The 265175-nt window shown below is 39.8% G+C and overlaps 8 protein-coding genes across 13 annotated transcripts in view; 3 read left to right on the plus strand and 5 right to left on the minus strand.

Annotated features, from left to right (window-relative positions):
- foxp1b (forkhead box P1b) overlaps window positions 1–27296 on the minus strand; it is a 181850-nt gene extending 154554 nt beyond the window's left edge. For 2 of the 3 annotated variants that reach the window (XM_059328902.1, XM_059328901.1), the window contains exons 1-2: window positions 26735–26867; window positions 5730–5807 (exon numbers count right to left, since the gene is read on the minus strand). The gene's annotated coding sequence lies outside the window, so the exon portion shown is untranslated. Of the gene's footprint in view, window positions 1–5729; window positions 5808–26734; window positions 26868–26966 lie in introns of those variants that run through there. The other variant, XM_059328899.1, reaches the window with a different exon arrangement.
- A 7811-nt stretch (window positions 27297–35107) lies between these two features.
- Window positions 35108–44452, minus strand: LOC131968771 (eukaryotic translation initiation factor 4E type 3-like). The gene is made up of 7 exons (XM_059329780.1): window positions 44005–44452; window positions 41338–41410; window positions 40663–40757; window positions 40123–40183; window positions 39963–40029; window positions 39692–39847; window positions 35108–37320 (listed from the first exon to the last, which is right to left on the minus strand). Exons 1-7 carry the CDS (start codon window positions 44187–44189, stop codon window positions 37274–37276), a joined length of 684 nt encoding a protein of 227 aa, XP_059185763.1. The 5' UTR covers window positions 44190–44452; the 3' UTR covers window positions 35108–37273.
- Window positions 44453–48653: 4201 nt separating this feature from the next.
- Window positions 48654–51390, plus strand: gpr27 (G protein-coupled receptor 27). Its single transcript, XM_059327958.1, has one exon. It carries the CDS (start codon window positions 49314–49316, stop codon window positions 50427–50429), a length of 1116 nt encoding a protein of 371 aa, XP_059183941.1. The 5' UTR covers window positions 48654–49313; the 3' UTR covers window positions 50430–51390.
- A 5950-nt stretch (window positions 51391–57340) lies between these two features.
- prok2 (prokineticin 2) lies at window positions 57341–59587 on the minus strand. Its single transcript, XM_059330175.1, is given in 4 exon segments — window positions 57341–57466; window positions 57611–57736; window positions 59349–59470; window positions 59473–59587. Coding segments are annotated over 4 exon segments (489 nt in total).
- Window positions 59588–112845: 53258 nt separating this feature from the next.
- rybpb (RING1 and YY1 binding protein b) lies at window positions 112846–131853 on the minus strand. Of its 2 annotated transcripts, XM_059329030.1 has the most exons (5): window positions 131702–131853; window positions 130987–131112; window positions 116635–116943; window positions 116453–116551; window positions 112846–116121 (listed from the first exon to the last, which is right to left on the minus strand). In XM_059329030.1, exons 1-5 carry the CDS (start codon window positions 131725–131727, stop codon window positions 115872–115874), a joined length of 810 nt encoding a protein of 269 aa, XP_059185013.1. In that variant the 5' UTR covers window positions 131728–131853; the 3' UTR covers window positions 112846–115871. The 2 variants fall into 2 exon arrangements, with proteins under 2 accessions (XP_059185013.1, XP_059185012.1); XM_059329029.1 differs by lacking the exon at window positions 131702–131853 and having other exon boundaries at window positions 130987–131694.
- A 26287-nt stretch (window positions 131854–158140) lies between these two features.
- Window positions 158141–199073, minus strand: shq1 (SHQ1, H/ACA ribonucleoprotein assembly factor). Of its 3 annotated transcripts, none has more exons than XM_059330079.1 (12): window positions 198933–199073; window positions 197370–197520; window positions 197087–197151; window positions 192076–192204; window positions 191835–191995; window positions 191624–191736; window positions 191439–191536; window positions 183674–183831; window positions 183125–183178; window positions 177603–177726; window positions 169311–169431; window positions 158141–158575 (listed from the first exon to the last, which is right to left on the minus strand). In XM_059330079.1, the coding sequence occupies exons 2-12, from the start codon at window positions 197510–197512 to the stop codon at window positions 158209–158211; spliced, it is 1533 nt and encodes a 510-aa protein (XP_059186062.1). In that variant the 5' UTR covers window positions 197513–197520; window positions 198933–199073; the 3' UTR covers window positions 158141–158208. The 3 variants fall into 3 exon arrangements, with proteins under 3 accessions (XP_059186062.1, XP_059186060.1, XP_059186061.1); XM_059330077.1 differs by having other exon boundaries at window positions 197370–197536; window positions 198933–199053; XM_059330078.1 differs by lacking the exon at window positions 198933–199073 and adding an exon at window positions 198608–198717 and having other exon boundaries at window positions 197370–197536.
- A 2791-nt stretch (window positions 199074–201864) lies between these two features.
- On the plus strand, window positions 201865–232006 carry gxylt2 (glucoside xylosyltransferase 2). The gene is made up of 7 exons (XM_059330205.1): window positions 201865–202317; window positions 212222–212420; window positions 216204–216335; window positions 223182–223433; window positions 223756–223879; window positions 226639–226811; window positions 230854–232006. The coding sequence occupies exons 1-7, from the start codon at window positions 202031–202033 to the stop codon at window positions 231028–231030; spliced, it is 1344 nt and encodes a 447-aa protein (XP_059186188.1). The 5' UTR covers window positions 201865–202030; the 3' UTR covers window positions 231031–232006.
- A 2379-nt stretch (window positions 232007–234385) lies between these two features.
- On the plus strand, window positions 234386–243240 carry ppp4r2b (protein phosphatase 4, regulatory subunit 2b). Its single transcript, XM_059329918.1, has 9 exons — window positions 234386–234537; window positions 235231–235312; window positions 235627–235797; window positions 238131–238224; window positions 238369–238406; window positions 238516–238590; window positions 238716–238856; window positions 238956–239263; window positions 241694–243240. The coding sequence occupies exons 1-9, from the start codon at window positions 234504–234506 to the stop codon at window positions 242065–242067; spliced, it is 1317 nt and encodes a 438-aa protein (XP_059185901.1). The 5' UTR covers window positions 234386–234503; the 3' UTR covers window positions 242068–243240.
- Window positions 243241–265175: the final 21935 nt, after the last annotated feature.

Raw genomic sequence — 265175 nt, forward strand, 5'->3', positions numbered from 1 at the left:
ACGACTCGTGTGTGTGAATATCTATCATTTGATTAAGTATCAAAGGCCTGCTTGTTGTGATGACAAAACACCCTGCGTATTATATGACAAAATGTTTTGGATTGGAGACAAAAGCAGGAACAGAAGCAACCACTCAATCAGGGGAATTTATATGATAGCAGCTCCACTTAAAGGGATAGTTCAGATTTTGCAGAAGTGTGTTTTGTATGAGATACTTAACCATAGTTAGAGTATTACTTAGCATAGAGCAGGTAGCATACCCCCAGTTTGGAAAAGCAGACAGGAGTACCAATCATAAACTGTATATTAAGATGGACGAACTGTAAGCTTGCCAAAAGTGAAGCCAAAACATTTCGATCGACCCTGGTGACTGGCTGCGGTATAGATAATTAGCCCCGCCTCTTCAGTGGATTTTCTAATAATTTTGGTTTTAATTAGTTATTTGATGCTATAAAATGGAGATGATTGACTCACCATTGGTCAGGCAGTTGTATGGGCAGGATGTTGATACTGTGGCTCCCCAACTACTGGGCAGACTCTAGCTGATTCACATGTGCCAGATCGTAGCTACTGTATCTGGGATAATTTGGCATAATTTTTAAGCAAGACATATTTAAGCCAGCTAAAAACATATATCAATTTAAATGTACACTATATTTAGAATATTTTCACCTTTACCTTGCCATTAGACAGCCATTAATGGCGTGAACTGCAGCAGTTATATATGCTCTCTTCAAGGCCACCAGACTCCATTAGGAAAACAGTCATTTTACCTTGCAGGACACAGGAGTTGCCTACCGCTGCTTCAATCACAAAGTTTGTTTGTGTTTTTGTGTGACTTGGGGAAACTGATTGACCCTTTAAAACACCAAAGTCACACAAAGCAGTAAAAATAAATATAGTGTACCCTTAAACTGATATTGATTTTTTCTTAGGTGGGCCCTTTTTAGGCAGCTAAAATATGATTAGCTGCTGCCCCCATCCACAGCAGTACATTGCTTGGCTTTGGTGCTGGTACTCCTTGCTGCTTCTCCAAACTGGGGGTGCGCCAACCCACGACTACTGTAGGTAATACACAGACTATGGATAAGTACCTCATACAACCCCACTTCAAAAAAAATCCAAACTATCCCTTTAATGTTCATCCTGTTGTCTTGTGTCCTATTTCAACTTTTCCGTCATGAGTGAGAGCATCCAGGCCCACAGTCCTCCAGCACTTCTTGCATTGTTTTATTACACTTGAATGAGTTGAGCTGAAAATTGCATGCAGCTGCTGACTTCAGCGCATCAGTGTTTGGCCTGGGCTTAGCTTTGCCCACCAGGCTTGAAAAACCATTCAGTAACTGATCTGTCAAGACTGTGAGCCACATTTACATGCTTTCTGTATGGGTGCTTATATGTATGACAACAATTTAATGCTTACTGAAAGCAGGATTGTCATATATATTTGCAAAATATATATTTACAGTATACCAAATAAAGTCATTGACATTTTATAAAACTGTCGGTTCAATCAACTAGTTCTTTTATTTGTAAATACAAAAATTGTCAACTGAAATGAAGGGAAGGACATCCCAAACTGTTTCATCCATACACAAAGCCTTTGTTAAAGCTGCAGCAATATTTAACTCTAAGCAGTTTGCTACTTTAAAAGTGATGACATTCAATATGCAAAGGATGCAATAAAATACTACTTCTATTCAAACCATAAAACAGATCTTAGGGAAAAGGATGAAAGAAGTCAGTTAAGCTAAATTAGTCTCACAGTTAAACATTCTGTACACAACAAAACGCAAGTTGTTTCAGTAGAAGAACCCCTCACTGTTTGAAACAGGAAGCGATGATAACTGTTATTATTTTCAAACCAAATTGGCAGTTAAGATCGGTACTTCATGCAAACTCATCATGGGAATGTTTTGCAGGAAGAAAAAAAAACTGGAGCACAAGCGACAGATATAAAGCCAAAGATTTAGTGCCATCTGTCCGTAGTCTTGCATTTTACATCTTATCAGAAATAAGCTGAATGTGATAAAGCGAATTCTCCCTTCAGAGCAGCAGCAGTGTTAAGCGAGGCGTTCTGCATAGTGGTTACATTTGTGTTAAGTTGTGCCATCTTGATCAGACGGTTACAGGCGTCCTCCTCTTTGCCTGAGGAGAAAGGCTCACTGGCCAGACACATTACTTTAAAGAGCAGCATCTCACTGAGCATGTCACAACCTGCCCAGGGGGGGTGTGAGTGTCTGCGAGTTTGGGTGTGTTTATGTTTTATCCTCAGGACCCCCAATTGTTGTTCATTTCCTGTACAAAGACAAAATAAGCACATAGAGGCCAAAATGTGCTCTTCCCTTGCCTTCACCCACATCACAGCACTTTTCCGCACAAGTGGCTAGCCGCAGATAATTACACAATTAAAACAATTTTCCGCATCTATCTGTCAGACTGATCTAATTCACCATTCGAATGACACTAATGGAGTAAGCCTCTTTCTATCGCCTTCCGCAAGCAAAGCCTTTTCCTCTATATCACACAACGCAGCAAAGCCATCTGCAACAGAGGAAAACAGAGAGAGCCGAGAGGAGTAGTGTTGTATTTGTTTAGCAGGATGTTGGTGGGGAAAAGTCAAGACCCAGCAGTTTTCATTACGACCCATAGTGCAGCGAGGAAATAGGGAGGTTCGTTTGATTGTTGGTTCAAATTAACCCTCGGGTGAAGAAAAAAGAAGAAACAGAGTGACCCTCTTATTTTCTGAGACAACACTCCCTTCAACCAACGCTGACATTAATAATTCATCATGACAAAATACATTACCAGGGAATGTGAACGTGACAGAAAAACAGTCGCATTAAAGCTGGGCTCTGCAGCAGCACATGCAAAATAAAATGTAATCTTTAGTTGTTTAAATGAACTGGAATGTGCATATTTTATATTGTGTCCAGTGTCTGATCTGAAGTTTAAACAAAGATCATGCCATTTAGACACACAGGGTGTGAGCCACACAGGGAGGATTCAGCCAAACCTTGACCTGGATATCCTGCGTCTCCATCCACCCTGGGTGGACAGGGAACACAGATAGGAACCACTCCTACACAAGTTCAAGGGAAATGCTCGCATGGCGTGGCTCTGTCCTTCCCAACCAGCCCCACCAAGTACAATGGCAGCTCAGAGTTTTATGTTTATGAGCTATCCTGATGGGGATGCACATATCCATTAGATATGAGTCCGCCTATAGAGGGGGCGGGTGTGGGGGGGTGTGGTATTAACCCACAAGCAAGTGCCCCATCAGCAGAGAGGAAAAGCTGCCTTTTATGGCAACAGATCACAGACTCAAGCCATTGGCCACAAAGCCCACAAATGAGGCGTTAAGTGTAGTGGCAGGGCAGCAGAGAAAGAGGAGCAGAGATATGACCCTCTGCTCATCCATGCATGAATCTGCCCTCTGCCTCCTTCCCTTTTTCTCCGTCTTACTCTCCACCCCCCCCCCCCCCCCCCCCGAAAAAAAAATCCAAACACATTTAACCGCCCAACAACGCAAAATAACAACTGTCACCGGCAGCAGAATTCATTAAAGCATCGGTAATGTTGTAGCCCTATAATGTAATTTTTATAATTGAATATTAATTCTTACGCAATATTTGGAGGGATTCCTAATGGACGTTTTCTGTAATTAATTGCCAGATAGAGGCAGGGCTAGTGCGGCAAAGTTAAAAAACACAACCTGACATGGAGATTGGGAAAGAGAGTGCGGCGAGCGGCCTGCTGGGAAGGTTTCATCATTGTGCCTGACCCCCCCTGCTGCTGGCAATGGCAGGAGACTGGAGTGGGGGGGGGGCAGAGAGGAGATAGACTCCTCTTCACAGTCAGAGATTTAATTGCACGCAGATTCCATTACCTCTGCACAAATGTCACATTCTCTTCTGATCAGGGGGCACGGCAGCCACTGGCAGCACGGCTGGCAAGCAGCCAGACTATAGTGCAGAAAGTGTTCAGCCAATCAGGGCTCCCAGGGCAGACAGAGGTGAGCAGAGGGACAGAAAGACTACAGTACAGCAAAGATATTAAAAAACAAAGGAGAGTCACGATCACAAAGCAGCTGACGGTGCAACATTCAGGTAGAGGGCAGTGTGCTGTATGAACGGATATTTTATTCATTTCATGTGTGCAATTAACTGCTTTACTGTTATTACTATTATTATCTGAGGTTTTTTAATTGGCAGATTTAGAAAAATCATACTATAATGGCAAGATCATACAAATAATACAACAAAATGACCAAGCAAGTTAACAGTTCAGTTTACAGAAAAATATATTTTTTTAAAACCTCAGGCGCTAAAACTTCTGGGTTTTTTACTTCATTCACACAAGACATTATGCACTTTAAAGAGGAAGAACTTTTTTTCATTTTTGTACTATTTGAAAAAGACAAATCTTAATTTTAATTCATCTATCAATCCTTTTTTCAATTAATCTTTTAATTATTTGGTCTACAAAATGAAAATAGCAAAACAAGTTGCCAGAGTCCAAGTCCAAGTAAACGTCCAACCAACATTAAAAAAACTAAATTATATTCTGTTTACTCCCAAAGACGATTAATAAAACCAGAAGAAACCCACATTTAAAAAGCAGGAACCCAGTTAACTGATTGATTATCAAAAAAGGTGCTGATTACTATACAGTAGATAACTGGACATTATCTTAGAGCACTGCATGGAAGTAAAAGTTTTTCCATACAACTAAAGCTGAAATTACAACTGTTGCCTGAAGATGTAACTGCTAATTAATGTTTCTTCTGTTTTATTTTGATATTTAGAGAGATATTTAGAGAAATACAGTTTGTTTCAACAAATACTCTAACGTCCAGGTCACACTGCTGAAATGCTGAAATGTTGCAGCTTGCACGCGTGTGGTGTCCACACGGACAGCTTTGCTTCTGCTGCGCTGCTATGCTCTTTCTCCAGTTTGTCTTTGTCTTTAATAACGGCCTTTATTATAGACTGAAGAAAAGCCTTGTGTTAACAAATGAAGGGATTCTGTCCACTGAAATTCTAGAGGGCTTTTAATTTGAAACAGAAACAGGCACTGTTGAATTTAAAAAGTATACATTTATATTCTTTTTCATGCATGAATGGTGTAATGTTGCTGGTATGATGTCAATATGACCGGAAATGAGTAGACAGATTGTGAATCCCCAACAAGATATTGTTACACAAGCATATCAAATCATTGTTTTAAGCATATTGAATAAATCGCTCTCAGTAATCAGGACCTCAAGGATTTGGAGTTGTGAAGAAGCCCTGATTGGTTCTGCTGATGATCTGAGAAGTCCCAGCCATTTTAAAACTGCTGGCAAAATGGGTTATGTGGGCAACAATTCAGAGGCCTGGAACAAGTCTCAGGAAATACAGTCATGGAGTTTAATTTATACAAAATAATTGCAATATTGGTCAGTAAAATGGGAATTAGATATTTTCCCCAAAACATTCAGCCCTATTCTGTACTATTTGTGTCTTTATCATTCACATCCATGCTCACTGGCCTGAACAGCTGAGCAATAAAAGTGATGAAAAGCTCAGAATACTTCTGCTGGAATCTGCTTCCAGCTTATTATGGCCTGATACAAATAAGCCTAATAGTCGGGCTAAACAGTGTTTTGGAGTCACTTCACAGACAAACAGCACGCACACATTACTGTATGAAATAAGAGACGGCTTAGCGGGCGGATTGCCACATACCCTGATCACTGGTGCAGGACAGACTGGCACTCCATTCCTCCAATGAGAAAACAGCTCACAGTCTTGAGGGCAGGACCACTGGGGTTTCGCAGAGGACACAAACAGAGAGAGCGAGAAAGAGAGAGAGAAGGAAGGAAGGGGAAAGATACAACTATTACAAACAGGAAGTGAAAAGGTGGGGAAAGCCCCTACCCTGGTCCACTGAGCCCACATGTACAGAAATGACATAAGAAGTAGCAAAAGTAAAAGTGATCAGCCACAAGTGTTTGATATGATATGACGCATTCATTCTGGTTGGCACCTTCTGGCCTACATGCATACCAAATTATCTTTCAAATCTGAACATGCAGATAGGCAGCTATGACGGACATGCAATGTAAAATACTAGAAAAAAGTGGTTGTATCACACTTTCTGTGGTTCGTTTCTCACCTTAAAAACAGTACGTGTCACATGGTTGCCCTTTGTTAATGTGTGAGATAACTTTTGATATGCCCACATACAAAAACGTGCTGAATTTTTCCATATAGCTATACGTGATGTCAACTGCGGTAAAACAGAGCCAACCAAGTTACATATTAATTTTTATTTGAAGTGAATCATGTAAGAAAAATGAGCAATTACTTTTTCAATAGATTGCTGACACACATGGTTGTTACAAGAATGTCATTAAACCACTGTAACCAAAAGCTACGATGGGATGAAACCATAAGTCTGATTGTTCTGGGGCAGCCTCCAAAATTATCATTCAAAATAAGTGTACATTGGCAAATAAAATAAATGAGGTCAGCCACCATTATCGGAGGGAATGAGCAAGGTGGAAATACAGTAAAAAATAAATCTACCAAAACTTCAGATTTTTATAATTGCAATGTCAACACAATAAGCTGCAGTTTGACACAGTATTCAGATCCTTTACTTCAGTAAAAGTACTGTGAATATAATTTTATTTTTATAATATAAATTTCAGCTTTGTGACATTGCATTTTCTGCTTATTCAAATGGGTTTTAAAGAGTTTATTCAAAAGAAGTAGGAGTATTTTCTCAACACGTACAGGAACACTTTATCCTTCAGCTTATCTCAAACATTCAAAATCGACACATCTGGAGATCGGTGGTTTTCAGTGGACAGGAAGGATGAAAAACTGTAATCTGAAGAGCATCTTAAGTTGTCATTACATGACAGATGTATTGAGGTAAAAAGTACAATAGTTCCTTCTGAGATTTAGTAGAGTAAAACAGCATAAGAAATGGAAATACTCATGTAAGGTACAAGTTCCTTAAATTTGTATTTGAGTACAGTACACATGTCCTGAGTGCTTGAAAGATACTTTGCCAATCATTGGCAGAAAAAGTTCATTTTGTATCCTGCTCTGGACCGTGTATTTACAGTACAGTGACCTATAAACCCTGCAGAAAAAAAAATGCTAATATTACATATTTCTTTATACAAATGATACATGACTCATACAACTACAAAACTATCTGAAACAAAATTTTGTTTATTCAAAAACCTGGTGTTTGAGCTCAAATGCATTCATCTAAAGCCAGATAAACAAGTGGAAAGATGCTAATGACTTCCAGATACGCTTCACATCATGCAAATGAGGCAGCAGAATGGATGGCTCCTGGTTTTGTCCCTGTCACAGGAGTCATGGCTGCATGTGTGGCTTGTTGCCCTATGATATATGTGTGTACCACTTTGCTGTTTAATGTGGCCGTGTCTCCGGCAGCACAGCAAAGCAATTCAGCTCCCACTTAATTGGCCTGCAATATGAGAAAGCGTGTCAAAAACTAAATCTATAACTCTGTTTCTGTGTGTAGCGGTGCAGCGCTCCAACCAGACACAACAAACCACAGCCCCGACGTCCCAACTCCTCATAATTCACCAGTGTGGAATTCTACTAACTCCATTAGTGCAGCCGTTGTTTCCACAGCCTGTCCACATTCCTGGGCCTACCATCGGCCCCAGATAAGACCCTTCTGATTACTCAGTTGCATCCCTGACATTACTTCCCAAAATATGTTGATCCCAACAGACAACATCCCTTCATGGATTTATGTCAATTGAATCCCTACGCACCTCAAAAGGACCATTTACTTTTAAAGGCCCCTCATTCGACACAGGGCACTCAATGACTGCAGCCAAGCTTGTTGCCATGTCTCCCACATACAACTTACTCAAGCTTTACTTGATCCCCACATTCAAAAGAGATGGGATTTATGTGCAGTCTCACAAAACTGGTGTTAAAAAAACATGAGAGTGCATAGACATAAGAGGTAGCTCCGATTTTGAGTCTTTATTGCAAATTAACAAGCACTGGATTTTAAAAGGTGGTTACGTTTTATTGCCTAATTCGTCCATAAAAAACACTAAACAACCAAACACTTTGAGATATACTGCATGCTAAGACGCCGACATAAAGTGAAACATTTTTACCTCTGACTGTAAGGCTTTCTCACTTTGTGGCCTTTTGCATGCCAGCTGCTCAACACTCGACTCACTCCTGCTCTGGAAACATGTGGTTGTAATCCCCTCTTTTCACTCAAATTACAAACTATGTCAGTTTCTGAGGAAACTCTGCATCCAGCCACTTTGCAGCATGTGTGTTAATTGCCTCATTTGTGAGTAACCAGGCAAACTAGACAGGCATTTGAAGCTGTCCACTCTTGTTGAGGGGGACGAGAGGGGTCAGAAACTAGCACCCGTCAGATGAACCGAGTCATGATTTTTGCTATATAAATCAGTATGGGCCACCAGCTTCTTTTTGAAAACACAACATATGAAAATATTTGTAGTTGTCATGTTAAGAACTGGATCCAACTGGATCCAATGCCTCCAGGCTAATTTTTTAATCCTCAATGTATAGTCAATTGAAAACTGTACACAGACAAAATATTTTATCTTCAAACTGATGAACCTGTTTTTGTATATATACAGTCTGAATGCTGAATTTGATGCTCTAGTGTACTCTGTTTCTGCACATGAAGCCTATTTTCCCCACACACAGACAATTGATCAGGTATCAATAAGGGAATTCATAAAGAATTGAATAATGTGCAGCATCTTTACCAGTATCCCTAATGACAACAACTAAGTCTCTGGAGGAGGCCAATATTTATGGGGTCACCAGTGGATATCAGAATCATGGCTATCCAAGCAAAAACGTCCTCTTTTTTTCACAAGTCATTATTTACAGTCGGATTAGCCACCTTATCGATACTTCTTGTATTTTAGGTTCAGACAATATTTTAACTAATCTCTACAAACAAAAAAACGCAAATAAAAAGCTGAATTGTCTTCTGATGATAGCCTGTGGGTTCCGAGATTACATTTCCCCCATGTTCCTCCTCTAACTAACTCTCCACACTGACCTGCATACAACCAAAGCCAGCTCAAACAGGATTGGTCAATACTAGTTTGACTACAGACTGAAACAACAATGCTTCCGAGACCAAAATCTTGCCTCCAAATTCTGCATTCATATGCTAATATCTGTTTATACAGATTAGCATGGCATCCATAAAGTCAGTGAGATGAATCTACAACGTAGCCGGACAAGGCAGTGATCAGGAATTGCAGAGCCTGTGACTGCACTGGGGGACATTGGTGTTGTATCGGATCAATGGCTTGACCCATTAAGTCACACCACTCCCAGTACCTCATCTAATAAGAGCCGGTCTTTAGGAACACCCATGGCTGACCCACGCTGCTGGGGACAATTACAAGAGAGTGGTCTTTCAGGGCCGACGCCCACTTGACCCGGTAGCGTAAAGACACGGAGGAGATCCACATGATTTAAACTCCTCCCCAAGACGTGCTGACAAGGTTAGAGGGTCAACGCAGACATTAACAGGTCAGTGTGTGGCCCACTTGGGAACAATTACTCCCAGTCACAGCTAAGTGGACACTTGATTGAACACGACGGAGGCAGGACACACTTCCCACAGATAACAATCCCCAGAGCCATTTAGGATAAAAAGCCCTTGTGATACAGCCTTTATGGGCAAAATTCATCTTCCTTTTCCCTTTTAAAAGAATGTGAGAGTGTGATAGAGAGCCATTCTCTCAAAGAGATGAGTCTCTCAAAGCATTACCATTTTCTAGCAATACTAATAGCTGCTTATGACACAGAAACAATTACAAGGTGACTGGGAGAAAAAGCTAAACAATGGGACGAGCTGTTCAGATTCATTCATTTTTCATTCATGGCAAAAAACAGATATCTCACAAAAGAAATTGCTGTGTCTTGCAACAGAGTGACAGAATACTCATATTTTACAATCAGGTTCAAAAGAACTACAGCAAAACTAGTACAGTGACATAAATATAGTATTGCACGATAAATCTCTGATCTCTAATTAACTGTGTGGTTGCTGCAGTTTTTTATGCCGTTCAACCTTTAACCTACTGACAGTTTGACCCCTCTCACAGCACAATGACTAAAAGTTTTCCTCGAACATCTGGTGTCTTATGCGCAGACAGCAGCGAGCACCCTCCCCTGTTCTGACTCGTTTCATGTCACAACTCAACAACAAATAGTTTCATCATAATGTGTGGGTTTAACATGTACTGTAGAAGATTAAAACTAAACAGATGTTTGGGGGGACCTACTGCAGATAAAATAGCTAACTTAGTAATGTGTATCTCTGTGAAAAATGGTCACTCTTGTTTTATAGTCTCTTCGTACACAAATAGGGCTTATCGATTCGCGAACACATTTCCCCAGCATTTGCATAAGCTGTGTGTTGTTTGTGGTGTTGTTGCTTTTTTTTTTTTCCTCAGGGGCTTTGTTTATTTATTTCTCCGCGTTAGAAAATCAGTTTCACATTGTCCCTCGATCTGCAGCGGTGGCTGGTGCTGCAGCTGTTGGTTGTTAGTGGCTGGAGATGACACAGTTCACCACTTCTCCAGGAGACAGCCCAGAGACCAGCACAGCTGTAGAGGGAGGAGGAGGAAGACTGCAAGGCACAGAGAGAAGAGAAGAGAAGAGAAGAGAAGAGAAGAGAAGAGAAGAGAAGAGAAGAGAAGAGAAGAGAAGAAGAGAAGAGAAGAGAAGAGAAGAGAAGAGAAGAGAACAGAACAGAAGAGAAGAGAAGAGAAGAGAAGAGAAGAGAAGGAAAAGAGGAGAATTGACTTTGCCTTTTCAAGATGAAATCACGTTGTTGACAGACTTCTATTACTCCAGAGGAAAAGCTCATCACTTGCCTCCCTCGCTCTTTTCTGTAGATTCAAGTACCCCGACACAGAGGAAAAAAAAAAAACTCCTGCAGAGAATCTCACTCCCTTATCTCTCTATCCCGCCCTCCTCATTAACGGGGCTCTTTTCCAATTCATTTAGGACCCCTGAGATACAACCTTCCCAAAGAATTCACCAAAGTGACACCACATTAACCCATTTGCACATGCTGAGTGCAAAAGCAACAGGCACACACCGGCTGACCCGTTAGTTGTTGTGGCAGTCAGCTTTATTCCCCAGGACCGTTTTGTAACCAAGTGGGCATCATGTGAATACCATCTGGGTACCACTTATTTAAAGCTGGCAGAAGTCCCGTGGCAGCCAGCCTGGCAATGAGGAGAAGGGAATAAATTGCATCATTTACTTAACACGCATTTACCATTGCGCCCGTTAAAAGCCCATGACTAAATAATTTGTTTTTTTCGGTTGCCAGTTTCTCCTGTCGGCCAAATTGTGTTCTATGTAGCTACGACAAACAGAGCAACTGTCAAAGGGCTGATAAAGGAGATATCGAGATGTTAACCACATGAAATCGCATTTACCACCAAGTATATTAACAGCCCCCAATCCATTTACACCAAAGAAATCTCCCAGTGCGTTATGCACTGCACAAAACCCATAAACAGACAATAAACACATTGTAATTATAATGCCAACTCTTTAATTACGTGTGTCATTTGGGGATGGTCGAGCTTGCTAATTGTCAGAGTGATGTGAAAGGATTGGGGGAGGCAAGAAGGAGATCAAGCCTCAGGCCCAATGAGAACCATATTCCCCACTCTCCAAGCGTGTTAGAAGGCAGAAAATTCAATTGGCACGGTTCCAAAGAAGAACAGTCCAAACAGCCTTAATCAGCAGGGACAAACTCCATGCAAATCATTTACATTAGCACGAGTGGAGAGAAATATCTAAGGTTTCACTCCCACAACATGAAAGCGAGGACAAGCTTTGCCTTCTGTAACCTCATTGCTAGGTGAGTTTGTACAAAGAAAATTCAGTTCAGTACCACTGACCAAATCTTACACCATCTGAAGGGGCATTTAAGGAAAAGGCACCTATGACTCTGATTAAGCTGGAGCTAAGACAGATATTTCCTTTGATTGTCTCATTATTATTCTATGACAATCCTCTTATTTTTCATAGAGAAAACCAATTAAATTACAGGACAAAATAACGCAGAATGTGGATGACATTCTTTAATCCTATTATATTGGCCTTAAACAGTAGACTTTTTGCAGTGTGTTAAAGAAACATTTAACTTGGTTTGTTGTTATGAAAGAGAACATATTGATTTTCATTAAAATTTTCACCATGTTGCATATCATATCATTTTGGGTGAGGAATACAACTTTCGAAAGAATATATCATCATTGCTTTATCTTGCTTTTTTAGGTAAAGGGGTTACTATGTTTACCTAGAGTTAATAAATACTAGGATAATAATAGTGTAAGATTTGGATCAGATTCTAACTTCCCCAAATACAATAAAAATCCATTTGGTATTAAAAAAAAACTTAAATATTGTAAAAACATCAAACACTATAATGCACATGCATGTGACCTCCTGGTTACTGCAAACGTTATTTTCTGATTTTGCAAGAAATAGCCTAAATATAAGACTAGGGTTAATCCCACTTGCAAATAATGTAGCATTGGGTTGCAGTGAATATCAAACTAGATCATATGGTGAAAGTGTTTAAGCCCTGGGACAATGTGCTTTAAGCTACGGTTTACATGCGTGCCAAACCATATATCACAGATCAACTATGGTCCATTACCCCACCACTTATAAGTAGATGAAATATTTATGTTTTTCATGTTGTGTTATATTATGTTGTATTGCCTCCTCATTAGCTCCTATATGAAAGAGATCATTTTCCATTTGACTTTTCCTTTAAACATACTGAAATGTTTACTGAAAATTCTATGCAAATCCTATGTACATTTTTATCTCAGGTTTGATCCATGCATAGTACATTTTGCCATCAATAAAAAGCAGTTACAGTACAAAGTTATTTTGGACATAAACAGAGTTTTCAATGTTCAACAGACCAAATGAGCTTAAGGGGTTCTTGGCATCTTCTATCAATGCCACAAATCAACGTACATCATGCACAATAATCCACTAAGACTTAAAATGATCACCTCCACATATTCACTTTTGGACCTACACGTTGATGACAACACACAGGTAGTTGTAGATAGAAACAGTATTATCTTGTTTAGTCAAGAACTTGTTTTTCTAAGTCTGGTCTGGTCACATGAGCTGGAAAACCGTTGCTTATTTATGGATCAGAGTCCAAACAAGAAGTAAATGGCCTTGAATGGCCTAAAGTATTAGCATATACAGTATACGGCAGTGAATGAGGTGGACAAAGATCACAGAGTGAATTATTGAAACCACCATAAGTACAGTGCACCCTGAAAACACTTTGCGAGATGACATCTCTCAGATGAATCATCAGCCAAGCAATGAGAAATGTCAGTTAGGCAATGAGAAACTGTCTCCACCATTGTTTACATATTGACTGGCACTATGTGGTTGGCCCTGATGAGAACAACACGCAGCCTCCAATAGCATGATCTCACTTGGTGGAAAAAGAGCTGTCACAGTGAATCTGGTCGGAGGGTGTGGCAATGCAATCAATGAAGGTGGAGAGACTTAAACAGAAACAAAACAAATCTATTATTGGTTCCACAGCATGAAATCATACATTAGCTCAGCTGGTCCTGAAACTGTCCATCCTGCACCAGTTACTCTACAATTTACTGCTCAAATTGTTCTCACCTCTGCTTTTTCCATTCCTCTGTCGATGTGAGGTTCAACTGAACACTTCACTGTGGCCTGCAAGGTCTTTTTATACAGGACCGCTATTGATGAAAGAGATCATAGTGACGGAGTGGAAGAGAAAGAGTGCATGAAGGATACAGAATTTTCATCTGCTATCCATCTCATATTCTAATGTAGCCATTATGCTCTAAAAGGAGACTGCTCATCTATTCATTTTATGGGGAATTTGCAAAAAAAGATGACACTGCAAGGGGCTGGTCTGAGTGATTAAAATTATTTGAATTAGCCCTTCAATCACTGCATACAATTGTGTATAAAGTACACAGAAATGCACTCAAAATCCTGGCCCGGATTCTCTCTGTAGTAGAATATGAAAAGATTGATTTACTCTTTTCTAACTGAGATTGTTTTCAGTGCGAGGAATTGATTGGTCAACACATTAAAAGCTTGTACATCATGCACTCCATATACACGACATGAAAAGGCTTTTAGAAAAATACCCAGTGACTCAGAACAGCTGATTGCTTAAACCACACCAAATTCATAACAGGTAATACAATACATAATTTACAACAGGTGCAGTAAATGTCCAACAAAAGCTGTCAACAGTAAATAGTAAATGGTTAACAGTAGCGAGCCAGTAGAAAAGCAACTCTGGAACATGTGTGCATGATATCACTTGTCAGTGTCACTCACTGAAAGCCGAATTTACTACAAGACCGACTCCAAAAAAGTTAGGAAGATATGTTAAACGTAAATGAAACAGAAAGCAATAACCTGCTAATCCTTTCGAAATATATCCAATTGATAACATCAAAAAGACAATATATAAGGAAAGTTTTATGTTGTACTTATTTTGAATGTGATGCAAACAATACAGTCATGGAAAAAATATTAGACCACCTTTGTTTTCTTCATTTTCTTGTTCATTTTAATGCCTGGTACAACTAAAGGTACATTTGTTTTGGCAAAAATAAGAACAACAAAAAATAGCTCAAAAGAGTTTAATTTAAGAGCTGATATCTAGCCATTTTCATGGTTTTCTTGGTAATAACCAAAATCATTATCAAGAAAATCATGGAAAATGGCTAGATATCAGCTCTTAAATAAAACTTTTATGAGCTATTTTGTTGTTATCATTATATTTGTCCAAACAAATGTACCTTTAGTTGTACCAGGCATTAAAATGAACAATGGGGCGGATGTGGCTCAGTTGGTACAGTGGTTGCCTACTGTTTGGAAGGTTGGTGGTTCGATCTCCGACCAAGGCAGTCTACATGTCGAAGTATCCTTGAGCAAGATACTGAACCCCAAATTGCTCCCGATGCTGCGTTCATTGGTGTGTGAATGTATTCCCAATGGTGGCAGGTGGCACCAGTGTGCCCTGGTAGCCTCGGCCACCAGTATGAATGTGTGTGTGAATGGGTGAATGAGCGTAGTGTGTAGTGTAAAGCGCTTTGGATAAAAGCTATATAAGTGCACTCTATTTACCAACAATAAATTGAAGAAAACAAGGGTGGTCTAATATTGTTTTCCATGACTGTACATTTAAAACAAATTGGGTCAGGGGCAAAAGACTGGAAACGTTTTCAAAAGCTCAAAAAAACAGCTGTTGAGAACATTCCACCGGTAAACAGGTGGTGGTTATACAGTTCATTGCTGCTCTACCAATGCAAGTTATGACTCTACCATGCAAAGTGAAAGCCATATGTCAACATCATCCAGAAATGACGCTGACTTCTCTGGGCCGGAGCTCATCTGAGATGGACTGATGTAAAGTGGTAAAGTTTGCTGCGGTCTGACAGTCCATTTCAAATTGTTTTTGGAAATGATGGACATCATGTCCTCCAGGCTAAAGAGGAAAAGGACCATCCAGATTGTTACCAGTTCAAAGTTTAAAAGCAGCAACAACTGTGGGAGTGTGTTAGTGCCCATGGCATTATAGTTAAGATGAACATCTGTGAAGGCACCATTAATGCTGAAAGGTACGTATACATGCTGTCATCCAGATAACATCTTTTTCAGGGACGTCAATGCTTATTTCAGCAAGACAATGCAAGACACATTCTGCATGTGATACAACTGCAAGGCTACGAAGGAAAAGAGTGCAGGTACTAGACTGGCCTGCCTGAAGTCCAGACTGGTATACATCGCAAAATATGACAATGTATGTCAATATGCATATCAAGAAAAATGTCACATTTCACTTTAAACCTTTAACAGTTAGTGTCCTCAGTTTCTAAATACTAACTGAGTGTTGTTAAAAGAAAATGTGATGTAGCGCAGTGGTAAACAGGCCCCTGCCTCAACTTTTTGGAATACGTTGAAGGTATCAAATTCAATTTTTTAATTGTGGTTTAATTTCATTGTGATATGTTTGGAAGAGATTGATTAATAAAGTTTTGAGAAGATATACACTTTATCTGTCAAGAATAAATCACACTGTCACAATAATTTCATGGAAAGATGTAAAAAATACATATTTTATTCCAACTTTATGGGCGGCCGTGTATAATTAACGCAATAAATATGATGCGCGACAAATTAAGTTTCTTTTCATACACAAACCTTTGATGTGTTGTAACAACCATGTGTTTGACCAACACACTGCTGTCAAAGGTTAAACTCTTGTGCGATGTTAAGCGTCACCATTTTGCAGAGACTCAGATCTGCAACTGATAGTCTATTCATATCACTACTTTCATATAGAATTAAATGTTTTCTCATGTTTTAACTATAGTTCCTGGAACTAAATAAGTACCAAATAAAGTTTCGGTTCAGATTCTCTCTCTCGCTCACCCACTCATACACTCTTTCTTGTTCTTTCTCTGTCTTTACCTTGGTCCTTTTTTAGACCAGTCAGGTAGATACGTGTCTTGTAAGACTAAAGAACATTTAACAAAAAATGTCCATCCCTAATAAACATGCATTCACCCATTCATAATAGAGCTGAGCTGTGTCAGGGTCATCAAGCTGAGTAAGCATTAACCCATTCATATCAACTGCAAATTCTGGTTTATGAAATAGATACTCGAGAGCTTATGTGTTGTAGCTCTTCAGTGAACTTCAAAAAGTCTATCTTGTAGAACATCAAATTTCAGCTGTCTCTTCCTCAGCACTGTGAACACTCATTTTGTTTTTCACAGATTGCGTTTTTACAGGAGAGCTGTGTGCCTGTTGTTATGCTGTTATGTCACCTGACTACCACTGTGCGTGTGCATGCTTACTGTACAGAGGTAAAGCACATCAGTCTAAGGAAACAGGAGAATAGTATCAGCACTAGGCTTCTACACAAAATGCTGCTGAGGTGTCTTCTATAACCATTGAAACTGTATTGAAGACAGACAAGACAACACTACTTTGAATTGATAAATCATGCAGCTATGATGGATTCATAATCACTGATTTCTTTTATTTTAAGTTTTATGTTAGTGGGTTTTTTCTTATACGGTTGAGTAAATTGATACAATTTTACAGTTCAGTCTGGGATTTATGTACTTGTGAAAGTAGGCCTAGTCTACTCTTACAGGTATTTTTAAAAACAGGGTTTTCTCAAAAACAAAATGAAATGCAAATCTCCGTCCATAAGAAAACATAGAAAGCAAAGAAGTTGGCCAATCAGAAAACTGAAATGCGACTTTGTTGTCAAAGCTGTCACCCACTAGAGGTCAGACTGGGTCGTCCAAGTCCAAGGACATTGTTGGCACCACAAGCACGACCAGCAAAACATTTTTTTACGTCTGCCACTTTCAATTCTTGGTTTTAATTCCAATACAAGAGAGACTGGTTGTTCTCTGCAATTAGGTGAAAAAAATATGTATAAATATCAGTATCAGTATTGCAATCGGCCAAAATAAGTGAGAAAAAATTTGCAGATATTGGGGAAAAATCCCAAATTGTCCATCCCTAGTTATGTCACATTAATACCACATATCCTTTCTTTTTTAAATCACAATGTAAACTGTAAAGTACAGTTGCCAGGGCATATAATCAATGATCTGTTGATTTTACAAATCAAGATTCAATCGTCTAACCATGGCATATCCTTCAGTGCAGAAAAAAAAAGTTTTACATCAAAAACCGAATCAAATCGTGACCAGAAAATCAAATTGAATTGTAGATTTGAATAATCCTGTCCCTCCTAATAAAGACTGTGTTGTAGCATAACAATATAAATCACTTGTGTATAGAGATGGATTTAGCTGGCTGTATGGACCCTATGCAGCTGCTTCCTGCAACTACACATTCAATGCAATGAGACCCTAACAGTAACTTTAAAGAAGCGGCGCAGCAGGAGGATTCGTTTCCCATTCGCAAACATTCCAAATTCCAGCTGCTGACCGTTTCAAAACTTGCTGCTTGCTGCACGTCACCCGGTGTACTGCTGTGCTTGCTGTGGAGTGATTCTGGTGAGATCTTTGCAGGATCAGCGGCAGCCACTGCGGCTGTCGCCTGCCGTCATCTTAAAAGGGACTTTACACACATCCGCAGCCTCTGATGCTGAGCCGCTCTGTGAAAGCCACGGATGTATCATACCTGACAAAGATCTTTATGTGGATCTCACTTTTACGCTAGCTTGATAAACAGGTATCACAAATATTGTCCGTGCTGAAAAAGTATATGAAGCCAAATACCGGACACAGATTACCTCATACATTTAAAGCTGCAGCTTGATGTTTTCTATCATGACTCAACTAGTGTGCATTTAAGTGGGCTAAAGAAGTACAATCCCTAGCCATAGTCATTTCTGGCCAGGGTGTGTTCAGCCAATTGGCTAAAACAAACAAAAATGTTGTTTTGGAAACTGGGTTGGGACTTGAATTCATTATGACCTGGCCTTTCACCGAAATCTTAATAATGAAATTGCTTCCGATAAAACCACATCTGATGACAACCTCATTGTTTTACTCTGGCAAAGACATTTTTTAGCAAAGTCAGAAAATGATGCCATGACCCGAGTGAAGACTTTACTGAAAGCAGCAAAGTTATCTACTATTTTTAAAGTTATAAATGGGAACAGCTAGGGGAACTATTATCTCACGGTGTCCAACCATAATCAAAGGTTCAAATATATGGCCAACCAAGGAGCGTATGATGTGGACAAAATATATATTGTGATCATCACCATGTTGTTATTACGGTGCTGTGATCAGGGTTGGTATAGCTTTAAGAAGGAAATTCAAACATTTCAAAGCCTTAACCATCCCTTTAAATTGTTAAAACCGCAAAAAGTTAAGAAATAGTGATAGTATTCTTTTATATCCACAGAAATCAGCATACAGGTCACTTTGTTTATTTGACCAGTTTTTCTTGTTAACTTTGATTGTATGATTACATCAGGATTATTTAAAGGAGGTTAAAGGACAGAGGACATTTCTAGCTAAGGATGAAGAATGGACATGAGAAAAAAAAACTTTCCTTTTTTCAACAAATAGGAGAATGGGATTGTTTCATTTCAAATATCAAAATATTTTTGATTTACATGAGTGATAGTTTTGATGAAACACCAGATTATGTTGAAAAAATACTTTATACAAACCCTGTATGATATTTGATTGTGATGACTATTATGAAAATAACTGGTGTTCTAAAAAAAGGTTAATATGACTTGTTTTATAGTGTTACAAATGCCCCCAGCCACTGAATGCACTTAATTAGTCCAAATATATATGTTTCTTGTATGAAAAGATGACTAGTGTATTTCAATTCTGAGTCTGAGTTATAAAGGAAAATGTAAAAAATGTTACAATTGCCCCAGTCACCACTAAAATTTGAATTTTGGCATTTAGTATGATCATATGGAAAGATATAAATGACACCCCTGAATCATCACCCAGTGTTAACAAAGTCAGTTATAAGCACAAGTGCTTCCTTAATCACAAAAACAACAGTGACAAAGTGTTTATCGAGTCAGCACAAGCAGAAAATGGTTAGCCACACTATCTGCTTCAACACATAATTCCATCCCAGGCTAATCTATTGACCGAGATGATAAACAAAAAAATAACTCCTGTGAAAATAACCGTCTCCAACTGAGTGGTTTGGGAATGGGGCCCCACCCTGTTTACAACACTGAGAACAAAAACAAACTCCCTCCAAGGAGCCCGGGCAAATGCAAGTCACACACTCCAACCAATACAGGCAAACAACAACAATGTCTGAAGATCTACTGGGAGAGCGGGCTATCAAACAACAGCAGCCTGCGCACAAACAAGGTGTGCATCTCTCCATGTTTGAGGGGAATTGGAGAGCGAGAGAAAGTGTCTGAGAGATGGAGAGAGAGAGAGAGAGAAAGCGAGAGTTGGTGTGAAAGTGGAATTGAGTAGCAAACAAAGTCAAACACCACCGCCGCCCCCTCCACCACCACCACCACCTCAGACTCAGGTCAACTGAATCATCAGGAGTCAGGGAAGATACCGTCACCACCTTCCACGAATAGCTCACAAAACCACATCAGTATGACTTCACCGTGGCAAAGCCAGTAGTTTGAGAACACTCTCCCTCAATATCCAGGGGACTCTGAATGAAGAGGTAATGAATCTCAGTTAACAAGGCCATTATCAGTGAAGGAACTACATCATCAGGAGGGACTCCAAATCCACCAGGCCCTTACACACACTGGCCTTTTATTGTTGCTATTAACAGGTATACTGGTAACAACTGTACAAAGATAAAAAGAACTACGCGTTTGATCTCACACTTTACGTCATCACAGTAAACAATGAGACTGTATAAGGGACATGGGGTCCAATTAGCCATCTCTGCTCTCCGCTGTCAAGTATTTAAACAGTCTGCTAGGATGATAATAGTAACCTGCATACTTTCATCTGTGCTCCAGACTCATCAGCGTGCTAGCACCTCTGCTGAAGAGCTGCACTGCATCTTGGGTAATTACGGCTTCCCAATTACCACCCAGCTGGTAAATATATATCAAATAAACAAGCAACAACCCGTCAATTAGGAGCACCCTTTCATAATGGGGGGTCCAAAATGATGTTTTATGTACAGGCGGAAGAAACCAGAGCAAAAATGGAGCATTCAACTTCAAAGTGAACTCAGTTAAAAGCGTGTAAAAGTACATCTAAACAGTTTGTAAAATAATTAAATCACGTTTTTGAGGCAATTAATAACAGCGTGTAATTAAAGGTGTTTTAATTGCCAAGAGGGCATAATATCCAACAGTCAAAGAAAGGAGTTAAAAATGAAACATGGCCTTTTCTTCACACACGAGTGAAGAGGGACAGTAACATTGTTGAATTCAAAGGCAAAGAGAACAGCTGCAGTAACAGTCTGTCAACAAAATTTGCATTGCTGCTCTCTCCTCATCTCCATTACTCTCTCCTGTCTCTCCTCAAGCCCACGGAGCTGCCGGCTTAGATCTGAGTACTCTGATGGCTTATCACATAGCGAGCAGCAGGCTAAGCCGGAGTGATGCGCCCAAAAGACATGATCAAAGCACACCAACTTTCCACCCAGCAATGATGATGGAAGAGCAGGCCCTGCCATGTTATGTTTCTTATTAGGCTGGGACTGCCGACTGAAAAACACAGCCAAGAAGTCAAGGATGAGGCCCTTAAAGATGTGCTTCTGTAACCTTATTCTACATTACGCTGCCTGCTACTGTTAACAGGGTTTAAGTGATAATCTGTCACATTTTTATATTAGTCAATTTCAGTTTTTCTACTCTCATTCTTGCATTGATACAACATGGTCATGATTTAACCTATAGTTTATGAAAGCTTTTATTCTGGAACTCTCAGAATCCAGCTTTGGATAGGTCTTAAAGGGACAATTCACCCCCAATAAAAAAACATACTTTTTCCTCTTACATTTGGCTGCCTTCTCTCCAATATAATGGAAATACATGATACTTTACTTATGGTGCTCAAAGCACCAAAAACGTAATCTAAAAAACAGCAATGTTTTCCCCAGAAATTATGACCTGGTTACTCTGGTAATTTTTTTCTTCATGAAACTGCTCACAAAGTCCCATCTAGTTCCATTATACTGGAGAAAAGGCAGACATCTTAACAGCCGATACTGTAACACTTGGTAAATCACAGTCAAACCATTTAGATTGATAAATAGCACTACAGGTACAAGAAGAAGTATTTTGCTTTTGGCGTGAACTGTCCCTTTAAGATCTTAACACTTTGGTACAAGTGAAGACTTTTACATTTAGCAGGTTGGCAAAAACAAAGGATCCTCTGAGATAACAAAAGCAGCCACCACAAGTGAACAAAAAAAACAACACAGTGCCACCACTAGAACCTAAGGCGTGACAAACGAATACAAAATATATCACACATCTAACCACAGTGTTTGACTGAAAAGGGATTTCTGACAACAGCACAAAAATATTAACCCAAACACCTTGTCATCAAAATATGAAACAATAATTTTAACCTTTACATATCACAACTTAAAAGTGATGATTCTTCAAGAGCTTTCAACTTAAACTATGTAAGGGGCCATCTTTTCAGCATGGACCGCCAAATGAGTTCCTCCTTAGCTGAACATCTACTGCTCCAGGAACTAAAAAGTCACAATATATCTCTACTTCTGACTTTTTTCAAAATTGCCAAAATGCAAAATTGCTTATTGAAAACTGTTATGACGGGCAAAAAAATATTACAATTATTATTTAGGGCTGCCCCTCTTTGTCGATTAGTTAAATAATTGGTTGCTTTGGTGTCGGTCCACTAAAATTTCAATTAGTCAATTCATTTCATGCTGTATGACCCATTTCCGAGAAACCTATGTGCACATCTCGGGTGAATATGAGATTTAAAATGGTGCTTCTGCAGATCTCTTGTTTAAATCAACTGATCGATTAATCGACAAAACCATATGAGTGTTAGTCAACTAAGGACAGCTCTATTATTACAAAGATCTACATTACTTTATGCAGAGTGAAGTTTTAGTCAAAAATGCAAATGATGCAACAGAAACTTTTAAGAAAACTGTGGAGGTTCAAACAGAGAGAGGAATCACTTACAGTTTGTCATCCTGGCATTATAAACCAAACTACACGTGAGGTTATGTCAGAGTGATAACTAACATTCTCTCGCCTTTGATAGAAAAGTCCCTGAAATTGAAGTGATGTCACTGGTCAGGCCAATGGAAGCCACATCATAAGCACACACAGACTGACATACAGACCGGACAGCTGATAGAAACAGGTGCTGAGGTTTCGCCTGGCAGCTGAGCACAGCTTGTAGCATATGGTTAAGCCTCCTCATGTCTGGATGAAAATGTTTGTAGCTTACCTGCATCATTCTCAAAACAGAGTGCAAGTGCTGTGCTATTTAAAAAATGCAGGTTTAAAACTGATTTAAGTTGCTGAGAGGCTCTTTTACTCACCCAATATAAGAATCGGGTACATTAAAAAAAACTAAACAATTTGTAGTAAAGTGTTTAAAGAAAGAAAAAAAGGTTCATCCTAATCACAACATAATTAATCTCATGAATTATCTAATAATTTTCTAAATTTGCCAAAAAAAAAAACATTTTTATTTAATAATGCGTCTACAACTATGTCTGGATATGAAAGATGTGAAAAACTAATCTTGAATAGCTTTTAGAGTTTCACAATACTACTTCACTACCCTAATAAAGATGTCAAATGTCAATGGAAACCACACCACAGTGCAAAACCAACTCCCTTTAATATTTCATCTTTTCTTCCAAGTATTTCTTTCTCTTGTTTGATAAGAGTGCATCAGCAACAAGCTCAGTCAAATCAGCTTTTTCCTGCAATGTACAGCACACATCACACATCTTAAAATCCGTGATAAAATATGCTGACATTGGTCTAAGAATGACGTATTTATACAAGTGTTAAAAACAATCGTACAGGGAAACCGAGCAAAATATATAACTATAGCAAAAATATTGCAATAAAGCCTAATGATATAACAGAGACAAAATGTTCTGCAGCCCATCTAACCAAAAACAAACTTCACTGCATGTACAAGCCAGTTATTCAATAAAATAACAACACTGCTTTTATCTGAAACCAACACACCAACAACTAATTCAACACAGCAACTTGTCAGATACAAAATAAACAGGATACTTTTATGTTTTCCAATAACGGGCCATGTGTATGCCAATGAATTCCTGAAACACAACACCAGCAGTTAATTCATTTTGTATTAATTGATTGTAGTTGCATGCACACAGATGACATTTCTCGTCAGCATCCCTCCCTTTATTAAGGACAGATGACAGTAGAAGACAGTAATTAATGGCTGCATGAGTTAATGGCCGTCCTGAGCATTTTGCAGTCTCCATAGAGACGGAGGAGCTGCACAGAGCACACCTGAAGCTGTCCACTCTCTGACCAATAGCCTTCCCTGGCATGGAGAACCGTCTGCCTGTGCACGCCACAGGGGCCGGGACACACTAACCTTTACCCTGGAAATATTGTTCTGCTTTCCTTTGTTATCACTTCCATTCATGTAATACAGCTCTAATGAGCGCGCTGCACTCGTATTCATATTGCCAGTACTCTTCCCCCTTTGTGCTGCGTGAATCAAACATGCAAAAATCACATGACAAAATCATTTACCAGAAAATTCCCCTTTATTCATCTGTCACTTGTCTTGCTTTGTGCTAAAAAAGTGTTTCGTGCAACCGGTTCTGAGGGCGTCTTGTATCTAAAATCAAATGAGGGGTGAAGCCAGGCAAATAAATCTGAAAGAAACAATATAGCAAATGCAGAAGCTTATTCCCACACCGGACCCGAAAATAATTCTCCTTATCATTCAGCTGCAAGCAAGGGTGCACAGTCAGTTTACAGCCCCTCCGTACCCAGCACAGGGTATTTCAATGTGTGTTCACAAATACTGAGCCGTCAGATGAAAGAGAGGGCCGCTCCACTCAGGGATGGGAGTCCTCACACTGAATGCATGAGTGACTGATTACTTTCTTACCAGTTGAACCTCAACTCTCTACAAAGAAGAGCCTCAGCCCCAGCATGAAGAGGCCAAACTAGAAACAAGGGCTTTCCAAATAATACAAAATCACAAATTGGTGCGTTAAGGATTTTGCGTCATTACAATGCATACAGCTGCTCTTCCTAAAATTTCTTTTTTTTACCCCCCCCCCCCTGCCAACTCAATTTATTCAGTTGAAGTATGTAAGTACAGACATTCTAGTTTCTAGACGCGGGGGACAGTGTTCCCATCACAAACAGCACGAGGCTGCATGTCTGCAAACAGCCGTGTCAAACGGCAGGCCTAAAAAAAAAGTTGCAAAGAAAGTTCATCCTGTGTTTTAAAACCTGGGTCAGCATTTGCGAAGGTCCATTTCTGCATAAGTGAGCACACAAACCCCAGTGCCTGTTCAAATAGTCTGCAGCTCTCTCTCAGGCAGCTCATGACAACAGCCCAGCAGCAGCACTGTTTGATCTCCAATGTTTTCCTTAATCTGGGTTGTCAAGGTTCGCTTGTTGGAGGCTGTTTACTTTACTTCTCCTACAAAAAAGTGTTTTTTTCCCCTCAGACAATGACTAATCCAAAGAGCAAGAAGGAGGGAGCACTGCCAGCAATAGTTGTTAAAGCTGCAGTTTCCCTTTTGTAAATTTTCAGATGGTTTTAGTCCTGCTGTTGCCAGCTGCAGACTTACTGTAAAAAAAATATTAGGGTAATATTTCATTCTTATATGTTTGCACTTCACTCTCAATAGACATGGATAATATTTTTTTATTATTATTTGTATCAAATTAAAATGTTGGGTGAGAATACTAATTCTGTCTTAACAAATTACTAATAAATCAACATGCATTAACTACACTACATTTGCTAATAATATGTTTACATACATTTAAAAGCTACACATTAAAAGTAATTACCATACTGGTTACTAGTGTCTGTAATACACCTGTCATAAATGTATTAATTAATTCAAACAGAAAATATATCTAAAATATTTTGAATTTAAGTATATTTGATGTTTTTTCTTTGACTGTATAAAAGGGCATTCCTTTGGACAGTACATCAGGGTAACATAATTCACACACTAGTAATAAAATGTTAATTCACCAAAATGTAAACTATTTTTCACAAGTGATAATAAAGTGATCTACAGTTAAGACAATGTCTAACTCTAACCCACACTATATTCGACTTCAAAAAAACACTTAGTTCAAGCTTTTAGCAGTACAGTTAAATAGAAAAACAACTTTTAAAGTTGAGGTGTGACTTTACGTTGTCACAGTTTTAATTAAATAATAATAATTATTATCTGAATCCTTTGTGTGAATATGAAAAGTTAACTAAGAGTTGAATATCCGCTTTAAATGTAGGTATCGTGTGCAGCCACAGCGAAACAACAGCCTTCAACAACGCAAATGACGGGAAAGCCAAATAAAAGTGGACCTGTCTGTTAGCTTAAACTGTATAACACTTATAATAACTACACTTTAGGACAGTTGTAATGCTTTCCTCCGGTCTTTCGGAGTTTTGGAGGAGAGCTAACACGTGGGGAAAATCTCCCTCCCTGGTCTTACTCCAAAGAAATCACGGCACTCAAACTTCCCTTTCACGGTGTAAACTTAACAACTTTTTACGGCGGTATCCCGAACAGGTAGCGTTGTAATTAACTGTTAACGGCTAACGCCAAGCAGCACTTTAGAAGCAACTATTAAAGGTGCATTTGCCCCCCCGGGGGTCTCATGAGTAGCCCCAACTAAAGTTAGAACTTTCCCTAAAAAAAAAGTAGAGGATACTCGTACTTACAAAAACTAGCCTGTTACAGAGACATTAAACAGCGCGAGCAACCAGCCCACATGCTAATAATACAGGTGTTTAATTCTTTATTTCGCTAATTGTATCTGAAAAAGCAGCAGAAAAAGCGAAGACAAACTCCGTGTGTGTGTGTGTGTGTGTATGTGTGTGTGTGTGTATGTATTTGAGTGCAGCATCTATCTAGATACGACACAGCAGAGCTAACATGATAATAGTGAAACTTACCAGAATGGAAAAACGCTTTACAGCAGGCTAACAGGCGCACGCGGAGGGTACCGAATTGCTAGTATGAGATAACGAACCCCGTGCACGCGAGCTTGTGTACCTACCGAGAACGCGTGCGACAACAAATCACACCGTAAACACCAACAATGAGTTCCGCCCGCCTCGGTGGCGGTGGAGGTGGTGGGGGGACTAACTAACTAACTTAACTACAAGGAGAAGGAGATCATCTTACCGAGGGCGTCGAAGAAAAAAGCAAAAAAATGTGGAGTTTCACACTCGCCGTCTCCCAGAGCTGCCGAGCGCAGAAAGGCACGAGCTCCTCTCCTAATGTTGTTATTAGATTTTTAACACGCCGAGAAAAGAAGGAGAAAAAAAGGAAGAATCGCGGATTTGGATGTTGTTGTTTTGATGTTCCAAGTCCGTGACGTCATATCCACCTGCTGTAAACAACGTTCATTGCATCGCAGATCCTTCATAGAAACATCATAGTCACAAGTACAATTCAGTAGTAGGTCCTTTCTATGGGGAAATGTAATGATATGCATTAGTTTTAGCTGAAAGTGTGACAGGAGAGAGGGGGCTGTCAGAAAAGCTAAAATGTCTAAGCTGACTAATTACAACCGAGGCAGAATGAACTTATTATTATTTCAGAAATTTCTCCTGTCTTTTTTTCTTTTTTTTGTGATCTGAGGTTCTTCATAACTGTTCCAAAGCCTCAGTGCAGAAAAATGAAATGCTTTGACATAATCATCAAAGATGTTTTAATCTCAACTGTGAGGAGTTTTAACTATTAAAGGGGGTGGTATTATGGTTTTAAAAAATGACAGAGTTCAGGTTCTCTCAGTTTGCTGTGGTTATATTTTCTGGCGTGTGGGCCAATCCTTCATAACACTTTGAAAGGAAGATCTAAATTATAATAAAGTTATTTTTAGGAATCGCTGCTTTGCATATTTTTGTGGTTGGAAAGTTTTGTTCACTCCTTTAACATAACTGTTACAAGAAGTGCAAAAAAACATGATGACAGTAATTAAAATCTCTGTCACTTACCCCCCTGAAGATGAGAATTATCACGGGCCAGTTCAACAGTCCAGTTAACACTCATTGTAAAGCAACATTAATTTAACCTCAAGAGAAAATATTTTAAGTCGTTTTTTGTCCTTGATCAAGGTCTGAGAAGCACAGCTCATTTCGCTTCAAACGACATTACATTTATCATGGCTGCATCTGGGAGCACTGCTGCTGATGGACACTCTCAGGGAAGTCTGTTTCTTAGTAGAGAGCGCCACCCTCTGACCAGGAACAGTCACAGGAATATTACTATACTATCCGAGTTTATGAGGATTTTATTTATTCTCCTTCCACTATTGTGTCATTATACTATTCATTACTGACAGTTTTCTGTGATATTATAACATTGTATGCATTGGGTGTTTTACCAAATGTTTTTATTCCTCAGGTCAGATTGAGCTTCAAATTAAGATTATAATGCTTGAAACTTTCTCAGAGCATAGTACACGATTGCTCATAAAGTTGGAATAAAATATTTATTACCTCTTTCCATTGTGATGGATAAAGGGTATATCTTCTCAAAACTTTATTAATCAATGTCTTCCAAACACTGAAAATGAAACCACAACTAACAGAGGATTGTGTCTAAAAAAACAAAATTATTCCAACTTTATGGGCAACCGTGTATAAACAATAATAAAACACAAAAAACAAACCATTCTGTGCAAAATTTGTTTTTGTTTGTTTTTTTCTTTCAATAATTTATAGGTTAAAAAAATAATAATTTTCAAAGTTTTAATTGTCCTTGCACCATGGACTAAAACATGAAAATAATAATGATAAGAATAAGGATAGTATTAATAATTTATATTACACCTTGAAATGTATAATGTAACCAAACGTGCTTTACAATGAAAAAAGCAATAACAAAGACACAGAGCAATAACACTTAAATAATAAAGAAATTAAAGTAAGTAAAAATACAAGTTAAATAAACAGACTGTCGATTTATTTCAGCCAGTAGTGGAATTTAAATATTTTACTTTAGTGAAAGTATTTCTGTTGCACTGTGAAAATACTCCACTACAGGTAAAAGGCCTCCATTCAAAACCTTGTATGCTAATGTAGGTAGTTTTATCAGCAAAATGTACTTAAAGTATGAAAAGTAAGTATTGTTTGTGCAGGAAAATGTTCTTGTCAGTGTTTAACTACTATAAATGATGTTTTGGGATCATATTACTGCTATATCAATGTGCATGATGCATTTCACTGCCATATATGTTTATAATAGAGCTAATTCGATCTCCTTCATAAACTTTTGAGTCTTTCAATCTACAGCAGTGCATCATATTCTATAGTAACATGGCCTGTATGTATATAAAAATAATAATGTTGCACTTTACAGCAGATTCAAGATGGTTTTACACACTATCCTTTAATTATCACAAACATTCAACATCAACATGGTTTTCATTGGACAGGAAGTAGTCAGAAACTAATGCTGTCAGATTCATATATTGTGGTAAAAAGTACAATATATTCTCTGAGATGTGGTGTGTGAGTATAAAGGAGCATGAATACTAATGATACTAATATGAAATACTCAATACATTACAATTGGCTCAAATTAGTGTTTAAGTACAGCACTCAAATAAATGTACTTATTTACATTCCACTACTGATTTATGAGTTATTGTATCAGTGAAGGGCACCAAGCACAGTATAAACAAACCTTTATTCACAGCAACAGCGACAGGCCAAACAGGAAAACACAACATTACCTATTTCCTGTTACCTGCATACTGTGAAGAAAACCCCTCTCATATTCTCCGGGTCTTTAATGACTGATTTGACAACAACCTTTTCAACAATTTTAACATACGAGAACATAAAACAAAACAAAGAGGGGAGACAGATATGATTCCAGGTTTAAATCTGTTTCATGTTCAATTTGTATGACATTTACACACATTTATAGTTATAGTAATAATTACATATTACTTACATTGATGAAATACTCTTATATGTCTTTTGAAATCTATGAAAATACACCTCCCCAGGACAGTTGGGAAACCTTGTTCTGGGCTTAAAAATACATTTGTTATTTAATTTTTTTTTTTTAAAGAAAAAAAAATGCAGTCTTAATGGGAACAACTTATATTAACAATGTTACCAGCCCACACATTTCTTTGAAAAAAACGAGAAAGAAAAAAAGTAAAATTCCTCAGACAGAAATTGGTTGTCTTAATTAGATAGCTATCTTCTAACATTTTTTTAATAAATATTTATAAACTGTTTGTACACACCCACACACACACACACACGGTAGCCCAATAATATTTTGTTTTCAGACACACTCCTCTGTTAATTTTTGTTTTTATTTTCATTGTGATATGGTGATATGTTTGGAAGAGATTGATTAATACATTTTTGAGAAGATATACACTTTATCTGTCAATAATTAATCACATTGTCACAATCAATTCATGGAAAGAGGTTGAAATTCCAACTTCATGAGCAACCGTGTATTTATACATATATATATATATATATATATATATATATATATAAAATGTATATGTATGTAAAAGGTGCATATCAGCTTTGTTAGTAATGAGTTTAACTAGTTAGTAAGCTAGCTGTCTCGATGATAATTAAGAAATAAGCTAAGTTTATAATATGATGATGATAGTTTTTGTCTTTCATGCACCCTGAAACCATGTCAAAAAAGTGTTTCTGACTGACTTGCTTAACATTCACTCTGTGACTTTGCAATGGGTCTAATTCAATCAGGAAAATCCTTTGTCTTTGTTTTTCTCTGTTTTTTGTTGATTTTTAGGCAGGAACCATAAATAATATTGTTATAACGGCCCCCAGGTTACTTTCCTACCTGTTCCAGAGAGAGCAGACAAACTTTTGACTCCTGTTCTAGCTACCAAAAAAATCAGAGATATAAAATCACACTAAAATCAAATCAATTGGTAGGCCAGAAAAATAGCTCTGCAACATTATGTATGTTTTAGTCAACATTGCCAACGCTGATGTTAGGGAGTAATCAATTTTGATATCAATATATCAGCCAATATACTATATTTACATGTTACATTCTGATTACACTCCTCTATTTAATGTACACGCAGAGTATATTGCTGTAATGGCTTTAAACTTGTGAATGACACTATAGAGTTAGCATTGCTGAGAGCACACTCTGCTGGGGGAACTATGTGATTACATCATTTCTAAATTACCCAAGTATCTTTTTCCAAGAGAGGCAAATATGCACTCATGTGCTGTAGATTTTAAAACTGTGAATGAAATGTGAGGAACAGTCAGAAGGTATCCACTGAGGTTGAAAATGAAAAGGGGTATGAGAGTATGAGAATGGTGATTAGCAAATGTCCCCTTGCTACAACTTACTCCACTGTGCCTCAAAGAGTTAAATTCAAACATATGAATTGGTTTAGGCAGCACACAGCCAGAACTGAAAGGACTTATAATAAAACATCTAAAATGATTTCATTATAAACACAAAATCTTCTTTTTACTGTTTTTTTCTCGTTAAAAAAAACATTCTTGATTTCACCTTTTGACAGCCCTGACAGGAAACAACTGCTAAAATATTTTTTTGTCTGTCTTTTGTGTTGTATTTGTGATGCATTTATGATGACATCCTTCATGACATTTTATCTCTGAATATATGACACGACTCCCATTATATTCCTAACAGGATTTGCAGTTTTGATTTGTATACTGAGCCAGTCTTTCATAGGATTACTGCAGTTTTTTTCAAAAGGTTGTAAACACGATCGTCTGGTGTAATTAATGAGAAAAACTCTAATGTATGTACAGATTTATGAAGACAATCTAACACATGATCTTTCTAATTCTTCAGTGACTTGATCTGCATGTCAATACTGGATGTGTGAGCTCAGCGGAGCCCAGCAGCCATGTGTCTGGGTCTCAATTTATTATCGTGTTTTGTTGGTGCCGCGCTGCTGATGTGTTGTGTGGATTAATGCCCTGACTGGATGGAGTGTAGTTACAAATTAATTGAGGATCACTATCAGTTACGTAACAGCCTCTCCACACATACGCGAGCACACAACAAAGTAATTAGCTTTCTGTTAATTAGGTAATTAAGCAAATGAATAGGAGCTCCTCTTGATTTCCAAAGGGGGAAGGATGGCTTTCATACGGTGATTTTCCCTGGCTGCTGGGGGCTGTAGCATTCAGCATGTAATGAAAAGGAGAAGCTGTACGGATAATGACCACTAAAGAAGCAGCAGATGAGCCAAAGACGGAGAGACTAGAGAAAATGATACCTATCATTCTGCAGCTGTAAGGGGTTGATGTGGCATGGCATTTTTTCATTTACACTCATCGGGCAAAAATAAGTAACTTCAAATGATATGACTTTTTATAGGTTAACGCAATATAAGCACAATCTTGAGATTAAAGGAGGGCACCAACAATCAAACCTTTTTTCCAAATTTATGAGCCAAACATGATTTTTTTTTTTAGGACATGAACATATTTTTTTGTTTCATTTTACTCTTTTATTTGAAGGTATGCACAAGAAATATCAGGCCAATAAATTATCAGCTGATAATGGGACATTTATATGAATTTGATAATGAAGTTATAGCGGATAATAAGTGGTGTGCCATTGACGCCTCATGAACCATTTCCTTATTTTCTGAGCCCACTAGATGACACTCTTGGTTTAAAGAAAAAGGCTCAAGCAATGGTAATTGAGTGTGCTTTCAAATCTTTGTTGAACAGAGAGCACCAACTAGTGGGCTCAGAAAAATGGCTCATGAGGCTTCATTAGCACATCACTAAAGACCCCATACAACAAAACTGAATTCTTCATTATTTTGAGGGAAACTCACTCTGCAGCTTTGCAGAAGTGTTCCTTATGTATTCAAATCCAAACATTTACATTTTGGTCAAAGTATGTTTGCCTGCTAGAGGGGCATGGGTTTCGGCTCTTCTGTGTGGAGTTTACTTAGTTCTCTTTGTGTCAGTGTGGGTTCTCTCCGGGTCCTCTGGCTCCCTCACACAGTCCAAATACATGCAGCTTAGGTTTAACTTGTGACTCTAAATTGCCCGTAGGAGTGAATGAGAGCGTGAGTGAATGCCCTGTGATAGTCTGGCGACCTGTCCAGGGTGTACCTGCCTCTCGCCCAATGTCAGTTGGGATCAGCTCCAGCACCCCGCGACCCCTAGTTTGGATAAGTGGCTACGGATAATGAATGAATGAATGTTTTAGCATCAAAATGGACATTGCTACATACAGTATATATGTTAATCCATAGCAAGTGTTTATTACTGATGCGGTCAGTATTTTTCCGTTTGAAAGCTAAGCAATGTAAAACTAGACGCCATGTAAGTTCAGATCCGAGACGGTAAGACACACAGTAACACAAACTAACACTACCTTCAGAAGATTCAACGGGTTTTCCTGCATCTGAGGCTCAAGGTCTTACTGACAAGTTGTTTTTGAAATGTAGCACAAAGTTTCGATAAAGATATGTGTTGCAGTCCAAATCAGAAGAAAAACATCAACATCAAGAGGCTATCCTTTGTAGCTGCTGCTGGCAGGATCAGCTGGCCCGTGAATCCTTAGAATGTTTCACTGTGGATAGGATCGTGTGTGAGATGGTAAGTGTGCTGCTTCATACCAGCCATTTTATAAACCTTTTCAATTGGCTGTGAAAGTGCAGCTCAGTGTAGGCACAGAGTGCAGGTAGATGCACTCTGCACTGACAAGCATTCTCTATGCATTTTATAACCACAGGGGACATAGACACACTCTAAAACCTAATGCTCATCCTCCACTACTGCACAGGAGACATTCACATCAAACTTTGTATATCACTGACATGTTAAGAGAACAAAACACTTATTTCTTCTCTGATTGGGCTTCAGCTGGATTTACACTGGTCACTGTAGATAACAACATCATTGTTATTTGGTTTCCTGCCAAAACATTTGAATCTGTAAACTTTTAAAAATGTAAATTTAATCAAATGTGATGATTTTAAACCATTTTTAGAACCTAAAGAACATTTAATACCCTTGAGTGAAAGCATGTTAGAGCTGGGTGATATGTTTTAAATCAATCACAATATAGATATGGATATTTTTCCCATATTAATCTCTCTCTCAATAAAAGTAAACCACAGATACATTTATCAACAATTTAATGTGTAATGCAATGAACTGTGCTCCACTGTCTGACAAAAGCCCTTCGATAATTATTATAATCATATACATTATCTTTCCAATATTATTAAATATTTTATACTTAAATGTGATCACTGACAGCAATATGCTGATTTTAAACATCCAGGGTTTGGAAATCATCAGTGTTGTGGTCTGAAGTACTGTAGTGGGGCCAAACATACAGCTGACTACAATCAAATGGAGAAAAACTTGATCAAGACCACAGAACATTTGATTAAACATTAAAATATGTAGCTATAAATCTTGTGGGCTGATGATTAAATATAATGGGCATCAACTTAAAATGTAAGACATTTATGATAAAACAAATTAAGCTTTAAAGAAATGCCGTGCCCTGAAATTTTGCAAATCCAATTCAATACCTTTCAACTCCTAATCGAGACACAGCAGTAAGCTAATAGCGTAAACATAGCAGGGCATTAGGCTGCTAAAGAGACAGATATCTTTCTCATGAGCTGGAGGAGACTAAAACAAAGCTCAAAGGGGTAAATATGAGTGTCACATCTCTCTGATGTCAAGAAACATGGCAATAAATGAATGCTAACAATGCTCCATGTCTGCTGGATGTGTAAGATAACCAGATTGCTAGCATATTAGCAATAATAACTTTATACAGCGATAATATTGTGTTTAATGTGTGTAATTTATTTTGCTCGATGTGCTGACCCCAGGTGGCCAAATCTGAATGATAATAATGCAGCTCTAATGTACTGATGGCTGCTTTTCCCATTGGCCGTTTCAGTTTGAGGCCTGGTATCATTCATGCTGGCTCACTGTCACACTTTTATGGTTTACTGGGACACTTCAATAGAATGGAGCTATTGGCGTTATTAGTACTATCGTACTATTTTCTACTATGACAAGTCAAAATGGAAAAAAAAACTATTAAAATAGTGGCAAATTCTAAAAGTGGTTTCATAAATAAAACCACGTTATCAACCTTTTATTTTTACCAAAATTATTAATTATTGCAGAACCATTGCCACTCAGTGCTTTTATGACTTTCACAGGGTTTCTTAAGAAAAGTATTTCCCATCTTCCCTTCATAGAAATACCGCTAAGAGTTATTATTTGCAACTGTTGATTTTACTATGAAAAATGAAACACAATAATAACTGTATTTTGATTTCCATTTTATTTATGTTTGTCCATGTCACTGCAAAAATCATGTTTACAAAGAACGTATTGTCCCCTTTTACAGTAACTAACGTATCAACCAGTCTGATGTACTATAAATGTGGTATGACATACAATGATACCAGAAGCATTCAGCTCACTGTAGCCTACACTGCAATAGTATAACTGTGTTAGGGAATGTAACTCAGTCTGGGTGAAGTTCCACTAAAAATGTCCAAGATTTGTAAAGGGAGCTGATAGAAAAATATGTCTTTCTGCTTTCTCTATTTATAGTGATGCTGTTTATTATCATGGACATGGTCAATTAGGTGAGGACAGTGTAACATCTGGAACAAAGTGTACTTTTCTGAAGCAGCAACATAAACTCAATAAGAAACCATGTTTCTATTCATTTATTTTCATGCACATTTTTAAGTTTGTATTAGAAAAGCTGAATGGAAACAGTAAAAATCCGATGCAACTTCCTCAATTGTGCAAAAAAGTATTTACGCTTGCCTGAGGTGGTTTTCAGATTTGTCAAAACGGAGTTGCTGCTCTAAATTGGATATGGAAACGCCTTCGCAGAATACATTTTAACTACTAGAACATGCCTAATTGAACTAAATTAGTCAGCCAAGGCGCCTTGTTTTGTTTTTAAGTTAACAACCTCTACTTCCTTCAGTCCATTTACTAGCAGACCACAGTCAGCCTAGTTGAGTTGCTCTAAATGAGTTTATAGGAAACACGGCTTATTTGCATTTTTTTTGTGACATTTCAATTTGCTTGAAAATTGAATGGAAACACGGTTAGGGACGATTGAAACTCGCCACACCATCAAATTTGTTCTTAGCGATATAATGGGTGTATACACATTTGCTAAATATGGGAATAGCCAGCTTGTTCTCCTAAAAATGATCCTCCCATACAATAAAACTGCATTGTCAATTTTGGGGCAAATGTATTTTCTTCTGGAATTTGACGTATCAGAAAATGTTTCCACAAGTCCACATTGGGAGGAGAGAGGGGGGGATGGATGGGTCAAACAAACAAAAGAGGAGCCCACTGTTCGGTGTCCGCTGTGAATCCAAAAGTCAACGTTGACTTTTAACTTACATACGTAGTCCTGTAGCAAACACATTTATTAACTAGTTGTGTAACAAAATTACTTATTTCAATTTATTGCAGTTTTGTTGTATGAGATTGTAATTTGTAGGAGACAAGGTTGGAACAGCATGAACTCATGTTACTTTCTTCAAAGCAAAAAAAAATGCTTGAATTTCCTCTGCGTGTTATGATTATAAGGACTCGGTCCAGTAAGAAAACTAGAACTATTAAGGAAAGGGGTTAGGGAAACGACAAGTACAGACAAGAACTACAGAGCACCACTTGAGCACAAAAATGTGCAGTATCTCTACAGAGTGACACATTTAGGAGAGCAGAGGGTCAACTTTCAACATGTGTGTTGAAAGAAAAATCAAATGTGGCATGGCTGAGGACATTCAAAGAGGCACCTTTCATGATGGGTTTGCTCTTTATCTAAAGCTGAGTTTCTTAGGGCCATTTCTGCACTGGGATATGTTCTGATTCTCTTCGACGGCTTCAGAACTGAAGGGACACTGATCGGAATAGGTAGTCATGTGCAATATTTCCAAGTGTTACCCTGACTTAAATTTGATGTACAGGTAAAGATAGGACATTCACGCTATCATCAGAAGTGGGAAAACTCCAGCTAAATAAACCACACTTAGCATACAAACCTCTTAAACGGCAGAAAAGTGCTTTGGCACCGATTAAAACATGATGTGAAATGAGATATCTTACACATAAAACAGTTAAACCCACTAATTATGTAGCTGCTACCTCTATACCATGAACAAATTGTGAGGTCTGTGCAGAGAACAAGACCATGACAGTGCAGTTCAGTATAGCAGGAAGTCAAAACCAACATGAACTTTTGGACTCTGGATGGGATTTTTGCTAGATATACATTCTCTGAGGAGTTCAGAGCTTTAGGACCCACATCAAAATGAAACAAGGCATCAGTCATTAAAAGTTATAAAAATATATTGATAACATCTCATTGTTGGATGTAAAATAATATCCTTGATTAGGTTGTGGACAGCCAGAGTTCAGGTTAAAATAAAAAAAAAAGTGCATGACAATCATTTAATGTCTTGAGCGTCCTCCTTCAAAGGCATGATGTTCCATGTGAGCTGAAAAAGTTAAAGTGAATCATAGTGAGTATATACCCTTCTGTTAGCTATTCAAATGCCATACATGCAACACACAATTTGGAGCTTGACTACAGGAGGTTGTTTTTGAATGACCTGTGTACGTACACACATCCCTAGATTTCAACGTTAAAAGGTTTAATTTAAAATCATTCTGCAGTCCCATGCCTCTATCAACCAGTAAAGTTGTTGTTCACATTCACGTCTGTCCAGACTCATAATATAATATAATATAATATAATATAATATAATATAATATAATATAATATAATATAATATAATATAATATAATATAATATAATATAATATACAACTACCAGTCACCTTCTCATTCAATGGTTTTTATTTATTGTTTATTGTCTTCAACATTGTAGATTAATACTGAAGATATACTATAAAAGAACAAATATGGAAATAGTAGTCAAACGTACAAAAAAAACTTAACCGGTGTGCCTTGTCAAGAGTTAATTTGTGGAATTTCTTGCCTTCTTAATGCATTTGAGACCACCAAAGCAGAAGGAGACTACTTTGAAGAATTAAAAATATAAAACATATTCTGGTTAGTTTGACAGGTTTTTGTTTACTACATAATAATTTGTGTTCCATACTAGCTCAGATTTTTTTTAATTTGAATCTACAATGTTGAAAATAATAATAAAAAAAACATTGAATGAGAAGGTGTGTCCAAACTTTTGTCCGGTAGTGTAGGTAGTGAGGACTTTGAAGGAATTTAATAAAAAGGTATTAAGCGTATTTTTTGGGCAAAATATGGATGCTTCACACACATCTCCAATCAAGCAGCACGAAAGATCTATAAAGTCATAACAGGTACTCAAGATTAGTGTCTAATTCAGTATCTGACCAAATGTAAAATATGGTCACAATCTCCCAATCTGTTTGTGAGTTATGGCGTTTTAGAGTGTGAGCATAATTAGCTTAAGAATCCTTAAATTATGGCCAACAGAGGTCTTGGCCTTTGACCTCTGAAATCTAATAAATTCTTTCTTGAGTCCAAGTTTACCAAATTTGAAAAAATTCCCTCAGTGTTCCTGAGATATCGCCTTCACAAGCTTGGTACGGATGTAAGGTCACATTGACTCTGACCTTTGACCTAAAAAAATCTAATCAGGTCATCCTTGAGCCCAAGTACAGTTTGGGTCAATTTTAAAGAAATTCCCTCCAGGTGTTCCTGAAATATTGCGTTCACAAGAATGGGACGGACGTGAGATCACGGTGACCTTGACCTTTGACCACCAACATCTAATCAGTTCATCCATGAGTTCAAGTGGAGATTTGTGCCAAATTTGAAGAAATGCCCTTTAGGTATTTCTGAGATATTGGGTTCCGTACAGACAATCCAACAACATCATGCCTCACTGTATGGCTACCACCAGCACGGAAACATAAAAACATGTTTGTGAGGTCACAGTGGCCTATGGGGCGGCTGTGGTAGAGCGGTCGCCCCCATTGATCGGTGGTTCGATTCCAGACCAAGGCAGCCTACATGTCAAAGTATCCTTGGGCAAGATACTGAACCAAATGGCTCCCAATGCTGCGTGTGTGAATTATTCCCAATGGTGGCAGGTGTGCCCTGGTAGCCTGGGCCACCAGTATGAACGTGTGTGTGTGTGTGTGTGTGTGTGTGTGAACGGGTGAATGAGCAGTCAGCAGTGTAAAGCGCATTGGATAAAAGCGCTATATAAGTGGAGTCCATTTACCATTTACTTGATCTTTGACCTCCAAATGCAAACCAGTTCATCCAGTTGGACATTTGTGCCAGATACAATGAAATTACCTCCAGGTGATCCTAAGGTATTGCATTCACAAGAATGAGACGGACATTAGATCATCCTTGAGTCCAAGTGGACCTTTCGGCCCAATTTGGAGAAATTCCCTCCAGGTGTTATTGAGATATAACATTAACAAGAAAGGGAGGGATGGAAGGCTCTGGCCATATGGCTGTTCCCGGTGCAGAGGCATAAAAAGCATATACCCAACCCAAGATAATTTAAAAACAGGTATAATAATGCTACAATAACCTTCTCTGCTTATGTACCAGTTTAACCTAATTACATAAATTGTAGCTCATTATAACTTCGGGAACAAGTATTTAACATGTAGTGACATGAGTATCCTATGTGAATGCGCAGGTATGAAGGTATATGGAGCATTTGTCTTCAAAATCAATAAATCCCTCATTAGCTGACAGCCATGTACACTACTTAAATCATCCTCTGGCATTCTCTGGTTGGAACTACAACCTCAGACCAGTTTCTGTAAATCTTAAACTCATTCTCATTCCTAAATCCAAAAGTTACAATACTTGTAAGTTGAAAAAAATGGGCATACTTACACTTATAAAAAACAGCTTTAAAAGTTATGCATGGGAGGAGCTCATAGATTTTTCCCAAGATATTTGCTTCGTTAGCAAGAGATGCATCGCTATTCCAGACTTGTACAACATCTTCCCGATCCCGAACGCTAACACTGACACCAACGACCTCATCGTCTGCAAAAATAAAGGAGACAAAACAGATGGTAGGTACATACTCATCAAAGCTTAGGGGGGGGGGGAATTATTTTTCACTCTGAAAACATAAACTTATAGTATGAATTTAGCTCACCTGAGGCACAGTAATCTGCAAACTGCTCCCCAATAGTAGCAAGTAACAACTCTTTCCAAACTGCAGACTGAAGCAAAAAAACCCACAAAGAATTAAATTAATAATTCAGGAATATACATATTATTATGTGGAAAGTAGTTAAACAGAGCATTAAACCCACAGTGCTTTCTTTTGGTATTTTCATCTTCCATACTCCTCCTTTTGCATTGCTTTCTTCTTCCCTGTTGGTGTACAAAAAAAATGTTAAAAATTGATATGCAACACTGAAAATGAATTTAGACAGAGATAACTGTTGCATATGGTAAAAAGTTCTCAAAATACAAAAAAGTTTATCAGAGTAGGTAATAAAACCTGTTAATGTAACAAAAAGCTAACCTTTAGTACATGCACTACCACTTATCATTTAATGCGTCTTCCTGATGATCCTCCCTAATAATAATGATAACCAATAACCACAATGATTCCAAAATAAAACAAAAATCTAAAAATGTAAGCTTATATGACACACATAAATACATATTTTAAAGTTGAGAGTGTGATCTTTTATAATTTTTACATTAGCAACCCTAGCTTCTATGTCACGCATAACATTTTATCAAGTTATTATATTACATGACAGCCAGAATTTGCCCTTAGTTCATGCTGGTGTTAAGGAATATAATGATAATACTTATAATAATAATAATAATAATAGACTCACCACAGTGGCCTCCGCTCCCCACGCATTAAGTGATAGCTACATCTCAAAGGCAGAGCTGTGGCAGGAGGGATATTGTTGTATACGCTCCAGAACATCTGCAGACAGAGAAAAACATGTTGAAAAGAGTTGTTTTCTTTTCTTATTATTTTTGTAATGGCAGGCTTTCTTTGAACCATATACTCCACCATCATTTCTTTCAGATGAAAAACTGTGAGGAGCTTTGGATTTTAGCTTTAATATCCTAATCAGTACAATGAACATGATAAGATTAGAATTTGACTTGTGTGTCTCAGCTTATTCAAACTGAAACTACAAGCCAGTTTCACTTCTGTGCCACCGGAGCATCACATCAAAAGGCAGTAATGCAACTTGCCATAATATGTTGAACAGAAACTTTAGACCTTTGCTCAAAACAAAGTTAGATAGCTGAACTTCAGTAGAAAATCTGATGTAACATGGTGTCAGTAAACTGTGTTCTTTAAGTTCATGTTTCAGGAGAAAATGGTTTCATTGTTTCCCACCACTGGTGCCTGCTGTAGCTTTAAGTGAAAATCAACGGCTTATTCCCCTGAATCAAGGAAGCTCTTCTCAAGAAAATTTGACTCTTTGCTAAATCATGCACTTGATCTCTTGGTTCTTAAGATGATGAAGCTCTTTAAGCTGACACGCCTTTACCTGAACGCTTTGCACGGTGTAGATCTTCTTCAGATTGGATTCACATTCTGCAGCCGTCGTGCCCGGTAATGACCTAAAAGGTCAAGGGAGAACTGTTTTAGTCCACAGTAATGATACACTGATGGAGCAAGCAGAGAAACAAGCTTCCTATGCTGCTTAATGACTGCTGACCAGCTTTCGAACAGTGTTTTTTTTCTCTATTTTTTTCTTTTCTAAGTTTCAGAACAAATCAGATCATCTTCATAGAGCCTATTGCCATGCATGGTGCATACAGCAATAAATAAACCAATAACAGCTTTTACAGGATCATATTTCCTATTCCAATCTATTTTTTTGATAAAACAGCCCCAACAACAGTTTAAAACGTACTGAAACTTGACGGACACCGAGCTATCTTAATAAGGGCTGAAACCAACAATTAGTTTTATAATTATTCACACTGTTGACTAATTCTTCTATTTACTATTTGATTGTTAAAACAGTGAAAATGCCTTCACAGGTTCTGAGAGCCTACTGTGACATCCTCAATTTGACAGACTAACTGTTCAAAAGCCAAATATGTTTTGTTTAAAATAACATGAAGTACAGAAAAGCAGCTCTTTACACTTGAGAAGTAACTGATCAACTTAGCCTATATAACTGACTATGATTGTTTCAGAATTCTTTAGTCCTTTGATATGTTTTAGGAAATATATATCTTTTTATGTTTCATTTCTTTCAAGTCAACATGTTGAGAAAACACATACATTTATGTGTTTTATGTATTTATACATAAAAAAAACCTACTTATAATAACATTATAATAATGTTAATATAAGTCAATAGACTATGTCATATATCTATTTGTAAATATCTTTATTTACTTAAGAATTGCATTTGTATTATATTGCTGTATATTTAGTGGAGCATGCTTTTTTTTTTATACTTTTCATTTAAATAATTACTTTCTATTCTATTCTTATACAGCAGCAACTGTAAGAAAGCAAATTCCACCCAGGGAGCAATAAAGTATTTCTGATTCTGATAATAAAACTTTATTTATATAGAATAAGGGCTGGTGATATGGCCAAAATCCAAATATTTCATATTCTGATAATGATATATCACAATATAGCATGCTTTTATTTTGGGGGGTACTTAAAAATAGTTAATATAAAAATAATCACATGAGAAAGCCTATTTTTCTGTATACTCCATACATGTTAAGAATTGTAGAATGGTAGAATTAACCACACAGTACCCTAGTGTAATTTGCTAAATTTTTGATCCCAGGTGCAAAGACTAGAACGTAAAGTGTGACACAGATGATGTAAATTTTGCACTTTGGCATGTGATGGAAACCAAATTGAAAAGCATGTACAATATATATTTTTTATATAATATTGACAATATATATCGTCATATTGCCCAGCCCTATACAACATTTCTTAACAATGCTTTAGAAAAGGGAATACAATTAGAAGTAGGGGTGCACCGATAGATCGGCCGATTCTTTTACGTCAAACCGATCTTATCTAGCGATCTATCTCCGCAAAGGTCTGAAAGTGCGTCTGCACGTACGCGTACTTCCGCATGACTGTGTTGTATGTATGTTATACTATAACGAAACCAAAAACTCAGGACACTTCATGTATGGTTGCAGTTCTTTTGTTAGTTTGTCCTGTAAATTGTTGCTATTTATTTTACGTTCAATATTTTATTAACTACCTCAGACATTGTGATTTCCTTTATCTGTTAAAGAAAAATACTGCTGTGTTATTGTTTCTCAATAAAATAAGATTCAAACATTGACGGTGTATGCTGTGAGAAAAAATCGGTATCGGCCAAAATCGGTAGGTCATGCTTTTTAAAAATCAGTGATCAGCCAGAAAATTGCAATCGGTGCACCCCTAATTAGAAGAGGCAGTTAAAAAGACAACCAGGCCAAAGGACATCAGAGGGTAATAAGTAAATACAATAAGAAGAACAAGATAAAATCAATTGGAATAAAACCAGTATAAATAAATACTAATAGCGTATCAAACATTTCCAAAAGCTTTCACTGTGAGACAAGTTTTTTTAAACAGTTCAGCAGGCAGAGGGTTCATAAAAGATGACATAAAAGATGACGTATCAGTGACATCCAAACTTTAGAAACCTTTGCACCAAAGGCGGAAGGTACAACAATAAACAATGCAACATCCCCATTACCTCATAAAAGAGAAGCAGTATGGATATACTTTTCACCAAGGGCTCTTATTTTGATGAGAAAGTATCCATAACCTAACAATGTATTTCAGAGTCGCGCATTAGTCTACAGTAGCCTAGATATGGCTAATGGAAAAGGTGAAGCCTGCTACTTTTCAGACCATAACCCCTTTGGGCTCCCTGCTGGGGAAAAAGCTTAAGTGAAATAAATGTTAAATCCCAAAACATAACAAGGTTAAAATATCTACCGTGTTACACAAGAGTCACTGTCTTCGCCAACAACATTGCGGTAACTTTCTAACGGTGCTGTAAACAGAAGAAGGTCCTGTTAAACACTCTCCCGCTATATTTGCTCCCGGAGGCCTGTGGAAAGCTGTGGCCTTGACTAGTTGTTGTTGTTGTTGTTTTTTACCCCAATTACTCCTGCTTGTCCCGGGCTATAAACTCACAGACAACACGGAAGAGCGGAAAAAATGTTACCTGTCCAGCCAAAACGTCCAAGGTGAGTGCAGAGGCAGCGTTGTCGTCTCGTCTTCTCGGTGTTTCTTTGTGATATTTTCCAACTCTTTCTCGTCGATGTCAATGTTGTTTTCAGAGGAAACTGTGTGGCCGCTCAGGGCGCCTCTGTCCATATGTAGGTCTGTCTGTCCCGCAGGAACCGCCATTTCAGCAGACACAAAGCTAACCGTTTTATATCTCCCGTATCAATCTCCTTAATAAAAGCACCCGGTTTGGCTTTATCTTCAGATACCGAGACACTACCGCTTTCCGCCTACCGACTGGTGACGTCTCTGCGTCACTGGGCAGAAACGTCGCAGTTGGTCCATCACAGAGAGCAGGAAAAGAAAAGTGAGGGCTCACTCTGTGTGTTTTCGGGTAGCTGACCTTAACTCTATGGAGTCTTGGGCTACTTTGTCCATTATTTAATCCTTTTCATCCTGCCTGTATACACCACTTAAAAAATGTTTTAATGCCATGTTGGTATTTTTTTTTTCAGCACAACCTCACCTATATGACCTATTAATAATTGATTTTTCATTCAGACTTACTGGATCAACATTTTGAACCAAAAAGAAACAAAGAAAAACCAACATAAATGTGATCTTGTGATTGTGTGTGATCCTGTCATCACACTCTGGTTTTTATTCTAGTGTGACTCTATTTTATTTGTGTCTTGTGTGTTTCGCGTAACAATTTTGGTCATTTTGTGTCTTTTTGTGTCTTTTTTGTGTATTTTTGGTGTCTTTTTTGGTCATTTTGTGTCTTTTGTTGTGTTTTTTGTTTTATATTTTGTGTCTTTTTTTTTATCATTTTGTGTCTTTTTTAGTCACGTTGTATCTTTTTTTGGGTCATTTTGTGTCTTTTTGGTCATTTTGTGTCTTTTTTTAGTAATTTTGTCTTTTTTTTCATCGTTTTTTGTCTTTTTGGTCATTTTGTGTCTTTTTTAGACCTTTAGTTCAACATAAAATGTGATTTTGAATCTTTTTTCACTTTCAAAACACTATCATGCTCAATAAAGAATTTAAAATATTGCAAATGTGAACAAGGGTTGCAAATATGCCATATAAGAGGGTTACATCCAGTTCTATCATTTTATACAAAATATATTTGACCTTATCTCCAGTTTTACATGGTATATCATCATCAAACTGAAATTGGCCACATGGAGTTTCAAGCCAGAACTTTAGAGGTAAATTTACAGTAGGGCTCCACGCTGCTTTGTTTTCTAGTCTGGATGTGATGAAGAAGTCATGCTTTGGCACTTTTGGCACAGAGGGTTAATCTGAAATAGTAAAAGTGTATTTAGAATATGTTAACAAAGTTAAACCATGTAATTAAAGGGATTAAATATATATATATATATATATATATATATATATATATTGTATTTATGAGAAAGCTGAAGTAAACAGTAATGTTTTCAGCCCTGCTTTAAATGAGCTGACAGTTTGAGCAGACCTCAGGTATTCAGAGAGCTTGTTCCACAGGTTAGGAGCAGAGAACCTAAATGCAGCTTCACCTTGCTTGGTTTTGGTCCTGGGAACATGAGTAAACCTGTCCCAGATGACCTCAGGGATCTGGATGCTTCATTGCAAAAAAGTAACTCTGAGATATATCTGGTACCAGAGACCTTTCAGTGTTTTGTGAACAAGTCGAGGATTCTTCAATCTATCTTTGACAGAGAGGAAGCCAATGCAATGATTTAAGGACAGGTGTTATATGGTTTTCCCGGTGTTAATAAGGATGCTGCCTGACCTGTGAAGATACCATTACATTAATATAATCTACCAAAAATGAACATATGAACAAGATTTTCTGCATCTTGTTTGACAAGAAATCCCTTGGTTGTTGCTATGTTTTGAGGTGGTAATAGACTGATTTAGTAACATTCTTTATGTGTTTGTTGAAATTCAGGTCTGAGTTCTTAACTACACTAAGATTTCTGGCATGATTTGGAGTTTTGAGTGTCATGGCACACTACTAATCAGACAACTATGTATATACAGAAGCAGTAACAATTTGACCTGTAGTAGGTGTATATTAGAGCTTGAGCAATTAATTAGCCAAGCAGTGATATCAGCTGATACTAGCTTATCACAGATATGTCTGCATTGGCATATAAGTAAGAAGATGTAGAAGATATATAATGCCATACTATAATATGTCCAACCAGAGAGGCAAGTAGGGCTAGGTGATATGACGATATATATAACCAAAATAATTTTTTAAAAAGTCTACCATTTCATATTTTTCTCTATCGTTCTATAGCAATGGAGAAAAAGCAGCAGCTGAACTGCTTCATTTGGACATTGCATGTGAAAGCAAAGCTGGAGCGAACCATTTAGGTGCATTTAAACTGTTTTTTGTTTTTTTCGATTACCAGAAAACGTGCTGTATCATGATATATCCATACCAAGATATGAAATAACCTATATCAGTCCTATACCCAGTCCTATAGGGGAGTTTATGTTTTACCTGTAAAGTCTCTTCATAATTTCTATATTAGCATCAGCCTCAAATTTCCACTATTTGTCAGGCTATACTTCATTTACATATTATTTTTTGTCATTATATTTATATATATATTATTTCTTGATGTTATTTCAATATTGAATGTTATTTTGTTTTGTCATCATGTGTGTCTTGACCAGGGGTAGACTGTCTTTACAGACTGCTCTCCACCATATCATAAGGTCTTCTACATGCTAAGAATTTATTATTGCATTCAGCCCCAAAATATATGTATATATTATTATTTTTCTTTATTTAGAGTTATAATTTAATATTTTAGCAAGGCTACAACACTTGACCACTGAGTATACAGTGCCCTCCTCATATGAGGACTGCTTCTTCCTTAAAGTGTACAGTCCAGAGTTGCACTGAGAATTAAATAAGCATGTCTTATCTCAAATCCAGGAAAGAGTGATCCCCACATGTGCAGATCAGGGAATGCCCCCCTCCCTTTTCCAATTGAGTGAGGCAACTTCTTCTTACACTATCTTCAGTCTTGTTTTAGGGCACTTTAGTGAAAGTACCCTGCAAGCTTCGACAAAACTGTTTGGGTGTTGACGCACTAAAGCACTAAAACAAGAAAGATCTGTGGTTTTATTGCTCAAGAAATCCAAATTGCAAGATCCTTACTGTTACCATAACTGACCTAAACCCGTTTCTAAACTTAACCTAATTATGTTTTCACCAGTAGAACATTAACATATTATTGCCTCTTTAACCATCATGATTTTACACCATAAAACATCCTTCCTTTATTGTTATTCTGGACTTGGATGTAGTGGGATCAGGCTCCAGTGTGGTCATACGGTCAGATATGAAAACCTGGCCAAGCTTTGAATATAAAGTGTTACAAAGCATCAGCCTTGGGCTGACTAGTGTGGGTTCTTTTCAGACTTGAACAAGGCCAACATGTGTCTGTAAGACAGCAGTGAGGGCTGTTACGCCTGACTCTTAATGTGCTCATGATGCTCCTTGGAGCTGGCTGCAGGGGGTGCTGGTGAATCACTACAGCAGCAGGTGCAGCCTCGTCACATGATGGCAACTGTAGTCCAAAGTACACAAGTTCTGCTGAGAGCAACATTTTATATTAAGACACATTTAACACAGTAATGGGTTGTCCCTATTCTGTAAAGTCATATGTGGTGAGGCAGTGCTTTTCAGGAAATAATTTATTTTCCCTGAGTGCTTTTATTTTCTGAATGTAAATGGTCTCTTATCTGTTTTCATGCTGCCTGACAAATGCTCTGCTCTCTAAATATAATGTTCTTTGTCAGACGCACTTCTCTGCCCATTTCTCTTTCTAGATTCACTGCTGTATTATGCAACTATTTACCTTATTTGAACCCACACTGTTAGCTCTAACTGTGTCATCATTCAGCCTCTCACAGTATGATACATTTCATTCTAAATTGTAGCTATGAGTGTTGACCACAGAAATATCTATTGACATCCGTCACTAAAACATTTCCTGTAGCCTTTTAGGTTGACTTACAGCAAAACATGACCAGATAACTGCTGACAAACATGATTGTAATATACTTTAAATAGGTGATGTATCTTATAACTATTACTATTGACAATTAAGTACATTCAAAACATTAGGACAAAGCAGTTAGTAGTTTAGTAGTGTGGATAGTATTTGTGATGAATCAGTGTTTTGTATAGGTTGATTTATTTTATATAGGTGTGTAATCTTATTCTTCTGTGAAGTCATAAAAAACACATAAACATGAATTACAGTTACACAATGACCGATGTCTTGATGCATCCTGTATGAAAGATTGTTTCTTATCATATAAAAACTTTATCCTCATTTTTGTCTTTCAATATACTACTTGATTTTTTCCTAGACAATTAAGACTACCAATTGACAATAATGAACAATTAAGTGCATTTGACTCTAATAATACCCCTATAACTAGGCTATGATGTGATTAATAGCAATCTTATAATTATATAAATATTCCAAAAGTTATTTTTCATAGCCTGCACATTAAATATTGTGCAATATCAGAGGACATCTCGGTCAATCTGTCAACATGAGCATGTCATCAGTGCATGGAGACAGACTTCCTACAGATAGCAATAGACAAGGACCGGCAGCAGAGACTCCTGGCTGATCCCAGGCCTGCTCTCTACATGCAAGCGGACGTGCGTCGCATTGACTAGACGCTGCTGCTGCTGCTGCTGTGTGAGATCCAGGGGATACTGTCGCTCCCACTTTCTGCGAGCCTCCCTTCTCTGCTCTGATTCTACAAACATGTTTGCTTTTGCAGGCTATATATAACTCGTATTTTAGCTGCCGTCGATGAGGCTGTGGATGCGTAATTGCGCCATGCTGCCGCACAACACTGTCTGCTGTTTTATTCCTCAAGACGAACGGGAGACCTCCGCCATGCAGGGTGGAAATTGAGATGTGTTTTCTGAGCCGCTTGTCTGCTGCACGGATGCGTTCCGAGATGGTGTATGAAGCTAAAGCGTGCTGGCTGGATTCAGCAGAGACTGGAACATCAGACAGGGATGCTTTTTGTACCGGACACTTGTGAGATGAAGGACAAGAAGAAAAAAAAGAAATATTAGATGCTTTTTCTTTGTTTTGTGGTGGGGATCACAGCACATCGGGATGGATGTTGAACGGATGAGTGGAATTTATTCCTGAGTGGGGTTTTTCTGTTCAAGGGGTGGCGGACCGTGTTGATTTTTCCCTTCAGCTTTGGCAGGATACTACCGCTCGTCGATGAATTGATGTGGGAATACGCGCTACCTCGGCTGCATAGATGGCAAACACAAGTGAGTTTGGGGAGGGCAGCCCGTCCTTTCAGAACTACGCGTCCGCGGCCTCTGCGGTCAAGCTGGCCTCCCTGGGTCTGATCATGGGCATCAGCCTGCTGGGTAACGCGGTGCTGTCTCTGCTGCTGCTGAAGGACAGCTCGCTGCACAAGGCTCCGTACTATTTCCTTCTGGACCTGTGCCTGGCGGACGTGGTGCGCTCCGCCGTCTGTTTCCCCTTCGTGATGGCATCGATCAGCGGCGGCTCCGCCTGGCCGTACAGCGCGCTCAGCTGCAAGATCGTCGCCTTCATGTCGGTGCTCTTCTGCTTCCACGTCGCCTTCCTGCTCTTCTGCGTCAGCGTCACCCGCTACATGGCGATCGCCCACCACCGCTTCTACTACAAGCGGATGAATTTGTGTACGTGCGTGGCGGTGATCTGCATGGTGTGGACCCTTTCCGTGGCCATGGCGTTCCCTCCGGTGTTCGACGTGGGCACCTACAAATTCATCCGTGAGGAGGAGCAGTGCATCTTCGAGCACCGCTACGTGAAGGCGAACGACACCCTGGGCTTCATGCTGATGCTGGCCGTCATCGTGGGGACGACACATGTGATTTATATAAAGATGCTGTGCTTCGTGTACGATCACCGCAAGATGAAGCCGGCTCAGCTGGTTCCCGCGATCAGCCAGAACTGGACCTTCCACGGCCCCGGAGCCACCGGGCAGGCCGCCGCCAACTGGATCGCCGGCTTCGGCCGCGGACCCACTCCGCCGACGCTGGTGGGGATCCGGCAAGCCTCGCACCCCGGGAACCGGAGGCTGCTGGTGCTGGATGAGTTTAAGATGGAGAAACGCATCGGGAAGATGTACTACATGATCACACTGACCTTCCTCATCCTGTGGGCGCCGTATATAAGCGCCTGCTACGTGAGAATATTTGTGCGCGGAGCCCCGGTGCCGCAGCTCTACCTGAGCGCTGCGGTGTGGATGAGCTTCGCCCAGGCGGGAGCGAACCCCATCATCAGCTTCCTGTTCAACAAGGAGCTCCGGGTGCGCCTCCGAGCCTGTTTCCCCTGCTGCCTGGGGACTCAGACACCCATGGAGCCATACTGTGTCATCTGAGGGACCCCATAAATACTGCCAAAGACACATTACATCTTGTTTCAGAATGTACGCAGACTGCTCCTCAAAATGTGTTTGTACACACACATACAGAGGTGTTGATTAGGGTGGACCCACTTCACCTCAGTTTATCCACATTTTAAAGATTTTTTCCCAGTATTTTAATCCGAGAAAAACTTGAATATGATGTAAAGTCTTGCTATATTTTGCTCACGGTATCAGAGTGATTAAATCTATGAGGCATATTTAAGGACTTAATCTAAATGTGAGCTCTAATTAAAACTAATCACCTTTACTACCTTTTATTTGACCCCTCTGCATGCTCATAGGTGACATTCACTCCAAATATAGGGTATAGCCCCTATGACAGTAATGCATCATGTTATGTCCTACCATTTTGTTACGCCCTATATTCAGTATATCAACCTCTTTGGTCCACCACAATGAATGTCACTTTGGCTATTTGTTTGTATACTTTGAAATTATTTCCCAGCACCCATCAGAGGTTGTTTGCCTTCTGCAGAACGATGACTGAAACACAACAGAACTATTTTATCAGCTGATTAAAGAGTCAGTCTCCCTGTGACACGCCTGGTTTCTAGTCGTTTGGATACCACAAATGAGATAGACGTCTCAGTATATTTTTAATGAGGACAGTGTCACAGTTGTAAATACTGTAAAGCCCCCTTTTCCCTCGTTCCTTCTGCTTTTTTAACCAGATATGTTGTATATTTCATAATCCATTGGGATTTTTTGTGTTGAAAAGGTATTAAAACTCACTTTAAAGGTATTTTGCAAATTCTTGTTCTTCTTCATGGGTCAGTTGTGTTGAGAAACGGGTTCATTCCCTTCTGGATATCATTCTTTTTCTACAGATATGGACATGAAAATGTTAACACTTTGGTGCTTTGGAAAAGATGTTTGCATTGTTTGTATTTCTTAGCAAATAAATAAGAAATGGATGATAAGTTGTTTGGGTTCAATGATTTGCTTTAAACTAGATGTTTTTACTTGATAGCATGCTCACCAGCATTCTGCCTTCTGGTTAGTGTTTTCTCATGTTTCCTGTTTCCTCCTGGTCCTGAGAACAGGTGTGAGATTGTTGCACTTGGTGATGAATTATTATTATTATTATTATTTAAGATTTCTCAGTTGAGTAAGTGAGTTACATATTTGAGCAAAGTGTCCGCTAAGTCAATACAGACTGTCGATTTTGGCTTTGTTAATGCATACAGCATATATGTTGGTAATACAGACACTGAGACCCTTAAGGACAAATATAACCAATATAACCCATGAAAATCACAACTTTTCAATCCCACTGCCATGAAAACATACATGCATTCTATAGTATCAGGCTTTGAATGAAAGCCCTGGCTTCAAATTTGTAGTTTTACTGGGGTTTTTTGTAAGTTTTTTTACCTGTTTCAGCCATTTTCTCAGGTTTGGCCTATGGGTCAAATACATACAATACTATTTCCCTTGTTTCCCCTGGGGTTACTGCTGCTATATTATGGAGCACTACAGTGTTTGATGCAATGCATAAAAATCAGTGTTTTTGCTAATCACTGACATATCCCACACTGTGAAAAAACTGTCCCCAGCATATAGTTAATGTGAAATAATTTAATGATTGTGTATTTTTCATGAAAAATCAACAACAGTGGCATCATCCAAACAAACTTGCATTTTAAGGTTTAAAAATTCTCAAAGTGAATCTATATTGGTAGTTAAGATCAGGACTTATGTTGGCAAAACAAAATAACATGATGAAAGTAGAAAATTATATTAATATATAGTATTTTCCAGCAGTTTAAGCAATGGGACGTATTTGTCCTCTAAGGCAACAAGAGGTAGTTCTTTAAAACTGACACTGCACAAAAAAAATAAAAACCATCAAAATCAATTTGTTGCTCATCATGGACATATTCCAAACTATGACAAAAAAACAAGCAAGCCCTTCATGTAATATGAAGAAAATAATACATTTTTCAACAATAATGATATTGTGTAAACAAACTTCTATAATAATTAAATAATAATTCTACAGCAGGTTTTTGACACAGTTTAGTCTTAAAGAGGGAATAAAGGGGTGAACAAGAGTTAAGGAACCTGAGGTAATGTCCTTGGTATTTATTGTGATACTTAAGTGGTTTTAAGAGGTTCTATAAAGTTGAGTACTCACAAAAGATTCAAAAAAGATATGAATGATTATGTCCAATAGGAATGTTTCTCAACCACTAAACCCGCTCTAATCGCCATGACCGTTGCTTTAAATTTGCCGCAAACACGTGACGACCACAACACATTATCAGTATGTTGATTATTATTTTTTAGGACGTGACACATGTTGTTTTTAACACCTTGAATAAAATAAGCAAGGTTAGGCTTAAAAAACACTATTTCAGACAAAACTTCAGAAAAAAGGGACACTAACATTTTCATTTACTTCCCATCCTGTCTATGCAACGGCAGACCTATATGCGCCTTTAAACATCATATTGCTTTGCCACCAGACAACATGTATGTGTGGTTTGCAGAAATGTATAATGCTCAGTATATTAAAAAGTCAACAGCTCTACGAGTCCAAACCAATGTTTCCTCCCACTGAAAACCCTTCTGCTGTGACTATAGATGGAAATAGATAGTGTCACATCATCAATGCGTGACTGCCGCCAAACAACAGAAAGTGACCACAAATACAATGTATAAATACAACTGCTTGTATATGCTTAGTTAAAGTTAGAGGTTTGATTTTTCCTTCTTAACAGAGCACATCTTAAACAGTTAATTAGATTAGCTTCAATGGGCTGTTTGTGTGGCACCTGCGTTTTAATCAAACTCCCTCAAACCCCAGTCCCCTCCTCCCTCCTTAAGCCAGGAGCAGGCTATTGATTCAGCTAATTGCTGTTGCATTCATTGACATTGGCCTCGATTACATCAAACCACAGCTTTTAAAGGCTGTTCTCTCAGTACACACTTTAATCACTGTGATTTAGTGAGGTGTTTCTGAGCACTCTGATCTGCCGTACAATGCTGAGCTGCTCAGCACACTTTCTGCCCTCAGTGCATCCATAACCATTAGCATCACAACATGCCCGCATGTTCCTGACAGCTGGCTGTGCTCTGCTACCAGCGTGCTGAGGTCTCATACCATAATTGCTGTGGCTCCCCAGCTGCAGGAAGCTCCTCACCTGCACGTGCTCTCGTGCAATGTAAATGCAGCTTGGGTATTTTTGGTACATCGTGTTGTCTTCGGGGCACGCAGGCTGCGTTGTGATGCTGAAATGTGACTCTCTGCTGGCTCTTTTATTGACCTTTTCAGTCTTTCTAACCACTGAGCAACCAAGCTGACCTCTGTCCTCCTCACTGGGTTTTCCTGAAAATACTATTTAGCCATTTGAAAATGTAGCTTTTAAAAATGATATTCCCATGCAACTAAACTGCATTGTCATTTACGTTTTGTCCATGGATGGATGGGTGATAAAAAACACAACTTTTGAGACTAAATGTCCATCCCCCCTGGCCTCCTCCATACACGGACTTTGTCACCCTTTATATTACAACACCTGACTTCTTCCTTGAAGGGAACCATACAAACTATGAATGAGAAAATTCTGAAATACACTTCTATGTGTAAGAATTCCCACTGAATGTTGCGGCTACTGATCATTTTAATTAGTGTTTAAACAGCGGTTTATTTTCAATAAAATTAGTAATTGTTTTTCTATAAAGTGTTCACTTCACAATTTCCTACAGCCCAACATGGTTCTTTAGATTGACTGTTGCCTGTTTTGTCTGACCAACAGTCCAAAAGTCTCAACAGCAAAACAGGCTCAACTGAAGTTCTACAGACCATCAGCAGATAAAGTTCTCAGTTGCCATTAAACTGTCAGTTAACTTATCGATTAATTGTTTCAGCTCTAATTGGGTGACGTGATCTTACAATTACAGTGTTTTCGGGGCTCCAGACAATTCATGGTTAATTTCATGTTGTTTTACTGCTATAATAAAGTAGAACAAACTGTGATGGAGTTGTTCCCAGTATCTGTTCCTGATGATGTTGTATTCCTCATGTGGTCTTTAGGCTGTTTGAATGCTCTAATGTCTGGAGCCACATAAGACCAACATCCATTTCCAGTATGAGATTGATGTGAGTCATTGTGTTACATGTTGGACAAATCTAAATATAGCTTTGAGCCCTGAACAAATGCTGTGAATCACAGCCTGACAGTGATTCATTTCATAGCTGTCTTACTGTTTCCCTGTGTTATGAAGACCTGCTGCCGAGGTGAATGTGAGAAAAAGCCTGTTGACCCTGTTGACAATAACAATGTTCTCACGGTTTTCCTCACTTCAAACCTGCTTTTTGGTTATGAGGGGATAATGAAACTGTTTCTTGCACATCACTAAGCATGTAATTTTTCGCGGGAGAGGATTAGGGTCAGATAGAAGAAAAAAAAAATAATGAGAGGAATTTATTTTTTCATCAAGCAGTTTTTAAAAAAAAAGTGAAATGTTGAGATTCAAGTTGAAATACGATTTTGAGAAAAAAGTTGAAATTACAAAAGTAAAGTCAATTTTTTTGTGTTTGGTAAAGTTGGAAAGATATTCACAGATTACTTGTTACCGTGGCAATAAGTCATCAGAGAAACATTGTTTTAGTAAACCGGCACGTCTATCTGAACAGTTAGGCAGCAAACTACCACCTGATTTTCATCAATGTCATAAAATGAGTGATAACCACAATATTTAAGGGTGTAGTAGCACTAAAATCCCCCTATACATAAATGAGCTATTCTTGGTACCACAACTATTGTTTTGGGGAAATCTGCTTTTATGTAATTTATGTGAATTTTCTTAAGACATAAATTAGACGTATTGAGGAAAATCAGGTTGTAGCCTGCAGTCCACTTTACTAAACTCAAAAAGTTGACTTTATTGTGTGCATAAGTGGATAATATTTTTTTTTTCTCCTCTCATTATTTGTTTCTTCTACCTGGCCCTAATCATCTTCCATACATTTTATTACAAGTGGAATAATGTGTGTTTCTCTTCATGTTTCCCTAGAGGGCAGCTGAATGCTCACCACAACTTTACTACTGCAGAGTACTGTGTGACGTACAGTGTAACCAAGAGTAACATAGAGGATGTCATTTGAAAACAAGCTTATCTAATTTTTATATTAATATTATTTAAATTATAAAATCAAAATAATAAAGTATTAACTGTGAACCAATTCTTGTTTGTGCTCTTTGGGTTGTCAGTGACTGTATTTCACACATTGCAGAATATCTATTTTCAAATGTAATAACTGAAACTGACAAAGCAAATATACAACAATTTAAATATTGATGTGAATAGGTAAAAGAACATTCAAGTTTGTGAAGTGGAAAAGTTGAGCATATTTCAGTAGAAGCTACAGTATATGGAGCAGTATTATTTGCAACTCTCATCAGTGACATCAGGGAGCAGTCCTCTTCTAAGGAAGCCTGAAGAGGCCAATGAGAAAAAAAATGTGGTGATTCAAGTCTGATCTAAATTGTTTTCTCCCCTTTGTTTATGACTTGAGAACAGGTGAAAAATGGATGTTTCAAGAAAATCATTCCTTATTATTATTATTATTATTATTATTATTAATTTTTATCCGTGAAAAACACGGGTGCCAGGTGAAATAATGTTTTGCCCGGATCATTTCTCTAAGTAAGTAAGTATTATGTTATCAAGTAACATTACTGTCATGTTGTTCTTTTGGCTAGAAATATATTTCAGTTGGAAAACACAAATACATTTAGTCCTGTTTAGAACATGGGGTACTTTTTTTCATGTGGTGCACACAGAGTTAACAAGAAATCCTGCAACTCGAATACATGCAAGGTGAAATTTTTCACCTTGAATCGTTAAAGTCACCACTGTAATTTCCCAGCTTGGGATAAATAAAGTATATCTATCTATCTATCTATCTATCTATCTATCTATCTAAGTCAGCCAGCATTGAAATTATCCTACATTGCACGGCTCTGATCAATTGAAACTCTGTTCATAAAACAAGCAATTTAAAATTGTTTCCTTTCTGTCTTGTAGACAGACTTGACAAAGCATGAATTCAGACACACCTTGATTATTTTGTAGTTATGTAGGCATACTTCTCATTTGTTGAGTACAATTAAATCACAGCAAAATCTGTTTTTGGGGGGGACATGCTGCTATAGTAGCGCCCTACTGGCAGTCATCCAGATGATTTTAGAAACCCAGACACAACGGTGTTTGATTTTCCAAATCGGGACTTCCACAACAAGTAAAAGCAGCAATAAAGGGTTTTTGCCCATGGGATAACGGAAGTAATTGCGGCATTGTTTACACTGGCACATCTCACGCAAGAAACGTGGATACACACAAATGTGATGCTGCTGTCAAAGTCACGTGGGTAATGCGAGGTGGAATCAGCTTTGCATTTGGTGAGAAGGCATTGTTAGGAAAATGATCCTTGCAAAATAAAAAAATCACCTGCCAAAACAGTTTTTTAAAACTTTAAAAGCTTTTTTCCCAAACCTGTTTCACAGATGATGAAAAATTAAGGAACCATAAAAGGTTATCCTGGCAGGACTTTTCTCTCACCTGTTGTTAAGTCATAACCTCAGGAGAGAAAACCATTTAGACCAGACTTAGAAAATAAATCACCAGATTTTTTTTTGTCATTTGCCTCCCAGGGCTTCCAAATATTTGCTACCTTACATTATTTTAAACATTTAATTGATTCTAAAAATCCAAGGGGGGCATTTTCCTTTCAATATATAGTTTAATTTAACCTGAACCAAAATGATGATGCAATTTTAAATATATATTTTTATTCAAAATTTAAAAACAAAACTTTTAAAAGCAGACATTTACAGCGCAAGTGTCAAGGGTCCTCAGAGGTAGTAATCTTGCTGCTGGAACGGTGAGAGACATTTGGATCTGCCCTCCTCTATGGTGATACAGGACAGGTTGGGCAGGCAGGGACAGGTATGGTGTAGTCTCTTCCCATTGAAAGGAACCTGGAAGCAGAAAGGGACACACCTTTGCATCATGGTTGCAGTGTGAGGGCAGATCATCGCTGCCATGACACCACTAAATGGAGACAGCCAATGATGCGTGACACTCCACAGATGAGATGACAGCTCATCCGTCGTAGATCTCACCTTGTGGCTCATAGGGTGACAGTCGTCTCCCTCCTGTCCCATGGACGTGCACATACGCAGGCTGCGGATCCACAAACTCACTGCGCAACACGTCCCTCCTCCACACTGAGAGTCCTTCTCACAGGCCTACACACACACACACACACACACACACACACACACACACACACACACACACACACAAGCATGCACACAAGCATGCACACACACATACACACCAGTAGACACACTTTTAGATGCTGCAATTTAATTAAGCATATTAATGGCTTACATAGACAAGCACTGATTAGCTGCAGTGGACATTCATTTAAATCTGCAATTACACATCCATTATTAATCTATTTCATCTTTCCTTTTTTTTATTTTTTATTTTTATTTTTTATTTTTTTATGTCATTTAGCAGACGCTTTTGTCCAAAGCGACTTACAATAACTTTCCTCATTATAAATGTTATGATCTATTTTCTGTTAATATCAACTTCGTATCAAGAGACCATTTCACTTTCAGGTTTAATAATTGTTACAAATAAAACCAAAATTCCATGAACAGCTGTCACTGGTGTAACTTGTGCTATGTCCAGTCAAAGGAGGGACGTAACTGGTCATTATGTCTGTATTGGTATAGTACGTAATGTTAATACAATTAAACACAATTATATAACAAATGATAAATTAACAGTAAAATGCAGGTACTGTTTTTTCCAGGTGTGAGAAATGTATTCCCAGTAGAAGAGTGGTGCTACCCGAGCAGTATATTATGTTAATAGTATAGCGTTATTGCACAATTAGTCATATCATATCTCAGCGCAACACCTCAGGATTGGTTGTGATTTATTGTTTAGTGTGTGGATGAGACGCTGAGGGACAGTTCTCGCTTTCGATGAGATGAAGAGAACACAATGAAGATGAACACAAGTGATTTCATGTGACAGACGTGGACGAAAATCATTTTCTGTTTATGGCTGCATGCTGCTCTCTCTACTCACATCACCACCAGCGACCAGAGGGTTGTTCTGACAGCGATGGGTGTTTTATTAGCAGGTTATGGCTATGATTTATGCTCATAGATTTATGTAAATCCTAGTTTGAAAAGGGGAATCATTCAAAGGATGGTGGGTTGTAAATTCATATATATTTTTGGATAAATATATAAACAACTGCTTATGTAAACTAATTATTTAACATTTTTATCATATATTTTACATTACAATAGCACAAAAAGTGCATCACTAACTATCTGCATGTGACAGCTCCGAACAGTTTAAATCCAGAGAGCAATAAATTAATGAATAAATAAATTAATAAATAAATAAATAAATAATAAAGCAATACTTCATGACTTTTAATGACAATAATTCCAGAAAAATATATCTTTATAAGCACAGTAAATAATTTGTAGAATAATTGCCAATATATATATTTTTAATAAATAAAATAATGAATGTTACAATGATGCCTTGGTCTTTTTATCATCCTGCAATGTCACCATATATACTTATTTGATAAAAAAAATTCTAAGAATATTTTGATTTTATTATTTTTTGTGTAGTAGTATCCTCTATTTGAAGTGTGAAAAAATTCATGTATTCTTGATGGTAATAACTGAAGTTAACATTTCCACATTCAGACCAAAGAAAATATTAAGCAAGGCATTAAAATAACACTTTGAAAAGCAAGTACTCCCTAACTCCCATCACAGCGACAGCTTTCCAACGCCCCGTGAGTTATCCAGCACCTACCCCTGTGATGACTGCTGAAGATCCATGGGACACCAACAACAGGATGAAGAGCAGTAGGAAGAAGGACTTCATGATGAAGCTGAGCTTTCTCTGCACTCCCGTGCCCTTCAGGGTGAATAGTGAGATGCTGAGGCTGTCGGACCTTGCTGCATGTGCATACGTGACAGATCGCAGAGACAAGTGGCCTTCGAACTTGTGCGTTCAGTGCTGGCAGAGGTTTTATAAACCCAGCCTGTCATTCAGAAACTCTGTGACTCACTCACACCAGCATCACTTCACAAGGTTGCAAATAAACAAAGCTTGACCATAAAATATGCTAAATCTGGTCAAAATTGGCACAGACAAATTGAGTGTGGCACTCTTTTTATATTTCAAGCACATTTTCAAACCTCACCTTTATAGACTCCAAGGCCACAGTTTTGAATAGATCCTTTCAAACCCACTTCCAATGTATTTTCAACAATGAAAGCAATTCAGAAGGCCTATATACTTCTGGAAATAAGTATACTTGAGTACAGTCCATTTATTACCTCAAACTGAAATTTCTGGTTGTCTTGGGTAACAACAATGATTACTTACTCAATAAATGTACTCCAACTGTATCTTTGCCATTACAGATTGATCACTTCAGATTCTGCCCATTACATTCAGAAATTCCTCCAGATTCTCTCAATCTTTTATTGAAGTTATTGATTGAAATCACTAAATTCTTTGAAACTGTGCACAGTGCTCTTAAACTGCTTGATTATTTGCCCACAGAGTCACCAACAAATGAACTTCACCTAATCCTTGCTTGTGAACAATTGAGCCTTTTGAGGATGCCCCTCTCTTACCCAGTCATGATACTATCACCTGTTAGCAGTTAACCTGTTACCTGTGGAATATCCAAACTGTGTTTTTTGAGCATTCCACAACTTTTACATTCTTTTGTTGCCCCTGTCCAAACTCTTTTATAATATGTTGCTGGTCTCAAATTCAGAATGAGCATACATTTACAAAAAATACATTACGTTAAAGAAGTGAAACATTAAATATATTCTCTTTGTAGAGTTTTCAGTTGAATGTATGTCAATAACACAGTGCCTCTCAGCTAGGGTTCCAGGTAGGAGTAAATGAGAGTGTGAATGGTTGTCTCTCTAAGTGTCTTTGCAAACAGCTTAATATGTGTCACACTTCGGAATACGAAGTACTCATGGTAAAAAGAAATTAACAACCACAGTTTTATGTTTTTATTCAGTCACAATTAACATCAGATGTTGAAAAGATGATATTCAGGATGAAAGTACCCAAACTGACAGAGAAATACATGCAAATAAATACAGATTTTGATGATGGGTGAGCCACGTGTGCATACCTTAGATCACTGTAGTGAACAGACAAAGTCGTGCCACTGCCAGAAGACAGTGTGTTTCAGAGCAGTGGCACCTCTTGTGTGTCTGACTGACACGGCCAATCAACACTTCTGAGCTATATCTGTCCTCATCACAGCTCGGCAGAGTGGCACTGACAACTAAGTCACATAGGACAAGAATAGTGAAGTCACTGTAACCCTTAAATGCCCTATTTCATCTCAACTATTGTATTGAATAACTGAAATCAACACAAAAAAGTTTAGTTTATTTGTAGGACAAGGTTCCAAATTTAACAAGGGAAATAAAAGTATGGTAACTTACATGACATACTTTACCTAAATGCTGTTAACTCACATTGATAACTTAAGTTAAGTTACATAACAACAAACCCTTGAAACCATGAATTTTTCATAAACATGAGTGAGAATGCAGGGTTTTCCTGTGATGGTACTGGTATCAACACAGTCTTATAAATTCCCATCCTTGGAGTAATGTGTTCAACTTCTCTTGGTTTTTGTTCTTTGGCAGCAGCTTTCTGAATGAGCAAAAGTTGTCTAACGGTGATTTGGGGAGAAAAGACAAGAGAGTGGTACAGTGGTAAGCTTTTCTGGAGACAAAGACATGGACGACTCTAAATCTTGTCTGGACTTGAGACAGTTAACTCTTTCCTCTCTCCTTGTTGCCAAAATGAACAGCTGCTGGATAGCTTGATCTTAAATGTTGGACAAATAACTACATCCAACATATTACTAGCTACTTCACTTATTAAGGACAAGCACAAAATGACCATAGCACTTAGTGCCAAAGATGAGTAAATCTGGGTGTCTTCTGCATGAATAAGGGTGTTTCCACTACAGACCAACGGGATGCAAACCCCACACACCCCTCTCCTGGGTGAAAATGCGTTGCTTGTTTGACCCATCCACCACCCCAGCCTCAGGAATCCACCTTTTTAAACTTCACTTGGCTGTCAATCAAAACTACGTCAGCAAGATGGCAGTGGCCGCATTACAGTGGAAGGTGAAATTTGTATAGTGTTTTTTGCTGCCTGTACACATGACCTATATTGACATTTTTGACAGGAGGACAGGCTGCTTCATCAATTGTACAGAGTACTTTATGTCATTTGTGGCTAGTGTATGGCGTAGTTTTATGGGCTGCCATTTTTAAAAATCTGATTCAAGTGAATAAAAAAAAATGCAGTCACTATTGACGGTACTTGGCTATTTACATTTTTTGGGGGTTTTGCACTTGTGACGATAATCTCTGACCAATCAGTGGTCTGCAGATTCTTCAAAGTCTTCCTTTTGCCATCAACTCTGCTTACTTGGAAACTCAACCAAGTTGGCCCAACAATTAATTCCCTGGAGGAGTCCACTCATTAGTTTATATAGCATATGAACACCATGTTTCTTATATTCTAGATAATATAATAATCAATAGTATTTGATTGAGCAAAGTAAAGTACCATCTCCAGTATATCACCATTGCTTTTACAGAGGCAAAATCTATAATGACTTGACATTCAAAATCTCAATGGTGTACGTATGTGTCATTATGACGTGACATTGTTAATCAATATACTTTTTAAATCCTTAAATAGACATCAGACTAAATGACACTGCTTGTGCAAATCAATCAATGAATAGAGGCTTTTATTCTGTAAATGCAGGAAGGAATCCAAAATTTTAGGAAATGCAAATGAAAGGTTATAGCTATATAAACACACAGTCATTGCACAGAACTCTTATTTTCTGCTTTAAATGGGAATTCCAGTTATTTTACATGTTGTGAAGTGAAGGGCCGCTTTAAATCAAACAACAGAGGAAACAGGAGCCAAGGGCCTTAAATAACAAAATGGATCCATCTGGTTTGAAGTGAAGCTGCGCATTAGTAAAATCAAATTTCCTTTAATGCCTCAAGTGATTGTGAGTATTAAACTTTATTGTAACTGAGGTTTTTCAGATTTGTTAAACTGCTGACAGGAGACAGACATCATCATTTGCGTTAGTTAAAGTGTTTGCTATATTTAAAATATTTTCACTGCTTTACCATCAGACAGTCCTGTCTAAGTTTGCATGGGGGGGGGACCAAAGCCTTTATCTAGCTTCTCGTCAAAGCTACTAGACTCCATTGACCAAAATAGTAATTTCACCTAGCAAAATATGGAAGTTGCTGATCTACTGCTGCCTTAGTAGTTTCATTTCTTTGTGTTATTGTGTGAATTTGGTGAATTTGAACTAATCCTTTAACACACAAAATCAGGCAATAACACAAACAAATTAACTGATCAAAACAGCTATTAGACCAGAAACTCCTATGTTTTGTTAGGTAAAATTATTGTTTTTGTCAAGGGAGTTTGGTGGCTTTGACAAGAGCACAGACCAGCCTTACTTCCCCAATGTAAACTCAAACAGGATTGTGTCAAAGCAAGGTAAAGAAGTAAGATATTCGAAAAATAAAGCATACACTTAAACATTTTTTATCTCTGGGTTGATAGAGTGGTTAAAGTACTTCTTGCTGCTGCGTCCTCAGCAATTCATTGCTTAGCTTTTGTGCTGGTACTCCTGGCTGCTTCTGAGGGCTGCCAACCACTAACTACTGTAGGTAATACACTGACTATAAATAAGAACCTCATACAACCCCACTTTAATAAAGGCAGGGTAGGGTCTAATGAACATCCTTGGCTGTGTATTACTGGCTCCTAGGACCCCCTATTTGGCAGCATGTGGTTTTTCTCTAATGGTTATGATCTAATGAAGAAAGGGAGGCGTGACATAGTGCCTACATCCTTCCCTCAGTGGCTGGACCAGCAGAAAGTAAGGGCATGAACCATGTAGTTTAGCACAGGAAATACATATTGGATTTCACAGACTACCGAGCAGCCAGAGCTCATCCTCTGATTCTGTCCTTCTTAACCATCTCCAATCTCATTTGCTTCACATCCATAAACATGTGAGAGGAACACATGCCCCGAGATTATGGGGTTGTGGCAAACACCTCATTCTTCCTGCCAGAGCATGTCATCACAGGATCAGCCCCTCGGATGACATAATGTTGCTTTCGTTGCTGCATCACGCTCCCAGCGGGTCTCCTCCCTTATTTTGTGCCACACAACATGCCAGCTTCCCTCGCTTGCACATAATCTGCTGTTTTTTCTCCCTCTATTACATGACCCTCTTGTACAAGGTTTCATGTTGGCTGATTCTGGATAATGCCGGGCCCCCACCTGCTGGGACAATCCGAGAGAGGTTAGGGAGGAATATACATACATACATACATATATATATATATATATATACATAAACTTAAAATGTAAGGTAGCATATATCAAGAACATGCAAAAATGAAAGAAAAACACACCACAAGGTTAAAGGGTAAACCACAGATATGGAATATGAAAATTAAATTCCTTTTTTGAAGGAAGCACCACCTGCCACTTCACAATCTTCAAATTAACATTCTCCCAGAGCTCAGAGGCCACTTTACCTCGTCTTTTTCCCCACCTAAAAGTCTTTCATGCAGTAGCATACTGGCAGAGCATGAATTTTGTCCTTGGTGGACAAATCAGCAGCTGAGGACTGGATGTACAAAAACCGAAGGACACAAGGACAACTGCAGATTGTGTGTGGGAAAAGTATTTTGTAATACTCATTCCAGGTTGTGAAGTTCAATGTTGACGCCATTTTACACGGTAGTTTGTGCATGGGAGTTTGCTAGACCAAAGTAACATTTTGGAACTAGAAAATTTCCTCTGGGGAAATTCTGAAAGGGCCACGGGGGCTACTGCCGGTATGTGTACACTATGATGAGATTCTTCAGAGATTTCAAACTATGCCCTTTAACCTCAAAATGTGTCTCTCTCTCTCTCTCTCTCTCTCTCTCTCTCTCTCTCTCTCTCTCTCTCTCTCTCTCTCTGTGTGTGTGTGTGTGTGTGAATAGCGAAAATCGCATAAAGTTACCTGTGTGTGTGTGTGTAATTAAAATCACATAAAGTTACCTGTGTGTGTGTGTGTGTGTGTGTGTGTGTGTGTGTGTGTGTGTGCGTGTGCGTGTGTGCGTGTATGAAGCATGTGTATGCATGTGTGAGGAGTGTCCGACTTTAGTGCATGTGTGTGTGTGTGTGTATCTGTAACTGTAATCAGATCAAACATCATAGGCAATCAGATCAAAGCAATCAACAGAATGAACTAACACCTGTTAATGTTCCTGAAAGAGTGACAGCAGCCAGAGGTGGACTGGAATTTCTGGCCTCAAACAGAAAGCATTTTTGGCAAAACCATAATACCTATCATTGAGCCGACTTTTCTTTGAGCATCCTGAGCTCTTCCTGAACGTCTACATATGTCTACATATGTCTACATACTGTTTAAAGTTTAAATGGAGTCTCTAACTGAAATTATGCCGGAGAAGTAGACGTTTGAAAATCTCCAATTATTGTTCTTTTTCGCTCATTTTCTTTCGGCCGTCCCATTCATTTCAATGCAAAATTTTGGGCCTGAAGTCGCGAAAAATTCGTATTCTGCAGAGAAAAGTAATAGCACACCGATCCCGATCAAACCGCACGTTTTGATGTATAATTTGTCCTGCAACTATTCAAGTTGTAGGACTAGTAGCGGGACAAAATTGCGTCCAGAAGAGGAAGAAGAAAAAATCCACAGTATAACAGTAGTGCTCGATGCGATTGCCCCGAGGCCCTAATAAGCTTATTCTCATTTATCGAGGCTGTCCTCCCCCAAAATCGACCACATGGGTGGTTTGCACTGCAGCTTAGTATGACCCGTACTTACATTTATTGCTATACTGTAGCTGCAAAAGGTTTGCTTACCCACAAAGTTTACCTGCTGGATCTCATCTCCTCTTGCTCATATGAACATGAGTCAGTCCCATAGAGATGTATTCATGACATTCACAAAATGTCACATTGAATACAACACCTATCATTTGCTTTCCGTCACATTTGAAAGGAAAAAAAGAGTCTATGTTGTATTCAATCACCACACAAGGTCGCAGCTAATCCATTTTCCAGGATGACCTTGCCTCCAAGCCGTTCTTCCACAAAGACTTCCAATCATCATGGCTGCCATCTATTTCTGCCTCACAGCTAAGTGACTGTCCAATAATAATTTACATTCGCACTTTTGCATCATCTGCCACACCTTGACATAGATTACAGAGACTTTCATGGGCTGTAAGGGATGAGTTGTTGGGGTTCTCCCAGCACCTTATGCATCATTACATCACTTTTTTTAATATGCTATTTCACTGAAGCTTGTAACAGTCAGAGATGAGTCACAAAGGGCACAAAGAATATCACATATGTCCTATGAAAAATAAGTAGTGCATTGGAATTCACCTTCACACATAATGTACACTGACGCTATTTTCTGAAATATTAGCAAAAGTTGATAAATTAAAAAAATATAAATGAAGATTAATATTAAGATTAAGATATATGTATGTATATATATATATATATATATATACATATATATGAATTATGTGTGTGTGTGTGTGTGTGTGTGTGTGTGTGTGTGTGTGTGTGTGTGTGTGTGTGTGTGTGTGTGTGTAAAATAGTTAGATATATATCTCTGCCCACATTCTTATCCCCCTATCTATTCTGTGTCTACGTATAATATAGGAGGGCTTCTGTTGAGAGTACAAAGCAGGACCTGCAGCTATTCAGTGTGCATAAAGCGTCTGCACCAAAGGAGCTGCTATTCAAAATTCAATGGGAGTACGGTCTGCAATTATCTTCTCTGTCTGTCTGATTAATGTTTTTTTTTATTTGCAGAGGGAAAGTGGAGTAAATGGTGCTTCCACGTTCCGTTGAGGATTATACCTGTCTGGGTGAGTCAGTTGATTTGGCTCTTCAGCAGAAGACTGGTAATGCTAAACCAAACACACCTTTGTGCTAGTTTGATATAGAGATTTACTGTTAAAGGACCACGATAAACTTTAACAAGTATGTGGCAAATCTGTTTTGTTGTGTTGGATTCTATAACCAAAAAACAAAACATTATTCATAATGGAGTTCACTAATGATGAGGACATCGTTTGAGATGTAGATGAATAAACAAGCCTGATACAGATATATACACATGCTCATTATATCAACAATTACTTTACATGCTGTATTTTAAAGTCTTGCAAGCCACTGGAGATACAGATTTGATTTTGGAGCCACTCTGATGTCCTACAAGTCCTACAAACCACACAACCACATAGTTTGGTAGTTTTATTTAAGTAGCTACTCACATGCTGTATGCTACACACATATCTAAACCTAAAACTCCCCACTGCTACATGCTTACTCATCCACTTGTACTACATTCAACAGCATCTTCGCTCTGTCAGTCTCAAATCAGTATTAAAGTAAATAAAATTGCCTATGGTGCATTCAAATGCTCCTCTGATAGTCCTATTTTCTGAGTAAGGACATCTATCTGCTGACTTTGGTGTGTTCATGAAATGGTAAAATGGTAAATGGAGTGCATTTATATAGCGCCTTTATCCAAAACTATTTACACTACACTCATTCAGCCATTCACACATACATTCATACTGGTGGCTGAGGCTACCAGGGCACACTGGTGCCACCTGCCACCATTGGGAATTCATTCACACACCAATGAACGCAGCATCGGGGGCAATTTGGGGTTCAGTATCTTGCTCAAGGATACTTCGACATGTAGGCTGCCATGGTCAGGGATCGAACCACCGACCTTCCAATCAGTAGGTCTACCAACGATCTACCAACTGAGCCACAGACTTAAGTTGTGACATGGAAACAACATGGATGCAACTATCAAGTTTTCAACTCAAGTTTTCAGTATTTGCGTGACAACAACAAGCAAACAAAACGGGGGCTTGTTGCATAAAGTGAGTCTGAAACATTGTTTAAGATTAGTTACTTTGGCAACTTTCGCGAGGAATTTGTTTGTAGATTTTTTTTGTAACTGAATACATTTAAAATTGGGCAGACTACTTGCTCTATGAAACAGAAGAGCCATGAAATTTGGACCAAAATGTTCACAATTTTTGCGAAAGGTTTCCAACTCAATTGAATAGGTTCTTCCTTAGCCCATGCTTGCCCATACATGACCTCCTTGGTAGAGGTGGCACGCCATCAAAGTGATTGTCTGTAGAGCTAGATAATCTATGAAAATATAATTGCTGATGCGTTCCTCTGAGCATGAGGATGCGCCATTTCATCAAAATGTGCAAGCTCTTCTCAAGTGTTTAGTCATATCACATTATCTTTATCAGCAAAGTTTTCCTTGCACAATAATGCACTTTGAACCTCAGCAACATAGACAAGAAGAGAGTATACTCTTGTGAGTGAACTGTATCTGTTCAAGCAAAACATATGGTCTGATCAAAAGCTCCAGAACAACTAATAAATAAACCTTGTGGGATGTTATCTTAAATGTTTTCCCCTCACCATATTAAGTTCTTACACTTTCATGTTGGAGAACAAAAAATATCAGATTAACCATTAATCTTATTGTCATCCAACAGGAAAACTGTCTTTGTAAAGAAGAATTGCCACAAACAAAATACTATATTTTAATACCATATTCCCTGCTTAATAGAATGCTAATCTTTTCGCATGCAAGCATATATAACTTGTAGTTATATATGAGACTACACTGGCAGTGGGTTGGACGATGATGAATTTCTATTTAGAAAAAAAGTTTAATAGTCTAATATTGTCTGTCATGTTTAGAAAGAAGTCACTTTTACTAATGTCCATTCTTATGCACAGCCAGAACATTTTATATTGCATTACATTTTTGTTAAGGAGAGATCACCTACTATGGTGCATTATTCATTTATTATCATTATGCACATGCAGGTCTCTGCCTCACAGGTGGTGGAGCTCTATATGTGGAGAAGATGTGAATGATGTCACAGCTGACCCGTGCATTACTAATGAAGACTAATTGTGCCCAGGGGTTTCATGACCTTATTCAGTAACTAGCGAGCCTATAGATATGGTATTCTCTGTAGAGATTCTCTGCATTAATTCTGCAAGCTTATACTACAAGCTTTTTTTCATCATTTAGGCCCTGGATAAATTACTTTCCATGACCTGAGTCTTTTTCCAAAGAAAAATATAGAAGAAAACAGCTTGTGTATTATCAGAGGAGGCTAAGTTTGCCCAAGCTGCAGAATGTGTTTGAGGATGTAGACTGTGAAAAGCAGAGCAGGAGTGCAAGCATGGGTCAATCAGTTTTTTTCCAAGATATGGGGTTATTTTTTGTGTCTTTATTGTGCAATCGAACAGAATAGAGAGCAAAATGTTTCATATTGCAACAAACCATAGATTATGTCTTGCTTGCAAATCCAAAAGTTTTGCTTGTTTAGAAGGTAAACCCAATGGGTGGGGTTAGAATTGTTAGACTGACAAAGTGACAGCTTGACTACACTGTTAGTTAACAGGGTAAGGTGTTGTTTTGAAGTCCATAGAGGAGCTGGAGCGAAGTTGCTGAGCTGTCCGATCAAGTAGTATACAATAACAGTTGTATAGATTTGATGTGATAATAATTTATTAAATATGCTTGTCTCAAAGATTAAGCTGTGCAAGTCCAAGTACACATGAAGCCTTTGCCCTTTTTGCCATCTCCCATCCTCATCCTGCTTACCCAAGACAACAGCCCCAGGGTCCGACATGAACAGCAGGAGTCCTTGATAACAAGGTGCTCCCCTCATTAAAGACAGTACCAGGCAACCCCCTCCCACCCCCGCTTCCTTCTCTGCCCTCGAGAGGGTCAGGCTCTCTGATGGAGAGCATGAAAGCTGTGACTGGGTGATATTTCAGTGACAGTGTGTTTCTGTATCTGGGTAAAGCCTGGGAGCTTTGGATCTTTTTTTATCTTGCTGTCACATCTTGTGGATCAGTCCCCACTACAAAATGTTTTTATCCTTCCTCAAACACATTTGTTTGAGGAAGGATAAAAACATGATGCACGGCTATATCCTGAGAGGTTGTGCGGCATGTCAAACAACCTCAATGAGTAAACACACAGTGTCTGTGGGGAGAAGTGGAACAGCAGTTACTGTGCATAAATATGCAGACTGGTCCATAGATAGCTTCACTGGGTGTTAATGAGCACTGTGATTTATGTGCAAAATTACAGCAGCTAGGTCTGGCTTCTTAATTACAAAGAAAACACTACACTTGACTGCAGTCATTTGTTAAGGGAACAAAGTAACACAGCAGCACGAAGAAAGCTGTTGGGGTCTGATGAATTGTATTTGACAATTATGAACTTTTCTGAGAACAGCCATCACTCAAAATAGAATTTTAAAATATATTATTTAGTTATTCTTGCTATTAATCTTTAAACATTCCTGGAAATATCAGGAGAGCTGCTCATGAAGCCCAATCTCACATTATGACAAATAACAACACATCCCAACTCATCACATACTGACATTTGTCACTGCTGTAGCTAATGTTAGCTAACCCGTATCTCCTTTTTATGGTGATTTTAAGGAGGAAAACTAATGTTACTTATCTAACATTAATTTGTAGGCTACAACAATTCTTAGCAAGACATTTTTGGGTTAGGACATTTTTACAATTAACTAATTAATTACACACTGTGAAAAGGTCAAGGTTTTAGGATGAAAACACACAGTGATAGGTAACATGGTCAAAACTGGTCAATCACAAGGTAGCCACAGCCTCAAGCATACCCTATAATGGTGGCAAAGGCAGTTATTTTCAGTGTTCTGAATCACTAGAATCCATTCTTTAAAAAGATAAGTTCAAAAGGTTCACCGAATCATCCAATGCTTAACTGGAGCTATGACTGCATATCAGAACTCACTGAACTGTAACACAGCAGAGCGTTGAGTTCTGCTTACTAAGTAAACTGAGAACGGCAGTATGTGAATAAGCCAATGAGCTAAGAATTAGTTTGGATAAAGCGACAGGTTGCAAACTGAAAGCTGCAATAACAATAGCATGTCCCTCCGAAAGATGGTTAGACACTTGTACTGATGATTTCACAATTCATTAAAAATCCCCAAACCAAAATAAGAGCTAGTTTATAAAACACACAGAAATACTATATAATACAGAGTATTAATTTGAGCAAAAATATTACTAAAAAAATTACTGTATCAAACCTTGCTAGCATGGCTTAAGTAGGTTTAATTTTATCGAAAACTTATTTAAACACAACACAACAACTTTACCATTATACCTACCAGCCACTCCCACCTCAACAGCCAAACTCCACTTACCTGTTCACTCAGCCGCTTCCAATCCTGAATCAAGCCAGAATAAAGACTCACACACATTTACTGCCAGAATGCACGTTGCATTAATGCCTGACTTTACAGCGTGTCTTTTTTTGGACCGCTTGCTGTTGCTGACCCTGCAAAAATATACAATACAAAAATACAATACAAAAGCTTTCTGTCCCCGACCAAGAGTTTTGCCTTTGCTCCTCTTGGTTTCTGTCAGCCTGTTCCTGTGGCTGTGTGGCATTTCCTAGTGATGTGCCAATGAAGCCTCATCAATGATTTCCTTATTTTCTGAGCTCACTAGATGGCGCTCTTGGGTTAAAGAAAAAGGTTCAAGCAATGGTACCTGCGTGCTTTCAAACCTTTGTTGAACAGAGAGCACCATCTAGTGGGCTCAGAAAATGGAAAATTGTTCATGAGGCTTCATTAGCACATCACTGCCGTTTCCCTGCCTCAACGGCTGAGTGATTCCACCTATGTGCTTTGTTCTGTTTGCTCCTGGATCCTGTGTCAGGCTACTGTCTATTCATCTGCTGAACTTTTCTATGTGCTAAAGTACACGGCTTGGTTCTCCTCTTCTGGCTTTTCCATGTCCTCCCAAAAACCACAGATACTTTCACCTGCTTCATTGTTTTGAACTGTACTGCCACATACCTGTTGCTGAATTCCTTGCTGCTGCCAAGAAAATAAGTAATTATCAACTATTGCTGTTGTCTTGTGTGCTGCAATTGGGTCTTCACCAAACTATTACAATAAACTCATTATAAGAATGCTTACTGGGGTATGAAATCAATTGACAAGTAGGGTCATTTTCTCATAGACTTTTATGCAATTCTTTTTGCAAACAGAGGAGTCGTCCCCTGCTGGCCATCAGAAAGAATGCAGGAGGTTCAAGTTCGAGTTCCACGCAGACCCTTTTCACAGCAGACATTCATCTTCATAGCAGGTGAAATTGATAACATTAATGATTGGCTCAGAACCAATAAGTGTCCCAGCTATTCCTATGAGCCAGCACACACAATACCAGGATATCCCCTGAGTGAAATGCAGCCATTATTAATTTACCCCTTTGCTTTTCCAACAATGACAAGTCAAATAGCTTGCTGTGAAGCACACACACACAATCTGGACCTCTATATATAGCTTTCTATTCTTTTTCTCTCATTTTGATGACAGCTGAGCATGGACATATGTAGAAGTATAAATGGCAGTAGAAGATAATATAATATAGATTCCTAGCTGTGATAAAGGCACATGATATAGTTTCACACCGTTTTATTTTTCTGTGAATTAGTTTATTCAGCTTTCTGTGTTTCTGTAAATTAACCATACTATGAGTGTGAGTTCAAAGTGAGGGGTGTGTGTTGTTATCACTTGTATGAATGTGTAAGATGCTTGAAATGCTTTATCTTGGGAATAAATCATTCTCAATCAACTATGACTTTATTTTGAGTGGAGTTTTGAGTAGTTATCACTGCCTGGATTGCTGTATTACATCATGCTATTATAAGGCTACCTAAAAATATATAATTTTATTCAATCCATCATAAAAAGTTAAAGAAAAAATCTGGTTATATACCAGGGGCATGCAATTATCCCCAGCTTTTCATTTTAACACATTTACCGTTACTCCCCTAATATTTTTAGAAAGACAATTTCCGCCCTGTACAGGGGCATCACATATATTATGCAAGATGCAGTTGAAAGGTACATTGCCTTTCACCTTTTATCTTTGCAGCCAATTTGATTATCTTTTCATTTCAATCTATTCCAGGAAATCACATTCTTATGTAAAACTGTAAAATGTTTTTCAGAAGCAGAACATTCTCATCTGTAGATCCTTATTGTATGCCTGGATCTACCTGCCGTGGGTTGGCCCCCTGTCTTATTTGGTTTAACACTAAAATACTTTACCGTGGAAGACACACTTTTCATTTGTGTCACAAGGACAATATGTGAGATCTGCATGTCATATCTTGGTCCTTGTTAGTGTGAGATGTAAAACCTGAATGTTCCTCCTTCAAACCCCTTACTTAAGTAAAAGTACTGACACCACACTGTGGAATAATTCCACTCCAAATAAAAGCCTTACTTAAAGTTACATGTGTTAGAGTACAAGAGTATCAGCAGTAAAATGTACTTAAAGTATCAAAATTAGAAGTACTCATCATATATATGTATTGTACTTAATTACAATTTTGTAACTTTATACTTCTACTCCACATGTTGAGGCAAATATTGTACTTTTTACTCTTTGTACTTTTACATTTAGCCAACACCAAGTTACTTTTCAGGTCAATATTTAACTAAAAAAACTTGAATTAAACCTCATAACAGTATATTAAAGTGAGCTTTATATTGAAAAATAAAACACTGCTTACATTTATGTATTGATAATAGTAATAACAATAACATTTTGATAGTGATATTTTTTTACTTTTACCGAAGTAAGTTTTGAATGCAGGACTTTTACTTGTAGTGGAGTCATTTCACAGTGTGGTATGAATATTTTTACTTAAGTAAGGGATCTGAATACTTTTTCCAACACTGTATATATATTATATATTCCAAATATATTATTGGGTAATTATTTTTGATGCATTCATAAAAGCAGCATTTTACTATTGTAAAATTGCTGTTCTTAGTAACATGCCACCACTGCAAACTGGGAACGTGCCAACCGCCATCTAATACAGTGACAATGATAGACAAGTACAGAAATTATTTTTTAAAAATATCCTTTATCCCGGCTCCTTAAAGGCAGTTTTGAAGAAAGTCCCAATCTGTATGGACAACGGTCAAAAAGTGGTATGCATTATTACGTATATTGTGTGTAACAATTGTGTGTTATTGCCTGTTTAATGATTTAATGGTTAATCTAAATTCTAAATTCAGATTTTAAAAAAGCCATCTCATCATATTCGCAGCTTCAAATTCGACATATGCCTCTCCTGTGTGGAGTTAGTGTGGGCTCCCTGGGCCCTTCCACAGTCCAAAGCTTAGGTTGAATTGGTGATTGTAAATTGTCCGTAGGAGTGAATGAGAGTGTGAATGGTTCTGTCTCTATGTGTCTGCCCTGTCATAGTCGACCTGTCCGATGTCAGCTGGGATCGGCTCCCACCCCCTACGACCTGAGTTTGGATAAGCAGTTAAGCAGAATGAATGAATGAATGAATGAATGAATGAATGAATGAATGAATGAATGAATGAATTAGATTAAAATATCAATAGTATTGTTTGTATTTAGCTTGACTGACATAATAAAAGGTGCCTTGAATGTAATTTACGCTTTTTCTATGCAAGTTTATGTCTGTTGCCCACAGTTACACATGATTGTATCTTTAAGAACAGTTTAGGTAGCAAGTTAGGATTAATATTGGCTATGGGTCCATAAATACAAAGATATTTGACAGGCTGATTCCCACTTTCTTCATCCCTCCAACCCTCGTAATCTTTTTCCATTGAAATGTCCAGTATCCACTTCACACAGGATGGACTGTGACAGCAGCACAACGAAGCTCAAAGATGCTCTGAAGGCAAACACTATCCCTGTTTCACACACTCACAATGACACGAGCAGCTTTGTGCATAACACTGATACAAAAACTCAAAGATAGCTCAGTGTGCGTATGCCTACAGGGGAACAGCTGACTGCTTTGTCCTGGTTCTCTGACAGAAACTGCAGTCTGCATGGCAGATGTGCCAGTCTGACAGAAAGGAATATGAATACAGACAGAAGAAGTTTTACGAAAGGGAACTTGTGACAGTTATTTATATGTTTGTGTCTGCGTTTAGTGGTTGTATTACATTTCATGCTTTTGGGCTTAAACTGGGATGAATCAGAATAGCACTATATCTTTTCTGACAGACGTCACTGGATCTGACGTGGCAGGACATCACACACACACACACACACACACACACTCCTCTCTGCTGCTAAGGTGATGCGACATTTGAGAACACTTCGAACCAAAACCTTTACTCTGTCACTCAGCTTAATACAGGAAAAAGTTTTTAGGATTTTTTTTTTGTCAATGCTAAATATAAACAGATGTGCTCGTATGTAATGTTTAATGTTAAAACCATCAATGTCCGTTATGTGTGAAGGTGTTCACTAAAGAGCTGTGTCTGTAGTGACTCCACCACAGGGAACTACAGAGGAGAAGAGTCTAGTTTCAGACTTAGGGCCCTGTAGAGGCGGAGGAGCCAGACGCCTTTCACTGAAAGAGTGTAGTGCGCGGGAGCGTGCTTAGAACTGAATGAAGGAGTTCATGTCACCATGTGTAATAGAAGATAATAATGCAGTAACTGGTATATCAAGAGAAACAGAAAGTCAGCCTGATGTTTATTACAACAAAGAAAAACTTATGACAATTCAGGATCACTATTACTAATATATTGTCAACAAATCCACTGAAATGACCAAAACTTACCATATGCCCTTTATCAACCATTGTCAATTAAGGGCAGTTCCAATTGTGAAATCCGTATTTAAATTGAAAATCATTTTTGTTGTTGTTGTGTTGTGTTGTGTATGTATACATTTAATTTTTTACTCTCAAAAAGTCAATACAAAAATGTGAAATGACTAATATGGTGGTGGTATGTGTGTAGTATTATTATTATTTCCTTTTTTCTATAGCACCTTTCAAAACCAGGGTTTCAAAATGCTTTACAAAATACTATATCATTGAGGCAATACAACAGTTAAAACAAAAATAAGAGAACATCATCAAACAGTGAACAAGCATTAGATCAAATAATAGATCAAATAATAGAAACAAAAATATGTGTAAAAACATGAGAATTATTGCACAAATGCCAGTCTGCACATGTGGGTTTTTAAAAGCTTTTTAAAATGATACACAGACTCAGCTGTTCTGATACTCAGGGGGAGCTTGTTCCATAGCGTTGGAGCTAAAACAGTAAAGGCGTGTTCTCCCTTTCTCCCTAGATGGTGGGACGCTTAACAGCATGTGGTATTCAGATATGTTCTTATGGGCCCTGATTGGCACACCAAAAATAACTGGATCTGGGGCAAAAAAAAATTTGCGTTTTGGGTCTATTGACAAACTTTTTGTCTGGTATGTCATTGATGCTTTCTATTCTTTTGGGTCTAATAATGAAATGCTTTTAATCAAGCATGGCAGTGTGGCAATCATTAGCTACAAGGCTCAAGTTTCAGTTTGTCAGACCACATAATGTTTGCAGCTGCACCAGCGACAGAGGTTGCAAGATTTTGAAAAAGGTCTTCAGTACTATCGCTAGACTGTATATTAATAGTGGGCATAGACACCATTTAGATCTGCCATTTACCAGGGCATGCACATAGTGTGTGTTCAACTAGAACATAATTTGTAGGGATACTGCATGAATGTTGTGGAAATTGTTGGGTTGTTTCGGACTCCTCTCCAGTCCCGTTGGCTCTGAACTTCCAGCTAACACAGAGGCAGCACAATGATTAAAGACCCAGCCTGCTTGTAACTCCTGCCAGATCTGTGCATTTCACCTGCTGCAGGCCAAGGCTATCACCTCTAATGCACTCCCTTTTCTCCAGATGATAATCTGACTTCCTGCCTTTTGTCAATGTCACTTTAATGGCTCTTGTCCTATTCATCAGACTCCCTTCCTCCTACGCCAGACTCCTCTGAGTCCACCTACACATCCTCCCCGCCCGGCTTCGCTCACATCATCTCCTGAGAAAAAAAAGACCTGCTGTGTTTACTCATGTTCTGCAGGAGGAAAGTGCACTTCAAGTATTTCTTTCATATTCATATCAGTGCTGGAGGAGGAAGTCAGGGACAGGTGAACACACTGACCTGAACATACTGGTTCTCATAAAAAAAGTACGAACAAAGCAATTAAAAACAGAAGGCTGAGATAAGCAAGAACATTATTTATTAATTATATCCTGATGTCCTCCTTTGTGTCTTTGTTGTCTTATTGCATTTTGTGTGACTTAATTATATGAGAGGGCATCGATCAAGAAATTGGATTAGCCACTAGGTGAATTCACATGTTTCATGCAAGCTCTGCTTCTAATTAAGCAGTTAATTGAGCTCACTTTCATTGAATTATAGGACACGACAAGGTTTCCATTTAATTAACCCAGCCTGGCTGTTAATGTAGTTATGTAGTTCAACAATGATGAACCTTAGACGGGACGCATTGTGCTTATTTAGTCTTAAAGTCTGTCAAAGAATGTATAGATTGCACAGAAATGTACTACTTTAATTGTTTTTTCATCACATTATCCTGTGTTATATTACACACGCAGTCTTCTCTATCATGAATAATATGTAACTGTATGTATCAATACCTAAGAAATGCTTTTAGGTCAGAAAATATAGGCTACCCACACACATACAATGCAAATGCAATGCCTGTAGTGAACATACCATCAGATCACATGGAAGCAAAGATGCGACTCCAGCACATTGTTCAGCTAAATTGCCCGAGTGCTCCTCTAAAAATAGGGCACACGGCTGAGAGCTCTGGGGGATGTGGCACACGGCAGGGAAAAAAAAGAAGGGCTTTCACTGAAAAGCAGGAGAAAGGAGAGATTCTTCTAAAGCTGCAGAAGAGGGATGATGTAAACAGTAGGCTACATAGGGAAACATTTTTTTTTTTTCAAATGTGGAGGGAAAAAATAAAACTGTCAACAAAGCCGTTCTAAAAACCCCTACTTGCCCTTAATAAAGGCTGAATTTAAAATGATGGAGACGTCCCGCTGAGCGGCCTGCGGGTTGCAGGTTCTTCGCAATTTGAGTTTTCAATTTCCTGCCAAAAATGAGTTTCTACAAAGCCACAGGAGAGCATGAGCACAGAGCAGGGATGATCTTTTCCTCTCTCTGAGTCAATGTGAATCAAAGGAATGCTTAATGGCAACTTCAGGAGCAGAGCGAGACTCCTCACTGCAGCTAATTTGATAATCACTGTTGATTTCTGACAGGGGGAAGTCAACTACTGTAGAAAGAGACTTCCTTCAGATTGGTGTAAATAACACCAGGAGGTGATGTGTCCTATAAACAGCACGTACACTCTCAGAAATGATGTGCTGAATTTTAACCTTTATGGGTCCAACAGCTTGTCACTGTCTATACTGACTTTTTTGGCCCTCAAAATAAACACATACTTAGTTGAGGTCCAATATTTACCCCTTGGGGTAACATCAATGTAGATTGTAACATGGAGGACAGTAAATGGTTTCTACTGTACCCATATTTTTGATATGGCTAATTATTGGACATCAATATGTACCCTTTTAAGGGCCAAGAACATGCATACAATATATGTCAAGCCAATGTCAAGGGTACTGCCCCAGTGAAGCAGGGGCAGTAGTAACCCTAAAGGTAAAAATTCAGCACATTATTTCTGAGAAAGTAGAATGAGGAAATGAATGAGGTGATGTTGAAATCCAAATGAAAAGGCATAAATGGCAAAAGGTTTTCTTATGAAGTACTGCAAACAACACTAAAGACTAAATGACAATGGACCGGTAAACTAAGCATGACTTTTAGAATTTAAAAAAACTTTAGTGTGCCCATTGGGTCCATCAGAGTAAACAATAAACATAATGAAAACAACAACAACAACAACAACAAAACGCAAAACAACAGTGACAACAACAAAAGCCATTATTATTTTCTATTCATAAAAAAGATGTGTTTTGCACACCCCCATTTATGATTAACATAATATCTCCCCGACCTTATGTTGGAGGTCGCCCTACTACAAGTTGTCTGGGTAGGTTATTGATAGTGATGTGCCAATGACGCTTCATTAGCACAACTATTATTCTTTCATTCACTATCCTTAACCCCTTATCTGCACTCTGTTCACAGGGGGCTTGCGCCAATCCCAGCTGACATTGGGCGAGAGGTGGGATACACCCTGGACAGGTTGCCAGACTGTCACAGAGCTGACACATAGAGACAGACAATCATTCACACTCTCATACACACCTATGGCCAAATTAGAGTCAGCAATTAGACCTAAGGACTGTGGGAGGAAGTCGGAGAACCCGGAGAGAACCCATGCCAAAGAGCCGCCGGAGTCGACCCAGTGACCCTCTTGCTGTGAGGCAAGACTTCTAAGCATTACACCACCATGTAGCTCATTATTAGTTATTGGAAAAATATTTTTTTTACTCATCTTAGGATATCTGATTTCTGGGCCTAGACAGAAACCATACCCACGCCTTCATCAGCAGGTAGTTGGCACTGATTGGACTCTTGCACCCCCATGACCTTCCCACAGGTCTGTTCCTGTGACTGATTTTGGAATTTCCATTCCAGCATACAATACAATAACCAAGGACAATCTCAGTAAAAGATTGAGCTGAATTGAGTCAGAATTATATAGTCGGTTTTAATGAAAAGTTCAGTTTTCTAATAAAATGCATGTGCTGTTGGCATCAGCATCAGCATATTGATCCCAGAAAAGCCCATGGTCTATAATTAGTCGCAGGTACTTATAATTAGTCACCACCTCTATCTCCTCTCCTCTGATCTTAGATAGAGTGGGTGGTGGGGGGTAAAGTCAAAGATCAGCTCTTTGATCTTGGATGAGTTCAGATTCAAATATGATGCTTCCCCCTAGTTCTACTGGTGTGCCAAGTAAAAGGTGCCACTGATATTCTCAGCCTTAAATTTCGCCAGTGAAGAAATTTAAAATCCATTTGATTAATTTCAAGTCCAACATTCTCTTTCAGTCTGTCAGCCAGGATAAGTGCAAAGCAGACAAGTAATGTGCCAGAAGGACTGTTGCATGGGTTTTGCTACCCTCCGAATGTATAAACAAAAGGTTTAAAAGAGCTATTATTGCATTATCTGTCCCTCGAACAGAACAAATAGTAGGAGGTCCAGGAACTGTTGGTTTGTATAATTCTCTAAAGTGAAATAACTACAAAAGAGGTGAGGGAGTATTATATAGTATAATGTATATACAAATGATAGCAGAGCACAGTATTATATGGGGAAGCATAGCCTAGCATATTATAACATAGCATAGTAAAGTATATCATACCATATCATAGCATTGTACAGTAAGGTATTCCATAGCATGGCGCAGTAAAGTATAACTTCACATAGCATATATATATATATATATATATATATATATATATATATAAGCCCAATGGTATGGTATGGTATGGTATAGTATAGTATAGTATAGTATAGTATAGTATAGTATAGTATAGTATAGTGTAGTATAGTATAGATCACAACCCTGATTCCAGAAATATGTCTAAAATGTATTCTGACCCTATATCCTGATTTCCTTTTTTTGGTTTTACATTTGTAAATAGACACTCCATCCTGAATTTGAGCCATTACTGTTTTTTTAATATTTTAAAAAGCATCCTAACTTTTTCAGAATCTGGGTTGTATTATAGCATAGTATAGTATGGAGTATCAAACAGTTGTGTGGAATGCTGATGTGTAAGTTTTGCATTCTGGTCATTCACATTGCAGTAATAGCATTGTCATTTTGTTCTTTTGCTCCAAAGGCCAGTGTTTGTTGTTTCTGCTTGTTACATGCAGCATATCACTGAAATGTTGATCACCAAAACAAAGAAAAAAGAAACAAAGAAAAAAAGTGTCAGTGGACTGTGAGTTTCTTCTCCAAAACAAAGCTTGGGTCATAAACTGAGCAACTGCTGGTGTCTTGAAAAACAACAATGTAAATATGTCGACATATCATTTTAAGCTACACAATGTGGCAGTAAACACCTATATTTTATATACACCTGTCTATTATTCTTCCTCCTGTTCATTTCCAACACTTCTTTGTTATGCCTCACTCTCTTCACTGGGACTGTGTTAGTGTTCTGCATCGTGTTTTTGTTGTTTGGACAATCGTTCGTTTTTTGTCTTTGTACTTGTTTTTAGTGATTTATTCATAGATAGAGCTCACTTGTAAAATAGACTTCAGTCTCGGAGGAATCGCTTTGTGAAGAAAAGGACGAATAAACAAAAACATCTCTGTGATGCAACAATGTGACACAGAACAGTAGATTTACTTCTAGTCTAGTCACGACAGTTACCTGGCAATGCCTTTGTAATAATGAAATGTAATTAATGAAAGACATGTATTGAATTGACTGCTCTCCTCTCAGTTTTTCTGATTAAAGTAAGATGTCAAACTGAGTAGAGAAAAAATATAGGTACATTTCCCCACTCTAATAACTAAGGTATTTATGAATCAAATTCCACCATGTCTTCTGAAATACTGTGGGAATTGTTTTTATATGTTCTTGAAGCTTGGAGTCTCTTTTTATTGGATCAACCTCTTGCTTTTGCCTTCAGCGTGCGATTACATTGTTCTTGGCTGATTTCCATCTCCTGGACTGTAAAGTGGTGTAGATACAGAGAAATGACCAGGAGGCATGACTACAATCCCTTGCACAGCACTTCTCTGTCTGGTGTTGTGCCAACAACCGGCCCTCTGTGATATTCAGCATCCCGGCTGCACATTTCACTGCAAGAGGGGAAAATGAGATGATATGGAGCAGAGATTCCCTACGTCCTCTGGGGGTTTGTGTGGTGAGTGCAGCACAAGATAAAACAAAAGCTCAGTGTGGAACCTGATGTGCAATTGTGGTCAGTTGTTCTGCTCGAGCTATGCTTACTGCCTTTATCAAAAGAAACTATTTTTTAAGTTGTTTTGTTGCATATGACTCACATCTCCTTTTTTTCTAACCTGGTGAAGAGAAATGTCTATTTTTTCTGTTACTGATTTATACAGATATATGTTGCTTTATTTTCCACTGACATATTATAATGTTTTCCACATCCTGCACACTTTAATAGAATCTTGCATATAATGTGTCTGTATCAATATTGCCATGTATCGCTGTGTGCCCATAGACTGTATACAAGATGTAGACACCGTGGTGTAACCATTTGGTTTGTGGACTATTGTTTTAAAGCCTCCAGTTTGGCATTTTAGCCGTCACCATCTTCTTTATTTGGCCAGAAGTGACCATATTTGGATGAGAGGATGGAGCTGGATCATCTGCTACACAAAACCTTATGGACCAAAAAAACAGCAGTGGACGGCTCCTCTCTCTCCGTTCCAGGACGGAGAGATTCAAAAGATCCTTCCTACAGCCATCAGGCTGTCTCATTCTTCAAGAGATTCTACCAGACTAACTGAATTTCCCCTCGGGCATGAATAAAGTAATTTTGATTTGATTTTTTATTGATTTGGATATGCGGACGTATCAGCTAATTCTAGCCTTACATTGGCTAGCAATTTGCATCCGTCATTCAAATGAAGTAGTGAATGCTGAACAATACATTTTTGGCAACTATTTAACTTCCACACAAGGGTCAAAGTCCTCAGACGAAACCACAAAGTGTACTGTGGCAGAGACCTGTCAATCAGGTAGCCACACCCTAAAGCACACCCTGCTTTATTGTCTATTTGACCCCAAATGGGACAATAATTACATCATGCTGCGTTGAGGAAGACTCAGCTAGCAATTGAGACCATAAACTCATGATGAAAATGTTTACTGAGGTGATAAATCAAGTGAGAAGTCCTGATTGACAGGTCACCGTGTAAGTGACCTATCAATCTGGTAGCCGCACCCTAAAGCTTACCCTACTTTATCATCTATTTTATTCTAAATGGGATCATCATTTACAAAATGAACATCATGCTGTATTGAAGAAGACTTGAAACTAGCAATTACTAAGACACAGGATAATCTCTAAGGATAGTGCTTACTGAGGTAATAAATCAAGTGAGAAGTAGGGTCATTTCCTCATAGACTTCTATACAATCACACTTATTTTTGCAACCAGTGGAGTCGCTCCCTGCTGGCCATTAGAAGGAATGCACCTTCACATTTTTCAGATTCAGAGGTTGTGCTGGTCCTTGGAGTATTTTCTTTTGCAAAAACTTTTGCAACTTAATTTGTATGATATCCTACAACTGTTTCAACATGTGACGACCACACATTGTTTACATATGATGTAAAGCCTGCTGTTGTACCTTGTGTCACTCTCACTGTCTTAAGGTTAGGCAACAAAACCACTATCATAAGAACTGGTTTAGGCTTAAAATACTCATAATGGGACACAAACTTCTGTCTCAAGGTAAAAAGAGCAATGGTTTAACTCATCTGCTGCCACTCCTGATGGGCAACATATATGGCTTTTAACATTATATTGACTCACTAAAGAAAATTTTGGGGAATGTAAATTCCAGTGCATTACTTTTCATAGAAAATCATACATGGAGACGTGACATGAGTCGTGACAGCTATTGCTGCTTTTGCAAACAATTTCTTGGATTCTTATAATTGTGATAATGTGCACAGTTAGATTTCCCAAAGTCCTACAAGACACAGTGTGTTCAGAATAGCTACCGTAAAATATTTTATGAACTAATAGGGTTAATTGCTAATGTGAGAAGCAGAGAAGAGCAAGAAAACATTTAATAGAATGAATCGTTTCTAAATTATTACTTTATTATCTTACTCAGGGGCTACAGATAAAAAGCTGACTGTTTTGTTATTTATTATGCTTATTGCACAGTGATTAATTCATGGCATTTTTTTTATAATGAAGTAAGCATATGACATAGCATTACATTACAGACATCAAGTCTACACCAGCATGTGGATTTCATGATTCTTTGTGCTGCTCAGAGGAAAAACATGTCAAGATTTCTCAAGGACCCCATCTCCATGCACACCCCGACACACCTTTGTGTGGGCAATGAGCCAAAGCTGTGAGTCACTCAAAATAGTCTTCTGACTTCCCAGGATCCTGTGCTGCTTCATCTTGTCTGCCTCCAAGGTATCTTCGGGGAGGCGTTGGCGTCAGCACGGCTAATTGAGTGGAGGATGTATCGTTGAAGAGCGCTAACGGCAAACCTCCATGTAACACAGACACAAATGAAGCCTGTCCGGCCTCCAGGGGCCACAGAAACAGAGAGCTCCAGGTGTCGCTGCTGTCAAAGAACAACAAAAAACTACACAAGTGAGAAATTGTACTTATGTAAAGTGATTTAAAAGTACTATTTGCTGCTTAGAGGTGAGAAACTGAATTCTAATGAAGAGACAAAGTGGATGTGAGGTGCCACTATGAACAAAGGGGGAGTAGCTGCGACCATTCATTTAAATAATTTTCAACCATAGCCACAATATTTCCTCAACCAATTGTCTTTGTTTCAATCTAATTATCTTTAATTTGCCTGTACTGTAACAGCAATCTTATCACAACCTTGAAAAAAGAAATACTGAAAATAATGTAGAATTTTGCTAAATCAAACTATAATGACCAATGTCTTGTTTGGTCCTAGGGTTGACTTTTAATCCTTCACATTGTCAGTTATATATATTTGTATGGAGAAATACCAATATCCTTATTCATAAAATTAAGAACAGGCAAGATCTGTTTGTATGTGTATTCATGTATTTATTTTATATTTTCAATAACCTTCACCTCATCACTATAACATAGGTAAATTGTTCATTCACTAAAAATGTTTTATTGTGTAGTATAAATTTACTACCTCTGTGAGAAAAGTGGGTTAAAGACCAAGTCGAAGTTCCTTTTAGTTTTCTTTATTATCAATCATCAGAATAAACTGCCTAGGTACAGTGGAGGAGAACTTTGTCAATTTTAAGGCTGCTGAAAAAAGGTGTCCCTCCAATGTAGCTTGTGTTCTCTCTGAATTTCCTCTCTGTGTGTAAGATCTTTTAACTCAAATGTTCCAGCCCATACGCAACGCATGGGCACGTCTTCCCGGGCACGAGCACGCTGCTAAGTCTACTTTTTAACCTTAAAAGGATACAATCTATACTTGTATAGTATATATTCTGGTTTGAACCAGTTGGTACCTGGAGACTGGCTGTTACATGATCTAGAGGTCATACTGAGGCCTTTTAGTAAAGCAAACTCTTATATTAAAGTAATATACATTTGTAGCATAAAATATACTACAATTGCTGTTTCTGATGTATTAAAATGGAAGAAATGTGCACTAGACATTGAAAGCACTGTAAAATATGCAGTTACATATGTGGCAGCTAAGACTGGTGATGACAGTTGCAGGTTGTCACAGTAACGCAGGCACATACATTTTCCATGTACATAGAGGTCAGAAATATTCACTGTCAGAGCAAACTATAGAAAGATATGTCACTGTTATGAAACAAGGAGACATCTCAGCCTTGAACACAATCTGATATGACTAATGTGAAATTAAATTAGATTGAAAGTACATCTTTTTGTAGATAGGTAAAGTCACATGTCCCACACTGAAATGTCTAATGTGTGAGAAAGTCAAATATGACAGTGCTGTCAATGATCTCATATTTTTCAGTTAGTTTATGTAATTTCTTCTGTGAATAGGCCTTTATTGTTTCATTTAAAGGAACTATGAGAAGCATTACATGTACAGTATTAACCACTTGGTATTGTCAAAGTGATAATGTAATTTGAAAACTGCAGCCTGTGGACTGATTTCTGTTGAGTGCCTTGCCTTTCTCCGGCTCCTCTACAGCGGTAAGCAACACAAGCTAACCTTAGCTTATAAATGGATCTACAAATATAAAAAATGACCAACAGAAAGTCCACATAAGCATGAAAAAAGGTTTTATCTAGTGGAAGGGGTCGCCTAGCCAAAGAATGTGACTGATGTTGGGAGAAAACGAGGGTCAACATCACCAAGGTATTTAATGCATGGACTAAGGAAAAAACTGCCGCGCTTGAGATTGCCCTTTTTATTTAGCTTGCTTGCTCACTAACGTTATTGTTAGCAAAATACTATCAGTAGATATGCTAGTTTGCTAGTGTTGATTGTAGCCAAAAACAAATAAAATACTTTTCCCCCTGTTCCCCTGCTGTTTTGTACAATGCCCAAGATACTCATGACGAGCACAAGCAACAGGATGCTAATTGCAGTTCACTTAACATGCACTGGTGTCAGTAATAACATTCATTCATTCATTATCCTTAACCGCTTGTCCGCACTCGGGTCGCGGGGGCTGGAGCCGATCCCAGCTGACATTGGGTGAGAGGCGGGTTACACTCTGGACAGGTCACTAGACTATCGTAGAGCTGACACATAGAGACAGACAATCACAATCTCATTCACACCTACGGACAATTTAGAGTCACAAATTAAACCTAAGTGCATGTTTTTGGTAGCCAGTGAGAGCCCACACTGACACGAGGAGAACATCGAACCTGCGACTCTCTTGCTGTGAGGCAAGAGTGCTAACCCCTCAATAATAACGTATTTTATTAAAATTTCACATCATACCTTTTTACATTGATATAAGTTCATGTATGCCAAATGTAGGATTACGTGTATGGGTGCATGGAGGTGTGTATGAAGAAAACTATCAAGTAATCAAAGAAACTTGGACCTGAGATCTGAGGTTGTGTTTAAATGCTTTCAGCTTGTCACAGTGTGGGAGGAGATGAAAAAGCTCCTCTGTGGCTGCCACGCACACCTGGATCCCATCCTCCCAGCCCGAGACATGTAGGGAGGACAGGAAACTGAAGAGGCTTTTAAACATTTATCAGAAAGTGACACTCAAGCACTTTCTCTGTTGAATTTCATGTGACATTACCCTCCAACACCGATCCTCAAGCAACCTCTGCTACACTAGCCTTCACTAGACAGTGCCACTCCCTGCCTGGCACCAGCACTGCCAGCCTGGATTAAATGTTTGATTCGCTGCCACACTAAAAATTCAAGCTCTCACAGAACTGGGAGGCACTTTGAATAAAAGCAGCCACCAAATGGCAGCGTGTTATGTTATACCCACATGGAAGAGAGCAACAGCAGCCGGTGTGTTGCATATTTACTCCCTGAAAATTTCATGTCTCCTTAATTTACTTGGTTTTCACAGCTTGCCTCGCAGCTCGAGTTGACGCCTTCAACCACTTACAACTGACAGAGATTGCCACCACCTCCATATGTGGCAGTGGCGTGTTTGCATCTTGCCGTTTGCACAAGTTAACATGCATGAGATGAGTGCATAAGTGTGGCTAATGCTTATAGTTTCCATATGTGTGTGTGTGCAAATTTTTAACGCTTGTAGATTCCACCTCAGAGGCAGTTCAGCCAGTCAGAGAGGCAGAAAGCGGTGACGAGCACAGGGAGAGAGAGAGAGAGAGAGAGACGGAGAGGGGGGGACAGGGAGAAAGGCAGAGAAAGAGAAAAAAGATGAATTTGACTCCAGGCAACAGATGTCCAATTAACATATCCCCATAATTAGGATGGGGAAGGATGAAAATGTAAGAGATGTTGTCCATCTCATCTGAATATTCATGTGACATTTTTATGACTTTTCAATTTCTTGCTGCACACGACGACGATGCTGCTGTGTTAACCAATTACACGACCTTGGTGCTTATGTTCATTAAAGCTGAAGGGGATCTTATTAGTGCTAAATGAAAGAGCCCACCAGTGTTTAGTTGCTATGAGTGGGTTGTATTGTGCAGAGATAAAACACAAGAAAAGGCACAATGCCAGAGGAAAAGGTTGTTTTTTTTTGGACTGCCATGGGAGTATACTGTACCCTCTATGCTTACATGTTTGCATTTTCTGAAGTGTAAATGTTTGACTCATTTAGAATTCCCCATTCTGCAATTTAATATGTGCAAATGTGTGCAAATGTATGTGCCAGAGTTCAAACATTTGTAATAATGCGGTTAAATGTAATTACGCTCCAAAACAGCAGCTGTGATCTCTACCACACACAGGGGAGAATAACGAAAAGTAGTCGACCACAAGCTCCAAATAGCTGTCAGCTCGCCAGCAGAGAGGAGCAGAGTGCTGCACTCACTCCTCCGTCTTTGTCAAGAACTTCTGCTCCAGTAACTCCATCCGGCAATGCTATCAGGCTCTTCTTTGTGCCCTCGTGACGCAGTGGCCGGCTACTTTAACTTCCAGATCAATTATTCAGATGGCTCTCCTATAAATATCAGTCTGTTAAAAGGAGGAGATACCATCTGAGGGCTGCGTCAGCTAAACTTAGACACACTATTTCATGTCAGAGGAAACATTTCAGTATTTAATCTAATCTGCTGCATGACATATGGCTTTTTGAGAGCCCACATTTAAAATTCAATACATTTAAGTTATTACATTAAACAGTAGGGTCATTTCTCAGTTATTAAAAAAAACCCACAGTAGTGTGTTAATTGTGGTTTCCTACTGTGAACAAAGAGTTAAAATTAGTAAGTCAAGTCAATGTTATTTATATAGCCCAAAATTATCACAAATAAGCGTTAGGGGTTTTACAATCTGAACAGCATGAAATACAGACTATCCTCAGACCCTTGAATCAGACAACAGAGGAGGAATCCCTCTTCAAAGATGGACAGACAGGCAAAATTCTTCGTGTGTACAGAGTCGTAGTAGTAGTACAATATGAAACATTTGGATGACAAGAGTGAAAGCATGCAGTAGCCTGTTAAAACAAGCCTCAGGTATGCCAGCACGTCTGTGAGGCTAATCAGGTTCATTTTCTCATTAACTTCTATACAATTATACTTATTTTTGCAACCAGTGGAGTCTCCCCTGCTGGCCATGGGATAGAATGCAGGTTTAAGGCAATCGCATTGGTTGGACTTTTAAGACTCAGAGACTACATCAACTTAATTTATAGTTTGTGGTCACCAATACAACTTAATTCAGTTGAACACCTACTATGGGACATTTTGGAGCAACATGTTAGACAACCCTCTCTACCATCATCATCAAACCACTAAATGAGAGAATATCTTTTGGATGAATGCTGTTCGTCCCTCCAGTAGAGTTCCAGCGACTAGAGAATCTATGACAAGAAAAATTACATGTGCTGGCTTAATATGTTAGTAATACACTTTCTGTAGGTTTTGTCTTTAATTTGTCTGACCTTTCTCACAGTAGACATTTTGACTTGACATGGAAGGAAAATCACAGGTTACACTAACAACACTAACAATGGCTCTGCTGTATTGAAGTGTGAGAGTGACAGTGAACCAGCATGTACAATATCAAGACCTTGAAATCAAGGCAGCTAAATGGAATTCAGCCATCATCAATTTGATAATTTACATCTGTTCTTTTCCAGTCAAAATGTTTTCTGTGAAATTAGAAAAAGCAGTGGTTTTGTTTTGGGTTTAAAATGATGTATATTGCAACTTGCAAGCATATATATTGATTTTTATTTATTTTATTTTTTTTCAACCTTTTTTTGTATGTTTATATGAGGCCAGCTGTAGTTGTGATATTTCCAGCAATACAAGAAGGCAGCAAGAGACAGACAGAAGGTGAAATGACACTTCCTCTACTGGTGAGAAAAGGAAGGACAGGATGACAGGGGTCTGAAGAGCCTCGCACAGACAGAAGCCTGCAGTGTTTGATGCTCAACCCTCAGCTGAAGATGTAACCCGCCCAGACCTGTCAGGTCAGCTGGTGGAGAAATGGAGAGATGACTTCTAATAACTTACTCCGTGACATTGAGACCGACTTGAGGAATCATTTTTTATAACCAGTGACACTCTAACAGTGTTGTATTTTTCGGGAGTTGTTCAAATATTCACAGGCTGTTTGATATTATAGTCTGATGATGAGGCATTGATCTAATCAGTGGGTTTGGGGAGCCTAAAAAATGGCGCTGAAAAAATTCTGCGCCATCTGACAGCAGCTCCGGTTTGTGCCAGAGTGCTGTCGACAGACTCATAAGTGGCGCATAATGATAATTAACACGCCAATTAGACATCTGCTGTGATTCCAAGGCTGTCTTGAGAATAATGTGTTTACAATTAAGAGGAGAGCTCAGATGAGCAAAGAGGCCACACATCATGTCCTTAATGGCAAACGTTGAACAGGAGGACGGACTCGGGTGCGCCGGGTCGCCGAGTCGCCTGTGATTGTTTTGTAAGTGGAGGCCCGGGGAGCTTGTCATATCTGATTAAGAGGAGGGAGATGCAGTGGCCAAATGAGCTGGATGGAGCAGCGAGCACCAGGAGCGACACATTACCACTGGGTGTCACCGCTGATCACATCATATCATCACTCCCCTCCACCCCTGACAACTCAATCAATGGCCTAATTGACTGGGACCAGGGCCGCTGTCACAACAGGTTCCAGTCGGCTCAGGGAAGAGCCAGGCTGCAGCACTGATTTATTCTGGGGTTTGAAAATGGTTTGCAGATCAGAAGTAAGGCTGGATATCAAGGGAAACTCATCTTTTTTACTACTAGTTTAACCACAAGATGGCAGGGTTGGACTATAAGAAGCAAAATGCTGCTCTTTCTTTCCCTGCTGGGTGTTTTTCTGCTTTTGTTTTATCTCTCATCATAAAGTTTTTACTATTTTTCTTCAGTCCGTGCACAGTGTTGATGATATTTTAAAGCCTGTGGACTTAAATCAATAGTCCTATATGTTGACATGATGCCTAAAGAAAAGCAGCTGGGGATTTTTTTCTTCTCTCTTGGAGGAGAAGCATCTTTCCCCATGTTATCTTGTTAAAATGAACTGAGATTAGATTACTGCTTGTCTGCCAAAACAACAGTGAACGTATTCCCTTTAGTTCTTATAGAATCTCAATGCTAAAGTACTCCATATATATAATGGTATGGTTGGAAATGTACTGTATGTTATTACAGTCCATATGTAAACCTATAAACCTTGCATCACCAGTTCATTCTTGACCTTGGAAACATATATTTTTATGAACTATCGATTTCAAATTTTACGCCAATTTCAACATCTACATGACAACGGGGTAACTCCGTCTGCTCAGGAAGATTGCATGATATGATCAAAAGCTCCAGAACAGCCAAATTCCATGTCTAATTATGACAATTTTCACACTCAAAGATTAGCTAAATCCTACATGTTTTTTCAACACAATTTTCTACCCCCTAAGGCTGATAAAACCTTTTCAAAAAGCATTAAAAAAAGGTCCAAACTGCAACATCATCCAGAGCAACATGGATCCTGATAATTCAACATCTTGGAAGATATAAGATTTTCACTTGACACCAATGATATGGTTCCACAAAATTACTGGCTGATGAAATGAGAGAGATGGGAATACTGGAATTTGCAATAAAAATTGTCCTCTAAGATTACATACTCAGTCTACAGTGCTGGAGACTAGCCAGGTGCAAACACATGGGTGTGCACACACACACACACACACACACACACACACACAGCCACACACACGGATAATGGTTCCAGCTTGTTCAGTTAAACTCCCTGGATCGGATATGGTCCAAGGTGGACTGACCATGTGCGAGGCTTACAGTTAATTATTTTGTGTAAAAATGTTCCAGAACATGTTCATCAACAAGGGCTTTATTTTGAAAGTTTCCATTTTAAATCGTATTGTTTATTGTGGTTTGCTTGTTGCTAGTCTTGCCTGGAGAATCTGGCTCTTGTTGCAGACTAAACCCAAGTGAATGTGTTTCCAGCTCTCCTGCTGTGCAGGCGAGAAGGAGCTTGGATTTCCACTGGTTGGCGGTGAAACAGATACACGGTGTTTGACTGATTGAGCCTTTCCTGTGTCTGTCTGCATCCTCCTTGGAAGCACGATGGGCAGAAATCTGCCAACAAAGTCACGTTCAAGGAAAACTCCCCATCTGTCAGGTGTTCTATCTTGGTATGCATATGTTTATCTCTTTAATAATGGCCCAAACCGAAACACAGACACAAAGGCACATTAAGGTACACACACAAATGAATGTCTCAAAATCCACAGAAATTTCTGTTTGTCTCTATGCTAGTCATCCGGTATATTTTCTAATCATCATCATCATCATCATGCCTGATAGCTACCTTGCTAAACTTGTTTCACGTGTGTGGTGTCCGCACAGACACAATGCTGCTGCTGTGCTGCTACTGCAACCCCCATATTTCTACATTTGGTTTTGGCCATCAATTTAGAATCAATAAAAGTGTTAACAAAAGAAGGGATTCTGTCCATCTGACATGTATGAGGGCTTTTGATTTGAAACAGAAACAGGAGTTGTTAAGATAAAAACTTTTATATTTTTTTGTCTGTAATATATAGATATCACAGACATAGACACATAGACACAATATAGATACAGACATTAAACTGTAGTGAAAGGTGTTATATCACTTGCATGATGTCAAAATATCTGTTTTTCTGTCTAGTTTGTTGAATACAGGACACAAGAATGTATCTCTACATGCTGCAGTGACAGTTGAAACTACTTGGTGATGTTTAGGAGAAGATCAACATTTGAGTTGAAAAAGCCTTTTTATTAACCTATAATATTAATTCATTCATTATCCGATTATCCACACACGGGTCGCGGGGGGCTGGAGCCTATCCCATCTGACATTGGGCGAGAGGCGGACTATCGCACGGCTGACACATAGAGACAGACAATTACACTCTCATTCACACCTACGGCCAATTTAGAGTCACCAATTAAACCTAAGTGCATGTCTTTGGACTGTGGGAGGAAGCCAGAGTACCCGGTGAGAGCCCACGCTGACAAAGGGAGAACATGCAAACTCCACATAGAAGATCAGACGAACCAGCGAACCTCTTGCTGTGAGGCGAGAGTACTAACCACTACACCACCATGTAGCCCAACGTATAATATAATATTAATTATAATATATATAAGTAGGGCTGGGAATTTTTAAAAAATGACACATTTTAATCATACTTATTTTTGCACCGTGAAACGGAAGCTATGCAACAAGGAAATTGCATATCACCGCAGCACATCGAGCCTCAAGTATCACCTCAATGCAAAACATATAGCAGCTAGTGTGGTAGCTAGCGTGGTTGTGTTTTACTTAAAAAACCAAAGTATTATAGTTTACAGAAGGTCTACCTACCTATAGGCTACCTGAATTTCTGAAAAGTACTATATTTGTAAATATGCTATTGCTACACTTGCTACAAAAATTGCACTGGTCTGTTGGACTTGAACAAAAATAAACAATATTTCTGTTGCTTAAGCTTATGTATTCAGTCATTATTCAATGGTATACTAAAAATCCATGTGAAAAAAATTACTTCAATATTTATATGCGATTAAAATGCGATTTCGATTAATTAATTACAAAGCCTCTAATTAATTAGATACTTTTTTTTTAATCGACTCCCGGCCCTAGATATAAGTTATGTATGTGACATAAGCTAAGTACATAAGTTTAAAATATCTGAACCTTGACACTTCAGTTTTACATGGGACACAAGTAGCGGTCTCCCTGTGTTCGCCTGACCCATCCATAAACTCTGACCTCCCCTCTACTCGGACTTTGTTACTCTTTATACTCATCGATCCATCACCTAATTTCCTCCTTTGCTCCACTAGAGGTCACCCAACAAAAACATTAATATGGGGTGGAATAAGCTGCTTGATCCGTGGGGTTGTTCTTTTTGGCAAAGACAGTCTTGCCAAAGTACTGGAGACTATGAAAGTCAATAAAGTCAAACTCTGAGATCATTGTTCTGCAAGAAACAGTAAATCGGTTCCATCCGGGCAAGAGGGAAGCAGCTGTTTTAAGGGAATGAATTGTAGTTAATGGTAATCCCATTAACATTACACATTAATGGGATTATTATGATTGTTAATGGCAGTGACTACTGGCCTTGTTCCACAATGAAAAAAGGAAGCCATTAAGAAAATCTCTTGATTTACCTTTGCCCTACTTTCAACCTTGACCTGCTGAGCTCTGAGCACTGACTGTGTGAGAGCGAGGCAGGCCTCACACTTAGTGCAGATATAGATACACGTGGATCTTGGTGTCAAGCTGTTGCTCCTCCATACTGAGAGGCAACATGCTTCCTCAATCCCTCAAGTGTTTCTGTTTGAAGGCATTCCAGGCAAAATGTGCTGGGAGGAGGAGACCCTAAAGCACACCCAGGAATTACTGAAGGGACTACATCTCCTGGCAGGCCCGCAGGCAAGCTGCCCTTTTAACCTGACCCGAGTGCTCAATAAAATAATGCATGTATGGATAATCCCTGCGGGTAAATCTGAATGCTGGGTCAAACAAAGAGCAGAAAGAGTTTATTTAAAGAGGAAGGAAAATAAAAAATTGTATATTTAAAAATGAAAACAGGAGTTTATTTAAATATTTTTAGCAGAATTGAAGTACTTTGTTTGAAGGAGTTAATTGAAACGGAACAGTGCCATTTTAACACTGTTTACAACCTTTACACTGTATAGTTAAAATCAAAGTCGGACAATTTGGGGAATCGGCTAATTAGCCTTTTTTCCCCCCTGAGACTTAGATATAATGATATCAACCCTTATAATCCATAAGACATGGAGCCTGAGTCAGGAGTTCATTAGCTTAGCTTAGCATAAAGACAAGTGGAAAAGGTAGCCTGGCTCATTAACACGTTAGTTTAATCTGTTCAGCATGTTGCTGTTAGAAGTAGAGCCATTTCTTAACTAGGAGCAGAGACTTCCCTGGAGTCTGCCCCAGTTGCCTGGCAATGTCAAAGAAATGACAGAGTTTCAGGAATTTCTGTTCCTGTTAGAGATGTATTCAGACCAAACACAAAGTGAATTTTCGTGTTGTATTAATGTTTTTTTGTAATATTTTGCATAGGTGAATGTTCACCATGGTAGAGCACAACCAAAACCTGGAATCTAGTAACAAATACATATTTTCTGACCTTTTGCTGTACAAATCTTAACACACCTCTGCCCTTCCAACTCCATAGTTAACCCTTTAAAGTCTTAGGCTAGTTTTTGAATCCTTTTCATTCTGCCTGTATATACCACTTAAAAAATGTTTACCATGCAATGTTGGTATCATTCTTTTCAACACAACCTCTATCTATCGTGCTCAATGAAGAATTCGAAAAGTTGCAAATATGAACACAGATTGCAGATATAAGATATAAGAGGTAACATAAGGAGAACATCTAGTTGTATATTGTTTTACTAAATATACTTGACCTTATCTCCAGCATGGAGTTTCAAGCCAGTACTTCAGAGGAAAGTTGTAAGGGCTGAAAGCTGCTTCGTCTTCACATTGTGACGCCATGGAGAAGTAAAGTGCCGGTGCTTTAAGTCAGTGCGTTTATATGCACAGTTTAATCGAGCTATGCTTAAAAATCGATATTGCCGTCTAATAGGACTTCTGTCCTTGTCCCAATTTACATGCAACTGAGAAAATTGAATAACTGACGGGAATGTGTCTCCCTCCTGGGTGGCGATATGCGTCGTTTAAGCGGGTTAATATGGCCCCCTTTCGGATTGACCTCAGTTTGACACTTTGTGCTGTCGCTATTGACCGGCGACCGGCTAATGTGACCATAATATGTCTATTAATGTGACCGGCTAGCCTTAGCCAGTTCGCCAGGTCGCATTAGCCAGTTGCTATGTGCAACTGGCTAATGCGACCGGCTAGTGTGTGACTGGATATTTTTGTTCTGGTGTCATATGCCAGCGCGGGGGATGTCGCACATGTGTTGTCTTGTCATACATGCCATCGAAAATTCTATTCCAATCGCATTATCTGGGTGTCCTAATCAGATTTGGAGAACTCCGACATCAGTCAGACTAACACGTTTACATGCGCTTCAGTTGTCCAGTTTAAGTCAGATTAAGGCAATGATTCGTTTTTTTCAAGTGTCATGTAAACCTACTGAGTGACTAAAAGAAGCTATCTTCTCATCTGTCTCTTTTCTCAGCAGGAAAATGAAAAAGGGTATGTCCAAAATGTCAAAAGTTCATTTAAAAGTGACAAGAACACCAGTACAGGGAAAATGGATGTTCCTGGATAGCAAGGGATAAAACAATGGACCAATTAGCAGACCTATTGACAGTGAAATTGAATAACTTTGCTGTTGATCGGTCAACAGTCACATAGTGTCTAAAGGACTGGCGTTTATGTCCAGCATGGAGATAAGGACTATAAACCTCTATAGAATGTTACAGAAATACTATAATCAAACTAGACCAACTGTAAATGTTAAAAATACACATATACAAAGCATTATAAACTCTAGACTGACTAAGCTGACAGAGATGATAGGAGTATGTTAATGATTTCTGGTTAAGGGTCTATCTGCTGTTGCCGGCTGCCTGTTTCCACGGCAGCACGAAGCAGCAGAGGTGCATAACAGCGCAGCAGCCTGCTTTCACATTCATAGAAATCCTAGCCATTAATTCCCAAGAATGGAGGTGAGTTCCAATGCTGATGAAATATATGAGAGGAGCAGAGGCAATTTCTATCTTTAAGCCAACAGACACCCCCTCCACTTCATTCTGTCTTCTGCTGGTTGGGGTGGTGTGGCGAGGTGTAGCGAGAGAGAGAGAGAGAGAGAGAGAGAGAGAGAGAGAGAGAGAGGGCAGATCGTTTTTGGGTTTTTTTTTTTTCAGTCCCCTGCATCTCAATCAGACTGTGAAAACATCAGTCTGAGAGGGAGGAGAAGAGAGAGGGAGGCTGTTTGACTGGTGAGAGAGGGGAAAAATGCAATTCATGACTGCTGCAACAAAGCTGAGCTAAGGCATTTCCATTCTGCAGATATATTTGTCTTACCCTTAAATCTCCTTACGGTACATCGCAAAAAGTGTGTCATACAAGCGTTGGCAAGTTGGAGCGAGAACATAAATGATTCACTGGCTCGCTGACTCTGAGGGGCCCACGGTGCTCTGTGGGCGCTGCAGGAGAGACGCTCAATATGCAGCGCCGGTCGTGCCAGTTGGCAGCAGGGCGCCGTCGGTTGGCACAGCTCACAGCCCTTGTAGGTACTGACATCTTCAACAGGATTGTAACATCCCATATGCCCCCATTCTTCCCACCCCCGCTCCCGAATCCAGACAACCATCCTCACCGGAGCCTGAAATAAGACTGGGGCTCATACATACTGCGCTCTATCTCCTCTCAACATCTCATTATGCTCCCTGCTGCAGAGAACAGGGCTCTTCACTGCTACATATATGCCTTGGAAAATAATCAGGCAGTAGCTAAGGCACTTTTCAATCACACCAGTGCATAACAACCAGTCACTTGTGAATTAAATGTCACAGCAGAAGCACCTTTATTTTGCCTCCCCTCAGATTTCACTTCCCTCCTCCTCCTTCTCCTCCTTCTCCTCTTCTTCTGCATCGTCTTCATTATCTGTCGCTGTCGGGTGCGATGCAGCTGCAGCGGCGCAGGCAGCAGCTGTGTTCGCCGTCGCCTCCGTGAAGATCAGAAGCCTCCAAATCACTGTCTAGAACCCGTATACAGATAAACATCAGGGTGTTGTGAGTAACTTCACAGGCAGTGGCAGGTGAAATCCCTGTAAAAGCCCAGATTATGTTATCTGTGAGGTGATAATGTTGCACACTCCTACTGACATCAGGTGTTTTATGAAATGGGCTCCTCATGTGTCAGTTTGTGAAGGCAGCCCCTTCAAACTGTCTCCATCTCAGCAGTTGGTGCATAAAATGTAGCAGCTCCTGCATTATTCACTTTTTCACAAGAAAGAGGTCACTGAATATTTGTCAGCAAGTCCAAGTTGATGCCTTCATCATGACTGCAAATATATATACATACATATATATATTATTCTCTTCAACAAATAACTTTATTGAGAAATATTTACTTATTTTTACACATGCATTTTTTTTATACATGCAATGTTTTTTTTATTGCCAATTAATTCAGATAATGAAGACGATGCAGAAGAAGAGGAGAAGGAGGAGGAGGAGGGAAGTGAAATCTGAGGGGAGGCAAAATAAAGGTGCTTCTGCTGTGACGTTTAATTCTAGCAATTGAAACTGAGAAAATAAAGAATAAAAAAAAGCTAAACTGTCAACAATGCTGACTGTTTAAATTAAGAATAAATAAAATAATTAGCTAACACTATTTCTGGAGTAAACCAAGCATTATTTCCTGCATGTTATGTAAAAAAAAATGTCTGAATTGGACAACATATAAGCTTTACCAGGAGATACTGATATGTTTGTGATAAGCCAACATCAGCCAATAATATCACCCAATATGAATGTTATCAGCCCATTAATGGTCATTATCTGTTGTTATCAGTGTCCTATATATGCGTTACAAGGTACCTGCTCCACCCATTAGTGTGTGCAGGAGGTTGTTATCAGGCCAGCCCAGTGGAGGATTAATTACATCTGTTAAATATTTAAGGTTTGGGCGCAGAAACTACTGTTAAGGTTTAAAAAATAAAAAGTTTGTGGTTAAATTTCGGAACAAAGATCATGGTTTCAATGAAATACCTTCAAAGTTACTTATAATTTGACAAAACTACGCAGTTGAGTTATAAAAAAACACACACCTAATGGTTTACATTAAATACCTTAGGCTGCACATGTAAGGACAATAACATGATATAAAAATGACTTATAAGGTTACCTTTTGTGTCAGACTTTAAGTCTGTCACAGAACACAAACCCAGGTCTCCTGGATGGAGGTTCTGCATGGACACTGTTGTTCCTTATACAAGGTTATGTCTTCCTTTTGCTCTCATATTAACTACTCCGGCTAAAAGAGTTTGGAACCAAATAAAAACGTTTATGTGGCAGTCTATTTCAACAACCTTCTCATAGTAGAAAGTGTAGTATGGCTCCTGCTAAACCACATCATTGAAGCTGAATATTGTTGATAACACTCATTCAATCACGTGATAGCATCCAAATCAGCCTATCGATAAATTGCTCAGGCTGTAATTTCTATGATTATGTGATTTTCTGATGATGAAATTATAGCAGATAAATTATTTACTGATAAGAAGCAGCCGAATTGCTATAACTGAGCATCTACACACGCCAGTAGGCGGCGGTGGCTAGTCAGGGGTTATTGTATTCGAATCAGCCATGAGAAGCAGGTAGTTAGTGGTATCTGTTGAAAAAAAATATTGTGCATCCCTACTGCACACTTGAGTTGTATTTTAGTGACACTTTGAGGCAGATTTGCAGAGGCGGTAGTATAGTAAGCGTTTTTTATTTGACAGCTGTAACAGCAGCAGCAACACAGGTGTACATGTAGTTTCAAATGCACATCAGCACAAGTTCCCCAGTTGGAGAAAGACTTGAAAGTAATGCTTTCAGCACGTCATTATCTCACCTCTACCTCAAACGCCGAGCAGCAAAGCTGTCAAACTGTGTTCTTTAGCGCTAAGTAATCTTGTTGATGTGACAGAGTACGTATCAGAGGAACAGTTTGACCTCGGAGTGGATTCCTTCTCTTCCACTGTGATTTTTGAAATCCAGGGGAAAAAAACTCCTCCTAAAGCCCAGGGTCATCCAAGTGAATGAGTTCACGTTAGCCTACCTCCAGCTCCCTGGATCGCTCATTAGGAGCTTGGCTGAGCACTCAAGGTTTTGTTTGGATGGCTCCCAAATGGCAACACACATTTGGAGCCGTGCCAAGCTGTCAGCCTCGTGCATGATTTGCAGGGTGAATGATTGCTGGCTCTTTGGATAGAGCGGTCCCAGGGCCTGTCAGTGGAACAAACTTTGTGTCTAAATGAGTAAAGCACTAATCACTCAGAGCAGCTTGTTTCTACTCAAACACTCATTCAAATTTGACAGAAAACAACAGTCTAACAGGGTTTTCAGAAATTGTTAAATGTCTGTCTTCCTGCTTTCAACATTCTATAGATAGGTTTCCTGTTTACAACTGAGAATGCACTCGCAGCAGGTGGTTATAAAAACCTTACCACAATGACATGAAGCACATTTTGTGTATTTCTTAGAAATCAGTGAAATTACTTTTCTAGAGGTAAATGTCTGTTTGTGGTACTCATCTTGGCATTTTCAATCGTCTTTTTTTTCTTCCTATTTAGCCTACTATCCTTAAATAAACATCTGTTTGTGGTTTTATTTTCTTTATTTTCTTAATGTCATGATCCAAAGCCATCAGCTGTCAAATGTCTCACACTGAAATGTTAAAGTTCAATCAAACTGATCATCAAAACATTGATGAGAGACCCTGATAACCTTTGGCAGTTTCTGTGCAAACTGGCCACCACCTTATTAAAATCCAAGACTGATAGATTACATGCTAAATGTGAGTCAAGAGCTGTCTCCGGACAATGTCTGCCCTTTCACATATGAAGCACGCAACAGAACATTGACTTCATTTGGTTTTTGCAAATGTTGGTGCCTGGGTGGAGCGTGCAGGAGACAGGACATGACACAAAAAGCATTCTGTGGAAGTGTTTTGTTTACAGCAGACCGACTCATCCCTAATGATGACAGTTCTTGCATTGATATCAGTGCTACATGTATTTGGACCAATTTGCGATATCAGTGAAAGAATAGTCTCACATTATCTCTCTGGGACAAGGGAAAAACTGTCTGGCTTGTTTGTATTTCCTTAAACCAATAAATCGTCTGCTGCTTCAATCGACAGTGGATGCAGCCCTGGCGCCCCTGCAAAATAGATAGTGGAAAGTGATTACAAATTCTGTCTGAAATAGGCAGACAACGAAAGGCTTATGCCAACAGTCTACATCTGGTGAGTCTGACTAATTAAAGAGTAAAAAAAAAAACAATATACAGGCAAGTAGAAAAGACTAAAAAAACAAGATCAACATTAGTTTTACAGAAGTTACAAAGCCAGCTGTCATTGTTGGAGATTACTCCTGCTTTGTATGTATCATGCCCTGCTCTGTATCATGCAACTGCTAGACTACATGAATATATATCAGAAATAATGTTTAAATATAATCTTAACTGTACTGATCACCAATTTACTAATTGACACATTTGTTTGATGAACTGGAGTCTGTCGGAAACTAGGAGTAGATTGCATCTTGGGGAAATTAAACTCTCAACGGTGATCAAAGCCACACAGTTCATAGAGTTACTTGAACCCAGCATAGTTTCACAGACACTAAAATAGCACCATGTTTTGTGGTCTTGTGATTCTGGTCATTGTGGTCAACAACTTGATGCTACTGCTTTTTGAGTGTCTTTAGTTTGCTTTTCATCTGCGCCTTGCCTCCGTTTACACCATGGTTACATACATTTTTTATTTATTTTTTGGTCTGAAACAAATTGTTCTAATTAATTTGGTCTCTTGCTGTTCCATTCATTTGTCTGCTGAGTTCCCTCACCGACAGAAATTTCTGCATCTTGTCATCTGTCCAGTTAGACATTTTTAATGTTTATATTCTTCCGTTATGGCGGCCGATCTGAAATCATCCAACCAACTGGGAGTTCTCCAGACAATTACCTGCTCTATTCACACACTGGCTCAATCTGACATCAAACTGACTTCTGGCAGGGTAAGGTCTGTTTAAGTCCTGTCCAACTGATTCAGATATTTGCGTTCACACATAGGAGACTGGTCCCCCCTCAAAAATGTCAATACAAGGCGTTTGTACATGCAACGAAATATGACTCACATTTACATTTTAGACTATCCTCCACTGGTAATGATCGACTGCGATTTTTCTGCAACTTCCCTTTTTTTCCCATAACTTCTGTGACTCACGGTTTGTGAATTGGTTTTTTTTTCCACATATCTTTCGTAACTACTTTACTCCCGGCATTTCCATACATTTATTTACTGTTTACATTTACATTTAGTCATTTAGCAGACGCTTTTATCCAAAGCGACTTACAGAAAAAAGAGCCATTGGTCTAGCAAGTGCTAGAGAAAATTCTTTAAGGGGTTGAATTGTCGTGTGGTGCTAAGATAGAAGATGCTCTCTGAAGAGCTGGGTCTTCAGGAATTTTTTAAAGGTAGAGAGGGACGCCCCTGCTCTGGTAGGAACTGGTAGTGTGTTCCACCAGCGGGGAACAAGAAATGCAAAGAGTTTGGATTGCCTTGGACGAATGGGTGGAAAAGTCAGGTGCCATTCATTGGAAGAGCGCAGCGGTCGTGAGGTAGCATATGCCTGAATCAGGGCGTTCAAGTAGCTGGGTGCAGTACCGGAGACAACTTTGTAGGCCAGCATTAGAGATTTTTAATTTGATGCGGGCTGCAACAGGTAGCCAGTGGAGCCCAGTGAGGGCCTTTTATAACGTCTTACCAGGATTTTTTTTGCCCTAAACCTAGGTCAGTGGTTTTGTAAACTAAATTCACTGAAACTGCAGCTTTTTTTAAAACTGCAAACTGTACGTGTATGTATCGTGATGTGTGTGCTATTTTTAGAACGCTCCGCGGTACAGTGAGCCACGAAATGCTCATATGTGTCATTATGGGTGGTATTGACAAACTGTCTATTCTGTTGTTTAGGTCTGAGATCTTGTTGGGCGTAGAGTTCCTTCAATGTTTAGATCATTTCAATGTTGCAGTGCATGTATGGAAGGGATAACCCCGTTATACGCCTATCTCCCATTTGGTAGAAAGAAAAATGACATCAACATGTGAAAAAAGCAAGTGTTCCACCAAATATTATCTTCTCTATCCACATTTTTATTTGAATAAGAATAAGTCTACCGCTGGTTCTTTCATCCTGGCTCCATTTCATCTCTCTCTCCCCCTGACTTCACGGGGCTGTGCGGCTACAGTTATTAGGAGCACAGATTAAATGGATGGCGCATCCCACGCAGTTTGGTCCTATTAATAATTAAGCGGGGAGAATATTATACAGTTCACATACTTAAAACATGGAGTTCAGTGAGTAGGTCAAGAATGATTACACACTGCAGGCTGACAGGCAGCGAGAAACCATTTGTTCCGCGGTAATTAGCCTAAATGATAAAGTAATGCATCCCTATTAAGGGAGAGAAGACAGAAGCATCCAGGAGGAGACTGGTACTGCAGATTAGCCACAACAACACAGATCCAGGGTTATTCACGTGAGGAACTCCTGAGGCTGAGAATACGTCTTCTGATCTGATAAAGAACCCACATTCAAACCCAAATAAAACCTGCGGCACTCATGTTTAATGTATTTATCATGTAAGTTTGACGTCTAAATGGTGTCAGAAAGCAGGGAGCAGGCCCTGAGGCGAGCTGTGACAGATATCAGACACTGAGTTTCTGACCTCCAGGTAGAGCTGCTTTACAAGCCTCTCAAGGCTCCGAGCTTCATCAATAATTTACAGCACCGCCGGTCATGTTAACACTATCCTTAAGCGTGCTCATTATGTACCTCTGAAGCGCCAACACACACATTGAACATGGATGCACTGACTCAAGACATTTGTTAGTTCACTCTCTCTTCCGCATATACACAGATAGATAGTGGATGGAGGTTACAAAACAATCCTCATTATCTTGTATCATTTTGACGAGCTGCAGATAATAACAAAGAAGGCAATAGCTCTTACAATGTGGCCCATTCACAGTAAAGGGGATTTAATGCCAAATATTTCAAGATGCGCTGGATTGTCTCAAATGAGTGCCTCTTTTTCTGTATAGGTCTTGGCACAAATAGGGAGAAAATATGCAGCAGCTATAAACGCAAAGAAAAAAAGTCCTCCCACAGACCGGCTGGGAAAAAAAAGAGGTAAAGTTCTTCAACAGAGATTTACTGTTCCACTTTATGAGCGCTGTGGCTGCTGCTCAATAAATCCTTTATCATTGGGCTTTTATTGGGAGATTTGATCCCACCAGACAGATGGGGGGTCAGTGTTAAAAATCCGTCTGACTTCACTCCACAAACCTTCATTGATCATGATCATCGAGCCTCCCTGTGGACTGGTGAGCTCCCACAGCTTGTGTCTGAGCCCCAGTGGGTTGTGGTGTGACATGGAGTGTGATTTAAACATCTTCATCGGCTTTATCATAATCATCACGTCAATGGAGCTTTTTCAGTCAGATGTCTGGTCATAAATGCACAACTCCGAAATGAGCTATCATCATCGCCTAGCCACAATTACACAGCACTGTTGGCAAAGAGAAATTCATTCCCTCAGAGTGGAAGTCGATGTCATATTGATTGATAGGCACCAAATAAGTGGTTCACTCCATTGTTTACAGCTGTACAGGTTAAATAAGGACTGCTGAGGTTTATGTTTGATAGTATGCCTTTTATGTGAGCCGTTCCCTTCTCTCATGAGCCTGATAACAGTGTTCAGAACATCAAGTTCTGTATGAAAAGACGTTATTATTTCAGCAGTTTGTGCAGTTTGAGCTGATGAATGTCGAATAGCAATTTTGTTCATTTTCTGAGACAGCCTTGTTGCTATTATAATGTGTGTTGGAGGACTGATCTATCACAATGAGCAAAGTACAATAGGAATTCATCCTTGTGGCACACAGGTTTATTAGATCACTGCTGGTCCGTATTGACTTTCAGGATGTGAACTTGTTGTTTTCTATTGACGGTGTAGTCTGTAGAAGCTCTGGACTAAAATGAAAGTCTGATTTCCAAGGTGGAAATACGTAGAATATGACCAAGATATTGAGTACATAGCTTGTCTAACAAGCTGTGAACTTCTGCCAGTCATCATTTGGAATGCAGTTCCCTTTTGTTATGTTTTGCTTCCCTGCCATTTTTGTTAAGAAAGACATAAGCAGCAATAGTTTGAGCCTAAAAAAAAAAAACATTGAGTCAACTTGGAGAGAGTAGCAAGCCCATGCAGAAAAAAAAGTTTCTGTTTTGACTGTATGGATTTATGGATCAAAGTCATGTGTCTGTTTGTCCACTATGACTGCCTCCCTATGCAGCCTTTGTCGATCTTTATACTACATCACCTGACTTCCTCTTTTGCTCCATGTAATTACTACAGCCATTAGGAGCCCCGCCTCATAAGTCTTGCATGAACAGTTCTTTGAAACTAAATATTTACATTGAGTAACTGTCAGGTGTAACTGGTACGTAGCTAGCTGAGCTAACTGACAAACAAAAATACCATTAGCTTGTTAAAAAAAGACCCAGTTAGAGTGAAGAGCAAAAGAGATGTGGAATCTGACAATTAATAAAATGCTGTTGAATAATGGCAAGACTCTAAATAATGACACAACATAGTTCAAATACAAAACTAGTCCATAGTGTTAAGGACTGGAAACACTTTGTGTGTTCTGTGGACAGCAGAATTAAGTCTGGTGTTCAAGGCATGCACATTCCCCCAAACACACTCTATGCCATTTGGTGGCAATAATGCATTGCTATTTGCCAACTTCCACAAACAATAAGAGGAAAGAAAGAAAATGGCAACAGTAATATAAAATATAAATCCTGGTTTAGAATTTATGACCAATTAACATTAACTAGGTTAGTTTAATCGGATATTATCCATTCATTATTAACTATGTGAATGGTACCAACTAAAAAAAAAATCATTATTTTTTACATAAATTGATGTATATGACCAATTAACATTAACTAGGTTGGCTTAATTTGATATTATTCATTAATTCTTAACTATGTGAATGCTACCACCTCAGACAAATATTTACACATACATTTTACATAAATGGATAAATAGATTTTTTTTTTTAAAAGAGGAAGAAACATACCTACATTTACTTTTTATCAGGCTGGAGGGATTTCAGCTAAGTAGTTGCATTGTAGCTCCAAGTGATCATTACTTGTTTTAATGAAATCAGAAGCAGCAGACAGCAGCAAGACACTGACATCTCTGGCAGACAACCTTACCACCATTTGGGAATCCTGCCTTACTGATGAGAAGGAGGTGGACCACAGAAATGTAAGATGCCCCCTTCAGCGTTGAAAAATTTACCCAGCCATCCAGGCAGTCTGGAAGGTTTTGGAGGCTGGTGGCAGCAATCAGGAAAGCAGGGCAGAGAGCCTGGAGTCTTGGGATGACAGCATGTTGAGTCACTTTAAAAAGTGTCTGAGGAATAGGGGTCAGTGCTCCCTTTTCACAAGGGCACCTCCTGCACGGTTGAGTGGGCTGATTCTGATTGGCTGAGCATGCACATTCAAATTTTCAGAGTGCAGGTCCATAATGATCTGCCCACAGAGCTCTGTTTGAGAGCTGTGCACATGTGAAATAGAACATCATTTTTACCATAATTTGTTGCCAAGGTTTCTAAATCCTCCCTCTATAAATGTCACATATAACTCCCAAACAAACCCAGACTCTGTGACTGTGGAATCTTCTAAACCTCTGGAATAAATGAGTAAGTGATAGAGTAAGAATAAACAATTATGCTCAACTTTGAAACCAACCGAAAGGAATTCCTTAAGGTGTTTAAATTCTGGAGAGTTTGAACATGAACAGTTCCAGGACAGCTGAGTAAACTCCATCGGCTTATGAATTTTTGACTTGAGAAATTCAGATGGAGGGCAGGAAGTGATAAATCTATGTACTGTATGAACTGGGAATAGAGGAAATATGTATATGTAAAAGGTGGATTTTACCACAGCTTGACTGATTTGCCCTGTGTGGATTAGATCGTCATTAGATACGTCCTCCACACCCCCTTTCTACATGGCAAGCCAAATGAAGACACACAGAGTCTAAAGGACTGTAAGTATAATGTGTCTGTGCTGATAATTTTGGACCTGAGTACTGCATTCAACACAGTTGACCTGGACTCTCTGGAACTGTTCTAAACTGTTTCCAATCTCGCTTTTCAGAAAGAAAATGTTTTGTAACCATCTGAGAAAAAGCATCAGCAAAATATGATTTGCCCGTTGGTGTTCCGCAGGGAAGTTGCCTTGAGCCACTCCTTTTTTCACTATACATGCTTCCGTTGAGTCATATCATTAGGGAATATTAACTTAATTTCCATAGTTACGCTGAGGACACACAGCTTTATACAGTATCTTGTATGATCCTGATGATGACCTTTCATTCCCTGACAACTGGAATGGCTGCTGTCAAAACCTGAATGAGACAAAACTAAACCGTGACTAAATTAAGAAAAAAATCGGCAATCGGCAACTCCACAGAAAAACTGGTCTCACTATACACAAAGAAATGTACAATAACCACATTTTATGCTATAAGGACTCTTTTGCCAGGACAAAAACCAATGAAGGAAACTCCAAGTCACTGTTCTCCCTACTCAACAATATCACCAAACCGCAGGACTCTCCCCTCACTTATACACAACCTCCTCCTGCAATGGTATTATGTCCTTTTTCAAAAGAAAAAATCAAGAACATCCACCAGAACCTTGGATCACTGCCTCACCTCAGCACCTCAGCTGACCTTCCCCCACCCACACACCCACTCTCCTCCTTCCAGCTCCCCACTCCCTCAGAAATCTCAGAACTCATCCGGAAATCCAAGCCATCCACCTGTCAATTGGACCCCCTGCCCACACAACTTGTTAAAGCCTGCCTCCCTACTCTGGTCCCCCTCATTTCTGCCATCATCCACTCCTCTCTCACCACTGGAACCGTCCCTACACCCTTCAAAACTGCCGCCATTACCCCAATCCTGAAAAAACCTGGCGCCGACCCATCCAACTTCAACAACCTCCGTCCTATCTCCAATCCACCCTTCATCTCCAAAATCCTGGAAAAAACAGTTGCCTCCCAGCTCCACTCTCACCTATCCCACAATAATCTGTATGAACAGTTCCAATCCAGTTTCTGCCCACTCCATAGCACTGAAACAGCACTCATCAAAATCACCAATGACCTTCTTATGGCATCTGATTCTGGACTCCTCACCATCCTCATCCTCCTCGACCTGAGTGCAGCTTTTGATACCATCTGTCACACCACCCTCCTCAGCAGGCTCTCTTCCATTGGCATCACACAGACTCCCTTGGACTGGTTCACATCCTACTTCTCTGGCCGCACTCAGTTCATTCAACTCAAGTCGTTTTAATCCATCCCTTCCTCTGTCACCTCAGGTGTGCCCCAGGGCTCTGTCCTGGGGTCCCTGGGGTCCCTGGGGTCCTCTTCATCATCTACCTCCTTCCCCTCAGCAATATCTTCCGCATATTTAACATTCACCTCCACTGCTATGCCGATGACACCCAGCTCTACCTCACCACTAAACCCTCGTCCTCTCTTCCACCCACCTCCCTCACCAGTTGCATCTCTGAAATAAGAACCTGGTTCACCTTAAACTTCCTTAAATTAAACAGTAATAAAACAGAGGTTCTCCTCATTGGCACAAAATCCTCTCTATCCAAAACCAACAGCTTTTCCCTCAATATTGACAACTCCTCCGTTTCACCTTCCCCCCAGGTAAAGAGTCTGGGTGTCATCCTGGACAGTACTCCATCCTTTCAATCCCATATCAATAACATGACCCGGTCTGCCTACTTCCACCTACCAAACATCCATCACCTCCGCCCATCCCTTACCATCCACACTGCTGCCATCCCCATCCACAGCCTCGTCACTTCCCGTCTGGACTACTGCAACTCTCTCCTCTTTGGCCTCCCTCACAAATCACTCCATAAACTCCAACTGGTCCAGAATTCAGCTGCCCGCATCATCACAAGACCGCTTCTATCCACCACATCACCCCTGTCCTCCAACAGCTCCACTGGCTCCCGGTTCAGTTCCGGATTCAATACAAAGTCCTCCTGGTAACTTTCAAGACTATTCACAACCTCGCCCCCCCCCCCGTATCTGTCCGACCTCCTCCATGTTCAGTACCAAAGGTCTGGTGTAAGATTAAAAACCTCATATTTCATACATATTTACACACATTACATATCACATTACATGTGATAGATGCACAATTTTGGTATTTTTGACTCTTCCATAGAATAGAAATCATTTCTTCAGTTTTGGTTGAGCTTTAGGTATCAAACAACAAAGAACTTTCAAGCAGTCTTTCATTTTCTTTGTCTGTCAGGGTTGCTGCACAAACACACCACATTTTAAATGAATTGTCTGAATACAGATTTATGTAATCCGACATTGAGTTCCTGGAAATGATTCCTTTAAGCAGTTATATTTTCCTCTGCAAAGCACAGATATAAACTTGTAAGACATTATTTCTTTCATTTTCTACAAGATCAGTATAGATAGACGAGGGTAATGAATATGAACTGGATTTAATGACTCACTTGAATTTGCCTCTTGATGACTACGGCTCAATGGTAAAAAATAAACACCAGTGAGCTGAAGTTGGCAATGATGACACACAGCTATTTAAACTGCCTATCTTCCTCAGTACTCAGGCCCGGCTGTAAACATCACAGATTTTGCGGTTTGAAAGGAAATATGGCTGGCTTCACCTTCTGCTTCACACATTGCCAGTGTTCTGCATCTTGATTTCCTCTTCACATAAAAGTGGTGGTTTCTTATCTGCAGATGTTCAACCCTTCCTCAACATATGGATCTGGTCATGGTATGGCGGTTTGGGCGGGCACAGGGCTTGACTCTAACGGAAGTCACCCATCTGGTTGGACCTTGACGTAAATGGAAATGATCCCAGAGAAGCTTTGGTCTGTCTGCTGTTCTCTTTGAATAGAGGAAGAGCAAAAGGAAGTAAGATTTAGTTTTACTGTTTGATGGGTTACCAATATTAAGGCCTACATTTCACCCTCCTCATCATAATTCTTTCATAGCCTTCCAAAGTGTACACCAATGCATTACTGATATTCTTTCCCAATATTTAACAGACTTTGAGAAACCTTATGAACAAACACCATAAAAGCTCTTTCAAAGTAAACCCCAACTTGTTCCATTTTTTACTCCATCTCATCAAACGGCAATTTTATTTTATGGCTTGAGAGCCACCTTATATGTTAGGTTTTTGCCCTTGCTACTTGGGTAGTGACCTGAAAGCAATTTTCTTTTTATGATATACTTCATTTATACCTCAAGGGGGAGATTCTCTGTGCTCCGTCCTCAGCGGCCCTGGAGCAGGTACACTCTAAGTATCAGGGCTCAAGGATACCTGGGGACACAGCCAGAGGTGGAAAGAATACCAAAATATCCCACTGAGGCTGAGGAACTGCAACTTTGATGACATTTTACTCAAGTAGATTTACTGTTATGAAATTATAAAAGCAATAAGTAGCTCATTAAGATTGTACTCAAAGTACTTTTTTTTAAAAGATTTTCATCTTGTGATTGCAAAAAAGCCCCTCTGAACATAATTAAGTGCAGAAAGAGTACAACTCATACACCCAATCCAATGGTAATGATTCCATAATTGTTGAATTTACTATTCCCCAGTTGCCAGAGTGCTAGCTCACAGTGCACAATTAGCATCTAGCGATCTGGTGATAGTCCAGGATTTTAATAAGGTGCTGAATAGTTTTACACAGAAACCGGTGACAAAATATCCTTTGATTTAATTTGTTTAATTAATATTGACAATGAAGAAGCTGCACAGGCAAAAGCAGGAATTTCATAAATGCTAACATCACTTTTTCCCCCCTCATTTTCAGTTTTTTATGCTAACATGACTTGTATGAGCAGGTCTTCTCTACCCATAACTCATTCTGTCCATTTATAGTCCAGGACAGAGACAGTTAATTTGTCACAGCATGTAAGAGCTAACTTTGTGTAGGCTCAGTTAGTAATTACTGCTACTAGTTGCAGTTTATTACACAACTTCCATGTATCATGTTTACTCATGCAGACAATCTACCAGTGTGTCTAAGCTTAAAAAGTGAAAGGTCAAAGTGAATGCAGCTGAGGACAAGCTTTCCTGACTGTAAGATCCTACACTTTCCTATTATTTGTAATATGAATTTTGGACAGGGGAACAAAATCTTAAAAATTTGGGCCCCTCTTCCATTCACCTGCCCTTAGCTCTTTTACCAACACGGTCAATTTCACACAACTCTTGGTGGTCAGTAGTGACAGAGATCTCTTACTACCAGTTCCTTGTCCAGTCTTAGGGAGCTTTCACACCCCAAGTCTGTTTGTTTGGTCTGAATCACAATGAAACTGAGACTTTTGGTTTTTGTCTTTAGTTCGGTTTGCTTTCACAGTGCAGTAATGTAAGCAGGCCAAATTTAAAAAAAAAGACTTGCGGAGGGGCCTGTATGAAGGTGGAGGGCTGGAAATATGCTTGCAGTTTTATTTCTTACTGGATTGAAAGTTGTTGGTGGACAATCTAAACACGGAAATAAACAAAGCAACATGGAGCTGACCACACCATGAAAATATTACCTTGACTGATCTTCGTGCACACAAATCCTTTCTCCTCCGGTTGATCTTGAATGATTTTATGAACATAATTTTTTGTGGACTTTATTCAGCAACATATCTCCTGTATGTGTTCTTTGGCCCAAATGTCAATCAAACATCAGAGTTCAGCAGAAGTCCAAGTCACTCCTCTCCTTGTCCTGTTGCATATGTCGCTCTGTGTGCATCTCATAGATAGCCCACAATCCATTGTGTTTTGGTTCATTTTCTGTAATTGGTTCAGGTAACATTCTCAGTGCAATCGAACCGCACTAGGGTTCATTTTGAAACCCCCTCTCGCAAGTGGTCCCGGACCTGATCAAGTATGTAATTTCAAAACTCAGAGAAAAAAAACATACATCCTTTGAATGCTCTGGTAAGACTGTGATTATCCGAGAGGCCACAATAGGTTGTTTCGTATAATGAAGTAAAGTTTTTTTTTTAAATGTGTTATTACAGTGAAGTGGCAACCATGGCGACTAACATCATCACACATCACACAATACAATTAAATTCAACCAAGTCCACAAGAGTTTCAGTTTTACTGTCATGCACAATTTATGCAATTCCAAAACTGTTAGGGAACCCAGTATGCAGAAATATTCAAACACTTTTTCCCTCACTATAATGTAGCCTGTCCGGACTATTCCATAAAGGGCTGTGTGATTGCAGCATTTTGTTTCAACTAATCAAGAGTACACCTGGTTTGACTGATCAATTGTTTGAGGACTGAGACCTGTTGATTAAATGAGGCAGGGCTGGTCCTCCTGCTTGGTTGGAATAAAACCTGCAGCTACATGGAAGGAATATTTTGGCCATACCTGCTTTAGATTCATATGATACCATTATCTTTACTAGCTTTTAAACTGCTGCTCTGCCTACCCTGTCATACCTGGTGCTTCTTCATCCTTTTTTTCTTTGCCCAGAAATGTGGTCATTACCTCCCTGCCCCTTTCATTTGCTTGTTCTCTCTCTACCGAGTTTTTAATTTTAATTTTTTAGATTTTAACATGTGTTCTCTGAACTGACCACTGCAGTTACATTAATATACTTATTATATACTTACTTATTATCTTAACATACGTGGGGTTTCAGATAACCAGTCAAAGTTTTAATGATAACAATAGTTATTTATCATATAAATACATATAACTTGTATTATCAGTCATTGGCAATTATTCCCAATTAAGTGTCAACAACAGACCCTTTGGCTTTTCTGATAAACAACTGAATCATGTACACATCATGCATAAAAATGAACACCTGTTGCATCTCAATGTTGTGCATTGTTGTTGTTTCGTGAATATGTACTGTTCCTAATCATATCTTATTCTCATTTTTTTTATACAACCTTTCATACTACTGTGCTTGATTATATAGATATATTTCTGACTATACATGAACATTAGCTTGTAGCTAACTTTCTTAGAAGCTGGGCATTGTCCCTGTCAAATAAACAAATAAAAAATGTAAACTATTTTTGCAACATTAGAGAAAAAGGGATGTGGGACAAAGTGTATATATAAATGAACAAGCCACACTCCCTTTGTGAATAACCTCATCACCAAAGTGAATCTGCTTTTAAAATGAATGTGAGCATTATCTTTTCTCTTCTGGGGACTTTCATATCTGTATAGATTATCAGTGGAGAGTGACAGAGGAATGTAGTCAATGGGTGGAGCTTTTAGCTGGCGCATTAGTGGGCTGCTAACCAGCCTCTGGAGGCCGACGTGATTGAAAGCTGTTGTCAATATGAGGGCTCCCTCATGTCATGTGTCACTGCGCTGCGGAGGCTTCCTCCACTCTGCACACACGCTCCCCAGGACATCTCAATCAATAGTCTGCCGTCTCACACTTCCTGTTATCTGACAGTGTATAAAGCAACTGCACATCTGAACTTACATGAGTCTGTAAATATGTGTTTGAATAGCATCAATAAAAAGACACAAAGCAGTCAAAAAATAGATAACTTTAACAATTTTATTTGTGAAAAACTACAAGCAAAATTCATAAATAGACGTTTCTATTTGAAGCGGAGGAAAATGATCAGGTTAGCCTATAAGCGCAAAGTCGTGCACATGCCAGAAACATGTATTATTTTAACATTATAAGCTAGACAAGGAGCCGTGATCCGCTGAAAATGCTGCGTACATTTCCACACCAGGAACATAATGTGACCATTTCACAAGGGGAAACAATGACACATCAGCTATAAGTTATAAATGAAAAGAAAAGAAAAGAAAAAACTGGATTAAACAAAGAATGGATTATTGAACTGTCCCTAAAACTTTTTTTTCCTTTTTTCTTTTTTAAACCGAGCAATAACTTTAAAAGCATTGTACAAGACATTGTTATAGGAAGAAATGAGTTCGTATAATACACTTAATTGGAAATTCACGGTTAAGGTTATACAGTCAGTAAACAAGCCTTCTATATTTGGGTCTCTGACAAACAAAGCTAAAAAATGTAACCATCTTTACACAGTAAATTAAGGTTACTGGTCGCACACAAGAACAGAACTGCTTGCGCGGAAAGGAAACAGGAAACAAAAGACTTCAGCTCCAATGCCATCATTCATAGTGTTTGCTTTTGCACCTTTTTAAAATTCTATATACAAGCAATAATTCATATACTCAGCAAATGGCCATTTGTCAATAATTTAACAATGAATCCTTTCTGTTGGAGTACTCAGTCAAGTGAATGTGGTTGCAGATAAGGCAGGTGAAAAGATGGCTTTTTAGGCCCATTTCTAATAGATTGCATTACAAAGCAGGGTTGTTTTTTCTCAGTAAAAATTGGACAAAAACATTTTTCCCCCTCTGACCCGACAGTCCCACTTTTTTTTTAGCTCCATTCACATTGCTTTTCCTCACTTTGAACACTGATTCCATATTTGTATGCAATAAAGTACATAATAACATATTAACCATAGCTTAAGAGCAGAAAAACCTCATGAACACACATCTCTTGGACTTCAAACATTGCTTACGACACACATATGATTATCATCTCTACGCGTGGAACTGCAAAGCTTTAAGTCGACACAGCTCAAATCCTGCCCCTCAGATCCTAGATTTTTGGGACTTGTTAACCTCACCTAACGTGCTTTTAGTTGCTCTGGGAGCGGCTCAGTTGGCGAGTTTGGGGGGCTTCTGTTAGGGGAGCTACATGTACTGTGGTAGCAGAGTGAAGAGGGGGGGGGCTTACTAAGGCTTCAACCCTGCACACCCAGAGCTCATCTCAGCTCCCCGACCCAACACCCAGTCTGCTTCTCATCCCCTGCACAGTGAGGCGAGATCCACCCAAGGTGTGGAGCCGGGGCCTTCTTCAACTCACAGTACTGACAGTTCTCTGCCCCAAATTAGCCGTGCACAGAGACAAGTGGACAATAAGAACACCATTTACATGGATTATATTAGTCTTTATTTAAACTGTTATTCATCTCACACATTAGATAATTGCATTTCAAATTGTTATTTATCTGTCTATGTATCATGTCATTATGAAATTCCTTTGGTCCTTCAATAAATAAAACTAAGATATCATATACACATTTATTCTTTATACAATTTCATACAGTTAAAAGGAAATTATGTTGGTCTAGTATCAGCTAAGGTGAAAGTGAATTAAAAACCCTTAAATAAGCCTTGCTGTTCTAAAAATTGAAAGAGCATTGTGTTCTATTGACTACTGCAATATTTTTTTTGCCTTCAATGACAGGAGTCTTAAATAAATTTAAAAAAAAATAAAAACTGAATTGTCAATCTTTGCAAATTTTTCATCTTTGCACTTGTTTTCTGGGATATCAGGTTGAGAGAATGAAGATTTAAGTGTCTTCAGGACCACAACAAAAGAAAAAAATGAAATTGATTCACAACAGCTTGACACAACAGGTCTATTTTACAGTTCAATATGGTTTTACCATGTGGAACTGCATGTTACCATCCTTCAGTCACCACCACAGAACAAACTCTGGCTCCAGAGCTGAAGAGGACAGCTCTACCTTCTGCCAGAACAACTCAATATCCAAGAACGGAATGCAGAAAATATCAACAGCTTTTTAGTGTTTTACACAACAGCCTACACTGTACAGTTAAGGACATAAGATACTGTATAAGAGATCTGCTATAGCATACTAAATCATAGACAATCTAGTTGAAAAAGTCAGGTGTCTGAACCTCAGGTGACCTTCTTCTGATGCACATTGACCTGTACAGAACAAGACAGACCTGATGAAGGTCCCGACAGTGTTCAGAGTGAGACAGTGTTATTGAGAAAAGTGAATGAGAATTTGATTCATCAGCACTCCGTCGCATTGAGTGAACGGGCAATCCCAGATCTGCAAAACCGCTTCACAGTGTATCTAGCACCAGTGTGTGTGTGTGTGTGTATGTGGTGTGTGTGTGTGTCTGTGTGACTCGAGTCTTGTCCTATCATCTTCAAACTGTAATAAAAACACTGAAGGAATGATCGATCGGCAGGGCTACACAGCAAAGCTTCAACATAAAAAGGAGAATATCAAAGTATACAGGTGCAACAGGTAATAAATAAGGGTAATAATAGTTTAAAGTTATTGAAATGATGGGGGTTATTGTGCCCAGCGGAGAATTCTTCTTTACAAAAACAAAACAAGAAAATGTCGACTTGGCCTCACATCCACATACAAATATAAAACAATACATACAAGTGTCTGGATGCTACCGCGGGGGAGGGTGGAAGGGGACGTTACTCCTTGTAGCCCAGCTCTCCTCGTCTGTGCCGCGGGTGTAACCACGAGGGGATTTCCCCAAGCAGGGTGTTTGTTTCCCTGGCAGGCACACCACACTGTTCCTCTCAGCATCCAGGGGTGGTCATGGAATGGAGGCAGGGCAGCGATGGGAAAGGTAGGAGAAATCTCTCCCCCTATGGGATCCATAGTGTCCAGAAATGTGGGGTGGGGGGTAAAGGTGGGAGGCGGAGCAGGGCGAGGACGGGAGGAAAGGGACGGGGACCTCAGAACGACTCGTCGTGCCCCACAGAGAGATCCCCTTTAGGTGTGGAGGCCCGCGACGAGCCCTTGTCCATGCTCTCGGAGCCGGAGCTCTGGTGCTGTTGTTCGGAGCCCGCACTGGACGTGATGGTGGACGAGGACGTGGAGGAGGAGCGGGTCTTCTCCTTAAAGTCTGTTATGATCACTGTCACGTTCCCTACGGTGATGGCCAACTGCTGGGCGGTGCTCCGGTCGATGTTCTTCAGCTTGGGCCTGAGGGGCATAGACAGATGCAGAGAAAAATAATACTCAGAAATGGCAACCACAATATGTGTGTCTCAGCAACAACAAGGGGGAGGCTGCCAGCACTGTGGGGGCGGTTACACTAAATTGCTCAATTCATCGGGTGACACATGAACTGTCAGAACAAGTGTATATAAAGTGAGTGTGGGTGTTTAGTGTAAAAGATCATTTGTGAATCATTTGAGGTTTCCCACTAGCTGTGTACCGCATGACTTTCTCTTAAGAGAAGTGCTGTGTAGTCATAGATGTGAAACCATGTGTTCTGCCAAACAGACGCAGAGCATGAGAGAGTGCTACACACCTGGAAATGTGAGAGTTCTTGTTGGTCTTGGTTGCTGATTTGCCAGACTGTATGCTGTGTTTTTCACTGGGTGGGCTCTGGTGGTTGTCTGATTTGGGTCTGGAGGAAAACAGATCAGTGAGGATAATACCAGCGCAGACAGCATACAAAGACACAAGAAAAGACTGGCTGTGGACACTGACCTGGTCTTTTTGATGCTGGGCTTCTTCGTGACGGCTGGGCTGATGTCCTTCTCTCTGTCGGGTTTGTCTTTGATTGGCTGTTGTTCGTTGTCGCTCTTTTCCCTCTCGGGAAGGTCTCCCTCTGGCCTCACTATCTCTGGACGCTCAACCTCGGGGCGTCCCTCTCCGTTGGCGCGATCTCCTTCGCCATCCGGGCGCTCCTTGTCAGTGCGCTCGCTCCTCTCCCTCCGCTCCTTCTTGGGCGGGGGAGGCATCGGGTACTGCTGAGCCACCTGCTGGGCAACCAGCTGGGAGTTGATCCTTGGTTTCCTGTGGAGGAGATCCAAGGCACAAAGATGGATTAGCGTCGTAGTGGTAGCTGTGAGCTGGCTCTGGCTACGCACCAACGCAGTCACACTACGGGCTGACAAAGAGAGGTGGCTGAACCTACAGGCCGCTGAGGGAAATGAGGCTGCTGCTCCCAGCTGCTGCAGAGGTAGGTTTACGCAGCCGCTTCCTGGTGGAGCGGCTCTGTTTTGAGGGCTAATCTCATTAGCTCACGGCTGTAATAAAATGAATGCACAGGATCACAAGGTGGGACATTTGCAGCACGTCACTTAGGTCCTCTAATCTGATTACTGCAGGGTTGGCCCCATTTGTCACAGACTGAGATTCAGTTGGACATGGTGAAGCCGCTCTGCTCACTGAGCTCACTTACAACCGTAGCTGCTCTTTCACCTTTTTTTGACTCATTTTCAAACACGTACATAAACACAAACCACAGCCATCTGTTTTTGTTTGATCATTCTCATTCTGTTAAAACAGTAAAAGCAAGAAGGACAAATGTCACATGTAACTTTCAAGAATCCCTCTGATTTCCTAAAAGAGGCAGTTCACATAAAACCATCCTCTTCTGAAAACAAAATTTCCACTGTGGTGTATTACCACTCAACTGTTACAAACATGCATGCAGCAAGAGCAGCATCTTGCTCCATCAGCTGTGCAGATGAACAGGGCCTGAAATTGTGAGGCAAAATGCTAACCCCAAGTCAGACTGCCTGAGCCAACACACACCTGCAGTATAATGGACACCAGCTGGCAGCATCTGGGGGGAGCAGAGGACCTGGGGCGAGAGGGAAGGATGACTGCAGCCTTCCAGAGACTCCAACTCAGCTGAGACCAAACTGCAGCCAGCAACATGGATAATCACAGGCCAGCGCTGGGCAAGCATGGTGAGGAGTAAACCACAAGTACGCTCACACACACACAAACACGCAGTTGAAAAGCTTAGCGTGCAAACAAACAGCCTGGCACAGCTCGATGGCTGCTCAGGAGTCCTTTCAACAGGAACACAACAAGTTCCACCAGCTAGCTGTGTATACCCAACCATTCCAAACCCAACTCCAGTCTTGGCAGGATGGGCTTTTGTGATATCCCAGCAGTGAAGAGGAGGTCTTTTGATCCTCAGGATTGCTTTTAAAAAGCCTGTGGTCAAGTAGGGAGTTTTGAGAAGTTGTAGAAACTCGGTTAGTCTAAGCACCAGTCCAGATAAACAAGTGTTACTGCCGGAAAATGAGGCTCTCACAGTGAAAACAAATGTTTGTGGCTTTGCTTTGGGGATGGTCTCAGAGTAAATGCATGTGGCAAAAACAGAAGAAGCTCAATAGTGTGTCAGACTGATGACGCTGATTTCAGTGGCTTGCTGTGGAGAGTGGTTTTCAGACAGCTGCTTAAGTGGTTAGCCTCAGTGTTTCAATTTGGCAACATCATATGGTCAGTCTAGTTACTCTCGTGTCTGCACTTCCATCCTCGCACATCTTTTACAATTGACACTGCACTCAGTCCAACTGTCTTAGTAGCCAAACACTTTTAAACTCTAACAATCCAATTCTTTTGGAATTCTTTTCTCTACTGCTCCATCAGGCTCATTTAGTCTGCTCCTGCTGCAGCTTATTATAGACAGAGCAGAGAGGGTATTTCCTTGAGGAGGGGGCTGGGGGCGTGCAGACGATCAGAAGGCAATCAATCGGGCCATAATAGAGCATCATGTCATTATGTTCGCACTACACTCCATCAATACACCAGCTGTGGTGAATGCTGAGGAGCTCTGGGCCGTTGATCCACTAACCATTAGCCTTGGTTTTCTGGAGCCTGGGGCTTTCTACCTGCTGCCCTCATGGAGACACCATCTGAGGGCCCTCCAGTGGGAGAATTTAATTTTCTTCTCATCCAATTCTGGCTTCATAATTGTCAACCCTGTCCTGTTTAAATCAAATTGATCCCAATTCAATTTCAATTTTGAGAAATTACTTCCAGGGTTTTTCCAACCAATCCAACTCAAAAGAGGCCCTGTGTATTATTTGGATCTGCCTTGGCGTTTTTGTTAGAATTTTTAACCAAGCGTTTTTCCCCCTACATAACTAAAGTGCCTTTTATCAGCAACTGCTTTGATGTGCTTATACCACACACAAGCAAATTAAATGTTACACTTGATTGTGGAGGCAATGGGAGAATTAGGGCTCAGCAATATGGCCAAACTCTTCTATCCCAATATAGATATTTCATATATCAATCAGAATCAGAATCAGAATTGCTTAAAAAAAAATCAGCGGGGGGAATGACTTTCGTTATGGAGACTCCAGGATATAATGGTTCCTGGAAAATCAATAACAAATAGCCACACGGTAAAGCTTTTATTTGTTAACTCCATACTCACTAAAGAAGGCCTTGTCCAAAAGACGTAAATAATACAGTGCACATACAGCAGCCTTATTTACTGTGGTTACCATGGTTACTGGTTAGCAGCAATATACAGTACCTTGTCACTAATGTCTAAAATAATGTAATGACTTAAAAAAATAGAAATAGGGCCATTCTTTAATAATAATAAAAAAGCCTAGGGCAGAGAGAGGTGATGACTAGGCTATTTTAAGTCTCAGTATGGGGAAGAATACACCATCAATGTCTCCTATGGTCCAACACATTCTTAATATACCAGCCAGCCAGATGATACAGTATGAGAAGTGAGGGTCAGTCTGAGACTCTAGCGATTATATAAGTTACTGAAATGCTGAGAATAGCCTAATAAGTTGGAATGTATAGATAAGTCATATTGTGTGACCTTTGCAGAAATCACTCACATTATGTTATTCTGTAAAACAGCCACAAAGGTATATGCACAAATGCTGTGCATGCCACACAGGTTTCCAGTCTTTGCCACCTTTGCCTAAAAAATCCAGCGAGACCCTGACATGTTGGGTGTTAGAGCTCCTATTCATAGGAAGTAAGTTAAACTAAATAAAAATAATAAACAACTACACTTGGCAACACTTTTACATGTTTATGTGATTAAGTTGATAACTAGTTAATTCGGAAGTGATAAGCATTGGACTGTGGTGACACAATTACATTGCAATTGTAAAGCCTTGGTTTTCCCATTTCTGTAACACAATATACTCCATGGGAATTAGAGGGTAATATGAGAGTGGATTTCTACTCCTGTCCCATCCTAGTCACATAAAAAAATTCCTTTTCCTTCCCAATCCTATGAAAGAGTCAAAAAAAGATACTATCCCGACCTGTTCCCCCAAAGAATGTAGTCCAATATTCATATATAACAACTGAACCTATTATCATTAAGATTTCTATTCTGCCTGTGCCAGTTGACTTTTTTCCTGTCCTGTCCTGTCCCAGTCACGTGATGAATAGTGAAATTGACTCCTATCCCACGGGAATCCCACAGGAATCCTCTGACCCACAGGATTCTCGAAAAAATGTAAAACCTCTAATGGGAATCTTGTGGGTCTTTAAGCACTTCTGGATTCCTGTTCCAATGTCAACATCTGGTGGGAAACCATCAACATGCCACTGAGAAAGTGTGACAAAGAATTCAAGTTTTGGGGAGGCAGCTTGAGCTACATGAGTAAACAGCAGTGTGCAAAGCGACAATAATGAAACTTGCTAACAGACATATTACCCCTCATAAAAACATATTTGTCTCTTACCGACAGCCATGAGTAAACAGATTGTGAACGCAGACAGCATCCAACGGGACCAGAAATCATTTCTGTTTGGCAGTGAGAGCTGTTAGCAAAGGAGGTGGTGAATGAGTGACTGATTGACCGATAGGCTCCACGCCTCTTTTGCCTGTTGCAGAGTTGCAGCCCTGGTCGGAGCCTGAGATTTGTGTCAGTGGTGGCAGAAGCAGCCCTGGTAGTTAAGCAGTGATTCAGTGCCAGCTGTAAGTCAGCCATGAGTTGTTGCTGGCATGATAGAGCCACCGCTCTCTTTGCCCCATCATTTATTTACTGACCACACATCATGGCTTTGCACAGCAATGCTCTTAGGCTCATTAGCATGGCTGGAGATTTTGCATGACACCATTTGTGTGTGTGTGTTACTTGCATTTTATGAAATAGTAGTGGCCCTGAACAACTGCAACAAACTCTGCCTCTGCTTAAAAATAAATTTCATATTTCAAGTTAATTACTGTTCATATTTACATAAACTGTCCACGTTGTTGAACACAGAATGTACTAATTAAATTACATCGCTGAAAATTACTCTACAACTGAACCATATTATTTTGCAAACATCCAAATCAAATAGGAAACAGCTATATTTCACAAGAGGTACTGGAAATGATACTGGGAGTAGGACCAGCAGTGAACTCTGGGGTCCAATTGCAGAGATTGCTCCAACCTCCCACTGCTGCCAATATATTCCTGGGGATTCAGTGTGAGTGTGTGAGTGAGAGTGTCAAGTGTGCAAAGCCTGCTGTCGAATCATTTCCCACTGTGAGGGCTTACAGCTTATTACCTCCCCTTCGCACAACAATAGGACGTGATTGACAGCTCCTCCTATGCTTGGCCCGAAATTCCAACGTCTGCGGGAGGGAGGGGTGGGGAGACTCCCTCCACGGGATGCCCTCAAATGACTATCATCATGCTTAAAAGCTCCTAATTCAGTCAGACTGACACCCATAGTTAGACTGCTCCACTCGGCCTGAACCATCCCAGAGACAGACACACCTCTGCTCAGCTGGTGCTCTTGCTGGCCAGGAGCAGCCGATATTGCAAGCCAAGGGCGAAATCTGTGTTGTTTCAGAGCGAACTCTTTCTAGAAAAACTAAAAACAATGAGACGCAGCACTTCATGTAGAGACCGGGGAATAAAGAGAATGACCAAGGGATGGAGAGTGTGTGTGTGTGTGAGAGAGAGAGAGAGAGAGAGAGAGAGAGAGAGAGAGAGAGAGAGAGAGAGAGAGAGAGAGAGAGAGAGAGAGAGAGAGAGAGAGAGAGAGAGAGAGAGAGAGAGAGAGAGAGAGAGAGAGAGAGAGAGAGAGAGAGAGAGAGAGAGAGAGGCGCAGGAAAGCCCTCATTAACACAGCTCTTTTATTTGAAGTGCTGTGTGGAGGACAAGCAATTATTTCCTGCCAGGCTGAGTGAATGCAGTGGCAGACAGCGGAGCGAAGAGGAGAGAGAGAGTGAGACAGCCGACAGACAACAGTATTCTTCGACCATGGACAGCCCACTGAACAGCTCAGACTATTTAACATCACCCACTCTCATTCAGACTTTGCAAATAACCGCATCTACGCAGTACGAACGTGGGCTCCTTGTCCGCAATGATGTGCAGAGTTGTTCACAAACATGAATCCTCTATTCATATGCATTCAGCAGTGACCTGGTTTCCCCCCCGCACAGGACTGTGAGACCATCACAGCCTCAGCCCGGAGCACATCTCTCAGATCCAGCATGTGACTATGCCACAGGGCTTGAGTTTGATCACAGCACGTCCCTATGACGTGCTGGCAACCATGTAATCAATGATCTAGATGCATTCGACTGTGTCAACACTTGCTGTACGCCTTGATCATTATGCAGAAACATGTGATGATGTCCCCATCCCCCTACCAGTATGAAGGGTGATGGAGCAGAGCACAGAGCAGCCTGCCAGTGTTGCTTCAAATTTGTTAACCAGTCGGCGGGAATATATTTATGTCTGTATGCTCCATTGTTCTATTGGTGAATGTTGGCCAAGCTCCCCAGTGAGACCTGAGGTATGTCTGGAAAGAGCACTGCCTAACAACATTTTGCCTATCAGTATGGATTGTTATCCTTGCACCATTTTATAGTTAATACATTATTAACGTTTAATAGTAATGAGAGCTGAAACAATGACTTGGCAGAAATTTAATCCGCAGCAAATCTCATAATTGATTAATCACTTATTGTTTATATGAATATACCCAAATTCACTGCTTAAAATATTCACAAATTTGAATATTTGCTGTCTTTCTTATCCTATAAAAATAGGGTGTTGGACTGTTGGTCTGACAAAGTGATAAATATGTCCACTTGGGATTTGCATTATTATTTATTCTTTCAATTATCTTCTTGGATGATTAGTCAGAATCAGGAAAACAATTTCAAGAAATAGTGAAAATGACAAACACAAGTTGTCATCTGTCATCTCCAGATGTTCTGTTAAACCAAAATTCCATTTTCAATTCCAATTTACTGTTAAAAATAAAACACCAAATCTTCCCATTTAAGGAGTTGGATAAAAACAAAAACATGTTTTCTTGATAACTGATTTGTTATTGACGATTCATTTTATGCCAATCAACATATGACTCCTGTTGTTTTAGCATACTAGTAGTATTATTTGTATTTGAGACTTGGATATGACTCAGTGTGACCTCATTTCAACTTGCAGACCTCTACGTCTAGGGACATGACATGACAGTGAAAAGATTGAGACATCAATCTTAAACAGAATATTTTATAAATGCATCCTTGTCAGTGAACATGAACAAACCTATGAATATATTTATTTGAATGTTAAATTGAAAACTGACAAATACAAATACCACTGGACTGTGGGACATGTGCTCAATGTGAGGAGGTTCCTGGTCAGTGTGTTGAACTTCTTTTTGGGTTCTTGACAGAGCTATATAGCCTTCATTTTTCCAAAATGCATTACAATACACTATGACCATTCAGATGGGTTTGGTTAACTGGTTGGTATGGCAGTCAAGATGAAGAATAGTTGATAAGTTGACTGAAATTCAAGAGAAAGGGAAGTGGGTATTTTGCTTCCTGTATGTGTAATGTATGTCCCTATGTCCTTTCAGCAGTGATGCACCGCTGCCACATAATTATGAGTACCGCTAATAAAATTTCACACAATCATTAATATCATCTGGTGTATGGCCAGAATACACAGGGCACGGCCACGTCTGCAGCAGCATGCTCACAGCAGAAAACGCCCATTATAATGAGTTGAAGCTGATACAGTGACCAATGAAGCAGCGCTTACCCGCTGAGCACCATGCTGCACACATGCAGAAGAGACATGTGAAGTCAAGATAACATTGTCAGTAAACAAACTGGAAAGTAAACGACACTGTGCTCTGATTAATTTGCAAAGCAGTTAACAGACCAATCAGAATTCTCTTGAATGAAAACTAAGCTCCTGGCATTTGCTCCTGTTCTGGGAGCAACAGGTGACCCAACATAAAAAGGGGCTTTTTAAAAAGGTTGCTCTTGGTGGATCCAATTTATCCCCATGTGAAAAAAGTGGCTAATGTAGATTGTGAAAAGTAATTGATATATATATTTGTAACTTATAAATATTTAAAGACACTTTGAGAACATAATTTGGAATTTGGGAATTAGGTAAAAAGGGGAGGATGAGAGGCAAGGAGTCTTGAAGCATTTTGTTAAATTTGACATCTACAACTGTGTACAAATGTGTCACACCCCTTGTCAGCAGACACACTAAATGTCTTCTGGGAGTGCAAAAATAAAACGAATGCACTTCAGCACCGCTGCTGGAAAAAATCCTAGGGGAATCACTGGTCTGAGCCTGAGGTGACTGGAGCAGTGTTGTCACCTCCAGCCATTCATGGGTAAAGTAATCTGTGTGAGTGAGCGTGTTATGGAGGTTGAATGAGGATAGCACCTGAAGAGCAGCCTGAGGCTATAGCGCTCCTCAATTCATTCTCACTGCCCACCAGAGGCATTAACCATTCATCCCTCACGAGGCCCTTCCAGTCAGAACTTTGAGGGCTTAATGTCACAAGAAGAACAGGAGGTCTATGGCAGAGGAATTAAAAGAGGAAATGTCCAAGTTTGTGTCTGCTTATGTGTAAAAGAGAATTCAGCTTCATGCTGACAACCTTTTCTTTACCTCGACTGACCTTTCATGCTGCAAACTGTCTGGCACTAGGCAGACTGACAGCAAGTAACTGCAAAGGCACTAAGCACGTATGAGCTCCTTCCATCAGCAGCACTGTGTCACATTGCTCAGTATCACTCATTTGTTTTCCCTCCTCTCCACTGCCTCTCCATCATTTTCTCTTTGTCTTCTTTCCCACTCTCTCTTCACTTTCTCCTGTGCATTAGCCCCCACCACCACCCAGCCTAAATCCTTCTGGCTTTAAGTAGGTCGTCTTCACCTCTCCTCACCCTCTCTCCTGCTGTTTGCCTCCGGTGTGCGTGAGTTATCTGTCAAGTAGACCCGGTCACCCCGTCTTGCTGCTGTCCTGTCATCTCATTGCCCATTTGTTTTAGTATAAACAGAGGCTGGTTTGAATTTGCAGAACTGCCAAAGGGGACACTGCACCTTCACAGCAGGCCCTTGCGTTCTACACAAGGAGAACAACATCAAGCAAGCAAACAAAAACATCAAGTCAGGACACCAGACACCAAGAGTTGAAACACACAGCTTTCAGTTTGTACCTTCTCCATAATGCTCAGACAAGCCATAGCTGACCAGGATCAAACCCTTCTAATGATGATGTCATAACCTAACCAGGAGAAAATGGTAAATTCTGATACTCCCTCTATTACTATTTGAAGTGAATGACATGTCAAATGTTTTTTCCCCCATGCATGGATGGTGGTGCTGGTAGAAACAGAAGAGCCTGTCCAGTCCAGCTCTCTCCCTCCCTGGGTAATGATGTGCTTTAGCCCCTGGAGACTCCTGGCTGAGTGAGCACATCCCCTTGCAGCAATCCATACACCCCCCTTTCTTCAACACACACGCATAAATGTCCAGACTATCCGTCCCTTCACTGCTCTGTTTCTCCCCGTGTCCTCTCATGCCCTCTTCTTCACTTTTCTCCTCAGCTTGCTGTGCCTCCACACTTAACAACTCCCTCACTCCCTCTCCTTGTCCTCATATGCCTCTTTCTGCATTTTCCCCGAGACTCCTCACTCCCTCCCCGTCACACTCATTTGCTTCATCTTTTTGTGAGGGGAGGAGCCCCCCGATTCAACAGCTCTCTCAACATTTCTCTTGTTTTGTCAGATTGCCAAATTGGCTACTGTATTTAATCACTCACACTCTGCCAAATCCCATGAAGTAATTAAGAACTTTTAAATCCGGCAATTAACATGTAAAGATTAGGGCTACCCGCTCGTGCTTAGGGTTTTAGTGCAGATGCTGATAATGCTGGATAAGCAAAAGCAGTTTCCTCTGAGCGGGGGCTGCTGTGGGGGCGGGGGGTGGGCAAGGAAGTGCAGATATAAATTGAGCACCAGCATGTTCCCCTTATGTAATTCCATTATCCTAGACAATTTGCCTTAATGTGACAGTGGTAGAATCGACGGATTATAATGACTCTATTCCATCATTGTAAAAGACAGAAAGGCGCACACACACACAGACACACAAACACACACTGCAATCATTTTCCAATAATTGTGCAGCCTCAACACTTACACAAAGAGACATATGCACTTTTAGTTTTGTAGCCCCACTACTGACACATGACTTTAGGGTTGGATATCTGTAAGATTTGATCCATTAAGACCCTGTTTTTAAATCCTGGTTTTAACTTTCATAATCTGTGGATTTATGGGTTTCCCATATGGTCGTATTATAAAGCCATAGACTAAATGCGCATTTACTCAAGTACATTAACATCTGTAAATATCTACAGAGTCATGGACAATTCCAGTAACTGCCTATGGTTGACTAAAGTATATCTGCAAGAGTGATCAGAAAAACATCTCAATGTCACATTAAAATCCTTCATACTTATTCACACTTCAGTCCATAAAAGCTGATCACCTACAGCATGGCCACACTTGTTATCTGAGTAAAATAAAATCTTCCTACAGAGACAGCCTGGTGACATAGATGCAGATACCAAATTATGTGTGTGGACGATAGGACAAATATATCGGCTATCTGGGATTGACGCCGCAGTTGGTTTCTTTCAGCGATTGTTGTGCTTTTATTTTAATGGACTCCCGCAGAAGCAATGCCACTAGAATACACACCTGTGCAAATATATCAACAATCGCTGGTAGCTGGGCTGGCTTTTGAGATACCGCCCAACCCTAGAGTGTCAGTTAATTTACCCCACCAAAACTTTTTTAGGTGACACCTTTACATCAAATTTCACCCTTCCAATCCAGATATATTTGACAGGTCAGGATTCGTTTTACTGAGTTGTCTAGACTCCAGCAATTGAGCTCACCTGACAAATTTACATTAGAGCTATATTATTTTGCTCTTTTAAGCGCTCACTGTATGTTTAAATACAACAGTACAACACTGCATGAACAAGCAGACAAACAGTTTGATTTCTGTTCAAATTATGCTTGTATAGACATTTACAATACAAGGTTTGCACAGTAAACGTAAAATTCAAGCACTTTTAAGGTACCTAAACTAAGAATTTCCAGACCCCGGAAGCCTTTATGACACATCTGAATTGTTACTATAAAAGGAAATGAGGAAATTTGAATATTAAAAAAAAGAACAATTACATTTTAATACCATTTACTATTAGCCTTATATCATACTCCTATATCTCAGTGGTCCTTTCAGCAGTCTGAGCTTTAGATAAATTGAGGGACCACTGAAGTTGGTTTATTAAATCTAGTCACAGCACTGACTTTTGCGAACCAGCAGTGAGAGACAGTCATTTGTTGGGTTTTATATAAAGCACAGATGGAAGCGACTTGAAATGGTTGACGACACAGCAGCAGCGCATAGATAACAGCAAAGCAGTCAAAGACTGAGGTACCTCAAGACTTCCTGTGATCCCCACCATCAATCAACTTTAGAGGGCTCCTAATGGTTTCTCCCTGGGCCCCGGGGCTGACAGAGGTGCATACCAAACACCACCACAAAGCAAACTGATGTACAGCAACACAGTGTCACGTTCACGCAGAGATCAGGTTCAGATGCCAGAAACATTTAAATATGATAGCATGCACCTCGCAGGGGATGTTAATGCAAACCCTTCTCCAATTACCAAAGAAGCAGGCACTGCATGCAGAGGCTGAACACTTGGGCTATTTGGACTTGTAGATTAGCAATGAGGTCAGGTGCAAAAAGCAGAGTGCTTTCTTGTTTAAGACTCAGAGGGGCAGAGGCTAGTTTTAGCCTACTTGAGTATCATGTTACATCACTGAGTTGGACTGGGTCAACAGGTTCGTTAGGCTGCGCTGAGCTGGGGAAAATGTGGCCTCTCCCTGCATGCTGATGCCACAGCCAGAGTTTTGCTCTCATTAACACACATTCTTGCCTCCATTTGCACAAATCAGAGCTGAATGATCCATAGTTACCTAGCTTACCTACCGCTGGCAGGGGAGAAAGAGCAGTTCAAGCCTTGTCGCACTGTAAGCCACTTTCTGTCACTCACTGTGGATCATGTTAATTGTATGTTCTCCATCAACACCTGTACAGCTAACAGCTGGTGTCTCAATGAGTCAGTGCACACTGTGAGGGACGGATGTAACGGCTCAAAGGGGGTGGATTTATTCTTCTGATTTTTAAATTGACGTAGGACAGGCAGGGGGACCCGTTATGACTCAACCTGCAGCTATCAACCACGTCAACCACGACTAATGTCCAGAGTTCAACATTCATCTTTTTTTTTCACTTGCCACTTAGCAGTTATCAAATACCAGCAAAGACTATAATTCATTATCATGTCCAATCTTTATTCAAGTAAATCAGAACAAGGACAGTGTATCACAGTTTCAGAAACTTGACATGCCTTTGAAAAACAACACTGTTTTATCTGCCTTGCTCTCATGCAAGCCCAGAACTGGACAAGTTAGAGTTGGAGATTTGCCCTCATCCTCCAATACCACCCAACTAAACTCCTATTCCACAATTATTTAAATGATCACTTGCACTTCATTCTTAACTTTAACCACTTGTCCAACTGGACATAGGAGTTGTAAGATTAGCCCAACATGCCCCTGGCAATCAGCAGTCCTTACTGCTGAGCCTTGATGTCTGCTGACTGTTGTACAGAGAGCTTTTCAGGAATGGATGAAAGCATGTGATACTTCAGCTGCATCCATCCTCTCTTTACTACCTTCAAATACAGTCAATACAGCCTGACCTTTGTCCCGGCACACAAGAAAAGAAAACTATATTTGGGGACGGTGGAAGTGTAGGACTGTGTGGGAAAACGGTTGCTTCCAAACATTCATACTCACTCAAAACAAGCCGTTTTACACAATGCTTAAATACAATCATGTCATGTTGACTGCACAAATCAATGCCCATCTAAGCCCACCCATCTTGTAGTAAACACAAACTGATGATCCAAATCAAACTTCAACTTTGAGAAAAGAAATGTTTTGACTACTATCAAAAGTGAGGAACTCTAATTAGTGAACACATGTGCCCATATGCCTGAAAGCACATTCAAAGTAGAGCTTCAGATAAAAGCAGCAAGACAGACATCCACACATAGCCTTAAGTGTGAATCATTTAGCTAAGAGCATGTTGCTTTGTCCCATGCTTTGCTGGAATACATCAAACAGTGAAGAAAAGACAGCTAATTAGTACTCATTAGAATAAGAGGCAACCCCACAACTACACAATTGCATTAATCAAAGGTTAACTATTCATATCAAACAGGAATGTGTGACAACCACTCCTGCGATGTCATGTGCTTCCATTTACCAAATAGAGGCAACTGGGCTGTTGCCAAAGCACAGTGGCAGGATGGCTACGACATGCTTGTCTCCGCTTCCTGCTTTCGCGCAGCAGGCTCAGCCTGCATCATCAGCTGTGGTCTTAAGCTACAAGCAGCTAGGAAAAGATCATAGGGGGAGGGGAGCCAGACAATTAAGACTGAGCTCAATCTTTTTGGATTTTCAGTAAATCAGCAGCAATGTGTTCTCACCATTTTGCGGCACGTCTGGGGTGTCAGTCGAGCCAGTCATTGTAAAAACCACAGCTGGAAAGGTTAGAGTGCAGGGGACTTGTCAACAAACCCACAAATGACTCATCTATCTCTCCATCTCATCATGCAACTGATGACACCAGTAAACAAACTCACGCACACAGCTTCTCATCAAAAACATTCCCCAGATCAGGGGGAGGAAGCATCAGTATACACAAAAACCGAAAGGGAATCCCGTTATGACATTCGAGTTATACAGTGATTTCATCTCAGTTTCCCATAAAACGCAGTCTTCTGCTTACGTCACAACATTTATTCTGAGTGAAGCTCAGGGGAAATGTCTGGAACACACAAGCCTGTTGCTGTAAATGCAGATATGATTAATCTGCAGACATTTTCTGAAATAAGACTAAGTGAATTCTCTTGTTTGTGCCAAAGTTTTGAACATGATCATTAAAGACAAACGTGTGGACTGACATTTAAAAAAACAAGTTATTTTGCAAAATTGAAAAAAAGGGGAAAAAAACCAACAGGTCAGTCTCCTCTCGAAACTCAGTGTCATGCAAGATTGGGCATGAAATGGCATGGCTTAAATTACATGGCACAAGGGAAAGGTCTGACGGACAAAGAAATAACCCCACATCTGGGGTTTATTTCTAACCCCGATTACAAACATTTATTAAGGTAAGAATCAATTTATTCCTTACTGTACATCCACCTCATGCACAATAAATCTGACTTGACAGACCATTAAACCTCTGCAATCCTACAGGTAGGTGAAATGCACACACATGCATTCACCTTGTTTCACTCCATGGAAAAGAAAAAAAAGCAGCCCTTTCGCTATTGCTGTTGATGCACTGTAGCTGTACTGCCATCATGAAGTATGGTCCCTCTTCCCCACCCCATCCCCCCCTCTGGCTAGTGAAGCAGCCAGCCTACCTAGACGAATGCATAAAAGCAATGCAATGTTAGTCGCATAAAATGGAAAAAAACTACGGATAATCCAGACAACGGCTGGGCATGTTTGCAAGAATGTCCATCAACAAGTCCGCATTCGCTCACAGACAAATAGGCTGTCGATCAAAGTTGTCATTCCCATAAATTGCGATGCAATGCTGCTGCAGCCAGCCAAGCAGGGGAAAAACGAGACGCTCAGACGAGAGGGAGAGAGAGAGAAAGAGAGAGGGAGCGCTACGTTACCTTGTGGATGTGCCCTTCCTCACATCGCAGATGCTGCATTTGAAAGCCTCGGCAGTGTTCCTGAAGGTGCAGACGCTACAGTCCCAGTAGCCGTCATCAGCGGTCTGTTTGGCTTGTCTTTTTGGCCTGACAAATGTTAAGGTCAAGTTAGTTTTGAAAATACCACCAACATATTTCATGAATTAAGAAGAAAGGAGATTGTGACAAACATAACAGGTCATGTAACACACGAGCTATTAAGTGCAACACATTTCATGGTGCTGTCATTAATGTTGGGTTCGAGTCCCGGTAAGTAGAGCTCCTTGGTTAATAAATCCCCACAGTGGCGAAGCTCCACACCGTCCGATTGTATCGCCAGCTAGGCTAGCAGGCAGGCAAGCATTGCTAAAATTTTCGGCATCGAAGCTTAGCATGTCGGCTAACAAAACCAATATCAAACAATGTCAATTTCGACATTGACTCTCCAAAAGGCTTCGTCGAGACGGAAGAGCGTTTCAGGGAATGCCAGGCGTATCCTCTGAAAAATTTCCCTTTGTCTGTGAAGTGACTGGGTTGTAGGGAGCGAGAAGCCGCCATAGTGACTGCACTATTCTAGCTAGCTGTGGCATACCAGCTGAAAAAGGGAGAAACGATCCCTCTGTGAGGGAAACGCATCCAAATATCGAGCCTGAAACGCGCAAAACAAGTACATAGCGGCAATGGATGGTCGCATTACCTGGTAGGGCTCTTCTTGTCGCCCATGGTGAAGAATAATCCTCGGAAATAAGAAGAAAAAGGGGCCTCCTTTAATTGTCAGTGAGTGTAGTGGGTTCCAGATAGAGCCGCTGCTGAAGCTGTTGGCAGACAGGCTCCACTCAGCGCTGGCTCGAGGCACGGCACAGCGACTGACTGCACTACACCACGTGACCGCCTCACAGCCAATCAGAGGGCGAATCGGTTTAAAAGTCTGGATGGATGTTTAGCAGCTATTTTAATAACTACTAGAGAAATTTGACAGACCTCACCTCAACCCACACACATACATAAAGATTACAGGGACATCCAGAGATAATCCCTGTAATAAAACAAATGTATAGTGAACTTTTTAAACACATCCAAAGTGCTTTTACGAGACAATAAGAAAAAAAACAAAATAATACACAAATTCCAAAAGCAGTTAAATAAAGGCAACACAGAAATTAAAGAAAAACATAAATACAGGTTTGTCAAAAGTAGTAATGACTAGATTTTTTGTTTTTTTTAACAAAATCATTTTACAAAAGCTTTTTAGACAGGGTGAGTTCTGAATTAAAAAGAAATATGTTATTCATTTTTGGGGGGAAAACTTGAAGGATCTGCTGGTTACAATTGACAACATTCTGCTGATTTATGGTTAATAACTACTATTATTGGTAATAATAAAGTTGTAGATCCATCTATGATGGACCAACTGTTCTTGACCACAACAGCCCAGAATTACATTTGTACATCAGGATTCAACATGGGATGATACAATTTTATTGCAGAAAACAATATTAAAAAAACCAATTAGTTGATTAAATTGTCCACAGCCCCTGAGATACAGCTCAAATCAATTAATTTAGTCTACAGAAAATCTGTCTTCTTATTTAATGCATGTTTAATATTTTTAAGTATATCATATTTTTTTATAATTATATATTATAAATCAATTTTCATATCGTCCGATGCTGACACAGGATGCACCATACTTTTCTTTGTTGAGACTCTCCCAGGATACTTTGGATGAAAGAGGAAACATCTCCTTGCAGTTTATTACAGAGTTGGCCAGACAGACACACTTGCACTCACTTTCACACATATGGGCAATTTGGAGTTTCAGGTCCACTGGGACTTTTGGACTGTGAGAGAAAGCCACAGTACCTGGAGGAAGCCCTGTGAACGTACAAACTCCATATAAAACACCAAGGTGGTGTGATTTAAACAATTATTCCTTTTATTGTGAAATAATGTTGCAGATCATTTAGGCGCATAGGAGGAGTTATGCACAGACAATTTTCTTTCTTTTGTATAAAGTTGCCAGAAAAGTAATTTCCTTGCATGGGACGATTGTGAATCAAGAAACTGTGTCCACATTCTCTAGATTGATTCAAGACTCTAATAAGACACAGAAGACCTTATTTCATCCAGCAATTGCAAGAGAAACTTTTAATCGCCCCTTCACCCTCCTGGCTCTGACAGGCTGCGTCATGGAATGTGTTGGAGCGCACACATCTTGCGCGCCTCCGCTCTGCCCAGGACAAGGCTCTCGGTGGGGGAGACCAAGAGTGAATCATGTAGGCTCATTAGCTGCTCTCCACGGCTCCAGGTCCTATTGTGAATCCCTCGCCTTTTCTGTTCAGAGTGAATATCCTTGCCTCCACATAAGTCTGCCCTCCGCCCAGTGATTACTTCTGCTTAGCTTATAGCATGCTGCTCTAATTGAGCTTCATCACGGTGGCCTACTGATAACTACAATTCAGTCAAAACAACATTAAGCCCTGCTTCGCTGGTTCTGTAATGAGTTCCTGGGAAAACTGTGCTTTTTTGTTTTAAGCTTGCAAGTTATACAGCACTCACTTGCAGTGAGTGGAGTTCATTTGTATTCATAGGTAGGATGAGTCCTTGCTGTTACATTTTTCTTCCAGACCACAATATCTGTGCAGACTGGTTAATTCATTGATACAACTGGGAAGAAGATATTATAGGAGGTATTAACAAACATTTACTAAGAACAGCTGGTATAAAGGTGAGAGAAGTGCACTTGTGGAGAGTCCTCTCTCCCTCATCAGCTACACCCTTGAGCAAGGCGCTTACATTACTTGCAGACGATTTCACAAGATAAACAGTTAGCCCTCGTCCATTATTTATGAGAGGTGAGTAGCCGAGTTTGAACAGCATGACATTAAGGTGATGAAACAAATCAGAGGTGCGATACACTGAAAGAATTTTGAATAATTTTATGTGATCCAAAAGAGGATGACAGTCATGCTAATCATGTTTGTGGAAAACTGCAAAATTTCATTCCAGGAGACTCACAGAAAGTGGGAGTCGCTGTCAGATTGTTGGTTTACCAACAATACAAAACTGTTCAGACTGAATCTGACTGCATCTATTGTGTCAAAAAGCACTTTGTTTGAAGCACACAGCAGCCATGAATACAAATAACTCCAGAGGGCTGCTCGGTGTCTGACAGTAGAAGATTGAGGTTGTACTGCTTCTAGGCATGAATGTGTAAAAACTGAGTAATGTCTAGTGTTTGGAGAACTCACAGTTTCAATCTCTGCAGCAGCCAATATGCCCATCATACATCCTCATTCATCACAATTATGTCCTTATCCGCACCACTTGATTTAGGTCCAATGCCAATGTTGCTAATATATTAAATTCATGAGAATGGGATGGACATGAGGTCACAGCTTCCTTGTTGGTCAAGCACCAAAATTTAATAAGTTCTTTTGACAGCCCAAGTGGACATCTGTGCCAACTTTGAAGAGATTCTCTCAAGCTGTTTTTGAGATATCAAATTCACAAGAATGGGATAGACACAAGGTCACAGTGACCTTGACCTTTGACCTTTGACCACACAAATCCTATCAGTTCATCCTTGAGTCCAAGTTGTTGTTTGCGCCAAATTTAAATAAATTACCTCAAGACTTTCCTGAGATGTTGTATGCACAAAAGTTGGATGGGCATGAGGTCACGGTGACCTTGACCTTTGACCACCAAAAATCCAGTCAGTCCATCATTGAGTCCAAGTGGACATTTGCACCAAATTTGAGGAAATTCCTCAATGTGTTCTTGAGATATTCATTCATGAAAATGGGATGGATAAAATGTCACAATGCCCTTGACCTTTGACCTCAAAATCTAATATTTTTATCCTTGAGTTCAAGTGGACGTTTATGCCTAATTTGAAAAAATTCCCACAAGGTGTCCTTGAGATATTGCGGTCACAGAATGGGATGGATGAACGGCCAAACCCAAAGCATAAAGCCTCTAGTCACAGCTGTTGCTGGCTTGGAGGCTTGAGAGATGGTAATTCGACCATCCGTATAACAGAAGCATACTGGCAGCTTAAGGGTAAGGAGCGTGGATGGTGATCCGGTGAGTAGCGAGTCAGACTTTCATGCAGACAGTTTGAATTCCACCACAGACCTGCAGTTACCATTTGCCTTTTATTAACCATAACCACAAACTTTCCCTGACCTCACCCGAGTCTTCTGGTTGCCTGACACTAACCATACCTTAGCCATAGTTTATTTGTCATAACCACAGCTTTACCCTTTCAGTATGCTCGAAACAAACTAGTTTGTACAACATGTCATCTGGCCAGGTCTGAAGGAAAAAGGGTTTAAAGTTGTTCCAATCAGCTACGCTCAAGACTGAGGTGAAAAGCTGGCTGCCACAGAGGAGGAGAGCCATTGCTCTTTTGAATAATGTGTGTGTGTGTGTGTGTGTGTGTGTGTGTGTGTGTGCGCGTGTGTGTCTAACCAATCTAACCAAACTACTTGGTTAGATTGAGGAAAAGATAACACTTTGGGTTAAATATGTATGTGATGTAGTTCTGTGCCTAATATAAAATAATGCAACATTGACTTTTAGCTCCACATGGGACCCAAACAGCAGTCTCCTGGTCAAAGGTACAGTGTTTGTTACTTTGGCCACTAAAGGTCGCCACCTAACAATAAGCGTAATTATGGATCGTAGTATGCTGCTTGTACAAACAACCTTTGGGGTTGTTTTTTGTGGAGGTCACACTCAAAAAGACACATGTGAATGTCAGAAATGAAAGCCAAGCAAGTTCTTTTTATTTGAAAATATAATATGATATCAGAAACTGAGACAAATTAAATCATTAAATCCTAATACTTTCTGTGCAGTGATCATAGTACATGAGGGATTAAACTGTTCACAAGCAGGATTTAATTTTCATCGTCAATGACTCTGCAGACAGGCAGCACAAAAACAAATGAAATATGAAAGCCTGAGCAGTAAAAGACTAGAAACTGGAGTGTGTTGCAATTAAACTGTGTGAAGAATAAATCTGTTCAAGATCTTAAACACAAGTCCTGTCGCCTCAAGTACTTCAGTTTGTCATACGCATCCAACATTTGACCTGAATCTCAAAACTCCTCTGCAATTTCACCAGAAGAGCCCACTGTGTAATTTCAATATGCCACTGAATCATTTCTGTGGGCACACAAAAAGATGCTGTGCCACGTATCTGCCTGGTGAGCACAACCACCCAGGAAAGGAGGGATGAAATCAGTTTCTCAGAATCTCTGTCTGGGGCCATTTTGCTCTGTTTACTCATTCCTCGAAAACATTCAGAAACTGAGGAGTGGAGATAAGATGGAGAGAGCGGGGCAGAAGTGGGAGAATTGGCTGCTAAAAAGGCAGCGGGACAGTAGATTGAGGATACTCTCTCTCTATTTCTCTCTCTCTCTGGCACTGATCCATACGCACAGAGGAGAAAAGTGACTTATGATTAATCATCTTCTACAGAATTCCCCAATAACATTCCCCAATCGATACGCCTCCCATGCCAAGAGAGAAAACACAGCGCTTATGAATAAGACTTTAAATGATATAAAGCCTTCTTTTGCCTATCTGAATCCCAATTTTTTTTTTGGCTTTTGTTCAGTATAAGTCTCCAATGGTTTCTACCTCCTATGCTTACTAATTACACTGTTTATTTATTCCTTGCAGTGATGCTGCTTTTGTCAATTAGAAGACAAGTCGTCTTTCAGCTTTGTCTTGACCAAAACCAAGTCACTTTTACTCATGCACTGCAACCCTGAACTTATCCAGATATTACCTGGATCAGCAGTATATGAGAATGCAAATTTGCAACATTACCTTACCAGCTTCTCAGTGCAAAGTCCAACATGAGAGCACTGTTGTTTGGAGAAATGGAGAATTCTATTTCTATAGCCCTTTTCATACTGAGTTTCTGCAGAAGTGCTGTAAACAAAGCTCTGCCGTCACTACACCTTAGGACATTTATACTGATTCAACAACGGGATAATATTGGTGTCCCCAGTCTGTGAATTCACATTGCAATCCGGCATTGTGAAACATCGACAGTGGCGTGTACAATAAGTGATGGCAGTGGCGAGTGCATTGATGGCAGAAGAACTGACCGTTGTGCTGTTTCTTGCTTTTGAGATTCTACATAATCAAGCAAAGTTGTTCTGCATTTTGCTTAACATGATTCCATTACTGTCAAACTTAAGTGAGAGCTGCATTTAAAAATGCAATGCAGAGGGTGGTCTGTAGCGTAGTGGGTTACACAGGCGCCCCATGTATAGAGGCTACAGTCCTCGCTGTGGTGGAGCCGGGTTCGAATCCGGCCTGAGCTCCCTTTGCCGCATGTCCTCCCCTCTGTCACCCCCTTTCTATCTGTCTCTCACTTACAATAAAGCATGTAAAATGCCAAAAAAATAATCTTTAAAAAAAAAAAAAAAAAAAAAAAAAAAATGCGATGCAGAGCAGAAATTCGACGTCACGCTCAACATCACATATTTTTTCGTGACCGCTGGTTCACATTGATCCCAAACAGTCTCACCAAGTTAACACCTCTGTCATGACCTCTGAATGCGGTACAGAGCCAGGATCACATGGTCCCCCCATTACGCCTCTTGAACGTTCAGATTGAAAGTGAAACATTGCAGAGGCACACATATCGCGGCTTGAAACGGCAGTCTGAACAAGCCTTAGGCCTATGTCAGTTAACATACGATTAAGTTAAAGCATTCACTGCGCTCACCACTCTTCTGCTTGCTCTCCTCAGACAGAGTGCAGAGAATGTGGTGCTCTGAAGAACTGATGAGTGTGTTCCAACACTGCTCCAGATTTACGAACAGTCCAGTTTGTGGCAGAGTGCATTCTGGCGGTCAGGGTGACGATTTATTATAGCATCCATAGTTATGTTGGTAATGTAAAGAACGTGTTGCACAAAGTTAAGTGACCTTACTATACATATAACAGTGCTGACTTTTGTTTTCACATGGGACTGGAACCCTGGTCTCCTGGGTGAACGTTTTGGGTTTGTTTAACCATTGAATGGCTGATAACAACCTACAGGACCTGCTAGAAGGTGGAGCAGGCTACTCGCCCATACTTATGGGATGAGAACCGCTGATAAGCGCCATTCAATTGCGTGATAACATGCAAAATCAGGCGCAATTACTGTACATTTACGTCACTCATGGTTCCTCCTCAGCACCCACTCTACAGGGTTTAAAAAGTCACTTAAAGTGGTGTTCTTATACCCACGATCATTCCTAGAATGCCTGAAAACGCCTAATTTTCCATGACTAGACCTACTTCACCTTTCACCTGCAGATTAGGAGCTGCCTCTGTTTTGCTATGTCTCTCTTTATCAAACTGCATTTATCAAAACCAACAGAACAGCTTTGGCTCTTTTTTTGTGTGTAGATTTATTGCTTTTACAACGACCTGCCGTCTAGTTTCAAAGAGCCCTCCTGTAATGTTAAACAAATTTACTCTTCTAACAGGCACATAACAGCCCTCCAACTGCTCTCTCAGTACTCTTCACAGTGATGTTTGCTTTTCAGCTTAAGTGTTCATGGATTTCCAATAAAAAATGTACAGTAGAAGACCCTCTCGAAAAAAAAAAGCCTCATGGACAAATGTGATAAAGACAAGTTATTCACACTTCTGCTAAAAAAAATAAATTTTGACGTAAAATCACATGATGATTAATGGTGATGTTGAATAAGAGGATTGATTTCATTACATAATTAATTTTCACTCCTTTTTGTGGACTCTCTCTCTCTCTTGCATATATACCCATGCACACACAGACTGTCACTTACTCCCTCTATGTCTCTGTCTTTCTCACACACACTCACAGCCGTCTTCATTTCCATGTCCATGGCTATGCTGAATGTCTGGAGTCTGTGCCCGTTCTTGTGTGTCTGTGCATGTTTGTGTGAGTTTATGTGTGCTCATTGTCCAGTGGTCAAGCCCCGGCGGAGCTGTGTGGGATGTGTGGAAGCGTCTTCGGCGGATTGGAGGGAGACGGGGGGGAGAGCGGTTGAGGACACTGTTTCCTTCAGCGGTGGAATGTCTTCATGCGTGTTCCTGTTTGGAGAGGCTGCTCACGGCTCCCAGAAGTTGGCAGGAAACCACATGCTGCTTACACTGGGGCCGATAAGGAGGAGGAGGAGGCGAGAGGAGAGCCGAGGGAGGAGAAGAAGTGGGGTTGTAGTGGGGAAGGGAGGGAGGGCGGGAGGGAAGGGTGCTTTAGTAAACCTTCAGGAAGGTAGATTATCCCATGAAATGCTGGCAGAGCTTCAGCCTTTGTGCATGTCTGTGTGTGTGTGTGTGTGTGTATGAGCGTGTGTGTGTGTGTGTGTGTGTGTGTGTGTGTGTATGAGCGTGTGTGTGTGTGTGTGTGTGTGTGTGGAGTAGAGAATGAGAGTGTGTGACAAAAAAGCAGCTCCTTCAGCTCTCTCAGCAGTGGAGAGTTTCAATGAATCCGGGGCAGGCTCCACAAAGGGCTGCAGAACAAAAGGCCTGCAAGCTGAGAATGTGCAGCGTAGAGGCATGGCCCAATCTCACGCTTTGTTAACTCTCAAACATAACACTGAATAAAGACTGAGACAATCACGGCTCACTTGTCAATTACCTGCCTGTTGATTACAAATCTGACAGCTCAACACCTCACGCTGTAGGATTCATACATGACTACCGCTGTTGCCTCTTGCAGGATGACTGGGTGCCACTTTTTCTTGAAGCTCGCTTTTCAGGAATTATAACTGTGTTGCAATTCTGAGAATGCCTTGGAGCATTTAAGCAGATAAATCTGTTTTTCATTTGCAAAAGTTATGTTTTGTGGGGAGATTAGTATCAAGCAAAGAATCAGTTATATGGAGCAAACAAAATACATTTTAGGCTCAATGATGGGTAGTTTATGAGACGCTATGCTTCTGGGGGCAGTTATGCAAAAGTCCCAACCACCTCACCTTCATAGAAGCAAGACACACAGAGTTTAAAGTTGTTGAGCCTCTTTCTGTTTTTGTTTGTGTCTCTGAGTCGCTTCACATCTCTCTTGGGTTTCCATGTCTCTTTGTAGTTGCTTTGTGTCTCTTTGTGGTCATATTGTGTCGTTTTGCAGCTCTTTTGTGTCACCTTGTAATCATTTTGGTCTTTTGTAGTTTTTCTTTTTGTTTGTTTTTGTCTGTGGATGTTTTTTGCCTTTTTTGTAATTGTTTTGAATCTCATAATTGTTTTGCATCTCTTTGTAAATGCTTTGAGCCTCTTTATGGTCATTTTGTGTCTTTTCGTAGTTGATGTTAGTCTTTTTGTGGTCTCTTTGTGTCTGTTTTGCATCACTTTGTGATGTTTTGGCGTCTTTGTAGTCTTTTTGTGTCTCTTTGTAGTTGTTTTGTTTCCATCTGTATTTGTGTAAGTCTATTGTTGAATTTCGTTTTGTCTGTAGTTCTTTTGCATCTCCTAGTTGTGTCTCTTCGTAGTTACTTTGTGTCACTTGTGGTCATTTGTTGTCTCTTTGTAGTTGTTTTGATTCGTTGTGCAGTTGCTTTGTGTCTCTTTGTAGTTGTTTGTCACTTTTCATTTCAGTGTTTGTTACAACTGCTCAACTTAAATTCTTCTTTGCCTGGTAATAATTCCAAACTATTATTAATGTACTTGAATTTTTTTTTTTGTTAAAATATCATCCCATGCTCAGAAATACGACCCAAATACAATTACATAGTTTAGCTTCTGAACTCAATATAACATTACACTTCATCAGACAGTTTATTATCGTGAATTAAATGAGATAATGAACCTAATCGTCATGCATAAAGAGACGTGACAAATCAGAGTGGATAAAGGGGTCGTCATGGGTCACCAATTTCTACTTCGCAACGCTGCTTTTTAAGAAAGTGGATGGACCAAGGAAAATGGCAAAGACACACATTTAGGTCTACTTTTGGATCATGCTTCTCAAAATGTATGAGCCTTTTTGAACCCCATACAACACAACTGCATTGGCCAAGCCCTACATGTCCAACCAGAGTCTATAGTAATTCCCACAAGTGCACACACACAATCCAGAGGATTATAAATCACAAGCACTTGGGAAAGGTTTCAGCTGACTACGGCTGATGTTTATGGTTTTCTATGACTGGATCCAGCTGTTTGGAGCCGCACAATGCTCAGAGAGGCGCAGTCAATTTGGCAGATTAGCGTATTGACAGATGGTGCGCCATCCATCCAGCAATCAATATGTTTTATTTTAATCCCTTCAAATATTTACTCAAGAATCTGGACACAGAACGCCTCTCTCCCCAGGCTCCAGTGGCTATTATACAGTATCTCCGCCTTCCCATTACACCTCCTCCCCCTTTTTCCCTCCTCCTTCTCCCTCCGTCTTTTCTCTCTCCCGCTAGGAATGACTTTCTGGCCATCCGCGCAAAAGCAACACTCTCCCCTTCCCTGAGAAAGTGCAATGGGATATGCTCCCCCCCTCCTCAAGTAGGGCAGCCAAATCGAGCAATCAGACAAGACATCCATCACTATCCTGTGGGGTGGAGTAAATGACCTTGATGTAGTCTTCACACTCAATTTCAGATACCCTTGGGCTCCATTATGAGGATATTTAAGCAGCGAGAGCTCGGCCGGCCTTCACATTTGATTCTTACGATACTAGATAGATAAGTGTGTGATGCGGCGCGGAGAAAAAGAGTAATACGGGAGGTACAGGGGAGGGGCGGGGCGGGGTGAGATGGAGAGGGTGAGTCAGCAGGTGATGAAAGCACGGCAGAAAATTAAGATGGAGTAAGAGGGCACCTGGAGATGAGAAGAGGAGATGGTTGGAAATAGCTGGAAGAGCGAGCAGGAAGAAGGTGCTCTGGATGGAAGAGGATAAATTGCTTTTCAAGGACTTTATCACCCCCCGCCTGGAACAGACTCTACCTCAAAAACCAACAGCACTCCAGGCAGAGTAGACACAATATAAGAGTCGTTTTCAGACAAGAGGAAAAAAAGATCTCAAGAGTGATCCATCATGAGTGAATTTAAGCATCTGTGAATGTAAAAGCCTGCTGCTCTCTGTCTCTTTTCTATGAGCTTTGTGAAGAGGAGAGCCAGTCGCCCCCGACCCCCCTCCCTTCCACTCTCTCCGCTGGCTGATGGGAGAAAAAAAAAGAAAGTGTGCACACATGAGTGCTCACCAGTGAATACATGTTTGTATCCCGACAACACACAGAGGAATCTGGTCCATTTTGACAGAGTTTTGATGTAAAGTGATTCAGACAATGGTTTCCTTTTATTTTCACTTTCTGCCTTTGATTGAGTGTGTGTTCTTCCTTCCCTTCCTACCAGTCAGGAGGAATGAGGCGTTTTAGCACAGCAGCCACGCACGCCGCTCCCCCGGGAGTTCATTTGAGAAACACCACCTGCAGGTTTGAGTGGCATCATTAACAAAGGTCAGATGTGCTCACTGTGAAATTATACACACATGAATTTCTCATTGACTTGTTAATACACCTGATTTCCTTGCCCAGGGTGACAGTTTGCCCTTTGCTGTCTTCCAGGGGGAGAGTTAGACGAGAGTGCACCACGTGGGCGCCATGCATTTGATTTAATTAAGAGGCTGCTGATAGCACTTTACGCTTGAGTTAAACAAGCATGTAAATAAAATCAACATCATTAACGAACCAAGCGGCAAAACAAATCAATACAGGTTTTCAGAGCGTACAGGGGCATGTTCGTTGCTGTCTGAAGCTGCATGTTCTTGTCGAGGCAAATATAATCTTTTTTGATTCAACATAATCTCACAATTTTATTGTAATATTTATTCTAAGCCAAAAGGTCAAGAGATGCAAACTTTTTTTCTTTATGTGTATAGCCATTAAAACAGGGTCCTGTTGTTCAGTTAGAATGAATCCATGTTAATGTGATATTTTATACTTTTAAATAGAGTTAGACGTTTGATTGGTAATCTAGCACACAGTTGTCCTGCATAACAGTCACTATTAAATAATATGTTATTGTAAAAACAACTGTGAATTAACTCCAATTTTAGAAGTTTGAGTAGTCTGTTGCTTACAAAGCCTTATATATTATAGTTGCTGAGAGATCAAGACGTAAACAGACGTATACAGTGACGTTATGATGTGGCTCAAGTCTTTGGAAAAGCAAACAGGTTCTGAGGTCGAAAAGGGGTAAGGGGTAATATATTACAATGCTCTTAATGACATTGGGAGGATTACCAGGTATAATGTTTAACATTATCTCCAAATTAGTGTTTACTGTGCTAACATTTCCTAAATAGCTTTAAAGACAAAGTACAGCTGAGGTTAATGGGATCGTCATTAGTTCTGCAAGTATTTGGTCATAAACCAAAAGAAATTAAAATTTTTGACTTGAATACAACGCTAGATGAAAAATTAATCCTGAGGGGGACATAAATGTAAATGCACATTTTATGACTATCCACCCTTTTCTAAAACCACAAATGTCAGCCTGCTGGTGGCACTAGAAAGTGATTTGAATTTAATTCTATGATCAACATGAATATCAAATTCCATAGTAATCCATCTGCTAGTCATGACATTTCAATATCTAAAGGATTCATGCTGTTGGGACCATTAAGGTCTGTACAGATCATGTCAATCCAAAAGCAATTGAGATATTATCGTCTGGACCCATGTGGTGGACTGACTGACAGACCAATAAACCTACAGTGCCTCATTGTCCATTGAGCATGGATAAAAAATCGGATTTGTGTCAGATCATCAATAATCAAATCAAGCTAACCTTGTTAACCAAGTTCAGCATTCCTGCAGTGGCTCCTCACACTGGTTTAATACAGGGGAAACACACCATGTTTCTCCGCTATAGCTTATCACCAGAGAGGTCAAGAAGCACTTCCAGACAAATCCTACATGTGCATCTCTCTAATAGTCCCACATAGCCTGAACAATTTGTGGTCATAACATTGTGAGAAGGGCTGTCATGTGAGGAGAAACACACCATTAAGAGTTAAGCAGCTGTGTCAGATCAGACTTTCACACAGCCCACTGCTTTGTCATGTCAGAGAAGGTTGCGGCTTGTCCTTGTCCACTGAAGCGAGTGTTTGCACAGTGGAAACAAGCCCAGGGCAGGTTATGTGTGCTGCACTCATCCATGTAACTGTAACATATAAAATACTACACGGTGCTTTTACTTCTCTCGCCTTGTGAGCAAGTGTTACATGCTCATGTAGCTGAGATGTAATCACTGTAACACAGTGGAACCAGGACAGATGCAGCAGCAATGTGTGTCATCACAACAACGCTTGTGTTGAGCATGTGAAATATGACTCTTCCTGCAGATGACAGATTCTCACATGGGAGAAAACTGTATAATTACTAGACGTCACAACACTATTGTAGTTTTAGAGCAGTTTTAAAACACTTTCGCTAATACAGGATTGAGAGCTGTGTTGGAAATCTCCTAGCAACTAGGCTTAAGGCATCTAGGAGTTGTGGTTCAAGTCAGGTCAGGGATCATTAGGGTCAGGATTATGGTCAGTCCACTCAGGTTTCCTGGAGGGAAACTGACCCAGACTAAGCCCCCCAAGCTGCAACCTCCATGTCTGAAAAGTGAAGCTAATGCAGAAGTGCTGTAAACTGCATTCTTTCTAATGGCCAGCAGGGGGTGACTCCACTGGCTACAAAAAGAAGTCTGATTGTATAGAAGTCTATGAGAAAATGACCCTACTTTTCACTTGATTTATTACCTCAATAAAGATTTTCCTATTCAGTTTATGGTCTTAGTCATTATATGGTCGCAGTGTTTGCTTTAGGGTGCGACTATCTTGCGATTGACAAGTCACCAACATGGTAACCAGGACAGAAGTTTAGCAATCTGTATCCATGGCACTGTGTAATAGCTGTGAACTTGGTCATGGGTCTTGTCTGTATTTGTCTTAGAACTGTTCTTTCACAAGGTTTTTTGAGTTTATGAAAGTTAATTTTAACATTTTAATCAACTGAAAATGTATTGTTCAGCATTCGGTTGTACTAAGTGACTAGGGTTGCCAACTCCCCGAAAATAAATAAATAAGGGTCCTCACCTCATTGGCAGGGCCAGCTGACCCAATTGCCTTCAACCATCCTGGCGAGGTGAAATTTTTTTAGCCCCTTTTTTGTGAGTGAAATGATTTTTTAACGATTTGACTCGAACCTGAATTGAATTAGATGCATATTTTTGTGTGACATGAATACATGGAAAACAAATTATTATCCAGCAATTCACTTTAAAATGCAGCATGTATGCAATTGAATGGCCATTTTGGAAGATAATGGCATTCCATAATTCCAAATTGGTTCAGTAAAAAGGCATGAAATTCATGTCATGAACACATGGGGACCTGGTTTTCAAGAATGCACTGGAGTTTGTTTATAACAATTTGATGTACTTATTTTATTGGAGCAACATGAATACAATTGAATAACTATTTTGGAGGCATGCAGCTGCATGACAAACGGGCTACTGTAACGTGCAATATAATTGCGAACTAAAATTTAAAGTGCAGATGGCGTGACCGCGTCGTGTCAGGAGCAATGGGCCTTCAACATGGTGACCAGATAATGGGTTAGATCACTTTGTGTTCTTCTAGAGGTAGATATAGATTTCTTAAGAACTAGACAAGCAGCCTGCCTTCATAGTTATAGTATGTCATAAAGCTCACACTATGTCACTGTGGCTCAACCTTAAAGAATGAATAAAACATTCATGTCCACAATGAAAATCAATAGTCAATGTAGTTATATAAAGTGGGGCGAGGGAAACAAATCGGGAAGAAGTGAGCTATAGTCTGTTCACAGTGTGATTCTCATCAACTAAAAAGTCCCCATTAACTTGATTTAATGGAACAAAATACTCAAATAACAAACATGGAGATAATATGTAATAATGTTGCCAGACAAACAGACAAATCAATAGCTTACAAGCTGACAGCAGCACAGCATACTTTCCCTATTAGGTTCTAAATAGACATCATCTCACAGTTTGGAATATGACAAGATGCTCGTTTTCTCTCAAAACTGGTGTCCAGAATCAAGGTCTGTTCTCGATTAGAGCCTGTCACGATGCCTTCTGTCACATGCGTGCATACTCCAACAGGCTGGATTGTTGTGAGGCTAGTGCCAAGATGTACATTTCCAAGAATGAGACTATTGGCACTAGACTCTCTGCTATATGTTGCTCTCTCTGTCTCTCTCTCTGTCTCTCTGTCTCTCTGTCTCTCTCTCTCTCTCTCTCTCTCTCTCTCTCTCTCTCTCTCTCTCTCTCTCTCTCCCTCTCACCCTGAGATGAATACTGAGAATGAACTACTTTCTTTTTTATTCACAGCTGCTGTTAAACCTCCTGAGAGGGGTCAGAGTGAATGCTGAACACTTGTCGAGCTCCTTGACATGTATGCAGTAAAGTGAGGTCAGCTATTCAAAAGATCTAGAGTTAGACTGGTGTTGCACCTTAAACCGTGGAAAAAAAAGAAACTGCACACACCAAGCAAAAGAGTAGGTAAGGTCATTAGATAGTCTTGAGCACATCTTTTCAAGGGTAAGATGAGTTAATTGATACTACTCTTGTGTCTGTATGTAACAGGGTAGACCTGTATCAGTACTAGATTTGGTGCATTTTGTGTGACACTGGTGGTGGATTGTGTGGTTCATGTGTGGGTGTGGCTTTACAGAGTGAGTGAGTGTGTGTGTGTGTGTGTGTGTGTGTGTGCGCGCGCACTGATTTCATGGTGATGAGCTAACCTCATGCCAAATATACAGCTAAAAACTTTATATTTGGCGGTTATAAAGATTAGAAGCAAGGGGTAACCGTAAGCTCTGCTCTGTTCAAATGCTAAAGGGAAATCTGCATACCAGCCCCTCAATAATTAGCCTGCTTTATGTTGTTTATATAATCCATAAGAAAAAAACAGAATGTAGAAACAACAGGTTGTGGTTTTTTGGGGAGTTACATGCTGTTTGCCATACATCCAGCCTTTAGGCTAAGCTAAGCTAACGGCTTGCAAGCTCTAGCTTTAAATTTAGTGTACAGGTGTGCGAGTGATGTCAATATTGTCATCAAACTCAAACTCAAACATCAAAAAATGGATATAAACTGTATTTCCTAAAATGTTGTATTCTTTCAATGCCACTCACCATGTGGGACATATCTGCCTACATATCAGTTCATAAATTACTCTCGCCAAGGAGGTAATGTGTGTTAGTTGGTTTGTCTGTTTTTCAGCAATATTACAGAAAAACAGTTGGCCTAATTTTCATGAAACTTGGTGGAAGGAACCCATTAAATTGCAAATTATTTTCCACTTTCATTAATACACAAGCCAATTGCAGAAACATGTTGAACCCATTTCACAATCCACATGCATGGGTACCAGTAATCCTGGGGTAGCCTAGCCTGCACTTGTATTTTCTCAAATTTCATACAAAAACAGTCATTATGGAGCACTCAGGGACAGAGGTGTCATGGGAGAACCGGTACAATTATAACGCTGTCACAATTGTAACACTGCTTTTTTGGTGTGGCTATGGAAACACATGTCATGCAAGTTACTATACTCACAACCAAAAGTTAATTGTCTGCAATAAGCTCTTAATATTAGGGGAAAATAATTCAACTTTACGCTTCACAAGAACAAGCAATAAAATTGATCGTGAAGTTTGCGCTTGGAGGTCTGGGATCCCCTGTGGCCTTGTAGTTCACTTAATTACATAATTTGCATATATGGTTAATTTGTGGTGATTAAGTGCAACAGTTGGCAGGACACCATATTTTACTTCTTGTCAACAACATAAAACATTATCCCACTGCACTACAGGTTAAAATAAATGAGAGGAGTAGTTTGTTCAGAATATTAACGCTTGTATTGAACTCCATTTGACCCATTGAGGCATTATCTCATATTTCTGGACACTTTAAGAAGGTCGTGTTTCTCCTGAGATTCACAGCACGACATGCAGTGTGTCCTGACATAACCCCCGGGCTGAGGTGAGGGGTGGGAGCGAGTGTGCATGGTTTGTCGACACACAAGTAAATCCATGAGTGATGCTAACATCCCACAGATGTGTGAAGGCTGGAGTCTCTTGACTCAACCGCAGAGATGAATGTTGTGTGGGTGGGCGCCCTCATTGATTTTTGTGTTGGAGAGATTAGTGCACGTTGAGGTTACACACCAAGGGTTGGGATACATTAAAGAGGAACACACACTTTTAGCCTGTGTGCAAATCCCGCTCTGCCATCCACCCTGCCTCTCTGTTCACCAAGATCAGAGGATCCAGAGGCTGGACCAGGCTGCAAACAGATGTATTACCAAATTTTTGCAACTCAAGTCTTTTGATCTAATGGTGGATGTTAATGTTATTCAACTGAGGAAAATATGGGATCAAATAAATGCACATGTTTTTAATTCAAATAAAGTTATTTGAATAAATTCTAGATTTTTTTCCAGTTTTGGTCTAGTGTTTACTGACAATTAATGTTGTCTGTTACTCGGGGTCCTTGGGTTAAACTCAAGCAGCATGCTAGTACAGACATGCCTCAAACCTGCACACTTACTAATGGAGCGGCTTTACAGGTAACAAAAAGAAGTCCAATAGTATGAGAGTCTATGAGAAAATGTGCCTTAGTCTCACTTGATTTATTAGTTCACTAAACATTTTCCTAATGAGTTAATGTTCTCAATTGCTTGGTGCTTTAAACAAACTACTTCTTACAAAGTGTTGACAAAGGAACAGTGTTTCTATCTCTTCCAAATGTCCATTATCATAGATGTCACTTGGTTGTACAAGCAAGTGAAGAGAATAGTAGTAGTGCTATGACTGAAAAAGGAGAACACGATCCAAGCACTGGGTGGGCACGCTTGTCAGATTGTCAGCTGGTAAAGTTACAAATCTTGTCAGGCACAGCTCCCAATTCTGATGTCGTAAATGTGTGTGAGCTGGATTATTACTATGCTTGATGCATACTGACACCTTTATAGTATATGACACTGATTGATCATAACAGCAGCCTAAGCTTTATTCGCATTTGAGGACCAAACCTTGAAGAAAAGCAACCTCCGTACAGTAAATGTATAAAATGTACAAAAAACCCTCCTTTTTTCAAACCTCCAAAAACCTGGGAAAACAACCTGTCTTCCAATCCATAAAACCACATAGGTTACTGTTCCAAACATAACACTCGCAGTTATAAACACATGGTTAAGGTTATAAACAGATGCAGTTTGGTTAGGTTTAGGCAGTAAAACACTCAAGATACGCCTCAAACATACTTATTTTAACCCAAACCATGATCTCTAAACCATAAGTTAAGTACGCAAGTTAACCTACATTATTTATGAGTTTACTTACCTAAATAAGTTTAAATATCACAGCGATGACTTTTAGTTAACAATTGAGAGACAACCTGCAAACCGGCAGACCATGTAGCTCTTGGTACTACATCACTAGTGGCATGATCTATTTGAAAACTGTGAGCACCGTTTTGCTAGGATTTCTGGGATGAACAACATATTACCCAGCAGCAAACTGTAAATAGGCCTGCCATAGTAAAAAGGCAGTGTGCTTGCTTACACAATAGGGTGGCTCAACGCACCATTGTTTGTGTTTTAAATAAACATTCACGCCTCTGACTTTCAGAGAGATCAAAGTCTCAACTTACAGGTATTCCATAGTCATCCTGTGCCATTCAGACTGGCTCAAGGTCAGTTAAAGCAGCCACACTGCCAGGGTTCAGAGGTCAACAGCCCTTAAGACCAACCTTATCAACAGTTATCCAAAGTGCAAGCTGCTGGTAATCTGATAGCTTCCTCTGTCTTTTAAAGTGTAGAGTCACTCAGCTCACAGCCAGCCTGCAGATAGTTTTATTCCACATTATCAGTTCTTATCTGATCTGACACTGTTCCCATAGCTCGGCACAGCATTAACATACAACATGCGTATTCTGCTGCTCTGATGTCAGGAAAATCCACTGAGCTGCCAGTCACGTTGCGGCAGATGTCGATGGCAGAGCCGAGACACCACATTCTGTAAACCTAATGACACTTTAGTCATTTTCTGCTTTTTACTCCTTGTTAACACGCTCACTGGAATGTTTCATTAGCCCCAAGTCTGGTTCTTTGATGAGAATCAGCAGAAGTCTTTCCAAGAAACTAGAAAGACATTGTGGGGAGGAAGTTCAGAGAGCCTCCTTTTTAAAGTCGTGCTACATTGACAGTGATTTTCCACCCCCCTCCTCTCCTTCTTTCCTATTTTCTCCCCCTAAACCCCCATGCTTTACCCTCTCCGTTGATGCCGTGTGTCAGCTGGGAGGCACGCCGCTGAACCATGCAGATGTAATCTACACCTCTCCGTGCCAGAGAACAGCGATTGAATCGCGGCAGGCAGCCGATCCGTGACAAGCTGACAGGATCGGCATAACGACACATGTGTGGGTATCTGCTTTCATGTAACACATCCCAGGGGAGGGAGGAATATGGTAGGAGGCCAACTCTTGTAATGTGTGTAGGGGTGAAAAGAAGAGGTGTTGGAAAACGCAGCACGACTGGGTGGGATGTATATGGGTTGGCTGACACCACGTTAAAGAGATCAGCAGAGAGAAGCTGGGTGGAGATAAGAAGGAAGGCCACAAGTGAGAGGGCGAGGGGAGTGTGTGAGAGACAGAGCATGAAATAGAAAGAGCAGGTTAAAGGAAGTGTGGTGGACTAACTGGGAAGAAAGCCGCGGATGTGCCGTAGATAAAACATGGCAGGATGATCAGGGTGGAAAGTCCGTGTGTTTGTTTGCTTAGGGCATGTCAACAGAAGCACCAGAACTGACACTGCCGAGCAAATTTAGAAAAGAAAAGGAGTGTGTTTCTCTGTTTACGCACAAGCAGAAGCTTTTATCCGTGTCAAGATCCTGCGTCTGTAGTGTCAGGGGAGCTCGTCTGTAGAGTGCTCGGGGAGTACAAGCATGAGAAACCTTTGTTCACCGTCTGGTTGGAACATACTAACATCCGTGAGGCATCATTAGTCTGAGGCTCAGCCTGCTCTACTCTGAGCCAAAAGGGGCAAAAATGTAGACTTTACATGAGGGCTAAAGGGCACTGTCCCATGGACACAAGGCAGAGCAAACACAGGCACCGCCTTGGAGGTTTCCCCTTTCTCTTATGACAAAGCTCTGATCTCCTTGCTCTGGAAAAGGAAACATCAAAGAGCTGGCACGATTATTGTTCAAACTACCACAGCTGGAAGGGATGTCATGATCCCAGATATTTAGTAGTCCAAACCAATATCAGTGCATTTCTCAATACCCAATTCAAAACCATGGTAAAAGACAATACAGTCTATTTTATTTTTTACTTTATGAACGCCAGAGGAGATGTGAAATACCCGGATGACAATGAACTCTGGCCCTCATCATCCAGATTTCATAGAACCATAGTTACATCCAGAACATTTTTCCCCCAATATCATTTTTATTAATACACACAAAAGATAAGTACAGTGACAACTTTACAATTCTAATAAGTTTCTTGTCAAAATAAGAATCAGACCTCCTGAACAGTTAACTTACATATTATTTTACAATTTAACATCAAGTAGTTACATCTCTAACTCTTATTCTATTTCATTCTTGCTGACCACAAACATTCATTGTTTGGTGGCAACCTCCCGGTGTGAGCAGTAAAGCAAATGCAGAAGTGCCTTGAGACTGCAATCTTTCAAAAGTCCAACAGGTGTCGACACCGTTGGCCGCAAAAGAAGTACGGTCCAATCTATCGCAATGCAAAATGAGACGACTTTTCACTTAATTTATTACCTCATTAAAAGTGTTCGTGGCAACAGTATGTTATCAATTGCTAGTTTAAAGCCTTCTTCACGACAATATGACTTTAATTGTGTAAATAATGGCCCCATTTAGAAGAAAACAGATTATAAAGCAAGGTATTATTTGGGGTGTGGCTACCTTGTGATTGACCTTGTGAAATGGCAATGGGCTTGCAGTGCAATGTCCTCGGTTCTTAGGCAGATCCACCCATAGATCCATCCCTCTGGCGGCTTAAGCTGAACTCGATGCTTCAAACGGGCAGTTGACAAACCAGTGGGTGACATCACTGTGACCACGTCCATTATTTTTATGCAGTCTGTGGTTCATTGTTATCCACATATTTCATACTATCTCTGGTGGTCAGGAGGCATTCATAGAGCCACAATTGTATCTGTAACTCTTGTTTTGGGGCCAGTTTCTCTCCTTTTCTACTGTATTTTCACCCAGTTGGTAGCAGAGAGAAAGCAAAACTGATGACTTGGCAGTCCACTAACTTGATACTGATATTAGCTGCTCTGTTTCAAGAATGTTAGGTTAAAAAGTGTGCATGAAGAGTGAAATACAACCGTGGTGTTGTGTTCAGATTATAGGGAAACTAAGCCTGGTCTCACTCCATGTGAAGGGCACAAGCTTGCCTCACTCTGCAACTTAAATGACAGGTGAGTGGGTGGAGCTACATACGCTGTGGCATGTAAAGGCACTGGGCATCCCTAGATCTCTAAGAAAACCGAGTACCGTCAGGCTTTCGGAATTCAGACATCCACTTGGTACCAAAGTATCGGTTCTTGTGACATCCCTAAAGGCTTGAAATGAAGTGATACACCAACAGCTTGTCAACACCACCCCGTAGAGCTTTACCCAGTTTATTTTGATTTCCATCCTGTGCTGCTTTGTTTCAGAAGTCATAAAAGAGCCGCTCAGTTCCACGAAAGCAGAGCAGCATAAGAGGCGAAGATATACAGCAGCCGAAGAGGGAGAAGCAACAGTGTTGGTTTGTTGTTTCCAACTCCCCTAGCACTTAGAGGTTCCCTCCAGCACATTCTCTCGCTGAAATATTAATCGTGTTTGACAGCTGTTTTAGCTATGAAAACAAACATAAGACCGCAGCTTTTTTGGAAAGCACAGAGACATACGCTCGAGCGTGGACTGGCTCAGATAAGGAACAACTGTCGTGGGCAAAAGAAGAACGCACCCGAGACGACACAATGTGGCAGCAGCCTCATTAGAAATGTGCTGTTGTTTACCAGTGTGAAATGTTGATGAGCTGTACTGTATCTCAGCTGTCACGTCCTGAGGGGGAAGCCTTGTAATGTACTAAGTGGAAGAGTGTATAGTTTAAAATGTACATTCAGAGATCAGCAGGTCAAAGTGTGAAGCAGCCTCATGCTTGGCTGCTCTTCCAGGTGACTCTCCTCTACCTTAACACCCCTACGACTCCAACGCACTTAACAAGATGGTATAACGATGAGAGGATTTCTCGCCTACACACACACACACACACACGCATATACACGCATAACTCTAGCACGACAGAGGCAATTTGCAGCATTAAGCTGCCTGATAGCACATGTCCACAGAGAGTTAGGGAGTGATTTAACGGACATTGCTCACACCAATTAGAGTGAATCAGCCAGGCAACGCTACTGACGACAAGTAGATGCCGACGCTGTCAACACGCAGCCACACACACATACGCTCCCACACACTGCGGAAAGGGGGTATTTCACTCTTTCTTTTGTGATTAAGAGCATGAAAATAGCCCATTTAGATAATCCTTCCCTGTCAGCGCTGTCAGCCTCAGAGACACTGACACATCCCATGCACTCAGTCCCTCATTACCATACGCCAGTCATTTCAAGAGGGCTGACTACAAAGCCCGAAGAATGAGCTGAAGGGAGCGGCCACCTGCTTCCCTTTTCGCGTATGCCGGAGCTGCTCCTCGTCTCTTCACCGGCCAAGCCTGGAGCAACATGACACAGTACGAAAGGCCACAAAAGGGAAAGCCGAGTAGCACCAGGCGACACGGCCGGCGAGAGAAAGAAAGTGCACAAAAGGATTTCTATTTGCACGCCCATTGGAGGGGTCGGGCCCTGGAGAGCACCTGATTCATTTCTTCTTGAGGGCTATTAATCTTTTCAAGCACCAGAATCACTTTGCCTCTCAGGAACGGGAGAGGAGATTGAGTTTTCTATTACAATCAAGCAGAGGCAGAGAGAGGGGGCAGCCACCACACTGTCCTTGCTGCTGCCTTTCCCCTTTAAAACAAAAACAAGGGAGGGGATGCATTTTTACATTAGTGAGATCATTTTTTAATTTCTATACACAGTGGGGCAAGCAAGGTCACAGTGCATGCCTGGTTCACTTAATCTTGACATACAAACCTGAATGATTTCAAATGAGTCCATGTGTTAGTTCATGTGGTCAAATTCTTATTCTCTATACAACAGATGGCATTTAAACTCTCTCATACTGTATACTTGCTTTTTTTCCTGTGCAGAATGGCTACCAACATTATCCTGTGTTTCTTCTGAAGACTTTTTGTCAGTGATTATGATGCTTTATGGACGTTACATAGGGAAGGGATGAGGTTGAAAAAGAGAGGCTAAGTCCCTCCCCATCCTGTGGAGCATCATTGGACCTTATTTTGGAAAAAATATGTATTGTAGTCAATGGTGAGAGACTAATAAGTTAGATACTGACTGAATTATGGCATGACTCAGACATATGATGTTTGTCAATTTTACAGAGGAGGGACTTCATCTCTGTATATGAAGAGAGATGTAAGTGAGATGTGAGCGGTGCTTATGCATTCCATCATCTTAGCCACGGTATCAATGTCCCGCCCAACCAATTGTGAGTCAATCACAGCTGTCTATCATTGCATTACACCCCCATTTTATAGCATCTACTCACTAATTAAAACAATCATCTCAACATTGATGATGTTGAGATGAACTTGAACACTTGATGACAGAAACCATCTTTGAGAAAACATTTATGTGACCTGTACTACAATTTAAGTTTGGAGGGGGCGGGGCTTATGATCTATACTGCAGGGGGCAATTGAGAGGTTTTGGATTTAGCTGTCATGTCATCTTTATTATTAATTATTCTTTATTATTCCCAAAAGATTGTTTGAAAAATGTTTTTCCTAGGTCAAGAATAAGCACCTGTATGCATTGGTTACTTTTTATATTCCCTCCAAAAAGCATCTCATGAACTCTTTAAACAATTATTTTGAAAATTGATTTTGGTCATGACATGTCCCCTAGCATTCAACATTCTTCAGATACACAGATGAGTACACTACACATATGTGATGGTAAAAAGCAAATATATCACAAGCCTTTGTAGCCTTTTTCTTATTAGACATGTGCTGTTGCTAATGGGCTAATTACCACAGTGGCCCACATGAGTCCTGAACACATTACTCCAGTTTCTTAGACCCTTGGGGGTCAAAGGGCACACTCACTACACGAGGAAGGGGCTGATTTATCAAATCTAAGTCAAAATAGAGCATAAACATCACATTTATTACTGCCTTGTATAATTTATCAGCTACGTTCATTAAACCGTGGCCTAGTCTTTTGAAAAATGTCCGTCGGCGAAGGAGTATTAATTGCAGAAGAACCAAGTGAAGTGCCGAGCTTGGCCGCGGATCTCTCGGTCAGGCTCCGAGACGTCTGCACTAATGGGGGAATATGGAGGCCACTTTAAAATGAAAAACGGCAAGAGAGCCCGGTGTCACTTAATCAATGTGAAACCCCGGCGGGAGAGAGGGAACCACCGCCTGCAGGGGCCACACAGTCCCTGGACTCATGTCCCCCCTGAACGAAGGAGGTTTTAAATGGGCCGGCTCTCACAATGTAACTCATCTCAGTCACAGCAATGATGGCATTCGCTCCCAAGGGGGGTGTTGCAAGGAGGTTGTCTCTTCTTGGGAGGTGCTTAACAACACCATCCATCTCTGTAACACAATACTACAGACACCGCCTTAGCTAAGGAGCCATCATCACCGGTGGCTCCTGAGCTGCCTTCATTCATGCAGGATGAAATTCGCCTTGAAAAAGCCCGAGGCAACACCGTGGCTGTGCTTGATCAATCGGTCCCTCGGCAAGTTATAACCCTTTAGATCACAAAACCTGACAAAGGCGGCTAATTTGGGTCATTTCTGTACCTTTTTTCTCTCCCTCAATTACAGTAATCAATGTAAGTCCACTCTGGGGACACAAATTAAAATCTTTTTTATTGCAGTGAAGGTGGATATCGCTGCTGCCAATGTGCATGGACATCTCCACGCCTGAGCTGGCCAGTGTCAGTTAGTCTCTGCTGGCTCTCTGCTGGCCCTCCACTCCTCTATCTCACGCCTGCCTCGGGCCCCAGGGTGCTCTTATCTCTCAAACAAACGGCTCCCGTGCCGCAGCCTCGCTCGCAGCCCTCATCTATCTGCCTGACATGTGCTTCCTTGTTTGTTTTCTCTCGCCTGCTAGACGCGGGCCGATGATATTGAGCTGTGTTGACGGCGCTCCTCCATTCATGCCAGATGAATCAATCACTCCTGCGTGCTCCGCAGCCCTGTTTAGTGCCGACAGAGTCTTTTCCACTTCAATCAATGCTTTAGGAAGAGGTTAGTGCCTTTCCTTCTATTTATTAGGAAAAGAAAAGCTCCCGAAAAGTAACTCGGCTTAGAGATATACAATGAACAATGCCAAATGTTTGTCGGTTCCCTGGAATTACATTTTTGTTTGGTTTAGTTGAGCCCAACATGGATATAAACACTGCATGTTTAAAATATGTATAAGTATGGAAATTTACATCAGTAGGAGAGGAGTTCCACACCAGCAGAGGTTAAAGTACTGAATCTAGTTCACCAACTCTGTTGAATTACTTTCCATAATTAAAATGGAGCATTAAATAATTCATATAAAAATCAATGTTCAGAGAGTAAAGCTATATTTGTATAGCATAGGCAACTTGGGTGTCAGGATTTTGATTCTCAATTGAAAATTTATTGAAATGAGCAATCGTTGAAATAAAAAGCAAGATCGATGAAATAAAACATTTGAGCACATGACTTCAGTGTGGTACATTCCAGAAGAATCTGGCAGTTCAATCTGGCACCAATCACATATTTTTAAAGAAGAAATTGGAAAATGTGAATGACACTTGAGACAGGGTTTAAAATCAATGATCTGTTAAATCAGACTAACAATGGCAGAGCCCGGGATTAGGCAACCTGCAGCTCTTTAGCCCCTCTCCAGCAGCTCCCTGTAGCATTGACAAAAAATTATATGAAAACTTTTTAACATTTACATTTTATTCATCATTGTTGTATACATAGAGATATTTTACACTGTCCATATGAAACAAGAGATTCTAGATATATATACAAAATATAAAAAACATTTTAACATTACAGTCAACAAAAATGGACGAGGTCTATAGCCCACATACACTCACCGGCCACTTTATTAGGTAAACCTGTTCAACTGCTCATTAACGCCAATCACATGAAACCCCCTTTATCTTTGCCAAACCTCAGTAGTGATAGTCTTGAGTTTCCCTTGCAAGGTTCGCAATGGAAAAGGTGAGCAAATCTCATAGGAAAACAGAATTCAAAAGAGCAAGGGCAGATTTATTTACATTCACCAACAACACAGCAGACTAACAGATATGCTTGATATGAGAAATTGGCCGGTTACCCTTTGTTGTAAGACTCAATATGTTCTGCGACTTGGGTTGTCAAAAGTATCGATACTCAAAAAAGTATCGATACTAAAACGTTGTATCCGGATACAATACTCATTTTCAAAAATCGAAAAAAAATCGAGTATCTGAAGCTTGTTATCATAGTTGCAGTTTCTTTTTGCACAACTGTTTTTTATTTTAAATAAACCTGTATGGTTCTGTTTATTTTTACATGTTGCTATTTTCTTGTTAATAAAAATGTTTATGTTAAATTTTGGGGTCTTTGTTTTTATCCTGGTGGTATCGAAAATGGTATCAAGTATCGAATATTTTCCTGAGTATCGGTATCGAGTTGAAAATTTTAGTATTGTGACAACCCTATCTGCGACTACAGAGAATTTGTTTTTCGGACAAAAATGGCCCCTGATAGTCAAGGTTGCAGACCCCTGGCATAGCCATATCCTTCATGGATTTGGAGAATTGCGACACCCCTATTGGATGTAGAGCAGCAGTAGCAAGATAGTCACTTAAGGTGGCAAGACAGTAGAAAGCTCTAATCCTTGTATCATCTAATGAAATGACAAAAAACAAAATAAATACACTTGCTCATTAAATCATTACTATGAAAAAAGGATTTCAATGAGGCTCAGCAAGTTCATAAATTCAGAAAATAGAATTATTTTTAGACGAGGGTTAAAGCACTGAAATTTTTCAGGGAGTCAGCCGAGGTGGGTTGGTGCTGTTGAGGGTTGTCCTTAGACATCTCTCCTCCTCCTCCTCCTCCTGCTGCTGCTGCTCCTCCTCCTGCTTTCTCGTTGGATTCAGTGCAGCATTGCTCTTCAGCCTCAGATTCCTCACTCTCATCGGATGAGTCGCTGCTGCTGCTGCTGCTGCTGCCATGTGGGATATCGGAGCGCAGTCGGCAGCTCCCTGCTTCCTCCGCCACCAGCGTCGCTGCCTCCTCCAGCTCCTCAAGTTCCAGCTCCAAGTCTTTTTTCTGCAGGGAGGCTTTTTGCAACGTCACGGCCAAGTCTGATACCTTCTTGGACCTGTGAGGATAAAGAGTGGGAAAGAGAAAATTTAGGAAAGCAAAACAAAGTTCCACTTTCTTCAATAAAGCTGGTGTATGACTGCGCAAGAGGGGAAAAAAGAGACATCAAACTACAACTTCATCAGTGGTACCCGAGAGAGAAAGAGAGAGAGAGAGAGAGAGAGAGAGAGAGACACTGACTGATCGACTGGCACTGCGTACTAAAGACATAGCCACAGGATAACCATCTACAAATCTAATACCCATTAACCATATCCCATTCTCATCTGAATGCTAAGTAGACTGTGATTTGCCGAGGCGCGGGGGGCTCAATGAAATATGGAAATATGGATGTTTAATAATGTAGGGAGATGAGCTGCACTGATACACTGGGCTCGGGCTCTTCTCCTCCCCCACCACTGCTGCTGCTGCTGCTGCTCTCCCTGCGAGAGGTGATAAGAGACTGAGAGGGATTACAGAGAACCCCTCCTCCTCCTCCACCACCACCACCACCACCACCTCGGCCCGCACATGCAAACACACTTTCACCTCCGCATTCTCAGAGGATAAGCCAACAGTTAGAGGTTGCAGAAGCAAGCAGAGGAGCCTTTCACAGAGAATACATTGGTGCTCTTTTCTTTAATAATTTCAAGAGCGGCCAACAATTCCAGACTATCTGATGGATGCCAGAGAGCGGGTCTGAAGATCCTTACAGTGTGATCTGAATTTTAAACTGGATACAAAAATCGGGCTGCAAAGGGAACAAACACTAGCACATTTTGAGAATAAATCCTGCACAAAAGAAGCAGGGTAACCCTCGAATGGCCCCACAGATTGCAGTTGTGCACAAACTGCATTACAGTCAATAAAAGTCTGGTCAAAGAATGGCTCCAAGCTGCAGCCCCACAGCTGAATGCCTCTAAAGATTAAGAGAATGCCCTCATAAAGCAGTACATTAAACAATGTCTCCAGTTTTATAGTTGTGTCACCACAGAAGACACAACAGACTCCTTGAAGACAGAGAAGGTGTTTTATTGCTGATGAATGTCCTCCTACAAGGCCCCATTTGTGTAAAGCCATCAGATTGTTGGGAGGCCCCCGCCTGCACATTATTCACGCTGGGAATGCCCGCCATGCTGCCAAAAACTTAAGTGGTTGGTATTCGTCCCCCAGTGCGGTCAGGGCGTGTGTGCCGCCCCTATTGCCATGGTGATTACAAGGTGACCTCTGCAGGTCACTGCGATTCAGAATATGTCCATTCAGGGCGGGATAAAGTGTGTGAGCTGGTGTGTGTGTTTGTGTGTGTGTGGAGGGGCTACTCTTCCGCTGCCATTCACAATTTCACACTGGTGCCCTCTCTGGCCCAATTAACCCACTGCTGAGCACCAGGATGGCTCCTCATTACCGTGCAGTCCTAATGAGCCCCCTATTCTGGAGAGTAAAGTGTTTATGGAAGCAGCGCGAGGAGGCTGTGTATTCATTTAAGACCTCGGGAGGGACTATGTAAACAGATCTTATAGTTGTGCGCGTTCTCCTCTGTACACTGAGAAAAGGATAAACTCTGGGATGTGGGAAAGGAGGGAGAGGCCTTTTCTCACATGCACCTTAATCCAAAAATGTTTTGGCAGTTTTCTCTGTCACATCGGGCAGCATTCGAAAATAGTAGCCAAAGTCGATTTTTTCCTGCTAAGATGCTTGGGCAACTTGCCAGCTCAGAATGTAGAAAAATTCTTGAAAAATCTTCCCCTGTGGTTACAGTCATGGAGCTGTGGCTGATTTACACAGCATTCTTGAGCTACACAACCGTTAAGTCCTATTAAATAAAACCCACAAGACACTAAAATGAATGTGCATTGTGAAGAAGAATGAATATGTTAATACAGATTATTACCATAGTTATCCTTTAATGCATTCTATTGATCCAGCTGACAAGTATTGTTTGTGTAGCCACATTAACACAACATACATAATATTTCAATGTTATATTGATTGTATTGTATTGTGATATGAAACTATATCGTCTTCAATTTTGGATAGTGTAATATGACAGTAAGTGTTGTCTTTCCTGGTTTTAAAGGCTGCACCAGACTGTTGTATTCCATTATGTACCTTTACCAACTTAGTCATTATACCCACATTACTGATGATTATTAATCTAAAATCTCATTGTGTAAATATTTTGTAAAAAGCACCAATAGTCAACCCTACAATATTGTCGCACTCAAGATAATTGGTCATAAAGCTCAGGATATTTGACCCTTATATATGCACACATCCTGTCCTATGATGGAACATATCTATCCTGATACGAGTTGTCTTTCCAGGATAATAATGCCATCGTCCATAGGGCATGGAGGCTCAATGAACGGTTTGCTGAGTATGAACATAATAATATTGCCTTCACAGTCACCAGATCTCAACCCAATTGAACACCAATGGGAATCAAATTGAAAAACACCACTCATGTATTTCAGTGAAGCCACTTTGGCAGTGCAGTGTGGATATCAATGCAGAAGACTCTTTTTTGAATTTTTTTGCTACAACACGACACAAAGTAATCCGGCAAGGTACTGTGTTGGCCTATAGTATACATGTGAGTGCATGTTTCTATTGGATTACTTAGTGAGGTGAACATTGGATTTCTATTTTTTAACCTCACAATTATCCCCATGAAAGATAAAATTGCTTCCATGATAACTTCTTGTCTGATGGGATAATTAATGTTTTTTTAAATTTTAGACTTTCAAACAGGACTTGTTGGATTGGAGTTCATGTTCACTGGTACTTAAAGCTCCTACAAACACAGCAATGCATTATTTTAGCACAGGGGTGATTTTGGTCTGATTTCAGCATGGCAGTGCTTTGGGCTGACCACTACAGTCAGTAAGCACCTTTAATGTGTCAACATGCAAACATTTGCCAATTATCATTAAACTAAGACGGATGGGAACGTCAGAAGTGTTTCGGGTATTTGGCTATTGTGTTTAATGCGAGCATCTGCAGAGGACTCACAGCACAACACAAGATGTGATGAGCAAATGAGACCCGATCAATGACGCCCACGACATCAGTCACAAGATGTTCTTCACAGCCAAATCAATCAAGTTGAAATTTTGGCTTGAGGGTGGCTTCGGATCAAAAGTTGAAGGATCAGCACAGTTATTACAATTAATCATAGGGCTTATAAAAAAGTATTTTTGGATATATTTTTACTTATTTTTACTGCACATATTTTCTATAGCGTTTCTATCAGCATGTCTGAAAACCCAATATTTGTGTCATTCTGATGATGCTTTACATTCTGATTCAATGGATATCTGCACCAAATTGTATGACAGTGCATCCAATAGTTGTTAAGATATGTCAGTCAGAAACAAAGTGGTGGACTGACTGACCAACACTGTCCATCCCTCAACAATGGGAATTAATCTGCTAGCACATGAACACACTGCACTAGCAGATTTTCAAACTCAATCTGTACAAAACAAATTAAGAGAAACCCTTCTTCTCCAAACACAATCATGTCAGCATGCATGTGTGTGAAGATATGAACAAAAACCACTGCGTTCTTAAGAATCCAGCTTTTTTGTGGTCTCCATGTGTGAAAGACCCACAATTTGAGCTAAGATCCTCAAGTCCTGCACAACTTTTTAAACAATGACAAATAGCCTTTTCCCACAGTGACAAGAGGATACCAAGACATTGAATGTAACCCCGACTAATGATGATGAGTGTGTGCAGGCTGTAAGGAGCCTGTTTAGGTCCCAGGCTCTATAAAAGCCACGTGAGAGCTTCCTGTAGCGAGGCTGGGGCAGAAGAGCCTCCTGCAGCACAGCCACTTCAAAGACTGCCCCGTATTCTCTTTCCCCCGTGGGAAGTCATTATTGAGTTAGCGTTGGGGAGGTGCGCTTGTTTTCTCTCCCCTCCTTTGCTCTGTGGTTGGAGAAGCTCGGCCTGCGGTGAATACAAAGGCTCTGTCCAGGAGGGGAGGGATAATGTTGTACACAATCCAGTCATTACTACACCGCTGTTGTGGCTTGCCTTCATTAAACTGAGGAGGGGTGGCTTTTTCAAGGTTGGAAAACTTCTGGCGAGACAAAGACGCCTCCATCTGCCGAAGTCTTTAGATGAGAATGGGATGTGTGTGTGTGTCTGTGGAAGAGCCGAGCTAAATTACAATCTGACATTTCTTTCATCGGGCTTGTGTTCATTGAAAGAGCAACTCATTCAGCACGTCTGTGCTCTTGAAAACATCTCAGATAAAGCATGTCTTCAGATGTATAAATCTGTGTAATATGAGCACCAGATTTTCACAGTGTAACTCGGATCATTCACTAGCTGAGGGGGATAAAAGCCGACACTGGGGGAGATGTGATCCGTCACTGTGACTGAAAACTGGAATGGTCTGAGGCAGTGGATGCCACTTCGATTCCACAAATGAGAAACACAGATGTACTTATTCAACATGTTCGACTTCAGACTTATAGCTGCCTATGAAAGACCTATTGTACTGTACAAACACCGATTCATCATAAGTATCTGTTGACTGTCAGGTGTGACATTTTGAATAATGTTTTTGTACAAGTGTCTTTTTTATAGCCTTGGACATAATTTCAACCGCATTGCTTCATTGCATGATTCTTGGGACACAATGAGGCAACTGTTCTTAAACATATCTGTAAATGTCCATTGGCATTTGAGTTCCTAGTTCAACATTTGGCTTAATGCACATACAGCATTTGTAGAAGCACACAGTTTTTTGCAGCAACAAATGGATTGACTCTGGGAAAGGCAATCTCACATTGGACCACCCACTATTTTAAACCATTTTTTTCACAGATCTTTTGAAATTTTGTAAACACAGTCATGATTCCCAGAGGATGAAGCCCAATGACTTTGGTGTTCCCCCAAGATTTCTTTTACTAGTTGACAGTCATGTTCCCAAAAGGATGAAGCCCATTGACTTTGATGATCCCCCTTGATTTCCCTAGTACCACCCACAGATTGACATTCATTGTCCTCAGATGATGAAGCCCACTGACTCTGGGGACGCCACCAACAGGTGGACATTTACAGTTTTAAATGAAATGTCTGTTCTGAAATTTGTAACATTAATGTTCCCCTCAGGATGAATTGTAGTAACTTCGATGATCTATGTTTAGCCACAATCCATGATCTCAACTATGACCTTGGTGAGTAAAATGTTACCATAACCACTAGAACAAAGCACTTTCCTTTAAGACTTGGGTGTGGTGGAGCATAAGAAGGCAGGTGGGAGAATTATTTAAAAGTTTCAATGAACAAGGTTCTGTTGCCACTTCCCCCATTTCATTTGCAGCTTTTTCACTTTTCAGTTACACTCTTTTGGAATTATGGAATCTTTTCTCCAAATTATGTTCAGCTCCTTCCTGTCTATTCTCACTGTTTGATTCATATAATTCCTCAGACATTAAAGCCCTGAAACTGTAATTATAGTTATTCAGTATTAAAGTATTCATATCTCATTTATATCTCTAAATGTGAAAGAAATTATGATGTTAACAGCAATTGTATATAAACAGCTTCCTTGTTAGATGCACAGGCCTTGAAGGCTGCAAAGGAAGACAGAAGAAATCCCTTCACTATATTTGATTGTAATAACTGGAGTGGGCACTCCAAGCATGGATAGAGCAAATTATGCAAACACAGTGTGTAAGTCTGTGTTTAAGATGAGCCTGTGTACTCAAGACAAAAAAGCTGGAGTGGCCTCACGCTGGGAGGAAATCTGTACTACTTATCCCTGTTAGCCCGCAGACATTAGCATCTTTGTTCTCCCCAGCGGGGGCCCTGAGGATCTCCTTCAGTGCCATGGCTAACATCTGATAGTGCAGCTCCATTATCTGTTTCAAAGCCTTCGGGACGGGCGTTTGACAGTTGTGTGACGTTGCCTTGTGCTTCCCAGCAAACATCTGGTTGTCACACCAGCTGTGTGGTTGGTGGGAGGGCACCAGGAAGCTGCCAGGCTTGGCTACAGGACAATTTTCCATATTCTTTCCACACGATAGGCATCACACCAGAACAAGCCAGCAACACCTTATTTTAATTCTCTTGAAAAAAAGCCCCTGAGGACAAGTAAAATGAAAACACCTATTATGCTAACTAACCGATGGGAAAATCTGGGTAATAAGTGCTTCATGCCTTACAATGACAAAGAGTTGTACTGAGGTGAACTGCCCAGCCGTGCTCTACAGGGGGGATGGGTGTTAACCCCATGCCACCATGCACAAGTGCATTTTCAAGGCGTTTGACCGCAGGTCTTAGCTGACATGCCGACCCCGCGCTTGACCCCATTGCCCCGAGACATTCTCAGTTGTTAGAGCTCCAGATGCTATTCCCTGCGGGGGAGCTGCTGTCAGTGCTGCCGACTCTCCCCGGTGGCCATTGTCATGCACACAATACTGGGGATGAATGAGACAAGGGAAGAGAAGGAGGAGAGTAGAAATCCTGATTGGCTGCCTCTTCCTACAGAAAAAAAGGATGGTCTCAGGAAAAAGAACGTCTATAACTTAATTTTGACAGTTTCCGTTGTTTCCACGCAGTGCTGCTCACATTCTTTTCTTCTTTTACTTCTTTTCTTCAATGAAAACAACACACATTGTATTGGGGGACTGCTCACTTCATGACTTTCATTCATAACTACTTGAGTTTATTCTGCTGTTAGGTGCAAGGCTTGGTTTATCTCCTTATTTCAGACTCTGGAGTGGTGCCATGTTACTGTTCTGATGTCCCATTGGTTGAATGGCCCAATAGTCCGAAGAAGTGATCTTTCTCTAACCTGAACCACATATTTTTGTTATGCATAAACTATTCCTTGCCCACAGTGTATTCACACTATTAAACATAATACATTTTTTAAGAAGCACGTCGGCAGTATTTTTGGACTATGTGTCGTACAGATGGGTTGTCTGAACAATGAGCAGTCTCCCTCTGGAGCAATGTGTGATTGTCCAATTCTCTCAACATGTCACAGATTTACTCCACAGAAGAAAACAAACCCCACATACATAAAACCATTTTTTCCCTTTCCACTAATGACTTCATATGGAAACATGAATCTCACCTCACTTCCCTCCTCTCAGACGAACCCTGGAGCACATCACTTGCATGCTGCCATGTATTTTTTTCCCCCGCGAGAATCTAATTGACCCAATTAATAAGGGTGGGTGGATGGTTTCAAGTGAACCAGTGCTGAAAAAGGAAGTTGGAGCCCTTCTGATTTAACTGAGGTACTGTAACACGACACCAGGCTTATAAGCTTTGTCTGTGCTGGCTGCAGTGAATCTCCGCTGGCCGCTCTCCAAGCTTTTTGATAAAGAGAAGGACGACAAAGACGGGGAAAGTGAGACGACTTGCTTTTTCTTTGCAGTCCAGCAACTCTGCAGGGGCTTTGGCATCTGAGGTCCTGGAAAAGCAACTAATGGACTGGAGACTGCTGCTCCATTTGGAAGAATGCTCCGCTGACAATAATTGGGCTTGTATTGGTGTGTGAGGGTGAAGTAAAAACAGGAAATGTGTGTTCAATTTTGGAATGGTGGCCGGTGCGGCAGAAAAAAAGTTTCAAATAACTGAGAATGTGGAGCTTGCTCTCTTGATGTCAATGCGGAGGGTTCTGCTCTGACTCTGTGTCAGAGTAAAGCGGAGTGCCTGCCCTGAGGCTTAAATCACGCTGAAGTCTTTACGAGGTTGTAAATTTGAGACCCGATGTCTCGGCAGTCAGAGGAACTTTAGGAGTAGAAATGCATGTGGGACAGCAAGGAGATTAAATAAATCAACCCCCCAGCCAACAAACATCCATTAATCGGCATGTCCATCATGTGCAGCTGATCGCGTCTGCCTCGCTGGCTGCGTGGAGTGACAAGATACAGGAATTGCACCGGGGGTATAGATTACATCTCATCTTACCGCCCGGCTCCCAGAGGCGACTCACTTAGCGGAGGATGACAAATCCTGCGCAAGGGACTATCTCGCACTGAAGAAAGCAATGCCTACACGATCTGTCATCAAACCTGTCAGACGACACAAAGGGCTGCCACAACAAACCGCATGTATGATAGCGGAGGTCGACGTGTGGAAACTGCGATCGCTCCAAACCTCAGAGAACAGGCCCGGCTCTCCTGTGGTGCTTTGCATTTTGACTGCAGGCTCCTTTTAATATCATACTCCAAAAACGGGAACATAGTTGCAGAAACCACAAGTGAAGATTGCATGGAATTTCTAGTTTTGAGTGTGAACCAACAAAAAGCAATACATGCCTGGTTGCTCTTTCAAGTGGGTGGAGATAGAAGTGGTTTTACAAATCCAAGTGACTTTTTCACAACATGACAGTTTATATGAGAGGATAAAAAAACCCTGCCAACATCACTTTGTTATTGACAGGAAAAAAACAAAACAGAAAATGGAAATGTAACATTTCAATTACAGGTCGCCGCTACGAGAGCACGGGCTAATCCATTTAATGATCGATGCAGGGCGTAGTAGGAGTCAGCATGTTAGGTCAAGCTGACATTTAGTTCCAATGTACAGCGGAGGAACAGAGAGGAGGAGCAGCGAGGGGAGGCAGTGCTCCGCTGCCCCTCAGCTAAAGAGAGACTGATTGAGTCATTCAGTGAGTTGACAGATTCAGAAGCTCCGCATGCTCACACAGTCAGATAGAGAGTAGGAGTGCAACAGTTCTGAACCAAGACCGGAAAACCGCAACACAACATACACGGATCTTGTCCTGCCGTTCAGTATCACGTGTTCAGATCTGGTGAAAGCAGCGCCATGTCCTGCAGAGACATGGATGTTGGGGAAGATAACGTGGCCATTACTGGCTTTCAGTCAGTGCAGGCAAAAAGAGACCTCAGGGAGGAGCAGTCAGGACAAAAGGAGGGGGTGGGGTGGTTTCATTTCAAGTGGTGGAACGCCTGGGATGTTACTATTCCACTGATCTGGATGGATAAATCGATTTAAATGATCAATGATACAAAGTGAAAATATCGATAAATATCATCATCTTTAAGATGCACCTTTTTTTTTTAAATGCCCACATTATATGTAATCTTTTTTATTCAGAATTGTTTTTCATTTAAATGTCTGGAAAAACTCAGTAATACAATTGTCAAATCATATTGTAGTTGCTTTTTGTTAGATGGTATGAATATATACATGAGCATTTGATATCCTCTTATATCGATCACAGGATCCTGAAATCATATCGTTGCAGACTTTGAGCAAAAATCTAATCTTCCACAGAATCGACATAATACCTCATATTGATGAAACTTGTGATTTGTGACTCATTACTGTCAAATAAAAGCAGCTGTAACCTGCATATTGAACAGTCAGCTAAGAGTCTCTGTCAATATTATCTGTTGAGAGAGTTGTTAATTGTTTACGTCCCACCATCAGCTGTTATGGACATAGCGAGTGGTGCCGCCCACTCCACCATCGCTAAACTACAGACTCAAAACCCAAATGCTTTCGGGTAAAATGTATTGCTGCGATTGATTTAGTTTCGTCTAAACAATGTGCAACTTTTACCTTAGTCAGTTTAAGTTTACAAGTCATTTGTCAGCAATGTGTAGACTGGTCCTCTTTATTTAGCTCATTTACGTGGAGTTACTTTATATGTTCTTGTAGTTGATTTAATAAAAACCCAGAAGATGTTTTCCTTGGATTTTCCTATTCACCTGCTACAAAAAAGAGAGAAAAAAACAAGGTACAACCCTGATTCCAAAAAAGTTTTGATTTCCTTTTTTGACAGTTTCTCAGTTTGAGCGTTAGATTTCTTGTCTTTGTACTGTTTTCAAATGAATGCAGGTCACAAATGACTTCAAAAATCATTGCATTCTATTTTGAAAACCTTTTTTGAAGCGTCCCAACTTTTTTGGAATCAAGGTTGTCTGAACTGAACCGTGCATTTGGTGAATTGTTACACTCTTACTAGAAAGGCTCTAAAAGTACAACCGTGTCTTCTTAGAAAGACATCCTTCCCACCCATTGGGATTCCAGCATTTGTAGCTTTTTTAAAGAGCAGAATTCAAGATCTGAGCTGGAAAAATGTAGAAATGAGAAAGTGAGGAGGAGGAGAGGAGAAGGGGGGGGGGGGGCACTAAATCCCTGCAGACCTTTTATCGTGTCTGCATCTGGGCGCCGAGCCTACAACATCAGGCACACATTTTTCAACTGGGCTTTTTCCAGACGAGCACACCACTTGGCTGAACCCTGGCCAAGAGTAAAACAGAGCTCATTACTGAGTAATGTGCTCGCAGGCTTACATTTGAAATGTGTAAGTAATTGTAAAATATGTACTTGGAGAGAGGAGAGAGAGCCATCGAACCTGTATCATTTGGAGAAAACATGCAGATTTGTTGGGTTTTGGCTTTGCAACGCTGGTGGAAGGTTACACCCATGGAACATATAAGAAGCTCCTGCACACACATGTGCTCTTAAGTTTCACACAGAGTGAATCTGCTGAGTGCAGCTTTAAGACTCACTGATGGTACTTTTGACACATGATAATGGAGACAAGAGACGATGCATCTCTCTCCGGCTTGGTCATTCAATTATCCCCGCTGTGACAAATGACTCACCTAATCCTCTCCTCTGAAGCACTGATGCATCATGGGGGCTGAGTGGCACTTTCCTTGGCTCTCAAGGTAATTCTCTAACAATGAAGGTCTCTGAGGTGTGTGTGTGTGCATGGGTTTATGTGCATGTGTAGGTAAACTTACTTGACCCTCTGGATCCAGATGCAGTAGTCTGTGATGTACAGATCGTTCAGGATGTAGGCCGGCTCGTTCTCTCGGAACACTTTGTGAATATCCAGCAGGCATTTGAGGACACAGGCTTTCCCTGGGCACACGAACACACCGTGGCAGGGAAATGGAAAAACAGTGTTATTCACGCTCAGTATTAAGGATGACAATGCACTCCAGCTGCTGGCAGACACAGCATGGATCTAAAGGCTTGCAGTCATTGTTCCATACATAAAAGCCAAGGTACAGGATCAGAGGAAAATCCCAGCAAGCTGCACAGTAATTTGATCCATACGGTTTAAGAAGAGTTCCTGGTTAAGAAGTGGTTCGTCTGAGACAAAAAGAGCCAAAGAAGACAACTCTATTTTTGGCATTCAATGTGTCAATTTAGTGGCGGCTCCGCTCAGACTTTCTGTCAAAAATGTGTTTGCCTTGATCTGTCAAAAATAGCACTGAGTGTTTTTGATGATTTCCACTTGACAGCCATTCAAGTCTGCCCATTCAGCTGTTGTGCAGCACCATTATAGTCCTAATTTGAATCCTTGTGATGTGACAAACCTGAAGGCTTGATTTTAAATTTTTACACAAATCAATAATTCAATCCAGCAAGGTAATAAACTCAAGTGTTTTTTCCTACTCTGCACGGTCCAATATATTTCCCTTTACTACACAGCTTGAAGCTTTAAAATGCTTAATTTTGTCTAGACAATCATTTCTAAAATTCCTGCCTGGTCTTAAATGTAGTGTATCAACTTGTCAAAGCTTTCTGGCCCTGAGGGAGTCTAGCAAACAAGAGCGTATAACACAGTTGTAATCTTTTCGTGACAATTCTTTAGAATGGATTTGCCACCCACTCTGGCTCACAGTTGAAGAGTTTGAACTATTTAAGTATAATTTTGCTACTCACAACCTGCTGGTAATTGGTATGTTGTAGAAAATATGGACACAGCTACTGTGTGGAAGCCTGCTGTCTAAATCAGCAAACCCTTGGCAATGCCCCAGCCAGACAAATGTGATACTGCTGTTAGCGTTGGACAGATAACTTTGGCCCCTCCACCCAGAATGTAAATGTCTTACACTAAAGAAGATGTATATGTGCATTTTATGAAACTGCTTTTTTATGCTTTGAGCGCCATAAAAACAAAATTCCATCCATCTCAATGGAAGTGGGTTGGAGGCAGCAGAAACCAAAATAATAAAACTGCAGCAATCTGCATATTTAGCTACCACTATACATGCTAGTGAGGAAATATGTGCTCTTAGGTACATGGGTGAACTGATACTGCTTAACTTAGACAGTACAGAAATAGCTTATAGTTTTTTTACACCCACAGGAAGTAAACAATGCAACATATAGCCTATGAGCCAGGGGGTCGGCAGTGCCAGTTTTGAGGAACCAATTCTTTATAAAGCTCTCTTTGTGCTCTTCATGGTGGAACAACTCATAGGCACATCTGATTGATATGAAGGCAGTTATTAGAGAATTTGCAGAGGCATTCAAAATTTGTCCTACTGCAATGTTGGAGGCCAAAGGTCAAATTATGTCCTCAGTGTCATAAAAAAAAAAGGTAGACAAATTATAGTCTAAGCTTTACAATGATACATGATTTCAGATATTCTGTGTAGGTAACCATCTTTTATACTGCCTCTATTTGACAAATGGCAAAAAAAACATGGAAAAATTACAATGACAGAGATTTTAAAAAAGAAAAGAGTGATAATACATAAAAGCTACCATTGCTGCAATGCTATTATACATTTTCCAACACTGGGCACCATGGCTATATTGTGGGGGTCAGGCTAATGGACTAATAATATGTTAATACAAATATAACATCATACATGCATGTATTGTTTAGGTATTAAGTAAAGCTGTCAAAGTTCATGCTAATTGAAAATATCTGTAAAGTGGCTGGTCATGGAATTCAAAGCCCATCCATAAGGGTTGGGCAATGCCTAATAAATTGGCATATGACGATGTCAGCGAAACATCACCATGGACGATGATTGTCACCAGAAACTACTCAAATCATATGAAAATCATCAGAAATGCATTACACAGAATGTAAAAAAAGGTGTGTTCTTGTTTGAATTAGTTTGAACAAATTCTCTTCTACTTTAGATCTGTTGATGTGACAGCAGTTGCACTTGAAATCAAACATCATTAAAGTGGTGCTAATTTGTGAAGATTATCCTGTGAGCAAAACATGTAAGCATCAGACACGCATGTTTAACACAGAGCTTATTTTCTGCAATGATCCAAAATCCTATGCAAAAATCCCATAGGTGAATTCTCAATAGACCCCATGGAGATGCCACTTGCAGGTTGGGCAATAAAAAATGTGTCATTTTGTTTGCTCTCTATAGTCTTGTGCTCTGGGCTCAAAAGTGTGGTCCAGGGTTATAGAAATCATCTGTGCATGCGATAGAGGAATGCACAATGCATGTAGGGGGCGTGGCCTCAGCAGCCCAGCAGTAAGCAGTGTGCTATGTGCAAGTGTTTGAGGAATAGCAGAGACATTCAAGTGCACTTGCATGAAATCTGGTTGTTTTAGTCAAGATTTTGCTAAAATATATTTTCCCCAACTATATTTAAGTTCCCTGTTAAGGGCCAGTTTATTCTGTTCCCATTCCCATTAATTCCCATGGAAAGTTTCCAAATACCTATAATTTGCAAGCCCAATCAAAACACATATGGAGTGTGACTTTTTCCTGGTCAGGACATCATTACTCCACTATATCTTTACATTGTAAAAAGATGTTAACTGCAATGTCAGTATTCTGAATGTCATGTACAGCCCCTTTAAAAAAAACCATAACAAATTAAAACTAAACTAAGGGTGCTGCGATCAATCTGCCAGCTTAAATGCTGATCTCTATAAAGGCTGATCAGACTTGTAAGACAATTTCTCTATGTGCCCCTAAAAAGGCTTAACAGGTCTGGCAGTTCTACCAGTTGTCTGAAACATGGTGGTGAGAGTGTCTCTTACCCTGTGGCTAGACTGCAAGGGTATCAGAAGCATTTTTCACAAGCACGTCTCACGCAACAGATGCACTCTCATTATAATCTATGTAGCTGTCTGCACCGGCTCCCTGCAGGCTCGCTTCTCAGCTACGTCTCATGGGCCTAACAGCACCCTGAAGCATTTATCTAGGCTTCTAGTGTCTTTTCTTTTTATACGCATGTACATGTGAGGTTGATGTCCAATAAAAATGTAAACTTAATATGCAATGTTGTAAAGAATAGCTTAAAAAAACATAAATAGATGGCTTCAAACAGACCCCATGATCTGTGATCAGTATCAGCTGATACTGCTTCCACGATGTAAAATCAGTCCCCAAAATACTTAGTGGCGCACCTTTAATGACAACTACAGGAAATATTTTTATCTGATTATGGGATTTTTTCTGATGGGTATTCATCTGCTTTGGCGGGCTTCATAGTTACTGTAGGGACCATATATGTAGAGGTAAACAAAGTGGTTTGCTGTCCTATCAAGAACAAAAACAATGTCATGGAAATGGATAAGAAACAGAAATATTTTACACATTAGGTTCAGTTATTTATCTAATAATTCAAAAATCTAACAATTATTATTTTTAATGTGGATTGTGTTTCTCTTGTGGTACCTTTCAGCATGTGATGAAGTGTGCAGTTAATTATGATTTAAATAAATAATCTGCCAGCCAAAGAATGTAAACTATTCAAGCATGTTTATCTATTAAATGGTGGGAGTGTTTTGTTACAATGTATATGACATATGGTTTATGGTCAACACCTGCACTTGGGAAATATGTTCCCAGATCATTTTAGCTTGCATGCTGCAGCTTTTAACACCACACATACATCACACAGAATCTCAATGTGTTATTCTGACAAATGACTTTTCCCTGAAGCATACAACGAGCCAACCTGCCACAGCACTTGTCCCTCCAATCAGGCGTATAAATAGCCTTATGATGTGGCCGACAATCTGCTGAGGGCAGGAGAAAATGCTCCTCTCCACCTCCGCTGAGCTGGCTGGCATTGTCCAGAGACATTCCAGACCAATCGAAATAAACAGCGCACTCACAGTGAGGAAAACCTTAAACAAACATTTGGTTCTCATTTAAGCATTGGATTGTATGCAGGGAACTCTGCACTCAGGACTTGGATCATGTAATGCAAAACACACTAGCCTCCAAGATTTGACTGAAAAGCTGCTCTCAGTTTTAGACTGATATTCTTGGTGAGATGCCCGAGAGATGTGAGCGAGGTGTGCTAATAAAACAAGAGCAGGTTAACCAATGAGACGGGAAGATCCAAATGCTCCTTTGTGGCTGCTGAATAAGCAGGCTTGCACAGATATAGTGGTGGGATTCCAGAAACAAAGCCTAAAAACTAGAGACATTAAAATGAAAATGACCCCACCCCATTATTTGATTTATTACAGTAAGTGTATCAACATTATTTGTTGTTGGAATCTATATCATAATATGTAAACAAATACACAATATGATAAATATCTCATATGGCACTCTGGCTCCAACTGATGAGTTTCTTTTAATGGTTTTCTACATGGTGTTCCAGAGGGATTGGATTTACAAATCTTCTTCCTTTCTATTGCAAGCCATGGAATAGATTTATCACTACTTAACCAGCTTAATAAAGGACACAGGTGTAAAGCATAGCATGTAGTTTCATTTCAGGAGATAACATTAAACTGTAAAAATGTATGCTCGGTAGAACATTAATTTCAATTATTGAAATCCTGGCTGACAGGGAATTGGTTAGGGACACACAACCTACCCAGATCTCTGAACAGCAGTGTTTCAGGCTTTTTTTTACCTGGCTGACTGCTTTGGCCTGGTGGATGGGCCGGGCTACCATCTCTTCTGAAAAAGTGGTTTCTTGAAATATTTATCAGTTACTTTTTGAAATCCACATGAAGCACTCTTCACAACTGTATTAATTAGCTCCACAGCACAGCACCTATTTAGAGAAAAATGCATCTCCTTTAAGGCTGGTTTGCCAGTCACTGCTGTCATTTTTTGTAATGGTGAGGAAAATCAGGAGCAAATGCCTGATTAAACAGAGCACAAAAGGTGACATTGCTTCCTAAGCCTCCATATGACTGGCTGCTGACACGCAATGTAGTACACAAACACTATTTTGTCGACAGAGTCAGAAGTTCCCGTTCCCTTATAAGGTTTACAATACTTTTTCAAGATATGTAAAGTGAAAAAATTTGGGAAAACTGCGGTTAATACTAGCATCACACGGATTCTTCCCAGTTGATTTTGTAAATTTAAAGAATGCTAAAATGTCTGAAAATATCAAGAATACCGGGGAGGGTCGGCTGCTTCTCAGATAGAAATAAAAGTACATCATCTGCAAAAAGGGAAATGTGATAAGTAAATTATTCTCTTATTAGCGTAATGACTACCTTACTGCCTGGGTTAGGGTTCCATTGATCAAATAAATAATGTTGAGTACAGAACTTTCCAGAAATGTGACATCTACAGTCTTTCTGGTTCAGAAAAAACACATTTCTTCATTTTTTAAGGAGTGTTATATTCTCTCCCCACTTCTCAGTTTGAAAAAGCAGAAAAAGCAGCAGGAAGGGTTTTGCATTTGTCTTATTTTACACCTGACGATGATGATGTGTATTAAAAGGCAGGAGAGCCATTTTCATCGAGTGTTGGGTCTAATTCAGCCGTGACCACTGCCCACTGGCACCACAATCTACTTCAATAGAGTTCAATTGTCAAGTTGAGCACATCTAGTTTATATGAATGAATGCTTTCCCTTTCATTCACTCTTTTCCTTTTTTCTGTCACACGTGCACACAAACAATCCTTGCATCTCATCCAATAACAGGCCATCAGTGCCCTGAACCCAAAGTGTTCACACCATGCTCTGGTTGTAGGATTTCATAATTCCTCCTCAATTTTCCATATCTAGGTCAGAGTGCTTATTTGACCTAAAATGTTATTAAACTGCCGAACTTTCCCTGCCCTCTCAGAATTCCTGAAGAAATTCCGTGAACAGCACAAAATGTGCCTGCATGAACGGCTGCAGAGCTGCATGGTGGGTGGATTTGTAACAGAGGACCACATCCGACATCTCTTGTCTCGTCCTGTCAGTACGATCATGACAGCATCGCGACCCAGAGGTCCTCCCCCACACTTTCTAGCCGCATGCTTCCCCCTGTTCTCCTGTACCTGCCCAGTAGCTCTTTAGTTACAGTGCTTTGGCAGCGTGGCGAATATTCTCAAGGAGCTCCTCCACCTGCTTCCTGAGGGCTGTTCAAATATTTACCCCCAGATAACATTTCCTCGGAGGCCTCAACCTGCACGCTGCCGTTAATGGGTTTGTTTTGCTAATACCTATGAATGTTTGCTTTCATGGCCACTTAAATGGAGTGCCTCAAAATGGAGCATGCATTTCCATTTGCTTTATCCTGACAAATTAATTAGTGTGTAAAGTAATGCTGGGAGGAAACACACCCTCAGACACACGCCAGGCCGAATTACTGTAGTGTTACAGTTCATTAAGGAAAAGCCCTATTACTCATACTTCCCTAATGCTTCGAAATAATAAAAGGTTATGAGTCGAGAGTGAAAAAACAATAGTGAAATAATTTGCCTTTTTTCCCTTATTAAATTGACATAAACAGAGCCAGAGTGTGATGTTGTATGATTTCAAGGCTCAGGATGAACATTAAAAATCTCCTTTTGTTTCCGATGTAAGAGAAAGAAGGTGAGGGGAAAGAGCGGCTCCAACTGCTTTTTCTCTAGCTCTCCTGATCAACTCATCTTCCTACTTAATGAGGCGCGGAAATGCTAATCTGGAGCTTAAAAGGCCTTTAATTTGCTGTCATTTACCAGCGTTAAAATCATCACAAGCTGGATAATCTTAGCCCTCACACATCCTGAGTGTGTTTACACTGCACAGTTTCATCTGTCCGTGGGGGCTTTTGATTTAAAGATTACTCTGGGCTTTGAGATATCAAAGTCAACAGTCCGTTCTCCACTAATCCACATTTTGCTCCCCATGGAGGTGGGAGTGGGGCCACTCTCGCACTCAGCTGGAGGACTATCACTTTCAAACACACAGTATGCTCATGAACCACTTTCTCTGAAATCTGTCTGTCCAGCTGGCTGCTTCTGCCTGACGGTGTACCCTGAAAGCATGCTGCTCAAAGTCAAGATGTCTTTCCAGCAGCTTTCACTCAAGTGCTGTTCTTTTATATGAACTACAACAGATTTTAAAAAAGTTGGGATATTTTCTAGAACGTAAATAAAACAGATTGCGATAATCTTCTCATCCATGTGACTTATATTCAAGTTTGCAGAGAATGGTCGGAAAAAGAGAAAATATCCAATAAAACAATATCCAAAATGCCTTGTTCATGTTGTTGTCAGAGGAGAATGGTCAGACTGGTTGGAGATGATAGAAAGACAAGAGTAACTAAAATAACCAGTTGTACAACCATGTGATGCAAAAAAACATCTCTGAACACCACTTTATTAGGTACACCTTGCCAGTGAGTGTATAGTCTGTATATACGTATGTACTGCAGATGCCACAATCATCACATGGATATTGAATGTTGGAATGTTTCTAACCGGCTGATTCACCAGACAGAACAGAAGTTTTAAACTAGACAAGATCAGTCTAAAAATAAGATCAGAAAATTCAGATAATAATAAAAATGCATATTACGAGAGCCATTTGATGTTGTTAATCACACCACTGAATAACCAAATTGTAGTTTAAATGTCACTTGTCAATCAATATGTCCCCAGTGTCTGCTCCAGACACTCAGTCATGTGTCTCACGAACCCAGTACTTCATAACATTATTTGATGAACTGCCAGTGGGGACTGTGTCTAAGTAGAGTCATGGTTTGGCATACCAGTGCTTTACTGAATCTTGACATCTCACCAGTTATTTTGATTGGCATCTTTGTGTAAATGCCGGTTTGTCTTTATGCACAGATTTTTTTTTTTTTCATCCTTTGCATTACAAAATTGTCATCAACATGCCCACTTGCTAGCAACCTGCTCGATTCGCACATGGACCCAATGCACCCAAAAGCATGCCGGAGCTGGCAGGGTAAAGTACATTTAAAGTCTGGTCTAACAGATTCTGACATCTGCATTCTCACATACAGCTCTTCCATGTAATGTCTAGGTAAGTTCAGAGCTGCAGTGCATGTGTGAAAGAGATTCCTGTGTATGTATATGTGGGAAGTTTTGGTGTGGTGCTTCTTGGCGACTCACCTGATTGCAAAATCCTAGTTGTGTCACGAACAGCTGCCGAAACCATGGAAAAGTGTCTGTGGAGTGGGTAGCACAAAACCCTCCGTCCAAATGACACCAGGACATCCTGCAAGGAGCCGTACGTCTACAAAACACAGAACATGAGCCTCAGAAAGCGATTCGGCACAAAAACAGACCATGTTTTTATTCAATAAGAGAAGGAAACGGAGATGCAGCTGACAGTAACGGTTTGCTACGGTCATATATTTTCACCCTCTCCTTTTCTTCAGACTGCCTCCCATTGGTGGTGTGCTAATTACTTCTAACAACTCCTCATTTATTGAGCTGGCAAAATAGGGGCTCACAACTCTTAAACACCTCTGCAGCCCTGGCCTGTTAATTGCTGCTTCTCTTTAATCACTGCCTTCACTTCCAGATTTTTTTCTGCACTAATGGACACACAGCCCGGAGACAGAAACAGAGATTTTTATCCTGCATTTCTTTCTCTTCTTTTCTTTGTGGCTTATTAAGGATGTGTTGCCAGCTCGCAAGTGCGTGTCATCCGGGATCATGCTCTCCCTTGGGCTTGTTTAGCAGGAGTGTAAATAAGGGCTGCTGCTGCAGGGGTGGGGGTGGGGGGGTGGGGGACTCGCAGTCACACCAGCGCAGTCGACTGAGGACAAGTAAACATGCAGCAGATGGAGGGAGGAAGGGGAGAGGGGATGGGGACGGGTAAGGTGGTAGGGGGAATGTGAATGTTAGGCATAAGCGAGAAAAGAGAGATAGAAAGCGAGAGCATAAAAAAGAGATAGCAGAGAGGGAGAATGGAGTGAGGTAGCAGAGGTAAATTCAGCGGTGACACACAGACAGACAGGCAGTCAAAGACAGAGAGGAATCTATTGTAGAGCACAAGGTGAAAGGAAGAAGAGGAGGAAGAGTTGGCAGGGAGCGGGGATTGAGCGAGGTGGCTTGTCAATAGGAGCTGACAGCTCTGCTGACTGACTGACGGGCGGTAAGGAGCTGCCAGGCAGGTGGAGACTGAGAGTGTAGTTTTCCTGCTGTACTGACAGTGAAGTAACGAACAAACTGTGGTCAAGTCAAAGGAACAAGCTCCCACAGTTTGATTATTTTCCAAATTCAGTTTGATTTTACCTAAATTCTTCCTCAAATTTGTATTTTCTGTTTCTTTTTCTGAATTCACCAATTCAGAAAATGTGATTGAATTCTTTTACAATTCAATCACATTTCTTCATCAAAAAGAGTCTCTAATCATGTATATATTATAATTTTCAACAATTCAGTGAGAAAATATTAAAAATGTCTTGAGTATTACTGAATAACATTTTCCTGACCACAGCAGTTATTCAGATATTGCTCTGCTCTCAATTAAGCCGTTCGTGTTGAATTTGTTCAATGACATTTTTTTAAATGAAGATGGTCTTGACATTTGACATTTGATTTGGTACAGGTTGGCCCATTGCCACCCCACCCCCTCCTCAATTCAGACTCTCATCTCTGCTGTCTGCTTGTTTATGTGCGTGTCTGCTCGTCTATCTCGCTCTCTGTTTATGTGAAATAATTATGTAATTTTAAGAACATAATCACACACAGCAGTGATTGTAGGCAATTTCTAATAAATACTAGATGGAGCTATTGCTGCAGATCATAAGCGGGTCACAGAGCTCAGTTTTGGGGATTGGGCTCTGTTCATTCCTATGAAAGTTGCTCAGTGGAATACGAAGCGGAAAAAGGTTGACCTCGTTGTATGAAATAACTTGGATCTTCAATGACTCTTTTACATCTATTCCTCCCATACAGCAAGCGCACTAGAGACTTCCACTGGCCAAGCTGGCTACTTCCAGTTAAGTGAGCCACTAACTTCAATAGGAATGGAATAATGTGATCCTTCAGCTTCTAGACTTTTTTAATGGTAAGAGACCAAGTTAATCAAATTAAAACAAGTCATTTTGCAGGGGTATAAAAAAAGTCTATGGATAAAAGTCTTTTTGGGCCCCATGTCATCATGTGACAAACCAAAAAGTTTCGATTCAACCGTTAAACCAGTATGAAAAAAGGCTTCAAAGCCCGGCACTCTTCCTTGGCGCTTTCTCTATTTCCCATTGCCAGTTGAAAAGTATGCCTTTCTGTTTTTGTTTTACTTAGTTTCCCTAGTGTGTAACATTTGACATCACAAACGCACTGGAAAACAGAGTTGATGAAAAGTAGAAAGCAGTAAAAATGTTACAGTGGTTACTTCGTCTATGTCTCTCTTTTAAACTCGGTCCTGACTAATTTGAAATTATGTTCAAGAATTTGTGGCTGAGGTGACTTTAGAATCACGCCAGAAAGGGGCTGAAGACTAGCATGTCAACCCGGGTGTCACGTTTCCATCATTGCTGATCCCAATTATATACCCGTCACTACAGCAAAGTAATTTGTCCCAGGAATAAAATGTAATCGTTCCCATTAAGGACAAAAGCCAGATGTTAGTGGGTGTTTGTGGGGTTTTTGTCCGGTGGGAAAAGGGCTTTATTGGCTTGTTTATAATTAGCAACGAAATGTGTCTTGGGTGATTTAATCACAAGTGGCAAACATATGTGCATGCCCATGACCCAATGAAGGTGCTGCGGGACACATTTGTAGTAAAGCGTGAGCTCAATTGTGTCCTTAACATTAATGAACGATTTATTCAAGTCTGTCTAGGCAGATGTATGTGTTCATGCACAACTGTCACTGAAAACATGAAACAAATGGCAACAACAGCCCTCTTGAGCACCAACAATAATGGAGTAAAATACATTGAGCACCACACCTGGTCTACAGAAACAGAGGTGGTATAGCTTCATTAACTGCTAATAATTGTCAGTTAAGATTTGATTTATGGCTGTCATTTAGTATAGCAGACATGAGCGTCCTCAATAGGGCTACCTTTGACCTGACGTGGTTTGTGTCACAGAACAACCTCAGATCATTTATTCAGTCATTGGAAACTGTTTGGAAAAGAGAAAGCACTTTTAAAAAATACTTGGCAGATTGGATGACCAATATGTTACCATCTATCAAAGGCAAACCTCAACCAATAAACACCTTTCCAATTTACTGGACTACAAGCGAAACCAGCTGGTAAATCAAGCTCTTGCTGAAGCCAGTTGAGATAAAAAAAACTCATGGGGTAGTCCTTTGCTCTTCTTTCAATAAAGAAATACTCTCTAGTTCTGATATGACTGATACTATTGCAGCATCTAGTAACCTCTCAAGGAGACACAAATGTTATTTTGAATGAACAGTCGCCTCGAAATAAATGTCAAGTTCATGAGAGTGGGATGGACATGAGGTCACAGTGTGCTTGACGTTTGATCTCCTTGAGTCCAAGTGGACATTTGTGTTTAATTTGAAAAAAAATCCTGAAGGAATGGAATGAACATGAGGCGACAAGGACCTGATTGATTGATCAAGAAATTCTAATCAGTTCATCCTTCAGTCCAAGTGAAAGTTTGTGCCAAGTTTGGAGAAATTCCCTCGCGGCATGCTTGATACATTAAGTCATTAAGAATAGGAGAGACAGACAACCTGCCAATGCCTCCAGCCCCAATGGTTGCTGCTGTGGAGTCACACATGTAACCATGAGAACACCTGAATTATGTGTAAAGACATACTAAAATAGGTGATAATGGAGAGCAGAAGATATCATAATAATAGAGGTGCAAACTTGAGACACGATGGAACTCTGTTTGACACAAAAAATGGATCTTACTGTGCACAGGGCCAAGGATGTTAGACTGCATCAGGAAACTCCTACTTCTGATGCCAGTCACACACACTACACACTCAAGTGACTGTCTAGTGGCAGGTTGTGAGCAGACAGACCACACACACCGTATCATTTGCTCTTTGAATTGAGAACACCTGTTACTGCTGTTGTACAAGACTCAGGTAATGTGCCAAGTCCAACGATTAACAACTCCCTGTAGTTAACACTGAAGGCCGTGTTAGTGACAAAGACAGAACCTGAGCCTAGTCTGCTCACTTTAGACCAATATCAACTATGAAGTTGATGGAAAAAGCAGCCTGCGTGTCTAATGTGTTTTCAAGCCTTGATGCGACTGACAACATATTTACTGAGTGAAACCCTGTGCGTATGTGTGAAAGTCACACAGATGCCTTCACACATCAATATTCACCTCATGAGTCCTCTACTCATTTTAGAACTCCTCCAACCTGTAATACAGACAGCCAGTCAAAACAAGTTTGCTGAATGGCTGCTGCAGAGCCATGAACAGAGGGAACAAAAGAATTACAAAAGGAATTCTTCATTTGAGATATTTAAAAGAATTTTCAAAAGAAAAAGAGGTATGAAATTCTTAGTCATATTCTCATTGTTGCTATTAAAAAGCACAGTTCAATGCTTTTTTACACAATGTTTTTATAAAGTTGGTCTGAATGTCTGAGATAACTGTGGAAAAATAATGGCAGAATAAGGTAGACTCTTTGTAAGGCTGACACTTTGTTTCTCTCTTTTATTTTTTTACACTTTTTATTTTCTAATTATAGAAAAGAAAACATACCTACAAAATCAAATAACCTTGTTTCACAAGCACTTCCTTGTCAAAAGACTGAAGTTGCTAATGTAGGGTACTTTTTATGTGCCAGAATGTGTCATGATGACAAATGCCTTTTCTGCCGGTTTACAGAAAATCAAACCGGATTAATCCGATACATCCAGACCACAAAACCAGAAATTGACCCAACTCTATTTTCAATAGACATCTGTAACTGGCTGGAAACCAGTTCCATCTGTTAACGGGTCTTGTCCTTATTTGCCCACAGACAATTTCAAAAGCAAGAGTGGTTAAGACTGCTAGTCAGTTACAATATAAAAACTTTAAATGAGAGACCCATTTACAGGCAGCACGACTTCAAAGTCATAGCATAGAGTTATAAATAGGGAAAAACACAGCAGATCCACCAATAATAATGCTAATGGCAATTAACAATACAGTTAGTGTGAATCACGGACGCACCTTGCTAGCTGGCCAACACTACCTGGTAACTAAGCATTTAAAGTAGTGGCTGTATAAAAGAAGCTCAGTGAGATATTATGACTCTAAACAAGATAGCAACAGCCAAAATGTAAAAGTCGAGTCTTCCAAACAGTAATCCACAAACCAATGGGTGACGTCACAGTCCTCTGTCCAAATGTTTTATGGACCCAGATGATGCCGAATCAAGTGCAATCATTCATCAAACTTCACACAGCTCCCTTGGGAGCAACAAATGCTATAAACTATTTTTTTTCGTATGAGTAATAGCTCTGTAAAATCAGTGGAGTTCTGTTGGAGGCAAAATAATCAGGAGACAGGGACTGTAGTCAGGGACTACAGATAAAGGTTTGCCTTGTGCCTAATCTTTGACTAACACTCTGGCTCATTTACTCTTATATTTAATTAGGTGCATTATCTAATAAATAAAACTAATAAATAAATAAGTGATAGTAAATCCTTCAGAGCAGCTCATCTTATTTCATTGTGCAGTAACTGACTCACCTCAAGCCAGCAGAGAGTCCCGCTGAGTTTTCTGATTGTCCATGGTGACTCCACCTGCAGAGAAGGGCACCACTTATCACCACAGCAACACCAAACAGGAAATATACAGTACAATTAATTCAACATGGGCCAAGGCATGATGATCAGAATATACTTTAACCTGTTTGTAATATACTAGAGGACTTTTTCGAGACCTTTCAGGTTATAAAATGTCACATGGAAAGTTAAATGTTCGCATATGATTGGTTTTGTTTTCATAGCTGGGCTTTAATTTAAAGTGCTGCTGTATCAAACATCTGTAGTATTTGATCCCCACTATGAAGTGTCTTTTACAAAGAAATCAGGCCCGCTCACCTTGCCTTTCTGCAGCTACCTAGGAGAGTGACACAAAGAGGCCTGGACTGAGCTCTCGGATCTACTCGTAATCTCTTAAGGCTCTGAATGAAATGGAAGGGGGTCTAAAGGATTTGAGGATAGAGGGCTTTGTCATCCAAGGCTAAGTGCTGCTCAGGAGGAGTTGCTTCTTCACACACACACACACACACTCACGTTATGCTCTCCCTCTGTGGAGCGCACTTCATAGGAATAAGCCAGCAGGAGGTCCACGAGGCTGAGCCACACTTGGTAACGGGACGTCTTGTCCAAGAGATACGAGCGGTTGGTGAATTTTCTCAGCTGCTCCTTCTCATCATTGGTAAATGACACAGCTGCATGAGAACAAGACATTTACAAGTCACTGCAACTTTTGAATATATTTTAAAGATTTTGACAGTAAAAAGCAAAAATAATCCAGTAGTGGCTGTGAGACACAGGGGTGGTGGTAGTGGTCAGATGCATACATTTGCTTTTAATAGAAAGACACTAAAACATCATGTATTAAGATAAAAGGCTTAATGTAGTAATAAAAACAGCTTAATAAAAGGGATTTAACGCTCTACGTCTTTAAGATGACAACCACACTAGGCTGGCTGAATCTGAAAATGCTGAATTTTTGCCAAGATTTGGCCTTCTGTCCACAATCACCCAGTGAATTTACACCCAGAGCTGAAAACAATATCAAGACTAGGTTAAATCTGAAAACATAACCTCATGTTTTAGTGCGCACAAAAGTGAAAAAGCTCTCTAACTCGCTAACGAACAGTCCTACATTGATTTCCTGATTTATTTTGAATTGCCCCCTATCTTGAAACATTAGCAATGTGCGTTGCTTTCCATTTCTTCCTACCCTACACCTGGCTGTTGTCCTAGCCAGTTTTTCCACTGCAATCCCCAGAAAACTGACTGGCGTCATACAGTTTTCCCTCTTACTGTAAAATTATTTTGACCACAGCCCATAAGTAACGGTTATAATCAAGTTCAATTTGTTTTATTTTACGGTAAATCCTTCTTATATAATGCATGGTCCACCCCCCAATGCCTCAAAATTACACTCACTGGCCACTTTATTAGGTACACCTGTTAAACTACTCTTTAACACAAATAGCTAATCATCCAATTACATGGCAGCAACTGCATTTAGGCATTTAGACATGGTGAAGATGAGCTGCTGAAGTTGCAGAATGAGAAAAAAAGGAAATTTAATTTACTTTAAATGTGGCATGGTTGTTTGGTGTCAGACCTGCAGAAACTGTTGATCTGCTGGGATCTCTAGGGTTTACAGAGAATGGTATGAAAATGGACAGACTGGTTCAACAGTAACTCAAATAACCACTTGTTACAACCAAGGTATGCAGACCATCTCTGAACGCACAACACGTCCAACCTTGAAACAGATGGGCTACAGCAGCAGAAGACCACACCGCCACTGTATTAGGTACACCCTGCTAGCTATTAAAGTGACTGTATATTGTCTTTGAATAGTTTTCGGTTGAATATGAATATGTCACAAAGAATTCCTAAATGATTGCATTCTGTTATATTTACATTTGAAACATTTTTGTAATTTGTGTTTTGGTTCCATTTTAAGAGTTTTAAGCTTCAGCTACTTTTATCTAGATAATGATAAGGTAAATTGCAATTATTCTGGCCAGGGCCATTTTTAAATTATCCAAATATTTTGGCTCTGTGTTAACCAACTCAAGAGTATTCCTTCTTGAAACACTGTTGCACTTCCATGCACATGTCACTGATGTAGTCTGACCTTGAAATGCCATTATTATGGTAATATAATGGGATCAAATATCCAGCTGCAGGTGATTTTCATTCTTAAGTAGCAGCTGACAGTCCAGCTGTGTTGCAAAACATTGTTTCAAACTAGAAGGGCAATCGGAGAGCACAGACCTCCACCAAGGCCATGCCCTGGAGCTCTGACTGGGCTGTTTTATTAATCCCGCTCCTGCCCGCAGTGTGTGTGTGTGTGTGTGTGTCTGTGATCCCACTTGCACCCCAAACATTCTGACCATGCATACATGCCTAGCCCCATTAAAATGATGAACTCCTGCCGGTGTCTCAGTAACAGTTCAGGTGGAAGGTGGCACTGCAGCATGTGAGACGACAAGAAGCTTCCAAAACAAAACCCCACTAAATGATAATACAATCAGGAGAAGTTCCTTGAGAAGTCGATGAGGGAAAAGCTGCCAAAAATCACTTTGATTTTTACTTGCTTTTCCTTTCTGTCCATTTCACATTAATACGAAACACAATGATGTCTGGTGAGAAGATGGGTGAATACCTGGACAGAATTAAAATATTTCAACACTGGCTCTTCGGTGGATTATGCGTGTGCTGAATTTGGAGACACTTCATTCAGAAAAATCTGATTTTATTGGTAAATGAAGTCGATAATAAGCCGTGTTGATTATTTTCTGCTGATACATACATCAGCTCAGAGTGGGACTGTGTAGTTGGGGCTAACATGTTCTGCCTTAATATTATTCGAAATTGTTGCCTCTGTTCTTCTAGTTAGTAGTTAGTCCACCCACTCCCACGAGATCTGTGTCAATCCCAATGCTGTCCTCTATGCCCTATCTCTAACAAGAGTGAAAAATAAATTGTGTTGCTCCTGTGGATTTGGATTCACTCCAAAATTAAACAGGTGCTTCCTTGGCCCATGCTTCACCCTTATGTATAATAGTTATGAATTACTTATATGGATTTATGACTAGAACAACTTGACATACAGTGCTGAGCCGTGTCTCAAATAAATCTTCAGGTCCCCAGCTCTCTGATAATGCACACCACTTGTATGTGGCATCTAGTGTTGACCTGCTATCTCCCCCTAAAAATCCATAGACCTCCATCCCCAATTATCCATAAAAGTGTGCAGAATGCTACAGGGTTTAAAGTGGTATGTATTCTGCTTCAGGTTCACACTGTTTAAAATATACACACAGTTGTCCTACCAACTGCTACTCTGGAGTAGTCGAGGGGGAAGTACCGACTTGAGTTGTAACATGACAGGAGTTAATGAGGAGCAGGAGGAAAATAGGACAAATAGGCCTACATTCAATTAGTTAAGCCAATCCAATTTAGATGTGTTTGACAGCTGAACAGATAGCATTAAGTTCCATCATATGAAAATATCTCAAAACCTCTGCTTCCCCGCTCTCTGCAAATTCACTAACTGTTGCCTTTTGAAAGAGACATCTGCTTAATGGGGATCTGTGGCAAGCCTAATGGGGCGACACAAACAGACTTCAATCCCATTTAAGCTATCTGCATCGCTCAGTATTGAAAGGCGCGCTCAATGTCTGCAGGAACATGCTGTAACTCAACTGTTTTTTCTTTCTCCCAGCAGCTTATAAAACAGCTGAAAGCAATTCCTCTCTCTGCATGAGGAGAGGAGAGTCCCTGCACTGAGCCCCTGATGTGCAAGAAGCACTGCTGTGTATTGGCTAGTGCGCATACACAAATACACATGATAGATATATATATGTATATATAAATATATATATATATATAGACACACACACATATAGGCACAGCGCTTCAGAGTGATCTCTCTGGCTGCAGTGGGAACTTGGCTCTGCTGGGAAGGAGATTCCTGCTGCATTACGTCAGGTTTTAGCTCCCTGCAGGCGCTACCTGAGTCCCTCGTCAGTGCAGCTGCAGCAGGAGAGCACAGTGGAGCAGAACACACACAGACAGACTCAAAGACCCGCATGCACGTGCACCCACATCTGCACGGCCGCTTCTTCAAACACTTGCAAAGACACACACACACACACACACACACACACACACACTGAAAGACGATTTAACTTGCAAGCAAATTGCTAGGATGCACTTGAGGACTGAAAATATAAAAGCAAAGATGTATCTGGTAAACAAATGTTGACATAACGCAGTGTTTCTAAAAGCGTTTCTGTGGCTCATCATCCACATAAAAAGTAATCCTGGAGATTTCAGCAGATATAAGCCCCGTCTGTTCTGAAGAAAGATGTTGCACAACACTATGAGTTTGCAATTAAAAACAGTTCTGCTTCTGCAAAATCTAAATAGTAACAGAGCACCAACCCTCTTGCAAGTCGCATTCATGATGCCGATACATTTTCCATTCATTCTGCAGCCAAGACGGTGACGTGAGGTAACTAGACCTGATAGATTTACCCAACAGCACATCCATTCATCTCCGCCATGGAGCCAACCATTTCTAACTGGCATTAGCACACAGTGAATGAGGGGCTTCCGCTGATTGCAAATTAATTTCTGACCTAATTCCTCCAGTTGGAACGGCAGCCTGGCTCTTCACTGCTCTCTACAGGTCCAGATGGCCTGATGGCATGGAGTAAATATGCTTTGTCAAAATACTGCTGAGGGTTGGAAAGCACTTTCAGAACCTCACAAATGTAAGAGGTCGACATGTGACCTTGGATGCCAGATATGGTCCATTTTGTGTACACACACACTGTGAATGTTTCAACTATCAAATCAAAGGGACAGTTAAAGACACAGTCTGCTCTTGTGCTGGGTGCTATGACAATATAATGAAATAAAATGTCTAGTGTCTATATATTTTCTATATCATCGACAAGCAGTAGAGCTGTATTAACATGGAGAGAGGAAAAACATGAAGAAACGGATGCTGCTTGTGTTGTTTAGAGTTGGTTTGGCAAGAACAAGTCAGACATGGATTTTCGGCAAAATTTATGACATGCATATGTGGTTATTCAATTTCATTACCCAACACGACGTGCCTTTTTTTCCCTCTCAACTTTGAACGGTGGGTCCATTATTTTTTTTGCTTTTTTGAGGCTTTCATGTCATTCGACAGCTTCCCAGTTGATGTTTCTTGTGTCTTCATATCCAAACATTCACATTTTGCCAAAATGTAAGTTTGTTTTAGTGTCAAAATGCTTTTTTTTTTCTCAAGTTGTTTTTAAAAGCTTTTCCCACAAGACCTGATGTAGGTTTCTTGGTGATGATGATGTTGCTGCATATATATCCTTATTCATAGCCTGTGTGTATAACCAACAGCGTTTGGTATGTTCCCTGTTTGGGGAAGCAGGGTTGCAGCAAGGAAAGCTAAAGAATTTACTGCTGTGGACGGCATGTTAGTTCAGATCCAAGACCGAAAGTCACATAACAACAAAGCAAACTAACAGATCAAGGCCAAAGGAATCCACTGGTCATGAAACTGGTTTGTAGCGAAGGGGTTGAAATAATGTTCCAAAATTAGGACACATTCCGGCGAGGGACACGCTGGCAATAAAAAACAAATGGCAAAACATAGCAATTTTTAGCCCCTTGACCTCTGACCTCAAGATATCAGAATGAAATGGTTTCTATGGCTACCCATGAGTCTCCCCTTTTCCATGGTATTCCTCAAGGTCTTGGTGTCTTAATGTGGTATTTTGGAGGGATTTCAGACCATTTTTATGAATTCTTGAGTGGTAAAAAAAAAGTTTTGCCCCAAAATCGCATCAACCCTAACATTGCTGCAACTTCTTATGAGACATAGGTTAGCATGAGAATTCATCATTGTATACTTCCATCATGCATTTTAATTAATTAACTAATTGACTGATGGATAGATTTTTGTGTCTGATATATGTGTGTCCCCAGTCCCTGCTCCCAGCAAAAACCCTGTGTAATAGGACTATCCAACTGGGTCAAAGGTGAGATTTCTAAACTGCAGCCATAACAAAGTGCAGCAGGTAGAGAGAGACCGAGCTGTCAGGACCAGTGTGTGAGCACAGGCCTCCAGCGGACAGCTGTGTCCTGTCAGCGTGCTGACCCTGACACCGCAGAGCACAGAGGGGCCCGTTTCTACTTCATTAGCACTTGTGTCCACATCCATCTGTCAGATGACGTTTATATCAGACAAAAAAAAAAGTCTACACATGGAGAAGTTGTAGTCGCCATTTTAAATATACGACAAACTGTTAAAATCACGAGCGCGCTTTCGAGATTTGATGGCGAGCCGCTTAAATCCCCTGACCGACGCCATTCTTCACACTCGGCTGAGGCTAATGCTATTCGACCTGTCAATCAAGCCATTAAGTTTAATTTGGCCCATTTATCTACGCCTGGGCTCCCGACTGAGGCACTCTGTCTCAGAATGCAGAATGAGGCGAGGGAGCCGGCGGGGCTGCAGGGAGCCGTAATGTTCTTCGGAGGCTAAACTCAGGCTGCGGCTAATGGCCTTCGCGTCGCTGACTGATGGCTGCTCATCAGCGACCGGGCCCTGCCGCTGGTGGAAACTGCAACCAGCAGCACTCTCCTCCTGTGATAACGCTATCTGTTTAATCTAAATCCTCTCTCAAGAGTGCGACACCCGTGCACTACACATAAGCTGTGGCTATGAGCCACGCGCCTGCTTAAACAGTGGAAGTGCTGGAATTAGCAGGCTGTTAGCGGAGCTGGATGGCACAATTACACAGTCTCTCGTAGTGCAGAGGCTTCACGAGCTATCACTCCTAAGCCGGGAGACTCCAGCCAACAAGCAGCATGTCTCAATATAAGTGAATGAGCCACTGATTTGAAATGGATTACAAAACCTGAATTTAAAAAAACAATGATATTAAAAATGGAAGGAGGTAAAAGTCCTGGCCATTATTGAGTTGTCAAGTCTAACTGAGCAGATGTTTGAATTGGTCAACATGCAGCAGAGAGATGTAGTGATTAGGGAAGGTCCAAGTTCAAGCTCTCATAATGGAAAGTGTCTTTCCTGTTGAAGAGCCCCGAGGCATGTTGGCAGGGAGTGCAGCTCTGTTGCTTTCTCACTGACCTTCCTCTAGAAAAGGGCAGTGAAAAGACTCATGTGTCCTTTGGGGATTAATACATTGTCAGAGAACAATGTCAGTGCCTTGCAGGCATAAACCCCAGCCAACAGATTACTATTTGGAACTCTACATATACAAGATATACAAGAAACAATTCAGTCCAAGTGGAAGATTTGGAAGAGTACCACTGGGGATAGCCAAAATGACAAACAATAGTGTTTTAATTTGGTCAAATAATAACATCAAACAACGCATGATTGCCCTCTCAATTTTTGCAACCTCATGCCACCTTCTGGTAGCCTTCAGTCACTGCCTTGTTTGTTACTTTTAATTGCTTGAAAAATGATTCACATTTTTAAACGTGTGATGCCTCCCACTACAAAGACATGGCATTTTGTTTTTTATACAGCATCTTTATTTAATTATCACTATTCTTTTTGTCATATTTTTTTTCCTACATGAATTGTCTGTTCACTGGAAATGTTTCATGAAAATGGGCAAAAAAGTGAGAAAATTTTAATTATTCGGAGCCTGCAGTAATTTGGATTTTTGTCTCATTTAAAAAACTTTTTTTTTGCTGATGTGTTGTTTTATTGTCATGTTATCATATTGTGGTGACATTAATACATTAAAAAAGGAAAAGGTGCAATTCATGTTACTCTTTTCCACTGAAAAACGTAAGTGCTGCACCTTTATGGAACTCAAAAACAGTTTTAATGCAATAAATCATAAAAAAATTAAAAAGTGCAAGGTTAATTTCTTTAATATTTAATTTTTCTAATTGAAATAAATATAATCCATCTATACAACATGTTTCCAAATGCCCACAAGTGTGACCTGTATTGGATAGGAGTTTGACTTTCACTGAATATGGCTTCACGGTGTCACTGAGGAGCATAATTGTGACAGTTCATTTTGGGTGAAATGTAGAATTAAGGAATTTTGATTAAATATCCCAATTTTAAGCTAAATGGTCAGTGTTTTGACGTAAGTGTTCGTCATACATGATCTGTTCAATTACTGATGGAAAGTTAACAATCCAACCACAATGCTGGTCTTTAAAGTTTCCATCTATGTTAAATGATGCTTTTTTTCATATCAACTAGTGGGTTTTTGGTTCAGAGAGTAAAGAAAGGATAACTTGAACTCACCAGCTTTTCCCTCCTGCTCTGTTGAAGGACTCAGCTCTGTCCACCATGGCCTGAACTTCAGCAGCCCCTTTATCTCATCATCCTCAAATAAGTCAGCCCTGAATCAGCACAGATGTTAGCAGACAGCACAGAGGTGAAAATGCAATGCATTAGGGTGTCAGAGGCTTCGACTTTGACAAACTCACAGGTAATGGTCAGAAGAAAAAGCAGAGCCCTCTGCGTCCAGCCGAGCCTGCCTCCTCTCTGCTGCCGTCGTTCCTTCTGGGTTCTTGACGTCGATCACGTCGCTCAGTTCCTCCTGTTGGACAGTCCCAACAGGTCAAATCTGAGCTTTACCTGTGAGATTCTCATCACATTCAGAAAAGACGGGAGGATTTCAGTTGAGCGTAACCTCACCTGTAATCTTGCAAACACTCCGGACCTCTGATTGCCAAAGCCGTATTTCTGCTGCGCTCTCAGCTCCTCCTCAGAGCTCTCCCTGTACACCTCCTGCTCCACCTGCCAGTCGAATTCTTCCTCATCTTCATCTCCATCATCTCCAGCACCTTCACTGCAGTCTTTGAGATGTTAAGAAGCGACGGTTGGTTCTCTGTTCACTTAATTATTCACTTTAAACTGCTGTATAGACTTCATTTACCTGTGCTTATGTCCTCTATCAGGGGTTTTGCTGAACGTGAGCCTTGCGGGGCGAGGAGACTCGTCAGCATCTGAAGTCCCTCAAAGTGCTCTCCAGCTGTTTCTTTAGGGACCCGAACAGTGAAGAGACCTGCAGTAAGAGAAGGCAGTAAGGGATGTGTTTTAACAACATCATTCCAAACAATTTGACTGCTTATTAGTTAACCCTCATGTCCCCCTTGGGCATTTTTCTCAACTTTTTTCTTAGATTTGGTGATCATTTTGGCCGTGTTACAGCTTGTGGCATGAATTTTAGCAAGAACTTTTCTTTTTAGTATTCCAATGTCTTTTACTTACATGCCTTTTATACTTTATTAATGCATTCTGCACCCTCTTGACACCTTTGTGGCATAAATGTACACGCACAAAAAAAACTGCTATTAAATCATCATACATCTTGATAATTTTTTTTTTTTATTTTTATTTTTTACATAAATCACTTAAACAACTTCAAACCTACATAAAACTACCAAACATTCAATATTATTCAGGATTTAACCCTTTAATTGACAGTTTTATTATTTGAATTATTGTTTATTACACAAAAAAGATATAAAATGTCAAATATCACTACTTTTCTTCAAAATGAATGCATGGTTTTGAACTGTAATGGCAGTGAGATTAAAAAATTGTGGTTTCAATGGAAGTCAATTAGGCATTTTTTGCCAGGAAGGTGTCCAGAGGCACTACATAAAAAAATACTAATGCACAAGATTAATTCAGTTTAGCTCCTGTTCTTTTCAGTTAAATTTTCATTTGAATCCTTCTTAAGTGATATAATTAAAGTGTTCAAGCGTATTACTACATCACAAACTGTTTTTCCCTTGCTGAAAGAAAAGGTCAGTACATTCTGAAACACATTAGAAGAAAAAACAACTTGTTTTTACAACTTTTGCTTTGTAAATATCATCTCAGCATCACTGAAATGTAACCTTCATTTCCATGACTCTAACCGCGCAGACCCCATTTTAATTTTGATGACCTATTCCAATATCACATTTGATTGATCCTGACAATAATCAAATGTGATTAAACTGTACCAACTGATGCAGTGTCTCAAATTAGGGTTTTTGCTTAATTCTTTATTTTGAAATATTAGGAAGTGAATATTATTTTCTAACTATTGACTGGACCAAAGAAGTCACTTAACGATCTAGTCATTAAAAATGACTAGAATTTAGAATTTATATTTAGTTTTGACATTTTATACAAGACTATCAGTAAAAAAGTGAGACACCCAAGATTAGGGTCACCATGTCAATTATTTGTATGCAAACATTGAAAAAGTGTGCGTATGCCCATTGCAAAAAAATGGACACCAACACTGTGATCATGAAGAAAACTGGTTAAAAAGACTACTTTCTCAAAGGACTATTTCTTTATTTTACTGTTGAAATGCTGTCTCAATATTAATACAACTTGTCACTCGGGGACAGGCAAGAATAAAAATGTAAATGTATAAAAAATAAAGACAAAACAGATAAAAACTCTTCCTGTGATTATAGTTTTTTTTTAAATAAACCCTACTTCTCTTTCCTTCTCCAACCTATGTGCAATCACAATCATGTGTGTGACGCTAGAGTGACGTGTTCCAAAAAGGGGTTTATTGAAAAGGAATGGGATGGATGTGAGGTCAGAGCGACTTTGGACCTTAAAATTCTAATCAGTTCATCCCTGAGTCCAAGTGGACGTTTGTGCCAAATTTGAACAAATTCCTTCCAGGCGTTCCTGAGATGTGACATTCATGAGAGGGGAATAGACGGACAGAAGAAAGATGGATGGATGGATGGATGGATAACTCAAAAACATAAGATAAATTGAAAATAATCATTACTTTAAACCCAGCGTTCTAACTCAGATGTTTTCTTAAACAATAATAATCACATATTAGCTCTTTATAAACTGTAATGCGATATATAAATGAAAAAAGCAATGACATGATGGCTCACAACATTTCAAAGGAGAAGACGATCACCCGCTCGGAAGTCAATGATCACAGACTACTAATTTTAATTCAAAAGAAAAAAAGAATCTGTGATTATTTACTTTTTATACAGTCATACATTTTCATTTAAAAGGAAGTACCTCTTTATGATGAACTAAAGCAGATAAATGTAGCCACCTGTGCATGCAATACTTCAAAATTAAGTTGTTTCTTTACAAACTTATTAAAACTAAACAGGCAATACATGATTGATGAATTGGACTGACTTGGCCACACCACAGAGAAAATCTGACGGTCGCTTAAAGGCCTCATCAAATCTCAATGCACCCAAGTGTTAAAGCTTAGATGTGCTTTACGATGGGAGCAGACTAATTGCTCCAGTTTGCAGGCCTTGCAGAGTGGAGAGCCTGAAAGAGGGATCTTAATGATTGCTCATTATAAGTCTAAACAAGGACACTCATTAGCAGAGCTTTATTAGCAGATGTTACAGGCTTATTTAGACACAGCGAGTTAACTGGGGCCATGCTGACAGACGGGCAACGAGGTGTCAGAGTCCATAAGGCAGATGTCCCCATAAAGACAACTTCATTAGAAATGATTATGTGCAACAGAAAGACAGATCACAGTGACAGACAGTAGTGTGTACAGACACTAGTGAATGCCAGCCCAACAGTCATTATAACGTTTCATTTGCTCGTTATATTTAAAGAAAATCCTACATGAGCACCCTGTCACTGTCACTGTTGAGAGATATTACAGGCAGCCTGCAGGCTGGAATCATAATGACATTACAGATGGTTCCAGTGGCCCTTTAAATGGGATGAAATAACATGATCAGTAGGTTAATTGACCCTGACTGATTGACTGAAGTACAAACTAAAGACAGCCCGGGGATCAATCACTGTCTGCAGCTAAACTAGTGTCAGTCAGTTCCCTGTCAGACCGGTCAACAATATCATACAAATCTGTGCCGTTATACGTTGTTGTTGACAAACGCTATTACACAAGAAAAGTTTGTGATCTATAAACAATCCTGTACTTTAGTTCTGATCCATGCGTTCAACATTTTGGAGACAGGGAAACTGGTGATGTAGATAGTGAGGTGGTGTTTTAAGCCAACTTGGTGACCGAGACAGTTTTTCCACTGCAATCCCCAGAAAATTGACTGCTGTCACCCAGTTTTCCCTCCTACTATAAAATTAATTTGGTCACAGTCCATAAGTAATGGTTATAATCAAGTGCAATTTGTTTTACTTTACAGTGAATCCTTCTGATATTATATATGTTCCGAATGCATGTATGAGGCTTAATTTTTAAATGCAACATCTTCTAGTTTCTGCAGCTGTGCTTGTTAAGCATGTGGCTAAAACACAACCAAAACCAGTTCAAAAAGCAAAAGGTCTTTTTAGTATTACCCTACCCCTACCCACTGGTGGGCAGGTGGATTTTAAGAGGTTAAATAAACTTTTTACAATCTTTCTACAGTTTTCGACTGAATATATTACCCAATAGGTATGAGTTATTTATGTTTTACACAACATCTTTTTGGGAATCAGGGTTGTAATTGTACAGTGCATATGGATTGTCTAAAATAGCAAAGTCTGGAAATAAGCCAGTGACAGCTCTCACAAAACACTACATACCTTCATTATGAGTCCTAATCAAAATACAGGCCAATGTTACCATCACAAAACCAACATCTATAAATGCTGCATGTCAGTTGTAGCCATGATTCACCGTAAAGAATCACTGATCGACATTCATGAGATGCTTTGACCATTTATGGTCGAATGTGGGCGTGGAGAGGTCGTGATATGAGGCTGATCCACTTTCGCACATTTCCAAGTGACCTGTCATTTATAAACAGAACATAGCCTGCAGGTGCAGAGTCTCGTATATTGAGATAGGCACCATTAATGCTGAAAGGTATGTACAGGGTTTGGAACAACATATGCTGCCATCCAGACAGTGGATTTCCCAGGCACGTCCCTGACTATTTAAGACAATGCAAGACACATTCTGCAACCACAGCATGGCTTCAAAAACAAAAGAGTGCAGGTACTAGACTAACTCTACTCCTGAGCCACTGAAGTCGTATATGAAGCAAGAATTGGAAAGAATTTCACTTTCAAAACTTCAACGATTTGTGTTCTCAGTTGCTAAATGCTTACGCAGTGTTAAAAGAAAACCTGATGTAACAGTGGTAAACACACCACTATGCAAACGTTTATTGGACTCTTTTGCAGGCATTAACTTCAGACTGTGTGTAATTTTACAATAAAATTAATATGTTCGAACATTAAAGATTTAAATTAAATATAAGTCAAAAATATTGGATGCATGGTTTTATTTACATTTTCGGCAGCGTCCCAACATTCTTTGGGAGATATTATAAGATGACCGAATAAAGACAAGAAAGTCAGACAATGGAATGAAGTACAGCCCAAAATGTTGAGATAGCATCTGTATTATTTTGAGAGGAAAAAACCCAGATACATGAAAACTGTTTTTCCTTGCTGAAAGAAAAGGTCAGTACATTCTGAAACACAGTAGAAGAAAAAAAACAACTTGTTTTTACAACTTAGAAACAAATGGAAAAACAAACCCTGCTTTTACTGGTTTCTGAGTCATTGTGTTGTCAAAAACAGAGAAATAAAAGAAATAGATACAATGCAATTAGGATATCAGAAGCCCCAACAGAGCTCTTCTCTGGCTCAGTGCTCATATGGTGATGATATTCTATATTGCAGTGGGTGCAGACATCCATTCACATCCTAGATTTAGACAACAGCAGGTAAGTTAAGCGTAGGAAATGCGGATGAAAGTGCTTGTTCATGCAGGTTGTGTCCAGACAAAATTACACCGCTAGTGTAAAGCTGCAATATTGCAAAAAAAGTGGGCTTTGTTTAATGCAACAGTTGACAGTGCACCTGAAAATACCTCAGCAGGCATTTCGGTATGTAACATCAATCACCATAGATGTGTTATTATGCATCATGTGTTATCATCATTTAATAATGTGACTTACCTTTATCAATGTCAAATGTGGCCTTTTCTCTCCCATCCTCCACTATTCTTCCAGGAAGAGATAATCTGAAATAAGACACAGACTCAGACGGTTACAACCACCAACAGAGGCATACAATTTATTTGCTCAATCCAGTTGATATGGAGACTATTACCATGGTTAGATAATAAATGACTGTATAATTAAGTCTAAGATAGATGGTGCTGCTTGATAACCCCATGGCCTAATTGCATTCATCAAGAGATACACAGTTTCATTAGTTTATGTGTATTGGTTAACTCACCTGAGAAAGTAGGGCTTGGCAAAGAACTTGAAATCAGTCCCATCAATGTAAAGATCAAACTCTGATGTTCTGGTGTAAGGCACACGGAGGCAGAGGATCAGGTACTCTGGGTCTTGGCTCAGGTCAAACGCAGGAGTGATCATTATGAATCCTGGTGTAATACAGACCTGAAGCATCAATGACAGGAAGAATCTCAAGCTCTAGTTAAAATGTATAGGATTCCACATCTATTTGTCAGTCTGTTAGACTGAATGGCTGCCCAGCTGACTATAGCATGCCACCTTGTGGTTGACTTTATTAAATGTTGATCATGTCTCCACAACCAGCAGCCCACGTGTGCCACACAGATGGTGACAACTGTAAACAAAGCTACTGTAAAAGGAGCAGAAAGACTCATTTCTGGCCGCAGCAAATTACAAAAGGTGTCTTTATTTTGGCTTAATAATAGCATGTAAACCGATCCAAAACCAAACTGCACTCGAAAACATGTACATTTAAAAAATCCCTGCTTGTTGAGAAACGTGTGTATATTTTAAAAAACATTGCTTAACACATTTTAAGCATGTGTATGCTTAAAATGTGTGTATTTATGTTCGGCATACATGTAATCAACCTAGAAGCATGTTTAAAAGACATTTGCTCAAAATATTATGAAGCTATTTTAGCGATGGGAGTTGTCATAAAACTCGTCAGGGTCTAAATGTTATGTATAACAGAGTTTTAATTGGTCTACATGCATTCCGATTTAATAACATTAGACGCTAACAATCAAAAGACATGAGAGTGGTGATAGCTGTCGGTTTAGTTTAGTTTAGTTTATTATTAAGATCCCCATTAGCTGCAGCAAAGCCACAGCTATTCTTCCTCGGGTCCCACAGTATCAAATATACAGTTAAAAACACAAAACATAAACATTTTTAAAAAATAAAATACAAAATAAAAACAAATAACAAGTGAGCAATATGCTTCACCTAACAAAACAAAAACAGAGTGAGCGTTTAAACACTTCTTAACTGTGCTTCATTCATTCTTCGTTATATTCATTATTCACATACTAATCCATATTAAACACATTTCTACATATCATATATGTATACATCATTACACAATCTACTAACACATAATACGTATCATATTGTTTATACATTCATTCTACAGTATATGCATTATCATAACACATATCATATCTAGGCTATTTAAATATACTACATACATATAAATATACCACGTTTTCTTACTTTGATAAATACTGTTTTATTAATATTTTGAATATTCGGTGAGCTTTATGTCACACCGACTTCGCAGGTTTATAGAGGAAGTTTCGTTTTGTGGTTAGCTAGCAAGCAGCATGTAAACGAAGCTAACACATGATAGTCTCCTCGTGTTTTGCTCCCATAGCAGAGCAGCAGTGCTAGCGTTAGCTGTCAGATCATGCTACCGCTACCTAACACTACTTTTACTCCCTTTGCCAGCGGTGGAAATGGGCTGTTTGAATCACTTCACTGTCACTGAAACTGTCGCTAAAACCCAGCACATTTAAGATCTACAAGAATACACACTCACCAGAGAAACACAGAGTTATCCCAACAAGCTCCACTAGCAGCTCTCACATGTAGTAGCGACCATGTTTTACCGTAATACCAAGTGTAAACTGGCATTTAAAAAAATAAAATCAATTTGAAAGAAATTAAAATGACTGCTTTTTCCACAAGCTTTAAGTTTATGAACAATACAAATCGTCACCCTGTTAAAATAATCGCCTAACTCATTTTTTCAAGTTTTGCAGGAAACACAAAAAGCATCACCAAAAGTGTAACATATGGCATTTACTGATCATTTCACTCAAAAAGGATGTAACAAAGGATGGCTATTGGCATGGTAATAACACTGTGTGTAAATTATGTAACTTAAGAGAAATAAATGACTTAGGCAATTTTTTGAACATGCCTTTGTGACTTAAGCAAGATATGGTAACACTTTATTTTGAAGGTGTCTACATAAGAGTCACACAAGCCTGTCAGAAACATGACATGACAAGTATCATGAGCATTAATGTTACTTCAAAGTGTCATTAATGTTCATGACACATCCCATGTCATGTTTATGACACGTTCATGTCACTCTTATGTAGACACCTTCAAAATAAAGTGTTACCATATCTTGCTTAAGTCACAAAGGCATGTTCGGAATAAAAAGTCTGCTTAAGTCACACACTTGACATAGGCCATTATCTTAAAGGGGTAAAATCACATGATCTGATCAACTGAGGATGTAGGCGATTTTACCATAGGTGGCCGGCGTCATGAGGAAATGATTTAGGGAAAAAAAACAATTTTGACAAAAAATGACATAGGCGATTATTTTAACAGTGTGACGAAGTATAACAACACATATTTTGAGTTTAAATACCCAGCAGTACAAGCAGCTGTGATGAGCTACAACCCCCACACTGAAAAGCTGCGCCTACCCTAATGTCTCAGCAGTATTGGTGGTATTTCAGTACTTTTGATACTTAAAACACATTTAGCTTATATTACCTGCATACTAGTTTAGTGTCTTTTTTAATGCAGAACCTTGCATTTTTACTACCATCATTTTTTATCCCATTGCATGGATTCATTCAACAGGATACTAGACACAGGCCTGGGAGCCCAAGGGGTCAAAGGTCTCTAATTGAAAGGCTCTGTGTGAAGGTAATGTTAAGATTTATAGCTGCAAACTATAAGGGCCAAACTTTCCATTGAAACTTTTAGAAATAGCCCACACATTCCATTTGAAAAGGCAAGAAATGGGCTGTGTTTATCCCCTCAAGGTTTTATATAGGATATGCAGAAAGAAATTATACAACTTTGTGTCACTTGGTAGGTAAGGCCTTTCAGGCATATATGCCCAGCAGCCCATCAGCTCATCATCTGTCCAAACATTGTGCAGTTTAAGAGAAAGATCTGGATCTGGATTTTACCACTGATTATCAGATTGAGGAATGTGGTTTACTGGTAGACATGACCATAGTTTTTATCTTCCTCTCAGCTGAGTCTACAAATAATTCAATTCTCAAGATGTTTATCGTCACTTCAGTGACAAGTCCAAGTAGAATCATGTGAAATACTTTCACTCGGAGGCTCCATCAAAAGAACACATTAAAACAGTAATAATAAAAGGGCATATATTATTATACAGTGATATAATAATTGTTGAATAAAATAAATAAATAAATAAAGATAATTACATGATAAAGTTATTATATATATATATATATATATATATATATATATATATACCTTGATTGCTTGCCTTTTCCCCCCTGTAAGTCACTTTGGTTAAAAGTGTCTAAATGACTAAATGTAAATGTAAATTACATTTAAAAAAATATGGGGCAGTGAGTATTGCACAGGGGGTTGAACTGTATTAAAAGTAAGTCTGAAGATATATTATTATTATTATTATTATTGATTATAATCAGGATGGGCAAATCACTAGTTGATTACAAATTACAATAAATGTCAAAGATTAACAAAGTTAATAAAGTCTTGCTCTATGAATGAAAACTGTTTTTTTGTATTTGTAGCAGCGTACCTTACAAATAAATCAAACGATAAATAACTAATAAGATATTGAAGCATTTAGATTATCATAGTAACAAATTATATCTTTACGGATAAAAGAGGAAACCGAGTCAATAGCTTCAACAAAGTGAGGCAACAGATCTGCCCAAAATTTTGAAATTAAATTAATTGAGCCTTAGAATAACGTCACACTGTTAAAATAATCGCCTAAGTCATTTTTTTCAAAATATTTTTTTTTGCCATCTCCTCATGATGCCGGCCACATATGATAAAATCACCTACATCCTCAATTGATCAGATCATGTGATTTTACCCCTTTAAGTCAAGTGTGTGACTTAAGCGGATTTATTATGCCTAAGTCAAAATAAAATGTGACTTAGGCAATTTTTTGAACATGCCTTTGTGACTAAAGCAAGATATGGTAACACTTTATTTTGAAGGTGTTTACATAAGAGTGACATGAGCATGTCATAAACATGACATGGGATGTGTCATGAACATTAATGACACTTTGAAGTAACATTAATGCTCATGATACTTGTCATGTCATGTTTCTGACAGGCTTGTGTGACTCTTATGTAGGCACCTTCAAAATAAAGTGTTACCATATCTTGCTTAAGTCACAAAGGCATGTTCAAAAAATAGCCTAAGTCATTTATTTCTCTTAAGTTACATAATTTACACACAGTGTTATTACTATGCCAATAGCCATCCTTTGTTACATCCTCTTTGAGTGAAATGATCAATAAATGTCATATGTTACACTTTTGGTGAAGTTTTTTGTGTGTCCTGCAAAACTTAAAAAATTGAGTTAGCTGATTATTTTAACAGGGTGACGATGAAGAATTTAGCCAGGTAATTACAGTATATTAGTGTGGTAACACTACCGTGATTACGGTAATGTCGGAGACGCCACGCCTCCGCTGTGTAATCCTCCATGGACGTTGAGGAGCTCCTCTCCGCTCTCCATCATCATCTGCAGAAAAATGCGAGCGGGGAGCGGTAACAAAATGTCAACTCTGGCTGCTCTCCGTCACCCGCAGACATGAGCGGAGTCCCGTCTGCCTCTTCCACCCGCAACAAGTCGCTCTCACCATGCGGATCCACTGCAAAGTAGTTGTGATCGCCGTGTGTTTCGGAGTTTTCCTACTTTTGTACTTTTTGGGGGGCAACGCCGCGGACGATCCTCTGTTGAAAGAAGTTGTTGGGGAGGAGGAGGAGGACGGCAACTCTTCACGGTCGACCTCTGGGCTCGGACGCGATGTTGCAGCAAAGTTTCCGAAGAAATCACCCGCGGGAGCCGGCGTGCGTGCGGCGGAGCCCCTCAAGGGACGGAAAGAGGGGAAAGCGATCAATAGAGGGGCCAGCGTGAATGCAAAGAGGTGAGGGAGTTTATTTTCTTTCTCCTCTGTCGATTTGCAGCCTTGATGAGCCCTTTTCCTCCATGCCTGCTTCCATTTGTGCAGACACAAAAGCATCATTAACTACTTGGTGCTGCTGAATCTCATCTTCCCTGTCGTTAGGAAGTTAAAGAGTGAGCGTGTCAGCGTTTAATCATGCTTTGAAGCAGACGTGCTCCCTCCATCAAACAGCCTACATTGTGCTCAAGGACGCTGGCTTCACAATAGTCTGATCTGTCAAGAGACACTTTTAACATGCATATGGGCAGATCTGCTGCTTGGCTGCATTTAATGTTATTTTACCCCTCCTCATTTATTGGACTGTGAATCACGCTGTTGTAATCAGGGGGCTGCTCTAATGTCTGGCTGAAATGTGAGTAGGGAGCATGACTAATGTGATTAGCTGGAAATATTGGCTGTATTTGCAGAGAGGATTTCAGACAATAGCACAACAGAATGATAAATAATTCCATGACCTCTAGATCTTGATCATTTGACCTTTTTAGGCCTTTTATTCAGTCCTTTGATGCGTTAAAGGGGTAAAGGTCACCTTGAAAGACATATGTTGCAACTAATAAGGAATACAAATGGGCACAGAATGACCTGTTAAAATAATGGCAGTGAGATATTACTGGAAACATCAGAAAACGGAAACCCATCCTGTTGACTGTTCTCTCGTCAAAGTCTGCTAAAACAATCTACGTGGGAGTGAAAGCTTGTCAGGTGTGATTTTCCTCTCTGGATGGTTAAAGAGAAGCTGCACCCTGGCAGATGATCTGATTAAGTCACCATCTCTTTGCAGCCTTTCAAATTTAGACAAAAGACAGAGTTTGTCAGTTGCTATTTCTGTTCAAGGATGGGGGCATTTTTATTATGTCTTCCAGCTTTCTAATTTCAGCCTCACACATCCCTTACGTTTCCTCCTGGGCTGAATGCCAGCAATGCCATAATAGCCACGACGTGGTTGTGGAGATACCCCGCTCTGCCGGCAGGCAATAATATGTATTCTACTCCAAAGCCAGACTGGAGGTTTGGGACACTGTTCGCTAGATAAAAGCCATCAAGGCGTTACATTGAGAAAGGACCTTTGCGTCCTCCCAGAAACCACACTCCTCCATGTGTGCTCAGCACTGATAAGGGAGATGGGGTCGAAGGGGTCACCGGTGGCGGTTGAAAAAACACTAACAGGTTTGGAAAGCGCTCAAGACTGACTGCTGCGATTAGGGGAAACACACTGAGCATCAGCTAAAGCCTCCAAAAACTTTCTTCTGTTTAATTGCATGAGCTAATCAGATGCATATTTGGTTTGGGGAATAAACGCCAGAGGAATCAGAACAATAGGGTGTAGTTTTCTAGGAAAGCACATACAAGCCTTGGCAAAATAGTCATCACTAGTGCTCTGTTGTGTGGATCATAGGGGTAACAAGTATACACACAGAGGTGGAATAACGGATTTTAGGGTTTTCCGTTGTTGCCTCCATAGAATGCTGCAGGGATGACGTATTTTTGTAGGCCAACCCTGAAGCTAGCATGGCTCTGGTTCCCTTGACAAAAAGCTAATGGGATTTTTCTATTGGATTTTGGATTATTGCAGAAATTAAGCTCTGTGGCAAATCAAGATAATCCTCATAAATGAACACCACTTTCATGATTCTCAAAGCATAAATGTAATCGCTTGAAGTATAAGGCTTACGTTAGGCTATAGATGAACTACACTACCGTCGTAGACCACCACTAAGCTGGTAATGTCCGTGACAACCTCTGTAGTCATTTAGTCACTTTGAGTGAGGTATATGCTAGCGTGTTTTGTGTTGTGGATCAAAATGTGAAAATCTCTGAAGCGTGTGTTAACCACAGACCTTATTTCATGAAACAAAAACCCATTCAAACCTGTTGACATTGACACAAGGGAACCAGAAATGCTAACTCATTTCTGGGTTGTCGAACTCTTGCAATACTCCATAATTGACTTCAAGTGACATTATTTTTGGTGTTTTTGGGTCCCTACAGTTTCAGAGTGCAAGTCACTTTTAAACCCCTGTAAATACAAACAGCTGTACATTTTATTTTATTATGATTAAATTACTCATGTAACTTACTAGTTGACCGCTTTGCGAACTAAGCCAAGCATCAAGCAACTGCAAAGACATAGCAAGCCAGCTAATATTACTTACTAGTCCAAAAGCAAAAAGACCATCTCAATGTCTGTCTGACCCTCAACCCTCTCACCCTCATCCTCCCAGCGGTCCAAAGTGTATTTGCTAGCTGTGTAAACACAAACAATCTTGGTAGCACGGCTAAGTGAGCTAACAAGCTGACTGCAGCTATAGTTAGCAGCAGTTAACGGTGAGCCTTACATTAGCAAGTAAAGCTTTCTAGCCATCAGGAAACTCTGTTAATCACAGAGAACTGAGACAGAACAGCTGGAAGACATCAGAGAGAAAACCAGAAAATATGTCTTCCATCAAATCAAGTATCACCAAAATCAATGATATAACTGGTGGTATGTTAGTGCAATAAACCACTTCTTGCAGCAGTTCTTACTGCTTAAGAAAGGTGTTCATGGTGCAGATGGGAATGACAGAAGCACCACTGTCACTATTACAAGTCAGTGTAGCATCAAATTCATTTTTAAGTTTAATTTTTTGGGTGAAATAGTTGCATAATGTTGTATTAAGCATCAAACAGTTTTTATTATAAAGGTGCGTATCTTTGCCATTGTTCTTCGACTCTCTATTCATGTGTAAATCTGAGCAGTGGACAGATTTCCTGTGCAGCATGCCTAATAGACAAACATCCCTGTTTTTCCTAATCATATCATTTCCTCTTGACACATCACACTACTTCCTGTGGCCAAAAATAGAGAGAGGAGCTCCTTCTGTCCCCACAGACACCATGCATACCGTAGGCTGTGGGGGATGCAGATGTCCATTTGTGACAAATTATCAATTAGTAAAATTACAGAAAGTTAATCTATATTAGGTTTGATAACTTTTGCCGGTTCCCTATTCACAAACGTGAGACTTTGTTTTTATACTGTTTTTAAATGGAATATCTTTGGGTTTTGTACTGTTGGTTAGACAAAACTCTCAATCTGAAGATGTCTCCTCAGGCTCTGGGAAGTTCTTTACACTGTTTTATGTGCTAAAAGATTAATAGACCGACCAAGGATATCAGTGTATTAAATGATAAAGAAGACTATTTTTGGTTTCAGCCCTACACATCAAACCCCCTGACTTATAATCCTCACAGCAGAGCCTTTACCTGTATGTTATACATTCCTGCACTCTGATATCTGTATAACCTTCAGTATATGTTTCAAATGTAAAATAATACAGACATAACCCCTCTATCTGCTTTGTTCCATTGAATTAAGGCCTGCATCTACAGGATTAGATGGGTGTTGATACTTTGTGTTAAAACAAATCCCTTGCCCTGTCACTTCAAATATAGTTCAGCAGCGCTGCTCGCAGTAAAGAAGTCACTCTCTCGCTGTGGCATTATGCATAGCTATAAAAATGTCATCTTGCATGACTGAACACTCTGCTAGGAGAAGTGTTTTGAAATCTCCCCGCTTGCCGGTGAAGCCCGACGTGGTTGGAGGGGGTGCTTGTGTGAGCCTCATCAGGGGCAGTTAAATCTGCCTGTTAGACTGGCTAACTCTCTTTTAATTTACTAGTGAATGAGTCACAGAGGGTGTGGAAGGAGAAATAGACAGAAGTCTTACATCTGGTGAAATCATTTCCAAAGAGCATGATTTGAAAGTCAAAGCGTAGAGAGTGTGAAATCATGCCAAAAGCCTTCAAGTGTTCCTTGGAGATAACGTTATCTTAACAGTTACTGATCCAGCAAATGCTGAAACAATAATTGTTTAGGCCAATGTGGTGATGTCTCTGGTATTTCAGGATTTAGCCAAGTTTTGGTGAAACAAGGGACATTAAAGATCTTGATATCCCGGTCATGCCTCGTGCAGGGGTCATTCCAGTTATTATCCAGTGCCTGTGCATTGGCCAACAGAAAGATCCATCTGGCCAGGATCACAGCCGGTGTTCGTTCCTCCACACTTGCCTCATCTGATGGAGAGATGGATGCAGGGATGCTCTTGCCTGTCAATGATGTTGGGATCGTAGCTTGTGCCCATCTTCTCCACCTGTTTGACCTGTTTTTTTACATGAGAAAACCTTGACCGGGTAGCACATTCGGCAGGAAGAGAGCCTACAAGGTGGAGAGTTGATTTCCCTCTCCTCATTATCAAATATGTCCAATCACAAAAAGTACAACTGTGAAATGCATGTAAGATTATAAATTCAGCATAGATGTAGCAGAGCTGAGGGAGAAACGACTTGATTGGTCAATACCTTCACTCAGCATTCACCCTGCATTGTATATTTTATGGATTGACACAAAAATTTCCCTGCAATGACGCACATTGGTTTGTTCTACAGGTGAACTTTCATTCATTCATTATTCTTAACCGCTTTACCAGTCGCGGGGGGCTGGAGTCAATCCCAGCTGATAGTTGGCGCGAGGTGGGGTACACCCAGTTTAGAGTCACCAATACTACGCTGAGGAGCCGCAAGTCAGATCCGATCCCGTGACCCTCTTGCTGTGACACAAAATTGCTAACCTCCTATAGGGCTGAACAATTAATTGTGGTGCAATACCATTGTAGTAGGTGCAGTATCCATAGACTGTATAAGTAATGGACGTAGTCACCGTGACGTCACCCATTGGTTTGTGGAGTGACCGTTGGAAGCCTCGAGTTCAGCCATCTTGTATCGCCATCTTGTTTCTGATACGGGGTCAGACCATGATTGGACTGTGGAGGAGCGAGAGGGATCTGACGACACTAACTACAGCCTCTCTACACCTCAAACTGACTGAGCAAAGTCGCTGATAATTCATGTTAGCATTTACTGGAGCATTAACTGGGATGATCATTTTGGCTAGCAAAAAAACAGAGACTAAATTTATGTTACTTACCTCAGAAAACTGAACAGCGACTCCTTGGAGTGTCTGTTAGTCCAACCAAACGACATTTTTACTGAACAGAACGTTCAAATCATTAAGTGAAAATACAGTGTGAAAGGGTCAAAGTTATGAGACCTTTTTTTATATCTATATAACTTTATTGACACGTTGCCGTGGATATTCGTCGTTTTGCTTCTCTCGTGATGATGGCTCGCCTTGTTAGTGACCTGTCAATCAAAGGTAGCCACGCCCCCAAGTCATACGATTCTTTATCTTCTGTTTTCTTCTAAATGGGGCCATTATTTGAACTATTAAAATTAAATTGTCTTGAAGAAGATTTTTTACAAGCGATTGAGACCATAGAGTTGTCTGGAAAAAAAATTCTGAGATAATAAATCAAGTGAGAAGTTTTCTCATTTTGTATTGAAATGAATGGACAGAAATCTTTCTGCAGCCAATCTTAGCACCTCCTACTGGAATTTTTGGTAGAATGCAGCTTAAGGCACTTCCTGCTCAGACCAGGAGGTTGCCGCCTGGCAGTATCAAAATAAAATGTGAAATATGTATCAAAATACCAATATGAAGTCAATATTTTTAGTCCAAATATGGTCTCTCCCGTTTTAAAAAAAACAAAGATGTCGACAGATGTAAAGCAAGATGCCGAAAGCCGTAGTGCCGACCTTGATGCTTAAACTGTGCAGCCCACAAACAAATGGGTGACGTCATGGTGACTACATCCATTATTAATACAGTCTATGTTTTTTACCCCTAGTATTGTTTAAATACGTTGTTTGATGAATACTTGACTCGGCTCAACCTTCTTAGATATCTGATTTTATTCACACATATTTCAGTGCACGCACATGTAAAATGTCATTGGGTTTAATGAGCGCATCTTGGTTGAATTAAGAGTTGGACTGATACATGTTGAGGGAAATTTGGTTTAGACCATTCAGCTGGACGTCCTGGTGATTGTAAATCATTTCATACGGCAAAGGGAATGAAAACAGATACTCTGGTTCCCATGAAAGTTTGAATCAGCTGGCCGTGGCTACATCAACAACTAATTCTGACCAATCACAGCAGATTTGCTGATGTTTCTGAAGGTTTTCTGCTTTGCCTCATCTTGGCAACTTGTTGAATAAAGTGCAAGCCAAGAATCCAGTTGATCAGCCATGTTGATCGTGTCATGTGGTCTGACATGTGCCTGTTTTATAACGACCTGAAATCTGTCAACCCCCCTATAGGGGAAGGCCATGTTGAGTTTAATTTTCTTGACAGCCACTGGTTCAAACCAAAGTGAACATGTTTGATACCAGTCCACCAAATGACCCAGTTATGTATTGATTAATTAAATGCCTTCAAGGGGTTCTTTGGTGCTGTCTGTACTCTGGGTCTTCACTCTGTACTACGTGTACATTTTTCTTTGACATTATCTTCAAAGCTTTTTTCTCTCCTTTACATGATTTAAAAGGGTTGTCTGTGGTGCTTTGTAGGCAGAGGGCTCCTCGTGTGCTCACTCTGCAGCCAGTAATGAATTCAATCTTTTTGTACCTCTTCTGTGCCTTTTTGACTGCTTCCAGATGTGGGGAACAGTGCCATGACACAAAACATCATGTGTGCAGCCCATGCTTTATGCAAGAAAGGAATTTCTGGTTTTCTTTTGTCCATCCAATTTTATGCAGGAATCATTTCAAGGGCATTTTATTTTTGCATGACTAAGTGCAGGGTAATTACAGCCGTGTTGTTGGAGATATGGATTGCATTTTCTGCGGGAAAATAGGAATGTGTGTTCAACAACCTTGACAGAGCATATGCCTTTGAAGCGTGGCAGACAGATTTCTCGGCACCTTCTCATTCATCCTAATCTGCGGTTCATCATTGTCCCTCAGCCATGCAGAAAACGAAGTGTCACGCTTGGAGACTGCCCTGCAACCCACCTGTCAAATTTCACTCTTCTCCCTTCCCATCCGTTTTCTGGTAGACTCTTTGCTTCCTCCAGGCCCAGAGAAGATCCATGCTTTTTATGGAATATGCAGTCTTTAGTGGTAAAACCATTTTACCTTCCACTGTTCTCCCAAATAACGCTTCATGCCGAAAAAAAAGGTTCTTTGTTCTTTTCTGTGTGTCTCCCTACGGCTATGACAACATTTATGCTGAACATGTTGTTATTACAACCAGCCCCATGCAGAGTGTGTATGTGGAGGACAAGTAGATGAGCCTCAGCTTCAGGCTCCACCGTTGTACAAATGTTTCTGTATCGTAGTGGGAGATATTCTGCACTGCTGAGTGTATTTTAACACCACAGAAGAAGTGCTCACTCTGCAGAGAGAGCACATTTTACATCAGATAAAGGACCTCCTTGCCTTTGAGCCTGGAAGAACAAAGTCCAGTGGGAACTGCAAAGCTGCAGAAGAAAAGAAGTGGTTGTGTGTGCGTGGTGGAGGAACAGTTAGTGGTGAACAATATAGGAATGCACAGATGTCTTCAGAAAATCTTGGAATTGGCATTTCACCATGTCTGTCTGACAGGAGCATGGATGTGGTTATCTGCTATATCTTGAATACTTTGCTTGTTTCTTGTGCCTTGATTCTCATAAATTCCCACATGAATTTCTGTGCTTCTGACATGTGCATGGAGTGACAAGCCATTACTGTGCAAAAGTGATATGTTGACAGATGAGGAGAGCTTGCCTGCGCTGCTGAGAATAGATGCATTTCGGTCAAAGGTGGGAGTGTTTTTAACACATACAGTCACAAGCCACTTCATAAGTGTGTACCTAATAAAGTGGCGTTGTGGTCTTCATCTGCTTCACGGTCGGACATGTTGTTCAGAGATGGTCTTCTGCAGACCTTGTTTGTAACAAGTGGTTATGTGAGTTACTGTTGAACCAGTCTGGCCATTTTCACCCCATTCTCTATAAATTCTAAAGATGGTTGTGTTTGAAAATCCCAATAGTTTTCTAACCGTCTGGCACCAACTACCATGCCATGTTCAAAGTCACTTAAATAAAATTTCTTCCTCATTCTGATGCTCACTTTGAACTTCAGCAGCACGTCTTCACCATGTCTACATGCCTAAATGCAATGAATTGCTGCCTTATGATTGGCTGATATATAGTTGCGTTAACGAGCAGTTGAACAGGTGTACACAGTAAAGTGGGTGGTGAATGTATATTTACTGAATATGTGAGGTGAATGTATATTTATTGAATATGTGAGGATGATATTACACAATCAGTGTCTTGTTAGAATGGAATGGTAACAATACATCTTGGTTTATTAACTATTTTTGTATAATTTCACAGCATTCTATGGCAAGTCTATGAAAAGGTCTCATCCTGAATTTTGATACAAATTTTGGTTAGATTCTGTTCAAAAACACAGACTTTACATTCTTTAAGACTTTTTCTGTGGCTCAATTCAGAAATTTCTCTTAGTACACCTCCATGTAGTACACTGTGTACACTATGTACTAACTTGTTCAGTGCATACATTTAGACAGGGTAGTGTAGTGTAATATATTGATCAGGAATTAATATACAAATATTCAATGCAGATTGATAAATTCACCAATCAATTGGTATATCCTAACAAAAGTATTGTGGTATTTCATGAAATAAATGTAATAACTTAATTTTGTATAGTTTGGTGTCCACCAGTTTTTTGTTTGTTTGTTTGAAATAAATTGGTTCAACCCTACTTCTACTTTTGTACCACAGAGTTTAGTATTATATTATGAGCAGCAGAGCTTTACCTCAAATTGTCAGTTGTTTTGTTATATCAGGCTGAATAGCATAGACATCTGTAAGCAGTGCATAATACATTATTTTCCACTTGATGAAATCATACAACCAGATAAAAATAGTGTGTTGGGTTTGAATGTTATCTTTAATAGAAGATATCGCTGCAATGAAGCAGATAAATTAAATGGGTTTGTACAGTGAAAAAAATGCAGAAGTGAAAGGAATTTTAGGGAGCAAAAGGTTAATAACTACCCTTGTTACTGCACAGGGTTTGGCATGCTCAAGTGCTGTTTTTTAGGCCACATATAAGAGGAAGAGCTGTTTAGCTACATTATTTTTGGGTATTCTGCATAAAAAGTTGTAAATTACAGTTCCTCTTTCAGTGCTTTCAATTTGAATGTATTTTGAATCATAGTTCAGTACATCTCTTACTCTTTGCAAGCACTCCAGCGCACGTAGGCCAATATACAGGCGATGAGTGAGGGGAGCAAGGTTTGTGTAGACGATGATTGTCAGCAAGTCCAAACCCCCTCCACTTTCCCCACTCATGGCCTTGGCCCATTTAGATCTGAAAACATTGTTGGGTGAAGGAAAACTGTTCATCATGTGCATCATTTGTTCAATGAATAGCTGTGTTTCCCTCAGCGAATTTCCATGCACAAGTTTCACATGAGAAAAGCTTGATGGAAACACCAACATTTGAATAAAAATAAATAAACAGAAGATGGAATCGATTTTTCCCAATAATTTCTGACGTAGCGAACATTTAACTCATGACTGATCAGCTGTTTCCGCTCTGACGTTAAAGAACAATTATAAGTTGCCCAACTGAATCTAATTCCTGAAGACATATTTTCTCCCATGGGTGGCCAAAGTTTTCCGATTAGCAACCTCCTTTTCTCTCTTGCTCAATCTCTTCTTCTACTGTTTACTGACAGATTAGCCTACAGCAATACATTACACTGCCATCTTCTGACCAAAGTACGTTAATGCAGCTTTGTTTATTTGCTCTAAACCAGTTGAGGGAAACATAATTCACAACATTTCTTAATGCAACATTTTGCTTCAAAATTCGATTAGACTTTAATTGAAACATGGCTAATTAGGCCCATTTTTACCAGACTGTAGAAATGTACACTTCTCATCCCTGTCTTTGCATGTCTTTTTTAGCAAACCACGGAGTAACATGGCCCGCCCGATCACCAGGCGCAAACGGGCAGAGGACGTCATGCACCTGGCTGTGGTGGCCTGTGGGAATCGTCTGGACGAGACCCTCACCATGGTCAAATCAGCCCTTCTGTTCAGCCTTAAGAGGATCACGTTTCACATATTTGCTGAGGACCCTCTGGCCCCGCAGTTTGAAGAAAGGGTAAGGGTACATTTGAATGTGGCCTGATGCCCGAATACATATAGTGCAGGCTTTCACACAAAGGCATAAGATCATGATTAATAAATGCAATCAAGGTTAGTATAAACAGCTGGTAAAATACAGTGTCAATACACATCGATTAGTATGAATATAAATGTTGTGTAACTTTTCGCAGTAGCATTTTAGATTTGATAATAAAGGCTTCAATAGTTTTGGCTTAGGTACCTTAAATGTGCTTGAATTTTACTCCTAAAAAGCTGTTTGATCCTTTTATGTAATCTTCTTCAGTGAGTATTCTGACTTGTGATTTAATCCAGCACATGCTAAACATCCCCCCTCTCTTTGTAATAGATGATATCAAGATCAGAGCAGCTTTAACTCTGCCTCTGTGACTCACTCTACGACAGACATATAACCCTTTTATCTCAAGGCCGCGGAGTAATATATCACCAAGACACCCTGCTTTTTCTCCACTACTATGTATCACTTCAAAGTCACCTTTTCAGAGCTGCCTGGCATGATTTTGATTACTTCCACTGATATTGTAACTAAAAGTCTATTAACATCACTTTTGTTAAGGGTACACGACATTCAGTCCATTAGTACAGAGTGCGTTACTCCATTACTTGAGTCCAAGTATTAATACACCTGGCCATATACTGGAGTTAAAATAATTTCTTATGTGATACTACATTTTCTTTTTAACCCTCTGAATCCCAAGCCGTTTCAGTGCATTTTTACTGACTGTGTTCTTGTATTTCACTGCAATACATATAATATAAAAGTCCTGCATCTCTATGGAATCCGCACGATAATGGTTATCGGGACATGCATCATTAAAAAAAGAAAAACACAAGTTGTTTTTTTTATAAAATGGAATTTACATATACAACACTTTTCGAAGTGCCCGCAAGTGTCATGAATATTGAAAAGAAATTGGTCTCCACATACTATGCATATTGATATGTATTTTCATTTTTACAATCACTACTTGCAACCTTTCTTGTCCGCTCCTCTCTGCTCTGTGTAAACAGATTTTCAGTGAATTTTGTCAGGTGACTGTTTGTCTCAGCAGAATCAAATATGGCTTCACAGTGTGCTGAGGAGAAGAATTTAATGTTTTTAACAGGATCTAGTAATTCACAACAGTTTAAATGAGACATGTAGAATAAAGTGATTTTGACAGAAAATATCACAAGCTATGCTTTGTTTTGACAACACATTGTTGTATTGTTGCCACAATGCAATGACAGAACCTCATTATTCTGAAAACACCTACTGAGGTGCACTTTTGCTTGTAGAACCTGTAGTATTACCTCAATTTTTACTCACAATGGTTTTATTGCACTGACTTACAGTAAGGGCTGTATTTGTCGTCATCTGGAGTAATCTTGGGGTTATTTTAACTCCACATGGTTCTAATCACCATCTCCAGTCCACTCCACTAATCTGATAATTAATTGGACAATTACTTGATGGCTCTTACGCTTTATCACGCTTTAAAGTTTAGTTGGAGGTTCTTTTAAGCTTGTGCTTACTAACAATAAAGACAATATATATGACTTCCTTATTCAAAATGTCTTTTATTAAACTGCTGCTGATTTAGCCGCTATTAATACAAAAGATACAGAAATTCTGTAAGTTTTGGTACATTTAAAATAAATCACACATAATGTAAATATATTTAAAAACAAAACAATCATTCAACCATTTCTGTAAACCAACCAGAAAGGCAAAGTAGCAGCAAAAACAAGCAAAAAAAACAAACAAATAAAACATACCTCTGTGCCTAATGTTACTTACAAAGGCCATGCTACACTTTTTGTAATTTTGTGCATGTTCCTGTGATATGCTTTATGCTTTACAAATCTTGCAGCCAATCCTCTTCTTTGCAGGGCTTAGGGTGAAAAAGTCCCATACTGTTGAAGTCACTGTTGACTAATTGTTGCACCCCTAGTACCCATCCATACAAAGCATTTTAGAAAAAAGAAAATTAATCCACTGACTTTAAAACAAGTAATGAGTAGTAGTGGAATTTTCATCGACATCAGTGGTGGAAAATGTATTTAGATCCCTTACTTATGTAAAAGTATTAATACCATACCCAAAGTAAAAGTCCTGCATTCAAAACATACTTAAGTAAAAGGACAAAAGTGTCAACATCAAAATGCAGGTACTCATTATGTGAAAAGGCCCGCTCAGATTATTAAATATATTCTATAAATGTTATTGATGCAGTGTCTTTCAACAGCGTGGGTAAAGGTTTTTTGTACACTGGTTGGTGTGCATGTGTAAATATCAATCAGCAATTTAGAAAGTATAAAGAATGACACTCAACTGCAAAACAAGCTTTGGAACATATTTATTTGTATGTATGTATGTATGTATGTATGTATGTATGTATGTATGTATGTGTATATATATATATATATAAATAGCTCATGATTTCCTTTTTAAATTCCACATCAGAATGTCCTGAAAACAACTGAGGGACACTCTAAGAATTTCTACTATCTACCAGAAGTTAAATGAGTCTCTGACAATGGACCATTTTAGATTTTACAACACTTTAACGTTAAAATTCCACATCAAAATGTACTGATGTTTATGGCGAGAGAGAATTAATTCCGAGGAGCCTCCCGCTGTGGTCACTGCTACAGAGTTAAAAAACAAAAAACAATCCTCTATTCTGAAGTAATGGCTATAATCAAGCAGCAGTGGAGCACCGCTACTAAATTAATTTCGCAGAAACTATGATTGATGCATTTATATAAATGCAATATTTTCTTGTTGTAAAGGTAGGGCTTATTTTGACTACATAATATACAGGTATGTGGTTTAATCTATAAACATGCATATACATTTAAAACTGATCATGTTTTTCATGTTAAATCTTAACCTGCAAATTAACTAGAGCTGGCAGCTAAATGCAGTGGAGTAGAATTATAAAGCAACATAAATGGATTTACTTAAGTACAGTCCTTGAGTAAATGTACTTGGTTACATTCCACCACTGATATACATGTAGTAGAGTCTAAAGTTCAGTCGTCTTTATTTCATACCTTTCCTGTAGCGTTTAGACTGAGTCCACTATAGCCTCTGAGGAATATGTTGGCTGGGACTGCCAGCGGGTCGGAACTTTAAGGTGTTAATGGACCTTTAACAGCACCTAAAGCAGCTTAAACAGCTTTAAATCCAAACCCCTAAACCTGCGAGTCTGCCATAGGGTGAATCATTGCCATGTGTTGAAGATCTCCTTGTGGAAAACGTGGAGTTGTGGCAGTTGAGGCAGAGATAATGGGGCACATATGCTGGGTATGTATAGTACAGCAAGGAGCTTATGTCCAGCCACAGTGTAAAGGGACGTGTGTTGAGGGAGTTAAAAGGGATGTCCACAATCTCCTTTGCCTTCATGTCCACGTCAGCACAAACTCTTTTCAGCACTGTCGCTCTTTTCAGGGCCGAACTGTTAAGCTGATGATTATGGAAGGACTCCGGCCCGATAACAAGCTTTAACGATACACTTTGGAGTTACAGAGGGTGCCTTCTCTTGTTTAGACTGCAACTTTTTAATCAAACAACAGCTGCATGCGTGTCACGAGACATGACTTCATTGTTTTAAATGGACGTTCAGACATTTTACACTGATAACTCTGAGTAGAAAGAGGTTGGCTTTCAGAATAATGACTGTTTATAATGGCACTTTTTTTCCTCACTCAACCTTTTAAGAAGTCCATTAGACACTTCCTCTGTTTTAATTGTGATGTGTTGCTCTACTTGCAGCTGAAAAAGTGGCCTCGCGCCGTCTCAGCCAAGTTCCAGTACAGAATCTACCCCATCACCTTCTCTGTGGGGAACGCTGACGAGTGGAAGAAGCTGTTTAAACCCTGCGCTGCTCAGAGACTCTTCCTCCCCGTAAGGCTGCAGCACTTATCTCCTCTCATGTCCGCACCATGCATAATGTCATTAATCCATTTAATTTCTACTTGAACAGCATTTAACTTTATCCCAGTGAATGGCTCTAACTCATTACTTGTGTGATTATTGATGATTTCACACTTTTTTCTGCAGCATTTACTGAACAAATAAGCAGTCTCTAGGGACTGAACCAGTGATTTCATCAAGTGGAGGCTATTGATTTTTTTTTTTCTTCTGCTGGTGTTTATTGAAATTACGGCCAGCTTACTGACCATGTAATGAACATATTGCAGTTCAGGCTGATCCAACCATGGTTTCTCTTGCTGTAAGGCAATCAATAAACATTCACTATTGACTTTATCTGGACCTTTGGAGAACCATGTAGTCTTTCTACCTCTAGAATAGTCTGAATTATATAAGGGCCGGATTGGTCCATCCTGATTGAGTACATCATATAGCTCTACAGATTTTTTGGATTAATGGTGCGCAAAATCCAAATCCATCTATTCTTAAAGTTGGTCAGTTAGAAAGCTTTCACATCTGACCTGTTTGCTTCTGTTAAAACAGGTTTGTTGTTGGTTCATTTGGGCTGGTGTGAAAGCTGTTAGTTGAACCCTGATTTGGACTAAAGAACCAAACCGAGTGGACCATGGTGCGGTTTGTTTGTTGCGTGAAAGCAACCACAGTATTTTATCATAGCAGATATGTGATTTAAGCATGTTTTTAAGAGTTAAACTACTAATAAGTCCATTAGCTCATCCTGAAATCTATTCACGAAGCAACCTTATAATTCATCTGTATAAGGCCTATAATTTATACAAATCATTTTGTGTCCATGGTAACACATATTTCCCACATTAACAAATCTAAAGCTGGTAAATCTGCTCTGCTTATATCCAACTCTGTTGATTAAGTCCATTAAAAAGATTGCGACAGTAATGCCAAAATCCCCAAATCCTGACTGTACAAGATGCCTTCTTTTTTTCCTATGTCCACCTGTTAGTCATTAGTCTAATATTACTAATAATGCTCATAATCATTCATTTCTTTGAGTTTTTCGTGATGCCAATGAACATATGAGAAGCATCAAATTGTTGCATAAAAGTCACCAGAATCTGATTTCCCAACTTCCTAATGATGCAGGATGACAATCGCAGAAACTGTCCAATAAATAAGTCACCTGTAGAGTCTGTATAACTTCATGTTCATTTCTGTTGGTTCACTTATGAAAAGGCTTTGTGCTTTTACACCAAGCTCTCAGCCTGGCTTGGAGGTGGGTGGATTCAAACTTGGGGTAGACCTGCAAATGTAACCACAATCTTTGTTAAGAAAAACAGAATCGATCAAATTCATGAATTAGAGTGCGAAAACGAAAGCTTGTTTGAACATTTAATATACTGTCTCTGACCTGTTTCAATTGAATATATGTCACAAAGAATTAGCAAATGATAATTTTTTTATTTATGTCATAGACAACGTCCCAACTTTTTCACTAAGGAAACTTAACCAACTGTAATGTTGTAGTAACTATTGTCACTGATTCTGCTTTTGTTCCCGCTGTTCATCCCCTGCTGTGAGGAAACTGCCTCAATTTTAATTCCAGCTATAGAAATTGAATGAATAGAATAGACATTCACATTTAAATCAACATAGCAGGATGGTCAGAGTGTACCGCTGCCATTGCAAAGAACTGTAGTAGTGGCCTCATTTCCATATACCCATCTAAAGCCTTGCTGCGAGAGAGGAACTGAAGATTGTTGGATTCAGTGACATCATTTTTCTACGGGTAATTCATCAAAGTCTGTGAATTAATGATGATTCAATATTATTAACTAGCTACGGGAAGACCAAACAGAGTTCTCAAACTGTGATTCTGGCACTTGTCAAATGACCGGGGCAGACATTTCAAGTTGTTTTCTACTCAAATTCCATTTCTGGTTTTAATCATTGACCAATATCTACAGTTAAGGACCCCAAATACTTCCACACACTGCTCCTCGGAGGCTTCTGTGTTGCAATTATCTAAAAAGCACAACTCTACTTGCTGGTGTCCTCCATTTGCTGATAGGTCAAAAGGGCAGACCATAGACTATATATAAATAACGGACGTAGTCATGGTGACGTCACCCATTTTTTTGTGGACTGCCCGTTTGAAGCATTGAGTTCAGCGGCTGTAGCCATCTTGCTTTACGTCCATCGACATCCATAATTGGACTGGGGTGGCACGAGGATGGGTGTGTCTAGAAAAAAACTCTTTACGCAAAACAAAAGGTACGTTACTTACTGGAAAAATTGAACAGCGACTCATTGGAGTGTCTTTTAGTACAACTGAGGGGTCAAAGTTCTGAGATGAAAACATGGCAAACAAGTTCAGAGCTATTAAGATGTACACAGTGCTCATTGTTTGGCTTCTATCCTGATTAACAGCTCGCCATGTTTGTGACGTGTCAAACAAAGGTAGCCACATCCCAAATCATAAGCATCTATTTTTTTTTCTAAATTGGACCATTATTTACACAATTAACATCACATTGTCCTGAAGAAGACTTTGAACTAGCGACTGATACCATAATGTTGCCACAATAATTAGTAATTTTCCTGAGGAAATAAATCAAGTGAGAAGTCGTCTCATTTTGTATTGAGATAGATAGGACCAGAGTTCTTTTGTTCCATTGACGACCCCTGTTGGGTTTTTGAAAGACTGCAGACTTAGGGGTTTGATTCACTGCTCAGACTATGAGGTTTCCACCTAGGGCAAACTGACAGTGAATTTTGAGAACACCCTCTGCTGGAACACAAGGCCAACTACTTCAAAAGGTGTATCACACTTATAGACTGCCTTTTTTCCTGGAACATTAAGGTTGTCTTGGTGATAAAATCATGTAAAATTGCCAGTTCTGAGCCTTTTTGTCCAACTAAGTAGTGGGGCAGTGCAACCAAACATTGCAGCACTATATTTAGTTTTCTCTTAAAGTAAAATGATAAACCACAAATGGTTGCACTGCGTCCTGCAGTCTGTTCTCCAACAGATTCTTCACCTCCCCATGATCAGAGTCAGGAGAGAATCAGGCAGTGGGCTGGTTTGATGGCACAGAGCAGAGAGAGCAGGCGGCAACCTCAATCCATTGTTGTGGCACAGCTTTACACACTGACCAAACACCTAAAAAATATCATGATGTTCACCCTTTTCAATAACTTCAGTCTTACACTTCCTTAACAGGTGTTGTTATTAGTTAGGTTCCCACTGTTCTTGACAGAAAACTGCCTTCAGCTTTCTCTGCTGTTTAATTAACCACACTATCATTTTTATGGCTTTTTCAATAATCTCCACACAATAGATTTATTTATATGAGCTCATCATGGATACCAGCTTCAAGAGAAAACTTTGATGGTAATTATGTGGCCATCCAGTGTGTTTTTAGGATTTATAATCCATCAAGAGTGTAACAACACTATTTGCAAAGCACCGTTTATATTGACCGAGAAGCCTCCTCCTCACTCCACAGTGGCTTTTATTGCACTGCTGTGGATATAGACGTGTAGAATGAGGCTGTTGAAACAGTGGGTTACTGCTCTGTTTGGACTTGTTGGTATCGATTTGTTGTTTTGTCACACACACCAGAGCAACACAGAGCCAATAGAGCCAGCAGCACAGCTCGTGGTGGAACACAGTGCAGCATGGTGACGTGCTTTCTTACCACCAATCAACTCTACTTATTGGCTTTAAGTGTTGTGTCTGTATTGACCCTGCACCTTGGGGTGTATCATCCCAGTTAGAAGTGTTCTAACTTTGAACCTGTGTTGTATATTGTGACTGGTGCAAATATACTTCGTAATAATAATAATGATGATAATAATGCATTTTATTTAAGGGTCACTCAAGGTCACCTTACAGACACAGCAAAAACATTAGGTAAAAACAAGAACACCACTACATGAAAACAACAAACAGCATTAGAGGGAATGGCATGGTCAGACAGAAAGGGCTAATCTAAACAAATGAGATTTGAGCTGTGATATGAAGGTGGAGAGAGTAGCAACCTCCGTTTGTTTACTACAAGCACTGGACACACAGTTAGCGAAGCTGGTTTGTTTACGATCAGCGGCGGACACCACGTGTAGAGTTAGCTGCTGGTTTGTTTACAATAAGCAGCCGACGCTGTGCAAAGTTAGCAACGGTGGCCGCAGTGAACAGTGATTCAATGACTGTCGGACCAAGTGGGAGGTGTGTGTTAGACGTTACATGCAACGTCAAATATCCCGCTTCGCCCCGAAGGCCCGTTCATAGTAGAGCTGGGCGATATATCAATATAAAAGATATATCGATATATTTTTAAATGTGATATGGAATTAGACCATATCGCATATATCGATATAGTTCAAATTTTATTTCTTTTATATGTAAATGCTGCCCTTACTAGGGTTTTTCATATTTAGTTATTTTGTAATGTTCTTTATTCTTTTCTCATATAAATATATTTATTTCAGAAAATGTTTGGCCTATTTTATTACGTAGGCTGTTTTTATTTAAGATATTTTTTTATTAAAATGTGCACTTTATGGAGCTTTGATTTAAAAAAAAAAAAAAAAAAAAAGGTACTCCTGTTGTTAAACATTATTTATGTTCACTTAAATAAACAGTTTCAATAAAACTACTTTTGACATGTCATATTTGGCTTTGACTTTGACTGAACATTTTCTCTCACTTTGCAAGAAAAAAAAAAATCGAGATATATATTGTATATCGATATTCAGCCTAACTATAGGGGGACATGACTTTTGGTCCATATCGCCCAGCCCTAGTTCATAGTGGTCACGCTTCCAACAGTCCTACCAATTTTCAGCCTCTGTGTCTACCTCTGGAGGCGGAAAATTGGTGGGATCATTTGATCCCGATACCCCGCTTCAGGCGCATTCATAGTGGAGGCGAGACGTTACAGAGCCGTAAATGTCCCTGCATGAAACGGCACTATGAAAGAGGCTATTATTGATGTGAGCTTTAGAGGATAGAGTGCTGTCAAGGATTATCCAGGCTCTTTACTTTGGGTGATGGAGGGACTATGGAGTTGTCAGTTGTTACTTGGAAGTTTAGTGACAACATGTGCTGAACAGAGAAGTAATACATGATGTACTCTGTCTGTACACTACACTTGGAGTCACTTTGGCTGTCTGAAATATAGTTTAAACTCTCAGAAGTTTCTGTCTGGTGGTAAATCTTATCTCAGCCAAACTGGCCCTGTACTCTGTCTGCCATGCACTGACAGCACAATCCATCAGTGTACACAGGAAGTAATTATCCCATCTTTAACTCATCTTATTGTTCTTATCAGACAGTGAAAGTCAGCACTTTATTCTCCCACTGTAGCCCACAGCTTCAGTTTTTGATGATATGTGAATTATAAGATGCTCTTTTACAGATCACCTCTGTCTTGTGCCTGACTTTAATTTTTTTTTTTTTGAGCACACTGGAAAACCTCAGGTTCTTTACTCTTTCTGGAATCCTGGATCAGGGAGATTTTTTTAATGGTGAACTATATTTAAAGTCGCTTAAATCAAAGTTTTTCAATTCATGAATAATAGAGATAAACCAATAACTTGTTAGCATTCTTCTGAACCGCCGGCAGAACATCTAATTTTTCTGCCATTTTCTTTTCTTTCAGAGGCTGTTGCAGGTTCAAGATATTTGAATGAAAATGGACTATGAGTTCCCACAAGTCTCCTCTTTACATATACATGCCTTGCTTTATGGTGATATGCAATTCAGGGCAAAAACCACATAGTTTTTCTCATGCATTATTTTAACATATTTCATGAATATTTCTGGAAAGCTGAGATTCTTATGGATCAATGAGGCCAGTTTTCTTCATATGGGATGATGTCCCTCTAGTAGCCAGTTCATTGCAGTGAGGGCATTTCCTGAACCTTGACCTCAGTGTATAAAATGAGCTGCTGTGACCGCTAGAATAATCACAGCCTCATGGAAGTTTACGACCACAAACTAGAGACCTAGAGCATTCAGAGGGATTTATGACGAGAACAACTTGACAGACGGTGCTAAGCTGCATCATTTGTTGTTGACCTGCTATCTCCCCCTAAAATCCACTGCCCACAACCCCCAATTCTCAATAAAAGGCAGAATGACGAGTGGATAAGGGATTTCAAGGCCGATGACTGCAACCCATAATTGTTACCATGATTAATATAATATCTAATATAGCTTTTAAAAAATTAATCAATTGCAAAAAATATCTAATTGCAATTATTTTTATTCTTATAAGCACTGCAATATGATTCATGATATTGGAGGAAAAAAATATTTTTTGCGTCATTATTCTAATTTTCATTAAGAAACATATTTAAATGATTGTGGTGATGAATTGTTCAGGGTTTTCTTTGCAAGTATCTCTATTAATCAGAGATTATTTTTTGATAGAATACCATTTGTAGGCCGGGACATCTCTGCAGCACCACAATAATAAAATCAGAATGATATTTTGACATAAACAGTATTTTGCCTTTAATAAATATTGCCCCTTCTTGTGATTTGGATCTTACACTAGTCCTTTCTGCTATTTTGATCACATTTTGATTAATTATGCAGCTGTACTATGTAAGATTGAAAGACTTTCTCTTGATTATGTGTGCAACCAAAATGCACTTCAACTTAGATGTGTAAAAGAATTAAGCAAGGTAAAATCATTCCAAGTTTCATACATAAGGAGTGCCTGTATGTCCTCTATTTTGTAAGCAGTCCCTGGCTGAAAAAAGATTGACAGCCTCCGATTTAGCTGGAGAATTTGGTTCATAAATATTCTAATCCTGCCTGTAATTGTGTCCTCCAAGGTCATCCTGAAAGACGTGGACTCATTACTTTACGTGGACACTGATGTCCTGTTCCTGCGGCCCATGGACGACATCTGGAGTCTCCTGAAGTCCTTCAACAGCACTCAGCTGGCAGCGATGGCCCCCGAGCACGAGGTCCCAAAGATCGGCTGGTACAGTCGATTCGCGCGCCATCCTTTCTACGGAGTGACGGGGGTCAACTCTGGTGTCATGCTGATGAATCTCACCAGGATCCGCAGCACAATGTTCAAAGTGAGGTCAAAACATAGTCATATTTTCCTCCCACTCTGATCAGTAAAAAGCTCAAGTGAGCTGTGATTTCCCTTTTGCATTCTGAAGGTTATTTTCTTTGAGCTGTGAGTGGGCTGCAATTGAAGCTTTCTGATTACCACGCTAGCAGCACAGACTTCTGCCCTCAGAACTCAATTTAGCAGCTCTCCAGCTCTTAATACTGCCAGCAGATTGCAAATGGGAGTGGGAATTTAAATGTGCTCCTCCTTTGATGATGTGCTGTTGAAAAAAAGAAAGTTGCTCTTGAGCTGTTTGCGAGTGAACGCTGTTGTTGGTATTTCAGAACAGTATGATCCCCAGTGGCTTGTCGTGGGAGGATCTTCTACATCCACTATATCAGAAGTACAAGAACCACATCACCTGGGGAGACCAGGACCTCCTCAACATTATCTTCCACTATAACCCAGGTATGATTATTTTTAGCACTGTAATTGTGTCATCTGCAATGAGCATAGAACATAGAAAACACATTGTGTTTCACATAAATTGTGTCTTATTTCACTGTTTATAAACCAGTCTACATTATGATTCTGGATCAGTAAACACATGAGGCTGTGGCTGCAGGCAGCAGCAGACTTTAGCAGCAGACTGAGTTCCAGCTGCAGCAGCCAGATGTGGGCATTAAGTGCTCAGAGCTACGGCAGAGCTGGCATCGCCGGTGTTTGCTTTGAAACACAGAAAATGAAGTGTTTGTTTTACATATTGTGGCTGTGAGCTCCTGCAGTCTCCAGAGGGACATTCAAGTTAGTCCATAAGCATCGTTCTGACTACTTTTCGCTTGTACTGCAATCAGGAAAAAGCTTCTAAAGCTTGTGATCTCCCCTTGACTTGAGTTTAGGCGAAATCAAATGGATTAATGGGATTTTTAACCCTTTTTCTTCCTCTTGTTACTTAAAAGGACAAAAGAACTGCCATGAAACTATATATTGATATGATTTTCCGCTGAATCTTTTAACCAACTTCAGTTGTCATCATAACTTCCAATTCCTTTTCAGAAATGTAACCCTTTAAATGCCAGTTCATTTACAAAGTGCCGCTGTTGTTGGGGGAGGGGATCACAACAATTATATATTTTCTGTATACTTAATGCCAAGGGGACCATAAATTAATGTCATGAGTTAAATTTATCAATCCTTATCATCATTTCCCATTCATTCATTCTTTAAATGTTAGCGATTTAATTGTTTACATATTGCCCCAAAAATGTGTGGCAATATGTAAACAATGTTGTTGTTTTTTTATTGTAAATGCTAGGGGAGAGGGAGGAACTTGAGGTTTCCTCCACCGACTGGGATTATGTTAATGATTAGCAACAACATTTATTGTGATGGGTTGCATCAAACACTGTAGAGCTCCATAATATAGCAGCAATAACTCTTGTGGAAATTTTTTTTTAAAAAGCATATAATTGCCCTAAAGGCTCGATCTGGTGGAAAACGGTAAAAAGTAAAATTTTGAAGCCAGACTCTGATTGAAAGCCTTTTTGCTGTGAGGGCAGTGTGTCAAAACTTTAATTTATTGAGTTTCAGCAGCTCTTTTTAGTCCTCCAGGGTCTGAGTGTGTGTGTAGATTGGCTACACATGTTATTATAGAAAAATTCAAAAACGAAAGAAAAAAATGTCCTGCAAAACTTTATGCCATATGCATAAACACAGCCAAACTGATCCTAGAGAGGAACAGTGGTTAAGTAAAGCTGGTAAATGTCTATATTATTTTATTTATTTATTTTAAGCTTGGTACTGAACATCACATACAAGGACCAGAGCTTCATTGCTTTGCTCAAGCATCCCTTGCAGTGTGAAGGATGTTTTGCTGTCTTCATTTAGTTGCAGATAAATAAATAGTTGGGAGTGCAGACTGTACAGAAGAGGATGATGATATTTCCTAACTCGGTTCCCAACCAGCCCATCCTCCATCCTTTTATTCTTTTTTCCGTATATTGTTAACATGTGTGGGACACAAGCCCCCGGGGCCCAGAATTGGGCTGTGTGGCTAATTTTCCACAGTCACAACTGCATGTCAATGACCATGATCCAGAAAGATGTTTTGCCATGCACATCTATTGCTATGGGGGAAAGAAATACATTTTGGACCATTACGTGCAACATCTTCCAAAACCAGCACATTATTTTTGAGGCAGGTAAAGCCAGAGAGAGACAGGAATGCATCAACCTTTGAATACAGAAATCTGAAAACCTTCATTGGAATGAATGGGGTGCTACACTGGAACTGAACCTCTTGATGCTGCTCTGTTTTATTAATATTAGAGATGCACCAATAGCCAACAGCATTCCCCTGACCCGCTGGCAGAACATCAGATTTTTCTGCCTTGACCTCACTGTATAAAATGAGCTGCTGTGACCTGTAGGATAATCACATCCTCATGAAACTTTACAATCACCAACTAGAGACCTAGAGCATTCATGACTAAAACAACTTGACACACAGTGCTGAGCTGCATCATTTATTGTGATGGGTTGCATCAAACACTGTAGTGCTCCATAATATAGCAGCAATAACTTTTGTGGAAAACATCTTTTAAAAAGCATATACTATATTTGACCTATAATATGTGAGAATCATGTTCTTTGATTTTTCAAGCACATTCACATAAAAGCCTTCAATGACTGGAGTCACAAGAACTATCTCCTACTGAACACCTCAGAGATCAAGGAAATGATCATAGATTTCCGCAGGTTAAGAACCCCCCCAGCCAGTGAACACCTGTGGGGTGGACATGGAGGTGGTGCCAAGTTCTAAGTATCTAGGTGTATACCTGGATAATAAGTTGGACTGATCCCAAAACACAGACACTCTCTACAAAAAGGGGCAGAGCCGCCTCTTTTTCTTCTTGAAGCTCAGATCTCTGGACATCTGTAGTAAGATGCTGCAGATGTTTTATCAGTCTGTGGTGGTAGTGTGTTGTTTTATGCTGCAGTCTGCTGGGGAGTACATTTCAGACTGTTTCAGGCTTCCTCAAAAACATAAATTTGTGTTGGTTTCCTAAGGCAACCTGCTGGGGTGCAGAGGGGTGGTAGTCACATTTATATACTGTAGTTCAAGTTGTCCATCCAGATTTTTTTGCACATCTCATGAGGAATGAAACTAGAAATCTACCAGTCACTAAGCAGTGATGTGTTCTTGTGTGTTGTGTTTTATTTCCCAGAGTGTCTCTTCATCTTCCCCTGCCAGTGGAACTACAGACCCGATCACTGTATGTACGGGAGTAACTGTAAAGGGGCTGAAGAGGAGGGCGTGTCCATCCTCCATGGCAACCGTGGAGTGTATCATGATGACAAACAGCCAGCGTTCAAAGTAGTCTATGATGCAATACATGAGGTGAGTATCTCTGTAGGATATTCAGCTTTTACTGACACATTATGGTACTGATAAACAGCACCCTCTGTTGAAACGGACGTACAGTGCAAGTTGGTTGGTCACTCAACGAAATGTGAACGTCATCAGTTTTAGTCAAAAATAGTATAGTTAGTATTATGTATGCACAGTATAAGTAAATAGACAAATAATCATTTACCCAATTAAATTCCAGGATCTATTAAGTCAAAATGGGTCAGGTCATTTATTTATAAAGCACATTTAATGTTGACCAAAGTACTGTACAGACCAGAACAGGTAGCTAAAATGACAAAAAAACAAAACACTGAAGTAACATCAGTGCACACAGCTCAGAATCAAGTCAAAACGGCCACATTCAGATGAATCAAATGTGACAAGAGTTGAATGATGGTTTAATAGTGTCAATAGAGGGGGCAGATCTGATAGGGAGGGGGATGCTGTTCCAAAATCTAGGGCCTGCTGACTTGAGGAACCTGCGGGACACTAAGGAATTAAAAAGTCTGTGATATATTTAGGGCTTTAAGGCATTCAGGGCTTTATAGACAAACAGGAGAAGCCTAAAACAACACTGAAGCATACTGTCGGCTATTGAATAATGGCCACACTGCAGGGGTAATATGGTAATATGAAAAATAATATATATATATATATATATACAGTACAGGCCAAAAGTTTGGACACACCCATCGCATTCAATGCGTTTTTCTTTATTTTCATGACTATTTACATTGTAGATTCTCACTGAAGGCATCAAAACTATGAATAAACACATATGGAATTATGTACTTAACAAAAAATGTGTGAAATAACTGAAAACATGTCTAGTATTTTAGATTCCTCAAAGTAGCCACCCTTTGCTTACTAGAATATAAGATATGTTTTCAGTTATTTCACACTTTTTTGTTAAGTACATAATTCCACATGTGTTCATTAGTAGTTTTGATGAATTTACAATGTCAATAGTCATGAAAATAAAGGAAAAACATTGAATGAGAAGGTGTGTCCAAACTTTTGGCCTGTACTGTATATATATATATATATATATATATATATATACATATATATATGGGTGTTTCTGCAACTACGGTCACTTTTGACCCTCCCAAATTAAAAAAATCAACCTCGATAAATTTCAATTTTAACCATCAGAGTCTGTAATACATATTAACAGGTGCACAAAATTGTATATAATCGTTAAGATTTTAATCTGGAAAATGTTTATTTTTTTATGGTTTTCATCACTTTTTCTTACAAAATGTCCTTACCGCAACATTAAAATAACGTTCATTTTATACATTTTCCTTTTTGAATTTCTTCAAAATTTTAAAACATTTACATTTATTTTCATCAAGTTTTGTGCATCATTGTAAAAACTGATATAAAAAAATAATATAAATTAGGGGATTGCTGCGGTAATGACATCTTGCGTCACAATGTGAATGGCAAATATTTATAATGTAACATTAAGAATAAGCTACTGTAGAGACAAAACAAGGTATTATTATGTCAAAGATAGTAGAGGTATTGCAGTTAAGACAGTCAAACTGATTTTCATGTGTCTAGTTTTGACACATGAAAAGCAGTTTGACTGTCTTAACTCCAATACCTAAAGTTGATGTGCCACAAACATTACAGTAATACTAATACACTAACACAACCCCATAACACTAACAGCATCTCACCACAACATTACATTTGTGTACCAAGTCCAACTATTTGTCATTTCTGCCTGAGGAGTAAACTTATTGTAACATTTAGGCTTTTGGTACAGTTACATGTAACCAATTAAAACGGGAACAGAGTTCCTTCCACACTGAGTCAGTAAGCATCATGTGCCTTGACTGGTTTTGGTTCTGGCACCAGTCCAACCACACTCTCATGTGTGTACCAGATCACATCATCTTTCATTGGCCAATAAATCCTTGATCTTATTGTAGATGAATCTGGTCTCATCTAGGATTGCAAAAATATATATAAAATATATTTTTTAAATTCTATGTTTATGTTTAGTTTACAATAGATTTAATATTTGCAATATGATTGGGTAACACTTAATACACTGAACACTATAATAACTATCCGTTATAACTTGTTAATATATCATTAGAAAACTGTTAATTAATGAGTTATTAGTGACTTATTAAGTATTTGTTAACATTTGTTAAGGATTTATAACTATGCCTTATAAATAGTTAAAAGATCATTAATAAACTGTTAATGAGTTATAAATCCTTAACAAATACCTATCAAGTCATTAATAACTCATTAATTAACAGTTTACTAATGATCTATTCACTAGTTATAACGAATAGTTATTATAAAGTGTTATCTATAATGGAATTTGTCTCTACCGCGACAAAAGGTCTTTATCGCAACACGTAAAGCTGTTGCGGTAAAGACATGTTGCGGTAATGACATTTTTGCTAATATTGCAGATAAATGGCAGCTAGCAAGGTCTGCTATGTTAGCGTTGACTCTTAGCATCAAATATACATGAATTCAAGAGTAAAATCAATTTATTTTTAAAATGTAGTTCAAAATACACGATTACTAAGCTGAATGGTAAGGACACACAATAAATACTTCAGAGGAAAAGATGCTCTTAACCTTGTTTTTCTTGATATTGAGGGTCACCTAGTGTGGGGGGGCCAACTGGTCATGCATGAGCTCACATGCTAACTTCTGTTTCCATAGCAATTGGACTTTTTTTTTGCTTTGAGAAAACTTTTACTATTTCATTTGTTCAGTGTTGCGGTAAGGACTCAGAAGTGTGGGACAGGCACATTTAGATGAAAAAAATCATAAATTATCAGTAAGCAAAAAAAAAAATAATAATATGGTGTAGAGTAATGTTTATATGAAACTAATAAATAAAATAAAATTTAATATTTTAATTGAATTGGCTCATTTTATGTATCTCAACATTGAGACCACAGTTTTGGGACATGAACAAAAGTAGTGTTTGGACCCATAAAATGCTTCATAAATTGTATTAAATCACATTTTTTAGTTTTTATTTTTCAATGTCAAGATGTGCAATGACACTGTGTATATATTTATCAAGCACCATAGGACAAATTTTAACATAAATCCAAAATTTCACTTCTGGGACTTAAAAATGCCCGTAGTTGCAGAAACACTCATATATATATATATATAAGTTGAGCAATAAAACTAAGACAATACACAATCTAATATTATTGATGCAGTAAAAGTGGTAAGGCATGGTAAGATATACCTTTATTTTGAAATTCTCACTATATATTTATTCTTTTTATTAAAGATAATATATTTTTTTCATTGAAAATCCTAAAAGAGCTCAGTAATAAAATTATCAAATTATATTTTAGTTGCTTTACAGACTTTAAGATATCAGCAAAAAATTGGATAGTCTGAAGAATCAATATAGACAGACAGACAGACAGACAGACAGACCGATACCTCAAATATAGAGGAACAAATACAGTCTGCATCAAATGATAATTTTTAGTGAATGCTTTTATCATTTAACTAGAATCAGATAAAGGCACTTTTAGCCTAGCACAAAGACTGGAAGCAGGGGAAAGCTGCTAGCTTAGCTCTATCACCTCCCAACAGCTGAAAAGATTTTGATGTTAATCCTTACATCTGACTCTAGGTAATGCGATGAGGCATATTTCCCAAAGTGTTGTACTGTTCCTTTAATGACTTGTGCTCAGAAAAAGAGTAGCTTTGAGTATTTTCTCTCCGATACAAATTCTCTCTTGCTTGCATTAAACAATCTGGGTCAGTTTTTAAATTTAGAATTTGTTTTCTCCGCCAGCAGAGTCAGTCCCCCCCTGCTCTGCAGAGATAAGCCTCTTAAAGAGGAGCTGGGTTCTAATTTATGATTAATACAGAACACAACCACCCCATCACCACCCCACTGCTGCTGACGGAATTTGTAAATACCATTTAGCCTGTGATATGTTCCATAAAGAAAACTATCAAAGTGAAATAGCTCTGGGATCAGAACTGATGCAGGACAATGACTCTGTCCCTGCAGTTTCCCTTTGAGGACAACATGTTCCAGTCGCTGTTCTACCCCATCCAGACCAAGTTCCTGGACACAGTCAACACCCTGTGTGGTCGGATTCCTCAAGTTTTCCTCAAGCAGATAGAAAAGACCATGAGGAAGCTGTTTGAGGACAAAGTGGTCCGACATGTCAGACCGCACAAATAACTGACGGAGAAATGGACTCCATGTTTTATCTGACAACGCCAGGAACCATCTTGCTGTGGATTACGTGTCATACCAGCATCAAACAGGCTGAACTGTGTGTGTGCGGTGTATTCTGGAATGAACATTATGATCCTCTAATCATGGTGTGGGTAATGAGCCTATGTATACAGAGAAGCATGCAGTGCTGGTCAGTGATGCTGTAGCATAGGTTTGCCTTATCTTTAACTCTTTACATCCTGGTTATTTGTGGCGATGACATTTCCAACAATGTTGGAAAGCTAAGGTGAAAAAAATACTTTTTATCAAGTATTTTTAAAGTATGAGCTATTCATCTCAAGTGTTGGCTAGAAGCAAAAAATGAAGGCATATTTGTGTATCAACCTACCGTCTTTATTTTTCCTGGACTTTGGAAAGCTTTACTACTTGAAGTAGTACAGTCATAAACCGCTCCTTTAAAATCATGTGAATGTTTTACCAGCAAATAACTTGAAATGTGAGCCTGTGTGAATGGGAAGAGTTGTTGGTCTGCTGCCAAATGCCACTGACAGTATTAAATACAGCACAAGAAATATGGACGTTTCTGTTACGAACCGAATGTTAAAATGCACTTTCAGAATGATATTAGGACTGTATGGTTGTTTGTAAGCAACATGTCCACAGATTAGATTAGATGCTACACTGTCCAAGTGAAACCAAAAGTGCTAGCATTTATAAATAGCGACATATTACAGCTGATTATGTGCCATATAAATATTCATATCTGCCATTTTAATATTACAAGAAAATGAGTGGTATAGTTTTGTGTTTGAGAGTGTGTCTTAGTTTGTGATATGATGTTGTGAACACATGGCTCACATGTTTTAGCAGCATTACTTTCAATGTGATGTAATGATCTAAATATATCATTCAAACTGGAAACTGAACATGACTGTACAGTCAACATGTGTTTCTAAATAAATCAATGCAATGCACTGAGTCTCATTTACATGTGCAGGTTATGGGGATTGAAATGCACCAAAGCAATACAAATGGATGAATTGCATTCTTCTCACAGGTGCATACTAATTCTGCAATGAGGTAAGACACAGTTTAGGTACACTGTTGATGCCTGACCAACGGCATAGGTAAATGCTGGATCACAACATAAAACATTTGTCTTGAAATAAACATCTACATTAATATTAAGATTGGTTTGATACTTAATGTGATAACATAATCATTTTCTAGTTCTAATAAAACTAGACTTTAAGTATTGTTAAAACCATAGACTGTATAATGATAGACAACGTAGTCACCAACACATTGGTTCGTGGACTTCTGCTTTGAAGCCTCAAGTTAAGCATTTACAGTTTACAGCCGTCACCATATTGTTTTTTGCAACCGGTGCATCGAAGAACGGATTGGAATCGGGAATTATGCTACGTCATCAGCTAATGCTAGCACCAGCTGACTAGCTTGGTTAGAGAGGGACAATCATTATTCTAAATGAACAGCAGACTCTTTAGAGTGTATTTTAGTACAACAGAACACTGAACAAGACATTTTAAGTGACCACAATGTTTCAGTTAACTTTGACGGTAAGAACATGTTGCTATGGTGTCAACCAGCGGTGCATTCATTTAAAATGGTGAACAGACTCACCAGTTTGGAAATATTTGGTCACCCTGCAGCCAACAAGTATGAGTATTCACCCGGTCCATGGTAAAAGTTGGGATTAATGCATTCAACATCTGTTTGTAGATTTGATCCTGCAAACATAATATTTCAGAAAAGCTATTATACATAATATAATTGTCTTAATGTAAGTAATAGACTGAGGAAGTTTCATGGTCATAAAACATGTTTATTTATACTATTCACCTGTAGTGTGAAATTCACAAAATTGACATTCATAGCCTGTAAATAGAAAATGTAATAAGAATAACTTAACATTTTTTAATTGCTGTTTTCTGATTTATGGAGAGACCAAAATAGAGGTCCAAAATTCCCTCTGTAAAAATCTTTGACTCTTAATATATCAACAAAATGATATCAAATGTTCACATTTCTGGACAATTTCTATAAATTAGAAAGATGATGCTTTATTTGCATATTTAAGCAAATATATGAAATGATATCAATAATAATGTGTAATACAAAAAAGTAATGTCTAATGTAAGTAATAAACTGAGGAAGTTTCATGGTGATATATTTTAGTTACTTTTTTTAAACCATATCGTCACACTGTTAAAATAATCGCCTAAGTGATTTTTTGTCAACATTGTTTTTATTGCCTAAATCATCTCCTCATGATGCGGGCCACCTATGGTGAAATCACCTACATCCTCAGTTGATCAGATCATGTGATTTTACCCCTTTAAGATAATGGCCTATGTCAAGTGTGTGACTTAAGAAGATTTATTATGCCTAAGTCTAAATAAAATGTGACTTAGGCCATTTTTTCAACATGCCATTGTGACTAGCTAGCTATGGTAACACTTTATTTTGAAGGTGTCTACATAAGAGTCAAGTCAAGTCAAATTTATTTATATAGCGCATTTACAGACGGCTGAGTCGCACCAAGGTGCTTTCACATAAAAGCATAAAAGTGCAATAAAATACAAAATTGACAAAGGTAAAAAAGGAACAAACAAAACAAAACAAAATTAAATTTAAAATAAATTAAAAGAAGGTGGGATAATTTTAAAAGCACTGTGGGATTACTAGGAGACACTATTCCCTAGAACTTGCCGGAGGAAAAAAAAAAAACTTTAATTGAAGGCAAGAGAAAAGAAGTGGGTTTTTAAGTGAGATTTAAAAACATTTAGGGACTGCGCTGCACGAGTGACATGAGCGTGTCATAAACATGACATGGGATGTGTCATGAACATTAATGACACTTTAAAGTAACATTAATGCTCATGATACTTGTCATGTCATGTATCTGACAGGCTTGTGTGACTCTTATGTAGACACCTTCAAAATAAAGTGTTACCATATCTTGCTTAAGTCACAAGCATGTTCAAAAAATTGCCTAAGTCATTTATTTCTCTTAAGTTACATAATTTACACACAGTGTTATTACTATGCCAATAGTCATCCTTTTTTGAGTTAAATGATCAATAAATGTCATATGATACACTTTTGGTGAAGTTTTTTGTGTTTCCTGCAAAACTTGAAAAAATGAGTTAGGCGATTATTTTAACAGGGTGACGATATTCATCTGTAGTGCCAAGCCTTCATCAATATATTGCTAACATTGTTATTTATTTTATCTCGTTAAAATACATTTTTATTAACTTTATAGGTAATTATTCCACAAGGCTCTGTTGCTCTTCCTATCGCAGAGCCTCGTCTGTGTGTGAACAGGCAGTGACCTCACGGCGCCATATTAAAATGCTGCCTCCTCTCTGCCTGTGATCGTAGCTTAGCAGCAGCAGCTAGCCGCCAGTCTGCTTTTTACATCCACAACACTGACAGAGGGCAACGGCGTGATGGAAACTGACTCGCTTCAAGAGGCGCTCAGAGGTCATTTCACTTTATTTCGATAGTTTTTGTGTCTGCCGAGACAGCGCGCTGTACGCGTGCTTTCGAAATTGTTATTATATAAAAAACGAACGGTTTTAGCTCACTAGCTAATGTCGCTAGCTAGCTGCTACCTGTGACTAGCTAACGTTTCACGGAAATGGTTAGCTGTCTGTCCAATGTGTTAGCCAGGGAATAAAGCTAACCAAATTCTCACGCTGTTCTTTATCGGTACTTCTGAGCTTATATATATATGGTCTCATATTCGAGTCAACTCGCTGACGGATATCCTTAGCTGGCATGAAATAACCGGCCAGTGAACTAACCGGCAGACTGCTCGCCGGCTACGCTTTGAGGCTAACTTAACGTGCTAGCTAGTGGGCTAAACTTAACGTTAAGCTAGTTCTAGCTAGCAGGCGACCCGGCTAACTAGATAGCACTCACTAGCCCGCTACGTTATGTAAATAGCTAACGGTGATTAGACAATGTTATTGTTTCAGCCAAAGTGCCACCAGAGGCATGGTAACAAGCTTCATTTAGGTGACTAAATGCAGGTGACGTTAGCCGAAATACCTAAGCTTCAAAGTCTAGTTATCCAAAGTGTAGGTTAAGCTAGGGTAAATCAGAGCCTGACCATCTCTCCTCAGACTAGTACACAGCGTACTGTTCACACCGTGGTTTGTTTTCTGTCCTCAGATTTTGACAAGAAGGCAAAGTCGGAGGCATCTCCTCTTTTGGAACAGTTTCTATGTCATATTGCCAAGACTGGAGAGACCTTGTAAGTGAAAATATCAGGTCCAACACATTCTCACCTCCTTACTATCTATACAATTAAAGTACACCTGTATGTATCACCCTTTGTAGACGTGCCGTATAAGAATAATGTTTATAGAGAGATTGCAGAATTCTTTTCATCAGTCAGATTGTTGAGCAATTTTGGTGTTACTGTAACTGTATTTTCATGCCTCATCTTAACATCATACAAAAGCCTATGCTACAGTAAGCTTTGTCCATTTTTATTCAGTGTTTTTCTATATTTGAACATGCTATGTAAATTTATTTAAGCATATTCTGCTTCCCATTGTCTTCTAGGGTTCAATGGTCTCAATTCAAAAACTACTTCCTGTTTAAGTTAGAGAAGGTGATGGATGACTTTCGAGCCTCAGCCCCTGAGCAAAGAGGTCCTGCAAATCCCAATGTGGAATCAATTCCATTTGAAGATATGAAGGAGAGAATCCTGAAGATTGTGAAGGGATACAATGGGTAGGTGACCAGCTAAAGTGGTTATTTTCTGTATGACGGTAATGAAGGCATGCTCAATCAATGGATGAATAAGCCATATTAAGCATGTGTGGTTAAATGCCATGGATAGGTGTTCTCTTGCTCACCCTATTTGCTACACAGATATTAGTAGTCTGCAACATTATTATGTTGGAGCTCTTCATCCTGTAATATGACAATAAAATGTTGTAGTATCGCTCATTTGTGCTTTTTTGCACAGTAGTACTACAAATTGTTTTTTTCACTCAAATTATATGGCAAGGTCTGTCTCCATTTAATACATTTTAATACAAATCTGTAAATATTTACATATTATTTACATCACATATCAGTGATGATGCAAAATAATGATTCACAAGTGAAACAAATCTTAATTTACTTAAGATAACTGTTAACATCTTTTTGAATGTACAGTAATTTACTGTTAATGTAATGAAGCCAAAACAATTACTCAAATAGGCAATCCAGAGAAAAATGCCTCAGAACAAGTTTTGATAATTGATTGTTTCTATTAAACGAAAATGCCAAACATCCTTCAGAAAAAAATATTTTATTACCATATGATTTTTCCATGGGTGGCAATCCGCAGCCCCAGGGATTAAGGGGTCAGGGGTCTACGGCAATGTTGGCAACTCACCTTGTGGGTGTTTAGTTTTGCTTTCTTGGGGTGACCTTTTTGCTGTGTCATCACCATAGCTATACAACCAATGTGTTTGTGTACTTTGTTAGCTGGAGCATAATGTCAACAGCACATGGCTCTTCATAGATCCAGCCTCTTAATTTATCTCTCAAGAGTGCAACAGATTGATGCACTTAACTTTATAACAAACCACCAACATTTTCTTTATTTAACATGGACCCCGCCCAGAGGCTGAAAATTCCTGTAGGTTATTTATTTACTGCAATATCTACACAGTGCTTAATAAATGTATTAGACCACCAGTTTGTACCGCAGCTGTCCTAAATTAACAGCATTAGTAATTACCAAAATATTTTTATGTTTCTGTAATGGTTAATAAACTAGTATACAGAAGCTCTTTAACTGAAATATTTTTAATGCTAAAATGTAATTTTATTTTCAAATTTACTGTTTTACAAAAAACTAAAAATTGTAAAGCACATTATTTCTTGATTAAGATGTCAAATTATAGTTATTGCATTCCTGAACAGAATGATCTGCTTAATTCATTTCTGACCTATCAGAGAATCCCAGTGAGCTGGCTCAAATTTGGGTATAAAAAGGTGAATTAATTTTATTTGCCAAATATATGGATAACATTTTAGTTTTTAAACAAGCTTTTAAAAGATTTCTTCAATATTTGTTTACTTGTTTTTATGACAGGTGGTCTAATAAGGTTGTTACACTGTATATCACAATAGAAAAATGTATCAATATCAAAGTATGTACTTACTTAATTCCTGTGATCTAAGGCTTGTACCATCAGGTTGAATGCATTTATTGTAAGTCGCTTTGGACAAAAGCTTCAGCCAAATCCTCAGACAAACAAACAACAATAATATCACTCTATACAATATTACCCCCCAGGAACAAAAAAAAGTCTAAATTTTTTAAGTTAAATGCATCAATCTTGTGCACGTTAAGAACTAAATGTGAGCAAACACCTCACATAACAATTTTCATAGTCGAGAGACACTGTAACATAGAATCCTTATCGTTATCCTATTGTGACATTTGGAATTCGCTTTTACCATGCTTTCCACTACAACATGGAGTAGTAGTACACACACACACACACACGTTTAGCAACAGGAAGTAATTCATGTTTAGTAATTAATACTAACAGTGAACAGAGTTGAACTTTTTGGGATGAGAACGACATAAATTGTTAGCTAATGTTAGCTTGCGGCTACTGAGCGGCTTATGCCACACAAACACACGCACACACACGTTGATGCAGCTCAGTAAATTCAGTGGGCATGTAGGTGTGTGAATGCGTGCTAGTCTCAGGAGGACAGAGAGATTGGGGGTCGGGGGATTTGACTAACGGGTGACAGACACACTGCTAAGGCAGCGGCAACACATCGCAAACTGTCTTCATATTATGAATAGTGTAAATATACTTTCAGTGGCTTGAAATGTGACGTTAGCGTGGCAAATTAAACTATGGCGTACCACCACAGTCTAGTTAATTAATGTGAAACCCTGACAATAATTACATTTATTTTTACTTACCAAATTGACCAAATAAAAGGACACAACAAAACATTAGTGCAAATTTGTATAGACCACCACCTAAATGACACATTTTCTATTAACTGTTAATTAAGTCTGTTGCTTTTCTTTTGAATTTTAGAATTCCATTTACGATCCAGCGCTTGTGTGAGCTGCTCACAGAACCCAAAAGGAACTATACAGGGACAGATAAGTTCCTTCGGGGAGTGGAGAAGGTACGTCCCAAACAGCATTGCATTAAAGTTGTTAACCTGCTGTCATGTTGAGATGAGATGAGATTCAACTTTATTGTCATTGAACAGAGTAACAAGTACTAGGATGATGTTTTCACTCATTGAGGAATTCTTGTTTCCCCCTAGAATGTAATGGTGGTAAGCTGTGTGCACCCAACCTCAGAGTAAGTTTCTTGTCAATTGAAATGCTTTGTAGTATAACTAAAAAAGATCAAGTGAAGTTTGAGGTATTGTATTTTCCCCTGATATTAATAATATCATTTTTCTAACCAGGAAAAATGGATGCAGTGCTGTCAATAGAATGAATGGAGTGATGCTTCCTGGAAACACATCTGCTTTTACAGAGAGGTTGTGTTGAGGACAGATTTGGTCCTTGATCCTAAAACACAAAAATTGAATTACAGCAGCTAATATTTTTCATTGTTAAAAAAAAAAAATTCCATTCCTTTTATCTTTTTGATGGTTTTTATTAGGAAAGTGAACGGTCCTGGAACTCCACGGCCGCTGAACCGACCGAAGTTGTCTTTGGCTAACTCACTAGCAGCTAATGGCCTTCCAGACAGCACAGACAACAAAGACCTCAACACAGAGCAAGAAGGCGACAAGGACTCGGGGTATGTCAGAAGCTATAATGTTCCACAAAATCTATTCTCCATGTTCAACATGAACCCACTGGAATCACATTTGTATCTCCTGATTATTATTTTTTTCAGTGAGGTTTCAGCGTCAGGAGGTTCCCTGGGGAGCTCAGTGAAGAACAAACATCCAGAAGATGCTGAAGAGGACATGGAAGCCGAGCAGCAAGAAGTGAAGAGACTTAAATTCAGCAAGGACGAGGAGGAAGATGAAGATGAGGAGGATGAAGAGGAGGAGCAGGAGGCGGACACACTAAGGCCTTTACATACCACCTGCCTCTCAAAAGAGGCAGAAGCCATGGTCCAGGAGGAAGAGGAAGAGGAGAAGGTCGGGTACAGCAAGGAGAATGAAGCCTCCAGCAGTGCTGCTGCCACTGAGGACCAAGGTAGGGTTGTTGTTTTTTTACATGTAGTTTGTGTACACTTAACTTTTACATACTAGTTGTATGTAATGCTTTTTATATTACCAGGGGGAAAGTATGGCATCTTGCTGCAAATTCTACTACGTTACCAGTTTATTAGACACAGGTGTGATTTGTCCTCCCCATTTATATCAAAGGGAGGATTCTAAATAACAACAAACACTTAAATGGAATATATAAAAGATATTATATAATACAGCACCACAAACTACAGCCTGCAACATGATCATAAAGTTGATTCAACATGTAAAACTAAATAGTATAACCTTCATGAAGGTGGAATCCATTGTAGCACTGTAGACTGCATTAGTTTGAGCTTGGTATACCTAAAAAAACTGGTGGTGAAAATACAGGACCTGTCAGTTTTTTACACAATCTGAAATTGGATCTCTCTATCTAGATTTTTGCATTGTAATTATTTCCCATTCCTTAACATGCGTCAAACCTTCCCATTGGAGAAGAAGGCATTAGAGCTTAACAACATTAATTCATTAAAAATAACATTAATTGACCTGGTTTGATTTGATTAGAATAATGTCAAATCATTTTGGCAAACATTTTATGCGCGAAGATTTGCAGTTGGCACATTTTCCATCAGGAGCTTATTCTAAAATCCGTACCATCTCGTGCAAAAAAGTGTTGTTTTTTGCTGCATGAGTACTTGTACGTTTCTACAGCCAGTGATCATATGGTTGACTGTTCTAACTAAACAGGAAGAAAACCTGATCCCTCTGGAAAATGCTGCCTGTTTAAAGCAATTACAAATTTACAACCAGTCACTCCTTTAGTTCAGTTTAATTAAATCCTTGTTTGTTTTCGCCCTTAGTGTGTTTTGTTTGGGCAGGTGGGGACACAGTAATCGCACTCCGGTGTGGACCAGAACAACCAGACAAAAACTACCTCCCTGTCGTGGGTCCAGTCCGGTTCCAAATGTACGATGGAACAGTTAGTTTGTGGTGGAAATCTGATCCAAACTCGATCTGACCAAATTATCAGCTTTACTTGGCGTTTGAGCTAAATGGCTCCCGTAGTCTGGTGGGCTTTGCGTTCTAGGATTCAGCAGAGAATTAAATCTGAAGCAGCGTCATAGTACTGGCAGCAAGTAGCAGTGATTCTCTGACAGAAATAGGCACTTGTCTAGAACACAGGACCTTCTTTCTGTATTAACATTGTTTGATATTTCTCTGTATGAAAAGAAACTGAACCAAAGGGAAAACCAAATGATCATCAACTGATTCAGCCCAGAACATACAAACTGTAGGTGTGTATTTGACATGCTTAGCTGTGCTTTAGTACAGGCTCATTCCATGTTTTAATGTACAGCTCGTGACTCATGACTAGAGTTCAGTTAATTTGCTCTGTCAAAACAAGCAAAAAGTTCAGCTGTGATTGATTTTCTACTATTGTGGGAAAGTGTTCAAAAGATCAGCTCACAGATATTCATAATGCCTGAAGTCTTTCTTATGGCCTATGCCAGCTGGAGATGGGTAGATGGAAAGCATGGACATGATTTGAATTCACATTGATAAGGTAGACCAGTTGCAGATGACATTGTATGGAACGTGTACCAGGTAGTACAAAAATCATAAATACATTTTAAGTTCAGTTAGCAAGGTTGAGTTGATTTATTATTATCATATTAAAACCTAATGTGGGTCATCTTTAGACTAAAATGTTATGACTGATGTGGGAGTTTTGAGGGTGAAACCTAATGTACAGGGGAAATATTGATATTGGAGCCAATTCAATTAGTTTTTAGCTGAAATATAAAGACCTTTTCCATGTGGATTTTGCACTGATGACTAAAAAGGGTTGCAAATAAACTAACATCCTTAAAGCATATTTAACATACACATTTATACATTGTACATACAATGTATTACACTTTCAACTATATCATCATCTTTGATGACATAGTCCTACACCTTACTGTAATTTTCTGTTGCTTTGCAGCCATCTTTAGTGATAGAAAAAAAACGTATTTTTGTGCAGCGCTCTGCTGTACAGAGTAGGTAATGCTGGTACCTTTTTTCTAAATACCGCAAGTATAGTTTTTGGCATTTTATGTTGTGTAAAATATATCGGTGCATATCTGACAATGTATAAGTCAATACCGATATGTCTGACCAATATTGGCCTTGTGCTATCTAAATGTAACGTAAATTTGATCCTGTTTCTATGAATAATTTAATCTGTTTTGTAAGTTTATGTGAGTTCTGTTGAATAGCAAACTAAGCAGTGTGAGTTAGTGATCCTTCTTGAAGTTTGCTGTCTCACAAAAAGAAAAGCACGCCAGTCACTCATCTGTCTTAAATTGTTTACAAAGATTTGGGTCATTTCAGTCTGTAGAATGCTCAAACATGAATGCATGTTTTAATGTCTTTTTCAACACAGAACCAACAAGCAGCACGCAGGCTGAGGTGTGTGCGAGCTCAGGTCCGGAGGCTGAGCAGGCTGAGAGGGAGGTGCCATGCGGCTCCCAGGAGGAGGGCAGTGATATGGATCAGACAGAGCAGCAGGCACCTGCAGGCGTCCTGGAAAGCCCAGAGACCAGCAGGGACAGCGAGGAGAGCAACAGTGACCCAGTCAGCAGCAGCAGCAGTAGCAGCAGTGGTAGCAGCTGTAGCATAGAGGAGAGTGCAGAAGCAGCAAGAGAAGACGTAGCTCTTGCTCCCTCCAGCAGTACGACTGAACCTCCTACAGAGGGCGCCATGGATAGTGCCACCTTGAACACTGGGACCACTGAGGAGCCAATGGAGCAGGACTAGACTGAAGGCCCCCCTGCAGCCATGTGTGACCATAAACCAGCTTGTCCTTGAATCCAGCTTGACTGTCACTGGGAATGAGGATAACTGCACCTCGTACACAAGACGAACGCCTCGTCCCGCTTTTGGACACTCCTCCAAAATGGCTACCTGGCATTGATGTGGGCATACAAATAAATTTTCATTTGAAGTTTTTTTTTTTTTTTTTAATCTTCTTATCCTCTGTTTTTTAAGTTACCCATAAAGGGGGTTGGTTTCAGCAACCTTGAATTTATTGGCTGCATTCTTTCTTCTTTTTTGTGTTCAGTGGGGTTGTTCAGATGCTGGGGTGGTCTCGTTCTTTTCTTACACCACTTCACACCAACCATTTGGACATTGGGACAGGGTTGGTAGTCTACGTTTTGTACCCTTTAAGCCCAGTGTACCGCAGTATTGGGTCAGAACAGAGCCATACCAGCCCCCTTATTTATGAAATTGTTCAAGATGAGCTAATATCACCATTTCTGTACCTGACTGAAGCTCATGTAAAATGTTCTTTGGTTGAGCAATGACCTGAAGGTAACGCCCCACCGCCACTATATTGTTACTCCAAGTTCCACCGGGCTATTGAGAACATGCATTGTTTTAAAATTTATTTCTCCATCTTTATGAGATGGGATTTTTTTTTCATTGTGTCCTATTATTTTGACCATATTTTTTGCAATGATACACTACCAGTCCCACTAACAATACAGTGACATGCTACCTTGTTGAGGCGTCTTCTGTAAAATGATATATTTTGGATGCATAAAACCACCATAATTTATATGATCATTTCAATTCAATGAGTTATTTTGGAGTACGTTTTTGTTTCGTCTGCCAGTTGTAGTTTACAAAAACCAGCTGTAAGTACAAAGATGACTTCTGCTTTCTTTGTATCGTGATGTCACCATGTTGTTTCACCGACCGATATCCAGAACAGTTTCTGGTTTCCAGTTCTACACCTGTTTTCTGCAGCTGTACTTTTTGATATTTAGAATTTTAAATTTCTGTAAAGTAGATTTTTGTAGATTGTAATACAGTATGTGTTCACTGCCTTTGTGAAACCATATATAATTGTATAATTTTTGTGTATACTCTGAATGCTTTTGCTTTCAGTGCGGTATTCAGAAACAGCAATAAATGTTAACATTTTTATGCGTGCTGGTCTTGTTTACTTTACCACAGAATGTGTTCTTCTGTTCACTGCGTGCATTAACAGGTGCAGGATAGTTTGTGCTGGCTCACTGAAACAGGGCAATTAACAGATCAGGCTCGTTAATGTCATTGGTTACACCTGTGATTTTCCCACTGTGACAAGTAAATTTGATTGAAAAAGCCCTTTTCAAAGTTTTAATTATGAACCGTAGCTTTGGAAGTCTCTCGACTACTATTTTAAAACTAACCTTTTGACTCGAGCAACACAATCTGCTGTGTTCCAATTGCAGTGTACTACTTTACTGTCATATTAATAATTATGTATTAAGTGTGAATGTACATCAAACTGAAGCTTCAGAGCACCACAGCAAAGTAACAAATGTTAAAGCAAAGTGTTCATTTTGGGGTTTTTTTTTAAATGTAATGCTACTTTTGTTTTCCAGGAGCTTTCTTGAGCTCTCTCACCATCTTTGCATCCATTAGTAGCTCCTTTTATATGTTTTGTCAATTGCATTGTGATACTGTAGTGTTTACCGGTGTGATTATGGTTTTCAGTGTGAACAGTAAATGCTATAAACCCTGGTTACTTAATTTAAGCAGAAAACATATAACGCAACAAATTTTCGTTTCCAATTAAATATCAAGGACTACACCTACAAAACTAATTTGTCACAAATTTCAGTTACAAATTTGTCTTGGTGAGCACTTCTCCTTTGCTAAGATAATCCAACTGACAGGTGTAACATATAAACATTATGAATAAAGTAGATTGATTATTGCACAGATGTGCCTCTGGTTGGTAACAATAAAAAGCCACTCTATAATGTGCAATTTTATCACACAGCACAATGCTGCACATGTCGCAAATTTTGAGGGATTGTACCATGACTGCAGGAAATGTCCACCATAGCTGTAGCATGGGAACTAAATGTTTATTTCACTAGCACATGCCATCTCCAATGACATTTGTGAGAAATGATCCTGTTGTGTGTGTGTAGAAAGTCTTAGATCTTTTTTTTGAACTTGTGAAAAATGGATGTAAAAACAAGTGTTTATGTTTTTGTTCGATGCAGTATGGACTTGAGATACTGCCGGGATACTTCTGAACTAGTTAATTGCAATCCAGATGAATTATAGTCTGATAACCACACATGGGACATCTGAATGAAACAAAACACAGCTGAATTATGTCAAATTACCTGAATATGGAAGACGTGGCAGATTGTATTAGGTGTGACATGGTTTTACTTGTGGAACTATCTTAAACTTTATTTACACTGCAGTTAAGCCCTGTGTCACCGATGAATATTTGTTATTATTGAACAAACACCTATACATTTATTCATTAATTCCTGCTCTGTTTTACTAACCTATGAGAATGAATTTTAATTAAGCCAAATGGGAACAATTGAGATGGTCACCTATCTTTGCAAGACCATCAAACTCCATCATGTCTTGTGTCGAAATATGCAGCACAGATGTTAGATAATTATCCATCAGCCAGTTATGTTGTACCTATCGGTGTGGCAGGTTCTCACATCCAACGAAGCCAGTGTTACACTAGTTAGGCTTATGTTACTTATGTTGCCTCTGTCACTTGAGGATTTTAGGCAGAAGTCATGTTAAGGCCAGTTTAATAATAGACAGTCAGAACCGTATGTTGGAATGGAGTTGAATAGCAGTACAGACTCATTGTAATCATTCCCCTCAACATCTATTAATATAATACTGCATTTTATAATTTTTTAAGTTCTTGTGAGCCAGACTGAGATTGTTGAGGGGCTGGTTGTGGCTTGGGGCTGTATGTTGTCCATGTGTGCTGTCAGGTATCCAGGTCATGAGCAGATGAGGATGTTTCCTATTTTGACTTGTCAAGAAAAAAATGTTGCACATCATTGCCACGATGCACAGAATTCATTTTAATACATAACCAACATTTTGACATGAATGTCTTCTTCAGGGTATCTGATACACCCTTAACATGAAAGTTTATCCAATACCCTGAAGAAGATTTTCATGTAGAAACATTGGTCATTTGTTAAAATATATTGTTTGCATCATTGTTACGAGTGTGCAACTGCTTTTTCCTTTATATTTGCACTCTCCTCATAGTCATCATCTCTCCAACATGTGTGCAAAAAAAGCACAGGTCTAACTAGTAGTGATGTGCCAATGACATTTCATGAACCATTTTCTTATTTTCTGAGCCCGCTAGATGGTTCATGAGGCTTCATTAGCACATCACTACTGACTACTCATATTACCTATGGTTCTACTTCATTTAATATAGCCAGCATGCATAGGAAACATACAGTATCATGGTCATAAACTAATAATGAAATGTAGCCAATGTTTACAACTGTGTTTGACAAGTTTTTTGACATATTAATCCAATTTGTATACAATGTGTTCCTTTGATGTTCATAAACACTGTATTTCACCATGTTACAATGGTACAACAAGCATTATTTGCATGTGTTAAGAAAGAAAAGAAGGTTTTTGTTAAGATTTCTTTGCAGGAGCAGATCTGACTTGTCAGAGGGCAAAAGGAGCATGATTTGAAAAAGATGGAGGCTATGGTGAAAGAGGATAAAGATGAAACAACACACAGATTGTGTTTGGCAAACATCTTGTGTCGAGGCCCACCATCTGCTGAGGGGCTCTGGTCAGATCCACAGTATACAAGGGAGCAAACCTTTGCTCCTTTAAATAACTTCCAATATGGTGTGTCACTGCTGTCTTTTAACTGCTGAAATTTGCCCAGGCTCTCCGAGGAAATAAAAAGGGGACTGCATTAATCCATGCTGCACTGTTTTAACGGTGGGATCTGAAGACTTGTCCTCAGGGAACAAAATACCAGGTCAGGAGGGATATTAAAAGCAGCTCAACCAACACCAAATGATTTTAACCTGACCCTAGTTTTATGAATGGCACATGATATGGACAGAGAAGGATGGTTGCTTCTTAAAGGGTTCTTAGCCAGTTGACTTGTCACACTTATAGTTACTCCTCACTTTATAAATCATTACTGCACTTGCATGTTTTGCTTTGGGGGCCTCAAATTATATCTTTGCTGCCTTCTGTGTCTGCAGCCGTGGGGAGCAGGACTCTATTAGCAGGGGATAACATTTGAGAAAGGTAAATACACCAGCCGGATTGTTGTCAGATCTGCAATGAGCAAAGCTGCCTCTGGCTTCCCCGAGAAGCAAAAAAAATCTAATTAAATTGAAAATGAAAGAAAACGTACTGCAAGCTGTTTTTTTTCTTCTTCAAAGTGCAGCAGCATCACTGCTCTTTGCATTCCAATTTTGTTCAGAATTTGTCAAAAAAATGTACAAGAAACTATGATATTAGTGTTTATCGTCCTCTAAATTGGCTGTTAGTTGGTATACTGTATATTTATGCTAGTTATAGCTGTGGTAGGCAGAGTGAAGCCTTTGATTAAACTAAGTCAGTAAAATAACTATGAAATTAAACTAATTTCTCATTTTGCTTCTGACCCCCCTGGAGCCCTATCATGGGCCCCTGGGGGCCTCTGGACTATACTTAACATCCACTGGGCTGCTGGATGTAGTTATACTTGAGTTTAATGCTTCACGAGAGAAAAACTTTTAAATGGATCTGTGGTCGGTGGCAGTGCATACCAAATCAAACTAATTGTCTCGAGTCATCATGTTAAGAGGAAAGTGTTCGACACACTTGGTGACGTTGATGGGATTAAAAGCGGGAATATATCACGTCTTAAAAAAGTCATACAGTTTACACATGGAGCTGCAGCAGCTCTGCACCACCAGTCATGTCCTCTCAGACGGGGTCACACGCAATCTCCGTGTCATCCAATAGAGGGTACTGTTTAGTTTCTGAGCCACACCAAACATGCTTTGCCTGCCCTGAAATCAGAATGCACACCGAGTCCTCCTCCTGCTTCTGGTGAATGCAGGCTGTGACACATTCAGTATGCCTCCTTACACGCCGCCTTGAAAAAGCACACACACAGGCATCACCTCTTTCAGCTTCATCCAGCGCTGCCCGCGCGATGAACCCTCATGTCGAATTTTGTTTCTTCAGGAAAGCACGCTGCCTGTGAATGCTTGTGAATGAATATGAGATGACATATTTTTCTTTATTGTCCAAATGCCAGTGTTCTCTCTTCAAAAACCACAGACATCAGATTAACTCCCACGTGTCTCATTTGTCACACAAATGATCTAGAGTATGTATGTAAAAGACAGTCTAAGGCAGGGATACTCTTCTTGCTTTGCCCGGAGGCCAATTTTACAAAAAAAAATAACATTAGCCATGGGCCAGTAAATTAATAAACATTAATAATTAGGGCTATAATGTTTGGGAAAAAAGGACTATGAATTATTTTCACTGATACATGTATATTCCAATTGGGATATGACTCAAAATATTGAAGGGAACCATCATAGATCTTTTTTCTCATTGCATTGAAATATGAACTTTTAAATGAGAAACATTACCATTATGCATCAGGTTATGGCCTTGCTTCAAGTTGAATACACTCTACTTTACTCACAATGTTGAGTCTGTCTGCTCCCCCCAGCCACTCTGTCTGATGCCACTGCTGATAAATACTAGCTTCTTACCTTATGGTGAATCCCTTGTAATGTCATATTTGTTAAGACGGATTCTCAAAGTGGGATCCAGGGACCCAGATTATGTGGCACTCTGTAAGGACGTCCCAGAAAAGTTTTCAGACTAACTGTATGAATAATAATAAAGTAAAGAAAAAAAGGGGCTGAAAGCATCAACGTTTCCTCCCTCACTCAGAAATTCTGGATCTGACCTTAGCCTCGCACACCACCGCTGCTCTCATGTTAGGTTGACCTGTGGAAGAGTAGTGCGAGATGGCCTGAGAGCTCCACAGCTCGTGGCCTGCTGACTGCAGCGCCAGTGTTGGCGTCTGGTCAATTTTCATCAGTACGATGGTGAGCCTCCAGACTCAGATGACGTGTCTGTTCTGCACCAAAAATCGATGACCATCAGACAGGGATGGAGTACTCGAGTCCTGGACTAGAACTTGAGTCGGACTCAAAGCCCGATTTGTGGGACTCGTGACTCGACTCTGACATGTACTCTGATGACTTGGACTCGCACTCTGATGACTCAAACTTGAACACTGGGGTATATGGACTCTTACTCAAACTCAGGTATTAATGACTCGACTCAGGCTATTCTTTGGTGACTTGGACTTAGATGCAGACTCGAACACTGCGGACTTGAGACTGACTCTGACTCAAGAATTGGTGACATGTAGTCAGTATCTTTTAGCTTGTTTTTGCTGGTTGTTAGCTTGTAACTGTCAGTGGCTGACACAGTGTTAGTGGTTGTGAAACATACAACAAACATAATAATCAAAATCATTATCAAGAAAACCATGGAAAATGTCTAGATATCAGCTCTTAAATTAAACTCTTGTGAGCTATTTCTGTTGTTATCATTACTAGTGCAGTGCCTGTAGGAAGTATGCCACACTACAATGTCTACAACTCCATAAAACACTTACTTTTCATAAGGTACGACCACCATCCAGCACATACACATTGAACATTCATATTCGCTGGAAACTATTTGAGTATTATTGGAAATTGAACCTTGTAGCACACTTTAAAACTCCGAAAGATAGGTAGGCTAAATAGACTTACAGATGAGATGAGTCAGGCGTGGAAATCCAGAGCGAATTGTGTTACTGACCAGGTGTAGGTGCACAGTGCAATGCCGCAACAAGTCCTACGTAAATAATGATATTTTGAAAAATTAATTCAAAAATCTTCAAAATCGAGGATGCACACCTTTGTGCCATGCGCAAGCCACATACGAAATCTGAGGTCAGTCTGACTAACGGTCAGAGAGAGATGCCCTAGACACACACACACACACGCGCTTCTTGCTTTTATAGATAGATATTTGTCCAAACAAATGTACCTTAAGTTGTACCAGGCATTAAAATGGAAAAGAAAATGAAGAAAACAAGGGTCGAATCATTTTTCCATGACTGTACATCTGCTACAATGTAACAGTGTTTTCACTCGCTGTACAGAAAAATATGCTTTGTGCTGGAGGTTTCTGGTCTCTTTTACAGCCTTTAATTGTGTTTCATGATTATAACATACCTTGTGAAGTGCACAGAAATCTCCCCCTTCAGTAGAGAAATGTGAAAATACCTCTCTTGTGACAAACACACTGAAAGTCTGCACTGAAAGTCCAGGTCAGACATTTTAGGGGACAATTTTTTGAGTGGAGGGGGACTTTAAATATTTACACAAATTCTCTATCTTCGTGAACATTCCTTGGCTGAAAAATGTCCAAGGACCTCTGTGTTAATAAAAAATAAACAAGGTGAGATATTCTCTACATTGGTTAATAACTCTGTTAGTTTTCTCTGTTGAATATCAGGCACAAGCAGATCCAGGATCAGGTGGGGGTTGGTGTAATGTCAAGTAACATTATTTGGCACACATCAGGGTCAAACATTCTGAACTACCCTGACAAAATGGCAAACACCAGCAGTGGGTGGGACGCTGTTCAGTGTGTTGGCAGACTAGAAAAAAAGAAACATTTTTTTCCACCACTTCAAGAATACCAAGTGCACCTAAAAATGGAGGCAGCAGGGAGGCACCACCACAGGAGGCCTCCAGACAGACTTCACAAGCACCGCTTAAGCAAAGGGAAGACAGTGAGAAATACTATCTAATGTTCTGAAATGGTCAGTGGAAAAAGGTAGAGATTCAATTATTGTGACGTCCAGGCTCCAGTGGGTTTGAGGAGTGGATTTTTATGCGGCTCAGTGTGGGGGCGGTGCGCTCAGCGGGCACAAACCTCAGGTGGCTGCTGTTTGAGTTTCCACTTCTCTGTCAGAATGGCATCATCACACAGAAAGAGACACTTGTAAGTGGGAGACTGCTTTGATTTAGCTGGTCTATTTGTGTCATTGCCTATCAGCGTCCTCTTTCAGATCGGCTTCAAGTCCCGTCAAAAATGTCAAGTGGGGAAATTCTAAGACATCACACATTACATAAAGTGTATGGCTGGCAATAAAATGCTGTCTGTGAGCCTGGCTGGGGAAATCAGGTCAGTGTTAAAAGATCTGTAAGCAAAGGCGCAAGTGTGAGTTTCACTTCTACAGCACCACTTAACCTTGTGTTTCCAACAAATGCATCTTAGTCTCACAGACACAGTTAAATAATATAGAGTAAATAGGAAACAAGCAAGTAAGACAATCTGGCAAGGTGTCCAACAGCCAGCAGCTTTTAACCCTTAGAACCAGTGTGTGAAATGGGCCAGTACTCACCAGTACTGAGTACCAGCACTTCTGATTCTTGTCCACATAAGTGCCCCTGTGTACTTCTTTCTGCAGGGTACAATCTGGACAAGTCACCAGTCAATCACAGGCCTTAACCCAAGATCTGCTCAGGGTGCATTAGGAGCATGCCATCATTCATTGAAATGAATGTATTCCTTTCCTTGTGAGGATCTCCACATTCTAACCATAGACTGTATAAAAAAAGATGGCTTTCTTCTAATGACCAGCATGGGGCAGGTCTAATGGTTGCAAAGAAAAGTCAAATTGTATAGAAGTCTGAGAGAAAATGCTGTTGATGTATTACCTCAGTGAATATTTTCCTAGTCATTTAAAAAAAAAAAAATCGACAATCGTCCCCCTAAAATGTCTTGGTCAGCATTCAGTGACCAGCTGTTAATTTTTTTTGGTAAGTAAATTTGGTTTTAAGCCTTTTTTTCCCTAGCCAACATAAGAATCCCAATTATTATCACAGTAAACGTGAAATCGAGCAACACCTTGCTAACAAAGCTAGCTAGCTAGTGCTAGCGTTACCTGGTAACTTAGTGTTTGCTATGCTAACGGTAACCAGCCCTGGCTGGTAACCTGTGTAACCTCCCCAGCTCCATCCTCTCGTCTGAATATGGTCACTTCTGATGGTGAAGATGGTGGCTGCCAATAATGCCAGTGCTTTCATGGCTATAGACTCTGATAGATGATAAAGGTCTGTTTTAGTCATGTTGATCACATAGCTCTTTGAACTGCTGTACAGGGGCAAAGCAGCTAGATGAGACTACATTTGCTGTCACAGGAGCTGAGCACAATAACAACAATTTCTTGTTTTGTCATTGTTAATTTGCAGGAAGCTGTGTTCCATTCAGTTGTTTATGTCTTAAATACAGTTTTCCGTTTTTTGTGTGTTTTTTTTAACAGTGTTTTGCACAACCTCATCTCAAACAGCCCACCTCACAGGTGGCCCAGGTCATACAGTACCCACTCAATATTCAATGTTGTGTATGTTTTGCTTTTTAAATACTAAAATATCACTCTGAAATAAGAAACATTACCTATATTTATCAGGTAATGGCCTTTCTCCAACTTTACTACATTGTAATGAAGTACACTAATTGACTTTACTCCCCATGTTGGCAGCATAGGGCCTGTCTGCGTCCCCCAGCCACTCTGTCTAATAGCACTGAAGAGTCTTGTTTATAGCAGCCCCATGCTTTTAGAGGCCATTTTCACAGATGCGACCTGCTCTTTGCGCCGGGTTGTAAAAAGTATGAATGGGAGACTAATAAAGGTGCAATTACAGCAATTGAGTGTGTATGTGGTGATACTGCTGTTGCGGGATTGTATGTACGCATCCTGCAGCTGAGGAGGCGGGTTGCTTGGATTTTTTATGATGATGATAATGGATTGTTAGGCCACACTGGTTGGCACATGGGAGAGTCTGTCTGAGCTGCTGCTACCTGTCCTAGCAAACACTGACATTTTTCATGCCTGTGGTTCAAGCATGTCTGACAGTTAAGACATAAATAAAGGCTATAGTAACTGGGTGGGCTACTTGAAGTATTTACACAAAATACAATTAGTGTTCATTTATTTGCACCCCTCAAATCCAGCTTAATGAAATTGACTTTTTTCAGATGGACACTTAAAGCTGTATTGATTTGACTTTCAGCTGGAAGAACATAAAGTTGAAATGTAGCTTGTGAGAACATGCTATGGATGGTTGAAAACTTCTGCTGTGTGAGGCCAGAAACATCGCACGGCATAAGCACAGTCCATTCACAGTGACAATAAAGCCTTTGTCACATTTAGAGCTGCTTGTTGTATTCTAAATCAATAGGCAGGAAATAAGAGTTACTCACGGAGCCTGTCACACAGCCAAAAGGTCTGGAGACCAGCTTTTATGTGCACAGGACTTGAATTACTAGTTATACGTCATGCCACATACATTATAAATGAACAAGCAAGATGGATAGTAAGTATTAAACGGCTGACATCTAAATTTTAAAAAATATTGCTATCCTAAATATGTGAACTTCAGCCTTACCTCATGCTCTCCAGGGAAATAATTAATTGCGAATGGTCAATACCCCCCCCCACACGCACACACGCACACACACACACACACACACACACACACGCACACACATTTGCACCCATGTACACACACATTTATTGTGACCATAAATACATACACACACTGCCTTGCAGCACACACATTTCTGTCATTTAACAGAGTGCTTACAGTACATATCGTACAAATGTTAGAGGATAGTGTTAATTTTTTTTAGCAAAATCACTGATGTTTTATTCATAAACAGACTACAGTTTGAGCACACGTTTCTTCCAGCAGCTGAAATTATGTCTCAGTGAAGTCTTTCAATTATGGCTTGTATCACGCTGAGATTCTAATTCCTTACTCCAGTGGTTCTCAAAGTGGAGCCCTTGGCGGGGATCCTTTGAAAATGAGGAGCAGTTTAATTTTACAATCATTTCATTGAGCATATTACATCGTTAACTTGCAGAACTCTCAGAGGTGCAGACTGAAAGTCAAATGTCAACATAATCCTTAGATTAACAAAAAAGTTTTACATGGTCAGACTAATGATCTCGGGCTCTGGAAGGCTTAAAGCTGATGTGTTTTAAAGCACATTTAGGCAAGAAGGGGGAAAATACCCTGCAGCAAAATGTCTTTCAGGCAAAGACCAAGTCACTACACCTATGTCATAGAATGGGCTATTTTGCATCTCCGCTTAGGCTATATGTGCCTTGTGTTTGACTGCTCACCTGTCAGCATGGTGCAGGTCACCACTGAGTATGCACTGTTTTTAAGAAGGATGCTGGGAAGTTCAATTGCCAGTTCAGGACTGGTGGATAATGGTCCACTTGTGTCTTTTGGTACCATATTAAAAATAAGCTGTGCAATCTTTACTAGAAGATGCAACAGTCCTATTTTCTGGTTTTAAAAAATGAATTTAACAGTGTTTCTCAGAGGCGTCCCAGTGACACAACTGGTAGAGCGCATACCACAGAGGCCTAGTCTTCACAAGCAGGCGGCCCAGGTTCTGATCTGACTTGGAGCCCTCTCCTGCATGTCTTCCCCTCTCTGTCCCCCATTTCACTCTTTATCTCTCAACAAGACTGTGAAAAGCTCTGTTGTGTCCCTTGGATTCAATGAATTTTTGGGATCTTCTGAAAATAACAGTCCTAAAAGTTACACCAATGCTAGAAGAGCCTCCGAAGTCTGATCAAACCACATTGTTTGTGTATAATTTCTGCTCATTTCTTGGCGGCTGTGGTTTTCCGACATTCATGCAGTCAGTCTATTGCGACAGTGCTGTACTTAACACTTAATGATGTTGGTGTTATCAAGCGCAGCACTCTGCAGAGTCTCTTTGAACATGAGCACTGATACACTCTGCACAAGGGTGAGGTAAATCCTTTGGATCCAGTGGGAAATGTGGTAGCACAGAAGAATGACAACATGTCTTTCCCTCTCTTTCTCTCCTTCTCTGCTTCCTTGTTCAGTTGCCGCCATCCTGCTGACTGAAGCCTATAATTTGGAATGTGTATAATGGATAAATTAGCTGTCAACCAATAAATCTGCGGAAAGGGAGCCATAGAGGTTCATGCAATCTGACCCAGGAAACTGCGCTGTGAGAATAGTTGAGCAGAGAGGGACGAGCTGTGGGAGGACGGACCACTGTGAGTTATGGCTCCGCAGGGCCATAAACAAAACACAAGCAAAGGGGCCTTTGAAGCTGACAAGACCATGCAAGGGTCAAATACGTAGTTAGAGACATTTATGTCTTTGGCATTCAGAGAGCTGGCTCACATTTTGCATTCATCTGGTGGAAAAATGTAAGAAGATGAGAAAGAAACGTTTTCAAATCATGTTGGAAAAGGAACGATTCCCCCTGGAGAAACTTATTGTTTATGGTATCGAGTGCAGATATTTGTTAAATGTACATCATCATGTTTATACCATAATTAATGGGGAATCTGAACCTTAAAATCACGCTCTCTTCTTTGTCCAACACCTTATTCTTTATGTTGTTTTTCTTAGATCTTGTTGTTAATGAACGCCATTCCCATCAGGCACAACTGCACTGCTTTTTATTGCTAGGTAGCACATTAGCATGGTGGCTTTAGCATTTACCTTGAAGCGTCATCATCATGTACAGCCTCCCTTAGAGGGTAGCCTGGCTGTGGACTTTCATGTTGCACACTGTGTACACTATACTTATAATAATAATAATAATAATAATACATTAAATTTTTATAGCGCTTTTAAAGGCACTCAAAGTCGCTTTACATGACAGAAAATTAGACACACACAAACACAAAATACAGAAGAAAACAACTAAACAGAGATGAGAGATTATGAGTTCAGGTATTGTAAGCTATTTTGAAAAGGTGGGTTTTGAGTTGGTTTTTGAAGGCATGGAGGGAGTCGGAATTGCGGATGTGAGTCGGGAGGGAGTTCCAGAGGGTTGGGGCAGCAGTGGAGAAGGCTCTGTCGCCAATGGTGCGGTGCTTGGTCCTGGTGATGGGGGTGAGTAGGTTGGCGTCTGAAGATCTGAGGTTGCGGGTGGGGGCGTGACGTTGGAGCAGATCTGTGAGGTATGGGGGAGCAAAGTTATTGAGGGCTTTGTAGGTGATGAGCAGGATCTTAAAGTGGATTCTGTGCTGGATAGGGAGCCAGTGAAGGTGCTGCAGGATGGGCGTGATGTGGTCTCTGGAGCGGGAGTGGGTGAGTAAACGAGCAGCTGAATTTTGGACATATTGTAGTTTTTGAAGGTTGGTGGAGGGGAGGCCGTAGAGAATGCTGTTGCAATAGTCCAGTCTGGAGGTTATGAAAGCATGAATTAATGTTTCTGCAGCGGAGGAGGACAGGATTGGGCGAAGACGTGAGATGTTGCGGAGGTGGAAGAAGGATGTTTTGGTGATGTTCTTGATGTGTGATTTGAAGGAGAGAGTTGGATCCATGGTGACGCCGAGATTTCGGACAGAGGGGGAGGGGGTGACTGTGTGTCCATCAATGTTCAGTGAGAAGTCCTGGGAAGGGGGGAGGCGGGATTTGGGGCCAATGACGATGATTTCTGATTTGTTGTAGTTGAGTTTGAGAAAGTTGCTGTTCATCCAGGTTTTTATGTCGGTGAGGCAGTTTGTGATGGTGAGCAGAGTGGCGGGAGTGATGGTTTTTGTGGAGAGGTAGAGTTGAGTATCGTCTGCATAGCAATGAAATTGTAGTCCATGGTGGCGTATGATGTGACCGAGGGGTAGCATGTACAGGATGAATAGGAGGGGACCAAGCACCGAGCCTTGGGGGACACCATGTGTGACAGGGATGATATGGGATTTGCAGTTATTGATTGAGATGTAGTGAAATCTATCAGAGAGGTAGGATTTAAACCAGGAGAGTGCTGAGCCAGTGATACCAATGCATGATTGCAGACGGCTGAGGAGGATGGTGTGGTTGATGGTGTCAAAAGCGGCGCTGAGGTCGAGGAGGAGGAGAATGTTGAGGGAGCCGGAGTCAGAGGCGAGCAGGAGGTCGTTGGTCACTTTGAGTAGAGCGGTTTCGGTGCTGTGGTGGGTACGGAAGCCAGATTGGAATATTTCGTAGAGTTGATTGGAGTGGAGGTAGTGCTGGAGTTGAGCGGCAACAGAACGTTCTAGAATTTTTGAGAGAAATGGGAGGTTTGAAATGGGTCTGAAATTGTCGGGGTTATCAGGGTCCAGGCCGGGCTTCTTGGGGATGGGTGTGATGGCAGCAAGCTTGAAACAGGAGGGAACCGTACCAGAGGTGAGGGAGGAGTTTATGATGTTGGTTATGAGTGGGGTGAGACAGGGGAGGCAAGCTTTGACGAGGATGGAGGGAATGGGGTCCAGGGGGCAGGTGGGGTGTTTAATGCTTGAGAAAATATTGGAGAGGTCAGATGCTGTTATGGGTGAGAAGGAAGAAAGACAATGGTCTGTTAGTGAAGGAGATGAAAGTTGTGGGTTGAGGCTGACGGAGGAGGAGGTGGCAAGCTGGCTGTGTATAGTGTCAACTTTTGAGTGAAAGAATGATAGAAAGTTATTGCATTTTTCCGGGGTGAAGGAGTGTGAGATGTGGTCCATGGGTTTGAGGAGCTTGTTTATTGTAGAAAACAGAGTGCGGGGGTTGGAGGAGCCAGAGTGAATGATGCCGGAGTAGAAGGTGGAACAGGCTTCGTTTAGTGCTGACTTGTATTGGTGGATATGGTCTTTGTAGGCTTGGTAGTGTACAGTGAGTCCAGTTTTCTTGTGTAGGCGTTCCAGTTTTCTGCGCTGTTTCTTTAGTTGGTGAAGTTCGGGAGTGTACCAGGGGGCAGAGTGAGTGAATGAGACATTTTTTGTTTTTATGGGAGCAAGCTGGTTGAGGCAGGTGGACAGAGTGTGGTTGTACAGGTTGACGAGGTCTATTGGAGTTGGGTTTTCAGGGAGGGTAGAGTCAGCTATGGTGTTGGATATGCATGTGGAGAGGGTGGTTGGACAGAGAGACTTGAGGTTGCGAAAGGTTATAGTGCGGTTTTGTTTGGGTTGGGGGCTGGGAATGTTGATGTCCATGATGATGGTCAGGTGGTCGGAGATGGTGAGGTCAGTGTGTGAGAGGTTGTCAATATTGAGGCCAGTGGAACAAACCAGGTCCAGAATGTGCCCACGGCGGTGGGTGGGGAAATTTACATGTTGGGTGAGGTTGAAGCAGTTGAGAATGTCCAGAAAGTCTGTTGTACTTTTACAGTCAGGGGAGTCAATGTGGACATTAAAGTCACCTAGGAGTAGGATGGATGGGGAGAGTGAAGACAGTTGTGTGAAGAATTCTGAGAAATCTGACAGAAAGTTTGGGTTGGGTTTGGGTGGACGGTAGATGATAGCAATGATGAGGGGTTTTGGACCGGGGAGTTTAAATGCCAGATGTTCAAAAGATGGTGCAGCAGTGATGGAGAGTGGCCGAGGGTTGAGGTCTTGACGGTGTATGGCTGCAATTCCTCCTCCTCGGCCCTTAGAGCGTGGGTTGTCCATGTATGAATATCCAGTAGGTGTGATTTGGTTGAGTGTGAAATATTCCAAGGGTTTATGCCAGGTTTCGGTCAGACAGAGGAAGTCCAGTTGTTTGTCAGTGATGAATTCATTTAAGATGAGGCTTTTATTGTTGAGGGATCTTGTGTTGAACAGGGCTATTTTCAGAGGCTTTTGTTTTGAAGTTTGCATGGAGGAAGTTGCTACCGGGCGAAGGTTGAAGGCATGTACGTGGTGGTTCTCCTGATGACGTGGTGAGTTGTTGTGGTGACGGAATGCGGAAGTGCGGGAGCTGTAGTCGGTCCAGAGAGATGGGATACTGTTTGCTGCAGTGGAGTTGTAGAAAAACTTGCGACGGGAGCCTCTATGGATGTAGTGGCGGCGTCGTAGAAGTCCGAAGTGTTTTATTGCGGCGATGAGTTCCGTAGCGGGAGGCGATTGATGATTCAGCCGGAGGAGCTGCGTGGTTGTGTAGCGTTGAGCCATGGTCGGGTTGAAGGAGCCGGTGGATGGCTGTGACAGGTGGTGAGAAGACAGCAGGTAGAGCAGGACCAACCGCAGCATCGTTAGTGGAAAGACGAGCCTGGACCTGGTTGGGAGCCAGGCTCGATGCAGGAAGGCAGCGGTCCTAGCCAGCAAGGGCTTAGGGCTAACCGCACCGTGGATGCCTTCGGCAGCGGCGGTGGTCGCAGCGACGGCGGAAAGCTGGAGGCTAGTTGTCGTACCAGGCGATGGTCAGCCACACCGGGACAAGCAGTGGTCGAGCTGGGGGTAGCCTCCAGTGGCACAGGGTAAGGGTTTCTGACACACTCGGGCGAGGGTCGAAAACAGGGCAAACTTTTTTCGGAGGGAGAAGCGGCAGCCAAACGCGCCAGCGTCCTCTCCGCACCGATCTTGATCTTATTTGAGTAGTGCCTGAATGAACAAGGTGAATACTGCATTACTAGAAACATTTGACTGTGATTGTGCTTACCAATATATTTACCAGCCTTTTAACTTGTTTTGGTCACTTGACAACTGATGATGTGCCAATTAAACCTCATGAATAATTTTCTTGGTTTGAAGAAAAATGCTCAAGCAATGGTAATTGAGTGTGCTTTCAGCCCTTTGTTGAAAAGATCATCTAGCACCATCTAGTGGGATCAGAAAATAAAGAAAATGGTTCATGAGGCTTCATTAGCACATCACTAAATTAAACTTGAATAGAAATAATGGAATTTTACTGTACGTCAGAGCCACCACAACTGTTGCAACTTCCTCTGCTGCCACATGGGACGGTAGAGCAGTAGAGCGGTCACCCACTAATCGGAAGGTTGGTGGTTTGATCCCTGACCATGGCAGACTACATGTTGAAGCATCCTTGGACAGGAGATTGAAAAGTGCTATATAAGTGCAGTCCATTTACCATTTACAAATATGAACAAGTATGGTGGTTCCTCCCCTTCTGCTAAATAGCCAAGATGGCGACCATAGATGATGAGAGCCAAGCCCCTAGAAGGAGTACTGTCTCTGTCACATGATGCCATGAGGCCCAAAAATGCTTCCCCCCCAGACTTACATTGAGAAAGAGTACTTTAAATCAGTGGATACATTTTTTGGATTGTCACAATCCCCACCGAAACGAATAGTTGTACTATGAGATTTTTATCCAGTTGGCCTGATAACATTTGTAAAGAGGCATACGATTTTATAATTTTATCCCCATTGAAGTTAGTGGCTAGCTAAACCGGAAGTTAGCTGGCAGAAGTCTCTAGTGCTCTATGGGTCCCACAGTGCGTAAGACCCATAGATGACCAAACCTTTTTGGCGTAATGCACCACTGAGCAAATGTGAATTAACAGGGCCCTGCCTTTAATGTTGTTTCCCATACATCCATGGTGTGGAGCGTTCCATAATCAATTTTTTTACCATCCGGGTACTCGTATTGCACTGCATTTGCCATAATTGTCAGTGTGAATGCACTTATGCATTGAAATTGACAAGTGTAAGTAAGGAAAAAAGAGGATTGAGACACAGCATGTCTTGTTCATGATTTTTCAATTGAGATAAATTAGAAATAAACCAAAGAACATCAACTTATTGTTTTATTATCAGTGAAAAAGCTCTCCTTCCCTGAATATAGGTTGTATTCTGTGGTTTTAATATATAAAATATATAAAATACTGTGTAACTTTGTACCTCATTGATTTTAATTGTCTGGACTACTGACAATAGCAATCATCCGTCAATCAAAATGACCATATGATCCATATTTGACTCCTGATGCTTTAGTACATTCTACCTGAATTCTTGCATGTGGACCAGGCTGATATCTCCTGCAGGTAAACAACATGTTCCTCTCCTACCATTAATCCTTGTAATGTCTCTGTGTTGTTCCATCTCATAAATAAATCAGAATGGCTTGTGGGTTTTATTATTCATTTTATGTATGTGTGATATATCCAGCTACCTTTGGAGATTTACTCATCTATTCTGGCTGTCATGTTTGATTTCGCAACAAACACATTGCTCTGTATTGAAATAAGAGTGATAAAATGCTGTTAAATACAATGAAGTTGTCACTTCTTAAAAACAATCCCCAGCTGATCAGACGCATGTATTTCATTGTTGCCAAGTTTGACATTATTGCCGGCAGCGTGAAAGATGATGTCAGTCAGGATACGGATAAACATGATTTACTGTTCTTTACACTTGCAGAAGTACATGGGGTTTGCACTGCCCCAGTCCGTAGCTCACTTAGAAAATGCCATAGTTTATTTCAATATATTTTCTTTCTTAGGCCAAATTTTGTCTTTTGGAACCTCTTTAAAAATTGTATTTGAGGTAATGTTCAACAACAACAATGTACTTGTTGTATTTGTATCCATACAGACTTCTTCAGTTCATGGGAAAGTGATATTTTTAATAAAACCCAAAATCTATTGCTGTAAAAGGGATAGTATGGATTATAGGGTACAAGTAGGGTTATAGGGTATATATATTTACTTTGCTGTCAGACAGCACCTTTTAAGTTAACATAGGGGAACTGTAGCAGTTCTATTCTCTTCTCAAAGCCATCAGACTCCATTGGCAAATACATTGTAAAAACTTTACCTCACAGAAAATGGGAATTGCTAGTGTACAACTGTCTCAGTAATTTAGTTTGTGTTATTGTGTGACTTTGGTGAATCTGAACTAACCCTTTAAAACACTCAAGTCACACAATAACACAAACAAACTAACCGATTGCAGTGGCAGACCAGCAACTCATGTTTCCTGCAAAATTACAGTTTTTGTCAATGGAGTCTGGTATCTTTGACAATAGCAAAGTGGAGATTTTTTTTTAGATGGTTAAAATATGTTTAGCTGCTGTCCCTGTCCACAGCATTGCCCAACTTCTGTGCTGGTTCTCCTGGCAGCGACTCTGAACTGGGGTTGTGCCGACTATCGCCATCTATTGGAGGTAATACACTGACTAGAAGTACCCCAAACAACCCCATTAAAACAAAAAATCCCCCCAAAATCCCTTCAATATCTAGCAAGATGATAACTAATCTTAATACCATGGACTGTCAGTCATACAAGACAAGACCAGAATGATTGCTCTAGACACAAATTCCCAATCCTTAAATCTGCATGCTTCCAATTGGTACTGAGACCTGGTGATGTTTTGCTGCGAGTTAGAATCTAATATTTTGCAATTATTCCATTTTTTTTTTTACATCAGCAATTTTAGAGTATCACATTTTTGAAACAAAACACTTCAAATATCAAAGGTCAAAGATTAAAAGAGCTCTGAGGACACGCCTCCACATCTAAGTACGATCTGTTTGACTGATGTTCAGACATGGTGGAGAGAGAATAAATATGTGGGTCAGCATTTCTTTCTGTTTATCCAGCAGCTTGTTCTCTTTAGTGCAAGATGTGAGATGTGCTAACACAGTCTCAACACCTGCTGAACTTGCTAGAGTGTTGTGGCGCCTCCAAGGCTTATTGCACTAAATAAGTCATTTTTAAAAAATGTGTTTATTTTCATTTAGGTCATACAAAAATCAGACACTACAAATGGATTTTTTTTTAATCATATGTGCCACAAATAGTTCCCTAAATTGAGTTCCACTGTCATCTGTCAAATATTGTGACTATGACAGTCTACTTGTAAATGTAGCAATGTGAGGGATATTGTCTGTGCTTGTCGAGCAGCTGCGAGCCCTTCAGTGTGTCTTGGTCCCCGCAGTGAAGCAGCATCAGAATCAGTAGAGGAGCCGCCTCCTTATCAGTTAATGGATGAGTACACTGGAATGTCGGCCTGTTCTCCGTGCTGACATTTAAACTGATGAGTCCTGCTCTCCAGCCCAAACACAGGACTGTCAAACGGGTGGGGAGACAAACACTTTCATTCCAAAGATAATAAAAATACACAGGGGTAGTAAAGCCAAGTATGTGATCAACTAATCTCCCAGCATTCTGTGGTGGTGGAAGGGGGGCATCCCAGAATTGATTGCAAGAGCTTTTTGTTTGCCTTGCATGCCATATTGTTATCTCCCATTAAAAGAGTGTGTACAGAGACTTGTACCCAGACATAAATCACAGGGCTTGGGTTCGGTCAGGCTTAAGGAGGAGTAATCAATTATACTCTACCAGACACAGAGGAAGAGGCTGAGCTTGCACCCTGGGCGGCTCTCATTATCATAGTCATTCCTCTTTAAGTGAGGCAAAGTCAAAAACGGAGACAACCGATGAATGCGTGAACTCCTATATCTAAAAAAATAATACAAACTGAAGAGAGAAAGAGAAAGTGAAGTCAAATATTTCATTTGAATGTTTTACTATTGGGGCCATGAAGTTTGAAAGACTTTTGTTAATCTGTCACATATAGTTTTATCAAAGTGAAATACTTCCCCCTTATATAGTATGCTCAGATTATTGATGGCCATTTTTTGAAGCCGAACAAGCTGAAAAGACAACATTGCTATAACGACTCCTTATACAGTTGATGCAACTAAAATGCAAGCAACTGTCTATTTATACCTCCAACAGACAAGGAGCAACACTTGTATCTGAGGTCTTATTTATGGCTTTGTTCATCCAACAATTGGAAGTCCAATATTGATTGTCCTTTTTGTTCCGCTTCGTGGTATTTACCAATTCTTGAGAAAAATATCTGGCTTTTTAGAATCTAACACTTTACTACATTCACTAGGGAGTCTGAGTTTTGGTGCTGACCAGGTGGCTTATGGCCAGTTTATGTTGTTGAGGCTAGTGAGAATGTTAAGAAGAAAAAACAGTAAAGTTGTTGGCTGTAAAGCCAATCCAGTGAGCTAAGGGCTCTATTTCAACAATCTAAAGCACATGGTCTAAAGTGCATGGTGCAAGTGCATTCAGGTCATGTCCAACTCACTTTTGCTAGTTAAACGGTGCATAATTTAGTTGCAAAGTAAGTTGCAGGGAGTGTCATCTTCCATTCATTTTAAAAGCCAGATGCATATGCACTTGTACCTTGTGCATTGCTATTTATACAGTGAATTTGGAGATTGGAAATTGGATAATCAGGTGGGTTTCTCCTGTGGATCTGCTTGTACGCAACGTGACAGAGTCATTAATGTCGGTTTATACCTTTGAAATAGCGGGAAAGTACTGCACCAGTAACTTTAGACCAGATTTTTGTTGCTCAATGGTGCAATCCTTTTCTGCTGCTGCAAGATAGCAATGTGCCAAGAATGTGTCTGACCACACCTCATTTTGAGACATATAAACCCATGGGTGCACAGATGGGGGCAAGTAGCCTACTTACACAATGTCACAATGACAACTGTGTGGGTCTGAGACAAGCAATAACAGTAGTGGTGCGCTCTGCACCAGAGGGTGTGAGGTCTTAAAACACCCCATAGAGCTGAGGAAAACTGAGTCAGGTGTTAGTTCTAGTTAGGTTTTTTACATTGCACACAGTTAATTGACCCATTGCTGATATAAAATGTTGAATAGGGCAGCTTCAGGCTCAACTATACCTTGAATGAAGCCCTGCGATAGTCTGGTAACATGTCCAGTTTGTACCCCCCCCCCCCCCCGGCAAAAGATACCGGTCAAACTCTTAAGTACTGAATTTGTATATACATGTCAGTATGAATAAACACACTTAATGCATGTTAATACTGCAAATTGTTGTTTCTTTAGTAAAATAAAAATAACAAAAGGTGTGTTTGATGGAGGTGAGATGACAAAAGTAATGTTCCTGCAGAGTAGGAGCTGCCGTTGTCCTCAGTAATGAGGCACTGAGCTGCTAATTGAAGGATCATATGGGACTGAGGGTACGAGGTCCCTCTAACAGATGGTGGGAGTCTTGAGTCAGATAAATAAACCATTAGCACAGCAAGCAGATATTGCCACAGAAGGGAGCCTCATGCCAGCATCATGGACAACTTGGGTCCAACATAAAACAACATATTCATTAGGAACCGATGGACCACTTTGTAAAAGCAATAAAAGCTGATGGAGGGCAGCCACCACTGCAAAATCCGTGTGAGGGAAAGACTCAGGATGAAAACATTTTTGTTGTTTGCCTTCAACCATCAGATCTGGACAGCAGGGATCTCTGGTGATTGGATCTTTTTATGTTAATGCCAGTCCGACATGCTGTTAGGCTCTGACATCAAACACACACACAGCCAATGGAGTTCTATTTTCCTCAGGATTTCTGCTATCATTAATACAAGTTGGCACATTTACATGAACAGAGTGCCTGACTCTGTGATGCAATTAAGAATGCATATCCTATATTTAAAAATGTATTAAACAACAGAGCAAGGAGGGCTTTTATTACCCAGTGTTAAAACTCTGTAACAATAACGTTCAACAAGCACCAGAAGGAAACAGATTTAATGTTGGATTGGAAGTGAATCTAGTCCTGTGTTAACATTTATTTTCAAACCTAAGAGATATCCTTGTGGGTATTCCATCACATCGACCAGCCTCTGATGGATTATTGGACTCTCCACACAAAGAAGTTGTGTGCTTGTAGTTTTTACATTATGAACAACCTTTCTTTATACATGCTCACCATAGACTGTATTAAAGAAATGGATGCAGCTACAGTGACTTAAATTAGGGTTTTTGGCCATCACCATCTTCCAACAAATTTTGCAATTAACAATCATGGAGTAGAACCACAATGTGAAAGAAACAACAGCCAACAACATCACGGTTGTTTAAACGAACACAGTGCCATGTATACTTACTGCTATTTTGATTGTCAAGTTGACGTGGTTGCGACTTGTGAATCACAAGGTAGCCACGCTGTAAAGCATACCCTGCTTTATCATCTATTTTACTCTAAACGGGACCATAATCTACAAAATGAACGTCATGCTGTGTCGAAGATTACTTGAAACTAGGAAAAATGTTTACCGAGGCAATAAACCAAGTGAGAAGTCAGGTCATTTTCTCACTGACTTCTATACAAGCAGACTTTGTCGCCCCCTGCTAACCCCTAAAAGAAGGCAGGTTTAAGACACTTATTGGCTTCACTCCTCAGATCCATTCACTTATTTTATACAGACCAAACTTTCTTAAATATTACACACTGACAATTGGAAAT

The sequence above is a fragment of the Centropristis striata genome, chromosome 3 (assembly GCF_030273125.1).
Source record: "Centropristis striata isolate RG_2023a ecotype Rhode Island chromosome 3, C.striata_1.0, whole genome shotgun sequence".
Classification (NCBI taxonomy): Eukaryota; Metazoa; Chordata; class Actinopteri; order Perciformes; family Serranidae; genus Centropristis; species Centropristis striata.

Coding starts and splice junctions, on each gene's coding strand:
- LOC131968771 (XM_059329780.1), bottom strand. CDS start 44,189: ATGGCGGTTCCTGCGGGACAGACAGACCTACATATGGACAGAGGCGCC. Junction 40,758..41,337: donor ACACCGTGCAAAGCGTTCAG/GTAAAGGCGTGT, acceptor CTCTGTCTGCAG/ATGTTCTGGAGCGTATACAA. Junction 40,030..40,122: donor AAATACCAAAAGAAAGCACT/GTGGGTTTAATG, acceptor TTTTTGCTTCAG/TCTGCAGTTTGGAAAGAGTT.
- gpr27 (XM_059327958.1), top strand. CDS start 49,314: ATGGCAAACACAAGTGAGTTTGGGGAGGGCAGCCCGTCCTTTCAGAAC.
- rybpb (XM_059329029.1), bottom strand. CDS start 131,165: ATGAAATATGTTGGTGGTATTTTCAAAACTAACTTGACCTTAACATTT. Junction 116,944..130,986: donor AGGAAGGGCACATCCACAAG/GTAACGTAGCGC, acceptor TCTCCTCCACAG/GAAACCAAGGATCAACTCCC. Junction 116,122..116,452: donor AAGAACTCTCACATTTCCAG/GTGTGTAGCACT, acceptor TATGCCCCTCAG/GCCCAAGCTGAAGAACATCG.
- shq1 (XM_059330079.1), bottom strand. CDS start 197,512: ATGATCACTCCTGCGTTTGACCTGAGCCAAGACCCAGAGTACCTGATC. Junction 192,205..197,086: donor CACATTTGACATTGATAAAG/GTAAGTCACATT, acceptor CTCTTACTGCAG/GTCTCTTCACTGTTCGGGTC. Junction 169,432..177,602: donor AACTAGGATTTTGCAATCAG/GTGAGTCGCCAA, acceptor TCGTGTGCCCAG/GGAAAGCCTGTGTCCTCAAA.
- gxylt2 (XM_059330205.1), top strand. CDS start 202,031: ATGCGGATCCACTGCAAAGTAGTTGTGATCGCCGTGTGTTTCGGAGTT. Junction 202,318..212,221: donor GCCAGCGTGAATGCAAAGAG/GTGAGGGAGTTT, acceptor TGTCTTTTTTAG/CAAACCACGGAGTAACATGG. Junction 212,421..216,203: donor CCCCGCAGTTTGAAGAAAGG/GTAAGGGTACAT, acceptor CTCTACTTGCAG/CTGAAAAAGTGGCCTCGCGC.
- ppp4r2b (XM_059329918.1), top strand. CDS start 234,504: ATGGAAACTGACTCGCTTCAAGAGGCGCTCAGAG. Junction 238,591..238,715: donor ACATCTGCTTTTACAGAGAG/GTTGTGTTGAGG, acceptor GGTTTTTATTAG/GAAAGTGAACGGTCCTGGAA. Junction 238,857..238,955: donor GAAGGCGACAAGGACTCGGG/GTATGTCAGAAG, acceptor TATTTTTTTCAG/TGAGGTTTCAGCGTCAGGAG.